The sequence below is a fragment of the Pelodiscus sinensis genome, chromosome 12, assembly GCF_052426305.1.
Source record: "Pelodiscus sinensis isolate ZL-2025 chromosome 12, ASM5242630v1, whole genome shotgun sequence".
NCBI lineage: Eukaryota > Metazoa > Chordata > Testudines > Trionychidae > Pelodiscus > Pelodiscus sinensis.
The window spans coordinates 6,177,451-6,465,808 of NC_143063.1; the positions used below are offsets into that span (position 1 = coordinate 6,177,451).

The following is a 288,358-nucleotide window of genomic DNA, read 5'->3' on the forward strand; positions in this document are numbered from 1 at the left end:
CTAATTTATATATATACACATGTCATATTTCAAAATGGAGTCCAAAACTCCATTTTGAGTTAAGAATTCTATAGACATCCATTTTAAGTCAAGATCTTGTCACATGCCACAGCTACCTGTATACATAGCTGTTGGGATTTAAAAGTAAAAGCTAGTATACCTGTTGAAATTTGAATGTTGAATGATCTATGAATATGCATAAGCTAAAGTGTCAACCAATGATTTTAAACTATGCTGGAATAGCATCTTTTCTAAACCAATCAGATCATACTATGGAACTTATGAGTATGTATGAGCCTAGACTATATAAGGCTCTGCCGCGCAGCAGTTGCTGTCGCGTCGGGTCTCGTCGGATTCATCGGTTCCGTCAGGATAGGCTTAGCTTAGAGAGAGAGGGAGAGAGAGAGAGAAAGAGAACCTAGGACAAGATTAAATGAGCTCTCTGGTCCTAGGTTAGAATGAAAGTGGTCTTGTCAAGATATTCTTCTGGAGAAGCTAGCGGAAGGCTATGCTCCCTCCATTTCATAGAATATAGTATTCTCTTTGAGTCAGGCTGGCGGAAGGTCAGACCTCCTCAAATAGGTTAGGTTAGTTAGTTTAGTATTTTAGACAGAGTTTGTACGGCAGGTTGCATCGGTCCTCGCATGTCGGCCGTCATCGTGCTTGTTCGTCGGGCTCGTCACGATTTAGATAAGGTTTTATTTTAGGACAGGATTAGAGTAGGTAAAATAGAGTCATCCATCGCCTGATCCTGCCGCTCCGAAGTGCGGTGAAGAGGTATCTAGGGCCAGAGGCTTCACGGAAGGTGAACCGACCGCCATCGCTCCCTACCTGTACTTCGAGGGATCTCCTTGGCTGTTCCTCTCCTGCGGCTTTAAACTAGCCAAAGGATTGAAGGTCGCCAATCGTTGGGATCATCCGTCGAGGGACGCCTGGTAGTTCCTCCCTTAAGGCTTTCAATTAGCCGCAAGGTTGTAGGTCGCCAGCAACACCTCAATCGCCCTCTGCATCTTGGACTCTGTAAGTTAGTTAAGTGAGGGACTGCCCCTCAAGCTCCTTTCAAGGTATTGTTTGTTAAATTTGCTGTTAAATAATATATTCTTGTGGTTTCCACTTAAACTTATGTTGTTAAGTTTTTATTTTATACGCGTCTAATATCCCTGAGAGATTATACTCTACCGGTGATCAGATACGGTATGAGGGTATGCACCTAATATACCATCCCTAGTGGATGAGACCAGGTTACGGTTACAAAGTAACCATCTGGAGTAGCTAGTCTTCATGACACTTCTCCATTCTGTTAAAAGATTACAGTAACACCAGCCAGGAATCACAGGGCCAGGGAGGGCAGATAGTGGAGACCGGGCCACAAACCAAGCGCTGCTTGCACCTGTGGGAGCTCTGCTTGGCCGCTCACCCTGCTTCTGTGGGCTGCGGAGCACCCACCCGCCTGGGACAAAGCCCAGGCAACAGGTGAGCTCCAGTCCCTGCCCCCGGGTCCAGCGCCTCCTCCCAGGTGCCCGCATGGCGCAGCCAGGCTCCCCCAGCACCCTGCTTGCCATGGGAGACCCGTCCGTGTGGCACCACCAGCCCGGCCCTTGAGGCGAGCCCACATCTCCCCAAGCTCAGCCTGGGAGCACCAAGCTTGCCTGGCCGCTGCATTCTTCCTGCCTGGTCTCGTGTCCTCGGCTCCTGGCCTAGCCCCGGCCCTTTCCCTGCTTGTTGGGCATGAGGGGGACCAGCCTGGAAGGGACAGGCAGAGAGAAGAGCTGTGGCTGAGCCGCCCCCCAAGCAGCTGGCTCATCCCGGGTCCTTGTGTGTGTGTGTGGGGGGGGGGGGGGGGGGGGAGAGAGAGAATGCAAGTAGAATAGTCAAGTACTCAACTACTCTCTTCCATCCTTAATAGGTAGATATATTTAGCTCCTGGAGGGTCAAGAGTTTCACCATTGCTTCTGTGGATATCTTTTTGTTTGACTGGGAAGGTGAGGCAAAATTTGTGAGTATTAAAATGCGTAGCAAGCCCTTTGGGCCAGATATAGGAGCCTGTCACAGGGTACGCCCCCGTCAAGGGGCTCGGCCCCCCCCTACCGGGCCGGTACAGCCCCCAAAGTCCCAACGCCAAGGTCCCGGCCCTTCTCTCAGGGCATATACGGTACTACGGTCCCCATGCTAAAGTCCTGGCCCTTCTATCAGGGCATATACGGTACTACAGTCACAATGCAAAAGTCCAGGCCCCTCTATCAGGGCCAATATGGCAGGACAGTCCCAATGCAAAAGTCCTGGCCCTTCTATCAGGGCCAATACGGTAGTAGAGGCCTAGCCGCTCCGAGAAGCCTCTCCTGGCCCGGGGTTTGTTTGTCCAGGGAAGGGGAAAATGGGTGGTAGGGGGACTCGGGCCCTCCCTCTCCACCGGGTCCCAGCCCAGGGCCCTTTAGGCAGGGTCTGTGGCTCCTGCCGGCTCGGCGGGGGATCCGGCCGATACACGCTGAGCCCTGGGCTGCTTCCTACCACGCCCTGGTTCCCCCCGGGCCCCTTCGCCTCTCAGGCCGGACCTGTCGGGGTTGTGGGCGCGCTCCTGCTGCCCTGGGTCGGCAGCTGCGTCCTCCGTGTCAGGGTCCGGCCACTCTGGACCCAGCGGCTGCAAGAATACTGGCCCAGCCTCGGCTCCTCCTTCACCCAGGCGGCTCCCTGACTGCCAGGCTCCTTCGGCCTTTATACCCGGCCGCTGTTGGGAGCATGCCCAGCAGGGTCGGAGGGGCGGGGCCTTCTCTGCCAGCTGGGCCTGGGCTATCCCCTGCTCATCAGTGCGGGGCCTGTCCGCCCCGTCACAGAGCCCTTTGAGCTGTTTGGGGCCCTAAGCAATTGTTTAGTCTGCTTATGCCTAGCACTGGCTCTCAGTAGCTAATGCAGCTTCTGTATTGCATGTAGGGTTTTCTGCGTTTAGAACAGACAATACAAGTTGTGTAAATGTTAAGGGGACAGGCACAGTAGGGTCCTGATTTATGATTTGGAGTTACTAGATGCAACCATTAACGTGTGGCTTATGCGATTATTCCCCTTTATTCGGCACTGGTGAGGCCACATCTGGAGTATTGTGTCCAGTTCTGGGCCCCTCACTACAAAAAGGATGTGGACGCATGGGAGAGGGTCCAGCGGAGGGCAACCAGAATGATTAAGGGGCTGGAGCACATGACCTACGAGGAGAGACTGAGGGATTTGGGCTTATTTAGTCTGCAGAAGAGAAGAGTGAGGGGGGATTTGATAGCAGCCTTCAACTTCCTGAAGGGAGGTTCCAAAGAGGATTGAGAGAGTTTGTTCTCAGTAGTGATGGATGGCAGAAAAAGGAGCAATGGTCCCAAGTTACAGAGGGGGTCATCTAGGTTGGATATTAGGGAAAACTATTTCCCTAGGAGAGTGGTGAAGTGCTGGAATGGGTTATCTAGGGAGATAGTGGAATCTCCATCCCTAGAGGTTTTTAAGTCCCAACTTGACAAAGCCCTGGCTGGGATGATTGAGTTGGGATTGATCCTGCTTTGGGCAGGGGGTTAGATTCAGTGACCACCTGAGATCTCTTCCAGCTCTGGGATTCTATGATTCTAACAGACCTGGATGAGTATGAGTAACCCGAAACAGGAGTTATTCTTACGACTTTCAGGGAAGTAACTGGGTGTAAAAGCACAGTCTGGCCCTTTCTGCTTGTTCATAAGGTAAGAGACTTAACGTTCTAAGGACTTGATCCTGCAAATAGGTAGCAGGTGGGCAATAATTTTGGATAGGGGGCCACTCCAAGAATTTGGTGGAGGAGGAATTTTGGTCAGAGGTCCATATCAATGGAGGAGGTGTGGGGTGTAGAAGCTGTAGAAACCATTTCATATTTAGCTAGAAGCCATCTTGTATAACAGAAACCATTTCAGCTTTTCTCTCAAGCACTAGACCAGAGTGAACTTTCTGTCACCCCGTGAGAAGAGGCCTACAGGATAGGCTATTGGTATGTGTTAATTGGGCTGGTTGGGACAGGAGATGTACTCCCTCCTCCCTGTCCGCCATCTTGTTGATAAGGCTTTGTTTTTCCAAGTTTAATTGAGGATTTCTGTAATTGGATGCCCTGACATCAGACTGTTTGGCTAAGGGTATAAAGATACTAGGATTGATTGTATTAGCAGCTTTACTGGGCCCGGCTCTGCTCAGACCATGTTTGGCTCATGCTGTGCTTTATTAATTAATAAAGCTGTTTGTTAGCTGCCTAAACAGAGAGGAGCGTTTTTTTGCTTCAACAGGGGGTCTGGGATGGAGGTTGGGTGTAAAAAAAGAGCTTGGGATAAGGAATTGGAGTGCAGGAGGGGGTGAGAGATCTGGAAATTTGGGTGAATTAGGGGGTTGTGACCCGAGGAAGGGGACCAGGGTGCAGGAGGGAGTTGGAAGAGACCTCAGGAAGGTATCTAGTCCAACCCCTATTCAAAGCAGGAACAACTCTAACTAAATCATCCCAGCCAGGGCTTTGGTAAGTCTCTCACAGATGCAGCAGTGTGGGGGGTGAGGAGGATGGGACAGGGGGGAGCTCATGCTTGCGGGGAGCTGCCATTCATCACTACTGTAAACAGCCTCTGTCCATCCTCTTTGGAACCTCCCTTCAGGAAGTTGAAGGCTGCTCTCAAATCCCCCCTCACTCTTCTCTTCTGCAGACTAAACAAACCCAAATCCCTCAGCCTCTCCTCATAGGTCATGTGCTCCAGCCCCCTAATCATTTTAGTCGCCCTCCACTGGACCCTCTCCAGTGCATCCACATCTTTTCTGTAATGGGGGACCCAGAACTGGACGCAATACTCCAGATGTGGCATCACCAGAGCCGAATAAAGGGGAATAATGACATCTCTAGATCTACTGGAAATGCTCCTCCTAATGCAACCTAATATGCCATTAGCCTTCTTGGCTACAAGGGCACACTGTTGACTCATATCCAGCTTCTCATCCACTGTAATCCCCAGGTCCTTTTCTGCAGAACTGCTACTTAGCCAGTCGGTCCCCAGTTTGTAACAAAGCTTGGGATTCTTCCGTCCCAAGTGCAGGACTCTGCACTTGTCCTTGTTGAACCTCATCAGATTTCTTTTGGCCCAATCTTCTAATCTGTCTAGATCACCCTGTAATTAACAGTGAGTTTCCATTAGCAACGGGTAGTCCGCAGAAAGGTTTGGAGATGGCGAGGACTCAAGAAAGGTGTCAGGTAAGGGATGTGGTAGATCCTGGCTTGCTCTGACATTTAAGAAGTGATCTTGGGCGTAAAAAGGTTGGAGACCACTGCTGTAAGGTGCCACAGGGCTATTGTTTCTAAATATACTATTTTGACACACAAATCATGGTTATGACAATCTCTTAGCCATAAATACTACTAATTGTAAGATGCAGCTTGATATACTTACGAAGTAGTTGCTTGAAATGTTTATGAAGTATGTGCCCTGGCTTAAGAAGTCCTTTTTAGTCCCATGAACCTCAGTGATCTAGGCACAATATTTTTGTAATGGGTATTTGACCTTTGTTTTTCTATGCCCACTTCTTTTGTTCTCCACTCAGTAATAAAATGACCATTAATATAGCCATTGAAAATGGCAGGTAGCCTTCAGGCTAGGCATTGCTTCTATTGGTTTATATAACTTTAAATCACATTCATTATGATCTTTACACACTGCTGTAAGCTGGCCTTGAGGGAACACTTGTGCCAGTTTCTCCTATTCACTTTCATATTGCGTCCAAACTTGCTGTAGAACGTGCTGCTGTTAGGAGTCAAAAGAGTATTGTACCTTGATAATTTGAAGTGGCTATTGTGCAGCAATACAGGCAGTCCCCGGGTTACATGGATCCGACTTACATCGGATCCCTACTTACAAACGGGGTGAGGCAACCCCGCACTAGCTGCTTCCCCCCAGCAGACCAGGAAGACGTGAAGCTAGTGCCCCCCCTCTCCCCAGCAGACCAGGGAGACGCGGAGCGGCTTTTCTCAGCAGACACCTCAGCTTGAGAATAAAGGACTGAGGGAAGTGAGGTGTGGGAGAATAAAACTGAGCTCTGGAGAAATGTTTGGCTAGAGTTTCCCCTACAATATGTACCAGTTCCGACTTACATACAAATTCAACTTAAGAACAAACTTACAGTCCCTATCTTGTACGTAACCCAGGGACTGCCTGTACATCCCTACAATTTCCAGTGTTAAGTGAAACTTAAATATATTTCCTGATGGGCCTAAAGGCAGCTTCTTGATTGCATTTGCTCAGTCAACACAGCTTCAAGGGGAAATAAACCCCAATAGGAATAAGCCAAGGAGGCCTCTCTATCCATCCCTGGATTCATGACCAGGAAGGATTTGCCCTACTTTTTAGGAGGGGAAGTATGGGCTTGTGGTTAAAGGATAGGATGGGTTGTCAAGAGACCCTGAATTTGACTACTGATGAGCTTTGCAACCTTAGGCAAATCCTTGAATTACTTTTTTCTGAATCTCCTATTTGGAAAATAGGGATAACAACATGTGGGAGACTTAAATAATTAATGATTGAGATCCTCAGATGAAAGGTGTGATAGAAATGCAAATAGCTGTTATGCTAAGTGGTGACTATTCCTTCCTTAGTAGCTACTGTGTCCATTGTGCTGTCTTGTTTCCTTTGCCTTCATGTTTTGGTTCCTGTTTTTTGTAAGAGCTGTTGAACTGAATGTACCACATAGACTCTCCATCCACAATAGAAAAATGCCGGGGGGGGTTTGTGCCACCACAGGTCTACGGTAAATAGCTTCTACATCCAAAGAGAATGAGTGGCTGGCCTTGAAATCTTTTAAAACTGTTCAGCACAGAACATGCAGTGTTTGAGCAGTTCACTAACTGTAGGTTGGAAAAGATTGCTCTGAGGAAAGAAATAATGACTAAACTCATTGCATTCCCAGCCTTATGTGGCGAGCTGGCTTTCATAGATTAGGGTTGGAAGAGACCCCAGGAGTGTCTCTAGTCCTACCCCTTTTCCAATGGGTGTCACTTTGACTCCATCAGGAAGGAAACATAAGGAGAGGGGAAGTGGTTTAATCAGGATGTTCCAGAAGGATTAATTCACTCCATTGCAAAGGGCTAGCCTGATGGGCTAGGAAAGCACTGAAAGACAGGCTTTTTGAGTATGGGAGTGATACACATGGTTTCAATAAGGCTACATGTGCTTAGGAGGTAAAGATACTTGAGACCAAGTCTGTACTAAAGCTTTGTTGGAATAGCACTGCCACTTAGAGTGTGGAGAAAACACACACCACAGTTCAATGGTTTACTGCCTCCTCCTGCTCAGGGTCTGTTTGTAAATACAGGCAGTCCCCGGGTTACATGGATCCGACTTACATCGGATCCCTACTTACAAACGGGGTGAGGCAACCCCGCACTAGCTGCTTCCCCCCAGCAGACCAGGGAGACGCGAAGCTAGCGCCCCCCCCCCCCAGCAGACCAGGGAGACGCGAAGCTAGCGCCCCCCCCAGCAGACCAGGGAGACGCGAAGCTAGCGCCCCCCCCAGCAGACCAGGGAGACGCGAAGCTAGCGCCCCCCCCCAGCAGACCAGGGAGACGTGGAGCGGCTTTTCTCAGCAGACACCTCAGCTTGAGAATAAAGGACTGCGGGAAGTGAGGTGTGGGAGAATAAAACTGAGCTCTGGAGAAATGTTTGGCTAGAGTTTCCCCTACAATATGTACCAGTTCCGACTTACATACAAATTCAACTTAAGAACCTACAGTCCCTATCTTGTACGTAACCCGGCGACTGCCTGTACTGATGGCTTGCTATGAATGAGTAATGGGGTGGGGGAGAAATGGCCTGTTGTGATCCAGTAAATGGCAGGGGGAGCCTGTCTCAATCCAACAAACAAGTGTGTGTGTGTGCAGGGAATGACAGGTTTTGCACCCGGGCAGGGGATGGGTGGTGGGGCTTAGTGCATCTCTTTCAGCTCCTGTTGCATGGGGTCGGCTGGACTCTGCTTGGCGTTGTGCTAGTGCAGTGTTTCTCAAATTGGTCCACAAAACCACTTTGAGAAACCTGCTAATTTGCTGCGCCAGTTTTTTTCTTTATTGGCGCTCCGCCCACGGAGCCTCGCGGCTCCTATTGGCTCCGTTTTGCCATTTGCAGCCAAGGGGAGCTGTGGGAAGCAGCAGTCCTGCCCAAGCCACTTCCCGTGGCTCCCTTTGGCTGCAAACAGTGAAGCGGAGCCAATGGGAGCCGCGAGGCTCTTTACTCACAGCGCCAGGAAGTAAACAAACCAGCGCAGCCAGTGAACAGGTTTCTCAAAGTGGTTTTGTGGACCACTCTGAGAAACACTCTGCTAGTGGGAAGGGATGCAGCTAGGCCAAATCTGAGAGCTGTGTTGTAACCTGATGCAGGGGGTGGCAACACCACTCACTCAAATTTGACCTGTTTGTCCCTCTCCCATCATTGTGACAGAGGAACAGCTGTGCCAAACCAAATGGCACTGTAATCCCAGAGATTGCAATTTTCAGAGCTGGGAGCCGAGCCCCTCCAGCCCTGCAGGACCTGCTCTGTGACCCTTTGAAACATTCAGGGGGCCCAGTTTTGGAAAAACTTTGAGAAAGAATGTCTTACCTGCTGTAGCTATGCTAACCAAACCTGTACTAATGTTATACTGGAAGAACTCCTCCTCCTGTCAGCATATACTGCAACTATCTTAGGCGGCTCTGGTGATATAGCCACACTGGTGTAGCTGTACTGACAGAGCTTGTGTCATGTAGACAAGGCCTAGGTGCTTTGCTGGATCCAGGCCTTGTTAACAGGGAGGCATAAAGTGTCATTGATGACTGAGAAATCCGTTGTGTCTCAGTGACTGTAGCTCAAATTTACTCAGTTTGCAAGTAAGTTGTGTGTCCCTGTGAAGGGCCACACAAGCCTCCCATACCCCGCCGAAGTATTTGTGTCTTCTCCGCATATTTCCACCTCTCTGATCGCTCTCCCAGATTACTAATGAATAGATATTAAGCCACCTCAGTCCTGGTGCAGTCCCTAAGTAGCACCATTCTGTTGGGTGTATCCATCTACTCCTCGTAATTTGGGGATTGATCTAGTTCCTGCTGACATCTGTGGCAACGCTCAGACTGGCTTCGGTGACACAGCTTTATTGGCCCCTTGCCTGCACTTTAATTTATGAATGTGTCTGGCGCCTTCTCTCATGACACCATGCTCTCTGCCAGTACTTCATCTTTATTATGTGAAAAGAGCAGGGTGAATGCAATGGATGAACTGCTGACAAAAAAGCCACAAGGGGGGAGGGGGAGGAAAAGAGACCACACAGGGAAAACATGAGGGCCCTTTTGTTGTTTTTAACTCTTTAGTGGGCTTGCTGCTTCTCACAGGGAATCTGCCACTAGAAAGGGAATGTCAGGCAAAAGTTACTGTAAGTCTTTGCTGCCACCTGGCTTTCCTTCCTCTCAGTGCTTCCAGCTGAGGCCTGTATTAGATTGTTTCTTGCCCAGCCTTGCCACCACGAGGCATAAACCTTTCTGCTTTGAATTGTATGAGAATGTTGCCTTGTGGACAAAAGGGCCAATCTATACCACAGTTGCAAAAAAATCAGGTTAAACAGTGGATAGTATTGCTAGGACTTTAAGCAGAGCCCCAGATTTAATTCAGTTAGGGTATGTCTACACTGCCACCCTAGTTCGAACTAGGGTGACTAATGTAGGCGTTTGAACTTGCAAATGAAGCCCGGGATTTAAATATCTCGGGCTTTATTTGCATGTTCCCGGGCGCCACCATTTTTAAATGCCCTGTAGTTCTAACTCCCTGCCTGCGGCTACACGCGGCACGGACTAGGTAGTTCGAATTAAAGCTCCTAATTTGAACTACCGTTACTCCTCCTGTAATGAGTGTTTCTCCTCAGTTGTGGGCCATGTTTGTTTTTGTTCGGGTTTTTTTGTTTTGTTTCTCACTTGTGTGCAGCCCCCCAACTGATTTTTCTGTGTTTCAGCAGCCCCGACCCAAAAAAGGTTCCACACCCCCTAGTTTAGAGGCCTTCTTAAAGGATTTGTTTGGTTTGATTTTGGTCTCCCATTCTTGGATCCTACAGAGCTTTCTATGACAAAGCCTTCCGAAGCCACTGAGCCCAGCAGGAGAAAAGATAAACTCTCCCACTGCCACTGGTCCCCCTTCAATCACCCCTTTCTACTCGCTTTGTCCACTACAGGAACATCCCTCTCGTGTGTATCTTTAGTGCAGAATATATGGTACATCTAATTGCCATGCATGTGATGTCTTTCTACACTCAGCTTTTCCTGACACTGACTCAGGGTGCATCTGCACTGCACCCTTAGCTCGAAATAAGCTATGCAATTAGAGCTACAAGTGTACTTTGAAATAGCTTATTTCATAATTTTGAAATAAAGTGCTATTCTGAAATGTCCCTTAATCCTCGTGGAATGAGGTTTACAGGGACATCGGAATAGTGTGCCTGTTATTTCGAAAGATAGTTCAAAATAATGGGCATGCTGTCAAGATGCGGAATAGCTATATTAGGATACTGGAAGTATCCCGACATAGCACCGCAGTGTAGACATACCCTTAGAGACCTAATTGTGAGAGTATTTTAATTGATTTCTGTGGGTTTGGATTAGGCCCAAAGAATGAGTCAGGAAAGTAAAGTCTCTGATAGAACATCTGTGGGCCTGGCTCTGCTGTCAGTTACACTTGTTCTAATATCATGAATTATATCAAGTCAGTAGAATATACATCTGGGTAAAACTGGGATAAGCGAGACTGGAATCAGTCCACAGCTATGTGTCAGCCCTGAATGCAAAAGCCTGCCGCTGCTGACAGCAGACTCCTTTGAGATGTAACAGTGCAGTACACAGAAATCAAAATAAGTTATGTAGCTGTGGTTGCATACATGCGGCACTGTAGAAGTATGTTATTACTTTGAAGATAATAAATAGTTGGGAGGATTTAAAATGCTCTATGACAGGGATGGGCAATAAAAAAGGTGGCCCAGCATGGTTAATACCTGGTGAGCTGCTCCTGCTATATTTACCTGGGCCTCTGCAGGTATCAGGCATTTGCAGCTCTCGTTGGCCACGGATCACCTTTCGTGGGCGATGGGAGTGGCAGGAAGCAGCGTGGATTTCTCACCACTCCCATTGGCCACAAATGGCAATCTGTGGCCAACAAGAGCTGTGATTGCCCAATACCTGCTGCAGAGCAGGTAAATATAGAGGTGGGGGCCCGCCAGAAATTTGCCCGCCACTCATCTAAGATAATGGTGTCAGACAGACTGATAAGAGGCCCATGGGATCATGAGCTTTCATGGGCACAGCCCACTTCACTCCGGTCATCTGAAGAAGTGGGCTGTGCCCACAAAAGCTCATGATACCATCTACACGTTTTGTTAGTCTATAAAGTGCTACCAGACCATTTGCTTGCTGTTTTTTTCCCTGAGTTTATCCAGTTAGCCTTAATGTTATTTGGCCACAATATGGGGATTTTCCACAAGGGGTTATCAATTTGCATATCTAAGAACTGAGTTTACAGATTCAAAATTCAACCAGAAACAGAACAAGACAGGAGTGCTTTCCATACAATTGGAAGTGGATTTTAAGGCTGTAAAAAAGGAAATAAATCAAAAAGGGAGGAGGAAAGGATGAATGTTTTTGACAGATTAATGGGGTTTGGAAAGAAGCTGAGAGAGAAAATTTGATGAAGTAGAAAGGTAAAGAAGCCATTATGACAAAAGAATATTTAGTTATCTTGTGACTGACTTATCCGTGATTAATAACCAAGCAGTGGAAGGCTGTATCAATCCTGTTGCTTTTTTTCTGTCTGCTAAAAATGCAGCATCCGATGGCACAAATTCGATGCTGGCATACATCCAGTTAATGTATTGGGTTCTGATCCCACAATGAGCACGGACCTTTGAGCTGAGCCTGGGGGGCTATCAATGATGCTCTTGCAGAAGAGGGGTGTGAACTACTTACAGGCCATTGCCGAGAGAAGCGAGTTCTAATATTGAGCTATAAAGTCATGCTCCGCTTTAGACAGCAGAGGGTGTTAACAGACGATTCAGTTCCTGACTTGCTCTCTCCTAAAAGAACTCCATTGTTCAGAAGTAGCTGTCGGTAATACTGCAGTGATACTGCTGCAGTCTCTATGGTCTGGAGCCATTGCTGTGATCTTGCCTATTAACAATATTAATTCAAAGGGGAGTTAGGTCCAAATCATGTTTATTTGTAGAGCTTTAAAATCCTGGATTCCCCTGATGCTGGGGACATAACTCAGCTGAAGGGGTTGGGGCAAGTCCTGCACTAGCCTCAGAAACCAAGGTCTGAGTGTTTGTTCCCTCTGCAGCTTTGGGAGTTTGGCCGTTATTAGGAGCAGAACAGGTTCCACTGGAAGCTATGGGCAGATGTTCCTCCTGCAGCAGAATCCATCAGGACACATTCAGAGGACAGCAAAACCAGTGTAAATCTGAAATAATTCCATCTGTATGTGCTGGGAGGAAGGGGGAGGGGTTGGTTTGACGCTTGTGTAATCTGGAGCAAAACCTGTCTCATAATCCATTCTTAAAATATTCTGGAATTAAAACAGAACAAACTGGGATGATCAATTCAAACATGAGCAACTGTCAGCACACACAGTAGACAGGCACCAGAGACTTGTGTGTCCTTACTTATGGTTGGACCTACCATAACTCATGCATGCATTCTTAACATTAAAAAAAAAAAAGAGTTGCACTGAGATAATGGAGAGTCTAATTTCTCCAGAGAAAGCAGAGGAAAGCAAGCCAAATCAGGTACGTAAAAACCTCCTCTCTTAAAAAAAAAAAGTTGGCATTTTTATTTATAACCAGAGCCAGGTAACTTGTAAGCATGGCAGAATAATTAGACAACACCAATTATAATTATAGGATGCAATTTTCCCCTGTGGCAGGTGGAGGTGGAGGGGTGATTTTCTGCCAGTTTTGTGGCCCCTGGGATCCTCCACCCATCCCAGCTAAAATAGCCCCATCTTAAAGAAGAGCAGACTCTGATGTGCTCTAATTTCCAGAATTCTCCCAAGAGCTGCAATCTGCAGCAGCCCAGTCTCTCCATACCCTGGCGAGGAGAGACACCCTTTCATGGCTGCAGCACTGGGACTCGTGAGGGGAGGGAGGCAATGTAGGACGACTTACGTGTAGGGGTCAAGAAGAGACCATCTCCCCCAAGGTTTATATCCCACTTAAGTCTCGCTTAAATCCTCATAATGGGGCTTGGATGAGACTTAAGTGACTTATATGCTGGCCCTCTGCACAGGGCCCACCTTAGGGAAAACGGCACCCTGGGTGAACTTGTATTTTGATGCCCCTGCCCCTCTTCCTGGGCATGGTGCCCCCCATTTCCATTGTCTCCACCCCTGGATTCCCCATCCTGTGCCCCCGTTGCCATTAACTCCTGCCCCTCCTGCAATATGCCCTGTGCCCCAACCCCAACATTTTGCCACCTTCACCCCAACCTCTGCACAATACCATCTTCACCCCAGCCCCTGCACTTCCCTCCCACCTGCACCCCAGGCCCAGCCCTGCATTGCTGATGTGCCTACCACACTGCCTCCCTGCCCCGTATTATCACCCAGCCCCTTATGCCCAATAACCCCCATTCCTAGTCGCCTCTCATCCAGAGATCACCACAAATCCCTATGCCCAGTGCCCTCCCACCCACAGACACTCCACACTGCCCAGCATCCCCAAAACTGCCCCGCATCCCACATTCCTGAGGGCATTTGGCACCAAAACATTAAATATTCTCTGCACAATATTTTAAACTTCTGCAAATTTTATTGAGAGTAAGTAAATGTGGAGGCGCCAGCATGGTAGTGGCAAGCACGGGCCATTGGCTAGATGAAGGTGGGAAATCACACCCCACCTCCTCCCCCACCCCACCCCACCCCTCCCCTCCTAGCATAGGGACTTGGCCGTGAGATACTCTGGGTGCAGGACAAAAGGCCACAGGGAAGCATTTGACACGATGGTTGAGAATCAGCCATGACCCAAAATCCATTTGAATGACGAAAGCAATTGCTAATGCTAACGACTGAGTCCAGCCCGCACCCAGGCCCTTGCCTGCCATGGCTCTGGGCCATCTCTTCCCAATGGCCTTTTCGTTTCCCCCTCAGCCTGAAATGCAAAGAGGGGCTTGGAACGTGCAGTTGAGTAAAGAAAGGACCCATCAGGCACCAGCCACAAGGAAAAGAAATGTCTCTGTTCTCTCAATCAGTTTTCCAAGGCAAGTCCATCTTCCCGCCTAGGCTGAGAACAAGTCGTTCCCTCCCTTGCATTCCACAGCCCTGATTGCTGCTTTTCTGCTCCACGTACACACACCCCTTTTGGTTTAGAGAGAGAGAGAGAGAGAGAGAGAGAGAGAGTGTGTGTGTGTGTGTGTGCGCATACGCACCTCCCTCCCTCATGTCTGCGGCTGATTTCTGCTGGGGAGGGAAGGAGAGCGGACCCTTGGCAAGTGGGCTTGAATTTCAGAGCAGAGGGAGACAGCGTGAAAAGGAGGTTAGAGAGATTGCAGGGAGAGCAGGGCAGGGGCAAGGCATGAGGACAGAAGAGAGGAGAGGGGCAGGTGCAGTGCAGGTGGGAACAGCTGCTGGCCCCCAGGGGCACCAGACTGCTCCCCAGTCGGTCCTAGTACAGTTACTTCAAGCTCACTGAGCCAAACAATACCCCCCCTCCTTTCCCTTCCCAGCCCCACTCCTGTCACAGCCACCACAGCCTGTTCCCCCCCAACACACACCCAGAGCTCGGCTCCCCCTCTCTCCAGCCTTGCCCGGCCCCCACCTGCTCACTCACATGCTGCAAACTTTCGCTCCTGACAGAGAGGGGCAGTGTCACGGAGGGGCTGGATGGAACTGGAGCCCTCAGCTGGGCGGAGGGGAGGGGTGGGGAGAAGCCTGCCCCCTGGATGGGAGAAGAGACCGGAGGGGAAGGGGGGAGAAAAGCCTGCCGGCTGGCTGGGAAAAGATGCAGAGGGCAGGGGGAAGAGAAAAGCCGTCAGGAAAAAAGGGCCGGAGGGGAGGGGCGGGTCTGAGCCCTTGTGGCACCCCCTGGCTGCAGCGCTGCCCTGGGCCTAGGCTCAAAGGCCGGTCCTGCCTCAGCATGGGCTGGGTTCTACCCCAACCAAGCATTGCTTCTGTTCTCAGGGAGCTCCCAGCCATTCGGGGGAACTGCCAGCATTTGCTAAAAGAACCTTCCAGTCCTGCTGGTGGAGGCAGCTGCACCTTAGGATCCAGGCTTGGACTGCAAGAGCAGAGCTTCTGGCTGGGAGGTTGTCCGGTGCAAGGCAGAGTCAGGCTTTCTGGAGCATCTCACCCCAGGGCTCCTGCTCTCCAGTTGTCCAAAAGGGATAGGCTGTTTGATGAGAAGGCTTGGGAGAAATTTCCCCACTGCTCCTCCTTTAGGAAGTTTATCTCTAGCCACAGCTTGTTCTTTTTGTAAAATTGTCTCCTAGGGTTACAGTTTGCACTGGGTGCTGTTTACTCCCTGTGAAAAGCCTGCACAGGATGTATGCACCGCACGTATGCCCTGTTTGAGGGGCTTTACTCATACCTATTCCTCGTAATGTGACCTTTGCACAGGTGAATTTCACGTGGCCTTTAAAGGGGCCATGCAATATTCTCTAAAGTGGGCAGCATCCTTTCTCCTCACTGCACAGGGTGGAGTGGGTTGAAAAAGCCCCCTGGGACCAGGTGGACTCCCCTGATTTTCCAAGGGATATTGCTATCCTGTGGCACATAGGGTAACTGCTGCTGGACTGTGCTTGTAATGTCATCTGTGAGATAATTGCCACTAGGTAAGGCTGTGCAACTGTGTCAGGGAATGACATGGGAAAGAGAACGTGGACATTTGTCTCCTCCAGTATTCAGGCCAGGAGGTGCACACAATAGTGTGTTTTCCTCTGCCGGAGGAGCAGGAGGAACACCAGTAAGTAACAATGACAAGTGATGCTGAGGGCAGCAGACTCCACAAACTCGGCCCGCTCCTGATCACATCATTTTGCTCATTTTAAAAACACAGGGAAGGTCTATTTGCAGCCTTCCATTTTCCTCCGAGCATGTCTGCAAAAGAGTGTTCTGCTGTTGAAATGAACAAGGATTTCTAGATGTACCATTAGCATCTCTACGGCAGGCCCCGGCATTATTCAGGTGCAGCCACGTCAGTTTCAACAGTTAGGTTAATATGCTGTTCGTACTCAGCAATGTACAATAAAGACAGTGCTGCCCCTCCATGAAAATAGCCCCTAAACACACCGGGCTGCATTCTGGTTGCACTGACTCTGATGCAAATCCAGACTAAGGATTACTCTGGGGCTACGTCTACATTGGCAAGATTTTGCGCAAATACTTTTAACGCAAGAGTTTTTGCGTTAAAGTATTTGCGCAAGAGAGCATCTACACTGGCATGTGCTTTTGCACAAGAGATGTGCTTTTGCGCAAAAGCATCCGTGCCAGTGTAGACGCTCTCTTGTGCAAGAAAGCTCTGATGGCCATTTTAGCCATCGGGCTTTCTTGTGCAAGAAATTCATGTTACTTGTCTACACTGGCCTCTTGTGCAAAAACAGTTGCGCAAGAGGACTTATTCCTGAGTGGGAGCATCATAGGTCTTGCACAAGAAACACTGATTTCACACATTAGAATGTCACTGTTCTTGCGCAAGAACTCCCCGCCAGTGTAGACAGGCAGCATGTTTTTGCACAGAAGCGGCCACTTTGGCGCAAAATCATGCCAATGTAGACACAGCCTGGTTTATGCTGGAAGCAGAATCTAGCTGCAGTGTCTGGAAAGTGTCATTTTCAGTGGAGAGTTACTGCAATAGAACAAAAAGAAAAGCCTTAAAGCTCTGGGAACCAAGATCACTAATTTAAAAAGACAAACATCTATTTTCCATTGATTACAGTTGGGGGATCTATATTTCCTCCATGTCTCTGATGTCATTGCACAGCTTCATGGTAATTGCTTTGATACAGGCAGTTGGAAATAAAGCTATAGGCTTGCAGACTCCTGCATGGCGAGCCCTGCAAAGAACCAGGCCAGACACATGCCGAAATCAAATAGTCCTTCAGGAGCATTTGGCTGCCTCAGATACTTGGCCGGCCATCATTAAAAGATGATTACGTGGCACCAACCAGTCTAGGGCTTTAAAAGGCCTATTTTTGTTAGCTACTACATTAGAGCCGCCTGTTTGCAGGTGGAAGCAGAGCCCTAGTGAGAGGAAGGAATAGATTCCTTGTCTTTTTGCATTGGAGTGCACTCACTAGTGCTTTCAGCTGCATTGTGCTGTGCTGGAATAACTGCCTGGAGAATGCCCTGGCCTGACGGATCTTGCTTTCAGTTGTGTCAGTGTAAATCTGGTGCCACTCCACTGCAATCAGCTGTGTAATTCTGGTGTAAAACTGATGCTGGTGTCTCTGCATAGGGCATTATATTGTTACAATGAAAAGTGACAAAACTTTTGTGTCAAGGCTTTTTTAGAATAACCAACCTCACGCTATCACACAGTGACTGGCCCCTTTAAGAGGCAGTGGGTCTAGCCCCACTTGAGCCTCGCTCGCTCTTTGCCCCAGATAGGGAAAGTCATCGCAGCCACATGCCAGGTAGGTCATGTGGCTAAATCAGACCCAACCAGGCCCAGAAATGAAAGAAAAGCCATCGGAGAGCCAAGGGAAGAGGGAGCAGGCAAGGAGGCCTTCCTGTCTAGGGGAAAGGACTGAATTAAAGGGGGCCACCTCAGGGAACCCGCTTGAAGGCTGGCCTGAGTTAAAATCACAGGTCACAGAAGGAGAAGTGTGAGACTCCTGTCCCCAGGAGAGGGAGCCTATGGGAAATGGCCGCCATAGGCTGTGGGATCCCTGAATCCAGGACTAGATTTGAGGGGCTAAAGAGCAATCAGTATGCTCACCCTTTGGGGGAATTGCACGTTACAAATTCTGGGAGTGATGGCTTCCAAGAGGTAGTCAGGAGAAGAAAGGGTCATGCACCTGCCAGGGCACGTGCACAAGGGGGCAGGGAGAGGGATGGTTGCCTGTCTCATAAAAATGACAAAGGGACACTTAAAACAATTAGCGTTCTGGTGTCACTCCTGCCAGCTTCTGCATAATCAGTTATGTGCATGTTACTCAGACAGGAGAGCTTTCCCCAGTTATGCAGTATACTGGGGGGCTACGTCTACACTGGCATGATTTTCCAAAAATGGTTTTAATGGAAAACTTTTCCGTTAAAAGCATTTTCGGAAAAGCACGTCTAGATTGGCAGGATGCTTTTCCGGAAAAGCACTTTTTGCGGAAAAGCATCTGTGGCCAATCTAGACGCGGTTTTCCGCAAAAAAGCCGGATTGCCATTTTCGCCATCGGGGCTTTTTTGCGGAAAACACTACTGTGCTGTTTACCCTGGCCCTTTTGCGTAAAAAGACTTTTGCCCAAACGGGAGCAGCAAGAGATCGTCAGTGCTTTTCCGGAAATTCAAGTGGCCAGTGTAGACAGCTGGCAAGTTTTTCTGGAAAAGCGGCTGATTTTCTGGAAAAACTGGCCAGTCTAGACACAGCCAACAGGTAAAACACAACAACAATGAAGCAACACTGAATCAATCCAACCCCTCCTCCCACTGATATAATAGGAGACAGTACAGATAGGATCATAAACTAACGGTAGAATACTGTACTCTGTCAGAGCTTCACAGGTGCTCAGGACCTTCTACCCTGAGGCTGCAGGTAGCTGTAGGGGAAGAACTCTGCGGAGTCCTTAGGCGTTTAGATGTTGAGTAACTCATGAAGCACTGCAGAGGGCCTTCTCCACAGAATGCAGGCTTTGCCTCATGTAATCAATGTTGTCCGATGGTATGAGACATACCATAGGTAGCTATGGACTCACTATGCTGGGCAGTTGCCACAAGGGTGGGTCTAAGCACCCTGATGGCGGCCGTGGGATGAGGTCTGTCTGTACTTGAGGTAAACCCGGCCTTCGCCACAGCTTCCAAGTATAACAAGCGACTCTCCTCCACAGTGATGACAAACGGCCGACCCGATCCGCTCAGGAACAGGTGTATTTAAGGATTCAAAGGTGGGAAAACAGCTAGAGTCCTGTGTGCAGAAAAATAGTGATGCGTGCACAGTCTATGTGCCTTGTGCATGTTTCCGTGCCGTATACACACAATTGGTGTCATGAGCACAGCCAGGTGCTGTGTGCAAAGCTGTTTTTGGCAGCAAAGTCTCTGTCATTCATGATGTGTTCCATTTTGAATTCCCTGACTCCATTTTGATTTTACCATTTTACCAACAATATCCTTAACACTGAGCTTGTGCTTAAAGGGGCTCCCCTTTACAGCCACGTCTCAGACTTTTCACGTTGGCCTTCCTCCTTGTGGGAGGACAAACTCTTCTCACTGCCTGCTTTGATTACCCTTGTGGACGCCACAGCACTCCAGCCAGGGAGCCGGACCTTCTGCAAAGCAGTCACCAGCTCTTAGGCTTCCTGCTGCACCTGCTGGTGCAGTTACTGCAGGCTGTCCACGTGGCACTGCAGGACCAGGACCCACATCTCACTTCAGGGCACTTCCTCACCTCTCTCCATGTGCTGCTCATGCAGCACAACCCCGCCCAGCCATCCCTGCACACCATGCACTGCTGGTTCTGGCACCAGGACACCAGTTCCAACTGGTGGGACCCGATAGTCATGGAGCAGTGGGACGACCAGCAGTGGCTCCAGAACTTCTGCATACTGAAGCTGTGCAGGTGGCTCGCCCGTGCCCTTGTGATGCAACCCACCATCCCCCTTCACAAGTGGTCACCATCGCTATTTGGAAGCTTGCCATGCCAGACAGCTACCACTCCGTTGGGAACCAGTTTGGCATGGGGAGATCGAGCGTTGGGGCTGTAATCATGTAGGTGTATGACTCTCTTACGATTGTCCTAGGAGGGTGGTGAACTGCTGAAATGGGGCTCCCTAGGGTTAGACTCTTCCTCCCTGGAGGTTGTGCACTCCTGCCTTCACAAAGCCCTGCTGGAGATAGGGTAGCTGTGGTTGCTCCTGCTGTGGAAAGGGACTTCGGGACCTCCTGAAGGCTCTGGCAACCCTGTGATTCTCTGTTTGTCTCCTACAAGTGGCGAGGGTCATCAACACCATCCTGCTGCACAGAGTCATCATCCTGGGTGATATTGATCCCACCATGGTCAGCTTTGCCGCCATGGGCTTCTCCAACTGTGGGGGGTCATTGACGGCATGATGCCTGAATATTCTGCAACTCCAGCCTCTTCCAGAAGATGCATGCCGGCACAGTTTTCCCTAACTGCACCATCAGGGTTGGGGACGTGGACATGTTGATATGCATTGTGTGGGACACACACTACCCTTTTCTCTCCTGGCTCATGAAACCCTACACGGGACACATGGACCCCACAAAGGAACCTTTCAACACCAGGCTGAGCAGGTCCTGCATTGTGGTAGAGGGCACCTTTGGGTGTTTGAAGGGGAGGTTCCACTGTCTCCTCACCTGCCTGGACCTCGGTGAATGGAATGTCCCCTAGGCAGTGGTGAGAAGAAAGGGGCGACATTCTTGCCTGGGTGGGGGGCAGAGGCCAAGCAGCGCGCAAGGGCCTTTGAGCAACCATGCACAGCTGCCATCCAGCAGGCCCATCAGGGGGCTGTGCGTATCTGGGAGGCCCTGAGGGAGAGTTTCAGACAAAGACACCTGTAACACTCTCCCCTGGGCCTCCCCACAAGGGGCCTCTGCATTGCCCCTTTGTGCCTTTTCTCCCACACCGTTTCCTTCCCCTGCCCTCCCTTCCCACCTTCCTCTCCCCTGCGGACACAATAAACCAGACTTTTTGTTTTAAAAGAATAAACTGGGTTTTTTATTTGGGGTAAATATAATTGGGGTGGGACTGGGGAAAGAAGCTGAGAGGGGAAGGAAGCAGATGGAAGGGGGAGGAGGGCTCAGGGATGGGGCTGGGACTGGCACCAGCCTTGGGTGATCTCACTGCCTCATGTGTGGGCAGCCACGGGATGGGGGACACTAGGGGGAGAAGCCAGAGGGGTGGGGGCAAGGGTGGGAGGAGGAGCGGGGGCAGGATGGCTGCTGGACCATGCAATAGTGGCCACCAGGCAGTCGACAGCAGCAGTGTATGCTGCATACATGCTCCAGGCATGCTGCAACAGCTCCTGCCAGGTGGTGTGGTGCAGCTCCTGGTCGGCGTCCAAACTCTGCTCCTGCTGCTCCAGATACCACTGCACAGCACATGGGCAGGCAATGTGTTCCCTCTCAGTGTCTTCCCGGGGTCACTGGGGCCTGTGGGTTTCATGGGGTTGGGAGGCTGGCCCGGGAGGTGGTGGACGCACCTCACTCGCAGCTGGTCCAGCTGTGCAGAAACGTGAGGCCAGTAATCCCAGGAGACACTGCATGAAGCCCAGCCCTCATCTCTGATCCAACACCGAAAGGTCTCAGTTCAGACGAAGGCGATGTGCTTCAGCAAGGCCATCTGTGGCCTAGACAGCAGGCACTTTCCTGCAGGGGCACAGATGTCCCAGGGGAGCCTCGCCACCCCCACGTCCCGGGAACAAGCCAGTATGGGAAGGTGCCAGCCAGGTCAGGAGCCTGTGGGTGGGAGTGGGAGGAAGGGGTGGCTCGCCTTCCCTCTGTGCGCACACATGCCAGGCCTGGCAATGGCGGCGTCCCACAAGCAGAGGACTTGTATCCCTACACGCTGGACAAAACGAGGGGGGAGGGTGCTACTGGGGTCCCCTCCTGTTCCTCCTGGCAGGTTCCCATGCAGGGGCTTGGTGTCCTCTGCCTTGCAGTGCTTGCCTGGGAGCAGATGCTGCCCTGAGAGTACGGGTCTGACCACGTGCTATGCATGGCACTGCTGTGTGCGTGTCCCTTGACCCAGCCTCCTCAGTGGTGGCAGAGTGTCCCCCCGTCCCACCCTGGAGTTGGGAGTAAGACAGGCCTCTCCAGAACCTGTGAGCAGGAGCACAAGTTTCCTTTGTGGCAGCCTTAGTTTCCTTAGTGTCTGCTCTGCACTGGCACTACCTATGGACAGGCTGCTGAGCGATTCCCAGGCCGAGAAGGCCAAGTGAGGCATGCACAGTCCCTCGCTGCTCTCAGCATCCCTCCGCCTGTGTCTAGGGAAAGTAATGGAACTCACCTGATGGGCCTTCCCCGGCCTTGTCCAAGCCCTGGGTGACGTCGTGGGAGGGGGGTACCAGCTTCAGGGTCAGACTGACCTCCTGGCTGGTAGGCATCATCTCCTGGCTGGCCTCATCTTCCTCCTCCTTGCCCACAGGCCTGTCTTCTGGAAGGCTGAGGATGGGCATCTCCAGTCTAGGGTCCATAACAAGGAGAGGGGGAAGGGACCAACCCCCCTCTCAGAATGCAGTTTAGCTGTTCATAACAGGGGAACAAGTGGGGTGCTGCTATGAAGTGGCAGCTCCGCTCCCTGGCCTTAGCATTGGCCTGCCTCAGTTCTTTTACTTTCTTGTGCACCAGCTCCTGTGTGCGCATGTGGCACTTCTGGCCCAGGTTGTTGGCCATCTGGCTGTAGATATCAGCATTTCTGTGCCTGGTGCGGAGATCCTGGAGGTTTAGCTCTTCTCCGCACACCTCAATGAGATCCAGGATCTCCACACCACACCAGGATGATGCCCTCCTCTTTTATACCCAGGCAGGGGCTTGGGACCTGGCTGCTGGCTAGCTAGCAGCCCTGGGGGGCTTGGTGGGAACTCTGGGGTCAGCCATTGATGGGGTGGTGTGGGTGGCTCAGGGCTGTCAGGGCCTTCTTGCTGCCACAAGCCCTCTACCCTGTGGCTGCAGCTTTAAAGCCTGCAGAGGAAGGGGAACTACCGAGTTCTGGTAAGTGGACAGAGTGGCTACCAGGGCAGCTGTGAGAAGCCTTGAAGGCCAATTCTTTTGAAATAACCTCAGCTGCCCTGTCTACACACACCTATTTCGAAATAGGTATTATTCCTCGTGAAATTAGGGTTTATTATTCTGGAATAAGAAGCCCATTATTTTGAAATTATTTCACAATAATGGATTTGCTGTGTAGACGCTCGCCTTGTTATTCTGAAATAATGTGAATTATTTTGAAATAACGCTGCTGTGTAGATGTGCCCTTAGGTGCCATTAAACAGAGAGCAAATTCTATAATGTTCTGTAGTTTTAAAAAACAGTGCCAATCTGTACTCCTATGCTCACCCCTTTTACAGGACAATGATGAATTTTGTACAAAGTATGCCTTGAGAGGTTTCATCTGAAAACTCATAATTTGTTGACCATTATTGTTCTGGTAAAATGTGTGGCAATATTGTATATAAAGGTATAATATTCTGCTGTATGACATTACTAAGACATGTTCCAAGTCTGGGGAGCCGTCACAAACCAGTTTCACACAGGCAAAAGGCTGGCTGATGCCTCAGCCAGGAGTCAACAAAGTCAAACAGACCATCAAACAGCTAGGTGGACATTCTTTGGCAGGAAAGAGGGCATGGGGAGAAAACTCTATGGCTGTGTCTACACTGCACCCCTTTTCCGGAAAAGGGATGCAGATTAGACACTTCGGAATTGCAAATCTGCGGGGGATTTAAATATCCCTGCGGCATTTGCATTTACATGGCTGCCACTTTTTTCCGGCTTGGGGATAAGCCGGAGAAAAGCGCCAGTCTAGACGCGATTCTCCGGAAAATAAGCCCTTTTCCGGAGGATTTCTTATTCCTACTTGATTTAAATATCCCCGGCGGATTTGCAATTCCGAAGTGTCTAATCTGCATCCCTTTTCTGGAAAAGGGGTGCAGTGTAGACACAGCCAACATCTTGACAAAGAAACAGCTTGATATTCCCATCTACACAGACTTTCTGTTTCCTTAACCTCAGCTGAAGAAGAAAGAACTTTAAGAAAGGAGAGCAGATGCCACATTATCTCTCCCTTTCACTTGATCCATGGCATCAACACTTTGAATCCTCACTTAACTTAAGTTCGGCATTAGTTGCATTTTTCTGTTATTTTCTTGTAATCAATTCTGACTTTTATATCTCATTACCTGTAGTTACTTACAATCTTTGCTTCTGTAGCTAATAAACCTGTTTTACTGTTTTCTTAATTTTATTTAAAGCAATGTGTTTGGAAAATTCCATTTGGCATAACAGGATATGTGCATATTTTCTATTAATAAAATGATGGACTTTGCTTGTGTTGTCAAGGACAGAGCAGGGTGATATGAGACATAAATTTGTGAGAAAAGCCTGCAACGAGTAATTTGCTGCTGTTGCTCTACAGTGTAATTCAAGTGTGGCTGGCTAAAGTACTTGTTCAATATAACAGGGAATAACTTACATGCGGGAGTCTGTGTGTGTACCCCTAGGCTACGGCTACACAAAAAGCTTTTTCCAGAAGAGGAAATGCAAATAGAGTGGTCATTTGCATATGTTGTGCTCTCATTTGCATTTTCTCTTCCGATCCTTTTTGCGGAAGAGGTTTTTGCGCAAAAAAGCACTGTGTGGATGGCGCCTTTTTGTGCAAAAACCCCCTTTTGTGCAAGAGCCCTTCTTCCTCATTTTTGAAGAAATGTTTAGGAGAGGTGAACTGAGGCACAGAGAGTAAAATTTGCAAAGCATCTAAATGGCTTAGGAGCAATGTTCTTTTTAATTTTTTCCATCAATGTACATAATACATTTTGTTATGTGCACCAAGGCATATGCGGATGCGTACCACATGAACACATGCTGCTGGCTGTGGGCATTCTAGGTGCTCTGCTAATCTGCAGGGTGGCATTTGAATCTCTCCTGAGTGGCCGCCCAAGCACTCAGCTTACAGGAAACACTGCTTAGAGCCTAGATTCCATTTTCAGAAGTCACTTTGGCTCCTAAGTGCCCAAGTCACTTTTTAAAATGGTGTTTAAACACCAAATCACTTAAGAACTTTTGCAAATGTTATTCCTCGTAAGTGACTTCCCTATGGTCATACAGGAAGTATGTAATGGGGCAGGGAATGGAACCAGACACTCCCAAGCCCCAGCCCAGTGCCACTGGACCATTCTATCTTTCTTTCCCTTACTTTTGTTACTCTGTCTCAGTATCCCATCTGTAACATGGGGAGGGTTTCATTTCCCTCCTGCACAGATGCGTTGAGGATAAATACATTAAAGACTGTGAGATGCTCATAAACTGCTGTAATGGGGCCATATAGGTACCTTAGGCCATGTCTATACTTACTGGCAGATCAGCACTCCAGAGATCAGTCTTTTCGCATTTGATTTAGCAGTTCTAGTAAAGACCCACTAAATTGAACACAGGGTGCCCCTGTCGGCACTGGTACTCCTACTCCTCGTGAGGAGGAAGGGAAGTCAGTGGTAGCATTTCTCCCATTGACCACCCTCAATGGGGATGGCACCAAAGTTCGAATCAAGGTACATCAACTCTAGCTATGTAATTAATGCAGCTGGAGTTGCATATCTTAATTTGAACTCATCCCCTAGTGTAGACCTGGCCTTAGACAGATGAGGATTGCAGATGGCAGCACTTTGACTACCTCTGCTTTGATATGTGCGGGGGAATAAATATATAATTGAAGCATCAGAAAAGGTAACACTTGAGAAGAATGTAGCCAGTTCCATGTCATGACTATAGATCAGGTCAAGCATTCAGCCAGACAGCATCCCCTCATTGTGCTTGCAAAAATGGGCAATAACGGAACCATTTGTTTTCCAAGAGGTAGCAGAGACCTATGAGGTTCCATCCAGACTTTGGGACACCAACAGGACTGGCTTTTTCTTTGCAAATGAAGCTAAGTGTCAAGAAAAGATTATTTGTCTTGCAAGAGGGATGTGGATGACTTTGTCAGGACAAGAAAAGGGAACGTGGCCAAGGGAAGCACTTTTCCACTGCTGCTAATCATTCTTATGGGTATAGAGGATGACAATCCGGAGACAATGATTCTAGAGAGCCAGGTACCAGGCAAGTCGTCAGTAGGTGGGCAAAGAGAAACCTGGCTAGATAATATACAGTGGGCAGGCCTGGCACTGAGACAGAAGAAGGCCTCAATCCTGCTCTCACTGAAATTGGCAAGAGATTGGTCTAAGTGACAGTAGGATCAGAACCCAGGCCAGCTAGAGGAGGAACGGAATGGATCAGCCAATCCAGATACCACACCCAAGGCCATGTCAACATGCTATAAAATTGTTCCCACCAGTGCTATGATTTGCTTATCAGAACAGTGCCAAAGGTTTGTGGTTGCCCTAGTGTAGAGAACTCTCGGATGGCTTTCAGGACATATACCATGGTTAGTTAAAAGTAGCCAAAAAGTAGGCTAATGCAGGATGTTAATGGGAGACTTATCTACGCTAGGCCTCCTATTGATTTAAAACTGGAGGGAACTATTTTTGTGAAGTTCAGCAGTGTAAACAAGTCTCACATAGGGATGTAAAATCCCACTTAATTGGTTAACCAGTTAAACATGAAGTTTAATCTGTTAACCAATCAAAGAAGGGGAAGGTGTGTTGGGGGGGTCGCTCCAGTCTGGCAAGAGCAAGCTCCTGCCTGCAACATGCCTGGGCCTGCTGTGGACAGGGGCTCTCATTTTTCTTTTCAATGCCACCAGAAACTCCGACAAGCTGAAATTGCCTCTTGGTTCCTCTTTTGAGAAATCTGAGCCATATTTGGCCTGAATCCATCCCATTGCAGATAGAACATTTGGTCATTGTCCAATTATTTCTCAGGCCAGAAAATGGCATTGGTAGGGACAATTAATCATTCTGTACACAAACTCTGAACTGAGATCTTTCACTTGTAATTGCTGCTGAGTCAGTTCCAACAGTTCATTGTAGCTCAAAGAGGTACTAAGTTCTAACTATGCAACAAATGTTTAACCAGTTGTCATTTTCACTATTTTACTGAAGGATTTTCTTAATCTTTGGTTTCATATACATTTATGTTGCCTGGATTCACTCCTAGGCTATGTCTGGGGAGCTGCACCAAGAATAGGGACTTTTATCACAGGTGATTTCTGTCTAGATAATATGAAGTGACGAAAAAGTTAAGGAAATTGGCCTCTTATAGGAAGGTTTTGGAAGATGAGCTGTTGGAGGACCAATCTGGATGTGAAATATTGCTTGTCTGTAGAAATATTTTTAAGAGGAGGTGGACATAATCATAAAACTGGAAGGGAGCTAGAGAAGTCATCTTGTCTCCAATAATGGTGATTCCATAACCTTGCTATGCAATTTATTCCAGTGCTAAACCTGACAGGAAGGTTTTTCTAATAACCAACCCAAACCTCCCCTTGCTGCAATTTAAGCCCATTGCTTCTTGTCCTATCATCAGAGGTTAAGGAAAATATTTTTTCTCCCTCCTCTTATAACAACCTTTTAGGTACTTGAAAGCTGTTATCATATTATCTCTTTTCCAGACTAATCAAACTCAGTTCTTCCAAGCTTCCTTTGTAAATCATGTTTTCTAGACCTTTTATCATTTTTATTTCTCTTTTGTAGACCTTCTCCAATTTGTCTACATCTTTCATGAAATGTCACACCCAGAACTGGACACAGTACTCTATTTGAGGTCTAATCAGCGCAGAGTAGACCAGAAGAATTACTTCTCATGTTTTGCTTACAACACTCCTGTTAATACATCCCAGAATTATGTTTGTTTTCTTGCAAGTGTCACATTGTTGGCTCATATTTAGCTTGTGATCCACTAAGACCTCTAGATTACTTCCTACAGTACTTCTTCCTACACAGTTATTTCCTATTTTGTATGCATGAAAGATATTGTTCCTTCCTAAATGGAGTACTTTTGTCTTTCTTCAATTACATCCTGTTTACCTCAGACCATTTCTCCAGTTTGTCCAGATCATTTTGAATTATAGTCGTGCCATCCAAAGCACTTGCAACTCCTCCCAACTTGGTATCATCTGCAAACTTAATAAGTGTCCTCTCTATACCAATATCTTACTTGATGAAGATATTGCACTGGTTCCAAAACTGATCCTTGTGAAATCCCACTTGGTATACCCTTCCAGCATGACTGTGAACCATTGATAACTACTCACTGGGAATGGCTATCCAACCAGTTACGCACCCACCTTATAGTAGCCACATCTAGGTTGTATTTCCCTAGTTTATTAATGAGAAGGTCATTCAAGACTGTATTAAATGCTTCACTAAAGTCTAGTTATACCACATCTACCACTTCCCCCTTATCCACAAAGCTTGTTATCCTATCAAAGAAAGCTATCAGGTTGGTTTAACATGATTTGTTCTTTTTGCAAATCCATGCTTCCTGTTACTTACTACCTTTTTATCTTCTAGATGTTTGCAAATGGATTCCTTAATTATTTGCTTCATTTTCTTTTCTAGTACAGTAGTTAAGCTGATTGGTCTGGAGTTCCCTGGGTTGCCTTATTTCCCTTTTTATAGATGGACACTATATTTGTCCTTTTCCAGTCTTCTGAAATCTTCCATGACTTTTCAAAGATGACAGCTAATCGCTCAGATATCTCCTCAACCAGCTCCTTGAGTATTCCATTATGCATTTCATCAGGCCTTGCAGGATCAGATCCAGGGATTTCAATAACTGAATAGTCCCTATGCTGGGATGCAAGGAGGGAGCCTTTTTGAACCCACACTGTCACCTTACAAATCTGTGCCAATTTAGTCCATACTAATGGCTTGGAGTCTTGGTTGAATCTTGCAGGAAATGGGAGCTATTAACCAAACCCCAACCTGGAATTCTTTCTTCCTAATCAAATTGGATGGAAGAACAATCTTATGCCCAAGCCAAGGGCAGGGAATCTCTGTGTATTCCTTGTGTTTCCTGTAATTTTGCAAATCACTATTGTGCACTATAGAAACTTTAAAGGACTGCAGAAAAAAGAAAACATGTTAAGAAAAAAATCCTCCCTCTACTATCTTTATGGTAGACAGTTGGTATTTTGAAGTAGGATGCTGGATCCAGTGTCCTTGAAGGCCAGTGTCTGATGCTGGTATTATGAATGTCAGACACCAGACGATCACGCAGCTCCGTGTCACCAGTGAGGCAGACAGCATGAAACAAATCCAGATGGCAAGGTAAAAAACTATGAGGCAGGAGGGAAGGACAGCTGTTCTCTGGCTGCCTTTTAAATAATGTTGCTGATCTTTCAACAAAAGCACTTAAAAGCCTTCAAACAGGCAGCATCTTTAGCTATTTAACCCTCCGGCAGCAGCCAAAACTAGTAAAATGAGACTGGGAGAATCTGCTCATGAAGAGGATTTGTTAGTGTTGGCAAGTAGTGCATATCTGGAGAGAGAAAGAGGGAAGCAATCACTTTCTTATACTCCCTTGGCTATGTCTAGATTGCATCCCTTTTTCGTAAAAGGGATGCAAATTAGACATATCGCAATTGCTAATGAAGCAGGGATTTAAATCTCCCCCGCTTCATTAGCATAAAAATGGCTGCCACTTTTTTTCAGCACGGAGCTTTGCTAGAAAAAAGTGCCAGTCTAGACGCGGATCTTTCGGAAAATAAAGCCTTTTCCGAAAGATCCCTTATTTTAAGAGGGATAAGGGATCTTTCGGAAAAGGCTTTATTTTCCGAAAGATCCACGTCTAGACTGGCGCTTTTTTCCAGCAAAGCTCCGTGCCGAAAAAAAGCGGCAGCCATTTTTATGCTAATGAAGCGGGGGAGATTTAAATCCCTGCTTCATTAGCAATTGCGATACGTCTAATTTGCATCCCTTTTACGAAAAAGGAATGCAATCTAGACGTAGCCCCTTGTGTGGCAATTTGATGTATTTGTGATTCCACATGGCACAAGAGGGGCATCATTAATTTTCACATTGTTAAATGAAACAATTATTATGCCTGGATGCCATAATCTTATGTATTCTAAAGGAAGATGTTTACAGAAGAAATTCAGGATGGGGTTATGTTGGAAAAAGTCCTTCCCTGAAATCAGCCAGGCTGTAGGGTCAGAAATAGATTTCTAACCTTAGGGGTTTTCTAAGGGAATTTCCACAGCCCGCCAAGTGGGTAGCACCAGCTGGGAAGTGGGCATGGATGGGGCAGACGACTAAATCAGTGATTCTCTTCAGTAGCCTTAGCTAGTACAGCTTCCTTAGGGTATGTCTGCACTAGGAGATTATTTCAAAATAACTAAATTCAAAATAATAACTTCTGAAATAACAAAACCAAAGTGTCCCCACTACAGGGGAGTCTTGAAATTAGTATAAGGCAGGCTCCATTGTTGTGGACACGATACCTCAACTTTGAGCCCAAGGAAGCACTGGGGAATATTACTTTGAATGACTTTAGGGAGCAGTTATTTTGAAATAGCAGCAGTGGAGCGTCCACAGTAATGCTATTTTGAAATAAGCATTATTCTTCGAGGAAAGCAATACAGATTTTGAAATAACCAGGCCATTCTTTTGAAATAATAGGCTTGGTAGTGTGGATGTTTCGCTTATTATTTCAAAATAAAGAGGGTTATTTTAAAATAACTTCTTACTGTAGACCAGGGCTTAAGAGTCCTAACTGTAAAACAAAGTTGCTCAATTCCCTAGTAGTAATCTTGAGCTGTAGGGTGCTGATAGTACCACAGTTGCCCATCCTTTGAATGCCTGTGGTTAATTTACATCGCTCTGCAGCAGCCCTCAGGAATGTGGCCATACATACAGCTGAAAAGTGTATAAATGGGACATTTTTGTTTATTCTTACCCCCATACCAAACTGAACTAGAAACTAGGAACCAAATCCTTCTGCCAGTCGTGTGATCCAGCAACTCCCCAGACCAGAGAATCCCTTCTGTTGGCATAGGTAAATGCTATAGCAGCACACAGCACAGGGCATGGTGGGCATAAATCAGGAGTAACTCCATTGCTGTCACTGCAGCACACGGCTATAAGGCAGAGGGACCCATGCTCCTTGTCTGCCTAGTGCGTGGGTGGGCAATAATTTTTGGAGGGGGGGCCACTTCGAGATTTTGGAAAACGGTGAAGGGCCACACTTTTCTGTGGAGGGCATACAGGGTCCAGGATGGAGGTTGGGCACAGAAGGGCGCAGAGGGTAAGGGACTGAGGTGCAGGAGACAGTGTGAGGTCTGAGAGGAAGTTTGGGCAAAAGAGGGAGTTGTGACCTGGGTTTGGGGATAGGGTCAGCGAGGGGTATGGGTGCAGGAGAGGGTTCTGGCCTGAGAGAGGGGCACTAGAGCTATGTCTACACTGGCGGGTTCTTGCGCAAGAATGGCCATTCTTCTGTAGAGCATCCATACTGCTTGCCTGCTCTTGCACAAGAAGGTTTACAGTAAAGTGTGGTAAGAGAGGACTTCTTGCACAAGAGCTATGCTCTTTTCTAAGCTCTCTTGTGCAAGAGGGCAGCGTGGAGGCGCAGCAGGGGTTTCTTGCACGAGAAAGCCCTATGGCTAAAATTGCCATCAGAGCTTTCTTGCACAAGAGAGCGTCCACACTGCCATGGGTGCTCTTGCGCAAAAGCACATGGCAGTGTGGACGTGTTCTTGCACCTGCCAGTGTAGACATAGCCGAGGTGGGGGTGCAAAGTCTGGGAGGGAGCTGTGACCTGGGAGAAGGGGAAAAGGGAATGCAGGCTATACCGGGTGTGGGTAGTGACTTGGAGCAGGGGAATGGGGTGCAGGGTCTGGGAGGGTGTGTGGGTGCAGGAGAGGATTCTGGCCTGGGGGTGGGTATAGGGGGGTACAGGGTCTGGGAGAGAATTGTGTCCTGAGGCAGGGGGGTGCAGAGGGTTAGGATGGTGACCTGGGGAGTTGGAGTATGTATAGGAGGCACAGGGGTGCCAGAGGCAGGGCTCCCTGCCTGCTGCAGCCCCAAATGACTGACAACTGCAAGCTGCAAACACCACGTGGCGCTCAGCTCTGGGAGGGGAAAGATTTGCGGGGCTCCCATCCTCCAATCTCTCAGATCTTATTGGCTGGTTTTTTCCAGCCAATAGGAGCTCAGAGATTGCCGGCGTCAGTTCCTATTGGCCGGTTGTTTCTGGCCAATCGGAACTAAGGCTTGGGCTGGGGGCGGGGAGATGGCAGGACGCTTCCCCCTCCCTGCAGAGCGGAGAGAAGCGGGGACTGAGCTCTGTGCCTGGGGGGTCCCGGCAGGGGGTCCCGCGGGCCGGATCCAGTGGCCCTGGCCTAGTGACCGCAGGCAAGGCCATCAGCCCCCTGCTCAGCCAGCGATCGCGCCTCCTACCCGCCTTGCTTAGTTAATTTCGCCACGTGCGGGCTCTTCCCATCCCAGGCTCGTTCTGGTGCAGGGCAGGCGGAGCGCACAGCGGGCTTGAGAGCGGTGCGTTCAGCTGTTTCTGCAGTGCCAGGCCCCAGGCAACCTCAGGCAGCTGGGTCCCCTGCCCAGCCCCAGCACGGATGCGATGGAGCGGGGCCTAGGCCAGGGCACCAGCTGCCTCAATTGCCGAGGTGCGGATGGATCCGCTCCTACTAGGTTCCCGCTGGGCTCTGGCCAATGGCCCCTACACACCCCGCACCACTAGGGATTTCCCCACCTCGCCCGGCCCCCAGGGACCCCACTCTGGGCCCGGCGCCCGCTGCCCCCCAGGGACCCCACTCTGGGCCCGGCGCCCGCTGCTCCCCAGGGACCCCACTCTGGGCCCGGCGCCCGCTGCTCCCCAGGGACCCCACGCTGGGCCCGGCTCCCGACGCCCCCCAGGGACCCCACGCTGGGCCCGGCGCCCCGGGGACCTCACGCTGGGCCCGGCGCCCGCTGCCCCGGGGACCCCACGCTGGGCCCGGCGCCCCGGGGACCCCACGCTGGGCCCGGCGCCCGCTGCCCCCCAGGGACCCCACGCTGGGCCCGGCTCCCGGCGCCCCCAGGGACCCCACGCTGGGCCCGGCGCCCCGAGGACCCCACGCTGGGCCCGGCGCCCCCGGGTCCGAATCCCTCGCTAAGCGTTTCAACCAAGCTGAGCTGACGTCAGTGGCGCGGGGGCCGCTGGGGGAGCGGCGCTTCCTCCAATCAGCGCGCCCGGCGCGGAGACAGCGGCTCCCGCAGCGGAAGGAGGCGGCAGGTAGGCGCGAGCTCAGGCCGGCGGGCGGGGGCGCCTCGTGCTCGCGGCTACCCCCACCCCGCCCCCGGCGGTGCCGGCCTGGCGAGGGGTCCTGGGCCCACGGGGGCGCCCGGGGACTGTGCCAGGGGCGCTCTTAGGTCCGGTGGCCTTGGGCTCGTTCCTTAGCCCCTCGGCCGCGCCTCAGGGGATGGGGGCTCGGGGGCGGCCCGCGGGGCGGTGCCAGGCTCCTCTGGCGTGTCCGCCCCTTCCCCGCCGGAACCGGCTCCGCCTGCCCCGCCGCCCGCGCGGGATGTGTCCTGCCCGGTGACCGGGCTGCGGCGTAGCCGGGCGTGTCTCCAGTGCCTCCGTCCGGCGCCTTGCCCGAGGGAGCTAAGCACCCCTCCACACGGGCGCCTGGTTCCCCAGAGAGTCCCGCCCACAGTGCTTGGCACCTGTTTGGGCCCGGAGTACCCAGGGGTTTCTTCATGCGGCCTGGATTGGGCTGGTTTATTGTAGCCTCTGCTTAATGCTGCAGCGCAGCACTACATAGGCACGTAGGACAGGGATCTGGAGGAAAAGTCTGGGATCTAATTGAAACTCCATTTGGGAATGTAAGTAGGTGGAATGGGAGGCCTTGCGGAGTACTCTGTCTGCTGGTAGACTAGTGATAGAGATGTAGCCGGGTTAGTCTGGTGTAGCTGAAACAAAAAACAGGACTATGTAGCACTTTAAAGACTAACAAGATGGTTAGTCTAACGTGATGAGCTTTCGAGGGCCAGACCCAAGTGGGTCTAATAAACCATCTTGTTAGTCTTTAAAGCGCTATGTAGTCCTGTTTTCTGTCTGCTGGCTGCTTGTGTAACCCACACACCTACTGGGTGTGTTGCACTTAGATGCTTAGAGAGAGAAAGATTGAGTGTGCTCTACTGCCTCAGCTGAAAGCCAGTTGGTCTAAGCTCCAGGGGTCCCCGGTTCAGTTCTGCTGGTGAACCCTACACTTTGTGGCTGATTCTTGCTCATATCTGTGGGGTCATACTAATGGCCGTACGTGGGGGAGAGGGAAAGAATTGTTCCTCAACTCAAATTGGCAATTAACTTGGGATGGTTTTGCTCCTGCAGCATGAGTGCATGGTGGGGTCACTTGTCACATTTATCTGGGTATATCTCACATAATCATTTTCCTGCATTTGTGTCCTTGCTAGTCACTGCCTAAGGCACGTAACAGTCTAGTCACCTGTGGGCTGCAATACTTTGGCATAATTTTGGTTGTTGAATTTAGTGTTCAGATGGGTGGTGGTGATCTGTGATGGATAGGCGGTCCACCTAGATTGCGGTCCTCAATCTTTTTCTTTCAGAGCCTTTCCTTCCCTCAATATGCTATAAAAACTCCATGGCTCACTTGGGCTACAACAATTGGTTTTCAGGTATAAAACCCAGAGCTGGCATTATGGCAGGGATGGGCAATAATTTTTGGCCAGGGGCCACTTCAGAAACTTTTGAAGTAGCCCTAGGCCACCCAGGAAAGGATGGGGCCTCAGGTAGAAGGAGTGGGGCTAGGACACTTCTGTGCTTTCCCACCCACAGACCCTGCTTGGTCTGGGGATGGGGGATTGTGCAAAGTTCCCCTCCCCCCGGAGAGAATGGCAGTTCCCTCTAGGTACCTGTGCCTGTGGCAGTGAGAGTAGACTTTGCATGCTTCCCCCTGCTGCCCCCAGGTCAGTCAGGGCCTGGGGAGTGGGAGCATGTGAAGTCTCTTGTTCCCTGCTCGCACCCTGCAAGGGAGCAGCAGCTGGCAGTTGACTTTAAGTACTGAGCCCCTTGCATGGCAGGAGGAAACTTCACGTGCTCCCCTTGCCTCTAATCCCTGATTGGCCTGGGGGAGGGGAGAACTGAGTGAAGTCTCCTCCCACTTTGCCCCTGTCCTAAATGCTCCACGCTCCTTGCAGAAGTGCCGCACCCCTTGCAGGGTGAGAGGAGACTGCCCACTTATCCCCCTCCTGCAGGCCCTGATTGGCTTGTGGGTTGGGGGAGTAGCAGGCCACCGCTGGCCAGATCGACTTACTTGGTGGGCTGGATCCGGCTCACAGAGGCCCTTTTGTCTCCCTCCTCCCCCCCGCAGTAGGGGGTAGCAAGCAGGGCAGCTGCTGAAGCTGAGTTGCTTGGGCTTAGGCTTCGGCCCCAGCATGGTGGCAGGACTCAAGGCCCCAGGCTGCAGCCACATGTGGTGAGACTTTGGCTTTCTGACCTGAGCTCCAGTGAGTCTAATGCTAGCTGTGCTTGGAGGACCACCCGAAACCTGCTTGTGCCCCCACTCCGGAAGCCTCAGAATCCTGGTTGAGAACCACTGATCTGAATATGGTGTTCCCTTCTGACCTTGAACTGTACAACTCTAATAGCCTGAATTGGGCTTTTGTGAAAAGTACTATCACAAGTGGCTGAAATTTTTGTTTAAAACCTAATCTGAAACACTGTTGTCAGCAGTACACTCTCCTGTAACACTATAGTGATAGAAATGTAGCCGTGTTAGTCTGGTGTAGCTGAAGCAAAATACAGGACTATGTAGCACTTTAAAGACTAACAAGATGGTTAGTCTAACGTGATGAGCTTTCGAGGGCCAGACCCACTTCCTCAGATCAAATAGTGGAAGAAAATAGTCACAACCATATATACCAAAGAATACAATTAAGAAAAAAAAAGAACACATGAAAAGGACAAATCAAATTTCAGAACAGAAGGGAGATGCGGGGGGGGGGGGGAGGTAAATGTCTGTGAGCTAATGATATTAGAGGTGATAATTGGGGAAGCTATCTTTGTAATGGGTAAGATAACTAGAGTCTTTAAGACCCCTGTGCAAAGTGTCGAATTTTAGCATGAATAACAGTTCAGAGGATTCCCTTTCAAGTGCAGTTTTAAAAAGCTTTTGAAGCAGGATGGTATCAGCAGAGTGAATATGTGGACAAAGCTGATTGTAGGTGATGACAAGTGGTGTTCTATTGTTGGTTTTCTTGGGTCTGTCTTGAAGTAGATGGTTTCTAGGTATTCGTCTGGCTATTTCAATTTGCTTTTTTATTTTTCCGGGTATGTAGTTGAGGTTTATAAATGCTTGGTAGAGATCCTGAAGTTTCTGGTCTCTGTCAGTGGGATTAGAGCAGATGTGGTTGTATCGAAGGGCTTGGCTATAGATGATGGATTGTATGGTGTGTTCTGGATGGGAGCTGGAAGCATGTAGGTAACTGTATGAGTCAGTGGGATTTCTGTAGAGAGTGGAGTCTAATTTTCCATTGTTTGTTTGTACTGTGGTGTCCATCACCTACAACCCCCAACTTAAACCTGTCCAACACATTATCAATAAACTACAGCCTATACTGGAACAGGATACCAAACTCCAAGAGGCTCTGGGAGACAGACCCTTAGTCTCCTATAGACAACCACCTAACCTCAAGATGATTCTTACCACAACCACAGGACATACCACACTAATACCAACCCTGGTACCTTCCCTTGCAACAAACCCATTGCCAGCTTTATTCACATATTCACTCTGCTGATACCATTATTGGACCTAACCAAGTGAGTTATAAGATGAAGAACACATATTCCTGCGCATCCAGAAATATAATTTATGCTATCATGTGCCGAAAGTGTCCGTCTGCTATATACATTGGACAAACGTCTCAGACACTTCGCCAAAGGATCAATGCCCACAAAACAGATATTAGACAGGATCACAAAGAAAAAACAGTTTCTTGCCATTTCAACCAGAAAGGACATTGTCTCAATGACTTAATTACCTGCATCCTGCTTCAAAAGCCTTTTAAAACTGCACTTGAAAGGGAATCCTCTGAACTGTTATTCATGCTAAAATTTGACACTTTGCGCGGGGGGCCTTAACAAAGACCCTAGTTATCTTACCCATTACAAAGATAGCTTCCCTAATTATCACCTCTAATATCATTAGCTCACAGAAATTTACCCCCCCCCCCGCATCCCCGTTCTGTTGTGAAATTTGATTTGTCCTTTTCATATGTGTTCTTAATTGTATCCTTTGGTATACGGTATATGGTTGTGACAATTTTCTTCCACTATTTGCTCTGAGGAAGTGGGTCTGGCCCACGAAAGTTCATCATCTAATAAACCATCTTGTTAGTCTTTAAAGTGCTACATAGTCCTGTATTTACTTCTGTAACACTATGTGAGACTTTTTGTTCTTTTATCGTCTTGGAGGCAAGTGTGTAACCATAGGAACATTTTATTGTTCTAACTTGATCTTTCATCTTGTTAGTGTGCTACTCTATCACTGCCTTAGCTTGTGAGATCTGGTGGGAGTGCAGCGTTCAGGTCACACAGCATGATAGTTGCCAGGTAGCATTTTTAAATTGGGTGTGCTCTGTTAGCCATGGGATTTTGTACAGTCTCTGGTAAATGAGGGCATGGCAACTGTCTTTGGATGCCTAGAGTGAGACCTGAAATAAAAATCTAAATGAAAATAATATGTAAGCTTCAGCTTTTTCCACTCATAAGCAATCTATAGTGACCTTATAGCTTCAAGCTCTCCATGTGACATACCTGCCTAAAGTGTGGCTTGTGGACCCATATGGCTTGACAGATGCTATTGATTCCTTCCAATGATTTCCTTCTTTCTTTGCTTTGGATGACCTATTAGTACCGCAAAGGGATAGGAGGAAAATAGAAAAAATAGAAAAATATCCTATCTGCATAATAACTTAAAAGAAATTAGTTGATCAGTTTGTTCTGCTCTCCCTTACTTTACTCTGTGTCTTTCTTTCCAGTGGGTTGGGATATGACCTTTCAACATACAGCTGATTCTTCTTGGCCAGCTGTATTCTCCAGGGTTGGGACACTAGCTTTGTTGAAACATCCTCTCCATGTTATAACTCTGATCTTTACAACACTGAGTGGTAACAGAGCGTAACAGTGTTTGGTCCCATCTACACAGACAAAGCAAAATCTCTTATAGTATGATTGTAGTACTTTTGTGTTAAACATGAACTCCTGATACAATAAGAATTGCTGTGTAAACAGCTGCTAATATGGAATTAAGGGTACCCAGGTTGGCATGACGTTATCATCCACCTATAACTTGGGAGAAGAAGACAGAACTTTTAAGTCTCTTCATTAGACACGTAGTTTTATGATCACCTTCAGGTTCTGCACTGTTGCAACCAGGGCTGCTTCTCTCTTGGTTTAGTCATCATGATAGTATTAATTCCTGCAGAAGTATCACTGTCCAATGCAGAGTTTGTGCAGAATTCATGTTCCTTGCAAAATTTTATTTTTTTCCTGCGGAATTTCTCATTTCTCCCCCGCATCCCTGCCTGAACCTTTTATGGGCAACTGGCGTTGCTTCTGAGAGTCCTGAGTGGCTGGGGCTGAGTGTTGGAGCATTATTATATTTGTGTTATGGCAAATAAAGCAGCGGTGGTAGGAGTGAGTAATTAACTAAACATTTAGTTGATAGACTAGATGGTTAGTCAATAAGGAAAGAAGCCTCAGTCCCAGCTCTGCGCCAGGTCCAGGAACTACCCCCTGCTGCTACTCCGTAGTTGAAATGAAGTAAGAGCTGGGTGGGCAGATATAGCAGGAACTGGGCTGTTTCAACTGCAGAGCTGCAGCGGAGGTAGATCCTGAACTCAGTGCAAGCTGGACTGAGCCAGGCTTGTTCAGTCCTGGCGTGTGCCAGATCCAGCAGCTCCTGTCTCTTGGAGGCACCTGCAGGGTGCTGGGACCCCCCAGATTTCCTGCTCCACCTTCCCCCCACTGCTTCTGATACAGAGGTAACAAGGAGGGAGGGAATGTGAGTAGTCCACTCACCTACTCACTTGCAGGCGAGTGGACTAAAGTATGCAGAATTTTTAAACTATGTGCAGAATTTTTAATTTTTTTGGCACAGAATTCTCCCAGGAGTATAGAATATATAAGTTCCCATAGCCTGATTTTTCCAATAGAGGTATTGTGGTATTGTCATAGTGGTTTTTAAATTTTCCTTGTAATACCCTCTGTTGCTTCAGAGAGAGGAGAGAATTTTTATAGTTTGATTTTCCTCCAAGGATTTTCAGAAACAAAATTACATACTTGATGTAATCAGTTTTCTATGTAGCAAAGGTTAATGGTGGGGTGTCCCAATGACCTGTGCTAGGATCAGGTGCCATTTAATATATTTATTGAGGAATTGGTAATGAGGATGAATGATGAGGTTGTAACATTGACAGATTATTATAGCTAAGACTAGAGAAGTATGTGAGGAAGTTCAAAGTCAGATGACAGATGAAAGTCAGTGGTGATAAATGCAAGGTAATACACATTGAAAGAATAATTTGAAATACTCAGACATGTTGCTGGGTCCTAAATTAAATAATGAAGGGTACAGAGGAGGTAAGTTAGGTATGCTTATTTACTTTTTCTCACAATACAAGAAAAAAGGAGGATTACATGAAACTGAAAGGCAACACATTTAAAACTGATGGTATGAAATTATTTTATGTAGTGCATATTTGACTTGTGGAACTCAAGGATACAAGAGATCAATCAAACCAAGAGCTTAGTATCAGTCACTGGAAGATGAGACTTTTATATGGACAAATGCATATCCACATTTAAAATAGATAGGATTAACAATATCTGAGCCAAAAACTGATAAGTTTTAGACTGAAGCCATGTCTACACCATGAAATGAGGTTGAATCTATTAAGATCAATTTCTGGTCACTGAATTTTGCAAAGTCAAAGGTGCATGTCACCACTGCGGGGAAGAATTCAGTGTAGTTTGAAATAGCATGTCCCCTTTAGAGAGACTGCTGTTGACTTTGAGAGAGATGCAATGTGGGTAGCAATCCCACAGTGCCTGTGCCACTTTGCATTCTGAGTTATGCTCCCAGGGCACGCTGGGATCAAACCTGTGTAGCGTGTAATTATTGTCATGTTGTCAGCACCCTATAATGCTCTCATCTACTCCCTCCCCCTTTGCTTGAGACCATTGGGAAGTAGTCTTTTTGTGCCTTTTTTGGCCTTTCTTACTCATGCAGATGCCATAGCAATGCAAGCTTAGATTCTGTTTTGCATCAAACCGTTGTGATGGTGATGTCTATTTTAATGTGCCTAATGGTTCAGTATGTTGAGAGCGCATGTCATTCCACAGGAAGACGAGGACAAATCTCAGGATCTCATGAACAGGACATCTCTTCTGCTGATGGAAATGCAGTTTCCATTCGATCCTCTGGACACAGTAGAATGCCAGTTCTGGTGCCATGAGACAAGCACAGACTGGTGGGACTGCATAGGGCTGCATCTATGGGAGGATCAGCAGTGGCTGCAAAACTTCTGAATGCGTAAGGCCACTTGCTTGGAATTTGGCTTTTTCCTACCCTGAAGTGCAAGAATGCCAGAATGAGACATACTCTAAGCATGGAGATGTGTGTGGCAATTGCCCTGTGGAAGCTTGCAACACCAGACAGCTACTGGTCAGTTGGGAATCAATTTGGAGTGGGGAAATCTGCAATGGAGGCTGTTGTTGTTAGGGATGTTACATTTCCATTAATCAGCTAATCGAATAGTGGATGGTCTTTCCATCATAAGCACTAAGTCTTATGGGATAGGTAACATTGGAACAGCCACACTGGGTCAGACCAAAGGTCCATCTAGCCCAGTAACCTGTCTGCGCAGTGGCCAATACCAAGTGCCCCAGAGGGAGGGATCGCAACAGGTAACCCTCACATGATCCCTCCCCTGTCATCCACCTCCAGAGAAACAGAGGCTAGGGATACCATTCCTACCCATCCTGGCTAATAGCCATTGATGGACTTAGCCTCCATGAATCTATCTAGCTCTTTCTTGAACCCTGTTAAAGTTCTATCCTTCACCGCATCCTCTGGCAAGGAGTTCCACAGGTTGACTGTGTCCTGAGTGAAGAGAAACTTCCTTTTGTTTGTTTTAAACCTGTTGCCTGTTTATTTCATTTGGTGACCCCTAGTTCGTATATTGTGGGAATAAGTACATAACTTTTCCTTATTCACTTTTTCCACAGCAGTCATGATTTTATAGACCTCTATCATATCCCCCCCTTAGTATCGTCTTTTCTAAGGTGAAAAGTCCAAGTCTTTTTAATCTCTCTTCATATGGGACCCGTTCCAAACCTGTAATCATTTTTTTTTTTTTTTTTTTTTTTTTTTTTGCTCTTTCCTGAACCTTTTCCAATGCCAATGTATCTTTTTTGAGATGAGGCGACCATATATGTATTCAAGATGTGGGCATACCATGGTTTTATATAGAGGCAATAAGCTATTTTCAGTCTTATTCTCTATCCCATTTTTAATGAGTCCTAACATTCTATTTGCTTTTTTCACTGCTGCTGCACACTGAGTGGATGTTTCCAGAGACCTATCCACAATGACTCCAAGATTTCTCTTGAATAGTTGTACCCAAATTAGTCCCCATCATATTTTATATATAGTTGGGATTATTTTTTCCAATATTCATTACTTTATATTTATCAATATTAAATTTCATTTGCCATTTTGTGGCCCAATTACTCAGTTTGGGTGAGATCTTTTTGAAGCTTTTCACAGTCTGCTTTGGTCTTAACTATCTTGAACAGTTTGGTATCATCTGCAAATGTTGCCACCTCACTGTTTACCCCTTTCTCTCGATCATTTATAAATAAGTTGAATAGGATGGGTCCCAGGACAGATCCTTGGGGGACCCCACTAGTTACCAGTCAAAGAACTATGATTTGATTGGAATAACGGAGACTTGGTGGGATAACTCGCATGGCTGGAGCACTGTCATGGAAGGGTATAAACTGTTCAGGAAGAACAGATGGGGGAGGCAAGGAGGAGAAGTTGCATTGTATGTAAGAGAGCAGTATGATTGCTCAGAGCTCCAGTACAGAGAGGGAGAAAAGCCTGTTGAGAGTGTATGGGTTAAGTTTAGACGTGGAAGCAACAGGGGTGATGTTGTGGTTGGTGTGTGCTATAGACCCATTGGATCAGGTGGATGAGGTAGACAAGGCTTTCTTCAGACAACTGAGAGGAGCTTTCAGATCACAGGACTTGGTTGTCATGGGTAACTTTAATCCCCCTGACATCTGTTGGGAGACCAATGCAGCAGTACACAGACAATCCAGGAAGTTTCTGGAGAATGGTGGGGATAACTTCTTGGTACAAGTGCTGAAGGATCTGACCAGGGGCCATGCGCAGAACTAGTAGGGGAAGCAGAGGTGGATGACAACCTGGGAAGCAGTGATCACGAGATGGTAGATTTCAGGATCCTGACCAAAGGAAGAAAGGAGAGTAGCAAAATACACACCCTGGACTTCAGAAAAGCAGACTTTGACTACCTCAGAGAACTGATGGGCAGGATTCCCTGGGATGCAGGGAAGGAGTCTAGGAGAGCTGGCAGTATTTTAAAGAAGCCTTATTAAAGGCACAGGAAGAAGCTATCTCAATGCGCAGTAAGAAAAGCAAATATGGTAGGCGACCAGATTGGCTTACCAGGGAAATCCTTGGTGAGCTTAAACACAAAAAGGAAGCTTACAAGAAGTGGAAACTTGGACGGATGTCTAGGGAGGAGTATAAATATTTTGCTTGAGAATGCAGGGGAGTTATCAGGAAGGCGAAAGCTTAATTGGAATTGCAGCTAGCAAGGGATGTGAAGGCTAACAAGAAAGGTTTCTACAGGCATTTTAGCAATGAGAGTGATCAGAGAGGGTGTGGGGTGCTTACTGGATGAGAGAGGTAACTTAGTTACAGATGATGTGGGAAAAGCTGAAGTACAGGCAGTCCCCGGGTTACGTACAAGATAGGAACTGTAGGTTTGTTCTTAAGTTGAATTTGTATGTAAGTCGGACCTGGTACATATTGTAGGGGAAACTCTAACCAAACATTTCTCCAGAGCTAAGTTTTATTCTCCTACACCTCACTTCCCTCAGTCCTTTATTCTCAAGCTGAGGTGTCTGCTGAGAAAAGTCGCTCCGCATCTCCCTGGTCTGGTGGGGGGGGGGGGGGGGGGGGGAGTGCTAGCTTCATGTCTCCCTGGTCTGCTGGGGGGAAGCAGCTAGTGCGGGGTTTCCTCACCCCATTTGTAAGTAGGGATCCGATGTAAGTCGGATCCATGTAACCCGGGGACTGCCTGTACTCAGTGCTTTCGTTGCCTCTGTCTTCACAGACAAGGTCAGTTCCCAGACTAATACACTAGGCAGTGCAGATTGGGAAGGAGGTAGGCAGTCCTTGGTGGACAAAGAACAGGTTAAGGACTATTTAGAAAAGCTAGACATACACAAATCCATGGGCCCGGCTTTAATGCATCTAAGGGTACTGAGGGAATTGGCAAATGCCATTGCAGAACCTTTGACCATTATCTTTGATAACTTGTGGAGATCAGGAAACATCCTGGATGATTGGAAAAAGACAAATGTAGTTGCCCATCTTTAAAAAAGGAAAGGAGGACAATCCAAGGAACTACAAACCAGTCAGCCTTACCTCAGTCCCCAGAAAAATCATAGAGGGGATCCTCAAAGAATCCATTTTGAAGCATTCATTCGGAAGAGGGGAAGTGATCAGGAATAGTCAATATGGATTCACCAAGGGCAAGTCTTGCGTGACCAATCTGATGAGCTTCTATGATAAGGTAACTGGCTCTGTGGACATGGGAAAGTCAGTGGATGTGATATACCTTGACTTTAGCAAGGCTTTTGATACGGCGTTTGGGCGGCCCCACTCCCGCGTGCGTGGCGCAAGGGCTGTGCCGGCCCCGGGCGTACGGCATATGGGTGGTGCCGGCCCCTGGGTGCACGGCACAAGGGGTTTGGTTCGAACTAACGTGCGCACTTGCACTTTCACTTTCAAAACAGTTGTTGATTGGATTAACGTGCTGGAGGGATCATGCTAATGAAGTGTGGGATCTTTAAATCCCAGCTTCATTGACTGTTTCGAATGCCTACATTTGCAACCCTAGTTCGAGCTAGACATACCCTATATTTGCCTGCAATCTCCCACCACGCCTCTGCAATACAAGCAATGAAGAGACAGCAGGGAAAGAAAAGTCCATGGTGGGGACACAGAAACATGAGACAGACTGTCTTTTGCCTCCAGAGCCCTTGGAGGTTGAGTGTGAGGCTGTCCTTGAGTCTCTCCCCCCCCCCCCCCCCCGTGTGTTGGGACTCCTGGGGGTGGAGGTTATGGAATTGGGGGAGGAGAGAAATTTATTTTGCATGGGGTGAAGAGGGCGCTTAGGGGGAGGTTCTTCTCCAGGCACACCCCCAGGCGCTCCATCATTGCTATCAGGGAGGCAAAGATATTCTTTCATTGCCTCGCTTGCAGTTCCCTGCATGCTCTCCTCTTTTGCTGTTTCATTACCTGTCCTGCCACTCTACCCACATCTCGTCCTCTATATCACTCCACACCGTTTGCTCCTGAAATATATCTTCCCTTGGCCAAAGTTATGCTTTAAAGCAGCCACTGCACAGCAGATTTCTCAAGGGAACCTCTGGACTCACATGGACTCACATGGTTCAGAGGCAGGCCTGGTAAGGAGTCTGGGCACCATCCTGTGGGCAGGTGAGGGGGGGATGGGGTCTGGTCCTGCCCTGCCAGCATGACGTCTTCCCCCTGTGTCCGGCACACCTTGCTTCTTGGGAGAGTGCTGCTTTCCCATTCTGCTGGAGCCTGCGGATCGGAGGGCAGAAGGGAGTGAGGGAAAGAGTGCTGGAGGCTAAAGCCATGCTCGCAGCAAAGGTAGCAGCTAATAACTTCCCCCTTCCTTCATCCAGATTGCCATGTGTTTTCTCCGCATCACACAGAGTGATAGGGAGCTGATGCTGATTGAATGTGGCCATAAACATAGGCCTTATGCTGCAGTGCTTTGTGCAGCAATGATGCCAGACCACTTACTGCTGGCTTGGTTTGGGAATGTTTCCTACCGTAGAGGACAGAATAAGACTGGCCTCCCTGGAAATCTTGTGAGATGAATCAAAGAGTTCCTGAGAGCTTCATGGAGATATGTAGGAAGGATTCCCTCTCCATCTCCAGGCACATTAACAAGCTGTTCCAGGCCCCCCTAACTGTAGGCACAGAGCATGCCTCACGCCACACTCACACCGTAACTGTCTTGTAGTAAGAAAACAATTGTGAACTCACCAGAAGTGCCCTCCCCCGGAACCGTACTGGATTAGGAGATGCCCTGGAGGAGGGGACTGCTCCAATGTTAAGAAAAGTGCTTGGCTCTCGCTGATCGCCGGCTGGCCATTCTCCTCATTTGTCCTCCTCCCCCTCTACCACCATGCTGTCCTCCACACTGCTGCCAGGAGTGTCTTGGGCAGACTCCACTGACAGGTTTGGGAAGCTGGTTGGGTCCCCCTCTAGAATTGCAGATCATAGAAATGGCATGCTTGTGGCGATGCACTAGATCATCCGTTTGCCTCCTTTGATTTTTGGTGGGACTGCTTCAGCTCCTTTATTTTAACTCTGCACTGCTGGGCATCCCTGGAGTAGCCTTTGGCTACCGGGCAGTTTGCAATCTTTGTGTAGACATCAATGTTTCTTTTGCTGTTTCAGAGCTCAGAGAGAATGGATTCCTCTCGCCATGTCTCTATTATGAGGTCCAAGATCTCCTGTACACTCCATGCTGGTGCTTTTTTGGGCTCCTGGGAACTGGAGCTCATAGGATTTGAAGTCATGGCCAAGGGTGCTGCGCAAGTGTCCTGCCTGCTCTCAGGTGTGCTTGCAATGCTGGCCAATTGGGAAATTCAATTTATACTTTCCCAAGGCTTTACCTATCCACCTTTAGAGGAGTCAGAGTGCAAGTTCTGGTCACAGTGGAGCACTGTGGGATGTCTCCCGGAGTCCAAGAACCTTGACTTTTGCCAATGCTGTGTCTACACTCCCATACATTCAACAAGGTCGGAAATTGCAACAAGGTCGGAAATTGCATTACTTGTAAAAGCAGGAGTTCCCAAAATCAACTTTAGTGGCCCTTGAGGTCGATGGAACAGGCTTGGTAGTGTGGACACATTGTTTAGAAAATTGACTGTATGTGGCTAAACTCAGTCTAAACTCTTAGTGTAGACAAGGCCTAAAAAAGTTGCTCATTACAGATATGCTTGTCCTCATTGACAGGGCTCGCCAGGTGGCGGCGAGCCCCATTCGCCAGCTGCACGGTTTTGCGAGCTGCGCATGAGCAGATCACGTGGCGCTGGCTATGCCGGCTTGTAATCTACTCGCCATGGGTGAGTAGATTACGTGATTTGTCGAGCCTTGCTCATTGAAGCATTTGGTACTAACCAGTGCTGGAAACAGGGCCGGCCTGAGCCCTTTTGGCGACCTGGGCCCGGGCGTGCGGCACTGCCCCCGGGCATGTGCTGTAGGGGCAAGGGCGCTGCTGGCCGGCACCCCTTACAGCTGCCATCAGGCGCCCCTGTGGGTTGGCGCCCTGGGCAGCTGCCCGGCTCGCCCATGCCTCTGTCCCGCCCTGGCTGGAGACAGGATATTGGACTAGAGAGGTTGGTCATTGATCTGTCATTGATTGGCCATTGATTGAGTATGGCAATTCCTATGTTCCTAAATGATTTTTTTATTGGCTCTGTGATCTCTCATGTCATCCTTATGTGCTCACTGTTTGGATATCTGGCATGCTTTTAATTTATGGGGGCGGGAAATCAGCTTCATAGGTGATTAGTCAGCCCTGTCCTGTCAGAGGCTCCGGACTCCATGCATGGAGCTGACTGACTGGGCAGGGCTGATTAATCTCCTGTGAAGCTGTGCTGCAGCAAAGCTTAGAGGGAACACTGGAGTTCCTTTGACTGAAAGTATCCAGCTGATTTACAGGTTTTGGCAGACCATTTCCACCCATGGTACCTAACTTCAAGGTGCTTTACTTTAAAACATTTGGAATTCTATTTAGCTTCAGGCTCTGGTCCTGCAATTCATACTTACGCAAAATGCTTGAGGCCTGCAGAATGGGGCTTTTACCTATTGATCTTTTGAATTCTCCAGCTTTCACAAGAATGTAAAAATAGTAATACAAGGAATTGCGGTAGACATTGAAAATCCAGGCTACTTTTTTTTTTTCATTTTTACTCTCCCTCCCCTTCTCACCAACTGATTTGAAATATTTACTAGGCATTTCCTATCCAGAGGCCAACATAGAAGATAAAGGGGATGGTAGAGTGGGGAACTTACGCTGTCAGATGAAGTTGTTAGAATTCCTCCTAGAGTGCTGTCTTGGAACCTGTTCAGATGGTCCTATCTATCCCCTCACTTGTACAGGGGTTCCCTTTATAAGTCACTTCAATAATCGTCTTTTTGCATATACATTGTCAATTAATTAAGGAAACTAAAATCATTATATATCTCACAGACCCGCACTTGTCATTTTTCAAGGCACCCAATGCCAGCAATGTAGGCTGGGCAAGTTTAATTAAAAAAACCGTGACTCCTGCTGATGCTGCTCATGCACACAGCACCCCAGCGCGTGCTCATGGCTGAGCTGCTGAGCACACGCGCCCCAGCACCTGGAGTGAGCAGCGCATGGCAGTAGCGGTGGTGGTTCCAGGACCCAGGCATTAGGTTAGAGCAGGGAAGGAGGATTTTATGGGTTACAGGTACATTATATGTATATACAGTACACGCATGTGCACTGTATGTGTTGAGAACGTATCTCAAGCTAATTACATTATTCCTTATGCGTATTAATTCCCCTTTATAAGTCATTTCGCTATAAGTTGCATTATTTAGGAACGTAACCTGGCCTTATGATGGGACCCCCTGTATCTTCAGAGCCCTGGCTACTGCATGGAAAAGGGGACTGTGCAGCTCTGCCCTATTCTTATCCTTGTGTCTTTCTATCTTCTTTCCACCTATGCATTTGGAGCCAGAGATAATCATTGTTAGGATCTTTCATAGGAACAGCAGTGTGAAATTGACCTGATTTTTGTCTCTTTTCCAGCTGCTGGGATTCTGAGTAGAAGCATTGAAATTGACACTACTAGTTGATTTCACATGGCTGAGTTCTCTGAGCCAGCCAGTTGGAACTGTCTTGTGAGAATGAGGGTAGCATTAGATTTATTCATGTTTACATCATATTTGAAAAAATATTTAGTGTATTTTTTTATATAGAAGCCTGAATTATAATCAGAGTTTAATGGCTTACAGTCTCCAATGAAAGTTTCTTGCAGGTCACAGTCATGTGGACGAGGGGTTCCTGTCACAGGTGCAGGGCACTGAGAACAAGTTTCAGGGGGTCCTCTAAGCACAGCTAGCATTAGATTCACAAGGCCTCAGGGCAGAAAGCCAAAGCCCCACCACATTGGACTGAAGCCAAAACCCGAGCAACATAGCTTTGTGGGGGCCCCTCTGCATAGGACTCCATGGAATTGCGCTCCTTGTTACCCCCTAACAAGCGCTCCAAGTGCAGAGGCCCTACGCTGGTGCTCCAAGTGCCGAGACCTTAAAAATACCTTGCTTCTATAGGCTTCTGCTTAAAAGCTCCCCAAAGTGACAGATTCCCTATTTCCCCAGAGGCTGCCACCACCAAGTGAAACAAAAATCCCTTTGTTCTTGAACGCAGGAAGAAAGCACTTCTTCCAGAGAGGTACACGCATTTGTGCTTCATGGTCCAGTTCATTTCCATACCCAGTATTCTTTGTAGGAATGGTAGATGTGCCTGGTTTAATTCATCTTGTTCCCCTTGCTCCTAGCTTAAAACTCCCACAAAGAAAACAGCAGGCAGGTATATCTTCCAATTCAAATCTCAAAACCTTCTCCCGTTGGCTCTCCTGGCTCCCTGCCAACATCCCCTAACTACCTGGGTTTAACCTGTTAGTCATAGAATGCTGGGATGTTCATAAAAGGCTAGCACTCCTCCTATCCATCACACCAGCCCTGGCTTTTATGTGCTGAAAACTAGTAGTTGTTGCCCAAGTGGGCCATGGAGTTTTTTATAGCATGTTGGCTGTGGGTGGGGGTGGGAGGGTGGGGTGGGGGGAAGGTTCAGAAAGAAAAAGGTTGAGAATCCCTTGAGGGTGACTGTTTTTCAGACCTCAAGTTTTTGAGTTTTAATGTCCATTCCAAGAATTAGGTATTTCTGCTTTATCTATTTGAGCCTTTTCCAGTAATAAAGAGATTTAAATTTTGGCTCATATTACTCAAAACTAATTAATTAGATCATAAGCCTTTGAGTATTTGAAAGATAATAGATACTGTTCATACATTTAAATATTTAAGCTTTAAATCTTTTTAAAGCCCGTTCAATAAAATATTCAGCATGACTATATCTGGAATATAGTAATTACAACATTCTTCATCAGACAGTGTGTCCATCTTCTTGAGGAGACTTTTTTTTAATAGCAAACCATAATTGAAAATACTCTGTGTGGAGTTAACAAACCAGTCACATCTTATTGGCTCCTTTTGCTTAAATTTAGGCAACTAAATCAGTCTTCAGAGTTTATTCTTGGTTTCAGAATGTTAGAGAACTGTTGAAATTTGAGTTTTATTAGACATGGAATAATAAAATCCTAGTAGTTTAATGCAGAAGCATCTATTTATAAATTACCAATGTTGTTTTACTGAAGAGCTGTGCCAGTCCTGACTTAGCCCACAACTGATCTGCCTTCACAAAAGTTAGTTTAATTTTTTCTGTCTGCATTTTCTTTCCCTTAGGTGTCAGTTGTTGCTCTTTCCCCAGCCAGACATGAAAATCTGCCATACTGTAGCAGTTCCCATCTGAACAGCACCATTAATAGTCAGACTGTAGTCTCTTGAATGCAGTAAATTCTGTCAGTGTAAAGGCTATTTTTTTGTGTTGCTGTTCTAACGATTTTAATGTTGTCTAGAAAAAAGCTATTTGCTGATCACTCTCCAGATGAACAGAGAGTTGTCATTACCACAGATTTGTTATAACTACAGTTAATTTAGTGTGTGTAGTTAAAATTCTGGGTTTACCTAAATTGATCTCTGTTTTCACTGAATTTGTTGAAATTGTCCCATATCTGCAGATTTATGTAACAAACTGTTTGTTGTTGATGCTGAGTCTATGTGTAAAAGTGCAGGTTTGGGAGCAGTTTTACACTGCACTGACTCGTCATGCGTTTGGTTTCACTGCTCTCTAAGAAATTAGCTCCTGCTTATGTTGTTGCCTTTTTATCTAGATAGTTAATGAAAATGGGAAGTGGACCGGATCAAATCAGATCAAACTAAATTCCGTCAGTCAGTGCCACACATGCTGCTCCCTCAGAAACTGACATTAGCAGTCTTCACTGTATAGAGCGTGGTTATTCTGGTCGCTGTCTGCCAACAGAGGCTGCTTCTGGCAGCAGAGTACAGGAGATCTGTGCCAAGGGGAAGTAGTTCACAAATAAATACTGAAAAGATGTGCTATATTGCATTGCAGGGCATGAAATTGTCTTCCACTGGCCTGCTAATCTTATCTAACAAATCCAATGCAAACTATCTATTCTGGTTTGTTGGCCAGCATAAACTTGATTGCCAACTGTACCCAAACTGTTCAATATCTAGCCAGCAGTGTGTGGAGAATGTTTACATTGGCCCTAATGTCTGGAGGTAGGCTATTAGTTTGTGTCATGGTGTCTGTGAAAAATAACAGTGTACAATGTTCTTGAATATTTCATTAACTGCATGTGACTGAATCACTAAACATAATAGTTTTAAGCAAACTCCTACCCGGTAGTGCTAAATAGTTCTCTCAGCACAGAGAGAACAGTGGTGCCTAGCCATGAATGATGAAACTAGATGACTAATAAATATAAAATCCATTCTATTAGCATTCTTGGGTTTCTTTTCTGCTTCACTGTTTGTTCTAAGCAAAGGTTTTTTAAAATATGTTTTTGAGAGCTTTTTACGTGTGAACTCTCTGATGGTTTTGGTCATAGAAATGCCCTTGGGGTTGTGCCACAGTGTGCTGATCAAGCCACTGATTCCTGCCTTACTCCCCTTCCCTCCTACTCTGTTGGAAGGCTCATATGCTCCCTCCTTTTTTTGTGCTGCTTTGATCGTTCCTTCCTCCTTCACCAGTATAAACTACTTAATTGTGAGAATTGGGTATCCCTTGAACAACTGAAATTATGGTAAAAGAAATACAAAATGCTCCCTTGACCAGATGCATTTGTAAGAAGTTCAGTCTCTTTGGGGGACACTGAGATGTTTAAACTGTAGGTATTTTCCTTCTATAAAACAGTCCTTTTTCACATTGGACTCATTTGTCTGTCTGTTGCTCAAATAAGAAAGTAAATTACTTCTTGTTGTTATATTCTTGCAACAAATTAGTGTTAAAGAATTACGGTTTATGCCACAGACCTTAGTTTGTCTTGTCTGATTGCTTAGAAAGAAAACATGTTAATTTATCTTCTGTGAAGGGACATTTTAAAATTCTGGATAAAGGAGCTTATTTGTAGGAAGAGGAGGAAATTCTAAAGGGTTATACCAAAGTTCAGATTTGGTTTAGGGAGGATCCCAGTTTGTGGATCTGTGCATTGAGGCAGATATGAGATACCTTGTCATCTCTGTTTGAGCCCGAGTCAGCTGGATTTGTAGATTTCATGTAAGGAGAACAGTTCCTGAAAGTTTGTTGACCTTTATTTAGAGGGCATTTTCTTAAGATGGCAAAAAGAAAGTTGGCTGGTACAAAGGCAATATGCATGCTTTGAGAACTGGGTCATGGCCAAACAGGCAATGTGGTGCCATTTTATTTGCCAGGGACACTGCTTTGTCTTGTACGTCTAAGTTGTGCAAAAAAACCCTCCAACAACCTTGTGTTTTTAATGCACATTAGTTAACCCACATTAGCAAACTTATGTTAAAATAGTAGTCAAGATATGGCAGATCTGCTTTTTTAACTCAGTTTAGCAAATCAAATTCAGCTACGTCCAATATAGGCTTATAATCAGGCTGCTAATCAAGTTACCAGAACTTGTTTGTTTTATTTTATAGTGTAAACATACTCTTTCAAGAAATATTGGTTATTTTTGGTACTTGTTTTTGCTGTACTTTGAATGCTGCAGAAGTATTTTCTAGGAAGGGTAATGATGGGGTTGAAAAGGCTGATGGCGGTGAATGGGCTCGAGGTTTCATTATTGTTACTTCATATATACTGAAAGGATAATATAAGTATGTGGATGCTGTAATTTTTAGTGGGAGGGGCTATTGATTCACTTAAAAGCAGATGCCAATTAATTAGTCAGCTCCCAGAAGACTATTACGATGCTGATTATGCATCAGAGTAACACCTTTTGTGTGGAAGCTTCAGGGGGTAGCTGAGTTAGTCTGTTACAGAAAAAACAACAAATGGTCTGGTAGCACTTGATAGACTAACAAATCATGTAGATGGCATCATGAGCTTTCATGGGCACAGCCCACTTCTTCAGATGACTGATTGATGTGAACCAATGTTTGTATGGTCCAGTTTTACTTTCAATATCTTCTGCAGGTAGCATGGTCACCATTGCACTTTGCATTAGCATGCTGTCAGGGGTGGCCCTAGACTAGCTGCCAGCAGCTGGTGCTGGCCTAGGCGAACCATGCAATCGGTGCCCACACCTCCAAACCCCTCAATGATCTTGCACCACCATTTGTCTCCCCATTTAACTTGGCGCTCTAGGCGACCGCCTAGTTCACCTATATGGATGGGCAGCCCCTGCATGCTGCACATTGGAAAAACTTGTTTACTGAATGCTGATCATTACAAACAGTTTTAAAATAATATAGCCTTTCTGTTCTGGGTCATCAGACCTTCATGTAAGCTTGGCCATATGTTCTGTGCTGGGACAAATGTCCATTAATTAGCTTCTGCTTTTTTCCAGACTTCTAAGTTTATGGGTTGCAAGGAGTGTTAGGTGGATATTGTTGCTAATGAGTTAGACATGTAAATTCCTTGCATTAAATGGAAAATAAATCTCATACTCAGGTGACAACTGCAGAGCTATATCAATTTGCACCTTTATTATGTCTGTCCCAACTTGGTCTTTGTTTGGAGACAGCTGTTCTGATTATTGAATACTTGCCAAACACATGGAAATTCTAGAATGCTGGAATTTTTAGAAGTCCAAGTACTTTTCTAGAATAGCCTTTATCTTGCACTTGGCCTTGGGTGCTCCTTGAACAAACTGTGAATTAGAAAAATATTGTGCTGCTTCTTTGTGTCTTGCCTCACTCTGAACAGGGCTGTCTTTCCAAGTTTGTCAGGAACTGAGCAAACTTTTCTAGAAGTTGGTGTTTAAAAGTTGAGAAATTCAAGTAACTTGAGTTCTTATTAACTTGACCATGAATGTAATGGATGTATGAACCTAATTTTATGTATCCAACTTGGGATGTTTGAATCCTTGTCTCTTATTGACATGAGTTTCCTGGCTGAAATTAGAAGATGCCTTTCACACGTTGATCCCTATATGTTTACATTCCCAGTCCTTTTTAGATCACAGTTACTGTTCTGTAACTGGCTCCCTGGGTGTACCGACTCCTGCGGATTTGCTTGCTCCCCCCTTGCCTCCTGCACATCAGCTCCCAGGGAGCTGTCCCTCCCATGAGTAAATGTGTAACCACTGAAATTTTTCAGCAGTTACAAGTTTACCCAAAGAGATGCATTTTAACATCCATACTGCAGTGACCCCATCAGTTACAGCCTGTTTGTTAAAGACTCACTTTATACTGTCCACTTCCTCCAAATGATAAATTCTACTTCAGTGTATGTACGTAACTCTCATTAACACTAATGAAAGTTTCCCATGTGCAGTGAGGGAAGGCTATCTGCCTTCAAGATGGAACAGCCTGTTCATATTTTTCCTATCTATATACTTAGTGATACATGTCTTTATATGCTTTTCTGAAAGAGTAAAATAAAAAAGACAATATATGCAGGTTGAAACGGAAGTAGTTTAAACTTAAGACTTAATTAATACCAAATCCTTACCTTGGGCAATTGTACCTTCTGATCACTTCCACCCCCATATATTTGAATTAACCATTGTACTCCATTTGATGTGTTTTAAGGTCATAAACCTGAACTAATAACCCCATATCTACTAGGCAATTGCCTATCTTAAAAGACTACTTTAAATATCCTTAAGATTTGCAGTAGTTTGGGGATGATCTGTAGTGTGATTGGTTATTCTGAACTCAACAACCAGTTTTTGCCCCTGGGAACAGGTGTTATTGGAATCAATGAGGGATCTTTTACTTATTTTGTCAAAAATCTCCTAGGGTGTTATGCTATGTTAGTCTGTATCTTCAGAAACAACAAGGAGTCCTGTGGCACCTTAGGCCTGCTCTACACGACATAGAAAGGTCAAAGTAAGATACGCAATTTCAGCTATGCAAATTACATAGCTGGAGTCAATGTATCTTACATCGCGTTTCTGCACTGTCCACACAGCAAATGTTCCCATCCACTTCCCTTACTCCTCAGGAGGAGAAGGGTATCAGTGCTGATGGGGGGGTGCCCTTTGAGTTCAATGTAATGGGTCTATACTAGAGTTGCTAAATTGAACCCCAGAAGATCGACTGCTGTGGTGTTGATCTTCCATGTAATGTAGGCATGCCCTTAGAGCAGGGTTGGGGAACCTCAGGCCCTGGCTTGCCTGGACCTGGCCTCCGAGGCTCAGGGCCTCTCCAGCATTGGGGAGCCCACGCTGGTGCTTCAGCCCCACCGCCCCACCATGGGGCTGGAGAACACAATCTACTAGGCTAGGCCTCCCTAAACTCTGGTGTGTGAGGGCAATGTGGGGAGTGTCTTTCTCCTTCTCAGTTGGGGGCCACGTCAGTGAGGGTTGTGTTTTTTGTTTCTTTCTTGTGTGCGGCCCCTGACTAATTTTTTTTTTTGCGTGGGTCAGTGGCCCCCAACCCAAAAATGGTTCTCCACCCCTGTCTTAGAGACTAACAGATTTATTAGCGCATAAACTTTCAGGGGTAAAACCCACTTCATCAGATGAGTTGGAGTGGAAATTACAGAGGAAGGGAGATATATATAAACAGCAAAAGAAGCTACTTGTCAAGTCAGAGTGGATGTGTCTCATTCACAGCATTTTGATGTGGAAGATGTATCAAGAGAAGGGAAATGAGTCTCTCTCTCTCCCCCTCCCTCCCAGGGGTTTCTGTGCACGTCTTGTATAGGAACTGCTTTGCACATGGACATTGAAGGATTTGGAGAACTTCTCCAGCAGGCGGAACAGCTTGCAGCTGAGACAGAGGGAATCTCTGAACTTCCTCATGTAGAACGCAACCTGCAGGAGATCCAGCAGGCTGGAGAGCGTCTGCGGTCCCGGACTCTGACCCGCACATCGCAGGAAACTGCAGATGTCAAGGCGTAAGTACTTGAGTTTTCAGGACTCTCTTTAGAGATAGCAGTGCTGAAGAGACAGCCTATTAGCTCATTTAATTCCTCATGAAAATCTAACATATTTAAAGATCTTATAATGGAGCTGTGAACTACTTTGGGAAGAAGCTCCTATGTCTGTAAAGGTCTACACATCTCCTGTTTGTGCTATACACATACTGCTTTCAGTGGTGGTAATTTGATAGGTATGATTAATCTCACCAACAGTCTCTTACCTTTAATGTGCGTCTGTTTATAACATGTGACTTGATATCCCTCAGTCCTGCTTTTGTGTGTCTACCTACAGGGAATCAGAACATACACAAAAAGACTGTCAATAATCCTGACTTTATAAAGACCTGCTTCATGTTTAGTTTGCCTATGGATTTCCCAGACATAAATCCAGACCAGGTTTTTTGCACAGGGACAGGCTACATCTTAAATTTGATTGATTAAAAGAATGCAATTTGTCCCAACCTAACCCCATACCACCCCTGATCTTCTGCTACCTGTGATTGCCTGAGAACAGGGTGTTAAGCTACTCTGAACAGCACATTTAAAATAGGGAGGGAATATGGTCTTGTGGATCAAATGTTGGACTGGTACTCAGGAGATGTGGGTTCTATTCCTGGTTCTGCAACTAAGGAAGGGCAAGTTACTTAAGCTCTCTACGCCTTTGTAAAATTAGGATAATGACACTGCCCTGCATCACAAGGGAGTTTTGGGGATAATAGGTTAATGCAGTGGTCACCAACCAGTAGATCTTTGGAGCCTCTGACAGGTGATCCTCACTGCTTTGTCCTGGAAACTATCAAGCGCCAGCACTTCGATTGCCCCTTCCCCCACTGTGATGCTGCTCCTCCTCACTGCCTTAGAGCTGTCACCCTGGGAGCCTCCTGCTTGCTGTGCAGAGTGTGGTAGGGAGAGGGGCGGGTGCTCCTGATGCCAGGGTGTCCATCCTCCCCCCACTCCTGTACCCTGCCTCCACACAGAGAGCTGGGGATGGAGGGAGCTTGGCAATGCAAATCTCTGCCACTCTCACAAACACACGTTACCTTTACTCTCATCTCCGAACCCAACACACATGTGCATTGTTGTTACTATTTTACTGCTTGCACAGTGTATTCTTTTTGGGTTTTGACTGGTCTGTGCATTTCATCATTTTCATTTCTCCCTTATGCTTACATTTCATTCTTTGAGTAGTGAGTTCTAAAATGCCAAACCTGTCGTGGTTGGAGCCATTATCCCTGTGGTAATTGTTGTTGCTGGAGGTGGTTGGCATATCCCAGCAGCCCCTGAGAAAGGCAGAGCAGGGGATCTCCACATGCTGTCCTTGCCTGCAGATACCACTCCTGCAGCTCCCATTGATCAATAACAGGGAACCGTGGCCAGAAGAAGCTATGGGGTCAGTGCCTGTAGATGAGGAGCAGCACATGGCGCCATAGAGCCTTTTTCTGTACATACCAGCTGCTTTCAGGAGTGGTGCAGGGCCAGGGCAGGAGAGAGCCTACAGTAACCCCACGGCTCCACCACCCAGAACCCATCTCAGTTACGTGATGCCCAGCCAGAGCTTGCATCCTGAATCCCTGTGCCAGTCCCAAACCCCTTCCTGCACCCAACATCCTGCCCCAGACATGAGTCCCCCTGAACCCAAACTCCTTTCTAGAGCTTGCACCCTGAAACCCACTCCTGGACCCTAATCCCCCGCCCTGGGCTAAGCCCCGAGTCCCTCCCACACACTGAACCCTTTGGCCCAAGACCAGAGCCTGCACCTCTACCCCAGCCTGGTGAAAGTGAATGACGTTTGGAGAGGAAAGGGGTGGAGTAAGCAGGGTGAGGCCTCCGAGAACGGGTGGAGCAGGAGCTGTGCCTCAGAGAAGGGCGGGGGGAAGGAAGACAGGTAAGGGTATTTGGGTTTGAGGTAGATCTTACATTGCACTTTAATAAAAAAAAGTGATCTTGTGGTTAAAAAGGTTGGAGACCACTGGGTTAATGGTTTTTGTGAAGAACTTAGATAGTACTGCATAAGGGCAGTGGTTCCCAACCTTTTCAAGCATTCGGACCCCTTTTCAATCTATTAAAATTTCACAGACCACCCCTCTCACTAGAAAAGGAAAAGTAAGGATAAAAAAGAAAAATGGTGGGCCCGATGCTTATTTTTAAACTTTCTACATACCCGGGTAGTACCGCTGGGGACCACCAGGGGTCCACGGACTTCAGGTTGGGAACCGCTGGTATAGGACCCTGTCAGAAGACGAGGAGGGTGGCTGACTGGCATCTCTAGCTTCAGATAGAAAATGAAAAATTGTCATAGTTCCCTTATGAACAGCACAGACCCTGGCCGTGCCTTCTAATGCAGTTTGGCCAAAGAGCATGTTCAGTTAGCTATTTGCACTTTTCCTAACATGGAGCCTGGAGGTAAACAGCTGAGTGGAGCTGGAGGAGAAATTTAACATCATCAATTGAATGGGCAAATAATTTTTAATTTTTTCTGCCACTAAGTCAGTAACTCAGATGCAGTAAAACTAGTGAAAAGCTAAGGATATTAAGTGTAAGTCTGATTGGAAACTTGTGCACTGGGAGGTAAATAAATATTTTTGGGCTTGGCTGTCCTTAGTCACCAGCTGTGATGGGATATTCCTAGTTTATTTAGGAGAACATCCCATATTCCCATTCATGTTAAAATTTCTCTTTCTGCATTCCATATTTCTACACTGAAGTTCTCTGGCAGAAATGCATTCTGGCTGGCTGATAAGTGGGTTCTGAATTTTTATAGGCTAAAGCTCTGTTTTTCATGACTCTCAGTCTATTTTAAATCCTTTTTTCTCTGATGGCCAAAAGACTCTGTTAAAGAACCATAAGAACATAAGAATGGCCATATTGGGTCAGAACAAAGGTCCATCTAGCCCAGTGTCCTGTCTGCTGACAGTGGCCAATGCCAGGTGTCCCAGAGGAGGGAGTGAACACAACAGGAAATGATCAAGCGATCTCTCTCCTGCCATCCATCTCCACCCTCTGACAAACAGAGGCTGGGGACACCATTCCTTACCCATCCTGGCTAATAGCCATTAATGGACTTAACCTCCATGAATTTATCTAGTTCTCTTTTAAACCCTGGTATAGTCCTAGCCTCCTCAGGCAAGGAGTTCCAAAGGCCAAATGGTTACCTATTAAGATAATGGTTATGGTAGAAGGCAAATGTCTGCATCTTGGGTATAGTGGCATACCCATAATTACGACACTGACATTTCAGATTTAAACATCTGAAACCGTGAAATATTCCAATTTTCAAATCTTAGGTCCATGAAATTGACCATAATGAATCCTGAATTTAGTAGGGCCGTACACATAGGGCATGTTTTCTAGATCTTTAATCATTTTTATTGCTTTTTGCTGGACTTTATTCAATTTGTCCACATTATTCTTGAAACGTGGTGCTGAGAACTGGACACAACACTCCAATTGAGACCTAATCAGTATGGAGTAGAGCGGAATAATGACTTGTCGTGTCATAAGAATGACCATATTGGGTCAGTCCAAAGGTCCATCTAGCGCAGCATCCTGTCTGCCAACAGTGGCTAATGCCTGATGCCCAGTAGGGAGTGAACAGAACAGGTAATCCTCAAGTGATCCCTCTCCTGTCATACATTCCCAGCTTTTGACAAACAGGTTAGGGTCACCATTCCTGCCCATTATCGCTAATAAATATTGATGGACCTAAACTCCAGGAATTTAACTAGTTCTTTTTTGAATCCTGTTAAAGTCCTGGTCTTCACAACATCCTTGTCTTGTTTACAAGACTCCTGTTAATGCATCCCGGAACAATGTTTGCTTTTTTTTGCAACAGCATTACACTGACTACGCCTATTTAGCTGGTGATCCACTATGAATGGCTTTCAAATAAGGAGAGATGAACAAGACTGGGACTCTTTGGCTTGGAAAGGCTAAGACTAAGAGGAGACATGATAGGGGTCTATGAAATCATGACTGGTGTGGAGAAAGTAAATAGTTATTTACTTGTTTCCATTACGTTAGAACTAGGGGTCACCAAATGAAATTAATAGGCAGCAAGTTTAAAACTAAGAAAAGGAAATATTTTTTCACACAATGTATAGCCTGTGGAACTCTTTGCCAGAGTATGTGGCAAAGGTCAAGACTCTAATAGGATTCAAAAAAGAGTTAGATAAATTCATGGAAGATAGGTTCATTGACAGAGGATAGCTCCATTGAAGGCTATTAACCAGAATGGGCAGGAATAGTGTGCCTAGCCTCTGTCTGTGGGGAGCTCAGGCCCCACATGGACAGGGGCTGCTGCCACCCCAAGCTGCTACCTCTGTATCAGAGGCAGCAGCACAGGGTGGCAGGCAGCTGATCTCTGAGCGGAGCTGGTTTTTAAGCTGATGCAGTGAAGCCAGTGCTTTGGGGGGAGCCGGCTTAAAAGCCTAAGAACCAGCTCCTGCCTGCCCCTGCTCCACTGTCTCTGTGGGAGGCAGCAAGAGGGGCAGGCAGCTCTGCGGAACTGGCACGCGTAGAGAGCCAGCTTAAAAGCCGGATCCCCACACGTATTGACTGCTGCCCTTCCCCATCGCCACTGCTGCCTCTGATAGGAGACATCTTGAGAGGCGGCTTCCCGCATGTACTGGCTCCTGCCTGCCCACCTTACCCTCCATGCTGCTGCCTCTCTATCAGAGGCAGCAGCATGGTGAGAGGTGCGTCAGGCGGCACTGAGTAATCTGGTACTCGTGGGGAGCCTCGTCCCCCCCCGATACAGAGGCAGCAAAGGGCGTGTGTGCATATAGTCCTTTAAATCAGGGGTCTCCAAACTACGGCCCGGGGGCCGGATGCGGCCCGCGAGGCCCTCTCATCCGGCCCGTGGAGACCTTTTTGGATTCAAAGGCAGAAGAAGTGAGATTGTTTCAAAACCCATTTGAAGCAGATGTGGCCAGTTGCCCAGATGAACTGCAGCTGGAAGTCATTGAGTTGCAAGCAAATGACCTCCTTAGGGACAAGTTCAAAATAGGACTGGTGGGTTTTTACCAGTTTTTGCCCAAGGAAGACTTTCCTAATGTCAAAACTTTTGCATCAAGGTACCTTTCAATCTTTGGAACAACATACCTGTGTGAACAAACATTTTCAAGAATGAAATACGTGAAGAACAATTTGAGAACAAACTTGTCCGATGATAATCTCAGGTCACTGTTGATGTTAGGGACAACAAATCTAAAGCCAGAAATGTCTGCTATTTTGGCATCCAGGAAACAATTTCACCATTCACACTAATACAGGTGTTCATGTGTAGTGTATGAATGTGTTATTAAATAATAACTGAATAAAATAATATTAAATAAATAATTAAAAACAACATCCATGTTTTGATTGTTTGTTTTTTATTTGGACCTCAAGTGTGTAGTCGGCCCCCGAACTGCTGTTTGATAGTTAATGCGGCCCTCGGGCTGAAAAGTTTGGAGACCCCTGCTTTAAATGATTAACCAATTAACCTAGGCTTATCAGTTAATCATTTTAAAAAACTATATGCTAACTAGGGATGTGAACGACTAGTTGACTATCCGATAAGCAAATGCTTATCGGATAGTCGACGGGCTAGTCAACTAGTTGCTGCCCCCCTTTCGCTGCCTCTATCAGAAAGAGGTGGGGGGGGGGAAGAGGAGGATATACTTCAGAGGCAGCACCATGTGGAGCCTGGGGCCAGACCCTAGGCTCCATGGAGTGCTGCTGCTTTGAAACATTGTGTGCAGCCTGGGGCCAGCTGGTGACTCCCCTGCTGACCTGGGGCTCTGTGTGGCGCTGCCGCTTTGAAACGCCATGGGGAGCCTGATGTCAGGCTCTTCGCGGTGTTTCAAAGTGGCAGTGCCGCATGGGGTCAGTGGGGGAATCGCCAGCTGATCCTGAGCTCCATGGGGTGGCTGCCATTTTGAAATGCTATGAAGAGGCTGACGCCGGGCTCTCCACTGTTTCAAAGTGGCAGTGTCGCATGGAACCCCGGGGACATTCCCCAGCTGATCCCATGCTCTACGTGGTGCTTTCACCTTTGAAATGTAGCAACAACCTAGGGCTGTTGCTACACTACAAAGGTGAAGGCACCCTATCGACCTACCAAATAGTCGATGCAAAATGCATCGACTGTTTGATTAGTCAGTTACTTGATATTTAACATTCCTAACACGAACATCCGTACTGGTAAGTGATTTTCTTCCCCACTCAGAAGCTTAATAGAAAAAATGCTGGAACTTTGAATTTTTGGTAAGTGACTAACGTACTCATCTTCTGAGAGCTAACTCCAAACATTTAAATCCAAGAGGGCAGTATTCTGTTCTAGAATTTTTATGAATGGAAACATTTGACAGCTGTATGGTACTGCAATGAGAACAGTATTCGTTTTGCAAGGGAGAGCCTATTTTCTCTTTACATTCTTTCAGGACGGATAATACTGGATGTTATAAATGATACAGTGATGTCAGAAGAGAAACCTTCTCTATACATCTACAGTCCAAATATTTGTAATGCAGATTTTTTTTTCAGAGCCAATAAAAGTAATCTTATTGGTTTAATTTCAGTTTTCTCCCTTTCCCCCATATAGATCTGTTCTTCTTGGGTCCAGAGGACTTGACATATCCCATATCTCTCAGCGATTGGAGAGTCTTAGTGCAGCCACTACATTTGAGCCTCTAGAGCCTGTGAAGGACACTGATATACAGGTAAGGGCAGTCTGTGACAATCTCAGCTCCTCTGGACTAGGGATGTTAAAATGAGATTATTTTACTAATCGATTAGTTGATAGAATTTTTCTTTTCTTGTGTGTGGTTTCCTGGTAAGGTGAACCACAAAGAAAATAATTTCATGCAGTCAGAAACCTACCCTGAAAGATTTTGGGGTTAGGTTTTGGTTGAGGCGGTAGGCCTTTGTTTGCAAAATTGGATTGTAATGGGCTGCCACGTCTTTCCAGTCTTTAGACTTTTCTTGTGTTTGAGTGGATGAACCATGGTGATTAATTCAGTGATTTAAAGTGACTGGGTTTCGGAACAGCTCTTTTTCTCGGTCAAGCCAGCTTGATTCAAAGAACATGGGCAGTGAGCAGCCTTTTCCTTACAAACTTATGCTCTGTATTGTGGATCTTGTGATTGAGTTCATCAATTGGACAATGTTTCACACAGGCCACATTTCCTGCTTTTGACCATAATTAGGTGTAGTTTATTATCTGTTTTTGCTGTAAATCACTTTTACAGCATATAGTCATCAGCATCCTACTAGTTTGATAGTTTTAAATGTGACTTGTTTTGATGTGGTCTCATTTTCACCTTATCAGTTGTTTGTGTTATTAAACTAACTTTTTAATAATATTGCTCTTTCCAGCACCAAGAAGAAAGTTGTTGGGTTAATGACTTAGTTAAGAGCTTGTTAGCTAAGGATCTGTAAGTTATTAGAAAATCTCGTTTGTCTTACCGTTATTTAATGAGTTAAAGCAGGGGTTGGCAACCTCTGGCTACCAAGGCAAATTATGGCTGAGTAGGGAGCCAGATGTGGCTCTTTTGCAGCTTCAGCTCAGCCCCCCCACCATCTCATTCCTTTCCAGCAGGGAGCCTGTGCTGGCGCTCCAGTCTTGCAGCCCCCCGCGAGATTGGAGCACCAGCATTGGCTTCCTGTGGGGGTGGGGAGGAGCCCGAGCCTCCCCGCTGGATCTGGCTCCCAGGAAGAAACAGCTGCATGTACTGCTGCTTCCCTTCCCCCTGCTCCGGCTGGGGGAACAGCAGTGCAAGGAAGCATGATAATGTCCAAAGGCTCCACAATGACATTTGCCAACTCCCTCAGTACCTTCGGATGCATTAAATCTGGGCCCATGGATTTGTGTATGTTTAGCTTTTCTAAATAGTTCCTAAGTTGTTCTTTCCCCACCAAGGGCTGTCCACCTCCTTCCCATACTGCATTGCCTAGTGCAGTACAGGAAGTCCCCGGGTTACGTACAAGATAGGGACTGTAGGTTTGTTCTTAAGTTGAATCTGTATGTAAGTCGGAACTGGTGTCCGCTGCTGGAACTGATCAGTTTCAACCACGGCTGAATCTGGATGCCAGTTCTGACTTACATACAGATTCAACTTAAGAACCCCAGGCGTCCCCAAGACAGCTGCTGCTGAAACTGACCAGCGGCTGATTCCAGGAAGCCTGGGGCAGAGCAACTCTGCCTCGGGCTTCCTGTAGTCAGCCGCTGGTCAGTTTCAGCAGCAGCTGACTTGGGGACGCCTGGGGCAGAGCAGCTGGGGTGCTGCTGGGTTGCTCCAGTAGCGCGGCTCCTTGGCGCTACTGGAGCAACCCAGCAGCACCCCAGCTGCTCTGCCCCAGGCGTCCTGATTCAGCCGCTGCTGAAACTGACCAGCAGCGGCTGAATCAGGACGCCTGGGGCAGAGCAGCTGGGGTGCTGCTGGGTTGGTCCGGAGCAGCGCTGCGGTACCAACCCGGCAGCTCCCAGCTGCTCTACCCCAGGGGTAGGCAAGAAAAGCCTGGTCTGTAGGGGGGAGGGGGGAGCACTAGCTGCACCACTCCCCCCCCCAGCAGACCAGGGAGACGGGGGTGGCGGGACTGCCCAAGTCCTCCACGGCTTTGCTCCGTCTCCCTGGTCTGCTGACCTGGGAGACGCGGAGCAAAGCCGCAGAGCACGCGGGCAGCGGGACAGTCCAGGCGCGCCACGGCTGTCCCACTGCTGGCGTGCTCCGAGGCTTTGCTCCCCATCTCCCTGGTCTGCTGGTTTCCACCAGCAGACCAGGGAGACCGGGAGAAGCTTTTCTCGCCCCGGAGGATACGGGTGGCGACCCGCCGCCCGTGAGCTCCGGGGCCAGAAAAGCCCCGTTCGTAAGTGCGGATCCGACATAAGTCGGATCCGTGTAAGTCGGGGACTGCCTGTAGTCTGGGAGCTGAACTTGTCCGTGAAGACAGAGGGAAAGAAAGCATTGAGTACTTCAGCTTTTCCCACATCCTCTGTCACTAGGTTACCTCCCTCATCCAATAAGGTCCCTACACCCTCTCTGATCACCCTTTTATTGCTAACATGCCTGTAGAATCCTTTGTTATCCTTCGCATCCCTTGCTAGCTTCAATTCCAATTGCGCATTTGCTTTCCTGATAACTCCCCGGCATTCTCGAGCAATATATTTATACTCCTCCCTAGTCATCTGACCAAGTTTCCACTTCTTGTAAACTTCCTTTTTGTGTTTAAGCTCACCAAGAATGTCCCCAGTAAGCCAATCTGGTTGCCTACCATATTTGCTTTTCTTACTGCGCATCGGGATGGTTTCTTCCTGTGCCTTTAATAAGGCTTCTTTAAAATACGGCCAGCTGTCTAGACTCCTTCCCCTTCATGGAAGCATTCCAGAGAATCCTGCCCATCAGTTTTCTGAGGGAGTCAATGTCTGTTTTTCTGAAGTCCTGAGTGTGTATTTTACTCTCCTTTCTTCCTTCGGTCAGGATCCTGAAATCTACCATCTCATGATCACTGCTTCCCAGGTTGTCACCCTCTTCTACTTCCTCTACTAGTTCCTCCCTGTTTGAGTAGCAGGTCAAGCTGTGCATGGCCTCTGATCAGTTCCTTCATAACTTGTACAAGGAAGTTATTCCCAACATTCTCCAAAAACTTCCTGGATTGTCTGTGTACTGCTGTACTGGTCTCCCAACAGATGTCAGGGTGCTTGAAGTCCCCCATGAGTACTAGGGCCTGTGATCTGGAAGCTTCTCTCAGTTGTCTGAAGAAATCCTCATTTACCACCTGATCCGGCAGACACCAACCACATCATCACCCCTTTTGCTTCCACGTCTAAACTTAACCCACAGACTCTCAACAGGCTTTTCTCTCTACATATACTGACCAATCATACTGCTCTCTTTTCTCCCCCTCCTGTTCTTCCTGAACAGTTTATACCATTCCTTGACAGTACTCGAGTCATGCAAGTCATCCCACCAAGTCTCTATTATTCCAATCAAATCATAATTCTTTGACTGGGCCCGGGCTTCTAATTCTTCCTGTTTGTTTCCCAGGCTTCTCGCATTGGTGTACAAACACCTTAGATAACCAGTTGATTGCCCTATCTTTTCCATCGGAATCAGGAGTCCTTCCTTGTTGCTTGTTGCTTCTTGTGTTTCTTCCCGGTATCCGACTTCCTCACTTACCTCAAGGCTTTGGTCGCTGTCCCCCAATGAGCCTACTTTAAAGCACTCCTTGCTAGGTTTGCAAGCCTGCCTGCGAAGATGTTCTTTCCTCTCTTCGTTAGGTGGATCCCATCTCTTCCCAACAATCCCCATGCTTGGAACAGTGTCCCATGATTGAAGAAACCAAAGTCCTCTCTCCGACACCACCTGTGCAACCACACATTTACTTCCTCAATTCGATGATCCCTACCCAGACCTTTTCCTTCAACAGGGAGGATGGACGAGAAACCCCTTGCACTTCAAATTCCTTGATCCTTCTTCCCAGTGCTACATAATCTGCTGTGACTCACTCAAGGTCATTCTTGGCTGTATCATTAGTTCCTACATGGAGAAGCAGGAAGGGGTAGTGATCCGAAGGTTTAATCACTTTTGGAAGACTCTTGGTCGCATCCTGAATGCAAGGTCCTGGTAAGCAGCATGCTTCTCGAGATTGCAAGTCTGGATGTCAGATGGATGACTCAGTCCCTTTTAGGAGGGAGTCCCCGACCACCACACCACCTGTCGTCGCCTTTCGGGGGTGGTGGCCAAGGAACCTCCATCCGTAGGACTACGCAAGCCATGCCTTCCGGTAGATGGTGGTCCCTTCTGATTTCTTCCCTAAGATGTCTCTGCCAAAGCATTCTCCACTGCAATGCCTGTGGAGAGAGCCTGAAAGCAGTTACTTACCTCTACAGGAATGGGGGATACCTGAGTTGGCCGCTGCCTTCTTCTAGAGGTTACATGCTGCCAGTTCTCTTCCTTGTCCTGCACTGCCCTCACTGGCTCTTCAGCCTGCTGTGCCTGCAGGATTAAACGCTGCCTTCTATCGAGGAAGTCTTCATCTTCTCTGATGGAACGTAGGGTCAATACTTGGGCCTCAAATCCTCTAATTTTTTCTTCCAAAATGGCGACCAGTTTGCACTTAGTGCAGATGAAATCCCTTCTTTTTTCCAGGAGGAAGACAAACATTGCACATGCTGTGCAGGTAACAACAGCCGACCTATCATCGTCCATACCTGCATTCCTTTTGAGAGATTCCTCAGATTATTAAACGCCTCCTTGAAGGGCGGGAGTGCTGTGAAAAGATTTTAAAGAATGGCGAGTGTCTCTCATGCCCTTTCCACTCTCCTTCTGAACTCCCTCTCCAAACTCCCTGTTAGCAAGTTCCCCGGTCGCTGACTCACTCCTTTATAAATCCCTGGACTGCCTGATAGCTCCTCTCCCTGATTAAGGCTCGAGCAATGGGCCTGGACTGTGTATTGTGGGGAAGGATTGTTCAGTGAATGGCTGTGCTGACTAGCACTGCTCCATGGACAATGACTGTCAGAGTGGCCAATACACACCTGAGGAATGTATCTGGAAGCCTGCAAACCAGCCAGTGTCTCATGGCTACTTGCATGTGAAACACAGACAGGTCACTTGATCATGTAACGAGCTCCAATTTGGGAGACACCAGGAATATAGAAGTGCCATGAGGGCATCTCCATCTTGTCTTCAATCCTGCTTCTGATTCCAGATGTATCTTTGCTGGGGACAGAGCTCCGGGAAGGATTTGCTGACCTGTTCTGATACAGGAGGTACACCAGAGACTTTTAAGCTGGTAGTTTGTAACATCTCTGCTGAAAGCCTGCATCAAGCACTTGGTGACTGATGTATGTAATGTATTCTCCTTAACAATCTCACTCTCAACCTTTTTTTTTCTTTTATTAATAAACCTTTAGATTTTAGATTCTAAAGGACTGGCCCAGCGTGCTCTTGTGGGTAAGATCTAAAGTGTAAATTGCCCTGGGACTGTGGTTGGTTCTTTGGGACCAGGAGGATCTGTTTGGAGTTGGTGAGATTGGATTTTATATAACCTCTCACCTGTGTGTAAGGTCTGTATTTGACTGTGGCACAGGGAACGGTGGCGTGTCCGAGGGGTTTTGCTTGTGAGGCTTCCTGAAGGCCAGATTGGCAGCTGAAGTGCTCTGTGTGACTGGTTTGTGGCCTATATGGGAAAGGACTCCAGTTGTGGGCTGTAAGTAGCCCTGGTTTGAGCATTTCGTCCTGAGCTGACACCCTCAATGTTGCCCGGACCTGGTCCGGTCCGTCACAGGGTAGGGGTGCAAGAGTCAGGGCTGGGAGGCTGGGGGAGGAACTTACTGGGGCTGCCCATGGTAGTAAGGGTGGTGCTGTTCCTGCTGGCGGTTTCTGCTGGGGCAGTGGAGGCTGCTGCTGGCTTCCAGCTTGTCCGTGGGCCAGCACCACCTCCAGCAGACCCCACTCCTGCCCTTGAGTGTGTCCAGGTGGGATGATAGGGTTCTGGAGGCCATCTCTGGCCTCTCGCTGACTCCCCGTCCTGCAGTTGGTCCGGGGGGGAGGAGGGCTCTGAGGGCTGGCCTTCAACCTCCAGAAGCCCCCCTCTGCCCTGCAGCTGGTCCAGGGCCAGGTTGTGGTTCCCAACTTCTCCTCTGGATGGGTGTGTCTCCTTGAATGGAGGTCAGGGTTCAGTTCCTATCCCCAACTTCTGTTGGTGGACGCTCTCCTGGGTTGGGGTTGGCCTGAACTGTTGGTCCTGGGAGTAGTCCGAGGGGGAGGGCAGCAATGGCAGGAGGGCTCCCCCTCACTCCCCCCCGGCACTGTTTAGGCCAGGAGGTCCACTTACCCAGTTTAGTAGCTGGCAGTGTGGGGAACCCTTTTCCCAGCTGGCCACTCTTGCTGGTGTGGCTGCTCCAGTGGGCTCTTTGTAGTATAGCTGTCCTCTGATCAGCCCCCTTCATTTCCATATTATGGAAAACTTCCCATTTTCCTGGCACAAGCAAACCCTTGCCTTGCTTTGTTAGGATAAATGGAAGCTGCCTACCAAATTTGTTGGTCCTAGCCCTCACTGTTTAGAAGGAGTTCTTGTATAAGTAGACTCGCAGGCCAGTAGACAGACGGGGATACAGGCAGTCCCCGACTTAACGCGGATCTGACTTACATCGGATCCGCACTTACGAACGGGGCTTTCTCACCCCGGAGCTCGAAGGCAGCGGTCAGCCACCTCGACCTCCGGGGCGAGAAAAGCTGCTCCCGGTGCCCCTGGTCTGCTGGGGACCGTCTCCAGCAGACCAGGGGCACCGGGAGCAAAGCGGGTCCCACGCTGCGGCTTTGCTCCCCATGTCCCTGGTCTGCTGGGGGAGAGGGGACGCAGCTAGTGTACCCCCCCAGCAGACCAGGCTTTTGTTGTGGACCCTGGGGCAGAGCAGCTGGGGCGCTGCCGGTTGGTCCCGCAGCGCCGCTCTGGGCACTACTGGACCAACCCTGCAGCACCCCAGCTGCAGCTGGTCAGTTTCAGCAGCGGCTGAATCAGGATGCCTGGGGCAGAGCAGCTGGGGTGCTGCTGGGTTGGTCCAGTAGCGCCGAGGAGCCGCGCTACTGGAGCAACCCAGCAGCACCCCAGCTGCTCTGCCCCAGGCGTCCCCAAGTCCCCAAGTCAGCCGTTGCTGAAACTGACCAGCGGCTGACTACAGGAAGCCCGAGGCCCAGTTGCTCTGCCCCGGGCTTCCTGGAATCAGTGGCTGATCAGTTTCAGCAGCAGCTGACTTGGGGTTCTTAAGTTGAATCTGTATGTAAGTCAGAACTGGCGGTCAGTTTCAGCAGCGGCTGAATCTGGACGCCAGTTCCGACTTACATACAGATTCAACTTAAGAACAAACCTACAGTCCCTATCTTGTACGTAACCCGGGGACTGACTCTGTGTGTGTGTGTGTGTGTGTGTGTGTGTGTGTGTGTGTGTGTGTGTGTGTGTGTGTGTGTGTGTGTGTGAAACAAAATGTCTGTCTATCCATCTGTTTGTGCAAGAACTCCTCCTAAATGGGAACAGCTAGGGCCACCAAATTTGGCAGGCAGTTTCCTCTTACCATAACTTAAACCAAGGTCAGGGTTTGGTTGTGCTGGAAACATGGGAAGTGGTGAGAAATGGGCTTCTCCCCCCCCCATCATAGAAAAGGAGGGGCAGAGAAAGGAGGGACGCGATCCTCACACTCCCCACTGGGGACAGCGAGCAGGGACTCGATACTGCAGAGTGAACACTGGGGACAGCCACACCATCATGAGACTGACCAGCTGGGAACAGGCCAGACCACCTTCTATGGGTAAAGATCCCCACCCTGCTATGGGGCCTGCTATGGAATTCCTCAGATCCCACCTATTGCTGACACACTCCTACGGGGCCTAGTGATTCTCTCCCTCTTTTCCCTTCCCCCATGCCTCCTCACAGGGCCTGAGGATTCCCCCCTCCCCTTCCCCCACAACTCCTCACAGGGCCTAGGGATGCCCTCCTTCTTCCTCCCCCTACTCCCCTGTGTGACTCTTCATGGGGCCATGCCATGCCCTCCTTTCCTCCCTCTGTGCTGCCCTTCCTTTTAATTCCCAACAAAACCCAACCAATCATTTCTTAAGTTACATACCCGAGCAACACCAAGTAAATCTGTGTGTGTATAAAATATAAGATTAAGGACATCCAGGAGCCCTCGTGCTTCAGGATTTAAGCCAATCTCTACTGCTGACCTGTCTCCCCAGCCTAGCTTAAAGCCACATTCACAAGTTTGGCCATGCTCACAGAGCAGTTTTCTTTTTCAAATGCAACAGAATCCCGTTTGTCCGAGCATCCGTTACCCAGCTCTCTCTATTAATTGAACAGGTGCTGGGACTGGCAGCTGGAGCCTTGCCTGGTTTTCTGATTATCTGGATTTTGATGATCCAATCTGGCCCCAGTCCCAATTAGATTGGATAGTCTGGTTTCATTGTATAAAGCACATAAAGTAACAAATGGTTATTTTCCTGACCAAAGCAGGCTACAGAGTCCTAGAAGCTTTTTCATTGATGTTTTTCTTCTGCTCCAGCCTCAGCCATACAGGATCTACAGAGTTTCCCACTGCTCTCCTTAACTGAGTGCTTTTAGCCTTTTACATGAATCCCATGACTCCTTCTCAGCTGGATCTGATTATTGAAGAGTCCTGGCTTCCATCCCTTATAAGGGCAGACCACCCTGTCATTATAGAGGGTCAGAAGGAAACTTTCCCAGTGGACAGGTTAGGTCCTCTGATTACTGCACATTATCTGAAGTAGCTGGTACTGGCTACTGTCCAAGGTGGAGTACAGCCTCTTCCCAGCTTACGAACCAGATACGGACCAAGCAATTGGTCGTAACTCGGTTCGTTTGTAAGTCGGACCCCATAGAGTTACACGCGACCACGCTGTTCATAAGCGTAGATCGCGTTCATAACTCGGGGTCCGCCCTTTACGACAGCTTCGGTCGTAAGTTGACCGTTTGCAATTCGGGGACCAGCTTGTACTGGGAAAAGGCACCATTATAGGGACTTGGGGGGCAGTAGCCCCCCTGAATTTGAACCCCCTGGATTTGATACTGAGATTTGCCTAAAGCTGCATGCCCTGACTCCAAAGGCAATTCTTAAATGCAACAGAGTTTGAGCTGCTCCTAGTTTTGCCTTCCGGGCAGGTGATTAAGAATAACAAAAGGCCGGGCTTTCAGGCACTTAAAGGATTGTTAGATCATTATGAAAACATTGCTGGATACTCCACTTAAAAGATGTGGGGGGCGGGGGAAAAGAGTAGGAATGACTGTTGTGCTGCTGGGATTTGCATTTGGATTACTGTGTTAAATTTACAAATGTTCTTGAAAAAGGGGTGAACAGGGACCAATTCAAAGCTGACTGCAAAGAGCTACAAAGGGAATTCACAAAATTGGGTGATTGGTTAACACAAAGGCAGATGGAATTCAGTGTTAAGTGCAAAGTAATACACAATCGGGGTAAGTGCAGCTGCTGGGAGGGGGTGAGTGTCCATGGGGACAGCCGGCCTGGCGGTGTGGGAGCCCCCAAGAGCCTGCTGCTGGCACATAAGCTGGGGTGGGAGCCCCGCTCCTAGTGTCTGTCCCAGGGCTGCTGTCTTGAGCACTGCACCACCACCACCCAGTTGTCATGGCTGCAATGTGGGGTCTGCTGGCAACTGTGCCATATTTCTTGGCTTTGAAAGCCCTGTGGGGTGGTGGTGGAGGAAGGGCAGTAGGGGCTTGGTTTATAATAGCAATTCCAAGTGGTGAGGGGAAGCAGCAAAGTTGGGCTCAAGCTGGAGGAGGAGAGAGGGAGGAGGCAGGTGGGTGGCAGAGTGACGTGATAACATCTCTGTTGTCCCACAGGAAAAACTTTTAAAACTATATATAGAGAAAATAGCTGTTACCACTCAAGAAAGAGACCTTGGAATCATTGTGGATAGTTCCCTGAAAACGTGTTCAATATGCAGTGGCAGTCTTAAAAACTAAAAAGCCAAGAGAATATTGGGAATCATTAGGAAAGGATAGATAATTTAAAAAAAGCCAAATTGCCCCAACATAAAGTCATTGTATTCCCACAACTTGAATACTGTATGCAGATCTGGTCAATCCAGCTAAAGAAAGATATATTGTATTTGGAAAAGGTACAGAAAGGGCAACAGAATTATTGGGAGTAAGGAACAGCTTCCATATGAGGAGAGATTAACAAGTCTGGGACTTTTCAGCTTGGAAAAGAAATGACTAAAGGATAGGGGTAAGTTAGAGGTTTAGAAAATCATGAACATTGTGGAAAAATAGAATAAGGGAATGTTATTTATTTCTTCGCTAGCATAACACAAGAAGCATGGCCCTATTAAAAGCATAGGCAGCAGATTTAAAACAAACAAAATACATTATTTTTTTCACAATCAGCCTCTTTGTCAGGGGATGGTGGAAATGCCCAAACTATAACAGAGTTCCGATAAGAACAAAATAAGTTCAAGGAGGATAGGTCTATCAATGGCAACTAGCCAGAATGGGCAGGGATGGGGTCCCTAGCTTCTGTTTGCCAGAAGCTGGGGATGGGTGACAGGATAGCTTATGATGTTTGCCTCTTCTGATTGTTCCTTCTGAAGCACCTAGCATTAGCCACTGTGGGAAGACAAGGATACAGGGCTAGAATGACCTTCGGTCTGACCCAGTATGGCCATTCTGATGTTCTTATATAGAGCTGAAATATATGTACCCTCTTGCTGTAATCCACTAGATCCCACTCCCCTTCCAGAGCTGAGAGCGAGCCCAGGAGTCCTGACAGGATCTCTCTCTCTATCCACAGAGTTAGTAACAAAGAAAGAATATATATGAAAATGTTAAGGCTAACCAGTGTCCCGTAAGTGACTTGCTACTAGATGTTATAATATGTTATTGTTAGAACTGAGTGGGTCTAATGATTATTATTGTTATTTATTTTATATAGGAATTAGATATAGTGCTCACAGCAGCTAACTGCTAAGTTGTCTGCCAAAAAAGTAGAGTTTTCCAGTACCTTGGTAGTCCCTGGATAGAGATGATACATATGGCAAGGAGGAGGAAGATGGGGTTAGTTTCCCTCCCCCTTCCCCTTCCCCATTTGGTGCTTGGCTTGTACTGAGCATGCTCAGTAACACTGCTGAAGCCTGTGTCCTCAGTCCGCCCCTCCCATACTTTCACTCCCCCTGCCCCCCGATCATGGCAAAGCCCTCAGTGTAGACACAGCTAGGCTAACAGAAAAGGGCTTCTCTTGGCACAGCTAAGATCAATGGGGAGGTGGTGTTACTATGGTGGCAAAAACTCCTCCTCCTCTTGGCATACGCTGCATCCACACTAGAGAGCTCTGCAATACAGCTGTATAATATAGCTGTATTGGCAGAGCCTAATGTAGCCTCAACAAGCTTCAGTGTCTGAGAATGCAAACAAAAGAGAACAGAGAAAGGACAATTCGGTTCCATCTACACAACAACTGGAGGTGTAACCTGTTACCAGGTTAGGTAGACCTGCACATGCTAGGTTTGATCGAAAAGCAGCATAGACATGATGGTATGGGCATCTATCTTAGTCCAATCCTGTCTGAGATCCTACGTATGTACTAAGCTGCTAGATCACTTGCGCTGCCACAGTTACGCTGTATTTTTAGCATGACAGCTCAAAGCTCTCATGTACACACTTTCCTGAGCTGGAATTTACATCTCCAGCTCCAGTGTAGATGTAGCCTTAGGTCAAAGGAAATCTGTAAAGATAAATACGAACTAAAATCATACATGTCCCACTGTGGGGTTCGAATGCCAGCACTGGCTTCCTGCTGGAGGCAGGGAGAAAATCACAAGCCTTGCTGTGCCATCGGGCTCATGGGGAAGTAGAGCCACACATGGCTCTGCACACTATGGCTACCCCTCCCCCAGCTGGGGGAACAGCAGCGTGTAGACATGCTGCATGGAAGCAGTGGAAGGCTGTGCCTAGAGTGTAATACCTGGGAGCGGTGCAGAATGTGAAGGCAAGTAAGTGTCCCCCTTCCCTTCATGCCCAGACCCCATCCTCCCTGTACCCCAGCTCTCTTCCCCTCCCCCTGCCTTCCCCCGAGACATTGCACCCCTAGCCTACTCCTACATCCTCCTTCCTGGCCAGACACCACCAATCTTCCCTTGCCTTTGCCCCTCCCTTAGCCAGACACCTTAGTCCCAGCCTGCTCCTGTACCGTACCTCCTATCCAGACCTTGTGCCCTCACCCCCTCTTACAGCCCACCTTCTGTCCAGACCTCGCACACTCACCACTTCCTGCCTCTCACCTCTTGCCAAGATCCTGAACCCCCATCCCTATCCTACTCACTGGCAGTTCTGTCCAGCATATTGAACCCCTCATTTTTGTCCTCACCCCAGAGCCGAGGGGTCCCACAAAATCCACTAACCCTGGAACCCCAGAAGAGTAAATCTGGCCTATGGGAAGATGTCTCAGTTAGGGGCCATGTCAGAGAGGGTTGGGTTTTTTGGAAGTGGTTTTTTTGCTTCTCATTTGTGTGGTCCCCAACTGATTTTTCTGTGGGTCAGTGGCCCCCGACCCAAAAAAGGTTCACCACTCCTGCAATAAATAAAGAAAACATGGAAACCTTCTGTGTGGGACATAAATTAATATTTTACTGTATTTAAAATGAAGTTTGATAAACTAACATGGTAAAGTTAAAGCACTTAATCTATTGGATAATTTAAATTAATATTTCCTTTCTTACTGGTTAAATTAAACTGTTCTCCATAGCTACAGCCCCAGCAAAATGTCTTGGACATAATTATGTAATTAACGGTGAGTTTCCATTAATAACTGGTGGTCCTTGGAAAGGTTTGCGTTGAGCCAGGTAGGCCACGGCAAAAATGTTTGAGAACCACTGTGGTACACAGATGTCAGCAATAGCATCTAGTCTCTGAGAGAAACGTTTACTCATGGCAAGAGGTGTTGGTTCTTGGATGCCTCTGATTATCCTTTGCCTGTTATGTAAGTTTTATTAAATCATATAAGTTTAACTTGTTTGGTTGTTATTTTAGACAAAAGCTCCTGGTACCAAAGTATTAGTGGCATTTGGCTTGATGGTTGTGACTATTTTTTTGCTGGTTTCGTAGGTACTTCTCTAGGGCTACGTCTACACTGCAGGCTTTTTGCGCTAAAACGACCGTTCTTGCACAAAAACTTGTGGAGCGTCTACGCTACACGTATGTTCTTGCGCAAGTAAATTTACAGTAAAGCATCAGAAAAGAGGGCTTCTTGCACAAGAGTTATTCCTCTCCCCATGAGGAATAAGCCCTCTTGTGCAAGAGCTCTTGAGCAAGAAGGCAGTGTGGACAGGCAACAGGGGGTTCTTGTACAAGAAACCTCTATGGCTAAAATGGCCATCAGAGCTTTCTTGCGTAAGAGAGCATCCATACTGCCATGGACGCTTGTCACGAGTTTTCCCGGGGTGTGTCTCGGGTGCCACTGGATGGCAAATTATTGCCCCTCCGGCAGGGGTGAGGGGTCTGGGCCCACCCTCGCTCCGGACCCCGGCCCAGGGCCCTAACACCAGGAGCTAGCTCCCGATGGTAGCAGGTGGGGGGTTACACCTAAACTCGCCTGCTCATGGGTTCCACTACCCTCCCTGGTCCTGTCTCACCCCGCCGGACAGTTACCTTCACACGCCCCTGAACCCCGACGCGGGCCGGGCGTCCCCTTCACCGCTCCCCTGTCCGTCCATGCTCTCCCTTGCTCCCCAGTTACCTCCGCCAATTTCCCGTCACACTCCTCCCCCCCTTCTCCCCGTTCAACCTCCTTATGTGCCCCCACGCCAGCGTCCGCTTCTTCCCCCACTTCTGGGTGCCCCGCCTCGAACATCATCGGCGCACCTGTGACATCATCCATCGTCCCGGGCATGCCTTGATGATGTGCCGCTTCCCCAGCTCCTGGACGCACCGTCGCAGCAGCGTTCGTGCCAGCAGTTTCCCCGCTGGCGCCTGTGTCTCCCGCCGCGAGTGAGTGATGGGGTGAGGCAACCCCGTCACAACGCTCTGGCGCAAAAGCACGTGGCAGTGTGGATGTGCTCTTGCGCAAGACCTTTTGTGCAAGAGCTCTTGCTCAGAACAGTTTTTGCTCAAGAAGCCTGCATTGTAGATGTAGCCTAGAAGCTTAGAGGTCATTTAGAATCATTTTGCTCCATTTTAGGATCAGATAGCATCTTTACTTGGGTAGTGCGTCTGGGAGATGTCCGGTTTTCTTCAGTGAGTGGAGTAATAGGTGAGAGAGGGGGCAAGGATGGCAGAATCTGGCTTGCAATTTGTCATTTCTCTAATTACTCCCGTTTGACAGTTACACTGATTATTCTTGACACTGATAAGTAGGTTTTAATTTTTGGGAGGAGCTGTTTGTTTTGTCTGGCTAGCGCTTAATGACAAATATTAATAGCATGTTTTTAAGAATAAAAACTTCTCCTAATATTTTGTATGATTTTAGTTCGTATTTATCTTTACAGATTTCCTTTGACCTAAGGCTACATCTACACTGGAGCTGGAGATGTAAATTCCAGCTCAGGAAAGTGTGTACATGAGAGCTTTGAGCTGTCATGCTAAAAATACAGCGTAACTGTGGCAGCGCAAGTGATCTAGCAGCTTAGTACATACGTAGGATCTCAGACAGGATTGGACTAAGATAGATGCCCATACCATCATGTCTATGCTGCTTTTCGATCAAACCTAGCATGTGCAGGTCTACCTAACCTGGTAACAGGTTACACCTCCAGTTGTTGTGTAGATGGAACCGAATTGTCCTTTCTCTGTTCTCTTTTGTTTGCATTCTCAGACACTGAAGCTTGTTGAGGCTACATTAGGCTCTGCCAATACAGCTATATTATATAGCTGTATTGCAGAGCTCTCTAGTGTGGATGCAGCGTATGCCAAGAGGAGGAGGAGTTTTTGCCACTATAGTAACACCACCTCCCCACTGATCTTAGCTGTGCCAAGAGAAGCCCTTTTCTGTTAGCCTAGCTGTGTCTACACTGAGGGCTTTACCATATAGGTATGTTGGCAAGAGGTGTAATTTCTTTACACTCCCCACTGACATGGCTGTGCCAACAAAACTTGTAGACCCAGCCTGAGCTTTTGTGCACTTTACCATAGTTAGAGAACTTACTGTTGGTTTAGATTTAAAGCTAGTCTGAAGCTTTGTTTAGGGTCTAATTGTATGTTAAGAGTTTTTAGCTTTTTCATTGTTATTGCCCAGATGACATTTGTAAATCCCTTCAATGCACATGATTAAATATATTATTTAATAAACATTTTATACTTTATATGTGTTTTTAATATGCGTATGAAACTTTTGCTAAGCTAGTGTTGGCCAGGACCTTACAGTTCTAGTCACTATTTCTTCTGCAGAAGCAAAACATCACTGTAACACTTATATTGGTACACCTATTGCACATCACATTGCAGGCATGAGGTTGACCTTTGGGGTTGGATGTGTGGAATCTACGTGGGATCTGGTCTCTAGCCTTTGTTCATTGTTGCTGCTTAGGCTATGCTTTTTAAAAACATATCAAAATGTACTGTATGGATTTTAGGCCAGTGCTGACTTAAAACCAGTCAAAACTTCAGACACAGGAAAATACTGGACATTGTCCTTTGATTTTGTGCCATGTATTCTTACACTTCTTCCATGCATTGAACCCTGGAAAAAATGTTAAGTTGTTTTAAGAGAAAAATAACTATTTGTCCACTACTAGTTTATTTAAGTCTCTCCGGTTTCTTCTTGCCTAAAGTATTGACTTATTTTCTTCCAGTCTTCTGGTGTTGATATGTTAGTGTTCCGTAAGTGGGCAGCCTGGAAAGATTAGAGTCTAGCAAATTTCTCTCAGAAGATCAGTCAGCTATTCAGAGAGAGGATTCTAACACATTTCTGATTCCTGTGAACACAATGGAAAACAAAAGGGAATGACCACAAGAGAGTCTTGAGTAGCTCAAAAAGTGTGCAGACTCGGGATTTCAACTTACTGAAAACCTTGCCCTCTTTGGTTTAGCAGCAGAGTGCCTTTCTATGCTGAACCTTTTTATGTTGTTCTCTTTAGTGCTGAGAACAGAGAGGTGCACCAAATTGGGTCTCAATCAATTACCTGAATTATTTATCAATAATAAAATGTAGATGACTTGTTCATAAAAGGAATTAGTCCGGGAAGGTCTCCCACTAGAGTAGTTGGCTGGAAAAAAGATTTTGGATTCCTGGAACATTGGTTCAAAAACCAACCCTCGGGCTGTTGCTACGCTTCAAAGGTGCAAGTGCTGCGGGGAGCATGGGGCCAGTGGCAGACTCAAGCAGTCCCCTGCTGGTTCTGTGCTCCCGTTGGCATTTCAAAGAAGCGGTGCCACATGGAGCCTGGGGTCAGCGGAGGAGTCCCCAGCTAACCCTGTGCTCAACGTGGTGCTGCTGCTTTGAAATGTCGCATGCAGCCTGGGGCCAGCTAGGGAGACTGGGCTGCATGCTGCGTTTCAAAGCAGCAGACCCCAGGCTCCACGTGGCGCTGCCGCTTCTATTCTCCTCCCCTCCCCCCACTGCCTCTTTTTGATAGACGTAGCAAAGGGGGGCGGAGGAGAGCAACTAATCAACTAGCCTGTTGACTATCTGATAAGCATTTGCTTATCGGATAGTTGACTAGTCGTTCACACCCCTACCTCTGTGTGTCCCATTTTTTTCGTGCGCGTGTGTGTTCACTCTATTTACAAATGCTTCTTGTGGCTTCAGTGGTTGAAACCTTGTAGGATAACATTCAGGCAGGGAGCATTATTTTATTTTTTCATGATGATGGTGATATTGTACTCCTTTAGAGCAGCATTTCCCAAACTATGGGCCGTGGCCTGGTACCGGTCCGCTGGGAAAAAAGTTCCGGGCCTCAGCGTGGCTGCCTGGGTGTTCCAGGCTCCTGACGTGCCTGTGCGGCGCCGAGTCCCCTGAGCTGGGCTGGGCGGAGGATGCAGCTGGATGTTCCGGGCTCCCGGCACGTGTGGTGGGGGCAGTTGCGCATGTCTGTGCGGTTTTGGGGGACGTGCAGGGTAACGGAGCACAGCTGGGCTGCGAGAGTGAAGAGGTGCAGGGGGCTGGGCTGGGCTGCGGGGGGGGGGGGGGGGATGGGGAGAGGTGCGGAGCTCAGAGCTCAGTTTGCCTGCAGGAGGAGGGAGGTGCCGGGAACTGAGGCTAGACTCAAGGGGGGGGGGGAGGAAATCGGAGCTCTGCTCAGCAGTTCTGCCGGGCTTGGAGGGAGGGACAGGGAAACGGGGCTCATCTGTGCTATGGGGGAGGCATTCAGGGAACCAGTGCGGGGCTCAACTGGGGTGAGGTGGTTGAGGGAAGGCATAGGGAACAGAAGGGCAGCTCAGCTAGGCTGTGAGGGACTGCAGGGAACTGGTGCTGCACTCCCTTGGTTTGTGGGGGATGGTTTTGGGGAAGGTGCAGGGAACCAGTGGGGGTGGGCAGCTCAGTTGGGATGCAGGGGAAGGAGATGCAAAGAAGCCTAGTGGGGGGGAGGGAAGGGAACCAGGAGCCCTGAAATCACCTCCCCTGGTATCCCTCATCTGGGACCAGTCAGGTCCAGAGGGTGCCAGACCAGGGAGGTCCAACTCCTACCCAAGTCCCCTACTTGCACCCTCCCTCCTAGCCAGATACCCTACCCCCAATCTGCTCCTGCTCCCATCTCCCGTAATGCCTGTGCGGTACTGAATCTCCCAAGCTGTGGCCTGGGCTGGGCATAGGATGCAGCCGGGTGAAACGGTGAAAATGTATTCATTTTTCATTCTTTTTTTATATACGTTTATATTTTTGGGCTGCAAAAAATAGTACTGAAAAAAAACGGGTTCCAACTAAAGTAAAAAGTTTGGGAAATCCTGGTCTAGCCAGTTTTCTATACGTCTTACGGGCCATTTATCCAATCCATATTGTCTTAACTTGCTGGCAAGAATATTGTGGGTGACTATATCAAAAGCTTTGCTAAGGCTGGCCCTGGGGGCTTTGGGAGGACCAGAAACAAAGTATTTGATGGTCATCATTTGCAAATATGCAAATGAGTGTTACCGGTCCTCCAAAAGTTGTGTCAAAAAGTTTCAGAACCTCTGCTCTAGAGTAACTAAAATCAAGCTTTATAAATGGAAACACTGATGAAATGTTAAAGGGACACCCTCAGTACTGTTTACCCTCCATTGTTTGTTTGCATTATCTTAGTCTGAAAATGTAATTTTTCCTTCTACATATTTTGTCCTTCCCCATTTGCCAAACATTGATTTTTTTTTTCTCCTTCCATTCTAATGGAGCTTGAAATGAACATAGTTTTATTTTTTTGTAGTTTCCTTGTTTGCCCCCAATTGATTATGGCAATGTAGCTGTGGGAACTTCTTAGCTATTGCACAGTCACTACAGGCAACACAATGGCAAACTCCCCCACTTTGGTTATGTAGGGTCAGTTGATTGGTTTCTCCCTGATCCCCATTATTTTCAGGAGAAATAGATTACAAAAAAGTGTAGGATTTTTAAAATGTTGCAAAATGACCGACTTTGAAAACTGTCCCTCTGTGGCCTTTTTATTCAATTATGATCAATGTGATGTTTGCTCACTTACTTGCTGAAGTGGTTCTATTGATATCAAGCAGGATTGTATATGAACAAATAAAGAAGACAAAAATCCAGATAATAAAATGTGGCTAAAGGCAGTTTAACATGATAAAGGGAATGGTGGAAAAGTGGAATTAATCAATTTCTGGCATGCTGCAGTCAGTTTTTGGAGTACAGTCTGGAAACATGTTCAGAGTGAGGAGATCAGACACCCTCTGAAATGAAAGTATATTTTAAAAAAAGGGAGAAACTTCTGCCACCTCAGAACTGGGGTGGGAAATTTCCCTGATGCATCTTAGTAAAACAAATGTAAATAAACATCTTTGCTGATGCTTGTGGATCCTATGGCCAGTTGCAGAACAGAAATATCTCAGTGACTGCATGGGGAGGCTTCATGGCTTGCAGTCATCATCAGGTGGTTGGGGGATAGTTATATCTAGCTCTGTTAATATCCTGACAGTACTTGTAGTTTGTGTCTCTGAATCACCAGATTGGAAGACTTGACTAAATAAGCACTTGAAAAAAACCCAAAAACTGTTTGCAATAGAAAGTTAGTTGACCTGCAGTAATCAAAGGCAATGCTGAGATGTTCAGGAGATACTCATCCCTTGTCCTGCAAGGGATAAATAATCAGCTCCTTGCTTCCTTTGGCTTTGATGGAAATGCTGAATAGCATAGTGTAGCAGGGAACAAAGTCAATTTGTTAATGTCCCTACTCTATAGTTTACACACAGCCAGCAGTTTCTCCCACTTAACACAGGCGTGTAGTGAGCTCTTAAATTACTAAAACTTTATTACATTTCCAAACTAGACTACAGTATATTTAGTAGTAGACTGTAATATAAAGCATTGTCAGTTGTTTAAATGGAATTATAAAAGTGCATTTTATATACATTATTTCTGTTCTTTTGATGGTTCACACCCTAATCCACAAAATTGAATAATTGGCATTTGTTCTCCCAGTTCATAATGTGAAGTAATGTGGTTCTAGAGCATGGGTTCTCAACCCAGGAACGTCATGGCCATTTTTATGGCTCGATGGAAAGTCCCAAGGTTACAGAAAAGATTCTGAAACTTTATGCTAATATGCTGCCATGGTATGGGGAAAAGGAGAGAACCATTGTTGTCATGTATATACCTATATGATATATTTAAATTCTCTGACCTAGTTATAGCTTCTTATAGCTTCTCTGACCTTCTTATAGCTCCAGCATGCTCAGCTCAGATGGTTTCTATTTGTCTGAAACCTATAGTACAGTAGGCTTAAAAAGCATTTTTATTTGGTTGAATATTGGATCTTAAAATTAGTTTTGCCCCTCTTTACTTTGGCTGCACTAGCTGAAGGTTTTGCTTATTATTACTTGTGTTGTGGCAGTCTTCATCTGAAGATCAAACACCTTTAGGAGGTAGGTGAGGGACAAAGATCATATCTATGCGGCCACCACTGGAGTATAGGCTGCAGGCTGTTTAAGTCCTCACAGCAACCTTTTACAACACCATATGCAGAGGGAATCTAGACTGGCAGAATACAGTTCTCTAAGTCAAAATGACCCAGGTGACAGCACTTTTCTTACAGAAAGTACTAGGGGATCATTAATGATCTCCTAGACTTCGGCATGACATCTTATCAGAAATATAACATTTCTAGCGGCTAGCTTCTCCCTAATACCAGGCTGGAACATTAATTCATTATTGACTGAAACCTGTTCAATTCATATTTGCAAAGTATTATACTAACTACTGGCCTGGTTAACATCAACTTAGCATACAAATAAATGATTAGAAGCTATGCTTGTGCAGCAAAGGAAAATCACAGCTTCTCTATTTCATCTATAAAATTATTGAACTTGAACTTCTGTGAGAAGAAACAATATTTTAGACACAGCTTTTGCTTCTTCCATGTATAGCCTATAATAGCAATTACTGTGGTTCAAGGGATGTATTGATTTTTAGGCTCGGGATGTAGTTTAATGTTTCACAAATCAGTTTTGTTTTATAAAACATTGATGTTTCCATGAATTTTGAAAGGAAAACTGGAGACAGTGACTTTAGTGGGATGGATTTTAGGGTTCCTCAGCAGCTGTTTGCAGCTGGAATGTAGCTGAATTGTACTAGTGAGCAGTAACTTGACTGGAAAACTGGACTGTAAACAAAAGTGAAACTGACTGTCCTTTTTGCCTTCTCCAGGCTTAGAAAAATGGAAAAAGGGGAGAATATAAGTGTAAATTAGATTTCTAAAATATTATCTAAATGCTTGTTAATAGCATATTTCTTGCTTTCAGAAGACACTTGTACATTTCAAAGCTGGCATGCCTCCTGCAGCCTGGGGCCAGTGGGAAGTCCCTCTGACTCCGGGCTCCATGCTGTTGCTTCTGCTTTGAAATGCATAAGAGTCCTTCTGGCCCTGAGCTGCATGCAGAGTTCCAACTTTGAAATGTACAAGAGCTCCCACTGGGGCTCTTGTACATTTCAAAGGAGGAATGTGGAAGTGCCCATCAACTAGTTGAGTAGTCAATGGAAATTCCATCGACTACCTGACTAGTAAATATATTGATATTTAACATCTTTAATCAAAACCTTATGGTGACTTTCAATAAATTTTCCTGAGACAAGCCTATGAAATTTCAGGGGGAAACATGGTATTGGTCATGGTTTAACATATGGCTTATATTTATAATGGATTTATAATGGGAAGCCTGCCTTAATTTTAATTAGGTGGTATTAGTTCAGTACTTGTTGGTTTGTAGCAGTGCCTAGAGATCCCAACTAATGTAAGGTCCCTTTGTGCCAGGTGCTTTATAAATACAAGTGTCAGTTAATAACCTGAAGGGTTTACTCTGAATAGACTAGACAGAGAGAGACTAGGCAACAGAAGGTATCACAACCATTTTAGAATTGGGGAACTGAGGCATAAAGAGATTTTAGGCTTTGATTTTTTACTAGTGTATAGTCATTGCTGCACTCAGGGTTAACATGCTTTGATCTGGTGTTAATTAAGTACGGGAATATACAGAATATGAATCAATAGCATTCAATAGCTTACAGATAAGTGAAGACAATATTGTTTCCATTTCCTTTGATATTCACACAATTGAATTGAGATATTGTTCTGACTTGAGCTGATGTGTTGGCGTCACAGATGCGCATGTTGTGAATGCTTATTAGTTAATGTTCATAATAGGGATGTAAGCGACTAGTTGACCACCTGATAAGCATAGTGATTCAACTAGTTGCTCCCCAATGCTTGCTGTCTCTATCAGAGAAAGGCAGCAAAGGGGGCGGGGGAAGCAGGAGCCAGTGCTGGGGGTAGCCATCCTGAAAGCCAGTTCCCTCAGCACTGTCTCCACAGGGTGGGGGGCAGGGGAAATAGAGGCACAGTGGGGAAATGCCACGAGTGAGGACTGAAGGTCTTGATACATTTCAAAGGGAGAGGCAGAACCGGAGGCAAGCGGGAACTGCTTGAGCCCCACTGCTCTTCTGCCTTTTAAATGTAGTGAGAGCCACCCGTGTAGTGGGGATAGTGAGCCCCCCATCCCGTATTGACTACTTGAGTGGTCGATGGAAATTCCATCAACTACTCGATCAATTGATTAATTGAAATTTAACATCCCTACTTCATAAAGTTCCTCGAAGAAGGAAGAATCTATACAAGTGCCCATTGTTGCTGCGCTGGTGAGTGGAATCCGTTTTAACTCTTCCATTATTGTACACTACTTATTACATATATGGATTAACATATCACAGGTGAATCCAATGTATTGGAGAACTTGATTGAAGGGAGCTGTTCATTGGAAGAAGGCATATGGTAGTTTCTTCATCACTTGAAGTCTTTAAATAGAGATTGGCTCTTCTCCAAAAGAGATGCTCTAATTTTAATGCAAATTAATACGGTTCAGTGTCATTGGATGTAATTCTATGGCTGTATGATGTAGTTCAGACTATATGATCATTGCCTCTCCATTGATCATCACCTTGTAGTGGTGGAGAGGCTTTTGTGTTCACCCCTGAGAGTGACGCTGCCTGCAGTCATGTACTCCCTTAGGGTCACCCATAGTAGAACGGTCAAGGGCAAGGTTCTAGACAGTGTGACCCAAGAAGTCCTCAACGGCAGAGCAGACTGAGGATAACTGCACAGTGGAGATGAAACTGTTGTGTAATGTTACAATGGCTGTGAAGGTAGATGAAGGCTGCAGCAGATAGGAGATCTCCAGTCATAGTGGTGTCCATGTCATTAGTTTGAAGCCCTCTATCTGTCAAGGACAATGTGGTGATGGTTGTGCACCAGTCTCCCCCCCTTTAAAAGAATTATTCACATTATAGTTAGCTTTTTTTGACTACTGCTGCACATTAAGTAGATGTTTTCAGAGAACTATCCACAAGATTCCAAGGTTTCTTTCTTGAGTGGTAACAGCTAATTTAGACCCCATAATTTTATTTGTATAATTAGGATTACATTTTCTAATATGCATTACTTTGCATTTATAAATATTGAATTTCATATGCAATTTTGCTGCCTAGTCACCCAGTTTTGTGAGATTCCTTTGTAACTTTTTGCTATCTGCTTTGGATTTAACTATCATCATCATCATCATCATCATCCACCGCCATGGGCTCAACGCCCGTAGGTGTCCGATGCCGCCCTCACTATTTCCTTCCATCTTTCCCTGTCCAGCGTAGAGTGGCTTAGTTTCTGTAGACTAGCTCTGCACCAATCTGCTATATCATCTACCCATTCTCCATGGGGTCTGCCTCTCCTATTCGGACCATCCAATATGCCGAATACCAGGGTCTTAACTTTTTGCTCATCATTCATTCTGTAGATATGCCCAAATAGCTGTAACTTCTGTTGTACTGTATAACTTCTGCAGTAGGTTCACTTACAGCTATATCTTCCAGTATAATTCCTTATTGGTGACCTTCTGCATCCATCCTATTCTCAGGATCTTTCTGTAAGAACTCCTCTCGAACGCCAATATCCTTCTCTTCGAATCTTTTGTTATCACCCATGTCTCACATCCATACAACATGCTGCTAAATACACACGTTTTCAAGACGCTCAGCTTCATTCCTAAGCTAATCGCTTTACTTTTCCAGATCTTATCCATCGCCTTCAAACTCGCTCTTGCTTTCGCTTTGCAACCTCACTGTTTACCCCTTTTTCCATATAGTTTATTAATATGTTTAACAGCACTGATCCCATTAGAGACCCTAGAGGGCCCTCTTTGCATTGCAAAAACTGATAATTTATTCTTACCTTTTGATTTCTCTTTTAACCAGTTACTGATCTATGAGAGGACATTCTCTCTTATCATAACTGCTTGTTTTGCTTAAGAGCTTTTGCTGAGGGAAACGCTTTCTGAAAGTCCATGTACTCTATTCCCTGAATCACCCTTATCCACATATTTTATGACCCCAGAATTCTAATAGATTAATGAGATATGATTTCCCTTTACAGAAGCTGTGTTAATTTTTTCTCAATCAAGTTCATCTCTGTGTCTGATAATTCAGTTGGCTGTAGTTCTAGCCAGTGTGTCTGGTACTGAAATTAGACTGACAAGCTTGTAATTGCAAGGATCACCTCTGAAGCCTCTTTAAAAAATTGTCAAGTATCAGAGGGGTAGCTGTGTTAGTCTGGATCTGCAAAAGCGACGAGGAGTCCTGTAGCACCTTATTGGCTAACAGATGTATTGGAGCATAAACTTTCATGGGCATCTGACAAAGTGGGTCTTTGCCCACGAAAGCTTATGCTCCAATACATCTGTTAGTCTATAAGGTGCCACAGGAATCCTTGTCATTTAAAAAAAAAAATTGGTGTCACATTAGCTATCCTACAGTCATCTGGCATAGAAACTGATTTGAGAGTTAAGTTACATTCCACAGTGAATAGTTCTACAGTTGCATATTTTAGTTCTTTCAGAACTCTTGGGAGAATGCCATCTGGTCCTAGTAACTTTGTACTGTTTATTAATTTGTTCTAAAATCTCCTCTCCTGACATCTCTGTTTGGGACAGTGTGTTAGGTTTGTCACCTAAAAAAAAAAATGATGCAGGTATGTGAATCTGCCTTATATTTTCTGCAGTGAACGCTGATGGAAATATTTCATTTAGTTTCTCCACAATGGCTTTGTCTTCCTTGAACACTCCTTTAGCACCTTGTCCAATGAGCCCCACTGATTGTTTGGCAGTCTTCCTGCTTCTGATGTATTTAAGCATTTTTTGCTCTTCTTGTGTCTTTTGCTAGTTGCTCTTCAAATTCTTTTTTGGCCTGAGATGCTCAGAAGTTAGATGCATTTCATTGTAAGTACTTGTGGAAGACGTTAGGAGTAAGCTGTGAGGAAAGAAAATGTAATGATGAGGGTATTTCTGATCCCTTCTCTCTCTTCTGTTTTGATGTTCTTGAACTCCACTCACTTATTCCCCTGGGCTTCCATCGTCAACTCCATGATTCCTCCCTTCTCCCCATTTGGCATACAATATGGAGTAGCTACATTGTGGCCTCCAATAGGTAATTTATTTACTTAGTGCTAAATTATAAAAACCGTGTGATAACAGATGTTGCTGGAAACTTCCTCTTGTGTTTTGTTTTCCCTATTAACCTTTCATGGCTTTCGTGATCTATAGAAGTTTAGTGAAACCCAATCTAGGAATTCATGTATGTCCATCAAAATACATTATTTCTCAGCAAGAATGTATTCTGTGCTTGAAACAAAAATGCCCTACTTATGCTGCAATTTTAGCTGCATTTCAAAACAGATTTTGAACTTAGCATGAACAATGTTTAAATCAAGTCTAGTTGCAATGATGTGGGAAACTCAGCGAGCTGAGAGTTTTAAAATCAGTGTAGTAGTATCAGAGGGGTAGCCATGTTAGTCTGAATCTGCAAGAACAAGTTCTGTTGCACCTTATAGACTAACAGATTTATTGGAGCATAAGCTTTCGTGGGCAAAGACCCACTTCGTCAGATGTAGTAGAGTGTTTCTTTGAATGTTTGCTCATGTCCATTCCATGGTAGGTGTGTGTGCTTGCCACATGTGCTGGTGCCGGATGTTTTTCCCTAAGTGGTATCCATAGGGGAGTAATTCTGGTTCCCCTCTCTCAGGTCATTAAAGGTGATTATATGAGTCTTTCTGCTTTCATTTAAAAAGAAAAAGAGAAGTTATTGTGGTTGTGAGGAAAAGCTTGAATACATGACCAGAAAGGCTCTGAAACTAGAAGGTAAGCAAAAAGAGCCCTAAACTTACTTTGTAATCTCATTTTTTTTTAAATCAGTCTCAGATTCTGTGGGGCCTGATTCATGATTTTTGAATCCTTAGGATTGGCAAAATTGACTTTCAGCCAAGGTTAGGGACTGGGATTAGCTGGAACTGTGTTAACATAGGAATTGCCATATTGGAACTAGGGATGTAAAATCCCATTCAATTGGTTAACTGGTTAAACGTTAAGTTTAAGATTAAGTTTAATGTTAAGATTAACCAATTTAAAACTTGGATGGGCTAGAGCACGCTACCACTCCTCAAACCCGGGCTGGAGCACCCATGCTTGCGGTGTGCCCTGGGTTTGCTGTGGACAAAGACAGCTGTGGCTGGGCTGGAGCATTCTAGACAGTTAACAAGAGCTGCCAGTTAACTGGTTAACTATTAACATCCCTAATTGGAACAGGCCTGAGGTCCATCTTGTATAGTATCCTGTCTTGAACAATGGCTAGTTGGAAGAGCTTCTGAGGAAGAGGTAAGAATCCAGCAGTGGGCAGATAATGTGGTCATCTATTCCCTTTGCCAGGGTTAATAGAGATTGGCTTAAGTCCTGAAGTATGAGGTTCAGTGTCCCTACCACAGTTTTTGTCATTACGAATTCTGATGATTCTGGATATGCTTGATATCCATAAAAATGCCTAGCTCCTTTTTGATCCTGTTAAATTTTTTGCCTCAATGGATTCTTTTGTCTATGAGTTCTGCAGTTTGTTTACACATTGTGAAAAAATATTTCTTCTTCGAGTGTTTGCTCATGTCCATTCCAGTCAGGTGTGTGTGCGCCGCGTGCATGGACTGCTGGAGAGTTTTACCTTAGTGATACCCGTTGGGTCAGCCGGGGAGCTCCCTGGAGTGGCACCACTATATCAGTGCATTTATATCCCCGCTGGCTCTCCACCACCGCAGCTCCTTCTTATTTCCTGTGGCCGTTGTTGAAGCTCCCTTCTTGCTTGTTTGCAGGCATGATTCCAGTGGTATCCACAAGTCCTTTAGTGTAGTTAGCACCTAGTTGATTCCCTTTGTTTCCTCCAAGTTGCTTTTCCTGTTAAGTCCCTGTTAGTGTTAGGTAAGTTGTTGTTAGGTAAGATAGTGTTAGGTAAGTTGTTGGGTTGGGGCCTACCCTTTGCCTCCCATTCCCTCCCGGTCCACGGAGCATGCCAGGCCTCATGGCTTCAAGCCCTGCTCTGACTGTTCAAAACCTATGCCCTGTGGCGACCCACACAAGTCATTTTTGAAGCCTTCCGCCCAGTCTTCCTACTTGGCAAAATGGAAACATTTCATAATCTGGTCAGATAATGTAGGATTTCCCCCAACGGAGGCCCCTGTGCCACCTATCCTGGACTACCTTCTCAAGCTCAGGCTTCAGGGCCTGGCTCCCTCCTTGGTGCGGGTGCACCTAACAGCCATTGCGGCTTTCCATTATGCTTTGGGAGGTGGGACCGTTTTTTTGGACCCCCTGGTGCACCGATTCCTCAAGGATTTAGATAGGTGCCCGTGCCCTCTTGGGACCTAAATTTGGTTCTCTCAAGGCTCATAGGGTCCCCCCTTTGAACCATTGGCTTTGTGTTCCCTTCTCCACTTTTCCTGAAAGTGTACTGGTGGCCGTTACCTCGGCCAGGCAAGTGTCGGAACTCAGGGCCCTAGAAGTAGACACCCTCCCCACCCCATATACGGTCTTTTTTAAGGACAAGGTCAGGCCCCTGGAATCCCACCCTCCTCCCTGCCTTTTTGCCCAAAGTGGTTTCGTACTTCCACATCCACCAGGACATTTTTCTCCCTGCTTTTTATCCCAACCACCAGAACTCTGGGACAGATCAGGCTTTACACACTCTTGACATTAGGTGTACTTTAACTTTTTATTTAGAGAGGACCAAGCCTTTCTGAGAGTCCCCACACTTGTTTATGTCTATAGTGGACAGGATGAAGGGCCAGCCAGCATCAGCATCAGCCCAGCTTATTTCATCCTGGATCACTGGCTGTATCAAACCATGTTATGAGCTAGTACAGGTTCTGGCCCCGTCCATCAGGGAGCACTTCACGAGAGATCAAGCATCTTCCATGGCCTTTGCAGCCCAGATGCCCATCATGGAGATTTACAGGGCAGCTACCTGGTCATCAGTGCACTCTTTTGCAGACCATTATGCCATCATGAAGCATGCCAGGGAGGATGTTGCTGTGGGTAGGGCTGTGTTCCAATCCGTCTCGAGGTAGGCTCTGATCCCTCCTCCTGGGGGTTGGCTTTGGAGTCACCTAAGTGGAATGGACATGAGCAATGCAGCTTGAAGAACAACAGTTACGAAAGTAAGTAACCATTTTTTCTCTTTATCCATTTTGAATTTTTGACACTTTTTAATTTAATCGAATGTCTCCTAGTTCTTGAGTTACAAGTTAGGGAGTCTGATAAACCATCTCATTATTTTATAAACCTTTACCCCCCATTAAACCTAGTCTTTTCAGTCTCTCTTCATATGAAAAGGCGTGTGGTTTTTTTTGGTGGGTTCTTAATCATCCTTGTAATCTTTCTTTGAACCCATTTTGCTTCTGCAATATCCTTTTTGAGGTGGGGTGATGAGTATTACATATTGTATTCCAGATGCGGCCCCTTCATTACTTTTTGATAGACTGAAGTCCAGCAAAACAAAAGCTAGTCATTTTGAAACAGAAAATGGTAATAAGTTTGCTGAAGGTTTGATTCTAATCTTAGGTAAGGGAGTGTGTGATGGTGAGAGTTTCATATTATATCTTGAAAAATTGTTCAGAATGCATTTAGAATTCTATAGGCTAAACTCTAATATCTAGAAAGAAGAACAGACAAACATTTCCAATCAGAAAAAGGCGGAAAAGCTAGCATTGCAATGAGATGTGTGGGAACCTACATGTTGTCTACAAATCCCATTAACAGTAATTGATTTTGTTTGCTGTGGCTACCATATAAGAAGTCTGATCAAACATTCATTATTTCTATCTTCTTCTGTCATGAGGCTTGTAACTGAAAATGTCATGTCTGAACCCTTTTACTCCACTAGTTAGAAGAAGCTAAAGGGCTTTGATAAGTCTGAAACTAGCACTAATGTGGCAGTGAAAAGGACCCACTATCACCCTAACAGACAGTCCATTCACCCCATCTCTCAGAGAATGCCAGACTGTGGAAGTGTGGTGCAAAGATGACTTAACTTTGGATTGACTCCATGTTATTTGTTTTTTTGCATACAAATAGTATTGACATATGGTTCTTACTAGTCTATGCCCAACCCATTTCCTAATTTAGTCTGCTGAGAATTAAAGATGGCATAGCCAGTAGATTTTAAATGCATTTACAATGATAGAGAGATGATTACTAAGGCCTGGCTGCTATAGTGATGCTGTATATCAACCTTATATTTTCTCTTCTGTTTTCATTTCCGTGTTTGACTTGCAGTTAAAGTCTTTGGCTTCGCATTTGCTGGTAGGATGAAATGCTTAATGGTCTTGTGCATAATTTGTTAGCAATATACCATATTTGTGTTGCTTCTCTGTGGTTAAATGCACATGGGAGACATCCTACCCTCTATGCTTTTTAAAAGCATCATCCCTCCCTCCCCCATCCCATTAGTCAAGACAAATTCTTATCTTCTCAGGTCCTCTAGTTACACATTTGTTTTATAAGATATATCCAAGCATGCAGATCAGCTCCCAACCAATTGAAGGATTCTGTCTGCTTGCCTTTTCCAGAGATGTGAAGAACTAAGGGAAATAAGTTAAACATCTATGTCAGTTTGTTCCCCTTTGTCTGAGAGAGATGACAATTCAACTTTTGCGTTGTCCATTTAAAATCTCTGATTAGGAATGTATTCTGTATCTCATCTGTTCTATAGGGGTTTTCCTCTCACTAATAAAACCAGTAGCAGCCAGTAGAAAAGGCGACCAGTCAAGCCAGGGATGGGCAATAATTTTTTGCCAGGGGCCACTTCAGAAATTTTTGAAGTGGCCCCCGGGCCACTCCGGAAGGGGCAGGGCCAGGGCCAGGATACTTCCCTGCTTCCCCACCCACAGACCATGATTGGTCTTGGGGTGGGGTAATGGCTTTTTCTACCCTCTCCCTCCCCAAGATTCTCCCTAGGTGTCCATGCCCCTGGTGGTAGGAGGAGACTTTGTGTGCTCCCCTTTCTGCCCCCAGGCCAATCAGGGTTTGGGGGCGGGGGAGCATGCTCCTGGCAGGGTAGGGGCAGGGAAGAGGAAACTAGGCCCTGCCAGGAGTGCATGGTGCTTCTAAGTGCCACCTACTCCTTGCAGAGGCATGGCTGAGGGCCTGGGGGTGGTGGGGAGTTGCCCCCAGGCACCACACTAGGGGGCCGCTGGGCTAGGGTGGGACCGGAGCGCACACTGCACAGCCCCATGTGATGCATAGAGCTGCGAACTGGGCCACGTGCTGCCTCCCTGTACACACTGTGAGTGAGGCAGCTGGGCCAGGCAGCAGGAGAGGCAACTTTAAAGGCAGGATTACCTTACTGATCCCGTACCTCCGGTGCCTGGCTCTGCAGAAGGGGAATTTGGTTGGGGGGTGCCTGGCTCTGAGAGAGGGGGTGAGGGTATTGGGATGGGGGACTAGGAGGACTGGCTCTGGGGGAGGGGTGGTTGCATTGGGATGGGGTGTGCTGAGGATGCCTGGCTCTGAGAGAGGGGTGAGGGTATTGGGATGGGGGGACTGGGGTGCCTCGGAGGGTTGGTTGCATTAGGGGTACTTATATTTTTTTTAAAAGGTACTTGATAATAAAAGGAAAAACTTAAAAAACAATAGTCTAGTAGCGCTTTAAAGACTAACAAAACATGTAGATATCATGAGCTTTCATGGGCAAAACCCACTTCTGCCTACAAAAGCTTATGATACCATATACATGTTTTATTAGTCTTTAAAGTGCTGCTAGACTATTGGTTGTTTAAGTTTTTCCTATTGCAGACTAACTCGGCTACCCCTCTGAAGATTATAAAAAAAAAGGTGGAGAAACACTGCTCTGTACCATTTCTTTTTGCCTCCCTGTTTCCTTTCTCCTTTGGCGAGTTGGGCAGGCAGGAGTTTTGGTAAATATATATCAGACGTGCACACAGTGCTCGCTCTACCTCAGCTAGTGCTGGATAATCAGACCCTTAATTCTAAAAGAGTTGGCACTATTGAGGTGATAGATTCCCCCCCCCCACACACACACACGTTTTGTTGTGCATTTTCCAAAGAAAATGCTGAGACTAGGGATTAACATGGCTTTCTCAAGTAAAAGTCTTATATGTGTTCGGATGTTGTGATTGTGAACACCTGGCGAGGCAGTCTGCTCAAGGCAAGGCTGGTCTTGTATCTTGACATCTATGGCTACAGTTGAATGGGTTGTGTTAATTTGGAAGAGCAGCTCTGAAAGACCTCTCTCCTTTACTTAAGGATAGAATCTCACGGCAGCCTGAAGGAAAAAGTCCTCGTGGCAGACAGAAAGCCACACTTGCAGTGTAAGCCTCAGCCTCAGGCTACTTATTGCTTCAAGTGCCTTTAAGAAAGTGAGGGTGATTCTTGTGTTGTGTGTTAGCTTTATTTAAAAGTTTTTCTGAGCGTTATTTTAACAGATAAGTTAATCTCTTACATTCATAACTCTCATGTAGTTTTCAGGTTAACTAGGTAAGTGACTAGGCAGTTAGGAAGCATTACAGATTGCTTACAATAAATTTGATACACTTTGATAAATTTCATAAATTTATTCATTAAATCAATGAGTTACTCGTTTGCTATAACAATGCTTTTAAATGCTTGATTGAGATATAGTGATGAAATTCATATTTAGGTTGTATAATATTTATTTCTCTCATGTTTTATAAAACTTACATATTTTAAGAATTTGACATTTTTTATGCAAAAGACGTGAACCAAATGAGGGTAGGATATGAACAAATTAAAGAGGAAAAAATTATTTAACCGAATGTAAATCACAAAAAACTTTAAAATTTATATTTGTCTGCAGTTAGTAAAATAAGTAATTCATTAAACAATAAATATCCTAAGAGGTGGATTATTCACAGTGTTGTAAAGAAGAGGGTGCGGGGAGAGGGGGAGTTGCCCCCGGTGCCATGCTAGTGGGGTGACAATTTTGTCCCCCTCTACTCTCCCTGTCATCCCTTTGCTTGCCTGCTCCTCCTCTGCCCACTGCTGTCGGCTGGAGCTACCTCCTCCCCGCCTCTCTGCCCCCTGTCTGACCCTCCTCCACCTCTGCCAGAGAATTAGTGCGTGTGGGGCCCGGCCCCAAACTGGAGGGGGCGGGGTAAGACGCGGTGCAAGCTCCGACCCTCCAGGGTCGGGCTCAGCTGTGCTCCAGGTTTGGAGTCTTGCCACACAGCAGCAGTGCGGAGGGGGCACAAATTTTGCCTTTGCTCCCATGCGCATAACACCCTCGCGTCTTACCCTGCACCTCTGGCTCCTTGCAAGGCGGGGTCAGAGTGGAGGAAACTTCGTGCACTTCCCCTGCTCCCAGACCCTAATTGGGCTGAGGCAGAAGAATGCGTGAAGCCTCCTCCTGCCCTGCCAGGAGCGTGTGATGCTTTTAAGTGCTGCGTACTCCTTGCAGGTGGGGGCAGGGCAGAGGAAAGTTGATGCACTTCCCCCACCCCCAGGCCAATCAGGACTTGGGAGCAGGGGAGCACATGAAGCCTCCTCCCGCCCTGCTAGGAGTGTGTGGCACTTCTAAGCACCCTGTGCTCCTGGAAGGCTGGAGAAAATGTCATGCACTTTCTCCCGCCCCCAGGCTCTAATTGACATGGAGATGGGGGAGCGGCAGAGCCCTTAAGGCGTGGATCAACCTCGGGTTGGGCCAGATACGGCCTGCGGATGGCCTTTTGCCCACCTCTGAGTCGAGCAATTAGATGCTGTAATTTTTGTGTGGTATAGAAAGATCATTCTGAATCATCTTCTGTACCTTGGGTGACTTCTCTCTCCTCAGCTGCCATGTTTGCTTTATGTTTCTTTCCACGCTTTAAATTTCCTTTCAGAAGAAAGAGAGGTGTTCTCTCAGCCTGAGCTTCAATCCCAGAGGGGTATTTTGGGGTATCTGCCTTGCAGTGGTTTTTTTCCCTAGATATGTAATTTGAAGGCCCTCAGGGAAAATATGCACTGAAAAGTTTTCTCTGTGTTCCAAGCAGAAAGGAAGCAAGAGAGGGCCTTTCCTGTCAATATTTCAATGTGGAAAATAATAGCAACAGCCTGTGTCTCACCCATGTGGCCAAACTGGCAACTTCTAAATTTACTCAGGAGGTTGTAAGGCAAACTTTTCAGGCCTAGTGCCCCTTTCTCCTGCTGTAAGTGAACTGGGTGTAACTCTTTAGGAGTCAACGGAATAATACTAATGTAGGTGAGTGGAGAATCACATCCTTGCTTTAGAGCAGGGCTATTCAATATGTGGCCTGCAGTGCCTTAAGCCTCTTCCTGGGCGGCCTGCCTACCTCCTTGCTGTGGGCTCCAGCGGCAGCGCCTCTCCGTGAGCTGAGCTGTGCGGCGCCGCACTGAGCCAGGCTGCGTGCACGTTGACATGTTCGCAGGAGCTGCCGGCCAGCAGGGGGGTGGCAAGAGGCAGCAGCAGAGATGCCTACCACGGCAGCCATAATGGCAGCGCCTCCCCACAAGCAAAGCCATATGGCACTGCACTGAGCTAGGCTGCATGCACATCGGCACATGCTGACGAGCTGCCAGGGTGGCAAGAGGCAGCGGAGGAGCTGGGCAGCAAGAGACATGTCAATCCAGGAAGTTTTTGGAGAATGTTGGGGATAATTTCTTGGTACAAGTGCTGAAGGATCCAATCAGGGTCTGTGCACAGCTTAACCTTCTGCTCACAAACAGGGAGGAATTAATAGGGAAAGTAGCGGTGGGTGACAACCTGGGAAGCAGTGATCACGAGATGGTAGATTTCAGGATCCTGACCAAAGGAAGAAAAGAGAGTAGCAAAATACACACCTTGGACTTCAGAAAAGCAGATTTTGACTCCCTCAGACACCTGATGGGCAGAATCCCCTGAGATTCTAACATGAAGGGGAAATGAGTCCAGTAGAGCTGGCAGTATTTTAAAGAAGCCTTACTGAAGGCACAGAAAGAAACCATCCCGATGCGTAGCAAGAGAGGCAATCATGGTAGGAGACTGGATTGGCTTACAGGGGAAATCCTTGGTGAACTTAAGCACAAAAAGGAAGCTTACAAAAAGTGGAAGCTTGGACGAATGACCAGGGAGGGGTTTAAATGTATAGCTCGAGAATGCCAGGGGGTTATCAGGATGGTGAAAGCGCAAATGGAATTGCAACTGGCTAAGGATGTGAAGGATAGCAAGAAAAGTTTCTATGGGCATGTTAACAAGAAGAAGGTGATCAGAGAGGGTGTGGGGCCCCTGCTGGATGAAGGAGGTAACCTAGTGACAGATGATGTGGGGAAAGCTGAAGTACAGGCAGTCCCCGACTTACGCGGATCCAACTTACGTCAGATCCGCACTTACGAACGGGGCTTTCTCGCCCCGGAGCTCGAAGGCAGCGGTCAGCCACCTCAACCTCCGGGGCGAGAAAAGCTGCTCCCGGTGCCCCTGGTCTGCTGCGGACCGTCCCCAGCAGACCAGGGGCACCGCAAGCAAAGCCGCAGCGGGTCCCGCACCAGAGCAAAGCCTCAGAGGCGATGCACCCCACTGCTGAGGCTTTGCTCCCCGTGTCGCTGGTCTGCTGGGGGGGGGGGGCAGCTAGTGTGCCCCCCCCCCCCAGCAGACCAGGCTTTTGTTGTGGACCCTGGGGCAGAGCAGATGTGGTGCTGCCGGTTGGTCCCGCAGCGCCGCTCTGGGCACTACTGGACCAACCCTGCAGCACCCCAGCTGCTCTGCCCCAGGCGTCCTGATTCAGCCGCTACTGGTCAGTTTCAGCAGCGGCTGAATCAGGATGCCTGGGGCAAAGCAGCTGGGGTGCTGCTGGGTTGGTCCAGTAGCGCCGAGGAGCGGCACTACTGGAGCAACCCAGCAGCACCCCAGCTGCTCTGCCCCAGGCGTCCCCAAGTCAGCCGTTGCTGAAACTGACCAGCGCTGACTACAGGAAGCCCGAGGCACAGTTGCTCTGCCCCGGGCTTCCTGGAATCAGTGGCTGATCAGTTTCAGCAGCAGCTGACTTGGGGTTCTTAAGTTGAATCTGTATGTAAGTCAGAACTGGCGGTCAGTTTCAGCAGCGGCTGAATCTGGACGCCAGTTCCGACTTACATACAGATTCAACTTAAGAACAAACCTACAGTCCCTATCTTGTACGTAACCCGGGGACTGCCTGTACTCAATGCTTTCTTTGCCTCTGTATTCACGGACAAGGTCGGCTCCCGGACTAATGCACTAAGTGATGCAAGAAGGGATGAAGATCGACAGCCCTTGGTGGGTAAAGAACAGGTTAGGAACTATTTAGAAAAGATAAACGTACACAAATCCATGGGTCCGGACTTAATGCATCCTAGGGTACTTGAGGGAGTTGGCAAATGTCATTGAGAAGCCTTTGACCATTATCTTTGAAAAGTCGTGGAGATCGGGAGAAATCCCGGATGATTGGAAAAAAGGCAAATGTAGTGCCCATCTTCAAAAAAGGGAAGAAGGGCGATCCAGGGAACTATTGGCCGGTCAGTCTTACCTCGGTTCCTGGAAAAATCATGGAAGGGATCCTTAAGGAATACATTTTAAGGCACTTGGAAGAGAGGAAAGTGATTAGGAATAGTCAGCATGGATTCACAAAGGGCAAGTCATGCCTGACCAATCTGATTAGCTTCTATGATGAGGTAACTGGACATGGGGAAGTCAGTGGATGTGATATACCTTGACTTTAGCAAGGCTTTTGATACGGTCTCCCACAATATTCTTTCCAGCAAATTAAGGAAATATGGATTGGATAAATGAACGGTAAGATGGATAGAAAGCTGGCTAAAAGGCCGGGCCCAGCAGGTAGTGATCAATGGCTCAATGTCAGGATGGCGGTCAGTTTGTAGCGGAGTGCCCCAAGGTTCAGTTCTAGGACCAGTTTTGTTCAATATCTTTATTAATGACCTGGATGAGGGGATGGATTGCACCCTCAGCAGGTTTGCAGATGACACTAAGCTAGCGTGGGCGGTAGATACGCTTGAGGGCAGAGATAGGGTCCAGAGTGACTTAGACAAATTGGAGGATTGGGCCACAAGAAATCTGATGAGGTTCAACAAGGACAAGTGCAGAGTCCTGCACTTGGGACGGAAGAATCCCGAGCATTGTTACAGAATGGGACCAACCAGTTAAGTAGTAGTTCTGCAGAAAAGGACCTGGGGGTTATAGTGGATGAGAAGCTGGATATGAGTCAACAGTGTGTCCTTGTAGCCAAGAAGGCTAATGGCATATTAAGTTGCATTAAGAGGAGCATTGCCAGAAGATGCAGAGATGTGATTATTCCCCTTTATTTGGCTCTGGTGAGGCCACATCTGGAATATTGTGTCTAGTTCTGGGCCCCCCCACTACAAAAAGGATGTGGATGCACTGGAGAGGGTCCAGCGGAGGGCAACCAAAATGATTCGGGGGCTGGAGCATATGACCTGTGAGGAGCGGCTGAGGGAGTTGGGTCCGTTTAGTCTGCAGAAGAGAAGAGGGGAGGATTTGATAGCAGCCTTCAACTACCTGAAGGGAGCTTCCAAAGAGGCTGGAGAAAGGCTGTTCTCAGTGGTGACAGATGGCAGAACAAGAAGCAATGGTCTCAAGTTGCGGTGGGAGAGGTCCAGGTTGGATATTAGGAGAAACTATTTCACTAGGAGAGTGGTGAAGCACTGGAATGGGTTACCTAGGGAATTAGTGGAGTCTCCATCCCTAGAGGTGTTTAAGTCTCAGCTTGACAAAGCCCTGGCCGGGTTGATTTAGTTGAGATTGGTCCTGCCTAGAGCAGGGGGCTGGACTTGATGACCTTCTTAGGTCTTTTCCAGCTCTATGATTCTCTGGCGAGGCAGCGGCAGAGCCGGGCAGCGAGGCACGTGGAGGGGAAGTAGCAGCGGAGTCAGGCAGCAAGGCCAGGGGAGAAAGGTCTGCGCTGAGGATTGGGCTGGGTTAGGGTCTTGGAGTCCATTTGGGCTGGGTCCCTCCTTGCCCAGTGTTAGGAGGGTAAGAGGAGCATGGTGTCAGGCCAGGCTGGGCCTAGAACCCGGTATCCATTTTGTTCAGGGAGAGTCATGAATAACCTGGGGAGAACCATGCGGTGGCAGGAGCCTGCTCCGTTGTGCTCCCCTTGCCCTCTCCCAGACTGTTGCACTTTGCTTTACTGATACTGCGGAGTGAAAGCATGTGTCCTGGTAATCCCTCGGGCTGCCCTGGGCTCCGTCAGTCCCTTCCAAAAATCAGTTGAGGTAGCCACCCTGAACTCTTGTGTCCGCAGTTTGGAGCACTCTGGCTTGGAAACTTTTTCTTAGTAAAATCACTCCAAGAAATGCACAAAAGGCTTTACGTACCCCCGAAAAGAGTTAGGAGGGACAGCTCCTCCCCTCCCTGTTTTGTGCACTGATGAGGACTCATTTCTGACACCCCAAGTTCAGGTCATGGATCTCTGCTCTCCCACTTCTCCTGTGTCCTAGGGTGCCCCAACCGAGCCCTTGAATTCTATCTGGCAGTTGGTTGATTTGAGTTAAAAACCTTCTTTGTCTCTCTCAAGTTTCCCCCAGCATTTATTAGTCCTACTCAGCCCCTCCCCATCCTTCTGTGTTCTGCTTAGCCATGGTGGTGGGAAGCAGAGTGCCCTGCTCTGCTGCTGCACTTAGTGGGCTGGGAGAGGGCTGTGGGGTAGAGCAGAGCAGGTTGGAAGTGTGGGAAAGGGGACCAACTCCTGCTGCCACCTTGCATCTGGCCTCTCCCCACAAGTAATGCCCAAGGACTGCCCAGGGACCCATTAACGGGACCTTTGAGGTTGATCTTCTCACTAGCGGGTCTAGTAAGGACCTGCTAAATTGAATGCTAAGGGCACCCCCCGGTGGCACTGGTACTCCTGCTCCCCGTGAGGAGTAAGCAAAGCCAACAAGAACATTCTTCCAGGTACTCAGTTAACATAGCTGGGTTTGCGTATCTTAATTTGAATTTAGCCCTTAATCTCCATAGTTAAGATTTTCTCTTAGTTTCTTTCACTGGGTTAGGAGGCAGTTGTTTGCTAGGTTGCACTCCTTTTCTCTCTGATGTTCCAAGCTGATAAATAGAAAACTACCAGGAACAGTCTCCTACACCTATTTACCTGATATAAAATGTATGCACTAGACAGTGAAATTGACTCTGTCTTGCATCTAAATAACAGAAGGTTTTTGGGGAGGACTTTTTTTCTTTTTTTTCTATCTAGCATTGCAGCTCTTCTTTCTGTGTGAGTTGACATATGTGCAGTTTAATGCAGTTCCACGTGAAATATGGAATTCTATGAAAGACCCAGGAGATGGTGATCCAATAATCTATTTGCTTTTGGACACTGATGGGTAGGACATCAGAATGCAGACACAGCAATTATTCTGGAGGTTGCTGAATTAATCTGTATTTTATATGTTTCTGAATAACCCCATTTCTACACTTGCAATACCTGTCCCTGCCTAGTTTAGCAACATTGGATAAACTGTTCACAGGGCTTCACAGAGTGGATCAACAGCTTTACAAACAAATCAACAATGACACAATGGCTGAGATGATCCAGAGACCTGGTCATATAGAGTAATGTTGCTGGGCCCATGACATATTTTCTCATAGCTGTAAATTTGCTAAGTGCGGCTCTACGTATGAATCTCTGAGTTTTGTGCTGCTTAATGAAGCATTTTGAGGTCCTCTGATGCAAGATAGTATGAGAGTACTAAATATGTTCTCTTTATTATCATTCAGAACTTGTTCAGTAACCATAAATGTGTTTAATATTCAGCAGTATTCTTCTTATAAACCCTAATAAACTCAGAATTCTGGATGAAAATGGACTTGCTTCTCCTCATAAGTGAACTCTCTGGTTTATTGCTCCTAAGTGCTTTAATTCTTGGGAGCCCCATAGTTTTTGGAATGCATGAAGCTGAGAATAGTGGGAGAGTTTCTTCATTGACATAAAAAAATAAATAAAAAATAGTAGTTTCGGTTTAGTTGCTAGAGAACAGGTGTCTACATTTTTTAAAAAAGACCACTAACCAGCTACAGGTTATACCTCAAAAAACCATTACTCTCTGGTCCAGCAACATCTGTCATCCAACAGGACCACAGATGCTCTTGGACCAGAGAACTTGGGAGCCTAAGGGTATGAAGGCCAGCTGGGGCTGGTGCAACAGGATTGGCAGCCCAGCTGGGGGCGGTGCAACACTGGGACTAGAGCACCACGGCAGCCTCCAGCAGCCCATGGCGGTGCAGGGCCATGCAGGAGTTCCCTGGCAGCATAGATAAGTGCTGGGCTGGAGCCCTGTGGCAACCCTGAAGCCCCCGACAGGTCTTGGGAACTCGGGGCTGAGGTGGTAGCCCTGTGGCAGTGTGGGCCCAGCTTCCTGGAGTGCGAGGCTGGGGCTGGAGCCCTGCAGTAGTTCTCTGAGTGCAGGGCCAGGGCACTGCAGTAGCCCCCAGGAGCATGGGGCTGGAATCAAGTCCCACGGCAGCACAAGGCTGGATCCCCACAGCAGCGCCATGGAACATGGGGCTGGGATTGGAGCCCCACAGCAGGAGCGGGAGCCTCTGCTGCCCAGGGAGCCGGTAGCAGCTGGACAAGCAGCTCAGCTAGGTTGGGTGGTGGGGAAGTGAGGCAAGGTGCCTGCTGGGGCAGCCTTGGGAGCTGGTGGCAGGAAAACTCCCCTGGTCCAGCAAATTCTCTTGTTCAGTATTGGTCAATGCCAGTGGTGCCAGACCAAGGAGGACATAATATCTCAAGGAGGGAGGGATAGCTCAGTGGTTTGAGCTTTGGCTTGCTAAACCCAGGGTTGTGAGTTCAATCCTTCAGCAGGCCATTTAGGGATCTGGGGCAAAATCTGTCAGAGATGGTACTTGGTCCTGCTGTGAAGGCAGGGGACTGGACTCAACTCAACCTTTCAAGGTCCTTTCCAGTTCTGGGAGATAGGCATTTCTCTATTCATTAAAGTCAGCCAACCTGGGCTTGTTCTAAATCAGTGACCCAGAGCCTAACATCATTGTGGCGTTAACTCAAATTATAACTGTTGCCTTTAACTTGAGTTCTGTCCACATACAAACATCCTTAACTTAGCTACTTTTTACTTGAGTTGATGGGATGCCAAGGAATATAAGCTACAGCTTGCATTAATGCAGCCTGTTACTAGCTAACTCAGTCACTTTGTGCTGGTAATACAGTCACTATATGCAGGTCAGGTGTGTTGTACTGTGATTGAACTTGCTTGAGTTAGGCTAATCTGAGAGGAGTTACCTTGAGGAGCAAAGACATAGCTGTGGTGGCAAAACCTTTTGTATTCCATTACTAAGCTACTGCAGTATTCTATCCCAACTTGCCTCTTTTTGTAATGAAAGTTGGAGAAGAAAAGTACAACCGAACTGCTTCACAACCCACAAATGACCCTTCTGAAAAGTCAGGGACACACTGCATGGTTACAACAATATTACAGTGTCTTGCTTCTGAACTTCAACTCCAGAAGTTGTGGACAGAGATTGGGCATTATTTTTTTTTTCCTTTGGTGAGAATGTAATGTGTCAGCAGAAGAAGGTGAATGTATAGATGCTGGTGCCTTTGATTACAAAGAAGAAAATGGAAAATTCGGCAAGAGGTATTTGCAGAAGCTATAGGGTATGCTTAATAAGGCAGGGGAAAGTTCCTTTGCAGTGGATTGAATGAGGCTGTGATAATGAGTTATCACTTGGAGTATGCTTCTGCTTTCTCATGGTTTCATCATGTTGGCTTCACAACTGCAATGATTTCTTCTAAAAAGTATGGTTTAACCCAACATATCTTCAAAGAAAAATAGCTCTCTAAGCTATTTTACACTGTGCAGTCATACAGTGTAATCACCTAAAAAAGAGAATTCCACCAATGATTCAGCAGCCCATGGATAGGTGGTCTAACATAGCAGCTAGATTTTAGGCATCCATTCTTTATAAACAGGGAATAAATGATGTGTCCAACAGACCCCCTACTCCAAATTCCTGTCATTGCTTTGGATGCTAGTTTTTCCAGATTGGTCCTATAAGTTGAGTTGCCTAGATACCATTATGATGGAGCCATTTAGACAATACCAAAATAATTCTGGATACAACACTAAACCATAGCAGATTTTCTGGATGCAAAGATTTTTTGCTTTGCTTTTAGTTGAGATATTGATTTTTTTAGAGAGACAGAGTCTGAACTATGCAGCCAATTCACTTAATAGCTTGTGGTGTTTATTTTTTAAGTGTTACTGCTCCACCTGCTGAACTGCCAGATAAATTCACTGTCTCAAGATCTAGCCTCTTATTTCTTTGGCATATGCTGCCCTGAAGTTATAGGATAAAAAAAATCCATGCAGCATTTGAGCACTGTTTTGAAAATAAGTTGTATTTTAGTCTTCTCTTGATACTCTTCAGTTGTTTTATGTTGGGAGCTGAGCATGACAAAGAAAAGGATGAAGCCAGAAGCAATTTTAGAGGGTACGTCACATTTTTACTGTAATACTGAAGTATTGATTGTTGACTTACTTGTAGGCTTAATGCAGAACCATTTCCTTACTTAGTGTCTGAACATCCATTAAACTGTTGTCTCAATGCCAGAATGTTGAAATCCTTCATTTATAATATAATTTGGCCATCTAAGAGTTCTAATGTAGTTTTGACTTTAAAAAGTTGGCATGGCCTTGAGTTTCCATGTTTTAGTATTTAACTTGTGTATACTGGAAAGAATCTCTAAAATAAGAGGTTCATGTTGGTCCATGAGAACTAGTTATCAAGTTGTAGAAAGCATGAAATTATTCACATTGGAACCTGCAAGGTGCATGGTGCTAGTGACCTTTTGGCAGACATTGGGAGAAGTGTAGGAATGTTGTCTCATTGCTTACTTGTATTCCTCCCTCAGTGTGTCTATATCAGCAGTTTTCATACTGTGGGTCGGGACCCCAAAGTGGGTTGCAACCCTGTTTTAATGGAATCACCAAGACTGGTTTGGGTTTTCTGGAGCCTGGGGCTGAAGCTGAATAAATCCCACCATCAATGACCAAAGCCTGAGAGCTTTGGCCACAGTTGGGGGGATCAGGTCCCCCACCCAGGGCAAACAGGCTGGGGCTTTGCCCCCCACCCTGGGGCAAAGGGGCTGAGACAGGCTGAGGCTTCAGTCCCCACTGCTGGGGTCATGTAGTAAATTTTATTGTCAGAAGGGGTCACAGAGCAATGAAGTTCGAATACTCCTGGTCTATGTCAATGATCTTTTTTCTTATATGTATATGACAATCATTGGGGCAGGAACTGTTTTTTTGTACAGTGCCTAGGACAGGGATCCCCAACCTTTTTCTTTCTGAGGACCTCTCCCAACATTCTATAAAAACGCCACAGTTAACCTTTGCCACAACTAGAACCATAAGATGGTTTGGGGCAGTTGTCCCAAACCCCGTGCTTTGTAGGACACTGCGGTAGCTGCCTCAGCTGTCCTATGGTTCCCCATCTTGATGACAGCTGTGGAGCTCAGGGCAGCTGGGGGATTACCTGGAGGGGCTCATCAAGGAATCAATTTTTGGAGCACTTGGAAGAGAGAAAAGTGATTGGGAACAGCCATGATGGATTCACCAATGGCAAGTCATTCCTGGCCAACCTGATTGCCTTCTGTGATGAGGTAACTGTCTCTGTGGACATGGTGAAGGCAGTGGGTGTGATATACCTGGACTTTAGCAAAGCTTTGGATATAGTCTCCCTCAGTATTTTTTCAAGCAGGTTAAAGAAGTATGATTGGATAGATGGACTGTAAGGTGGATAGAAAGCTGGCTAGATTGTCGGGCCCCGTGGATAGTGATCAATGGCTCTGTGTCTGATTGGCAGTTGGTATCAAGCAATGTGCCCCAAGGGTAAGGTCTAGGGGCAGTTTTGATCACCATCTTTATTAATGACCTGGATGAGGCTTGCACCCTCAGCAACGTTGACTAGCATGTCGACTGTCTGATAAGCATTTGCTAATCGACTAGTCCTTCACATCCCTAGACCAGTCATTGAGAACCACTGGCCTGGCACGCTGGGGTCATGATTCATGACTGGGTCTCCAGTGCAAGATAATACAAATAATAATAATTTTGCCATTATTTTTCTCTTATAGAAAATGCTATTTTATATTGACTTTTTCTTTTGTTCACATTTTTGAAAGATGCTTTTAAATGTAAAGCTTAATAGCATAGCATATAAAAAACAGATGCTTATCTTCTCATTACTCATGGAATTTAAAACCATTGATTCCTTGCTCAGTCTCTTGAGGAGCTGATCCCTTCATATTGTATTAAGCTACTTAGGAGTAATTCTTATTCTGCATGGTCCACTCAGAAGTTCAAGGAACCAGGCTGCTCAGACAGTCTTCTGGGTTGCAGAAACAAGAATTTCAAGCTCTTTAAAGCATATGTAGCCTAGGGCAGCTGTTCCCAACTGCTAGTCTGAACCACGGGCTGCTGGGCTGTGGTGGCTGCCAGAGATGTAGCTGGCTGTTCACTCTAGCAGCCACGGTGGCTGATTTTGCCCAGCGGCAGGAGGACACACACTCTCTCTCTCTCCTCCACTCCCCCAACCCCGGTAAGGTGGTGGCCCAGCTCTCCCCCACACCTCTACCCACGGGGCACAAGACTTGCTTCAGGAAGGAAGGGGCGTGCTGCCAGTGACTACTTCCCCTGCCTGCCTTGCAGTAACAGCCACACTCCCTAGAGGGGCAGCCTCCCTTTGGGGAGTGGTAGGGTGGGATGGACTCAAAGGGTAAAGGGGGGTGTTGGCATGGGCTTGGGTCAGAGGTTAAAGGGTCAAAGGGCACAGGGCATGGGGTGGAGTATCAAAAGGCATTAGGCACTGGGGAGCAAGGGGCTGGGTTGGAGCTAGGTAGACAGGCAACGTTTTATTTATATAGTTGCATACTCATTATTTGCATAATGAATATGCAAATATGCAAATATTACTGGTCCACCAAAAATTTGTGAACAGGTTTTCCGTTCCACAGTATAAAAAAGGTTGAGAACTACTGGCCTAGGGGACCTGATCTTGCAGTCCTTACCGACATGGGTAGTCTCATCCATAATGATTATTCATATCCAGAAGGGTGGCAGGCTTGGGCCTATTGTACGTATGTTAGGATTTGAAGCAAATACAGAAGGCTCTGCAGCGCTATATAGTACCAAGTGTAGGGTAACAGTGGGGGGTTTCTTCGCATTGAAAGATGAGGAACTAAGAATTTTTTCCTCTGCAACTATCCTGAGGTTTATTGAATCTTTTTCACTCAGACTTCTAGCCAAGGCTTACTGCCGTCCATTTCCTGCCATTTCAGCTTTCCGTTAAATTATAGGATTTTAGAAGGTAGGCTTACCACCTGTTAGACTGTACCTTTTAAAAAGGAAATGAGCAGCTTATGCTTGCCAAAAAGCTTATGATTTTCTCCCAGTGGGATCTAATAGTAATGGTTCAAACTTTAAAGTGAAAGTCAATTTGAGCCAGCAGTGCCATCAATTGAAACTTATGCTGACAACATCTATGTTAAAATTGACTTTTCTTAATACAAAGGATGATGTTGGATACATTTGCATGCAAATCCTTATACCTTCTTCCCTGACTCTCTTGCCATTAACATTCAATATTTTTGTTTTATAATGGTCATCCCCTCTGATTGTCCTGTGCAAAGGTAGCCTTTCACAAAGTCCAACTTTCCTGCCAGAGAATATAAGAATATCTAAGAACATCTACTGTTTAAATGTTCTCTTTTGTTGTGTGATGCCTGGCTACTCCAAGCTCCTCCTAAGATTTGATGCCTGGCTACTCCAAGCTCCTCCTAAGATTTGATGCCTGGCTACTCCAAGCTCCTCTTATTAAGATTTGATTATAGACATCTTTGCATTGCCTCTCTGATATATGAGAGATAAAGACAGCAATTATAAAACAACTTGGAGATGATGGATCCTCTTGTCATTTTCATATTTAATTGAAAAGAGAAATTTTGACAGTTGTTATTCAGATCTTTATTTCAATGAAATAGGCTACATAATTTTAAGCAGTGTGTCACACTCTCTCCATTGACTGCTATGACCATAGTCCCTGAATACCTTTCTTTAATCAGAACTTAATTTTAGAAGCTAGAAAAGAGAGCGGGCATTACCACATAACATTTTAATTTATAGAGTGGCAACTACTATTTATAGACTTTAAATAATTGCAATGCCAATGCCAATTTAAGTTGACCTGTTCCACTTTTTTAGATTCTTGCAATTGCAAGAGATGATAAACTATCTCTCTACAGGATGGTAAATTAATAGGTGTCCCAGAAGGCCTAGATGTGACAGGATTTGATTGCATTCCTCCAACTCTTAATACCTAAGGCTTTCAAATTAGATAGCAAAGAGGATCTGTTGAAAGAATCGGTGGACTTGCAAGAAAGACTTTGCTGATAATGGAGGACTGTGGGAAGGGGGAGAAAATCATGTTGGGAATCGTAGACTACTTCAATAGCTGAAGGATCCTGGTTGCAGCAAATAATATTAAAGTTACTTTAAATTGAAATAAAGTATTACCCTTCCCTACACATCTTCGGTGCCCCAAGTGAAAATGGATAAAAATTAATATTGCCACCAGGGAACTGGTCCCAAATCAGTGTCCAGTTAGTTCTTGCATTATATCTCAACTAGCTACTTACATTTTTTTCACGAAAGACATGGCAGTGCATTTAATAATGGCCATATTACTGAAACTTAGTAATGGTCCCAAAGAAATGTATTCTTCCAGAATAGTGTATAGATATTGATTGACCAAGTCACAGTGTAAAAATATTCACAGGTCTCTGGTATTGACCAAATGGTGATTTAGAAAGGAGTCTGTTTCAAGGAAGTCTCCCTGAATTATAAAACATATTGCAGTGCCGTAGCCAGTTCGTTGGGATACCCGAAAGAGAGATTCAAGTTCATGACTGAAGCTAAGTCAACTACAACATTAGATACTCTCTAAGTAGTAAACATCATAAAATGAGGTGGTAGTTTTGACTTTTCCAAATCTGATATACTTCACTGTTTGAGGTAAGACCTACCTGTTCAAATTGTAGATCTGTGGTCAAGATTTAGGAAATCGGGGTGAGGGGAAGTGTATCTTGGGTAGAGGACCAGGACTGGCTCAATATCCTTACTAGGTTATCTGCCATTAGTTGATCTTATCTGGGCATCAAACATAACCTTAATCAGCAAAAGGGATATTTGCATAGATACTTTCTGCTGGGTTCCTTCTTGAAGGATTTGTTGCATTGTGCCTCTCTCTGAGCCTGAAGTATAGCAAGGCCTTGAATGGAGTCTCTTCGAGTCTTTGGGGAGGAAAGGGGGAATAAGTGATACTCAAGTGTTTATAATTTGTCATGTACAAAATATAAAGTTAATAGATTAACAAAATAAATTGGTTTTACCTGAATATACTGAGTTTTGAGCAGTGCAGTTGTCATGGGATCTTTATGCAGTCCCCCAAATAGATGTGAAATGGATATCTTTCTGAGTGCAGCACTCGCATTGTTTCAGAGATTAAGCAATAAACAGTTGTGCATGCTTAGCATTTTGGGTCAGTTGTTGCAGTTGATGAGGGTCCTGGCTAGATAGTCCTGAAGAATGAAATCCTCAATTTATCCACAGATCAGGTATCAGACAAAAGAGCAGTGTAGTCATTCCCACTCTACCATTGCTCCACAATCTTGACTACTCATTGTGTCCATTCAGTCCTTGGCCCCTCTTCTGGGAGCCTACAGAAATGCCAATTAGAGACAACAGTTCTCTGGTGGTTTTAGCCTAAACACTTATCTACTAGGAGCTGGAGCAAGATCAGTAATACTTTTTGCCAAAACCACTGACAGGCCTTTAGGTGTAAATAGCTGTTGGTCAGTACTGATCTAGTTTGAGCTGGTGATCAGACAGTCTGTGTCCCTTCTTGAGGGAAATGGTTTTTGTACACTTAAAAAGGTATTTTTGAGAGAGACTAATTCCTATTTTGTATGGGTAAGCATATTACCGAACATGAAAGCCTCAGTGTACTCTCCTCATGCCTGCAATGACTTCTTGCTACTCTTCTAAATGGACATCTTGCACTCAGTTTTCTTTGAGCTTCTGTTGTCTGCATTTTCTGGGGGAGGGGTGGGAAGGTGTGAGTTAGAGGGATGAAATTACAAATTGTCCATGTTTGCTTCCTTACCCATGTGCTGGGAGATAAGGGTTTATGTATTCTTCCATTTGGCCTTTGTCTTGGTGCACGTTGCTACTAGAAGAATACATGCACAAGTAGGGCAGCTGGACTTCAGAAAAGCAGACTTTGACTCCCTCAGTGAACTGTTGGGCAGGATTCCCTGGGATGCTAACATGAAGGGGAAAGGAGTTCAGGAGAGCTGGCAGTATTTTAAAGAAGCCTTATTAAAGGCACAGGAAGAATCCATCCTGATGCACAGCAAGAAAAGCAAATATGGTAGGCGACTGGATTGGCTTACCGGGGACATCCTTGGTGAGCTTAAACACAAAAAGGAAGCTTACAAGAAGTGGAAACTTGGATGGATGACTAGGGAGGAGTATAAATATATTACTCGAGAATGCAGGGGAGTTATCAGGAAGGCGAAAGTGCAACTGGGATTGAAGCTAGCAAGGAATGTGAAGGATAGCGAAAGGTTTCTACAGGCATGTTAGCAATAAAAGGGTGATCAGAGAGGGTGGAGGGCCCTTACTAAATGAGGGAAGTAACTTAGTGACAGATGATGTGGGGAAAGCTGAAGTACTCAATGCTTTCTTTGCCTCTGTCTTCATGGACAAGGTTAGCTCCCAGACAAATGCACTAGGCAATGCAGTATGGGAAGGAGGTGGACAGCCCTTGGTGGGGAAAGAACAACTTAGAAACTGTTTAGAAAAGCTAAACATACACAAATCCATGGGCCCGGATATAATGCATCCGAGAATACTGAAGGAGTTGGCAGATGTCATTGTGGAGTCTTTGGCATTATCTTTGAAAACTCGTGGAGATTGGGGGAGATCCCGGATGACTGAAAAAAAGCAAATGTAGTGCCCCTCTTTAAAAAGGGGAAGAAGGACAATCCAGGGAACTACAGAACGGTCAGCTTTACCTCAGTCCCCAGAAAAATCATGGCGGGAATCCTCAAGTAATCCGTTTTAAAGCACTTGGAAGAGGGGAAAGTGATCAGGAATAGTTAGCATGGATTCACCAAGGGCAAGTCATGCCTGACAAATCTGATTCGCTTCCATGATGAGGTAACTGGCTCTGTGGATATGGGCAAGTCAGTGGATGTGATATACCTTGACTTTAGCAAGGCTTTTGATACGGTCTCCCACAATATTCTTTTCAGCAAATTAAGGGAATATGGATTGGATAAATGGACTGTAAGATGGATAGAAAGCTGGCTAGACTGTCGGGTCCAACAGGTAGCGATCAACGGCTCGATGTCAGGTTGGCGGTCGGTTTCTAGCGGAGTGCCCCAAGGATCTGTTCTAGGACCAGTTTTGTTCAACATCTTTATTAATGACTTGGATGAGGAGATGGATTGCACCCTCAGCAAGTTCACAGATGACACTAAGCTGGGGGGAGACGTAGATACACCGGAGGGCAGAGATAGGGTCCAGAGTGACCTGGACAGATTAGAGGATTGGGCCAAAAGAAATGTGATGAGGTTCAACAAGGACAAGTCTAGAGTCCTACACTTGGGACGGAAGATCCCAAGCATTGTTACAGGCTGGGGACTGAATGGCTAAGTAGCAGTTCTGCAGAAAAGGACCTGGGGATTGCAGTGGATGAGAAGCTGGATATGAGTCAACAGTGTGCCCTTGTAGCCAAGAAGGCTGATGGTATATTAGGTTGCATTAGGAGGATCATTGCCAGCATATCCAGGGAAGTGATTATTCCCCTTTATTTGGCTCTGGTGAGGCCACATCTGGAATATTGTGTCCAGTTCTGGGCTCCCCCACTATAGAAAGGATGTGGATGCATTGGAAAGGGTCCAGCGAAGGGCGACCAAAATGATTCGGGGGCTGGAGTGCATGACCTATGATGAGAGGCTGAGGGATTTGGGTTTGTTTAGTCTGCAGAAGAGAAGAGGGGGGGATTTGATAGCAGCCTTCAACTTCCTGAAGGGAGGTTCCAAAGAGGCTGGAGAAAGGCTGTTCGCAGTAGTGACAGATGGTAGAACAAGGAGCAATGGTCTCAAGTTACAGTGGGAAAGGTCTAGGTTGGATAGTGGTTAAAACTGTTTCACTAGGAGGGTGGTGAAGCACTGGAATGGGTTCCCTAGGGAGGTGGTGGAATCTCCATCCCTAGAGGTTTTCAAGTCTCAGCTTGACAAAGCCCTTGCTGGGTTGATTTAGTTGAGATTGGTCCTGCCTTGTGCATGTGGCTGGACTTGATGACCTTCTGAGGTCTTTTCCAGCTCTGATTCTGTGTTGATACAAGACACAGCTTTGCCACCTTGCACCATGCCTGATGGCAAGGCTGACCCCTAAACTTTGTTTCCTCTCAGTTCTACTCCTCCACATCCTAATTATGTGTCCTACCCCTTGCCCTTCAGAAAGAGCTATTGTTAGAAACCAGGGTGTACTGGCACTAACTTGTCTTCAGTGTTGCAAACCCAGCAGGCAAAGACACAAACTGGAAGGGAGGAGATGCAGAAAATAGGATGGAGTGGGAAAGACTGAGGTTTGTGCATGGAACAGATACCACCAATTAACCCATGAGTTTTAAAACCTCTTTTCCTTAAAATTTGATATCCTAATTGCCGCAGATTCACAGGGTCTGGTCTATGTCCCAGTCTGTAGCCAGTTCCTTGAGAGCATCCCCTGTATTGGGCCAGGACCCACACTATTGCACAGGGCAGGCTCCTGGCCTTTGCATTTTTTAAACTTGGCTTTTAGACACTGTCCTTGAATCAAGAGGCAGTTTATTTAGTCACACAGCTTACAGAATTGGTTCATGAGGTTAATCAACTATTCAGATATCTGATATTTCGCATCCCTAGTCCTTACCATGATGCAGAGAAGCAAAGGCTAATAGACCGTTCATACTGGCCAACATCAGGGTTCCATTCAGCCATGCTGCTGTGAAAACCATCTTGGTCCTGTCTGTCTACCTGTCAGTTCCAGGTAGGAGCTCTCTTGTGTTTCTCTGAGCCCACTTCTTATTCTAGGTTCCTGTTGCCTCCTTGAGCTCACATATTCACAAGAGGGAACATAACCATTTGTACACATCTCAGAGGTGTAGCCATGTTAGTCTGTAACTAAAAAAACTTAAAAACAACGCATGGTCCTGTAGCACCTTAGAGACTAGTCAAAAATATATAGTCTCATGAGCTTTCATGGGCACAACCCACTTCTTCAGATAACTCATGAGACTATCTATATGTTTGATTAGTCTCTAAGGTGCTACAGGACAATTCATTGTTTTTTACGATTTTTTTTTTGTTGTTACAAGGAGGAGGGAGAAAAATTGTTCCCCTTAAGGTCCAAGGATAGGATAAGAGGCAATGGGCTTAACTTGCAGCAAGGGAGGTTTAGGCTGGACATTAGAAAAGACTTTCTAGCTTTGTGGGGCAACACCTGCATAAAAATGGTGTTTGAAGGTGAAGTGATAGACAAGCTATTTTCAGACTGTGTTGCTAGCAATCTCATGATGTTATCCCATCAGAAATTGGAACGTTGTTTTCTGTGGGAGGAGGAATCAGGTGTCATTACCAAAATCTATGGGAATTCCCTGTTTAGTTGTTACAAGTATTTTGTAAGTATGCTTACCCCCTCTAACTTCCTCTGTGGAGAGGATGTGAGAACAAACCATACAGAGCGTCTCCGCTATAAGTCACTCCGGTATGCATCCGTTCTACACCAGAGTTGTTGACGCTTATAGGAACTGATGCGTTCTTAGTCCTTCCATTCCCCGCTCTTAAGTTACACAAAAAACCCCCAAACCAAACCAGAATCCAACCAATTTGTGTAAATGGAAGTCAGCCTTAGAGAAAAAAAATCCCTGCATTGTGTCACTTTAAGTCCAAGTTTTTTGGAACGTATCTTGGATGTATAGTGAGGATGGCCTTTACGTGATTAGTCATGGCTGCTCAATGCACTACTGCAGGGTACTTAGGTACTGCAGTGTAAAAAATTATATAGACTAGCATTGATTAAAATTAACCCTCCCCTGCACACTAGCATGAAGATAAGCTTGTGTTTTGCAGTGTCTGAACCCCTTGAGCAGATTAAGCACCTTTTTTCTGAAGTCAGCATTTTAATCTTTGTACATTCAGATGGATCAAACACACATTTCCTTAATGTTGGTGACAGTTAGTAAATTATTATTGGTATTTGATTTCCCCTCAGAAGAATTTTTTTTCCAAAAAGCTCATAAACCTTGGTCCTATCCTCTGTTAAGTGTTAAACTACACACTGGATTCTCTCTCTGCTCCCCAAAAACTAAAAACTCCAAACAAAGCTGGGAACTAATGAAAAATGCTAAATTCCACCATCAGTCACATTGCCTTTTATTGCATCTCATTGCATTCCATTTAGATAAGATCTTCAAGTTGGAGTTCTTGTCTTCCTACCTGTCTGTAAAGTGTGGAACAGTGAATCAGTCCCTAGTTTTCTCTCTTTATATAATTCTCATCTCCAGAAGAAACTGGTAGAAGCATAACCCTTATCTGTTTGTTTGTATGTATGTGACTTTTGGACCCTGTGTTATGAAAATTCAGGGACTGTGTGTGAGGTGACTGAAACGGGCATTATTAATTACATGCTGATTAATCATAGTAGAGAGATCATGATTGCTGATACTTCGCTGCTTTTGCTGAAGTTAATAATTCATTGTTGGACTTGTCAAATGGTGCTCTTTAAATCAGGTTCCTTAGTGGATTAAGGACATCAGTGAGCCAACTATCACTAGGAGTGGAGAGATGGACTTGTGGTTTTCTTTTTTTTGACAGTCATTAACTTGATTCAGGTCTCTAGAAGATATGTGGTTAACTGCATTGGCTCTATCCTCGTTTGAATGTATGATAGTGAAGGGTGCTGGATTTTAACTTCTTATGGAATTCTATTAAACATTTTAGTGGCTAAAATGAAAAATACTAAAATTAGGGAGTGTGTGTGTGGCATTCTGTGTATTTGAACATTATAATTATATCTCTGCATTAGGAGAACTTTGCATACACTGATGCTGAGGTGACAATTTTATAAAAGCATGGACTTCATTGGATTTCCAAAGTGACCTGCCCAATGCACTTCTGTGAGAGATTCCCATTTGTTCACATCAGCTCTGCAAAAGGGATTGACATTCAGGGCTTGTTTGTATAAAAAGGGGGTAGTGTTCTGAATTAAAAATTAAAATATTCTAATGCATAATTATAGACTTTCACCATGCACTAGTGAGGGAGGGTTTTTAAGTCAGCATTTAATGGTTCAAATACTGGACTTGTTTCTTTTAAATCAGCATAGGCGAGTTTTAAACATTCCTAGATTTCTGCTGCAAACTAGATGTTTAGCTTAGAATTAATTGTTTTAAAGGTGATTATTCTTTTAAATGCTGGAGATAGAAGGTGGCTTGAATATTCATGACACATTATCATTTTGATAATAATATCCTAGTAGACATTTAACAATAGCTTTGAGTAAAGACACTTGTTACTCTTTGTTTAGACGATTACGAATCCATTGTCACTAGATGTTGAGAGCACGGGTAATACTCTGGGTTCTTTGTTAAAAAGGCCCTAATTAAAACCAGTTTTTGCTCTCGCCTCTTGTATAAATATGGACGTGAGGTAGTTCAGCAACACTTTGTCAAATTGCTGACCCGAGTGCAAGTTCTCTCTTCGGTCTGACAAATTATACCGCTAATTGGCGTGTGGGGCACGGATGGCCAGAACAGCATGGCTAGTGTAGTGCTAATCCTTATTGCTAGTCTAGAAAGGAGAGGCTTCCCCCTCCTGTCTATTACTTGAGGCTGACACTATAAGCAAACTAAAAGAAGAATTCTTTCCCAAATTTTCCTAGTCGTAAAAGCAAAACTCCCTAATGCCTTATGCATTATTCCCTGACTTTTGTCTGGCACAGACTTCAGGAGCCCCAGCGAAAGAATTTGTACCTAAATGTGAGATTCCTTTTGTGCCTTGTTAAAAAGCAAAAGGAAAGTTGATTCTTGGATTTGCTGTTTTTTGAGTGAGAGGTAACATGATGTTGGAGCTCGAGCACTGCTCTGAGAACAAGTAAATTGAGCTCCAATCTTAGTTCTGGTACAGACTCTTTATGTGCTTTAGAAAAGCCACTTTTTCTTTGTGTTAGTCCAAAAACTTTATCAAGAACCGCCAAGCCCTTCCAGTAAATGGGCTTTAACTGTAATATACCTTTAACCTAATGCAAATTTTGTTCTGTACTGTTCTCATATGAACGTGCTTGTATGATGCAAAACAGGCTATTAACATGGCGCTGATCCTTTCTTTTGGGTGCCCTTTCATTCTAAGTTGCGCAACGTGACTCTTGCATTCATAGTCCTCCTTAGAAATCTCCACACTCCAAGAGGATGATAAGCGTTTTTCTGCAGCTCTGCTAATACGGGCAGTACATTGGGTAGGTACTGCTTCCCTCTTTCTAAAGAAATTTAAAATGTCACTAATACTAGATTACCAGTTTCCACCAGCTTGATAGAGAGGGAGAGAATTCCTGAAATCACTCGCGAAAACCAGTGGGACAGTGGAATTGTCTTGTATGGTTGCTGCCACAGCATTGGAGTAGCTTGGAGAAACATTTTCAGGAAGAAAGCTACTTACCACTGTTTTAACTGACTGTCAACATATCCATGATTTTATAATAGCAGGCACAGTAGATGTAGATGCTCAAACATGAGCAAATACAAGAAAAGATTCAGGCGTGCTTTTCATGCTCATTTTCCCACACAAGACTCTCTCAAGTGAAAGAATGAAGAATAGATTACTTTGAAGGCCCAATGTATAGTAGGTTGTTTTATGGGAGATACTTGAATTTAAGGCAGGAAGTGGCAGTGGCTGCAGCTTCTGCTTTTCTATTTGTATTGAAAGAACTCCCTTTGCTACAGAGATGTAACTGCATTCGAGAAGGAAGAAGTATTTTGGTGGGGTATGATAAAGAGAATGCACACGTGTGCGTGTACACACAAAGATGGGAAATGAAAGTAACATAAAGAGTAGGCTGTCCATAATTTAAAAGTCTGCTTGATCTGCACAGAATTTCTTGTCTTAAGGGGTCAAGTCAGTTGTGTTCCTTAGACACATGCCTCTTCCCTTACTCCATCTCTCTGATAGAAAGATTAACATTTAGTTGCCCTATTGAAATATAGTTATGGACATGGATTGTCCAAATGACTGGTGGGCACTTCGCAGAATCTTAGAATGGGACATTAAATTGTTCATAATCTTTTCTATACTATCTCTCTCTCTCTTTCTCTCTCTCGCTCTCTCTCTCTCTATTTGGGACATGATGTATTATAAAAGGAAGTAGAATTTGCATAACTCCCCTTGCCACTGGCCCTACAATGCTTGACAATAGTTTCGTATCTGCCACAACAGCAGCTGCCACTGTGTCCAATAATGATTGAGTGGCATGCTGATTGAATGTTTCTACTAAAGTGATTATGAATGAAGTGGCCACCAGGCTTCAGATTTTTACTACTTGGAGATGAGTGGGTGCAGGTCACATCCCTTAGAGTTGTTGCTTTCAGATATCTGCAAACTTTGGAAAACAACACTACATTTATTCATAGATTCCAAGTCCAGAAGGGATCATTGTAATCTGGTGTGACCTCCTGTATAACACAAGCCATAGAATTTTCCCCAAATACTTCTTAGAGCAGATCTTTTAGGAAAAAAAATCTAATCCTGAAGTTGAAATTCAGTGATAGAGACTCCACCAGTAAACTGTTGCAGTGGTTAAGTACCCACACTATCAAAAATTTATACTTTATTAGATAGGCATTCTTTTGCAAACCTACAAATGAAACATCTTTTAAAATAAAAGCTAGATGTAATGCATAGCTCTGTAGCAATTTACATGGTCAAGAAGCTACAGAAAACCTCTACATATAACTATTAAAATTGTGCCTTGAAGCTGCAACCAAGATCATGGCTTAATTGTTCTAGTCACTGCACAGATGCATAGTAATAGGCAGTCCTTTCCCCAAAGAGCAGATCCTCTAAATACCCTTTCCTTTTTCATTCATGTGCCTAGAAAGTGAAAGCAATCAGTGTGCCCAACAAGTGGCACTATACCATCTAATTTTACAGGGTAGGCTAGGTAGGTGGGGAGCCTATCCAAAATCCAAAATACCATAAATCTGGATGGGAGCCATATAACTTTACACTACATTTCTGTCTGATTCAGGATGAGCTGCTGAAGTGTGCAAGGCTATAAAGAGTTCCTCAGTTATTGAGTCAATTAGACTAAAGAGGAGAAATAAATTAACTAAATTATACCTATGAACATATTTTAAAAGCATCCTTCTCCCTTTCCTTTGTCTCCTAAAATGGATACTGCCCAACCTCACAGGCAGCTTGTCAATAGCTTTTCCTTAAATTGTACTGACTGGTGGATTTATTTTTTTAAGAACATCAGTGTGGGCCCCATTCTCACCCGTGAGACTTCTGGTTTAAGGCTTCCGCTGCTCAGCACTGTAGTTATTTGATCAGAAACAAGGTGGATTTACTTTTGCATTGCTAAAGGAAATATGCCTGCTGGATTGTCCCTTGTCATAGTAATCAGAGCCAAAGCTCCAATTTGCTAATTTCAAAGCAGAAACAGTTCCTTGAAGAGACTGCTGTGCTACTTGAGAAGCTCTCTGTACTGTCAAGCCTCTGAGCTGGCCTTAAAGGTGCCGGGGGTTGCCTCTCAAATTGATAAGTCTGAATCACAAAGCTCGTTCTGCAAATATAGCAGCTATTAAGTGACATAGAGACCCAGTTTTCTTCACTGCATAGAAATAAACTGTACATTTCTGTGGTGCTACTGTTTTTGCTAACCATTCCCCTCTGTTCATTTAGCATTGTTTTTAACTAATAAAACAATGGACATAATGAATTGATTTTTATGCTGCTGTTGGTACTATGTATAACCTCAGCAGTAACGCACATTCAAATGCTGCTCTGTTCTTCGTACTTTAAAAAAAAAAAAAAAAAAAAACCCTAGACGCAGACCCACTTTTTTGTAAGCAAATACTAAGTTTGTATTTGGTGGCAAGTTTTCTGCTTGGTGATGTATGTTTAGAAGAGCGTTAAGTTGAAAAGCTTTAAAATTGAAAGAATTCTGTGCATTTAAAATATTCACCAACAAATTGTTAAGCGTGGAGGGAGCTGAATTGTGTGTTAAATGTGTCGTTTGTGTGTGCATCTAGCTGTCTGATAGTGATACGCTCACATTTTTAAAACACTTCATCATAGTTGTGTGTTTTAGAGATCAACAAATATATTCCTTATTTTTTGGTGCTTCTAATTTTTTTCTTTAAGATGGGGGTGGTTCATTTCTCGATTTTTCTCTGGCTTTCTGCACTGTAATGATGGCACCATCACCTGACTGCTGGAATATACTGGCCTGACTTTAATCATCGGGTGACTGGCTCTTAACATGGTTTCATTTCTGCTGTTTTACATCCTTTCTTGTAATTGCATGATTGCTTGCAGCACTGAATTTCTATTGGTGACAATGAAAGACAGATTGATATTTTACACTACCTGTTACTTTTTATTTGATGTATGTGAGTGAACAGTACTTTAAAAAAAATCGTTTTTTTCCCTTAAGCAGCATATTTTATCCTTATGTTCATGATCAACCTATTACGTATTGTTTAAATATTATATGAGAAAGTGGTAAACTAAACATGTTAGTAAAGGGTATGCATTTTCATGTCACTGACACTTTCATTGGGCTGTATGTCTGCAATGCAATAACCTCTGTTCAAAGTTCTAATTAAGTCCTAAGATTAATTTAAACAGTATCTAAATCTTTAACCACCGAATGACCCAAACAGATAAAAACAATAGAGAATCAAGGCTCTCTTTAATAAAAAATGCTCTTTAATGAAAAATGACACCAGATAGCCCACTGTTAAATTAAGTGAACAAGGTGTATGTTTTTCAACGTATTCTGCAAGTCTAAAATGGCAGAAGCTCTCTGTATAAAATCTAACTACCACTTATTTCAGCCTCATGGTATGTGCAAATTCATGCTGCTCAGTTAAGGGAATAGCTTCACAACTGGTGTTACAATCTGCGACCACAGCACTGCATCACAATGCAGCAAATGCATTTTCCACATTAACTAAACATGACAGCTGAAACGATTATTAACCATGCAAGATGTCGGAAGTCATCAAAAATTCACATCAAAGTAATTGCTGTGGCTTGGGGAAAAAAACAGTAGAATCTTTCCCCTTGCTGGCATATTGTCCCTCCCCTTTCTTATATCTCACATGGTACAGTCCATTAACAATAAAATATCCTTCTGTAACCTATAAACTGCTACTCCCATCATTTGCTTGTTTCAGACTGATGCTTTCCTTAGAATCTGAATAAAGCACCACTGAAAAATTATATAGATGCTTTACAGGTATTGGTGTACAGCAGATGAGGAAGCTGCTTTCTCATTGTCTTGCTGACTCTTCACTGTCTCAGCCATTTCAGGACTTGCAGGGGTTTTTTTTGTTTTGTTTGTTTTTAAGATGAAAAAACTTGAGCATTAATACAGAAAAATACAGCTGCATAAGACCAAATTTTAGACATTTGAAGTATTGCGGCGACAACCAGTGTTAATAGGTTTGTAACTCCTCAGTTCTGCGACCTACAGGTAGAGTTGTCTATATTTTAAAATCTATATATATAAAAATGTTAACAGTAAAAGCTTACTGTTAAATAGGCTGCAGTTGTTTTTTAAGGTTTCATATAATAATTTTTCTAGTGGATATTGCCATGGTTTGTTTAAATGTTATAGATGAGGAATTTTGAACAGGTGGATCATTTCACTTCTAATCCAAGAGAAATCTTAAGATCTATGCATTTCTCGTCTTATAGTATCCTTTAGAACAGCTCTAGGGTGGGGCAGTGTGGTGTCGGCTTTTGGATCTTGATTGTCGCCTTTTTAAGATCCTTTTTGAGATTTGTAGCTTTTTTTTTAATTTAACCAGAAATACAGTAGTATAACTTATTTTGTGTGTTTATTCCTGTTTTTCTCACCTAAGATATAAAACATCTTTCAAAGTATTTTTAAAAAGATGATACTGTTTATAATATGGTTTTCAAAGTTATAACAGTGGAAGAAAAATATATATACCTCAACTATGGAAAACTTACTAGGTTTCCACTGTTCCTACAAATGCACTTTGTGATTTATTTAGAAGACACATTAAACCTTATTTTGAGGAAGGGCTTCAAATGTGGCATATATATATATATCAGAGAGACTCCAATACAAATATTTTCCATTTTGAGTAGGAAAGTAATGTAGTTTGTATTATTGTGTTTTTGTTAGTTTCTTTAGGTTGTTAGTTAAATAACTAACATAGATTCTCTGAATTTTAGTTTTACCCCTCCCTTTCAGGTAAAAGGGTGAGTGAAAACAAGGCTAAGCTTTCAAAATCATTGGAATATAAACCACACAGGGAATAAAGATTTATATATTAAATATGTATTTTAGGGACCTGGATTAGTTGGGTGAGTATCAGCTGATTATTACTCTAAAATCCACAGATTCTCAAACTGCATGCTAATTATCAGCTCTGTCTGTCTGTCTGTCTTTGAAAGGAGAAACGAAAGTATAGCATTTTCTTAGACTCTATTCATCCTGTATGGTAAAAAATTACTTGATCAAATGTGCAGTGCTGGGACCACATTTGTATTTATGAAGTAAAGGTAATAGAAAATTATTAGTCCACTTTGGAAATTCATCTTCAGGTATCAAGGTGTGTAACATGACATGTCCTGCACCCTTTCTATTGTTAAGTGGGAAATGTGTGAACTGTTAAAGAAAGAGAAATGTTAGACTGACGCTGCTTGACTAAAAAGTTCTGTATGTCTAAGCAAGATGACCTGTTTTAAGGAAGTCTGGCCCCAGAAACAGTAGTAGAGCAAGAAATTGACTCCTTTTGATAAAAGACAATGAAATATGTGGTTCGCATGTGTGAAAAGATGGAGGAAGCCATCACCACTGACCCTGTGTGGGAGATGGCTCAATTATCCTTGCAGTTGGTACAGTGTTGCAAATTATTTTCCTTTGTCTGAAGTGGGTGGGATGCAGAGTTCAACTGAGCTTTGTAAATTAATGTATGGAAAATACTGAAGGACCATTTTTAACAATTAGGACTAGCTCTGTTATAATAGAACCCTCTCCAATATGTACTGGTAACAGCTGGAGTTGGCATATTGTTTGCATTAAAGTCCTAAAGCTCATGTGCTTTGCTAATGTAATACACAAATAATGCTTGTACAATAGGAGAATTCCTTACCAAGGGTGGAGTACAATCAAGAGAAAAATGGAAGCCTTTTGTCTATAGAATGTATTTATCATGTCTAAGGTATAAGTATAAAAAGTTTAAACCACATGTGTACACCCTACATAAGTGAAGTAGATTTGAAAATAAATAATATTTTCAGTAAAATGTATCTGATTACAGTAAGAAATAATTAAATATATCCATTATAATCCCATATTGTAATATATTCAAATAATTATATAATTATAACAGGCATATTCTTAGTGACTTTTGTATTTTTTACTGTAAGGATCAGCAATAATTTATAAGAAATGTAAGTGATTAATTTATGGAATGTATTGGTAATGTGGTATGAAAACAACATTATTTTGAAAGGCTACGAGATGTTTAAATTTAGTATTTAAAGATATCATGATATATTTTAATTTCCTTCCTCAAATTAGCTTTGTCTCCACTATGGAAAAAGGGTTTCTGTATTTTCAAGAGAAGTGCTGCCATGTTGGAATCACTTAGACAGTTAACCAAATATCTGTGATTATTTAAAATATTTTGGAATAATAAACAAACTGGTCCAGTTTATTTTCTGACATGTCCTGTTGATTTTGCTAATATTGCCTAAATGTTTGTTAGAGTGCATAACTTCAGAACCATTGATTGTTTAAAAAACCAGTTTTGTATGAATTGCGCCATAGAACATTGTAATTCTTGAAACTGAAATAAATATAATCTTGTCTTTTTCTTTATAGTTTATGCAGCTTATCAGTGTGATCAAAATAAAGTTGATTTTACTTTGTAAGGTTTCCTTTTGCATTGTGGGATTGTTTTGTTAAGATTTCAAATTACTGTAAAAATGTTACAGTAAATAGCATTGTGAAAGTGCTGCAAAAAATTAAACCTGTCGACTCTGCTTCTGTATTGGCATCCTGGTTTAACTTGGTTATTATATTTACAATGCCGGCAGTATTTTGAGGTCTCTGTGAACCAGGCGTTGTCCCTCTCTGTCAATGGGCGTTGCTGCACGCAAGCAATGGGGTGGAAGGCTTACACTTATTCCTTCATATTTTAGAAAGGTAATTAGTACTCCCAAGGATTGTGCAGGAATCAAATACATGTGTGTTTCTTGTAACATGTTAGAATCCTTATATATGATTTTACTTGACAATAGGAAGCGTGTCAAGCTTAAAGCATTGTATAGCTAGTTAAAGGGACAAGAGGGGGAGAAAAAAATAAACCTTTCCATTAGATTTTGCATATAATATTTAGTTTAATTTTAAGACATAACTTTTTTATATCCCTAAAACTGTGGGAGAAGATATATGCAAATATTGATCAGAAATGTGATCATTTCATAAAAAGCTGCTGACACACACATATTGCATAGAAGCAGTAGGATTTGTATACTAAAATAAATAAAGCAGATCGTCATAGATGAATATAGCTTCTCTAGCAAAGATAGTGGAGTGGCAGGGACTAAGAACGAAGGAAAGGTTACATTAAAATGTGGGAAATGGCATAGAGGGGATTGGTTAAATGTTAATTACCGGACTATTTGTCTAATACATTGTTTCTCTTGACAGTGTTCCAGGAGATATGTAATAATCTAAGAGTGGCCAATCTTTTATTAATCAAAGTGGCAGATTAGCATTCAGATTGTAACTATGTTTCTGAAGAAAGTAATTTTCTATCTGCAGTTTGTGAGTTCTTGTGTTTGGATACACGTTAATGATAGTGCTATATAAGACTGTCACAGATACTGTTAATATTTCAAATGCTTATCTCCTCTGTGCTTTGTTGCCTTTTCATTGCACCCCCATTTTGTCTAAGGATTCTTAATGGAATCTGGAGGGAAATCTGCCTGCCTGCATGCAGAATGCACATTCCTTCTGTTCTGTCCTCTGGTGCTGACAGATTTCCAGTGACTGGTTTCTCAGTTCAAACAATCTCACAAGACTCCCAACCCAGCCCATCATTGCAGAGCATTGAGGTGTGGTCCTCCAGGGTAACAGCGAGTTGAGCTTTCTTGCTCTGTAGATGTAAAAACAGGATGCTAGCAGCAATTAAAAAGGAAAAAGTACAAATTATATTTGTCACTAGATTATTTGAGCCTAGTTTCATGCTAGAGGAGAGAGCATACAGCTTTGTTTTCTGGAAAATATGTGGTAACTATGCTACTAAAATGGCAGCGAAAGAAGTAATAAAATGGCGTCATCAGTAAAATTAGTTTTAGTAGCCTGATTTAGTTTCTCTGCTTGATTTGAGGAAGAAATGCCTTCAGTGGCAAGTATTACACTGCAGAGCTAGTTATGACTGGCACTTTTAAGACCAAGCAGGAACAATGAATCATTCTGGTTTTCATTTAACCCCAGTATTTAATTTTAAAGGAATGGTGTTGGAAGAAGCTGACCACAGTAGAAGTAGTTTACCACAATAGATAATCTGGAAGGATCCTGCTATATTTTGTTACCTTGCTTCCTTATTACCTCTTATAGAAGATAGCATTTTGGATCTCAAAGCCTTTAGAGATAAATAAATTATATATATTTTTTTATCCATAGAACTGCTTGTTTTGAAGAATAGCCAAAGTTCCGAGTTTTATTTTGATTCTAGATATTATGGTGCAAAACCACTCCTGTAAATTTGTAATAATGTTTCATTGTTTCTGCCATTTAAGACCAGAAACTATTCAATAACTCCTATTGATGGTTCCGAACAAAACCCCAGAGCAGAGTCATTCTCTGCATTTAAAACCCTTGTTAAAATCAGAATGAAGGATATTCACTAGTAGATTAGAAAACTGGAGAATTATCTAGGATTGCACTTTGGTAAAATTAGTTACCTCAAACTTCTGGAGTGCATGGTTAATTCACATCTGTGTAGAGCAGATAGAATTGCTAATGGTGAAACATCATGTGTCAAATTGCCTTGGGTGAATCAATTTCTTATGCTGAATCAATCCATCAGGGTAGGTACATCCCCTATGTCAAATAATTGTATTGTAAGTGATGCCATAAATACAATGTTACCCTTGAACAAAAAAGTCAAATGATAATTTACATTCACTAATACTAATGGGAACTTTAGTTGAGGTAGTTATTTTTGTTTTCTTATAGGAGTATCGTTAGCAAGCTGTACTAGCACTTTGGGGATGAACAGTAGGGATGTAATAGTGTAGTCGATTAACCGATAAGCAAAAGCTTATTGATTAATGCTATAGACTACACACATGTCCTCCTCTTCTCTCTCTCCCCCCCCCCCCCCCCCCCAGTAAATTTTTTAGCAGGCTAGCCTGGCTCAGTTCTGGCTCACACCGGGTCTGGGAGCTCGCCTCCCACCCCCGAAATGAGCTGCTGCCACCCCACGCTGTTGCCTCTGTATCAGAGGCAACAGTGTGGAGTGGCTGGGGTTCCTCGGGAGTGGGGCAGAGGACACCACCCCTGAAGCGTATAGAATAATCGAGTAACTGATAAGAATTCATTAGGTTAATCGACTGTTCAATTAAACAATATTTAACATCCCTAATGAACAGTGACGAGGAGTCCTGTGGCACCTTATAGACTAACAGATTTATTGGAGCATAAGCTTTCGTGGGAAGTGGGTCTTTGCCCCAGAAAGCTTATGCTCCAATAAATCTGTTAGTCTATAAGGTGCCACAGGACTCCTCATCGCTTTTGCAGATTCAGACTAACACGTCTACCCCTCTGACTAATGAACAGTGTAGTAGCTAGTCTATCTTAAATTGCATGCAAGAATTAAGTCATCTAGGTTCTCTTTTTAGATTTTGACTTTTCCATCTAGAAAGGTGACTGCCTTCTTTATCTACCCTTTTTTCATTCTCAGATTTGGTGCTTTTGTTATTTGTCATATCTAAATAGATCAGAGTTCTTTGTAACCCTGTAGTAGTTCTTGTTTATTATTACTATCTATTACTTACACAGTGAACAGAGTCTGCTGGGTGCTTTATAGAACAAATAACATTTAGTCCCCAATGCCAAAGTGCTTATGTTTAATTGCAGACATAACACAGAGTGACAGAGTATCTAACACTGGAGAGGGAAGAACAGGAGACGGTAGGTGCAGTCTGAAGTTCAACCAGGACAATGCTGGGAAGGTGTCTTAAATTCTGAAAGTGAAATTGTCTGGTACACAAAAATGAAATTGGCTATTCTGATTTTATTGTCTTAAGGTAGGAAAACAAATTAGATTTAAAAACCTTCAGTTTTAGTAGGTTACAAGTAATGCAGGTAAGGATATGTGTTGTCAACAACAACGTTTTTTTTTAACCTGATAATGTGCCTCTCCGAATAAAAATATGTCCACATTTATCTTTAGGTTTAGGATTATTAAAGCTCACAAACTCCTGTGATGTTGGTAAAATAAGACTACAAAATAACATTAATTAAAACACTTCCGTGGATTTCCATGTGCTGTTAGGGATTAAGTAAATTGTAAATATCACTGAATGTAATAGAGTAGAATTTGTAATCAAGTAAAAGGGTAAACCAAACACAATGATATTGAATTAGAAGAAACCAATATCAAGCTGAGATTCACTTCCCTACACTAGTAGTGATGATCTCTACTCTGAAACAATCAGCATGAGCAATACTGCATAGCAAGAATATTGTTATAGTTTGTGACTGCAGTCTAAGTGACTGACACTATGTACCAGCAGGGAATAAATGGAAAATGGTGTTTATATTCACTGTAAACACATTTAACTCTTACAGTTTATTAAAACAGCAAATATATTTTGGAGGGCTAACATTTATCATATATGTTAGAATGGAACTATTGAATATCAGTAGAGAATATTAACTGTCTATCTGTGCTGAAAGGTAGTCTAGAGCACAGGACTGGGAGTTAGGAGATATGGGTTCTGTCAATACACACTTATCTCCTTCATAAAGGTAATGTGAAGATTAATGATTGTCCATCGCATTGAGATCCTTCTGGAGATGGAAGGTGGTAGAAGAGTGTGAAATATAGTTAGTCTGTTAGCTAATAGACAGTGGCCATTACTCAGCCTAGTGAGTTCAGTTGTTGCGTCCCTTGCAGCCATTGTAAACCCATTTGTGCTGCTCTCAAGTCTGTCAACCCTGTCTACTTTGTCACTTTGACAGGTGGACTAAAATTTCTTCTCCTATCCTGCTTCCAATGAAAGTTACCAAGAATAAGAAGGATGCTTGATTTGGTCCATCTCCCTGAAAATGTGGTCATTGTCTGCCTCTCTTAAATCCAGTATACTATAGTATACCGCTGTGTTTTCTGCATGAAACAGTCTGGCTACGTCTACACTGGCACCCTTTTCCGGAAATGCTTAAAATGGAACAGTTTCAAATTCTAAGGATAAATCAAGACAGGTGATCCTTGTGTGCTGCCTTTGAACTGCAGGGTTGGGGGACTATCCCCACAGATGTCAGTGACTGCCCTACATCCTACTGGCAGGATGCTTTTCCGGAAAAGCACTTTTTGCAGAAAAGCGTCCGTGGCCAATGTAGACACGCTTTTCCGGAAAAATGCCCCGATCGTCATTTTCGCAATTGGGGCTTTTTTGCGGAAAAGACTACTGTGCTGTCTACACTGGCCCTTTTCCGGAACAGTTTTTCCGGGAAAGACTTTTGCCTGAACGGGAGCAGAATAGTTTTTCCGGAAAAACACTGACAATTTTACAGTAGATCGTCATTGCTTTTCCGGAATAAGTGGCCCAGTGTAGACACAGCCCATAAGTGTAGGCTCTTTTCCCTAGTCTTACATTGCTTTATGGGTTTTATGAGTGATCTGTTTGTTCAGTGACTTTGTTGCTAGTAATGTACATATGTGCATGTGTGTGAAAAACCTAGAGCCATCCTATGTGCAAAGTTGGGAGTTGTGGAGCTCTACTCTCAATCTCAGGATGATGGAACCAGAGAGCTTTTTCAGCTATCCTGTGTCATGGTATCAATCCTCCTATCCTATCTTATGCTTGCTATAGACTTTGCTGGCCACATTTCAAAAACTGGTCTTTTGGAGGAGGGTTCAGTTACAAGTGCAGGAACAGTGATAGAATACATATGTTTGTTCTACCCATTTGTGGGCACAAATGTTGTGTGTGTGTTCAGAAAGCCAGTAGACTCAGTCTGATTTTTACCCTGTAATTGATGGAGGGCACAAAGTTAATAATCATTATTCGCAGAATAGATCATAAAGAGAGCCTTTCCCTGTAGCTCCTCCAGTCCTATAAAGATGATACTGGTTCATAGCTTTTATCCTTACCTTGGAGGATTTCACATCTCCATTTTCCAGATCTAAGTGGTTTCAGCAAGAGCCCAAGATCATGCAGCATCTGTCCTGCTTTAGTGGCAAAAACATCAAGAGAATCTGTGAACTTCAAGAGAAACTCTTCTTTCAGCAGTTTTGAGATCTTTCCCTAAAAGTAGTAATGATATTGCTACAACAGACCCCAGCATAGCTGCATCTGATAACTCTATTTCTAGCACAAATCAGATTTAACAATTTTAGACAAACAGTGCTAGCAAAGACTTCTCACTGCAGGTGCTAATCTACAGCACGGAGCAGTTTGCTTGTAAATATTTGCCTTAGGCTCACTGTGTCACAGAGATTAAAGGCTGCATTTAAAATTGAGCACTACATCAATGACACCACCTGACATAAGGGCAGAAAGGTCCTGCTCCACCTAATGCCACATTTTAAAGCAAAAGTTGCCTCCTGCAGCTTCCAAACAGCATGCAGCTCCCTAGAAGAGCTTTCATGGCAAATGGCAGATGCCCCTTTAAGTTTTGGAATGTATGCTACCCCCTGCTGAGTTTGAGCAGTTAGCTATATGCATAACTACCCAGCAAGAAATCATGTGGTTATGCAAAAAATATGTTACCGTGAATATATGTTAATTCTCTGCATCGCATTTTGTTGTAGGAATAATTTCTGTGGTCCTCTTCTTCTGTAATGAATTACTGTATTTTAAAAAATATATTTAAAGTAGCCTTGCAAAATTCGATTTGCCCAAAGCAGTGTGTTGTATCGTTTTGTTTTTTAAAAAAAAGACAAGTGAAGTATCTTTAGGACGGTCCGTATGACCAGAATGACTGAGTGTTATTTGTGCCCGAGTTGGTACATTTTCATGACTTAATATATTTGAAATGCTAACCATTGCAAAACATATGTTGTTCTCTGTTAAAATGAATTAAATATGACCCACCATCCCAGGATGCTCTTACATGTGGTGATGGTGGGGAACTGGTTGCCAACCTCTAAGAATGCCGCCAAAAGAGCAGTAAAATCTCCCTTGAGCAAACTATTTGAATTTATCAGTGTAGTGTTCTGTGTAACAGTTATTGACCCTTACATTTTACCTCTTTAAATGTCAACATATTTACCTCTCGAGTGTTCTCTGATGCTGAGTAGCTGATTCCTGAACCATCGGGAAATATGCCAGTGTGCTCTGCTGCCTTTTTTCAGCTCAATCAATAATGGAAATCTCTTTCCACTTCAGAAATTCCTGCAGGATTCCCCAGAATAAACATAATGACAGGGAACTAACTAATGTTATTTGCATTTTGACAAGCTCACTGCCTTTCTCAGACTCTGCCAACTCTCATTTCTGCTGACCCCTGAAGTGCTAAGTTTATCCTTTGCCTCTCAGTGAGTATTAATTTATCTAATTTAAGGGTGGAAGAGGTAGGTCTCATTGTGATTCTCCATTGAGAACATCTGTTCTGCCATTGAGCAAAGGACATTTTACCTCTACAAAGACTATCTCATTTGCAAATTGCATGTTTGTTGTACAATTTATACTCAAGACATGGCTCTATATAGTCTTATGATCACTGTTCTACCTTCCTTCTTCACTTTTCCATGCATTCTAACTTACGGTTGGCCATCCACTCCTTATTTTTACAAAACATCCATTGGACATCTAGTACAATGTTAATTCCAGACTTATCTGGGAGCTTTTTGTGAGTAAGAACTTAGGGATGTTAAATTTAGATTAATGGGTGAAAGCACTGCAGGAGCATGGGGCCAGCAGGGGACTCCCAGCTGGCCCTCGGCTGCACACGGCATTTCAAAGTGGCAGACCCCGGGCTCCATGCGGCACTGTAGCTTTGAAGCACTCCCCCCTCCACCGCTTCTTTCTGATAGCGGCATCAAGGGGGGAGGAAGCGACTAGTCGACTAGTGTGTCACGTATCTGATAAGCAAATGCCTCATCATAATCCTACCATCTAAAATTTCCTAAGAGGAAAATCAATTGTGGGTCCTTCAGTCTCGGGCAGCATACCTTAGGATAGCTGCCTTGGTATTTCAGATGAAATGGTATACTCTCTAAACAGGCCAAAATCTGTACCTGCTTCCAAAATCCACGCACAAGCTGAAGCTTCCTACTGGAGAAGCTCAGAGTTACGAACCTCAGAGTTTGAAATTGGCCAGTTAACGATTTACCTCATTTGGAACCAGAAGTGTGTAATCAGGTAGGCAACAGGGACCAAATAAATAAAGTAAAATAAAATAAAAAGCAATTACTGTACAGTGTTAAATGTAAACTACTAAAAAAAAAAGTAAAAGATTTTGCGAGGTAAGGAAACTGCTTCATTTAACCATTTTAATTTAAATGAAACAAGCACAGCAACATTTTCCCTCTGCATAACAATGTTTTAAAGCAGTATGAAATAAATATTCAATTGTAAACTTTTGAAAGCACAACCATAATATTTTGTTCAGAGTTACAAACAACCTCCATTCCCAAAGTGTTCATAACTCTGAGTGTTGATTGTGTTTGTTTTGCTGCTATATCCGCCCCAAGCTCAAAGATCTGAAAAAACTCCCAAAGGATGTGTGATCTCAAAAATGTGAGAGGAGTATGAATAAAGCTCAAATGCTACAGATATTTCTCTAGAAAGTTGTCATCTTCCACAGAGACATGGAATTACTTGTAGTCGGGGAAAAGTTGTTGAGCTCTGACTGGAGGTGCCGGTACTGCGTCTGGAGGTGCTGGTACTACATACCAGGCAGTGCCATCACACAGGAATGTTGTGAAAATAAATTTGTATTTGTGAAGTTCATCTCTCTCTTCTGCTGCCCCTACTCGGTCCCCAATCCTAACATCCTCCCTGGTTCCAGAGAGGATTTTCCTTAAAGCAGATATATGCAAATTAGGCACATGAATGGGTAACTGGTTAAGTGGTAAGCGTCACCCATAGCTGGTGATGCCTGCCAGGTAACAATGAATTGTTAGTTCTGTGGCCCGCTGCAGGTGAAGGGCTGTTCCAGCCTTGCAGGACAGCTGATTCCTAGCCCAGCCAGGCTGGGGAGTAGGCTGCCTCATGCAGGACTGGAAGCAGCAGTGGGGATGGAGAGAAGGTTGCTGGCTCTCCTTTTCTCTGGGGCTGCTGCTTCTGGTCCCATGTGAAGATGCTGCCTCCCAGCCCAGGCTGGCTTGGAGCTGGTAGCCCAGCGTGGGATGAGAAGCAGTCAGGCAGGAGCAGCATTTGCTCGTGGTGCGGGGGCCACTCCAGCCCAACTTTGGTGTCCCCCTGCCTGCCCCAGTTTAATTAGTAAACTGGATAAACTTAACATTTAACTGATTAAATGGGATTTTACATCCCTAATGCAAATATTAATCTACATTTAAAACAAAAACCTTATGCCACTAGGTGGCAGTATAATCACCTATATAAGGAATGCGTAGCAGTAGCTGGTCCTCCTTTTACATTCCTAATGTATGCTCACTCTGTTTACAGCTCCATATGTAACAAGTGCTAGAACTTATTTTTGGTGGTAAAAGCATGAATTAAGTAGCTGGGATAAATTCCAACAGCAGCTGCTGGAAGCTCAGAACTTGAATGATTAGCTTCCATTTAACTTAAAAATTTCTGTGTTACAGATATAAAGTTTAACATGAGCTACGTCTTCATTTTAAAACACATCTTTTCTCCTAGGATGGGCATTGTGGGATTTATTCCAGGTTTTTTAATCAATGGAATCATTATATTCCAAGGCCAGAAAGGATCATTATGACCATCTAGTGTGCCTGCCTGTGTAATGCAAGCCAGGGATTCTAAACCAATACGCTCTTCATCACACAGACCCATAACCACTGGTTGAGCTAGTGTGTGTCTTTTAGAAGACTTCCAGTCTTAATTTTAAAACTTTGTGTCAGAGAATCTACTACATCCCCAGGTAAATTGTTCCCTTTGTTAATTATCCTCACTGCTACAAAATTGGCCCTTTATTTCTCAGCCAGGTACATGAGCAGTTGTCATATCTCTAACATCACCTCCCTGAGGGCAATAGCCCGGGCTTTGCTTAGAGCTCAGTAACTGCTTTCCCCCATGAAATCAATGATGGCTGCTCTTGTGCACTGATGGCTCTCCTCCGTGGAGTCACAGACTCTTTTGAAGGCTTAGGCCACGTGAAAGGAAAAGAGCTAAGCTTTACTCAGCGAGGTGAGGAGTGCAGAATTCTCTATTACCTCATGATATAGCTCTTCTAAGAGTTCATTCATCACAGGAGACTGAAACAGCAACCTCATCCAATGCCATGGGGACTGAGAATTTCCATTGTTACTCAGCACCTTCAACTTCCATCCCATCCAAACACTTGCAGCTCTAGGTCTGCATGAAAAATGAACAGCAGTAACTATGTTACTGCATATGCCATTCTCTGTAACAACATAGTCCCGGAAGGAGAGGAAACTCCATCTTTTGTTGGTATGCGGGACGAAGATCCTTAATATTTTGGAAGCTCTGCCTGTCTTAAATTTAAGAAACTTCTCAGAGAAGTGCACAAGGACTGACCCCTTAAAGACACCAGCAAACCTTATTGATTATGGATATTGGAAGGTGGGGTTAGGAGAGAAATCAATACAAGATTCAATCCTACCTGTCAGTAGGGCAGTCACTGACATCTGTGGGGATAGTCCCCCAACCCTGCAGTTCAAAGGCAGCTCACAAGGATCACCTGTCTTGATTTATCCTTAGAATTTGAAATTCATCCTTCCGTGGTACTCAATTTAAAAAAAAAAAAAATAGCATTCAATGAAGGCAAAATATACATCACCTGTGTTGGCTAAGGAAAGTTGCCATCTAGTGGCTGGGACATGTATAATAGGGACCTTGCTATTGTTACTAGCCGTTGAGTTCTCTATTTGCTCAGCTAGTTCAGGCCTGGATATTTTGGGGAACTGAACAAACAAAGATTCACATTATGGTTACTTGTGTATGTGTGACTTCTATAGCAATTGTCTGACTGTAATACATAAACTTGTTATGCTGTGCATGCATGCTCATGTAGTGCCAGCTTATGACTAATCACCCAGACAGTGCCATGTCTGTATTAAAAAAAAAAAAAAAAAACTGCACACACTCTCAAACTAAAAATGTTGCATACAGATTGTATAAAGCCATCATTTACTCTGTCACACCGTGTGTGCACAGCTGTGGTTAGGTAGGACCTAGAGCAGATATCCTCCATTAAGTAGGGTTGCCAGATGGTTTCAACAAAAATATCGGACACTCTTGACATTACATCACAATCTACATTACATCTTGTTTAGAAAATACCGGACATTTATATTTTCTCTTTTATATTTTCTAAATTTGTTTCCTGAACAGAGAGCTCAAAGACTGGACTGTCCGGTTCAAAACTGGAAACCTGGCAACCCTACCATTAAGGGCTCCAACCCATGAGAAACTGAGTGTAGTTGTAGCCCATGGAATTCAGTGACAGTTGAAGTGGAGCACTCGAGCGCCTTCAGCATTAGCTTTGGAATAGGGAGTGGAACTGACCGACTGTAAGATCTGTGGGGCAGGGACCATCTATTGTGTGTGTTTAGTGCATAACGCAGTGGGGCTCCAGGTCCTGATTGGTACCACTAGGTCTTCCAATTACTGCATATTTCTTATGCTTAGTGCATATAACATCAAAGGTACAACATGCTGAACTCCTACTCTTTAATTGGAGTGCTTTCTTCAATTAACATGAAGAGTTTTAAATTGGTCCTTTTTATCAGTCGTAATTAATATTTTTAGGGGAAATAAAAACTGGTGTGTGATGTGTTGTTTTTTTTAAGGTTTACTAATGAGTTGACTCCAAATCCAGGAATTATAAACTTGGATTATTTGGTAATTGAATTTGCATCACAGCAAAATGACAAAATAAAGAGATGTGAATTCTGCTCTAATAAAGGCTGGTCTTACAGCTTGCTTCTCATGGTAATGAATGAGGTCCACTCTAAATCTTTTGAAACACAACACGTTCTTGCTGATGAAGAGCAATACAAAAGAACATGCAGCTTCAGGCAAAGCATTAACTGCAATGGCTTGCATGTTTTGCCAAGCTAGGCCGACCCATTTTCTTCTGTGTGCAGGTCAGTAACTATGTGTGAGTAAACAAAGAATCTAAATAGATATAAAAAACCCTCTTTTTATGATGTGCTGTGGGGAGGTGGGAAGAGACCATTTGTAAACTTTTCCGGTTTATTTTAATTGTTTAGTCATTTTAGCCTTTTGCAACTATTTCTTAAGCTCTTATTCATGATTTCCAATTGGCCTCTAAAACTTTTCTCTTGCCAGAAGCTTCATAGTCAAAACCTTTTTTACTTACTAGGGTCCAACAATCTTCTCGCTCAGACAAGCTTTCACCCATGCTCCCTCACACAGAGAGCAAGAGGAAGCAGTTGCTGAGACACAGAGATAAAAGAGAAGCAGGACACTTCACTATGATTTAATACATATTAAAGCAGGATTAATGTGTTTTCATTTTCACATTGAACTTTATGGGCATCCTACTGTACCTTGAGTGAAATCAAATGACCTTTAAACTCCTCAGGAATAGATTGGGAGTACTGCTTGCACTTAACATGTTGAAAGAGCTGAGTAGTGCAATGCTCGTCTGATATAAGTGTAAAGCTGGTTTTCAACCAAAACTGTGTTTCTCCTTTCCATAGGGATTCCTGAAGAATGAAAAAGACAATGCATTGTTGTCAGCCATTGAAGAATCCAGGAAAAGAGTAAGTTTGAAAGGAGTATTAAAAAAAAAAATGCTGAAGGACATTTCTACATATTAAATAGTGATAGACCACGTTTAAAAGCTCTTGATTCTTTCACAGTGTATGGAACAATTATAAATGTTTAGTACTGCTTACTTCTTGCTCTGTGAATAGAGTAGATTTGTTTTTGTGTATGTAGCCTTTGAAACCGTTGTTTCAGAAAGCCCTTGCATTCTGAGTTTGAGAATGCAGTAACCCTGTTAACAAATGGGCTAGACCATTATGTATTTGACAATAGATCTGAGACATAAACACATAGTGATGACCATTAGTACCTCTTTATTAAAGTGGCAACATCCCCTTTGTAACACTGAGAAACACTGATCCTTACTTATTAAGACAGTGCCTTGGAAAGGGATACAATCCCAAGATGATAACTTTCCATAAAAAGACAATATGCAGTGAATTCATTGTAATAGTGTCTCAGTTTACACATGCATATGCTCAGTTGTGATGCTCTCTGCGTACAGTGAATACTTGTATTCATTGTCTAACACGCTATAGTGCTATGAGATTTAGCTGTTGTGTGTATATAACATTTGATGCATCCTTATTAAATGGTTTGTTTTTAGTGGGTAAATGTTCAGAGCTAAATTCTTTTAATAATAAAATGCTATTCACTGAAGTTGTGTACAAAAATATTGCAGCACTGTGTTTCCATACAGAGAGATATTTTAATCCCTTGTTTTAAGACCTAATTTGTACTTCTATTTAATCATGAAGGTATAGAATCGTAGAGCTGGAAGAGACCTCAGGAGGTCATTGAGTCCAGACCCTCTGCCCAAAGCAGGACCAATGCCAACTAAATAATCCCAGCCAAGGCTTTGTCAAGCAGAGACTTAAAAACCTGTAGGGATGGAGATTCCAGCACCTCCCTAGGGAACCCATTCCAGTGCTTCCCAATCCTCCTAGTGAAATAGTTTTTCCTAATATCCAACCTAGACCTCCTCCCACTGTAATTTTAGACCATTGCTCCTTGTTCTGCCATCCATCACTGCTGAGAACAGCCCCTCTTCACCCTCTTTGGAATCTCTCTTCAGGAAGTTGAAGGCTGCTCACTCTTCTCTTCTGTAGACTAAATAAGCCCAAATTCCTCAGCCTTTCCTCATAGGTCATGTGCTCCAGCCTCCTAATCATTTTGGTTGTCCTCCACTGGACCCTCTCCAATGCATCCACATCCTTTCTGTAGTGGGGGTCCCAGAACTAGACACAGTACTTCAGATGTGGCCTCACCAGTGCCAAATAGAGGGGAATAATCACTTCTCTAGATCTGCTGTCAATACTCCTCCTAATGCACCCTAAGCCGACTTCCTGAAATAATGAGAAGTATCCCATAAAAGCCTCCAAATAAAACTTTGGCATTAAACATTCATCTTTCTTTCCTGATTGTCTTTTAGAAGTATAGTAATATAGTGAAACCTTTTTCTAAGCTGGACAACCCAAGAGCCTACCAAAACTGCTTGCCTAATATAGAGTAGTGGATGGAACAAATTTGGCCTGGCACCATGGGTTTACTCCAACATCAAGAACAGAGAAAGATGTGGGGCAGGGAAGGTTCTATGAAGGAGTAGTCCTAGGTGCAGATATCACTCACGTTACTCTTTATTGCTTCTGTGAGGGCAGAAATGGCCTGGCTTCTACTTGCACTCTGAGTGACACACATCTCTGCCTCCATTAGCACTGCCATTCCCCAGGCGAACCTAGCTAAGATTGTGTGGTGGCATGCATGCTTGTAAGGTGCACTAAGTGTTGGTGGCAGTGCACATCGAAACCTAAAAGTGGAGTAGATGTTGCAGACTATGATTCCCTGACTTCCGTTTAATTGGACAATCTGATCCAAAATTATACCTGAAGTTAGGATTATAAGAAACCTTTTCTGCTCTTGGTACATCAGTTCTGTGGACAAATACTCCAGACATTTTGGTAACAGAAGCTACAGTTGATACCAACTAATGGAAGTTGGGAGTTCAACTAATTCTCTGTGGTATGTCTGGTAGTGATGGAACAAACTTCAGATGGCTCTGCGTGTTGAATCAGAAATGTACATCTTTGAATGCAAACCTATTAACATTATTTATATGTCTAACCTAGAGGCTTCAACCAGGAGCTGAGCTCAATTGTTCAAGGCATTCATTTCACAGAATTAGACACGTATTAGGGTGCTTTCATTTTGCTAGTCCCTTGCTTATGTTTGAATGGCTAAAAATCTGAATAATCCCTTCTAAAGTATTTACTTCTGAACATTGGCTCCAGGGGGTGCTCTCACTATTTAATTAATGTTTTTCTTTTCTTTTGTTTCCTGTCTGTACTTTACTTATAGCAGAATTAGTTAGTGGTTATAACTTTTATTGTCCTTGAGACTATTTGGTGTGTCTGTGTGTTCCTTAGCTTTTATTTATTTCTCTGCAAATAGACTTTTGGTATGGCTGAAGAGTACCACCGAGAATCCATGCTGGTCGAATGGGAACAGGTGAAACAAAGGATCCTTCATACGCTACTTGCTTCAGGAGAAGATGCTCTGGACTTTACCCAGGAGAATGAGGTATTTCTGAAACTTGATATACATTGTGCATGGTGATGTACACTACACTCACAGCTAGAATTCCAATGTTGTTGAATTCAATGTGGATTATTGCACTGACATGATTTACTTAGTTGCATTTATTAAAAACTCTAGTGAATTCTAAAGTCACCAGGACTTATTTTAAAATTTATTTTTCTTTACTTAGGGATTTATGCAGCAGAACACCTATTGTTAGATCCACTTTTTAGGCAATAACTTACATAGGTTGGAATTAGACATGACCCCATCCATACTGTTGGGGAGAATTTTGCGAATAGTAATATCCACACAGTTCTAGTGAAGTTATTGGAGCTGCTCGGGTATAACTGAGGGGCGTGTTTAGATCAGGGGTGGGCAATAAGTGGCCCATGGACCAGATGTGGTTCACCAGGGTTAGTCCCTGGCAGGCTACCAGACGCTTTGTTTATCTGCAGGTACAGCTGCTTGTGGCTCTCGTTGGCCCCAGATTGCTGTTCCTGGACAATGGGAGCTGCAGGAAGCACTGCAAATAGGCACAATGCTTCTTCTTCGAGTGGTCCCCGAGGGTGCTCCATTCTAGGTGTCAGGCTCATCCCGGTGCCGCTGATCGGAGGCTTTTCGTAGCTGTAGTTGGCTGGACCGCACATGCGCAGCAGCCGCCGCACGCTGTTCGCACCGTTTCTCCCGTCGCGCGGTCCGGCCCCTCCGCCAGTTCCTCTCAACTGTCCTAGGTTGCCGACGGAGCTCCGTTATCTCTCCTCAGAGGCAGCTCCTTTCAACTGAAAAGTTCAAAATGTCATTAGTTTTTCTTCAGGTTATTGTTAGTTAGTTAGTTATTCGTTAGTTAAAACAAAAACAAAAGAAAAGTTAAAGTTAAACTTAGTTCGTGTTACTGTTATTGTTGCTAGTCTAGTTTATTATTACTATTTTAATCCGGTTGAATCAAAATGCCTGGTTCCCCAGAGTTTAAGAAATGTTCCCAGTGTAAGGACCCCATGCCAGCGTCCGATGGCCATGACACATGCATATGCTGTTTGGGGGAGTCCTATAAACCAAGCAAGTGTGCTCACTTTTCGATATTAACAGCCAGTGCACGTAGGGACAGAGACATGAGGCTCAAGCTCATCCTCTTTGATAAGGCTCTGCAGCCTTCTGAAGCAGCCCAAGGGGACTCCTCTGTGGAGCGCAAGCGGAGGGCGTCACCGTCAAGGGAGTCGACCGCGAAGAAAGGAAAGAAAGCCTCCCTGGTGTGATCCCTGGCCGCGGCCCCTCTATCTAAAATCAGTTAGGGTGACCAACTGGGCACCTCTGGAACAGGCCATCAGTCCACGAAAGAAAAATCTGAAAGGCATAAGCCTTTGGTGCGCTCCTCTTCGGTGCCCGTGCCTTCGAGCGCGCTACTAAGACTACGGGGAAGAAAGTGGCTTCTCCGATTCACAAGCGGCTGACTACGCAGGTGTCGGATCCAAGGATCTCTGCACCGATGGTGCAACGGCATGGGATGCATGATCCGGCACCACTTCAATCAACGGCACCGACAGCCCAGTCAGCACCGGGGCACCGAACGCCCATGGTGCCGGATACAGTGCTGAGTGAGAGGCACACTTCTTAAGAAACCAAGTGTGGCACCGACGGATCACCACAGTTCGGTTCCGCATAAGACACCAGCAGGAGAGTTAGTCTCCCCACCTTCATTGGTACGGCACTCGCCAATACTGGTTTTGGACAATGAAGATCAATCCTCAAAACATTCCTCTGTTGATGAGGCCCGCACCATGCCTTCAGCCATTCCTATAAAGGCTCAAAGGAAATCGGTTCCGAGAAGGGTGTCCCCATCTCCCTCACTGATGTTTTCCCCGGCACCATCTCCATCCCCTCCACGATACCACTCTCCGCGAGAGCCTCGTTATCAGTGCAGCCCATGTTCTCCACCCCGGCATTTGAGGCCTCACTATACTTATGTGTACAGGCACCCCCTGCTGCATTATGGGATGCCTAGTAGTAGATCTTGTTCACCGACTTGTTCGCCTTCAAGGTCTTACCGCAGTAGATTCAGCAGTGCCCATTCATCCAGGAGGCCGTCTCCCGACTACTCCTATCGCCATGGGGGGAGAGATTACTTTTCGCATGACTATACAAGATCTTGCTCTCCTTCCCATTCTTGCTGTTGCCGCGCATCTCTGGATAGACGCCAGTCCCCGGTGGGCTCTTGTGAAGGCTAGGATTATATCAGAGTTTAAAGAGAAGGCTAGATAATTTCATGGAGGTTAGGTCCATAAAAGGCTATTAGCCAGGGGATAGAAATGGTGTCCCTGGCCTCTGTTTGTCAGAGGCTGGAGAAGGATGGCATGAGATAAATCGCTTGATCATTGTCTTTGGTCCACCCTCTCTGAGGCACCTGATGCTGGTCACTGTCGGCAGATGGACCTTTGGTCTGACCCAGTATGACCGTTCTTATGGGCTCGCTCCAACAGACAGCCCCATCGCCCTAGGTTCCGGTGGCTGCCCGTCCTCCTCTTCAGATGTCCGAACCAGAGGAGGGTCAGATTTCGGACGATGATGCCCCTCCGCACACTGTGTCTCAAGTTGACATTTCGTCATCCTGCCCGGACGAGGCTGTCTTTCAGGGGGACATTTCACTCCCAGATGATGATCAAGAGTTCCAGGATCTCTTTAAATGGGTAGCGCAGACACAGAATGTCCAGCTGGCAGACGTGTCGACCAAGCAATACAGGCTGCTGAAAAATTTACACCCGAGACAACAGTCGAGAGCAGCACTTCCGATTGATGAGGCCATTCTCAAACCAGCCTCGGAAATCTGGCACACCCCAGCTTCCACCCCACCTACATCAAAGTGGGCAGAAAAGAGACAGTTCGTCCCTTCCAAGGGTTTGGAGATTTTTTTAACCCACCCCCGGCCAAACTCTCTTGTAGTGGATGCAACCCTTAACTGTGCTAAGAATCCACAGGTGAAAAATGCAGCAGTAGAGAAAGAGGCCAAAAAATTAGACCTCTTCGGTCGAAAAGTTTTTTTTTGTCCACCCTCCTTCTTCGTATTGCCAATTACGCGGCACTTCTGTCCAACCATGGGTTCGATAACATCGCCAAGTTGGCAGTGCTTGCCCAGAACGCTTCCGAAGCGGACAAGGCCAGACTCCACACCATGGTACAGAAGGGGTACGCTTGCTCTAGAGCTAGTCTATGGATACTGCCGCAAGATCAATAGCTACCGCAATATCCATGCGCAGAGCATCATGGTTGGCTGCTGCGGGCGCCCCTAGGGATTTGCAGGCAAAAGTCAAAAACCTTCCTTTTGACAAATTGAAGCTTTTCGCGGACAAAACCGATGCGGTGTTACACACTGGAAAGGACTCGTGTACAACCCTACGTACGCTCGGCACGTACGTACCACCGTTCCATTGCCGAAGGTACTTCCCGTATCAGAGGCGATATGACTTTCAATTCCAAAGTCCTTTTGATCAGACTTGATCTAAACAAAGACCGCAGCGTAGGCGTCTGCAACCGTCTAGGGCAACCAATGTACCGCACACAAAACAGCAGGTTTGACTCACCTGTCGAGAGCGCAACCTCACCAGTCGTCGTTGCCATCACTGCCGATACGATACCCATCTTTCATCGCCTTCGGCCTTATTACAATCGTTGGGCCGAAGTAACCACTGACAAACGGGTATTGGAAATAATATCAGGCTTCACCACCCCCTTTGCGTCTGTACCCTCTACCCATCCACCAACCCCGTCCCTTTTCAGGGACCCCTCTCACGACACTCTTTTGCGACAGGAAGCTCTACACCAACTTACCATCGGAGCTATAGAAAGTGTCCCAAACGAGTTCAAAGGGAAAGGGTTTTATTCACGCTACTTCCTGATGCAAAAGAAGACAGGAGGATGGAGACTGATCCTCGATCTGTGTTGGCTCAACTGTTATCTGCAGAAAAGATGTTTCAAGATGGTGACTCTTGCCACAGTAATCCCATCTCTGAATCACAACAACTCAACTTGCATATTTTCACATTATGATTCATCCGGCACACAGACACTTCCTGCGCTTCGTGATAAACAATTAACATTTCCAATACAGGATCTTCCCCTTTGGCCTGGCGTCGGCTCCCAGAGTTTTCTCAAAGACTCTAGCGGTCATCGCTGCATATCTCTGTCGCCAACATGTTCTCATATTCCCTTATTTAGATGATTGTCTCATAAAGGAGCCAATGCATCAAGAGACCATACGAATGATCTCATTGACCAGAAACACGTTCGATTCTCTGGGCCTCATAATAAACGAACAGAAGTCGACCATTGTCCCCACTCATAATATAAAGTTCATAGGGGCAGTCCTAGATTCTATCACGTCAAGAGCATACTTACCTCTAGACAGGTTTCACTCGATACAAGAACTAGTGAAGGTCCTCGAGACCGCTCTGACTGTATCCTTCCATACCTGCCTTTGTCTTCTGGACCACATGGCATCCACCACCTTTGTCATCCCTCATGCCAGACTTCACTTCAGGGATCTTCAACACTGGTTAGCAAAGGTATACATACTGCAAAAACACAGCATTCACAAGACGGTCACTGTGCAGCCACATGTCCACGATTCCCTGTCTTGGTGGAAGCATACAGGAAACCTCCTCTCAGGAGTCCCATTCCGTCATCCTCAGCTCTCTGCGCTCATAAGAGATGCCTCTCTCATAGGCTGGGGCGCACATATGGACAACGACCGCATTTAGGGCAGGTGGTCCTCCGCAGAGAAAACTTATCACATCAATCTCTTGGAGTTACGTGCCATTTTTCTGGCATGCAAGCATTTTCTTCCACGCATACGACACACCACAGTCAGGATATTCACAGACAATGTGGCAGCGATGTACTACATGAACAGACAGGGAGGTGCCAGATCCCGTTCCCTCTGCGCCGAAGCAGTGCGGTTCTGGAATTGGTGCATAAGGAATGACGTAACCATCACAGCATCTTACTTACCTGGCATCAGCAATGTCGTTGCAGATTCGTTGAACAGACGATTCCCTGTGGATCATGAGTGGGAGATAAGATCAGACGAGCTACATTACATCTTTCGCAGGTGGGGAACACTGACGGTAGACCTCTTTGCCACGATGTACAATGCCAAATGTCCCCAGTTCTGTTCCAGAGCGGGAATGGGAAGGAGTTCTCTGGGCGACGCCTTTCTGACCACTTGGCACAGATCGCTCCTTTACGCATTTCCCCCGACAGTCCTAGTCACAAGGACTCTCGAGAAAATAATGTTCGAGGAGGCGACAGTCATCCTGATAGCCCCGGCATGGCTGAGGCAGCCGTGGTACTCACTCTTGCACAGGATGTCAGTATACCCACCATGGACACTCCCTCTTCACCCAGACCTGTTATCACAGGAGGAAGGGGCTCTCCTGCATCCCAGACTCGATTCACTCCACCTCACAGCATGGCTGATAGCTGGCTCAAAAATGACGAGTACCTTTGTTCACAACGAGTCAAGACAATTTTGATGAGCAGCAGGAAAGCTTCTACTCGAAAAACTTACCTGGCGAAGTGGCACAGATTTGCTCAATGGTCTCGTACTCAAAACGCGCAACCCCTTGTCTCTCCTTTGCATCAGGTCCTGGATTACGTCCTCCAACTTCACGACTCTGGCCTCTCCATGTCAGTCCTGAAGGTTCACTTAGCAGCTATCAGTGCTTTCCATGATTTTTGAAGGGATTGTCAAACATGCACTCATCTCAGAGACTGCCTCCACCAGTCTGGAGCCTGGATTTGGTCCTGCACACAATCATTCACCCTCCTTTTGAGCCCTTGGCTTTGATATCACTGTGCATGTTAACAATTAAAGTCGTATTCCTATTAGCGATTACCTCAGCACGCAGAGTCAGCGAGCTGGGGGCATTAATGGCAAGTCCTCCCTACACATCTTTTTCAAAGGACACAGTGACATTGCGCCTACATCCGGCATTTATCCCCAAAATTAATATGTCTTTTCATGTCAACGAGCCTATAGTTTTAATCTCCTTTTATCCTAAGCCACACGCTTCTCCCTCAGAGACCTTGTTACACATGCTCGATGTGCGACGAGCTCTCTCTTTTTACATAGAGAGAACCCGCTCATGGAGACGTACGGACAGGGTGCTCATGTCGCTAGTGCAGCATTCCAAAGGCAACCCTCTTTCGAGTCAACGTATAGCTAGACTTATCACTGCTTGCATCACGACATGTCATTCACTCAGGGGAAGGCCAATTGCTTCTCAGCCTATTGCTCATTCCCCTAGAGTGGTTGCCACCTCCACCAGTTTTGCCCGAGACGTCCCTCTCAGCGACATTTGCTGGGCAGCTACCTGGTCCTCTAGCACCTCTTTTGTGCACCATTATGCTATAGTGCGGCGTTGGGCCTCAAACGCGGCATCTGTTCTAGCATCTGCAGAAAATCATTGATCTGGTGCGCATCTTGACTACTGCTTTGAAGTCACCTAGAGTGGAGCACTCACGGGGACCACTCGAAGAAGAAGGGGAAGTTACTCACCTTGTGTAGTAACGATCGCTCTTCAAGATGTGTCCCTGTGGGTGCTCCACGTCCCGCCCTCCTCCCCGCTCCGGGTCTGTTGTTCCTGTCTTGTTACAAATTCCGGACGGTGAGAGGAACTGGCAGAGGGGCTGGACCGTGCAACGGGAGAAACGGTGTGAACGGCGCACGGTGGCTGCTGCGCATGCACGGTCCAGCCAACTACAGCTCCGAAAACCCTCCGATCAGCGGCGCCGGGACGAGCCCGACACCTAAAGTGGCGCACCCACGGGGACACATCTCAAAGAACGATCGTTACTACACAAGGTGAGTAATTTCCCCTTCCCATAGCTCCCATTGGCTGGGTACGGTGATGCACGGCTAACAAGCGTTGCAAGCGGCTTTATCTGTCAACTTCCAGGTAAAAAAAATCTGGTGACCTGCCAGGGGCTAACCATGGTAAACTGCAACTGGCCTGCAGGCTGCTTAATGCCCACCCCGATTTAGATCTTACTGTTACCCTGTATTTCCTCAATATCATCTTCTGCTAGCCTAAATAAATGGTATTCTTTTCTCCTACGGGAGCAACTACATTCACTTGTGTGATCTGGCATGGGCTGACTCGAAGAAACCAAATTAATGGAAAAGTGTGGGGGAGTGATTTGGGGCAGTAGGGTTTATCTTCCAGGTTTCTCTTAGCTGAGATGAGTTTAATTGCAAGCTGCCTCTAGTTCACATGCTTCTAACAACAAATGTCACAGCTTGGGCTTCAATTGAAGCTGACATTTTCAGTGGAGGTTGGTGTTTTATGCTTCTCAGACCTTTCCTGTGTGTTTGTTCAGTGCTAATTAATTAAAATGGATAAAAGAATAACAAAATCATTTCAGCAAAGTATAGCCCCTGTGTTTATATGCTGGATATATACTTATGTGCAAATAAAAAAACCTCGTTACCCAGTTGATTCTTTTTTCCCCTCAAAAACTCTACATTGTGAGTAAAACAGCACACAACCGAGCACAAGCCTGTGGTAACACTACTTCTTTTGTGCTGGGAGCGCCAAGCCACGCTACATCCCTGGAGTAGGCAGTTACATCTCAGCCCACCAACCACTGTTCAATGTAGAATTAGAACCTTGAAGAGAAGCACCATATTACTGTGCTTAAAAGTGTGAGAACAACCCAGGATTTTTTTTTTAGCCTTGCTTTTTTTTTTCTCCTCTCTGTGATAAAGCTGCACTTGTAGGAGTAGTTTATGGCACTGCAAACCACAGGGTTTTTGTTTTAAATGCTGGTATTAATGGGCTATCATCTGTACGGGGATTTGGAAATAATTAAAAGTTGTTAATGAAACGTTCCTTTTTGATTGGTGATATCTTAAATATAGGTTAATCCCAGTTAATACATTTCTTTTTATAGAAACACCATCCCCTTGGAAGACATTTTACTGATTCTTTACTGTGACTTCCCACCAGGTTGTCCAGCTTTGCTGCACAAGGAACAGCAAATAATGCAGGCTGAACTCATTTTAAATAGGCAAGAACATTCCATTGTCTTGTGACATGGGAGTCTGTAGACTCAGAAGCTATTCTGGCATCTTCTAGTATCTTTGTGTGTGAGAGAGATTTTTGGAGTTTCCTTTTGCTCTTTGAAGCATCAGCTATAGTAGGGGTAGGCAAGAGAGCCTCCGCGGGCCGAATGCCAGTTGATCCTGCCAGGGGCTTTCCTGATGCTTCCCTGCCCCATGGCCACTCGAGACTTGGGAACACGGTGCGCATGTAGTCTCCTCCCCCGCCAGGGTCACGCAGCACCTAGAGTGAACCGCCAGGTGTTCTGAACAGCTGGCAGTTCAGTCTAAGTTCTGTGTGCCCCTTGCGGGGGGGAGAGACTTTGCGTGCTCCCGCACTCCTCGGCCCTGATTATAGACTCTTAAGCTATAGGCTGCTGTCAAAATCTGGATACTGTAATTAGTAGCCCAACGGACTGCTCTGATATGGCAGATCTTGTTGTCTTACTACTTTGATATAAAAATAGACACTAACCCCATCCAAGGCACTGGAGTGACAAAATGGTGAAAAGAGATTTCCCCCAGTGAATTTTGTGAATGAATATTATAAAATGATAGTGCAGATCCAGTTTTCACACTTCACTCTCCCATTCAAAATTCTTGTGGTATCAGTGTGTCATTTCAAGAGCATTTAAAATCCTTGATATATTCCAGTCCTTGCCTTGAGAAGTCAAAGGTCTGAGAGATTTGAAGTGCATCTACTGTGTTAAAAGCTGGTTATCTAATGTCCCCACAGCAGGTTGTTCATCTAAAGCCTTGTTCCAGTCAAATACATTTTTGTGTGTGACACAAACAGACACAGTGGGTAGAATATAGCAGAGGTTTAATTGATATCCTTTGGAGGTGCTGAAAAGGCACAACTCATAACACAGCAAGAGGCAGGCCAGCCAGTGAGCCACTTCTCAGGCTTTGGGTATATAGAAATACCAATACTCATGGAAATAAGACCAGTTAACAGTAAAAGCTTCCAGTTCACACAAGGGCTTGCTTCTGAATCTACCCTCCTCAACCCCAAACTATTTCTCCCAGAGAACATGTGCATAGGAAGTGGGGAGCTGTTCTCATTTTTTGAGTTACCCACCTAAATCTGGCTGCATGTTCCAGCACTGCTCATGTAATCAGGCCAGTTCACGTTAGCTCTTACGTTTTTCTTTTGCCCTGTCATCCTGAGTTGCTGCTTTTGCTCTGTCTGATCTTCCCCTCCTGTTGTAAAGCGTTGCTGTCAAGATGTGAGTATTTTGGCGGGTGTTCTTCCATCCCAGGCTCCTGCACAGTAATACACTGTGTCCACTGGCCAAGCCATTTGGAGCTCTGACAAAATGTCTTCCCAGGTTTCTGCTTACAAATGTTCATATGCATATGAGGTTGATGAATAATGTATGCTTATAGGGATGAGGTTTGGTGCACAAGTGAAACTAAATGCTTGGCTGAGTACAAATGAAGGAAGAATCCTTTGAAAAGGCAGCAATGTTGAGTAAAATTAATTTTAAAACAGAAGTGTGATGACAGTGCCATCTAATTGCGGTTTTTGCAATTGGATACTTGTGAAAATAAATATTGCAGCCCCAGAAAAATCTTTTTACAGTCATAAATTCTTGGCAGGAAGAAACAAACGTGATTTGTGAAAGCAGAACAAAACATTTAAATCATTGGAAGTTACATAAACATAAGTGTGTGTCTGTGACAACATAGGTTTGTCTAATTCAGTCATCATGCTTTCTCACAGAATCCTAGAATACTAGAACTGTAAAAAACCTCAAGAAGTGAGCAGGTTGAGCCCCCTGCACTCATGGCAGGACCAGGCACCATTTAGATCATCCCTGACAGGTGTTTGTGTAACCTACTCTTAAAAATCTCCAGTAACGGAGATTCCACAGCCTCCTTAGACAATTTATTCCAGTGTTTAACCACCCTGACAGGCAGGAAGTTTTTCCTAATGTCCAACCTAAACCTCCCTTGCTGCAATTTAAGCTCATTGCTTCTTGTCTTATCCTCAGACATGGAGGAGAATAATTTTTCTCCTTCCTCCTTGTAACAGCCTTTTAGATACTTGAAAGTTGTTCCCATGTTCCTGTATATCTTCTCTTTTCTAGACTAAACAAACCCAGTTCTTTCAGGCCTGGTCCACACTAAAGCGTAAAAGTGATGAGGAGTCCTGTGGCACCTCTGATACTAAAGGGTAAAGTTGATTTAAGATATGCAACTCCTACCTGGAGTCGTAGCTGGAGTCGAAGTATTTTAAATTGTGTTTTGGTGCCATCCACGCAGCAAGAGGTTGATGGAAGCGCACACCTCCCATCGACTTTCCTTACTCCTCCTGAGGAGCAAGACTACCGGCGTGGATGGGAGCGCCCTCTCAGTTAAAATTAGTGTGTCTTCACTAGACCCGCTAATTCAGACCCCAGAAGATTGACTGTGGCAGTGTCAGTCTTCTCCATTGCGTAGACAAGCCCTTAGTCTTCCCTAATTGGTCATGTTTTCTAGACCTTTAATCATTTTTGTTGCTCTCTGGACTTTCTCAAGTTTGTCCACATCTTTTCTGAAATGTGACTCCCAGATCTGGACCCAGTACTCCAGTTGAGGCCTAATTAGGGATGTAACCCAGTAAGTCTTAAGTTTAGGGTAGTTGAGTCAACTACTCTCATTCCACCCCCTTGCTGCAAAGCGCAGAAGGGAAGGGGCAGAGGCCCAGGCTGGCCGTGGGCAGCATCTCTGCATTTAAAATGTAGTAGAAGCTGGACAGGCAGGCAGCCTAGCTCACACCAGGTCCAGGACCAAACCTTGCTGCAGCTCTGCAATTTAAAGTGCAGTAGGAACCAGGCTTCCCAGCCTCTTTTGGCTTTTAAATTGCAGAGCCACGGTGTAGTTTGGTCCCAGACCCGGCGCAAGCAGGCAGTGAGCCAGACTGCCTTTCCCTGCTGACTCATCAAGTAGTGGATAAAAATTCTATTGACTATTCAGTTAGTAAATTAACCTCATTTTAGCATCCCTAGGCCTAATCAGTGCAGAGTAGAGCAGAATAGGGATGTAAAATCCCATTTAATTAGTTAACCAGTTAAATGGGTGGGGGCGGGGGCTGCTTCAGCTGGGTTGGGGCGCTCCCCACATGTGGCAGGCCCTGCTGGACTGGAGAAGCATCCTGCCTATGACAGGTAGGACACTGTTCCAGCCTGTGCCAGTTAACTATAACAGGTGAGAATCACCCAAGGTGCTTAACGGTGATGCTTACCAGTTAACCATTCACATCCCTGGCGCAGAGGAGTTACTTCTCGTATCTTGCTTATCCCAGAATTATATTGCTTTTTTCTTTTTCCAACAGTATCACGTGATTGACTCATATTTAGCTTGTGATCCGCTATGGTCCTTAGATCCCTTTCTGCAGTGCTCCTTCCTAGACAATCATTTTCCTTTTTGGATGTGTGAAACTGATTGTGCCTTTCTAAGTGAAGTACTTTGCATTTGTTCTTATTGAATTTCATACTGTGTACCTGAAATCATTTCTCCAAGTTGTCCAAGCCATTTTGCACTACCGCCCTATCTTCCAAAGCATGTGCAACGCTTCCTAGCTTGATGTCATCTGCAAACTTTGTAAGCATATTCTCTATGCCATTATCTAAATCATTGACGAAGATAAGGAACAAAACCAGGCACAAAACTGATCCCTGCAGAATTCCACTTGTTATGCCCTTCCAGCGTGACTGTAAATCAGGCCCTCTCAAAGAATGACAGACGCTCGGGCCACTTTGAATTTAGAGGCCCTAGCACAGCCCAACGCCCCCAATGTATGTAACTTCTCATCCACAGGATCATACTAAAACCAAAAGAATATATGAAAATGAGCACTTGAGACATCTGTTTATTAACAATTAAGTCATTATACTAATAGCATATATATTAAAAATGTAACTTTAATTGTGAGTTTCCACTGCAAGCAAAACTCTTCATTTTAAGAATGCACACAACAAAGCCAAAAAAGCAAACTCATTTGTAATTTTAAGAAAAATCTAATATACGTGCAACATCACATGGGGGCAGGTTTAAAACAAATAAAAGGAAGTTCTTCTTCACACAGCGCTCAGTCAGCCTATGGAATTCCTTGCCTGAAGCGGCTGTGAAGGCTAGGACTTTAACAGGTTTTAAAAAAGAGAACTAGATAAATTCATGGAGGTTAAGTCCATTAATGGCTATTAGCCAGGATGGGTAAGGAATGGAGACCCTGGCTTCTGTTTGTCAGAGGGTGGAGTTGGATGGCAGGAGAGAGATCACTTGATCATTTCCTGTTCGGTTCACTGCCTCTGGGGCATCTGGCATTGGCCACTGTGTACAGACAGGATACTGGGCTGGATGGACCTTTGGTCTGACCCAGCATGGCCAATATGTTCTTACGATATTAGGAGATACAGTCGACAGGTTGAGATCAAATATTTCCTGAAGCAATTCTTTTGGCTTGCAGCCAGATTTAAAGTTGGTGGAATGTATACCTTTCAGGAACACCGTCTCATCACAGAGATCTCTTGAAATTTCATTGTACCTTTATGGAAACTGTTTAGCCACTGAATATAGATCTTCATTGCTTAAAAGCTTCAGAGGGGTAGCCAAGTTAGTCTGTAACAGGAAAAACTTAAAAAATAACAAATAGTCTAGGAGCACTTAAAGACTAACAAAACATATAGATGGTATCATGAGCTTTCGTGGGCACAGCCCACTTCTTCAAAACTCTGGGCATTTAAAGAAGTGGGCTGTGCCCACAAAAGCTCATGATGCCATCTATTTGTTTTGTTAGTCTATGAAGTGCTACCAGACCATTTGTTGTTCTTTTAGTTTATCCTATACAGACTAACCCGGCTACCCCCTGAAGCTGTTAAAAATGAAACCGGGTACACTGTACAGAGCCTGCTTTTCCATGGTCCAACAGAGCCAGTCTCTTGTGTAGATCTCTCCGTTTAAAATAGTTTTTGTCAGCAGATGAGTTGGAAAAGCATGATTTTCAGCATCTTTTGGTGTATTACTTGGAATCTGCAAACAACTAACTTTGAGAAACAACTGCATTTGAACAACATTGTTCTTATCAAGAAGTCCAATATCAATTTCGAATGCTATTGTTGTTACACTGTGTCCTGTGCTAGTCATAAGTTCTTGCTCTTGCTGGGCAGCATCTCCAACATTCTCATTTTCTGCCTGTACACTCTCTAAATCAAGCATAGATTTTGCATCTATCGCTACTGTTGGCATTTCTGTGTCTTGATTAATGATCTAATTTTGAGGCAGTGCCATTGAAATGTCATTTGTGGGTACAAAGTTGTCATAATCAGAACTCGAAGTGTCACTGTCAGTATGGTCACGCTTCTAATGGCTGAAGCGTCTTTTCTACAAGAAATTATGTTATTGGCTTTAAACTCTTAACTGCTGCTTCACTCTGTTGCTTTCACCATCTCTTACTTGCACCACTTTCAAATCTTTGCCTCATTTTTCTATAGGGGTTCTTTTAAAACACTGTAACACACAATGCTTTTTATTCTGTCAAAGGAAATTATCAGGTTAGTTTGACCTGATTTGTTCTTGACAAATGCATGCTGACTGTAACTTACCACCTTGTTATCTTCCACATATTTGCAGATGGATTCCTTAATCATTTGCTCTATTATCTTTCCTGGCACAGAAGTTAAGCTGACTAGTTTGTAGTTTCCTGGGTTGTCCATTTCCCTTTTTATAGATGGGCACTGTATTTGCCCTTTTCTAGTCTGGAATCTCTCCCCATCTTCCATGACTTTTCAAAGATGATGGCTTATGGCTTAGATATCTCCTCAATCAGCTTCTTGAGTAGTCTAGGATACATTTAATCAGACCCTGGTGACTTGAAGACATCTAACTTTTCTAAGTAATTTTTAACTTGTTCTTTTCTTATTTCAACTTCTGAACCTACTTCATTTTCTCCAGCATTCACTATGCTAGATAGGCAATCACCAACAACCTTCTTGGTCAAAACCGAAACGAAGTCATTAAGCACCTCTGCCATTTCTACATTTTCTATTATTGTTATTCCCTTTCCATTGAGCAGTGGGCCTACCCTGCCCTCGGTCTTCCTTTTGCTCCTAATATGTTTGTACAATGTTTTCTTGTTACCCTTTATGTCTCTAGCTAGACCGAGCTCGCTTTGTGCCTTTGCCTTTCTAATGTTGCTCCTACATACTTGTGTTATTTGTTTGTATTCATCCTTTTTTATTTGACCTAATTTCCACTTCTTGTAGGACTCCTTTTTGATTTTTAGGTTATTCAAGGTCTCCTGTGTCATACCTCGGTGTCTTCGTACCTCGGTACCTTAGGTGGTCTGAACTGTCAGTGTCAGCGTCGTCTGGTCAGGGTCGTCCTGGCGCGCTCCTGACAGGACCTCTATTCCATTGGTGGTGATAAACTTTCGGCTGCGTGTGTAACAATCGGTACTCCCTTTATCTAGAGTGTTAGACCCCGTGCACTTGGGTCAACACAGGAGATCTCTGAGAGGCCCCGGAAACGACAGATGCAGGCAAGGTTTGAAATCAGTCAAGCAGGTTTATTGTCAAATGCGAAGCTGTACCAGTTGGTAACAGAGATCAGTACAATGTGACACCACTGGGCACTATGGCCTGCGTTGACAAGGTATCAACACCAGGCAGGCCTATTCCCATATATCAGATATTAACAGCAGTTAGTCAAAGTTAAGCTACTGTGCATTCTGTAAGTTTAGGCAATGACACCTGCCGTTCAGATGCCTAGTGCGCCGCCCCCCCCCCCCCCCCCCCCGCCGCCCCCCGGTTGGCCGGAGAGCACCCTCTGCGGTGTCCTTTTAAAGACAGGTACAAACAACTTACATCATTTCTTTACGTACCAGGTTACCACCCTCTGTTGCCTACTAACCACCCCTCACCTTATGGAAGGGGGGGCTCACTTACTATCCTTCATGCCATCAATCTCGACCCGGTCCTGAACCTAGGTCGGTCTCTGCATTAGTTTTTAGGGAGTCTTTGTACCAAGACATTTCTTATTAAGATGTTCCGTTGCTCCCTTTTGGCTTAAAGTCTGTTCTCGGTGCTTCCCTGTGTCCTAACTTACACAATTACACAGTTATCAATAGGGCCTCTTTCTTGGCTCCTGTTACTGAACCAAAGTCTTGGTCACTAGATTGCAGGCCTGTTGCTGTTTTCATGTTACAGGCCTCTGTTCAGGCCTGCTGACTCCATGTTACTGACCCTCAACTTACTACATCCTGGTTAAACCAGTGCCATCTTTTGCCATACTTCCTGTCTTTTCTATGCAGTGAAATAGTTTGCCCTGGCACACTTAATAATGTTTCTTTGAAAAACTGACAACTATCTTCAATTTTTTCTCCTGTTAGTCTTCCTCAGCATGGGACTTTCCCTACCCACTCCATGAGTTTGCTGTAAGTCTGCCTTCTTGAAATCCATTGTCTTTAGTTTACTGTTCTCACTCCTACCATTCCTTGAAATCATGGACTGTATCATTTCATGATCACTTTCACCCAAGCTGCCTTCCACTTTCAAATTCTCAACCAGTTCCTCTCTATTTGTTAAAATCAAATCTTCAACAGCTTTCCCAAATAGCCTTCTCCACCTTCCGAAATAAAAAAATGGTCTCCAGTACATTCCAAGAAGTTGTTGGATAATCTGTGCCCTGCTGTGTCACTTTCCCACCAGATGTTTGGATAGTTGAAGTCCCTCATCATCATCAAGTGCTGTGCTTTGGATGATTTTGTTAGATGTTTAAAAAAAAAAAAAAGCCTCATCCATCTCTTCTGCCTGGTTAGAGGTGGTCTGTAGCAGACCCCCTACTAACATGCCATCCTCTTTTAATCTTTCTATCCTTACCCAGAGATTCTCAAGACTGTCTCCTATGTCCATCTCAATCTCAGTCCAAGTGTTCAGGCTGTACCCTTCTATACCAGTATTCCAGTCCTACATATTATCCCACCAAAAATGTTGTCATTGGCTACGTCTACACTGGCCCCTTTTTCGGAAGGGGCATGCTAATTTTGAAAGTGGGAATAGGGAAATCCGCGGGGGATTTAAATATCCCCCACGGATTTAAATAAACATGTCCGCCGCTTTTTTCCCGGCTTGGGAAAAAGCCGGGAAAAAAGCGTCTAAACTGGCCCGATCCTCCAGAATAAAGCCCTATTCCGGAGGATCTCTTATTCCTACTTTGAAGTAGGAATAAGAGATCCTCCGGAATAGGGCTTTATTCCGGAGGATCGGGCCAGTCTAGATGCTTTTTTCCCGGCTTTTCCCCAAGCCGGAAAAAAAAGCGGCGGACATGTTTATTTAAATCCGCGGGGGATATTTAAATCCCCCGCGGATTTCCCTATTCCCACTTTCAAAATTAGCATGCCCCTTCCGAAAAAGGGGCCAGTGTAGACGTAGCCATTGTGTTTATTTACTAGCATTTCAAGTTCTTCCTACTTATTCCCCATAATTCCCACATTAGTATACAGACAACGAAGATACTGATTTGATTTTTGCTTCCCCTCCCCCCAGTTCTGTCTTCTCTCCTTGATCCCTGCTGTTACAGCCCATGCTCCCCCCTCCCAATTTCTGACCCATCTCCCAGGTCTCCGTGTGCATGACTTATCTGTGGACTTTGGTCATCTGCACACATCAAACCTAGTTTAAAGCCTTCCTCACTAGATTAGCCAGTTTATGTCCAAATACTCTTTGCCAGCACTTCAATCTCCCTGGACACACAATAGCAGATTTAAAGGTAGCCATCCTGCAACAAAAAAGCTTCAAGAACAGACTTCACAGAGAAACTGCTGAGCTACAGTTCATCTGCAAATTTGACACCATCAGGTTAGGATTAAACGAAGACTGTGAATGGCTAGTCAACTACAAAAGCAGTTTCTCCCCTCTTGGTGTTCACATCTCCACAACAGCTGCTAGAAGAGGGCCTCATCCTTCCTGACTGAATTGACCTCATTATCTCTAGCCTTATTCTCGATCGGTACTAATTTCTTATGCCTGTATATTTATACCTGCCTCTGGAATTTCCACTACATGCATCTGACGAAGTGGGACTTTGCCTACGAACACTTATGCTCCAATACATCCGTTAGTCTATAAGGTGCCACAGGACTCCTTATCGCTTTTGCAGATCCAGACTAACACAGCTATCCTTCTGATACTTGATAGCTTTTTTCATGTTAACTCATTGTGACTTAGTATCAGCTGCTTAAAATGAGCTTAAAAGTGTTTTTTCCAATTTCCAATTCAATTGCAAGAGGCCGTGCTGCTGTTCTTCAAGTGCTTGTTCATGTCAATACCAAATAAGTGTGTGTGCGCCATCTGCATAGTTGTCAGAAGATTTTTTTTCCCTTCACAGTACCCATTGGGTTGGTTGTGGAGCCCCCTGAAGTTACACTTTCATGGCGGTGCGGATAGGTTCCTGCCAACCTGCTGCCTCCCCAGTTTTTTCTTGACACCAGTGACGGTTATTGGAGCAGTTCTTCTCTTGCTATGGCAAGCAAACCCCTACTGGACTTTTCTTGTTGTACCTGTAAATTGTTGAAAATTTAATATTAGTTCTAGTAGTTCATAGTTAGTTTCGATAAGTTCTCCCCCTCCCCATGTTTCCTTTCATGGGTGTGGGGCATATCTTGATCTCAGGGATTCATACTATGTTGGTCCTGTTTGAAACTTATGCTCAAGGGAGACCCACACAACTTCCACTTAGTGTTGGGGGGAAGCCCATCAGACTGAGAATTTAGGCTGAAATTTGCTCCTTGTGGAGTCTGCCTTTTGTCCCCAGCTGGCACGAGAGGTGTCCAACCCCAAACACAGCATTTTGGTGTGGAGTACCCCAGCCTCAATAAGAGAAACTGCAGCACCAAGAAAGGATTCAGGTTCCAGTGACTCTTGGCACCTCTATTTCCCAGCTCCAAAGACCTTCTCTGGTGTGATTGCCCAGCACAGCTCCCATTCCCTGGTCCCACACAACAGTTGTCATCTCTGTCATGTTAACAAAAATTATTTTCAAAACCATAAAGGTTACGATGAAATTAAAACTGAGGAAGGAAAAATAGACGTAGTTAAAATGTTATTGTAATAGTGGTTTGCTAGTTTCAAGCATGCACTTTCAATTCTAATGTTAACTTGTACATTTTGGCCGGCTAGTTGTATACTCTCGTAGAGCAGCAGCTATATATATCTTCAGAACTGCAAAATGATAGTGGAGGAGAAAGAAATCAGATTCAGAGATGAAAGCCTCAATCTTTATATTTGCAGCATTCAGGCACTGACTGAAAAGTGACTGTAAGTCACAACTAACCCACCCACCCACAGCTTGTGTTAGCAGTTGAGATCTCATCAGTGAATAATGATGGTGTCCATAATTTAGCATTTCTTTAAATAGTTCTGTAATTTATCTGGAACAGCATAGGGAGAGACTGCAAAGCACCATTTCTGCCTTCACCTCTGTTTCCCAGGAAACCTGCTTTAACAGCTTCTTTGTTCTTCAGAACAAAGCTCTTGTCATTATTTAGGTGGGTTTAAAGGAATTTGTTAGCTGATTTAGCACTGGAAGAAGCACAGAAGCACTCCTAAATATTGGGGATCCACTAGGAATAATTAAAGATTTTTAAAATGTTAGTTTATTAGTATATAACGCATTTTTAAACATGTGTTTTTTAGTTTAAGGGAATTCCTGGTTATGAGACCCTATTACCTAAGAGAAAACTTTGCTCCCTTTGCTCCCTTTGCCATACTAGTGACCTTGTAGTCATTTATTTAGATTTAATTGCAGGAATGTACCTGTCCAAAGCTCTTAGACTCTTCCAAATTTACGGTTACACAATCCTTGCAGGACTATATACCTGGCAATGTAACAGAGACTGAACTTAACAAAAATTAAATAAGCTTTACCAGTGCTCAAGTCAAAGCAGAAAATATACCCCAGTCCTTTCATAAGGCATACATAAAAATAGCCATTGCTGTGTGCATGATAAGTCAATACATTTGGGCCGTTTTAGAATAAGACTGGCAAAATAAGGAGCTCATGTAAAGCTCATTGAGTCAACAGTTCCAGCTCATCTATAGCAGCGGGTGTACATTGTAAAAATCTCCAAGGAACGAACACACACATACACAAGAGACTCTGATATGCAGAATCTAGTCCTTTTAGACACATAAGAACTATCCTATTGGACCACAACAGAATCTGTCTAATCCAGTGTACTATATCTGACACTGGCAATACCAAATGCTTTAGAGGAAGATGCAAGAAAATCCTAAGTGTTAATTAGGGATGTAAAGTCCCATTTAATTGGCTAAGTGATTAAAATTATGTTTAACCGGTTAACCAATTAAATGGGGCAAGCAGGGGGGATTGTCCCCTACCCCGTGGATGGGGGGCTGCCCTGGCCAATCTGGAGAGCCCCTGCCCATGGTGCGCATTGACCAGGCCTGCTCCGGCTGGGCTGGAGCGCCCCTGCCAGGCGGTGGGCTACTCCAGCCGTCACTGATTAACCATAACTGGTAAGCCTCACCCAGTTAACCAGTTAAACATTCACATCTCTAGTGGTGATTATGGAATATCCTGCCCATAGGTGAAAAGGGTGCCTAGATTCTGGATACATGCCAGAGGAATCAAAACCAACCAATCAATTAGCTAAACCTCATTTCAGAGTCTCTGTTGACGTAATCAACGACTCCAGTACACTAGGAAGTAAAGCAAAAAAGCCATGTTAACATGACAAGTGTCAATATCAGAGGGGAAGTGTCAATATTTTGTCAGATTACAAAGGGACAAATTGGGAGAGAAGGTTTTTTAGAATTTTTTTTTCAAGTACCCATTTGACACTAATGGTAGCAGGTAATAAACTTGGCAGTGTGATTGTAATACTGTGTCTTTATCAGTCTTATGTTTTCTGGTACAAAATACTGATTTCAAACAAGTGTAGGAAATTCAGTAACAAAATATAATGTACAATTTATCAGAGGAAAGTTAGAGATCCTTATGAAGGCAGCAAAAATAAGTAGCTATCAGATGCTGAATAAAAGTGTTGTTTAATGGAAGATGGCTATTATATTGCAAGTAATCTGAATGGCATCATAGTAAGTGCCGCCAAAACACAACACATTTCAATGATCTGAAGATATAGTTTGACTAGACTAAACAAGAAGGAAAAAAGAAAACCCATTCTGGAGCAGACTGTTCAAACTGTTTTAAGATAAAGACTTACTTACACAGGCAGTTTTGGAAAACTGAGCCCTTCCAATAATGGATATAACACATCATTATGCCATGTATTTAGGGAATCCAATTTGCACACATGACTGATAATACTCTGGATAGGTTACCAATAGAGAAAATAAAAAACATTTGACTATATTGATAAAGTGAAGCCACGTAGGTAATGGTTGTAACGTTGAAGTGCTATTTTTAAAACTGTCCAACTCCACATGCTCTTATCCAAATTAGCAACTAATTCTGATTTAGAGGCCATATAGGTGGACATAAGTAGCATATGTATAAGCCAAAATACAATATCATTATTTGTAAAAGACACTGTCCAAAGGATAACTTACATTTAAAAATGACCCCTCCTACCAAAAACAAACCTATTTTGTCATTTTAACAAACCTATTTTGAATGAGGGGGAATTACATTTTTTGGTTGGTACATGTAGATGGTGTGTCATCCAAACAACTGATCTGTCTTGAGTTGATGAAGCACATTCCTTTGGAAATAGCCCTTTCCAATAGTATTGAGCATTTACATATAACCACAATTGTACAGACAAACGTCCCCACAGTTTGTGATGGCCATTTAACAGTGCAGCATTATATTGCACCATAGTAGCAAGCATTTTCTTTATTCCATTTTTAACAGAAGAACATAATCTTAATACAGAGGCAGTATGTCTCAAGCCTAGGTCACCTCTTTGGATGAGAAAATAGCTTATTCTCCAGGTCCAGGTAGGGGGGAGGGCAAAGTTGGTATGTGGTTCAATATTCTTATTTCTTTTTGAGCCTCAGTACATTTCAGGAAGACACAATAGGAACATAAGAATTGCCATATAGGGTGGAGTCAGTAGTCTTTCGAGTTCAGTATTTTGTCTCAGACAGAAGCCAATATTAAATGCTTCTCAGGAAGTTATACATCATTGTAATAGACAATTTTTCAGTAACCATAAACAGATAAATAATTATAAAATGCCTTCTGAGAATGTTTCTTCCTAATTCTAAAAAGCTAATGGTAAGTTTATGTGCTGAGTCAAGAAGGCTTCTGCCCTTTTATGCAGTTAGCATTACATTTAGATGGTACTGTGTTTATAATGGAGTATTTTCAGTGGCATCGTATGTGGGTTTCTACATGTGAAAAGTTCATAGAACCATAGAGCTGGAAAAGACCTCAGAAGGTCATCAAGTCCAGCCCCCTGCTCTAAGCAGGACCAATCCCAACTAAATCAACCCAGCCAGAGCTTTGTCATGCCGAGACTTAAAAAATCTGTAGGGATGGAGACTCCACTACTTCCCTAGGTAACCCATTCCAGTGCTTTACCACTCTCCTAGTGAACTAGTTTTTCCTAATATCCAACCTGGACCTCTCCCACCGCAATTTGAGACCATTGCTCCTTGTTCTGCCATCTGTCACCACTGAGAACAGCCTTTCTCCATCCTCTTTGGAGCCTCCCTTCAGGAAGTTGAAGGCTGCTATCAAATCTTCCCCCTCCCCCCTTCGCTTCTGCAGACTAAACAGACCCAACTCCCTCAGCCTCTCTTCATAGGTCATATGCTCCAGCTCCCTAATCATTTTGGTTGCCCTCCGCTGGACCCTCTCCAGTGCATCCACATCCTTTTTGTAGTGGGGGGTCCAGAGCTGGACACAGTTCTCCAGCTGTGGCCTCACCAGAGCCGAATCAAGGGGAATAATGACATCTCTGGATCTGCTGGCAATGCTCCTCTTAATGCAACCTAATATGCCATTAGCCTTCTTGGCTACAAGGGCACACTGTTGACTCATATCCAGCTTCTCATCCACTGTAACCCCCAGGTCCTTTTCTGCAGAACTTCTACTTAGCTGGTTGGTCGCCAGCCTGTAACAATGATTCAGAAATATGTTGCTTTGTTTTATCTCTTGAGCATGTCTGGCCACACACAGTTTTGCATTACCTGTCTTGTGAATAGATAAGAGGTAAAAACAAACACATTACAATGGATTTACCGGTTTGGTATGTTGAACCATAAAGACATTGAACTAAAAATACATGCTAAATAGATGTAATTATATGTGAACAACAGACTCTTTAATAATTGCTGTCCTTCTTGTTAAACAGCCCAGTTGCATCAGTGAGTTGGGTCCGCCAGGTCGCAGCTCTTTGGATAGCGTGGAGATGGCATATGCCCGGCAAGTGAGTATGCTGGAAGTAGTTAAGTTCATTGCTGATGTGTCTTAGCCACAATGAACATGGGAGAACAAAACAGGAAGCAGCCCGAGTGAGAGGTTGACATGAGACAGACATGAGAGCACCTTGCCATTATTAAAATGCTGTCTCAAAAAGACAAGATAATTAGCCTGACTTTTTTTCATTAATGTGCTTCTCTATCTACTGCACTGTTTGCATCTAAAGGTGATGCTGATACTAGATATTTCATGGTTATATAGTAAATGGAAATTATTTTATCCTTTTTATATGAGACTTTCCGAACTTATCTTAAAATGTAAAAGTATTAAAAAAAATACTCTGCATTAGAAACACTTGAGAAGATATTAAATCTGTTCATAACCATAACCAGTTAATTCCATTTTTTATTCAAAGACAAGGGTTCTGATTTCCAGCAATGTTGGAAGCAAAATAAAAGACAGGGAGTTGATTTTCAGAATTGCACATACAAAACTGTATGCCTAGTTCTTTGTACTGAATTACCAGGATTACATGCATAAATTAGGTATTTGTGCAGACAGATGGCTAGTTAAACATCTGTTTTGCCATTTGTATATGCAGTCATGGTAACTGTGTACAGAATTAGTTACATACTGATAAATGTATTGGTTTTTTTTTTTAAATTGGGGCCAACATACCTCTGTTCACTTAGCATTAGTTCTGATTCTGTTCTACTTGTTAATCCATTAATTAGTTGGCTCTTATCTTCGCTGTGGAGCTACTGTACTAAAACCCCCATAGAATAAGGTTCAAAGCACATTTTAGATTACAGGAAGATCTTCTCTTATTTTTCTGGAATAGATTTAGTTTAATAGCATATGAATATAGAAATCCTTCCAAATTCAGTAAATAAAAAATTATCAGATCCCCTACTGCAAAAACTGAGGATCTGACTTTCAAAGGTACTAATACCTTCAGCTGCTATGAATTCTAATGGAAGGTTAGAGTGCTCAGGACCTCTGAAAATCAGATGATTGTTACATACGTACTGTATCAATATGGTGTCTAAACAAGAAGTCCTGTAGTGCCTTAGGGCCGTGGTCACCAACCAGTAGATTGCGATCTACTGGTAGATCTCGGAGGCGCTAAGAGTAGCTCTTGAGCCCTCTCTGAACTGCGTGCCTGCACAGTACATTTACATTAGATTTCCTCATTTGAGGAGCAGCTACTCACCGAGCAACAGCACAGGTGAGTAGCTGCAAGGAATGGTGAGAATTTGGTTTTTTTAAGTAGCAGTATAAGGATTGGGGATAGCAAGTGATGGAGAGGAGGAGAATAGAGAGGGCGGGGCTTCAAGGAACGGGCGGGGCAGTAGATCTTGACTTGGTCTGTCATTTAAAAAGTGATCTTGGGTATAAAAAGGTTGGAGACCACTGCCTTAGGGCATGTCTACACTAGGAAATTATTTCAAAATAGCTTATTTTTAAATAACTCCTGAAATAACTCTCTTGAAATAGTGTGTCCACACCACAAGAAAGCCTCAAAATTAGTCCGAGGCAGACTCCCTTAATGTGGACATGTTACCTCGAATTAGAGCCCACAGAAGCACTGGGGAGTAATTACTTTGAATGACTCTGGGGAGTAGTTATTTTGAAATAGCAGCAGTGGAGCATCCACACTACCGCTATTTTGAAATAACTATTTCAAAGTTAGTGTTATTCCTTGTGGAAAGCAGGAGTTATTTCAAAATAACCAGCCCGTTATTTTGAAATAATGGGAATGGTAGTGTGGACTTGTTATTTCAAAATAGGTGTAGACCAGGGCTTAGAGACTAACAGATTTAATAGGGCATTAGCTTTCGTGAGTAAAACACACTTCATCAGATAAATTGGAGAGGAAGATGTCTGTATCTCTGTGAGTTTCTTCATGAAGTTGCTGGATTTTTTCTTAATACAGCTAAATGCAATGCCTTGCATGCTGAAAAGTCTAATTCATCTGATGAAGTGGATTTTACCCATGAAAGCTTGTGCACTATTAAATCTATTAGTCTCCTAAGATGCCACAAGACTCCCTATTGTTTTTGCAGATACAGACTAAACACAGCTACACCTCAAACTTTTCAGTATGGTGTCAGTAGCTACTTAATAAAACTACACTGGTGCTCTTTTTAGTACAGATTATAAAATAATTGCTCCATGCGGCAGCCCAGAGCCATTCACAGAAACACAGTGCAGTCTAGTTTAAATGACTGTCTGGTAATGGAATAGTCAAGAGGCCAAGTCCACTGCTGTTGTGGTAGACAGAGGAATGCATTACTACCATAAGAGGCAGTTTGGATGCTGAACATATTTTCTTGTATGTATGCAGGAAATGCTGAGGAGACAGTCTCCAACAGTCCCTTCCAAATGACTTCAAAATTTTCCCAGGGAGGCCTAATTATTCTTTTATGAGGAAAGAAAGGTTTCTGGGATGGGAATGAAGGAAAATATAGCAAAGAAGTAGCTAAAATAACATCAAAGCTTTTAAAAGGGTATTAGGCTCTTAGGGTATGTCTACACTACCCCGCTAGTTCGAACTAGTGGGGGTAATGTAGTCGTCGGCAGTTGCAAATGAAGCCCGGGATTTGAATTTCCCGGGCTTCATTTGCATGAAGCCGGCCGGCGCCATTTTTAAATGCCGGCTAGTTCGGACCCCGTGCCGCGCGGCTACACGCGGCATGGACTAGCTAGTTCGGATTAGGCTTCTAATCCGAACTAGCTGTACGCCTCGTGGAACTAGCCAGCATTTAAAAATGGCGCCGGCCGGCTTCATGCAAATGAAGCCTGGGAAATTCAAATCCCGGGCTTCATTTGCAACTGCGGATGACTACATTACCCCCACTAGTTCGAACTAGCGGGGTAGTGTAGACATACCCTTAAGTCTTTATTCAAGCACCTAAAATCTGAAATCACCTTTGAAAATGGATGTGGTCAAATGAGAGTTTAGAAGCAATTTTTTTTGAAATCTTCATCTAACTTCTATTACGCAAATAATAGAACTGTAATGGAAATTTGTTCTGTTCAATGTATATATTTCTCAGGATGTAAACATTCCAAGAAGAGAGGGCAGTGTAAGAGCAGCTTGGTCAATGTTCAGTGGAATTCACTGCAAGGCAGATAATCTTTTGCAGGAATAGAGGAATGTTAAGGTTCTAGGGTGGTTATGAAAGGAATACTTTTTTTATTGCAACAGTGTTTTATTTAATAAGTTTTTGATGTACAGGTTGCTCTTGGTCAGGGCTATCACACTGCTATCGCTAATGGACTTAATACTATGGTTGCAGAATTCTGTTCCTGTCTCTTCCAAAGAAATGAAAGTGTGCAAAGTGAAGTGTTAGTCTGGCAGTTATATATCTGCCAGCACTTTTCCCTCCTACACTGTAATTACTCTGACATAGCAACCACCGCAAAGCTGTGCTATGCAGAACCTCTGAATAACAGTATCATTCCTGACATTCAGGCAGCTCTGGAGCTCTGTATTTTTGTGGAGGTGCATTTCATGTTGTTGTCCATCTTCCTCATCCCAACACACACACTTTGTGTCCAGAGTAGAAGGCAGTTAATGTGGGAAGAAAACTAGCTGGTGATGCTGAAACTATCCAATTTTGAAGCCTGTTTCAAATTCTGCTACTGTAGCAGGGAGGAGGAATGAACAGTATGCATTGTGAAAATTGCTTACTTTTGAAATGTTTCAGATTTATATTTACAATGAGAAGATAGTGAACGGACATCTGCAGCCTAACCTAGTGGACCTTTGTGTTGCTGTTGCTGAACTGGATGATAAGGTAATGCCAGCAAGTTAACACAGGGAGATGTATGTACTTAAACTGCTTTCAGCTGTGATTTGTAGCCTGCTGACATTTACAAAAATGTACTGATATCACAAGAAAAAATTGCATTGCTTTATAGAAAATACTGAGCCAGGAATGCAATCTTCTTCAGTACAAGCAGGGGCCACGTAGTAAATGCTGGGAGTGAAATTCTGTTTACAGTGAGGTGGGAAAAAATGCCCGGTTGTTTCATTGCCTTGTGATCCTTAGAACAAGTCCTATGGGTCCTGTTGAGTCTTGTTTTAAAAACAGCACCTCCTGATATCCCTGTGTGCCATTTTTTATATGTGTTTTCAAAGAGTTTGTGAATGAAAGGGCTAATCTTCAGATCAGGATTATGGAAAATGTAGGTTGGTCATCAGTAATAATATTGGCTCATGTTTAAACCCAAGCACCAACTAAATAGCCTTGTGGTGGCTTTAAATCAACATTAAATCCAGTTTTCCTGTTTCTCTAGCTCAGCTGGATTGCTATAGCAGACTTGTTGAAATATATTGTCCTGTGCACTTTAATTCATCAAATCTCAGCTTTGTTCCAGATTGTGCCACCTGTCTGGGAAACCTCTTAACCTTTTTGCTTGCCTATGGCAATTTCTAATGGTGCTATTGCAAAATAACATTGCTTTCTGGACTTGCTGTTTTTTCCTGAAAACTGTTATGTAGTATTTCATATTACAGTAACACTTTATGGTTACCATAAGTATCAGGGATACATTGTGCTAGGCATGCTCCAGATCAGGGGTGGGCAATAATTTTTGAGGGGGGGGGCATTCCAAGAATTTGGTAAGTAGTCAAGGGTTGCACTCTTCCATGATATTAATGGAGGAGGTGCAGGATCTGGGAAGGAGGTTGGGTGCAGAAGGGAGCTTGGGGTAGGGCATTGGGATGTAGGAAGGAGTGTAGGGTCTGAGAGAGAATTTGGGTGGAGGGAGTTGTGACCTAGAACAGAGGATTGGGGTGGAGGAAGGAGTGCAGGGTCCAGAAGGATTTTGGGTATGGGTGCAGGGGAGGATTCTGAGCTGAAGGAGGGGTATAGGAAGTGGTGAAAGGTCTAGGAAGGGGTTGTGACCTGGGACTGGGGTGGAGGATTTTGTAAGAAGGGTTGGGTTGTAAGAAGAGAGATTGAATACAAATGTGACTCAAACTATGGGGAACACAGGAAGTTCTAGATCAGTACAAGTGATAGTGACTACTTCCCCGCTTTCCTCCCAATCAAATGCACAGACCGTGGAGATACATGGGAAGAGGACAGGGAAATGAGTAATACTAGAAAGGATACACAATGCAGCGGTTGGCAAACCAGGTGTCCAAAATGTCTTGGCCATCTAACAAACTGAAATGACTTTGAATGTGCACCCGTAATTCAGTTCTCTCAGACTCTGAGGGCTCTGAGCAATTCTGTTCATTTCAAAAGAGGCAACTCAATGAGTTTCAGTGCTTTTGTCACATGGAGGCATTGTGGGAGAAATCCCAAAGTCAATGGCAAAACCTGCATTTATTTCAGTATGGGTCAGGATTTCACCTTACGTGTCTTGCTATTGTAGTAGAGGAGGATTGGTCCAGTGAGGATTGGTAACTTAATCCACATGAACATGAAGTCCTGAGTCATGGAGTCTCAATATTTTTCATAATGTGGACTACATCTGAACAGGGAGAGTCTTGTGGATATGTCCCTCCTGTTTGTGATTTCATAACTTCCCAGGGTAGCTACAGCAATTATTTATCTGAAAACTATGGCTAGGAAAGTGTTTGTTTAGATTGATACAATGACTGGAAACAAAGGAAGCAGACCCAGCACCAAATCCCCAATTAGCTCTCTGAATGCCCCCTAAGGCTACATCTACACAGCAGCGTTAGTTCAGCATAACTGATGTTAATCCAAAATAACATCATCTGCGTCTATACTACAAGCAGTTATTTCAACATAATGTCAAAATAATGTCGAGCTGGGGGACTTTTTACTCCAACTCTTGCAACCCTCATTTCACAAGGAATAAGGGAAGTCAAAGGAAGAGTGCTCTTTCCTGCTGTGCAGACAGCTCCAAAAGCCAAATTAAGCTATATCGACTTAAGCAACTCAATTGACGTAGCTGAAGTTGCGTAGCTTATTTCGGCTTTAGCCTTGCTGTGTACACATGCCTTCAGTCTCAGAGGGGTAGCCATGTTAGTCTGTAACTTTAAAAAACAAAACAAAAAACAACACAACCTTGAAAAACAAAGAGTGGTCCTATAGCACCTTACAGACTAACAACTTTTTTTGTTAGTCTCTAAGGGTACATCTACACTGCATGCTTATTTCGAAATAAGCTATTCTGGAATAGTTATTCTGAAATAGCTTATTTCGAAATAGCACATTTACGCTACAGGGAAGCCTCAAAATTAGACCAAGGAAGGCTTCCATAATGTAGATGTGCTATCTCTGTTTAGAACTCTGGGAGGCACTGGGGAGGAATAACTCAGAATAGCCTTGGTGAGGGACTGTTTTGAAATAGCAGCAGTGGAGCGTTTATACACACCTTATTTCAAAATAACTATTTCAGAATAGGCATTATTCCTCATAGAATGAGGTTTACAGATTTCAGAATAAGCCGTCCGTCATTTCGAAATAACAAAATGGCTGTGTAGATACTCGCATTATTTTGAAATAATGGTGCAGTGTAGATGCACCCTAAGGTGCTACAGGACCACCTGTTGTTTTTAAAGCTTATTTTGAAGGCCACTAGACAGTCATTTATGGACTACTGTCAGGCAAAATCTATGCAGAGAAGTCTGGGAACGCGATTATCAGCCTAACTCTGGCATGTGCACTATCATCTAGACTCATTCAGTCAGGCAGATAGAGACTTACCTTGATGTGTGCTTCTAGTGTTTTCGTTATAAGTCTTGACTAGCTGTAACTTATCCTTTTTTTGTAAAACTATCATACTGCTCAGACTAGGTACATCTCTAATGGCTGTAATAACCACTGTTATATGAACTGGTTCATTTATAGAATATCTCTGATATGTGGGCCATGGTTAAAATAATGACAGATGTGATGCTGATTCCTGCAAGCGATGCGTTGAAAGTCCGGACCAGCATGGAGGTGCGCATGGAATTTGTAAGGCAGGCTCTGCGTTACCTAGAACAAAGGTAAGACAAACATGGGGGAGAAAAGCATCCATGAGAATTCATAAGTAATTACATACAGCAACAACTTTCCTGTGACTCCACTGGTATTTTCAAACTAGATACATGTGCATACTGAAGGTTAGTGATTAAGACAGAAGAACCTAATTCTGTCTTCAGAAATGCCTGTTCCCAATCGTGCAGCTGCTCTGCTGGGCTAAGAGCAGCCAGTGGGGTGGAAAACTATTTCAATTTTGAAAAAATCGTTGAGTCCATTGGGAGTCTGTTCTGAAAATACTCTTTTATTCCTTCCCTGACCCTCTTTATCTACTTGCCACAGTGATGAACAGATGCTGCACATAATGCAACTAATTAAAATAGGTAAATTATCCCTGTCTGAAAAACCAAAGTCTCCCTCTTCCTCATTCCTTTTGGTTTGCTAATGACATAGAGAAACTAGAGCTGAGGGAAGCGGGGAGCATGCTTTGCTGAAAATGTGTATAAATGCAGTTCTGCTTCCCTTTCATGCATTGATACTGAAAATTCTTCTTTACAAAAGAAGTCAGGAAACTGCAGTTCAATTGAAGCATATGAAAATGAAGGGAGAGGGAATTATTTTTATAACTCCATGCCTGTGAAACTATAAAGGGAGCTAGGCCTGTTTTCTCTTGTGTGTGTTTGCAGTAGAAATCTCGCAAAATGTAAGTTTATGTGCTAAGCAAGACTCGTGAACAAACCCGCTTATGCCTAATGATTAGGAAACTGAATGTTTTTCATATGCTTCTCCAAGTTACTATATGAAAACACAGGTAAATCAATAGCCCATATTTTTTGGTTTGCTTTTAAGAAAGAGGGCCAAAAAGTGTCTGATAGAATTTAGGCCAGGCAGGCCAGACACAGATCATTAGTCCCAGCAAATCTCAGCAAGATCTGGAGCATAAATTGTCAGAGCTTGAATAAGGTGCATGCATGGTTGCGTGCATAAAACAACAGCAACAGCAGGTAGAGCAGGGGTGGGCAAAAGGTCCTCTGCAGACTGGATCCGGCCTGCCACGTGGGTTGATCCAGCCTGCAGAGGCCCTGCCACTCCCCTGCCTCCAGGCCAATCAGGGCCTGGGAGTGTGGGGAGCACACGAAGTTTCCTGTCCTGCCCTGCAAGGAGGACGTGGCACTTAGAAGTACCACGCTCTCCTGGAAGGGCGAGAGGAGACTTTGCGTGCTTCCCCACCCCCAAGCCATGATTAGCCTGGGGGCAGAAGGAGGAGTGCACAAAGTCTTCCCCCATCCACAGGGGCATGGGCACTTAGGAGGAACCTCTGGGAAAGAGGGGGCAAAAGCACTCCGTCACCCCCAGACCAATCATGGTCTGTGGGTGGGAAAGCAGGGAATATCCTGGCCCCGCCTCTTCCACTTGAGGCCCTGTCCCTTGCAGCGCAGCTTGGGGCCACTTCAAAAATTTCTGAAGTGGCCCCCTACAAAAAAATTATTGCCCACCCCTGAGGTAGAGTGTCCACAGAGTTAGGATTCATTGCAAGAGTCTGTTGTGCTTGGAGCATTACAGAATCTGAACTGTTCATTGCATGCATAGTCACAGAGCCACGTGAATGTCCTTCCTGCCAGTAACTGCCATCATCATGTTACAGTAAAACTCTGATAGTCCGGCATCCAACTGTTTGGCACTCCTGATACTCCGGCATCAAAATGCCAAGCGTTCCTGACCAGCTGATTAAAAAGCCTGCCGCTCAGCACAGGTGCTGGCTCTAACCAGAGGGAGCATAAGGTTGGGGAAGGGGGAGAGGGAGTAGGATCGTGTTACAGTATGGAAAAGAGTGTTTTGCTTCAGAGAAGGGGAGAAGGGACGGGGAGGGGGAGGAAGATCAGGTTACAGCAGGGAGGAGCTTCGAAGAGGAAAGGGGAGGGGAGAGGGAGGGAGATTGTGTCCTGGCCAGCTGTTAAGCCGTGCAGCTGTACCAGACCTCCTGATTCTCTGGCAAATCTGATAATCCGGCACCACCTATGTCCAAAAGATGCCGGATTATCGGAAGTCTACTGTACCTGGAAAGTATGATAGTGGAGAGCAAACAATAGACAGAACCTTACATCAGTTTTTTGGGGGGAGAGCTAAGGCAGTGGGCCCTGAAACAGTATGTTGAGATAAGATGTTTTCCCTTCCCATCATCACATCCTCCTGACTATGAAGAGTTGAAAACTCATCAGCACACTGTCGCTCATTATCACTCATGAGCTTCCTGACAGCAAACCCATCTATTTCCAGATGAATTGACTAATACAAAGACTCCTCTGCACAACAGGTCAATTTGTGTCTTCACTCAATTCACTGAGTATCCAACGTGATCACAGCCACATTGATTGCAAACACAAAGCAGACATGCAGTTGCATATACATTTTTTCTTGGACAGTTTTTGAAATGAGGCCCTTCAGTCTGTTTATTTTTAAAACCCAGTCACATGCTGTGCAGCATTCATTTTTATTTGCCATACATTGGCCTTCTCTGCTTCAGTTGTCACACCCCCTCACGCTTCAGGTGTGCCTTTGGTAAATTTAAGTCACTAACAGCTGGCCTTGTGTCTGGTTACTTACAGTAGACATCTGTAGTCTTAAACCCTGCAGAGCACATACTTAAGTATAACTCTAGACATCCTACCAGGTGATATGAAACTTTAGTAGATCTAGCATAGCTTTTCACACATGTATTTTACTCTCATGTATTAATCTTCTAACTTGGTTTTCTGTAGCTCACACACTAAGTAAAAGGCTGTTGAATTTCATTAGTTCATTATTGGCTGAAGGAAAAAAGTGGGAGTCATCTGTCCCTGCCATCCTTATAATGTTGCTACAGTTTTTTAACTCCTTTTCCAGCCTGTTCCCTGTAGTTTCAGTACATGGATAATTTATTAGCTCACATTGGTGAATTACTTTCCCTGTTCCCTGAACAAGGGTGTTCTCAGATCCATTTTCTGCATATAGAGATTTTGCATCTAAATTCCCTTTTCTCTTGTAGTTCCCTTATGGTAAGTCGATGTCTCTGAAGTGTATTGTTAAGGCCTTACTTAATTCATGGTATTGTGGAAACTGGAGCTCCTGCAATTTCCACAAGGCTTCCCTTGCAGTTTTGATTTTTAATTAGCTTGCTTTGTGTATTCCACAATTTTACATACATTTTGTGGTTTGTAACACACACTTTCCCTCCCATAAGTCTAGTACATGTTGGACCTCCCTGTGGCACCTGCGGGACCTGACTGGTCCCAGACAAGGGAGTTTGCTGGAGGGGAGATCTGGAGGGAAGGAGTGGCACCAGCCTCTCTGCTGGGTTCCTCTCCCCAGCCACCTGGGCTCCTTTTCCCAGCCTTCTGCCTCCACAAGCTTCAGCAGTCCCATTGGAGCTCCTGGTGGCCCTGTTGGCCTCGCAGCAGCCCCGCCACCCCACTGGAGCTCCCGGCAGCTCTGCTGGCTGCGGGCTCCACTGCCCCATAAACTCCCCCTCTGCCTTCCCTGCCCTGCCGTCTGTTGGCTCTAGAGCCCCACTAACTCTGCTGCCCTGCTGGCTCCACTCCAAGCCGCCAGCAACTTCTGCCCCTGGGGCGTTCTCATCTTGCAACATCTGTGGGCCTACCTGACCATGGCTGTTTCTGAACCATAGAGTCCCAGTCAACCTGTAGTATTTATCTGAGCTGATTAGCTACTATGATATAGTTACAGGAAAATGTCTGGTTATCAAAAAAAATTAAATTATCAGATGTAACATAATGCACAAATGTTTTTATTGTTCCAGCAAATATTTTTTTCAACAAATAGGTTTTCACTGGCTTTTTCAAATTACTGTAGTTAATGTAGGTTCATTATTACCTTTCCATAATTTTACATGTCTTGTCCACAACTCAGCCACAATTATTTGACAATCATCCTGCAATTCATAGTGCCTTATTTATCATTTCTCCATTACAGAGATTGTGAGTACAGGCATATGGGATCTTAAATGTTATTTTATGCTAGTTAACATAATGAGAAGAAAATAGTTTTTGCTAGCATGAGAAGTGAACTGTGAAATTCAAAATGTACAATTTCTCAAATGATTTCCACCTAGAAACATCTGGATTAAGGAACTTAACTCCATGGATCATGTTGTCCCTATGATAGTGTTTGCACATCCAAGTAATACACTCAAAGATAGATGGTTCTGTTAAACAGGAAGTCAGAGGTAAGGTTGCCAGGTGTCCGGTATTGACCCGTACAGGCCGGTATTTTCGCCTCCTGTCTGGTAAAAAACATTCAGAAAATACCAGACACCTAAAATGTCCAGGAACCTGGCAATCCTACGACACACTCAGCAACTGGGCCCAGCCCCTGGCCCCCATGCTTATCTGGTTCTGCAGGGAAGCTCCCTTCTGGCTGGACCAAGAAAACAAGATGGCGGCCAGCAAAAAGACTGAAGACCTGACCAAGGGGAAGCAATGCCTTCCCTGGGTCTTAGTGCTCAATCTCTCCTCTTCCTATCCCTAGTCTGACTTTGCACACACTTAAAGGGGCCATGCTGTTTTAATGCTATTTTATTTTATTTATTTATTTATTTATTTTTGCTTAGCTCTTGGGGTCCTTTTTTTTTCTCAACAACTTTGGTCTCTCTCCCCCCCCCCCTTTTTTTCCCCTCAACAGATTTTTTTCCCTAGTGTTTTTTTTGGGGGGGGGAGGTTGGTATTTTGGGTTAAACCATCTGGCAACCCTAGTCAGAGACTTTTTGCAGAGGTTGTGTTTTACTTTATTAAATTGCTTTCTTACAGTTATAAGGATTATACTTTGGTGACGGTTTTTGGAAACTTACACCAGGCTCAATTGGGTGGCGTACCTGGGACTTACCAACTAGTCCGCAGCTTCCTTAATATCAAGCTCCCAGCACCTGTCCCCGGTCTACAGGTATGTGCGCTACCGTTACTAATACAGCTAAAATGCTGTACACCTCTTCACACTAGTGTAGGCATGATGCCAACACAACCCACTGATGATTTTATTTTATATAGATTGCATTATGAAGTGCTCTTTTTTTCCTTTGCTGAATAACAGTAACAGTTCATTGGTATAATAGAGTATATAATCATTAGGCACAAGCGGACTTGCTTTAGAAACAGTTACCAAATGGTGATTTTTCTATATTTAAGCCTTAGAATTATGAATGTTTGTCTTAAAAGAGCATTCAAATTTATTAAACTGTATAAAATAGAAAAATCACCCAGCTGTCGTTTTAAAGGGCTAAATTTAAACACAGAAAAAGCAGTCGTCTTTTTGCTGCTTCAGATTGCAGGTGCAAGTAATTGTGGGCATGACTTTGCACTAATAGTGCTGTGGTGGCACAGTTGCTGCTACTGCAATGTCTAACCACTGAAACCGAAACCCAGGCAGAAATCAAGTATTTAACAATCTAACCAAAGCCATTTCCAACTATTGTGCCAACGGTTGCCTGCCCTGCAAAATTATAGGTGCAAATAGGGAGGCTGGGTTGAAATCCTGTCAAAAATATTAGATAAAAGATTTGCAAATACAGGTTGAAGCTCTCTAATCCAGGACTTTCTTGTCCAGAAACAACTGTCATCCGGAATGTTTTTAGCTAGCTGGATGTCCACTTTTCAAGGATGTGGCCAAGTTTCTCTCAGTCCCATAAAGTTTGATTACAGCCATAAGTCCTAACTCTCAGTGTTCTGTGCTGTTATTTCCCACACAATGTCCTCTAACAGCCCAGTGAGCAGTGGAAATGTTGGTAATGCTGCTAGATAAATATTGACCTCCAAACGTCCAGAAAATTCTCTCCTTCGGAACCAGTCAGATCCCAAGGGTGCCGGACTAGAGATGTTCAACCTGTACAAACAATTGAACCCAAATACACTTGAACCTCTTGAATCCAACAACCCTGGGTAACAGTGTATGCCAGGCATTGCAAGGTCTGGTCATGAGGGGGTGGCAGTGGGGCTCATGGAGGCTGCCAGCAGCATAAAATCATCTTATGATTGGATGAGCTTAGAACATCACTTATTATAATAAATAAAAATATGTATTCTTTCCATCACCAAGCCCATCTGGGCTTTTGTGCCTGTTGTTCTAACCTGAATTGCACGGGCTCGAGGATGTGGTGATCTTAGCTGAGGAGTATTTCTGTAGAAAGGTACAAAAAGCAGTTCAGTGGAGCAATTGGAGAGATACTGAATGCTTCTGTTTCCTGTGAGAGAGAGAGAGACAATGGGTGAGGTAATGCCTTTTATTGGACCAACTTCTGGTGATGAGAAACTCAAGCATGGTCCAATAAAAGATATGACCTCACTCACTCTGTCTTTCTAATATCCTGGGACTGATGCAGCTCTAATAATTCTGTTGCCTATAGGTAGACAGATGAGGCCTGACCAGTTCCAGGCCTAGAAATGCCAAATAAATAGTGAGTAAAGAGGGCAATTCTGTATCCAGAACTCTGTTACGGACTCAAATCCCACTCTTGCTCCCTTCCCACTGATTCCCTTTGTTGCTGTGATGTTATGCAGCTGGAAGGCAGAGTAATTTCCCTCACAGCCCTTCAGAGTGCCCACAGGAATGTATTAACTGCCAACTGCCCAATTGTCCTCTTCTGCTTGTTCCATTGGGACTAAGCAAGTCACTACTTATGTGATTGGGTGTCTCATATCTGGCTGGTTTGTGATTTTCCCCAGCAAAGTACAAGTCCCAGGAAGAAATGTACAGATGCTGCTAGTATGATTTAAGAGTTCACACCCAGAGAAGAAAATGTGGGAGAGAGGGAGCTTAAAAGCAGGATGTTATTTAATAGCCACAGGCATGCACAGATTTTCTGGAACTTACATCAGATGGCCCTCATCCTGTATTTTTGTTACACAAATTGAATTCTGCCTGAAGTCAATGGAGAATTGAGTATATGAGAGAACTTGAGTATTTTGCTGGAACAAAATAAACAAGATGGCTTGGTGCGTGTAAAGAAAAATAAATCAAAATATAGAATCATAAGGTTAGAAGAGACCTCAGGAGGTCTTCAAGTCCAACCTCCTGCTAAAAGCAGGATCAATCCCAACTAAATTATCCCATCCAGGGCCTTGTCAAGCCAGGACTTAAAAACCTCTAGAAATGGAGATTCTACCATCTCCCTAGATAACCCATTCCAGTGCTTCACCACCCTCCTAGTGAAATAGTTTTTCCTAGTATCCAACTTAGAACTCCCCCACTGCAACTTGAGACCATTTTGCATATTGTGCAAGCTATTATTCTATTCTTAAAATCTTTCTTTATTTTCAGGATGGAGAGGTGGAAGGCCATCCTGTTTGGGCATTGATTTACTATTGCATGCGCTGTGGAGATTTAATCGCAGCTTTGCACGTGGTGAATCGGGCACAGCACCAACTGGGGGAGTTTAAAACCTGGTTCCAGGAGTATATACACAGTAAAGATAAAAGGTATTGTGAGCTCTGAAAAATCTATATGTAATGAAGAATTGCTGTGGAGTAAAGTTAATGCTTTGGGAGGAAAATGAAACCCTGATGTTTCTTCTCGTGAATATGGTTGGCTATTATGTGTATTGCCTAACTTATACCAGTGTTTCTCAAAGTCGTCCTCAGATTCACACTGAGAAACCTGCTAACTGGTCACTCTGGTTTGTTTCCTTACTAGCTCTGCAGACTCATGACTCCCATTGGCTCCAGGCAACCAGAGCTGGTGGGAGCTGCAAGGTTGTGTGGCTGCGGAGCTGGTAAATAAACAAACCAGATTGGCCAGTTAGCAGGTTTCTGTGAGTGAATCCACAGACCACTTTGAGAAACACTGATTTACACAAAAGAAGTTTTCGCATTTTTAATTCATGGCTTTGAAGTCTAGAAATCGAGAGAGATTGAAAATATGCAGGAATTTGCATTTCAAAACTAATTTAGTAGTTATAGCTTCAATTATTTTAATGGATGATCCATTTTCTGTATCAGGGTAGGATATTGGACCTAATAGATCAAAGAGCTGAGCTATCATATATCCTATATTTTACTCTTTGCAGTGATTGTTTTCACACAACTAGCTATGTAGCGAAGGAAACTGGTATTTTTTACAGAATAAACTGGGCCATTTAAAGGGACTGAAGCCTCAGATCTGATCTATGCCTGTTCTTCTCAGCTACTCACTACTCCATCATTTCACAGAGTACAGGTGACTTAGAGCTCGTCCTGCTGGAATCTGTGAGAATTAACTGTTCTCCATGAGCAGGGAACACAGAGTCACTCTTACCAGTGGTTGAGGTGCTGTCCAGGACCTGGAGAATTGAGGGTTCGGGTCAGCGACACCATGAGCACTTGAGCCCTTTAGGGTATGTCTACACTGCAGCTAACACCCACAGCTGCCCTGTGGCAGCTAACTTGTGCTTGCAGGGCTTGGGTCACAGGGCTATTGCATTGCAGTGTAGACTTCTGGGCTCAGGCGGGAGCCTGGGTCCAACCTTGCAGCGTCCTAGAGCCTAGGCTCCTGCCAGAGCTCTACACCAGTGTTTTATAGCCCTATAGTCCGACCCCCATGAGCCTAAAAGTTAGCTGGCCCAGGCTGGTTGTGGGTCTTTTATTGCAGTATGGACATACCCTCTGGGTCTCACTTCCCCTTGTGACAGTATGAGTCCTACAAATTAAGATCCCCAGGCCTCCAAATACATTGAGCACAATGGAGGTCATTGTGTGTGTAAAGTTATTCACGTATTTGATTCTTGCAGGATGAAGATCTCAAAGAATAATTATGAAAGATGCTACATAGGCCATTAGTTAAGTTTTTATTTGTTCCTTGCCTAAGGTAGATTGATTTACAAACTACTCTGAAAAGTTAAATCTGAACTAGTGCATATTACTGTTCCAGAAACCTCCATGAAGAATCTATTGTTGTTTCTATGACACATATTTTAATATTATGTGTTATAATTGATGTGTTCTGGCTTTATTACAGTTATAAAAAGGTGCTCTGGCTGCAGACTTGACAAATGAGAATGTTTCATTTTTATTGGTTCAACTCTAGGCTTTTTTCTAAGGAAAACACGTCATACAGCACACTATGGAAATGCTTAATGATAAAGATGAAACCACACTCCTCATGAGTAATGTTTACTCACCTGAGTATTCCTATTGACTGTGTAACTGATAATTACTTAAAAGGTGGTTCCTCCTCAGGCCCAAATAATTGCTATCCATCTAATGATGTAAACACATTCTTCAATTCTTATGCAAATGACATTCATATTATTAGGACTGCAGGTTGCCGTGCTGGTGAAAAAGTCCTAGATACTGTAACTTCTGTGTTTGCTGGAACTTCGGCATGGGAATGCTTTATGTGGGTCATCCCACTGGACCACTGGAGGTGGGGGTGCATTGAAGATAGAGACCACCTTACCTTGCACTCATGCTGCAGTCTGCTCCCATGTCCCACTGGACCTAGCTTCCCAGTCTGGGTGTTGCAATCTGGTGGATAGGGACAGAGGCACCTCAGGTTTAGCTCTGCCATCCTCTGTCACGACTATAGGGAGAGATGAAAGGCGCCTGGGCTGAATCTGAGTGAGTGGCATTGTGACCTAGTGCACTCCCTCAGATCGGGCCTGGCTGCCCCTTTGTCATGACGGAAAGGTGGCTGGGGCAAAGCTGAGCAATGCTATAATCCTGTGTGTCAGGTCACACCACCTAGAACAGAAAGCCAGGCCCAGCCCAAGGTGACTGCAAGGGAGGCTCACTGTCCAGTGCCCCTCCCTTCCTTGGGCCCCTTACCAGGCCAGCATTAGGAATGCAAAGCCATTGTGGAGGGTGTCACTACAGGTGGTCATTGTCTCTTCATTGTGGCGAGGATGAAGCAGCGATGGAGGAGGACAACACTGGATTGCTCTGATTTTGAAGCTGTATAGTTGAATTTCATTTGTCTGGGCATTTTTTTTTATCATCACAGAGCAGTCACTATTAAACCCAAGATTTTTGCTAAATTTACCATCACAGCTCTGTGATTTTTTTTTTTTTGCCATGACAGATCTGCAGTTGTAATGCTTGCTTGTTTGTTTGCAGTCATAAGTGCAAGGATTGCCTTGCAATGTGTGTTTCCCAGACTCTTTTATGCATTTCACTCATCCCTGTCAAGCTGTACTCTACAATAAGTTTATCTGGCTGTTGCAAAGTGTCCTAACATGGAGAAGGCTGGAATTGGTAGAGTGTTTCAAAGCTTTTTGTATAATCATTTGATTTTATTTTTTAGATTGTCCCCTGCAACTGAAAACAAGCTTCGTCTGCACTACAGACGAGCCCTGAGGAACAATACTGACCCTTATAAAAGGGCTGTTTATTGTCTCATTGGCCGCTGTGATATTGCCGATAACCAGAGTGAAGTTGCTGACAAAACAGAAGATTATCTTTGGTTAAAGGTAAGTGTTATTTTAATACGTACATTGAGTAAGTCACATCCTCAGTCGATATAAATGAGCATTTGCCTATTGACATCAGAAGATCTACACTGACATTCAGTAACTGAAGAACTGACCCATAAAACTGTTGGAAGGTGAGGAAAGTGGCTCTTCCTCCTGTGTTACACAGAATTATTCTCCATTCCAGTGCATTCCAATCTTAGCTCTTTCTGTTACATTAACTTGACAAGGTTTAGGGCCATTGTGGTGACAGAAACCTTTCCCAACTCCAGTCTCTTGTTCCTTGTGCCACCAAAGCTGGCTAGTGTCAAGGCAGCTTACTTGTCTTCTGTGAAAAGAGATTGGCTCTCCTCATTCAACAGCAATCAATTTCAGCCAAGTAAGGAGCATAGCTAACTTGTTGCAAACTGAGTACTTTACAGTTCATCCTTCCTGGATGGATCTTGGCTGAAATGTTGGTTTGGGAGTTGAGAGAAGAAAATGTGAACACCTCTAGGGAGCTACCATGCTGATGGGAATATGGGTAAAATGCTAGTCATTTGAGTATTTTCTTCTATATGGAAGCCAGGGAATAAGGACTAGTAAGGTTGCCATATAAGTTTAAAATATTGTCATTATTATTGGTGGCTTGTGTGCCATGGATTTAACTTGATTGCATACACTATTAAGGTGTGCCAAACTGGAACTCTACTATTCTTCTTTGTAGTATCTTCATACTCCAGCAATTGATTTGACTTGGTTCCTGTTTGACTGATGGTGGCTGCTAGTGAGCTGGTCAGTTCATGGAAGAGTACTTTTCGATTGAATCCATCGTGCAGGAGAAAGTAACTTAAAGATCCATGTTTCTCCCTTTTTGTGTTTAGCTGAGCCAGGTGTGTTTTGATGATGATGGTACCAGCTCCCCCCAGGACAGGTTAACATTATCACAGTTCCAGAAACAACTACTTGAAGACTATGGTAAGGGACTCTTCTGCTGGGATTCTACCCGTCCGCTTAAAGTACTTTCTACTTATGTAAATTCTGAAATCCAGTTACACCCTTCAGCAGCTCCGTTGCTTATTTCCAGATCTCTGACTCTGAGAGCAACAGTATAGCTTACTGGAACTATGGAATGGTTCATATGGCTTTTCATTTGGCGAGGTAATTAGCACCCCTTTGCTGTCTGTAGCAGGAGTGCCATGTGTTGTGTCAGTTTCAAATTGCAGATCATTTTCTCTTTTCCTGGATCTGCTAAACTCTTCTAGCGGAGGCGGTTGTTGGAATAAAGAGGAAAAAAATGAGTCTTTCTCAGTTGCAGGATTGTCTTTTTTTCCCCAACATGTCTGAGCATAAGAATTCCTGATTTACTGCCTGGAGATGAGCATACCAAGTCACTCACTGAAGACTCAAACCAGTGAATGTGGCAGGAACTTGGCTGTATAAATCATTTCCACTTTGGAAGGTTTTGGGAAGGTGGGAGGATCCAGTTCCTCCCCTGGATGCCTGTCATTCAAAATTCATCTGGTTGTTCTGATTGCCGAAGGACTAGGGGGTCTGATTCTCCACTGCTCTGTATTTGTGTCATTTACATGCTTGTATAGTAAGTGCAGAGCGTGTAAATGGCTACCACTGCTGCGAGTGAGTGGCAAAGTCTGATCTGGTGATCATGCACTTGCTTTGTACTGGAATAACAGTTGACACACTTGGAGAATCTATTCCATTCAAGGCATCTTGTTTAGGAGGAAGAAGAGGGACGCCTTTCCTAATGAGGAACAGTATTCCCTTCTGCTTTCCAAACACATTGTTATACTTCGGTCTTTCTCCATCTTTGTGCAATGGGACAAGCTAGAAATGTGTGATTAGATGTTCTGTTTTGTCTTGTGAGTTTATTTCCATGTAGCGTGAGTTAACAATGGTGATGTACTGTGGCAGGAATTACCTACTGTCAAAGATCTCAGGGGCACAATCATCTTCACTCACACATGTGTTTCTTTTCAGGTGAATCGCATTTTGCAGTGAATCAGCAACCTCTTCTCTACTTCCAAGTATTGTTCTTGACAGCACAGTTTGAAGCTGCAATTGCTTTTCTCTTTCGGATGGAGCGCTTGCGTTGTCATGCCGTTCACATTGCTTTGGTCCTCTTTGAGTTAAAGCTGCTCCTGAAATCCTCTGGGCAGAGTGCACAGCTGTGTAAGTCCTGAATGCATCCCACCCTTGCCTCTAACCCTGGAGAGACTGCAGATGGACATAGCCTTCCTAAGCTATCATTTGAACAACAGTCGGCAACTTGCCAGCATTCCCTAACCATGTCGAGATGTTCAGATATTTGCTCGCTCTATGAATATGTTGGATGAAACAGTGTTTTGATCATTAGGTTAGTGTAGGATGGTTCCAAAATATTTGATACAAAGAAATCTTATTTTGGTTCTTATTATTTCCAATATCACAGTAAGTCATGAAGCTGGCGACCCTCCTGGCATGAGGCGCCTTAATTTCATTCGCCTTTTGATGCTCTACACCCGTAAATTTGAGTCAACAGACCCCAGGGAAGCTCTGCAGTATTTTTACTTTCTCAGGTAAGAGTCTGCCTACAAGATTTGGCAGCACAATTATACTACTTTGTAGAAAAAATCTATTCACCAATTTGTTTTCTTTTCTTTTTATTTTCCAGGAAGGAGAAGGATAGCCAAGGAGAGAACATGTTCTTGCGTTGTGTTAGTGAGCTAGTAATAGAAAGTAGGGAGGTATGTTTGGGAACCCAATTTCTCTCTTCCTCAATTAAGGTGAAATTCACAGCCTTTATAAAACACCAGTTCAAGGCCTGTGCACTGCTTAAGCCAAATTACCTTGAGACATCTAATTTGTCAAATGGTCTGTTTCTCTCCCCCATTACAAGTATGGAAACAGATCCATGTCTCAGGAAAGCCATATAACCAAATGTTTGGTGTTGGTTTAATGCAACACCACAGAGGTGTTTGCATTCTTATGCATTCATTTTAAATCTTGTTTTCACTGAGTGCCCTGCGTTATATTCAGCCCTGCAACTTTAGGCTACTACCATGTGTAGGTATATAGTTAATTTCCTTTCTTTCTTCATTTTTGTGTGTGCCTATAGTTTGATATGATTCTGGGGAAGCTGGAAAATGATGGCAGCAGGAAGGTGAGTTGAAAATATTTTGTATATGAAATCTCTTTCTGTGTATGTGTAGATATAGATACAATAATATACAATTCTCTGGGTGCAGATGTGTGCATGCACACAAGTTGACTGTCCAGTCATTTTTTAGGCTATTTCTGGCTTCCCTGCATTTTTTCAGAGCCAAGGTCATACCATAGGTACACGCACACTATTGTTGCAAGCACAGTCATTTTGCAAAGTGATCAGTGAACTGTGTAAATGTGAAGGGGATGATGGCTGGCAAGGAGGAAGGAAAATGATTAGAGGTCTAGAATGAAAAGAGGATATAGTTTAAACTATATATCTAAAGAGACAAAAAAGGCATAGGGTGAAATCTTGGGTCTATTGAATTCAGTGACAACATTCTCAATTGAGGATGGGATATCATCTGTTCTGTAGCCAACTGTAGGATTTGGCATTGGATTCAGAGTTTTGGGCTAAAGAAGGCTTACATCATAAGCTAGTGGCTGAGCCCGTAAATGGCCTATGAGGTTGTTAACGTGAAATACATATACTCACTCGCTTCAGAGGAAAAATGTGTTGCAACCCATTACCAGTCCTTGCGATTATGGAGGGCTAACAGACCAAAGGCATATCCACAAGTAAGTTTCTCTGCACAAATGAAAATGAATGTCTGATCAAAGAATCAGTTGTCTTAGTTGAGTGATGAATCTGGCTTCCATAAAATATGAAACTGAATATATGCATACACAAAGGAGAGGGGGAAACTCATACTTCTCTTTTAAAGAGGAAAGTGAATATAAATTTATACAGTTTTGGAAAATGAATTACAAGTCTCTGTTCAGTGAAGCCCCATTTGTCTTTGTGCTCCTCAGTTTGGAGCATAAACCCAATTCCCTAAACATGTTCCGATCTCAGTAATCTGGCCAGAAGTTTTAGAAGTGTCAAAAAGTATGTTTTATTTCTGGCAGGGTGGTGTTTTTTTTTTTTTTTTTTTGTACATTTCTCTCCTGTCAGCTTTTCTCTGTTTTTAGGCTAATGTGTCATGCCCAGGTTGTCCTATTTTCTTTAATGCAATGATCTTTTCAGATAATTTCCCTTGTTATGTTTCTGCATATGTTGTGTTTAGAGAGAGGGAGTTCAGGTTACTTTCAATTATGAGTCCAGTTTGCTTGCTTTTACGTGATTCATTTCAAGTTTAACTATGTTTGTTTATGAAGACAATGAGACCAGAATTCAGAACCATTTTAATATAGCAAATATTTTTAGGAAATTATGTGATCCCATTTTTATACTGCACTTGTGTCCTTCTCAGAAGCCTCGGATCTTGGTTTTTTACCTCCCTTTTTTACTTTCTCTTTTTTTTCTTTTTGCTAATAGCACTTGCCTTTGGTTTGTCATAACATTTCATTTGCAAACTGTTCAACCAGATATATAACCTTTCAGAAGCCATTAAAATATATATGCCCAACTCTTTTTTGTTTCGCTATTCTTCCTGGTGATGTCTTCAGGAAATTAAAGTGATTTAGACTTGGACCTTTTATCTGGGTTATTTTGAATAAATCCCAGTTGGAGAACTCTTCTCTTACAACAGTTCTTTCTGTTTGTAATGTGTCCTTCTTATGCATTCCCATAGAAATGAACAGTCCATTCTAACCACAATATGGCATGTAAAATATTTGTCTTGACAGAATATTCCAGGAATTTTAAAACTATCCGATCTCAAATGCTTTTTTTCCTCCTCTTCCTCCCTGTTTGCCTTGTCTCATCAGCCAGGAGTGATAGACAAGTTTACTAGTGATACAAAACCTGTTATTAACAAAGTTGCTTCAGCAGCGGAAAATAAAGGGTTATTTGAAGAAGCTGCAAAACTTTACGACCTTGCAAAGGTAAATGTATTCTAATAGCTGCCATCATATCTATCTATTTTATCTTCTTTTTTAAAAGCTATCAACCTTGATTTTAAAGTAATTTTAATCTTGGAACATGAACTGTCCTGACAATATTAAGGCTGAATCTTGCTCATCTCATTCTATAGCTGTTCCGTTGGCTTTATTGAGGTGACTCGTGAGTAAAGCAAGGAGGTCTTGGACCTTAATGTCCCATCCATACTGGGATTTTGCCTTAATGCCCATAAGCAGTCTAGATTCCTAGTCAATATACAGTCCACATTTCAAATAATTGTTCCCATGAGCAAGATTGTTCTGGCCAACAAAGCGTGTGTGTTCATGTGAAATAGGGGCCCAAGGCTCCAGCCTCCACTACTTCTGTAGCTCCTGCCCCTTTTGAATCACTTGGCCCTGGGGCAGTTGACCCCTTTGTGGTCCCCCTCCCCTCCGGCAGCGGGCCTGGGATCAGGTCTTTTTACATTTGTTGACAAGATGCCAAGCTCTATAACATTGCTTTTTCTTATTCAACAGAATCCAGATAAGGTATTAGAACTGATGAATAAATTACTCAGTCCCGTGGTTCCACAGATCAGCACTCCCCAGTCTAACAAAGAGAGGCTGAAGAATATGGCACATTCCATTGCAGAGAGGTAAGACTGGGAGTTAGATCTCTTGAGACTGTGAAGTGACTAGTGTGTACCTGACTATTCCAGTTCAGGTTCCTACACCACTGATAGTCAGTACACTGGGGGTGTTGTTGATGACCTTGCTCATGCTAGCCTGAGCGTGTACTTAGTGATGTTTTTAAAAGAGAAGGGTCAGAACTTGCCCTACCCTGCTTTTAATGACTGTATATTAGAAAATGTAATCTTGTGTTCCTGGTCAGATGAATTTGAGAGAAGAAAGATATATTACTGTTGGTCAAATCAGAAAAGGAGACCTGCAATATTACTGGAAAGAAAGGAGGGCAGGAGAGAGCGAGATATAATCTAGACAGCGATAAATGTAGTCAGTTGTACATTTTAAAAAGAGAATTTTTAATGAAATCTCCTAAGGCAAATTAGTTAGGAGTGGTTGTTAAGGGTAGCGCAACCCACTAACCTAAAATTGAATTAACAATAAGCTTTAATGACTGAGGCTGTTCTAAGAGGTTTGGAGGCCAGAGGTTAGTATCCTGAAGAGTTTGTTTTCCAAGAACCAGCAGTTTGTTTCATTGCTGTTTTACTAAAACAGCGATGGATTAAAAAGGCTACAAATTTCAATGCAAAACAGATAAGGCAGTTTCACAGAAGATGAAGTTAACCAGTGATATTTGCTGCCTTAAGATGTTATTGAGATAAAGAGCACTACAAGGAATCAGAGAACAAGTTTATATGAATAATAAGAGGGCTATATGGAATCATAATACTCTAACTAGGATAAACATTTATCAACCTTCGTATGCCTGGGTTAGGAGTAAGCTGTTCTCATTGTTATTAAAGATAGTCCTATTTTTACATCTTCCTTTAAAACATCTGATAGTGGGTGTAGTCACAGACAGGATACTACGTGTCGTGTTTCTGGTGAAGTATGGGACTTTCTGTGTTTTCAATAAAAGAAAATCCTGATACTTTTAGAAACTTCTTAATTCTTATAAAAATGTAAATAAAATAAACTAAGCAAATCTTCAAGCACTTCTAAGTGTAGCCTGATATCTTTGATTTTTTTTTTTAATTAAAAGTGACATTTTCAGGTCACTATTTCAGTCTGTCCTATCTACAAATAATGAGGGTTAAAAAGAAAGAAAATTGGTACTGAATAGGTAACGTCATTCAGCAGTCTCCATGATGGAGTCTTTTAAACATCACTGCTTTATAGCTGCACCATCAATAGAGGGATCAGCCACTTTTTTGCTTTTTCTTTCATCCTTGTGCTTCCTAACATTCAGGACTCTTGACTAGGTTTGGATTTCTTTTTCCCACTTAATTATTGTTTAGGGCTTTTTCTACATACCTTTTTGCATCATTTTATGGGAATAGAGGAAATGCTGTACACAACAGACCAAATGTCCCTCTAGTTTGGTATTCTGTCCCCCTTAGTGGCTAATGCCAGGTGCAACAGAGGATGGTTGAAAGTGTATATAATGCACTTGAGCAACTGCACAGGAGTGGGGAAAAGAGCCTGACTTAGTTGGAAGTGTGTTCAAAATATAAAGAATGAGGATTGGTAGCCGTTTTATTTCTGTTGTATGTAGTATAGCTAGAAATAATATTCATGATCTTCTAACCCTTTTTAAAGTCTTACTAAGGTATTTGCTTGAACATCCTCAGGCAGCAAGTGTCACAGGTAACTATATTGTATAAATAACATTTTAAAAATGCTTCTACATCATCTACCTGTAAGATAAATAAGATCCCAGTTTCCATAGCCAGTTGTCACATGCATTTGGAAACATTAGCAATGCAAATGTAAATAAACATGTTATTTGTGAGAAATAATTGAAATGAGCCGAAGACAAAGCTGCAGAAACTCTTCTTTATGGTTAAGGGAAATCAAAGCTGCCTTTTGATGCTTGTCTTTTGTTTGAAACCTGATCTTTCAGGAAATTGCAAGTTAGGGACTCCTGGCTATATGTGGATGCTGTTTTGCACAACAAAAATTGTAAACTCTCTTTTCTTTCAGGTATAAAGCTCAAGGGATAAGTACAAAGAAATCCATTGACTCTACATTCTACCTTCTGTTAGACTTGATCACATTTTTTGATGAATATCATGTGGGTCATATTGACAGAGCTTTTGATGTAAGTTCCATATGTTCCATTTGAAGTTGCATTTCCATACTGATGCCCTTGTAAACCCAAAGCATTTTATGTAACGCAGCTTTAAAGCAACAAAAAAATTTATGGTGTGTCTGATTGAAGGAGTTAGATGGTACAGTGATGATACAGGAATTTAAAACATTTCTTTCTTTCCTGTAATTTGTAATCAGGAAGATTTTTATTCTTGAGACAGTTTGTAGCCCCAGAATGAAATGTCCCTGCTAGAGCAATGAATGGGTAAGCAGTAAAATGCTCTCTTCTTCGAGTGCTTGCTCATGTCCATTCTGATTAGGTGTACGTGCGCCGCGTGCATGGATTCCGGAGCTTTTTTCCCTTAGCAGTATCCATAGGGCCAGCAGGGAGCCCCCTGGAGTGGTGCCGGTATACCGGTGCATATATACCCCTGCTGGCCCTCCCACCCCTCAGTTCCTTCTTACCGCCCGTGACGGTAGCTGGCCCGTGCTTCAGGCTATAGCCTATCTCTTAGCAGCTTATCTCTTATCCGTTGTATTATAAGCAAAATGCAGGACAATGTAGCACTTTAAAGACTAACAAGATGGTTTATTAGATGATGAGCTTTCGTGGGCCAGACCCACTTCCTCAGATCAAATAGTGGAAGAAAGTAGTCACAACCATATATACCAAAGGATACAATTTAAAAAAATGAACAAATATGAAAAGGACAAATCACATTGCAGAACAGAAGGAGGATGCGGGGGGGTGGGAAGGGGGAGGAAGGAAGGTAAGTGTCTGTGAATTGCTGATATTAAAGGTAGGGAGAGTGGGATGTTTGTGAGTTAATGGTATTACAGGTGATAATTGGGGAAACTGTCTTGATAATGGGTGAGAAAGTTCAAAGACTTGTTAAGTCCCTGGTGGTAAGTGTCGAATTTTAACATGAATGACAGTTCAGAGGATTCCCTTTCAAGTGCAGATGTAAAAGGTCTTTGTAGCAGAATGCAGGTGGCTAAGTCATTTAGAGAGTGTCCTTTCTGGTTAAAGTGGCAAGAAACTGTTTTCTCTTTGTGATCTTGTCTAATATCTGTTTTGTGGGCATTAATCCTTTGACGAAGTGTCTGAGATGTTTGTCCAATGTACATAGCAGACGGACACTTTCGGCACATGATAGCGTAGATTATATTTCTGGATGCGCAGGAATATGTGTTCTTGATCTTATAACTCACTTGGTTAGGTCCAATAATGGTATCAGCAGAATGAATATGTGGACAAAGCTGGCAACGGGGTTTGTTGCAAGGGAAGGTACCAGGGTTGGTATTAGTGTGGTATGTCCTGTGGTGGTTGGTAAGAATCATCTTGAGGTTAGGTGGTTGTCTATAGGAGACTATGGGTCTGTCTCCCAGAGCCTCTTTGAGTATGGTATCCTGTTCCAATATAGGCTGTAGTTTCTTGATAATGTGTTGGACAGGTTTAAGTTGGGGGTTGTAGGTGATGACAAGTGGTGTTCTATTGTTGGTTTTCTTGGGTCTGTCTTGAAGTAGATGGTTTCTAGGTATTCGTCTGGCTCTTTCAATTTGCTTTTTTGTTTCTCTGGGTGGGTAGTTGAGATTTATAAATGCTTGGTAGAGATCCTGAAGCTTCTGGTCTCTGTCAGTGGGGTTAGAGCAGATGCGGTTGTATCGAAGGGCTTGGCTATAGACGATGGATCGTGTGGTGTGTTCTGGATGGGAGCTGGATGCATGTAGGTAACTGTATGAGTCAGTGGGTTTTCTGTAGAGAGTGGTGTCTAATTTTCCATTGTTGATTTGTACGGTGGTGTCCAGGAAGTGGATCTCTCGTGTAGAATGGTCCAGGCTGAGGTTGATGGTGGGGTGTAGGTTGTTGAAATCTCTGTGGAATATCTCCAGTGTTTCTTGGCCATGTGTCCAGATCATAAAGATGTCATCGATGTACCGTAGGTAGAGGAGGGGTGAAAGGGGACGGGAGTTGAGGAAACGTTGTTCTAGGTCAGCCATAAAGATGTTAGCATACTGTGGGGCCATGCGTGTACCCATGGCTGTGCCGCTGATCTGGAGGTATAAGTTGTTCTCAAACCGGAAATAATTGTGGGTGAGAACAAAGTTACATAGGTCTGCTGTCATTCATGTTAAAATTCGACACTTACCACCAGGGACTTAACAAGTCTTTGAACTTTCTCACCCATTATCAAGACAGTTTCCCCAATTATCACCTGTAATACCATTAACTCACAAACATCCCACTCTCCCTACCTTTAATATCAGCAATTCACAGACACTTACCTTCCTTCCTCCCCCTTCCCACCCCCCCGCATCCTCCTTCTGTTCTGCAATGTGATTTGTCCTTTTCATATTTGTTCATTTTTTTAAATTGTATCCTTTGGTATATATGGTTGTGACTACTTTCTTCCACTATTTGATCTGAGGAAGTGGGTCTGGCCCACGAAAGCTCATCATCTAATAAACCATCTTGTTAGTCTTTAAAGTGCTACATTGTCCTGCATTTTGCTTCAACTACCCCAGACTAACACGGCTACATTTCTATCACCGTTGTATTATAGTTCTAGTTGAAGTTTTTTATCTAGTTAAGTAGTTGTTAAGTACTGTAAATAGTTAGTTAGATAAGGGAGCAGTGGAACCCTCCCGCAAGGGGAGGGCATGCCAGGGCCCCAGGGCTTTAAACCCTGTGCTTCCTGCTCCAAACCTATGCCCTGCGGAGATCCCCACTCCAACTGCCTAAAGTGTCTGGGTGAGGCCCATCGAGCTGAAAGCTGCTCTATCTGTAAGAGCTTTAAGCCCCCCAAGAAGGAGAGGGACTCCTGGCTGAAACTCCTGCTAATGGAGTCGGCACTGCAGCCTCAGGGCAAGGAGCGGCCTCACTCTGCCCGCAGCGCACTGTCGGCGGCACCCCCGTTGGACAGCAAGGCACCGAGGCGCAGATCGCCGTCACCGGTGCCGAGGGCCTCTAAGAGCTCAAGAGGACGCTCGGCAGAGAGGAGTGCCCAGAAGGTGCGCCCTAAGGAGGGGCACCTTTCTTCTAAGTCCTCTAGAAAGAGGCGCAGCCTGGACAAGGGCAAGAGCCCTGGGCAGCCCGTGGGGCTAGGAGAGGTCCGTCGGCCCTCCACCCCAGAAACTTTTGAGGCAGCCCGGGACCTCATTCACATGGCTGTGGATGAAGGGGAGGGCCCGGTGCCGCAGGAGCGGACCGCACCGGCCTCAAGTGCCCCCCAGCAGGACATGGCCGGGTCGTGGGACCCTCTGGGCGAAGGGCAGGCCTCGGCCCAGCAGCAGCAGTTTTTCCCGGTGCCGGGGAGAACACTGGCACTGGAGCCGGGATGAACACCGGCAGCGACCCTGGGCCCGCTCCCGACGGCACCGGCAACAACACCGGGAGCGTGTGGGCTTGTGGCGCCGACGGCACCGGCACCAGTGCAGGGTCCGGTGCCGCAGACGGCCCACTGGGCGGTGCAGGGCCCCGCACCGTACTACGCGCCACCTGCGGTGCTGCAGCAGGCGCCCCGCACGGCACCGACGCTGATGCCTCTCCCGGCACCGATCCCTGCTTACTCCTTGGGAGCGCAGCAGCAGGGCGCGGCACCGATGCACATGACGGCACCGGAGGGCTATGTACCGGCCTATCAGATGCAGCTGGGCGTGGTACCGCCGTAGCAAAGGCCTCCACTCATGCCCCCACCGGCACCGCGTGTGGTGCACAGGGGCAAACCATCGGCCATGGCAGCCCAGCGTAGGGTGCAGGCTTCATTGGCCCCTCCCTGGTCAGCCTCAGACCGGGAGTCGGAGGCCAAGTCGGTGGCTTCAACCGGGCCTTCGTATAGGTCGCGGCCCCGTCATAGGTCCCGCTCGTCGGTCAGATCATCTCACCGGGAGCTGATGGACCTGCAGCAGTCGCAGGGGCTACCCCAGTGGGTTTTCTGGATGCCCTGGGCATACCACCAGGCCCAGGGGCCTCCCCCTACGGGGCCGGCAGCGGGGTCGTCCCGAAGGAGTAGCACCCCGTCCGCCACCCCCTTGACAGCCCTCCCGCCTGGAGGCGCCTCGCCCATGGCGTCGATGCCGAGACCCCCGGTTATTGGTCAGGGGGAGCCAGGGGCACAGATAGCTGAGAAGGAAGCAGTCCCCTCAAGGGAGTTCTCGTCGTCTTCACCAGACGAGGCCCTGGCCAACCCCGCACCCCAGCCCCTGTCTATGGACTCCAGGGCGCACCAGGACCTGCTCCGAAGGCTGGCGGTCAATCTTGCGGTCCAGCACGAGGAGGTTCACGAGGACTTAGATCCGATGGTGGACATCATAGCGGCAGCGGGCCCTGGTCGAGTGGCGCTCCCACTGAATAAAACGGTGGACAAGCTGTCTAAAACCCTGTGGCAGACGCCGGCTTCTATTGCACCGACCCAGAAGGGGGTCGAGAGAAGGTACTATGTACCCCAGGAGGGGCATGAGTATCTTTTTACCCACCCGGCTCCGGGATCCATAGTGGTTCAGGCCGCTGGGCAAAAGGAGCGCCAAGGGCCTCCAGGTCCTACCCCGAAGGCAAAGGAGCCTAGGAGATTGGACCTACTTGGCCGGAAGGCCTATGCCACGGGGGGACTCCAACTACGTATAGCTAACCAGCAACTGATGCTGGGGCATTATGCTTTTAACACATGGGCGTCTATGCAGAAATTTGCCAGCCAGCTTCCTCCCGAATCCCGCCAGGAATTCGGGGCCCTGACGGAAGAGGGACAAGCAGTGGCGCGTACCTCTCTCCAGGCGGCCTTGGACGCAGCTGATTCGGCAGCCCGCACCATGGCCACAGGGGTTGTGATGAGGCGTAGTGCCTGGCTGCAGGTGTCTGGAATCCCACCCGAGGTGCAGACCACCATTCAGGACCTGCCCTTTGAGGGGCCAGCGTTGTTTTCAGAGCAGACTGATTCCAAGCTGCATAGCCTGAAAGACTCAAGGGCAACCCTGAAGTCGCTAGGGATACATACCCCGGCGCCTCAGAGGCGCTCTTTCCAGCCTAGACCCTACCCTAGAAGGGGGCAAAACAACGATAGGGGTCGCAGGAGAGGCCGCAACAATAGCCGCCCTGACCTCTTCAGAGGCAGGTGTAGGGGCCCTTGGTCAGACTCCGAGAGAAGCTCAGGGCCGTCTCCCGGTCACCAAACTAAGCCCTCATTTTGAAGGTATGCCAGAGAGCAGAGTACCAGTAGCGCCTATCTGTCCGCCCTTTGGGGACCGTCTTTCCCTCTTTTACCAGGAATGGTTAAAGATCACGTTGGACCGTTGGGACCTAGACCTGGTGAAGCAGGGATATACTATCCCCTTCCTTTCCTACCCTGCCTCCCATCCCCCAACCTCGTCCCTTTTCAGGGACCCCTCTCACGAGACACTCCTTCCGCAGGAGGTGTCCAACCTGTTGATGCTAGAGGCCATAGAAAGGGTGCCCCCAGACGTAAGGGGAAAGGGTTTCTACTCCCACTACTTCCTAGTACCCAAGGCGAAAGGGGGTATGCGTCCCATACTAGACCTCCGAAACCTGAACACCTTTATAAGAAAGACAAAGTTCAGGATGGTGACGCTAGCCTGCATCATCCCATCGCTCAGAAAGGGGGACTGGTATGCTGCTCTCGATTTAAAGGATGCGTACTTCCACGTTTCAATTTTTCCAAGTCACAGAAAATTCCTCCGGTTCACGGTGGGGCAGGATCACTTCTAGTTTACGGTCCTCCCTTTTGGACTGTGTACAGCCCTGAGAGTTTTTACCAAATGTATGACGGTGGTAGCTGCATTTCTGAGGCGGCACAGGGTCCAAGTGTTCCCATACCTGGACGACTGGCTCATAAGGGGCAAGTCTCGAGAACAAGTGCTGGACCATGTCTCGAGGGCCAGGGTTTTGTTCGAGGGTCTCGGCGTCCTCATAAACGAGGCCAAATCACTGCTAAGCCCACGCAAGTCATAGACTTTGTGGGGGCCCATCTGGACTCGCCTGTGGGCAAGGCGTCCCTACCGAAAGACAGATTTACGACCATTCGATCGCTGGTAGTGGGGCTGCAGGAGTTCCCGACTACGACGGCGAGGACCTGCATGAGGCTTCTAGGCCACATGGCGGCAGGCACTTACGTGGTCCAACACGCCAGGCTACGCATGCGCCCATTGCAGGGGTGGCTCAAGGTAGCGCACAACCCCTTGAGGTCGCCGCTAGACGCGGTAGTAACTATCCCTCAGGACATTCTGCACTCGCTGGACTGGTGGAAGGACAAGAACACGGTGTGTGCGGGGGTCCGATTCACCAAGCTGTCCCCATCTGTGCAGCTGGTCACGGACGCTTCGGACGTGGGATGGGGTGCTCACCTGGGCAACCTCAGGACGCAAGGTACGTGGTCAACAGAGGAGGCTCACTTCCATATAAATATCAAGGAGCTGCGGGCGGTCAGGTTGGCCTGCAGGGCGTTCCTTCCCCACTTACAGAACAGAGTGGTGGCGGTGCTGACAGACAACACTACGGCCATGTTCTATATCAACAAGCAGGGTGGGGCGCGTTCCTCTCCCCTGTGCCGGGAAGCCCTAGATCTATGGGAACTGTGTATAGCCCACAGCATTTTCCTGGAGGCATCTCACCTTCCGGGAACCAGGAACAGGCTAGCAGACAGGCTCAGCCGTTCGATCCAGGCGCACGAGTGGGTGCTAAGGTGGGATGTACTTCATGAGGTCTTCCAAAGGTGGGGATTTCCCCGCCTGGACCTGTTTGCAACTCTGAGCAACGCCAAGTGCGGGGAGTTCTGTTCGTACATGGGGCACGGTCGGGGCTCTTGGGGAGATGCACTGCAGGTCAGCTGACCCAGGGGCCTACTCTATGCCTTCCCCCCGTTCCCTCTGATCCACGACACACTCCTCAGAGTGCAGAGGTTCAGGGCTCGGGCCATCCTGATAGCGCCAGTATGGCCCCGACAGTACTGGTTCACCACCTTGCTGGATCTGACTGTGGAGGGCCCGCTCAGGCTACCCCTAGTGCCAGATCTAATCACTCAGAGCTGCGAGGCCGGGGTGGCACTCCACCCGAGCCTGTCATCTCTGCACCTAGCGGCGTGGCTCCTCAGTGGCTCTCAGTGACGGAGCGAGCCTGCTCCAGAGCAGTCCAGGAGGTCCTCTTAGAAAGCAGAAAGCTGTCCACTAGAGCCCTTTACGAGGCTAAGTGGAAGAGGTTTACTTCCTGGCTGGAGGGCAGGACGCTCACTCCAGGTGAAGGGACGGTTCCGATTGTCCTGGAATTCCTTCTCCACCTGCGGAAACAGGGCCTGGCCACAGCCTCCCTAAGTGTGTACCTGGCGGCCATAGCGGCCTTCCAGGCCGGGGGGGGGGGGGGGAGCAAAGGTCTATCTTTGCCAATCCCTTGGTTAAAAGGTTTCTAAAGGGAGTCGACAGGATGATGCCATATGAGAGGCCTCCGGTACCGGCTTGGGACCTTAACCTGGTCCTGACTGCCCTTATGAAGCCCCCGTTCGAGCCCCCGGCTTCATGCTCTTTGATACATCTGTCTTATAAGGTAGCTTTCCTTGTGGCCATTACCTCGGCCAGGCGGGTGTCTGAGCTTAGGGCTCTCACCTCAGAACCACCTTACACGGTGTTTTTTAAAGACAAGGTGAGGTTGCGTCCACACCCGGGATTTCTTCCCAAGGTGGTCTCACACTTCCACATGTCCCAAGATATTTACCTGCCAGTGTTTTACCCCAAGCCACGCGTCGCCCAGGGAACAGGCTCTGCACTGCCTGGATGTTAGGAGGGCGTTGGCTTTTTATATAGATAGGACACGAGAGTTTCGTAAGTCAAATCAATTGTTTATTTCAGTGGCGGAAAGAATGTGTGGTCAGCCAGTCTCGGCGCAGCGTATATCCTCGTGGATTACTTCCTGTATTCGACTGTGCTACGAGGGCGCGGGTAAACCACCGCCGCGCATAACAGCACATTCCACTAGAGCCCAGGCAACGTCGGCGGCGTTCCTGGCCTGCGTGCCAATCTTGGAGATCTGCAGGGCAGCAACCTGGTCATCAGTGCACACCTTTGCAGAGCATTATGCAATCACGCAGCTGGCCAGGGAGGATGCTGCTGTCGGGACGGCAGTTCTGTGTTCTGCAGAATAATAAAATAATAGTTAGTCACCTTCCGACCCCGCCTCCGGAGGGGGGACACAGCTAGGGACTCACCTAATCAGAATGGACATGAGCAAGCACTTGAAGAAGAAGAAGAGGTTACTTACCTCGTAACTGTAGTTCTTCGAGATGTGTTGCTCATATCCATTCTGCATCCCACCCACCTCCCCGTGTCGGAAGGAGCCGGCAAGAAGGAACTGAGGGGTGGGAGGGCCAGCAGGGGTATATTAGAAGGATACTGCTAAGGGAAAAAAAAGCTCCGGAATCCGTGCACGCGGCGCGCGTACACCTAATCAGAATGGACATGAGCAACACATCTCGAAGAACTACAGTTACGAGGTAAGTAACCTCTTCTTCTAATAGAGTAATCAGGTACAATTGGGATTGGCAAACATTTCAGAATTATAAACCTGTTACTTAGCATATGGTAGAGAGAAATTGCACTAAAATTTACTCTTATTCCTACTCTTCATTTTGCAGATTATTGAGCATCTTAAGCTCGTACCCTTGAGTCAAGATTGTGTGGAAGAGAGGGTAGCTGCCTTCAGAAATTTCAGTGACGAAGTAAGCCTCACTTTGTGCCCTCAATCTTTTGCTATTTATATCTTGCCAGAGAAGTGTAGTTTCACTGTTTTATAGTTTGTAATTGGAAATATCGATCAGCTCCAGATTTATTCTATAATTTAGTCTTTGACTGCAACATTTTCCACTGCGCTATTAGGACTCCTCCATGCAGCCTTAAGATCAGGCACTAGAAATTTCAGAATGTAGTATCCATTTTGTGGAGCAGAATCTGTTTGGAATCTTCTATGCCAGTATTTTGAGATGTAAAACGGAGGTCAGAAAATGTATTTGGAGTTTCAACTTTTGTATTGAAGTGGGCCTTCGATGCTTTCAGCAGCCACTTAGCATGTAAGGGAACGTGGGCTTCCTCTCCTTTCCTTCCAAACTAAAGGAAATTATAACTGATTTGCAGGCTACAGCAATTACCCTGGGAGATTGTCCATTGAAATTGACATGCCAGGGGCAAAGCCTCCTTAGCACTTTCTTTTGAACCTTATATCAAATGTTAGATGCAATCTTAACATCTATTAAAGAGGATTTTTCATAGCATAATCATTGTTTGCTGCTAAGTGAACTCATAGATGAAAGGCTTGTGAATAAATGAATGACATTTCCCATCACGCCTTAAAATTTATTGATTTCTTTCCTGACTCATACATGTGGTGGACTGTTGCTCTGAAGTCACTTCCCCATAATCAAACTGCTTTAGGTTCTAGCAGGTACAAATCCAACTGAAGATTTTAACATCTTGACTCTTTGCTTATAAATTAGTCCATCTTCAAAGTACTAGCTGAAGTGGTAAAAGAAGGATGTTAGTGGTTGGAGGAAGTGTCTAGAGCAACCTTTTCTGTGTTTTCTATCATCGGAACCAAAAACTGGTATCCAGATGACCACCTAGCCAAGAGCTAACACTGCAGAATTTTAGAGGGGGGAAAAAAAATCTCACTGCTACAATGTAACGATGGTAGCAGGAGTGAGAATTTTCTAATCTTCCATGCTATACAGATGGCCCATCCATAAAGCACTCACCCTGCCTACCTGCTTCTAACGAAGAACTACAGCCTTTTGACATACATGTTAGATCAGCATTTAAAAGAGAAGGGTGTCTAGAGCCATTTGAAAGCAATCCTTTCAGTATAATTTCTGGTTTCTAATACTGAATAGTGGTTGCCTTTGTTGGCCTTTCAAGTCCAGTTCAGTTGATTTCACATCAACATTTTAAGAAGATGTCTGGCTTGTATTGTCACCTTGGAAATTAATACAGCAATGGGAGACTGAAAGAATGAATGACAGCTTAATGGTGAGGGACTGTGCCCATGCTGATATGACAGCATTGCTGTCATCTCTTGACTCTGTTGGGAGCAAGGAATTGATCGTTCACTTCTACGAATTAAAAAGGTACTGTTTTCAGTTTCACTCTTTACATACTAGATTTGTAAAAGTCTGTGTTTCCATGGTAAACTTGGAAAACTGTTCTGTTTAGAAGCTGTTTTGTTGATGTCAATAGTAATGACTCAGTGCTGACCTGTTCCTCATTCCATTGTGCTCTTTTTTCCCCCCCTAGATCAGACACAATCTATCTGAGGTCCTACTTGCAACCATGAATATTTTGTTCACACAGTACAAAAGGATGAAAGGCACAAGCCCTGCTACTCCTGCCAGACCCCAGCGTGTAATGGAGGATAGAGATTCGGTAAGGTTATGGTCCTTATCAGTCAGTGATGTCTGCTAAATGTTTTATTCTTTTTGTTGCAAGATTTTGGGTCTCAAATATGTGTATCATAGTCACAATCTTAGACGACTTGTTCTTCTCTTACAAGACAGATTGCTTAGGATCTTGCTATGCCGCCCAGTTAACCTGGGCTCTTAGCTGGGTTTTAGCCTTAATTCCCCTGTGATTCACACACAAAAACCTCTGACCTAGGTTGGGAAGTGCTTTAAGCCTGGGCTGCCTGACCCAGCTGGGGACTTGGGTTAGAACCCAAGTGCTGCATTGACTTAGGTTTGAGCCTGCCCACTGTGCAGTGAGAATGCAGGTTTTAAAAGAATTTTGGGGGGGTTACCCTTCAGCATTTGGAAAGACTATCATTATAAATCACATTGCCTAATTTTAAAAATGTAATTAGATCCTGTACGTTCCTCTTATCAAGAACAAAATATGACAAATTTGCCCAAATATGAGATCTTTATTAGCTATTGTCCCATAATTAATGCACTGAATTACAATGGATTTGATTGTTACATCATTCACAATTAAGAACTTGACAGCCTATCTTCTACTCATTAATGTTAATGCTTTGTCCCTGATGTTATAAAGCATATTTCTAGATCTTGTTTCAGTTTACACCTTGATAGGGTGGGGTGAGGAGTGGTTTTAACAGATCCCCAACCTTCCACACCAAGGAAATATTGAACGACATTAAGAATATTTAGGAAGTATTCAAGGCAGTGAAATAAACATCCCGTATGTGACACTGCAGGAACAGACTTTAAACTGAACTAGAGTGTTTTCAGTATTATTGAGTGTGATAGGTAAACCTCGGCTATGTCTAGACTGCAGGCTTCTTTCAGAAGAAGCTTTTCTGGAAGAGATCTTCCTGAAAAACTTTTTTCAAAAGAGAGCGTCCACACAGCAAAAGCGCATCAAAAAAGTGATCTGCTTTTTTCGAAAGATAGTGTCTGGACACTATCTCGCATTTAAGTTGTGATTACTATGGATGGAGAGGCCACCAGGGCACCTGTGCTTTTTCCTGGAGGCCTCTTCTTTGGGAAAAAAAAAAAAAACCCCTCTTCTCCATCCCCACACATCTTTTTCTGAAAAAGCTGTTTCGGAAAAAGGCTTCTTCCTTCGTAGAAAGAGGTTTACTGCCGTCTGGAAAACCCCTGCGTTCTTTTGACTTTCTGTCAAAAGAATGCAACTTCAGTGTATCCATACCCATTCTGTGGACAGGCCTGAGTAAGGAGTATAGAAACCTGGACTTTATTTTAACTGGTTAGGGGAGAAAATCAATTCTCCTTTTAGAGCTGATAACAACTCAGGTCATAAAGCTGCTTTATTTCATATGTTTATCACATATTAGGCTTGACTTACACATTTCAGTATTAGAGAGAACTTGTTCTATAGGAGATAAACTTTACTATCTTTTAAAATTACATATTTTAAAGATCAGGTTGGTAATATATCTTTTTCCTTTGGTGTGTACTCTATACTTGTGTAGGATATTTAACTACAAAACCCTACTTTGCAATTACTATTGTAGCCAAGACTGACAGAAGCAAGAAAGAACTTTTAGCGGTTGGGCTGTTGTCACTTTTAAATTACTCTTATGTGAAGCATAATACCTATGGATGTGCTCCTAGCACTGGCTAAAAGGTGGAGGGGCTGCAGCCTTAGGCCTGAAGTCCCTTGCTTTCAAGTGAAGCCTTTTGCTTCTCTGTGTGCATTGTGCTCATGTTTCACAGTATTGTGCCTTAGTGTGTAGGTCCTGTTTTCTACCATCTGCACTAGGTATAATCCCAGCCAGCCCCACTGCAATGTGCATGGTTCTTTGAGGAGTAAAAAGCTGATCAATGACAGGATTAGCTGCTAGCTAGCAGGACGTTGCATAGAAGGAAACCAGTGTGCTGCTTGCAGTCATCATAATTTTTGCTGAAAAGGTGTTTAGTGAGCAGTCTGCATTCACATGCTGTTGCAGTTGTAAACAGCTGCCAATTATTTTCCTTGTTTTAAAAATCCTATAATTTGTATATTTCAGGGATGAAAGCATATTCCCTGGTTTTCTAGCCTAGTTGTGGCACTTTGACATTTGGTTATGTTCAAAGGCACAGCAGGATTTCTGTTTCCATGTCATTCCATTTCTGTGGAACTGGAGGTTACTATTAGATATTGCAGTGAGCAGCATGCCTGCTGTGCCCTGTTCCTCACTTGTGGGATAAGGGAACAGTAGTTCTGATGACACTACAAGAATGAATACATCTTCCTCCTGTGGAATTAGTTACATTTCTGTGGGCAGTGGTTCCCAACCTTTTTTATACGATGGACCTGCAAAGCCATTTACAAACTTATGGCGGGCTGGTAACATTTTATTTGCATATTCATTATACAAACAATGAATACGCAAATAACATGTTACCTGTCCACCAACCCACTCTCCTGCTGACCCCGTCTTGTCACTGTACATCCCTCTACCTCCAACCCCAGATAGCTCTGATTCCATCCAGCCAACCCTGGTACTCTGTGTGTCTATTATTAAACCTGCCAAACCCATCATCTGATATCCCCTATATCCCACTAACCCCATGACCTCACACATCTGTCTTGCCAGACCTGTCACCCCAGTGCACGCTGTCTCCCACTTCCCAACACTCTCTGCTGCCAACTTCCTTTTGTCAGACACTTCTGTCTTGCTTTGATCATGTCCTGTATCCACTGTCACGGCCAGTCTTGGCACGTTGTGTCCTAGCAACCCCAACTTAAATTGACAACCTCCCAGAGCCCTGGATCCATCCCAGCACTCCCAGTGCTCCCTGACCTTGCCCCAGTGTCTCTTGCTCCACAAACACTCTAACGGCCTGTTGCGCCAAACCCTGATCCTGCCCCACTGAACCTGCAACTGCCTGGTCCTGCCTTGGGCAGCGGGCTGGACTTGACCTCCTGAGGTCTCTTCCAGCTCTATGAGTCTATGACTCTGAGGCCCCTGACCCTGCTCAAACATCTTCATATCTGCTGCCCCCAAGACAGAAGCACGAGCTATGCTGAACTGCCTCCATAACCGCCTACCCACTGCATCCCACCCCCTCTTGCCCTTTGACCTCTAACCCCTGCCCTCCCTCAGCCCCAACCTAGCCCCTTGCTAACACCCAATGCCGAACACCCTTTGACCCCTCCCCCTGTGCCCTTTGACACTTTAACCCCTGACCTCTACACCCCATCCCAATACCCTCTTGCCCCGTGATGCCCAACACCCCTTTGATCCCACCCCCACACTGCCCAGAGTGAGGGTGCCCCCTCTGGATAGTGTGGCCATTACTGCTGCATGGGCAGGGGAGCGGCCATTAGCGGTGCACCCCCTCCCTCCCTCCCCAAGAGCGTCTTGCGCCTCACCCTCCCCCCCTCATTGGGAAGAAGATGCGGAAGAAGAGCAGAGCCCCAGCTGGGCCACCATCTTACCTGGATGGGAATTGTGGGGTGAGAAGGAGACACCTCCTCCTCCACCTCTTCCTGCCGCCACCTCAGTCCCAGCACCACGGCCAGGCAAAATCAGCTGCCATGGCTGCCACCGCCGGGGACAGGTGCTTGGGAACTGCTGTGCTTGGGGATATAAAATAGCTACAGAGCTGTGGCCGCCAGCCCCTTACTTCTGCAAAGGAGCTCATAGGAGCAGAGCTTGTGGGGCATGGAATGAAAGATAGTTAATAGCTCTCTCCCACATACTTCCCATTCTCCTTAGCTGGCAGAAACCCCACCTGGATGGGATGGCTCTGTGGCATTCCAGATTCGTTGCTGGAGTATTGAATTTGGGGGGAGAGGGTATTAGATTGGAGAAGGAAGCTCCCCCCAATCCTTAAAGGAAGCCAGCACATGCGCCTGTAGAGCACTTCCACCTTTGCAGGTTTGGAAAACACATTCTTCTTCGAGAGACGTCTCTGTAAGTGCTCCACAGCAGCAGGTGTCAGTGCGTCCCCGCGTCACGGTCTGGATTCTTCACAGCAATGCATGGGGGCACCGCATGCGCAGCAGGGGAGACACGCAGGCGCCACTCAGGACTACTGCACATGCGCGGCCACCCTCCCCTCAGTTCCTTCTTACCAGTTTAAGATGGAGCTTGGCAGTGTTCTTCACTCTTCATTAATCCTGTAGATTAGTACTTACGTTTTTGGTTACTTCTTCCTCAGTTACCCTACACCTTATTCAAGTTCACCTCCTTTTTTTAAAAAAAACTCTATTTTTTCCCCAAGTTAATCTCCCGCCGTTTGTGTTCTCCGCAATACCAGGGTCGGCAGGCCCATTTCTGATGGACATGCTTAAGTGCATGAAATGCCTCGGGGAGTCACACATTCAACAGAATTGCCAGCACCCCAGAAACCAGCCGTGCAGCCCATCAGCACTGTCCCACCACCTAACGGTGCCGTATGTACCTCAGCAACCCCAACCCGCATTGGTGTCAGCCACACCAGCTCCAGTACCGTTCACAGTACTGATGACCTCAGTACCTTACACTCGGACACCCAGATATTTACACCAGGGAGACCTCATGTTATCCATGTTTAATTCTCCATTCCTCGGTACCAACAAGTCATCTCTGTCAGCAGTACCGAAACATGTCCCATCACCTACGCTTTTATCCAGTGATGACGATGATGAAGGGGGCTGCTATTCTTGTCCCAGTTATCACCTGGTACTGCAGTACCTGTGCCTTTGACTCATCCCACCTTTAGGCTTCCAGTGAGCATGTCTCCCTGGAGTCCCTACCCATGGATGCCACCACCCATGCCTTATGCTGCACAGTGGCGATATTGGAGCCCATGGGTTTATGACTACAAAAAGAAACATTCAAAAAAAGAAACATACCCAGCCCGCACCCTCTCCTCCACCTCCGTCTCTGTCAGAGGAAGCAGCTGATCCACAATCTCATGAGTCGGACCTGGATACATCCCCAGATACAAATTCATCCTCCTCGCCTGATGAGGCAGTCATGCCACCGCCTCCAGCCATGGCCTTTCAGGATCTCTTTTAGAGGGTTGCAGCCGACCTGAATATTGCTATGGAAGAAGTGTAGGAGAGACCGCATGAGCTCATCAATATCCTCCAGGCCATGCCATGAGGCAAGATTGCTTTGCCGGTTAATCCAGCTCTCATGGATCCTGCCAAGACCATGTGGCAGACCCCTGCCACTATGTCCCCAACCTGTAAGAAGGCGGATAGGAAATACTATGTTCCCCTAAAGAGGTTGGAATATTCCTCTTCACCCACCTACCCCCAAATTCTCTGGTGGTGGAAGCCACCCATCAGAGGAACACGCAAAAATAAGCCTCAATGCACCTTGGCTGATAAAGATAGCAAAAGACTAGATTTGTTTGGCAGGAAAGTCTGCACCTCATCCACACTGCAGTTCAGAGTTGCCAATTACAACACACTCCTTAGTAAATACGATTTTAACAACTACTCAAAGTTCAACACCTTTATAGAGGACATACTAAAGTCAAGAAGCAACAGATCAAGGCGGTTATTGTGCAAGGCCATGCAATATCATGAACAGCTCTACAAGCTGCTCTTGACACTGCACATTCCGCCACCAGATCAACAGCAACTGCACTCTTTATGCCTACTGGTTTAACTCTTTGGCGTTTCCTTGTGAAATTCAGGCAACTATGGAGGATTTACCATTTGCGGTCAAGAAGCTCTTTTCAACTAAAACCAACGAGGTCCTTCATTCCCGAGAGACGCTCCGCTCTCTCGGCATCCATACAACTGCAACCAAAAGGAGGCAGTATAGATACCAACTGTACCCAAGACCAAGGTATCTACCTTACACCTACCAACACCAGAGACAGGACTATCAATGGAACAACAATGTGGTCGTGGCAAGCAATGGTATAGATGCAATCAGAGCAGTGCTATCACCTAGCTGCACCAACCAAATAGGTAGACTTGAGCCATCCGTCAAGAGACCAAAAACAATTCTACCCGCTCTAGAGTTGTCAGTTATCAACAAACCATTCACCCATCATCTTCTGCCCTTTTATAACAACTGGCAGACCATAACATCTAATAAATGGGTACTACAAACAATCCAATCAGGATACACCATTGCTTTTCTCTCCATCCCTCCCTTGCACCCTCCTACCCCATCCCTCTTCAGGGATAACTCTCAAGAGGCCATCTTGCAATAAGAAGTTGAGCACCTCCTCCAGTTGGGTGCTATAGAAGCAGTCCCACAGGAATATCATCGGAGTGGATTTTATTCACATTTATTTTCTCTCTCAGAAAAAGAGTGGAGGATGATGTCCAATTTTGGACCTTAGAGCCCTTAACAAATTAATGAAGAGGCAAAAATTCAAGGTAGTAATGTTGACTACCATTATCCCTTGTCTGGAGACGGACAATTGATTTTCATTTCTCAACTTACAGGATACCTATTTCTACGTTACTGTTCATCCTGCTTATAGACGATTTCTTCCTTTCATCTTAGGTACGCAGCACTACCAATATACTGTCCTACCCTTTGGACTCTCCAAGGCACCATCAGTTTTTTTGCAAGGTGCTGATGGTGATTACGGCCCACCTTAGGAAACAGGACACTATTATCTACCCTTATCTCGACGATTGCCTCATCAAGGAAAGAACCAAGTACAACTCTCGTTGCAGCACTTACATTGTCCAAGAATGCTTTCAATCTTTGGGCCTATTAGTAAACGAAACAAAATCAGTGCTCACACTGACTCAATCCATACAGAGCACAGCTCAGTTTGACTACCATCATAGCCTCTCTACCACAAGACAGGTTTTTAAAGAGTCATGATCTAAAGCTGCCACAAGGCATCTTGTAACCCTGTTGTTCCAAATACTCGTCTTTTCATGAGATGCTTCAGGGCTGGGTCAGGTCAGCCTACAAGCCAAATCTCCACCCTCTAACCAAACCCTGTCTATTCCTCTCAGTAAAAAGTGCAATATTATGGTGGACAAAAACAGAGAATCTATGTCTAGGAATTACCTTTCAAACTCCAGGACAATGTAGCACTTTAAAGACTAACAAGATGGTTTATTAGATGATGAGCTTTCGTGGGCCAGACTGGCCCATGAAAGCTCATCATCTAATAAACCATCTTGTTAGTCTTTAAAGTGCTACATTGTCCTGCATTTTGCTTCAGCTACCCCAGACTAACACGGCTACATTTCTATCACTTTCAAACTCCAGAACTCTTTGTGGTTATCACTACGAATGCCTCCCTTATGGGGCGGGGGAAGCACATGAAACACTTCACAACTCTGGTCCTATGGACACCAGCAGAATGGGCCCTACACATCAACATCCTCGAACTCGGAGCCATTTGGTTTGCCTGTCAACATTTCCTATGTCACATGCTCAGAAAACATACCAAAATATATACTGACAATATCACCTGCATGTTTTATATAAACAGGCAAGGTGGAGCTCAATCGCATGCCTTATGCACAGAGACTATTGCCCTGTGAAGCAGGTGCCTTACCCATGCTATCGCCATAAGTGCATGCCACCTTCCTAGTGCCTTAAACATCACCACCAGTGCATTAAGCAGAACCCTGCCTCAGGACCACGAGTGGCAGATCAATCTTCAAACTTTGGGGATACCCCCGGATAGACCTCTTTGCCACAAAGGCAAACAAAAAGTGTCCCCTGTACTGTTCCAGGGCCAGCATTGGCAAGGGCTCCCTCAAAGACGCCCTCATCCTCAAGTAGATCCATCTCCTACTATATGCCTTCCCTCCAATTCCCCTTCTTAACAATGCAATTCTCACAATAAGGAGGGACAGGACGAGGATCATCCTCATAGCCCCTTGCTGGCCCTGGCAACCATGGTTCCCTTTCCTGAACAGAATGACGCTATGTCCTCCAATCACGCTTCCACATAGTCTGAAGATCTTTTTCCAACCAGGGCTCCAAGTCCACATGCACAATTTCTATCACTACACCAGAAAGGTTGGTACCTAGATGGCTCTCGGGAATAGAGCTTCAGTGCTCTATCCAGGTACAAAATGTGCTTCTCCACAGTAGATCCCCCTCAACTCCCAACACATACAGGGATAAATGGTCATGATTTGTCCACTGGGCTACTCCCCGCAACATAGGTCCAAAGACAGCCCCATTACCTGTGATACTTGACTACCTCTTGCACCTTAAAAACGCCCATATCTCTATCACTTTGATTAAGGTATACTTGGCAGCTGTCGCAACATTCCATGCAAAGATTGATGCTACCATGGTCTTCGCATATCCCAAGACAAAGCGATTCCTGAAAGGCCTACAAACATTATACCCAGATGTAACCATTCCCCATACACCATGGGACTTACATTTGGCACTAAACACCCTCACAAAACCCCCATTTGAACCAATGGCCACATGCTCGCTTCTTCACCTATCCTTGAAAATGGCATTCCTAGTGGTGATAACATTGGTCTGTTGGGTAGGGGAGATGGCTGCCCTAATGGCAGACCCCCATACTCCATCTTCTTCAAAGATAAGGTGTGACTGCACACTCATCCCAAGTTCCTCCCCAAGGTCCAATCATCTTCCCACGTCAACCAGACTGTCCACTATCTGTGTTCTTCCCAAGCCCCATTCTAATACTTTCGAAGCACAAATGCATATCCTTGATGTACGTAGGGCACTTTCCTTCTACTCCATAGAACAAGACCTTTCAGAGTGTTCCCTATATTCTTCATTTCTATCGCAGAATGCAACAAGGGACAGCAGATACCATCCCAAAGACTGTCACACCGGATTTCAGACTGCATCAAAATGTGTTCAAACCAAAACCAATTGCCACCACCTACCTCAATTTGTGCGCACTCCACCAGGGCGGTAGCCATGCTGGTTGCTTACCTGCGCAAGGTACCTATTGAAGACATATGTGATGCTGCTACATGGACCTCAGACCATACCTTTCCAGGCGCTATGCATTTTCACAGGGACCTCTCTCCTCTACCAGAGTGGCAAAGGCTGTCCTGTTAATGGCCTACTTACCGGATCCAAAGTCCCTGCCTTCATGGGACAATTGCTTTGCAATCACCTGTTGTGGAGCACCCACAGAGATGTCTCTGTCTCTCTCGAAGAGTTGGTTACTCACCTTTAGCAGTAACTGACATTCTTCAGAATGAGCGTCTGTGTGGGTACTCCACTACCCTCCCTTCTTCCCCTCTACTTCAGACTGCTTTTGTTACCAGGCCGAGTGTCCGGGTGGAGGGTGGCTGTGTATGCGTAGTAGTCCTGAATGATGCCATGCGCCTCCCCTGCTGTCCAGGCACAGCCCCCATGTGCTGCTGTGAAGAATCCACGCTGCAGCGCTGGAACACACTGACACCTGCTGCTGTGGAGCACCCACAGGGACACTCATCTGGAAGAACATCAGTTACTGCTAAAGGTGAGTAACCTCCTCATCCCTGCACCCCTGGGGAGAGATTCTAGGGAAAGCTCCTGCCAGCATGGCTCTTGCCAGCATTGTCCATGGGACTCAGCAAGCTCAGTGCCAGTGTAGAGTCAAAGGTTAGTCATTGAGATGTTTATTACCTTCATCAGCTCTCTAAAGATCTGCAACTGCCTCCTGGAGCTTCTTCAATGTAGAGGACCCTGCCTCTCCTCAGCAGAACTAATTGGAAATGTCACAAATAGCACTTGACATTTCCAGTCCCCATGTGGGTTATTCCTACTCCGAGGAGACTGAGACCCTGAGTTAGAAGAATATAATTCTCTTAATCACCTCTTCAATGTGCTCAACCTGACCACGTTGAGCCATATTCCATTGAAACCAGGGGAATTGTGTAGGGTCCATAGAGAGCATATAGCAATAGCAGAACCAAAGAAGAATACCAGTGACAGTACACAGGCACTTTTTTGCTTTTTCAAACTCTGTTTCCATTAAAATAATTATCATCATCTCTTGTTTTCCTAATTCCAGTTAAAAGCCAAGATGCTTTTGAAAATATGTTTTTAAATAGCCATGTTTTTAAGTCAGACCAATTTTGGGGGGAATTTATTTAATGATGTAATTACTGAAATTGTGTTTTGAGATCTTTTGTGCGTTAATTGGCTTTGTGGATTAGGAAACAAAATTCTGTCTGGCCTGATCTGGTCTGTTTGCCAAGTTTCAGTCAGACACAGATTGTAGCAAGCCCCAGATTACAATCTGGGAAAACATGGTTTTAATGGCAATGGCAGCGAAAGCCTAATTAAAACGTCACAGTTATGTAATACACCCTCCCAATCATTTGTTATTAACTCTTTGGGATAGCTGAAGGGCATTGTTCTAGCAGAGAAAATAGGAAGTGAAAAAGCTCCAGTGCTCTTTTTATTTGCAGTTTTATTTCAAAGCACAAGGGAAAGTTGTGTTTTGTTTAATTATTTTCTTCCTGAATGTTAATTAAGTGAATACAACCAACAGAACACCTACCCCTCTAGGCTTCTTTTAACCCGCTGGGGCTCTTGTACATTTCAAAGGAGGAATGCAGAACTCCACATACAGCCGGGGCCAGCGGGAAGTCCTGCTGACTCTGGGCTGCATGCGAGTGCCTGCTTTGAAACGTACAAGAGTCCCCAGGGGGGCTCTTGTGCATTTCAAAGCCATGGAGCCTGGGATCAGCTGGGGAGTCCCAGGCATTTTAAAGAGGCAGCGCCACACAGGGGCAGCCATGGGCCCAGGGTCAGCTGGGGAAATGCCGCGTGGAACCTGTAGTCAGCTGAGGAGTCAACCCATAGTCAGCTGCAAGACAATAGGGCTTGTACCCTGGGTCCTGGTTTAACTCAAGCTTAGATCCTTCAGTCCTGCAGAGTCCTGGGACCCTGGGTCAGCACGATTACAGTTCAGATGTGATGGGAGTTAGGCTTGAGACTGAGCTCACATGTAGACACACCTTCAATGAAACCCAGGTTATTGGACTCAGCACAGGACTAACTGGGTGAAATGTAATAGCCTCTCCTATACAGGAGGTTGGGCTAAATCAGGCTTAGGCAAAATACGGCCCAAAGGCCGGATCCAGCCCATGGATGCACCGAGAAGCCTCAGGCCTGCCCCCCACATATTGCCCCACACACATGGCCCCTGCAGCCAGTGCAGTGGGATAGACAGAGAGCCTTCCTGAGAAGGGTTCTGGCTGGGAGTCGAGCAGGTAAGTCTCCCAGCTGGAACCTGCCTCTGGCACCCCTACCCTTTTCCTGCCTGCCCCACATAACCCAAATCCTCTGCCTCCATATACCCTCCCAGATCCTGCACCCCAATCCTCTGCCCCAGGTCACAACCCAAACCCCTGCACCCCCTTGTGCATCCCAGTCCCCTGCCCAAAGTTACAACCCAACCCCCCGTCCCAGGTCATAAGCCCCTCCTACCCTTGGTCACATCCCAAACCCCTGCACCGCCTCCTGCATCCCAGTCCCCTGCCCGAGGTCACAACTGCCTCCTTTATCCAAAATCTCTTCTAGATCCTACACCCCCTCCTGCACTCCAGTCCCTTTCCTCAAGCTCCCTTCTGCACCCAACCCCCATTCCAGACCCTGCACCTCTTCCATTAATATCATGGAAGAGTGCAACCCTTGACCACTTTCAAAATTATTGGCGGCCCCCTCCCCCATCAATAATTATTGCCGCCCTTGGACTAAAAGCTCTGATGGTCCCTTCTGGCCTTCAAACTGATGAAATACACGAACTAAGCTCCATATTGCCAGTTCAATATGTTGCTGCTACCTTGCCTGGAAAAGTGCCCCTTATTGAATCACCAGCAGCACTGCTTAGGTGTTCCTGGCGATCTCGCCTACAAATCCTTATTCTGTCCAACCTTGCTGAACTTTTGAGGGATGACCAGCAGGACTTCAGTACCAGATCAAAATGCAGTGATATATGCAGGTGTGCGATCTGGTTTTGCATAGTGCCGTTCTTTTAGGAAATGGAGAGAAGGCAGTATGATCCTCTGTTCCAAGGGGTTTACACACATGCTATTTATATCACAAGTAGAATAAAGTCTCAGAGGGGCAGCTGTGTTAGTTTGTATCTGCAAAAACAGCAAGGAATCCTATGGCACTTGACAGACTAACACATGTATTTGGGCATAAGCATTTGTGGCTAAAAACACTTGGTCAGCACTCTGACTAAATGGTTTTTACCCACGAAAGCTTATGCCCAAGTAAATCTCGCAGTCTTTAAGGTGGCACAGGATTCCTCATTGAATAAGTGAAATAGTAACATTGAATCTCAGTGTTTAAATGAAAATTGTTTACAATTTTTGTATGTGATTATTATTCCAGTTTCTTAAATTTGAGATACTTTATTTATGCATTTGCTAAACGCGTATTAAATTACATACAACCAGCTTCTGTTTCCATTAGACAAATAACTTGTTTAATATTGTACTGAAAGGGATGGTTTTGCCCAGCCAGAGGGTAGAAGGGTAGTTCTTGTGGCCTCCCACTTTTCAGTAGGGCTAAGTAATTCTGGGGTTTGTAAATCCCTGTATTCTGATTCATCCTGCTCTTGTTTACCCATTGCTGTGCCCATAACAATTTTTCAGCCTTTGATTTATTATGCACAGAATATAATAAAACTTGCCTTATAACCTAGAAACCTCAAGCTATCAGAGTCATTTTTATGCATTTAATTTTTTAATCCAGAAAATAGTTTGGGATTCTGTAGCTGCAACATAGCATCCTTATTGTTCATGTCTTGTTTTCCATTACTCAATATGGTGTTAACTTGAATACTTTTAAATAGGTCAGTTACATTGATTCACTGCTCTGGCAGAGTAAAGGCACCTTAAAAGTGGTGTAACTCACCCCGCAAGTGTCGTGTAAGGGCCTTAAAGTAATGAGAAAGAAGACCTTAATGTATGTGCAGTGTGGCCAACTTCCAGGAGAAATACGCTTTGTATTTCCTATTGTTTGTGCTTGAAAAGTGTCAGCAGTTGCATTGCACTGGTTTTTTTCATTTCTTAGTCGTCTTTTGAAATAGAGAAGAATTTTGATACAGTGATACTTTGACCGTCACAAATGAAGATAATTGGATTTCCTTGGTAAACGTGGAGAAGCATGGTCAAAAGAGAAACAGTGTGAAACCAAGATTCTGTGCCTGTTTCATTTGGAAGCGTTTAAGAAATGAAACCATCAATGAACCACTGTTCAGAATCCAGTGGTGTTTTGAGACACCTAACTTAAAGTAACCAGAACTTTATTTATGTTTGTTTCTTAGCAACTTCGATCCCAAGCCCGTGCATTGATAACATTTGCTGGAATGATCCCCTACAGAACATCAGGAGACACAAATGCAAGACTGGTGCAGATGGAGGTCCTTATGAATTAGTGGAGATGCTTTCAGTTGGAACTGTAGCATCTACTTCCTTATCAGTAGCTCTTTAGGAGGATAGGCCCAACATAATTTTGTATCTTGTATTTTTGTTGATAACAATAAATTTCTTTGGTTATATTTGTTTTTGATATCTTTTTATTTTCACTGATTGGTAATTTTTATTCCTTTTTTAAATTGCTTTATAGAAAATCATGCTTCAGGTAAAAGGCCCATATGGAGAGAGATGTGATAGCTTTTACTTTTAGAATGGTCAATAAACTATTATATAGTACAACCAGTAAGTGACAGTGGAAGATTGAAAAGGCAGTGCTAATTTCTCTGAATTGAACATTTAATATTCATGTAGTTTGAACATCATAAACTTTTGGGGTTTCTTTAAGAAGTGAAGGTAATTTATAAATTGAAAATATGTGTATGTACCTTGCATTACATAACAGATGCATTGTTCTCTCAGGATCACCTATATGCCTTTATATTAGGCCTAGGCAAAATACGCCTTGCAGGATCTGACCCGTCAAGCCACCGGATCCGGCACATGAATGCTGTGGGGAGCCCCAGGCAGGCTTCCCACTTACCTCTCTCCACCCGCATGCCACTCATAAACACAGCAGCAGGGCAGTTTCAATTTACAAACTGAGCCTGTAGGAGAGGGAGGGAGGGAGCTTTAGGAGCTGCTCCCACCCCCAGCACAATCCCATTAGTTGACAGGGGAGAAACCTGTTTCAATAACAGGCAGCCACGAAACACAAGGGGCGCCTAGTTATTCACAGAGCACATGGCTGCAGGCTGTGCAGGTGGCGGGGCGGACAGAGAGGCTGATTCAGGAACTGGCTGCTGGCTGGTAAGTCTCCTGGCCAGAGGCTGCCTCTGGCACCCCAATCCCTCCCTTCCATAACCCTCTGCTACCCTACTCCACATACCCAAATCCTCTGTCCCCCTCTCTCCTGGACCCATACCCCCTCCCAGATCCAGCACTCCAGTTCCCTGCCCCAGACCACAGTCCCCTCCTGCCGTAGCTCACAACCCAATCCCCTTCACCTTCCTCCTGTACCTCAAGACCCTCTCCTAGGTCACAGTCCACTCCAGTCCTGTGTCCCAGGTCACAACTGCCTCCTTCACCCAAACTCCCTCTCTTACCCCAAGCTCCCTGTACCCAATCTCCATCCCAAACCCTGCACCTCCTCCATTAATATCATGAAAGAGTGCAGCCCTTGACCATCAAAAATTACTGATACTCCTGCTTTATATGCTACAATTCAGCTTTGCATAGACTAGATAGGCTTGGCAGAATTGGGTTTTTTTGTTTTGTTTTGTTTTGATGAATAATGTTTTTAGGTTTTTTTTTTAATTTTTATCCATTTAAATTTCCACAGTTGCAGGACATGGACTTTTAGGCACATTTTTTCAGTTTCTATCAATTTTCAATTTTTACAGTTTCAGGAAATTTCTGAAGGATCAGATAATAATTTAATGACCTTAGACACAGCAATGTAAAAAAATCAAAGCTTTCTGACACCATTTGTCAACATCATGTCAAAATATATAAAGTAAATATCCTTAAATCAAATTGTAAAAATTTCTCAAGAAGCATTTTCCTTGCTTTGTGTATCTGAACATTTAGATTAGCATTGATGGAAATATTTTTTTCATGGGTTAGTATGTACGGGGAAATCGACACCAACATTGTATTGATAAAAATCTAATCTTCCCAAGCCTTGAGGCTAGGTAGCATGAATTGACACTTTAAGAGTAGGTTTAAAATACGAGGACAGATTCTGACCTCACGTACTCTGGTGGAGATCCAATCTGACTGCTGTGAAGCCTTTGCAAGAATCAGTGAAATTTCCAAAGAAAAATAGAAACCATTGTAACTGATTCCAGAGGACTTACCTATGTTTCAGAAAAAGATTAGAACAGAAGAACCTTACTAATTACTTGACACTGTTTAGCCAGTCAAGACTTCAGGTTGCCATGGTGATTTGCCACCAGGGTAGAATGTTAGGAGATCTGACAGAGGAGGACCAACATGTACAGATATGACTGTCGGAAGCAGGGTTTGGTTTCTGTGGTAGCAAATACCCACAATTCCTGCTGTAATCTGAGAGTTCAGGGTGCTTAACATCTCTGGAAGTCAGTGCCTTGTGTGACTTGCAGGTGACTAAACGTAGGCACCCAAATTTCATTATATTGGCTGAAATATGTCATCAGGAAGGCCCAGGGATAGGACTGCATGAAGCTCATTATCTGGTTAGAAACCCAGCAGGTATATTCCAGAGAGAATACTACAGTGAAGAGGCCAATACACAAACTAATACCATCTTTCCCATCTTAGTGCCCAAGATGGGAAAAACTAATTTGCTATTTTGCATCACTGTGTATGATTTATAATGTGTGTAGAAGGATAAATAAACACACTGCTAGGTGCTGTTCTGAATTACTTACAAACTATTGAGTTGGATTTTTCTAACCACCTTTTACCAAACCTTTGCTTTATACCTTCCTGTGTCAACTTTTCTTTGCTTGACAAGAAACCACAAGACGGCATGCAGAGGGAGACTTGGTCCTGGGGAATTCTAGACTGTTGCATTCACCTTCTAGAAAGACGACTATTACGAGTATTGATCAATCTCTGTAGCACTACAAATTTATGTGGCGCTTTACCAAAAATGACACATTCTGTGGCTTGAAGAGCATACAGTGTAAGAGAGGAGAGGAGGAGGCATAAGATGACAGCACAGGTAAGGGAGGGAATGGGGAGGTACCTAAACCTTATTGGAGGTTGTATTGGGAGTGATCCTACATACCAGCTAATTGCCTGTATCATAATTTCATCATGAAACAAACCATCACTAATTCAATATGAAAATCTCCATTCTTTAATATTTCTGCATTTTTGGGATGTTTTGACCTGCTTTACCATTTAGTTTGATCTGCAAGAAAGCACAGTGCTATAAACCAGACAAGAGAGGGAGGTGTCTTCTCTAAAGCCTGCTTTCTAATAATCATTATTTCACTTGTGTTTTTTCAGGTGAAGTCCAGCCCCCTCTCTCTTCCTTCCCCAGTTGTCCACCTGTTTGTATGTCAGCAAGTGCACTAACAGGACATCCTTAGTCACTGCATTATACCACCTTATGTGATATACGATCTGAGGAGCCATGCCTGGTCCTGAGGCAGCATTGGAACTACTCCCTCTCTGAAGAGATCTTGAGAGGACTAGACCTTTTTCCTGAAGGGCCTGCTCATTTAGAATTCCACCCCATTGGTTATTTGCATTGGTGCATACTTCATAGTGGGATGGAAGACTTTTTATTACTGTAGTTCCCAGTGCATGTTTACCTTGGTGGCTTGTGTGTTGCATGTTTCCGCTTTGGTTAGCTATTAAGCCATGTTATTTTAGTGGTGTCATTTTGTTCTCAAATTTGGATGATTAAAGTACCCATAGTCCTTTACACAGCTGCTAATTATTTTTCCAACCCTTTTCTGTTAGCATGGCACTGCAGAGGCACCCAAGAGATATGGGGTAAACCAGAGATGTGACATATTTTGATTTTGGGGAGGATTTTGACACAGTTCCACATGACAGTCTCAAGCAAATGAGGGAAATGTGGCATAGATGAAATTACTGTAAGGGGGAATGCACAGCTGGCTACAAGACCTTACTCAACGCATAGTTATCAAGAGTTTGCTGTCTGACTGGGAGGATGCATCTACCACAGTTCTGGGTCTGGTACTATTCAATATTTTTATTAATGGATAAAATGCAGAATATGCTTAGAAACTCGGTGGATGGCACCAGTTTAGGAGGAGTTGCACAATCTCTGGAGACCAGGATTAGAATTCAACCTTGACAAATTGGAGAATTGACCTGAAATTCAGCGAAGAAAAGTTCAGTTTTAGTAAGGAAAAATAAATGCATAGCTACAAAACGGGAAGTGACTAGCTAGCTAGTAGTCCTGCTGAAAGGGATCTGGGAGTTGTAGTGGATCACAAATTGAAAGTGAGTCAACAATGTGATGCAATTGCTAAAAAGCTAATATTCTGGGATGTATTAACAGGGGCATCATATGCAGGACATGTGAGATAATTGTCCCACTCAACTCGGGACTGGTAAGGCTTCAGCTGGAGTAGTGTGCTCAATTCTGGGTGCTACACTTTAGGAAGATGTGGACAAATCAAAGAGAGTTCAGAGGAAAGTAACAGATGGAAAACCTGAGCTACAAAAAACATTTTTAAAAACCTGGATATGTTTAGTCCTGAGAAAAGAAAACCGAGAGGGAACATTATAAAGAGGATGGTGATCTGTGACGATAGGAGTAGGTAAACTCTGGAACAGGCTTCCAAGGGAGATTATGGAATTCCTGTCACTGGACGTTTTTAAGAACAGTTGGACAAACTCCGGTCAGGGATGATCTACGTTTGCTTGGCCTTTCCTTGATGACTCGACGACTTTTTGAGATCCCTTCCAGCCCTATGTTGCTGTGATCTCACAGTCTGAACGTGAAATAATTGCCCAAAACGAGACCCATTGAAGCAGAATCATTTTAAGCTGCTCCTTCCGTGACATAGTGGCTGTGACTCCTGCCCCTGATGCCTCTCCTTAGGCATAGGCATTTGCCAGAAGCTGAGCTGAAACAGGGATGCCTAGCACTGTGCAGTAACAGCCCATACGCCTCGTCTCTGGAGAACTGACCAGGAAATGGGTCCCATATACGGGAAGACCTTGGCTAAGAAAACATGGTGCTTGCTAACCATGGAAAGCTCCATCTTAGCACTCAACACTACCAAAGTGCTTGTCCCCTGAAGCCAGTTGGGAATGTCTCACTGTAGCACAATGAACAGCAGAGAGATGGGCAAGGAGGAACAGCCACTTTGATGGATAAGGTGCCAGTGAAATAACACTGTTGTGTTTCATGTTCGGGGGATAGGTTTCTTGGTAGCTTTGCTTTAAGTCTTGGCTGTTTCTGAGACTTTGCCTATTGTCCAGCTTGCATCTCTGAGTGTACTGGGGTGTTCTCATCCCTTGAGCATATTGCAGTCTTTGTAAATCTGCCCTTGCAGGAGGCTAGCAAACAATTGGGAGTATCCATGTGGTTTGTGTGTTTCCAAATCCCACCTTCCTCCAGTCAGGAACGCTATCATGGAGGGTTGGACTGCATGGACATAAGTGGGGGGGCTTTGGTTTGTTTCCTTTCCCTTTGCTTTTCATGGGCCTGGCTGTTACCAAGGAAGGGGAAAGTATGTCCTGGTCTCTTCTCTCATCCGTGCCCAGCGCAGGTGTTGCTAAGTCTTGAACAATAAATCTCCTTTGTTTTCCCAGGACAGCAGACTGTGCCTTGTCCACTGTTCTGCATTCTGTACCTAGTAAATCCATCTCTGTCCTGCCACAAATAAGTGCTTTGCTGCATAGAGCTGGGCTTAAGCAGTTTTGCTGAATCAGGGCCCTAGTGAATCTCCATCTGTTACTCTGCTGCATCTGCTGCAAACATTTGCTATTAAGGAAGTCTTGTGGTTAGAGATTTTATTCTTAGAGAAGTGGGAAGCTTTCAGTTTGGGCTCCCTTGAGATTCTGCCATGGAGAAAAGAACTTCGTTTTGCTTTATTCAGCTGGCCTATTTTCAGCGGTAGCCTTTCCTAAGTAGCTCTGTATACACACATTTTATTGCATTTCTCTCTGCCCCTTGCCTTAGTTTCCAGTTGCTTACAGCAGTGTTCTGTGTTCGGCTGCCCTTGGCATGAAATGTTGCCTCTCTACCATTGCTCCCAGGTTTCCTAATGTGTGTGGTTTTTTAACTCTTCTCATCTGTTTGCTCTGCTCTTCTCAAACATAGTCCTCTCTTTTTCCAAGATATGGCAATCAGTGCTCTGGGTGAGGCCTGGTCTCAGCTGGCAGAACATGAGATGATTCATCACAGGGTGGGGATTGGAGCCACATGATGGGCCTGGTGCTCTTTTAACTTACATAGTTCTATACGTACCCGTATGGATCAATTCTGTGCTGGCACAGAGATGGTCTGAATGATCCAATAACTCTTTTCCATCTTTGTTCTGATACTAACTGATACTTTAAAGGCACAAACCCAGTTCTCCCTAATGGGTAAATCTGCCATTGTTCAAGATACTATTATTATGCTCTAATTCTCCACCATTCTCATAAATTTCAAGCCCAAGATGTTTGGGGCAATGCAATTAAGTTACTGATCTTTTTCAATGCTCTTTGTATACCAACATCCTAACACAGGTGTTTTGGGTGAGGGTGGTGGCCAACAAGTCATGTTCTCTCTGTTGAAGGAGACTATCTCAAAAAATAAAACCTGGGCTTGTTTAGTCTTGACAAGTGAAGACTGAAGGAGGGCTTGATAAGTCTTGAACTGTGTTAAGGGCTTTTATAAAGAGGATGGTTCCCAATTGATCTCCATGTGCACTGTAGAAGGAGAATTGGGCTTATTCTGCACTGAGGAAGTTTTAAGTTCGATATTAAGGGAAACTTGATAAGGATGTGAGAATACTGCAGCAGGCTTCCAAAGGAGATTATGGAATGCCCGTCACTGGAAGCTTCTAAGAACAGGTTAGACAAACACCAGTCTAGATATGCTTGCTTGCCTTAGCACATGGGGATGAACTAGATCAGTGTTTCTCAATGACTGCTCAGTGGATTGGCACTGGTCCCGGAGATCGCCCTGACACAGTTTAGGGAGGCAATACGCCAGTCCCTAGTATCCAAAAGGTTGAGACACACTGGATTAGATGACCTCTTGAGGTCCCTTCCGACTCAACATGTCTATGATTCTTGGAAGAGTGGATGCTGGAGTATCGAGACAGCATGGCCAGGCCTTAGCTAGAGGAGTCATGGTAGCACTTTTCTAGGAAACTGTAATTCATGAAGGTCTAAATGGTACAAACTTTACTGGCTGAAGTGTTTCTCTGAAATGGCTGATGTTGCCAGACCCTCTAAGTACTGAACTAAAGTACAGATAGGGCTAATCTTCATTACCACGGGCCATCAATCTAACTTATGGCCTGAATAGCATTACTGAAGCCAGCATGAGTAGATCTACTTACCACGGCGTCTTTGTTGCAACGAGTCAATGTCAGACGCTCGCCCGTTGACTCAGTCTACACTTTTTGTTCTGGTGGAGTACGGAAGTTGACAGGAGAGTGCTTGGCTGTCGATTTATCACGTCAAATTGACCCCCACTGGATCGATTGCTGCCCGGGAAGACATGCCTTTATTCTCTGGGAAGTGATGGTGGTTGGGCTGTGTTTTTTCCAAAAATGAGCCAAATTTCTGCTGCTATAAATTGGTGAAATGCCATTGAAGTCGAGCCATGCTCATTCGCATGGGAGAAGAGCGTTTGCCCATCTGATCCCCTGTATAAAAGTGAAAGTGGGAGCTTTGGGGGTTTGTTTAACTCTCAGCACTGCAGGCTACAGCTGCCGTCTGACGATACAGTGAGGTGCTTTCTGGCTTCATGCTTCATCCCCAAAGAGTCTCCTGTTAGAACTTGACAGTGCCAAGGATGAATCTCAAGATGCAGAAGGGTGTGGGTCACTCTTAGCTGCGTTAGAGCTGCAGTGATGTCAGGTGCCGAATAGGGATGTTAACAAGCATTTTTTGGGGTGGTAAATGTGTAACTGCTGAAAGGTTCAGTGGTTACATGTTTACACTTTTTGGGGGAGGTAGCTCCGTGGGAGCTGATGTGTGGGGAGCTGGCTTTTAAGCCAGCTCCCCACAAGCACCAGCTATCACAGAGCTGCCCTCCTCTCCCATCCCCCACTGCCTCTGATACAGCAATGAAAGGGGCGTGGCCTTTGAATGTAACCACGGGGTTAATCGATGAGCCCAAATGAATATGCTAGCACATCCCTAGTGCAGAAAGGGACATTTTGTTATTGAAGTAAGTAGATCTGACTGACCACAAACGGAGTCATCGAACACAAAAGTGCCATTTTACATGTCACATTTCTGGTTGTAACGGCTCTCGAATGAAATCTGCGAGTTCAGTGTAACAGGTCTACAGGCTTTTTGGGCTTAGTTAATTGACAAATGGGCATATGGTGGAATAGATTGCAACCTTGAGTGTGTGTGCGCTTACAGACATTTTTTGCAGGGAAAGGATGGTGAGTTTACATGGGAGGAATATTTTTAGCAGCAAAATTAGAACTCATCACTGAATATTTCTAGCATGTGTTACTTGCCTAGTAAAAAGTTACAAATGCAAATATCCTTTTTTCAGGTCCCCCAACATTTGTTTCAGCTAGGTAAGGAGTGTTTGTTTCAGCTAGATAAGCTAAACCATGAGTTATTTCTGGCTGTCAAGCTCTTGGGTCTGCGGTTATTCCTTCAGCTGGCTGCATGCCATGTGTGGTCAACCTGTCAGCCATCGCCTTGCAGATGCCTCTCTTGGAACTTTACCGAGATTAGTCTTGGGCTGTTAAGTAGAAATCTTTGCATGAGCTGGAGCCGAATTGAAGAGCTGCCCTTTTTGAGAATTCGTTTCTTCTGCCAAAGAGAGAGTCTATTTAAACACATTTCCAGGACATCTTGCCTGTGTTCTCCAGGAAGTTTGCTGCTATCAGTGTAAGTCCTGTTCTGTTCCTCAGATGAGTTTATTTTTTTACGTAACAATGGAGACAGTGACCTCCTAATGCGCATTTGCTTAAAAGTGTCCATCCGTGGGATCCTGACACTCAGTCCACAGCATGTTGATTTCAATAGGACTTATGCACTTGCTTATGTGCTCTGTTGAGTCTGGGGTTTGGTGCTGTTCTTTGTGAGCAGCCTGGCACTAACAAGCGCATGTGCTGGCAGGAATGCAGAACACCCGGTGATACCAAAGCCTCTTTCAGATAATCAATGCCATTGTATTTTTAAAAACAAGCGTGTCCTTTTAAAAGACGTCAATAGCTATTTTTTATTCTGTTCTGTTACAGGAAGGCCCTTGACAGCTACATCACCACCTGATGGAGCTACAAGATAACAGTTGCTGTGCCCTGATGTTGCAGCAGCATGGGCTAAGGTTGCATTGCAGCATGATAATGTTCTCACCTCCTTAGCTCTTCTCTTTCCCCACAGTCCTGGCTGCTGAGAGGACGTGGGCATTCATTGCTTTTTCCACCGGTCTGGGTGCAAGCTCCTCTCCTGCTGGGACTGGAGATGGTGATAAATTGATCCTGCTTGATCTGGCTGCTCAGTGCTCTCCACACTGTCCAATATAAGTACGTCGGGCAGACCTATGGGAGCCAATCAGGCATGCTGATAGTGGTAACACAATATAAATCAGGTGTCACTAGCGTTAGACTGTCTCTGTGCCAATGGAAGGGAGGGGAGAATCCAGTTTATAGCACCACAAAGCCAGTGAAGGACAATCTGACTCACCAGCCACGAAAAGTGTTTGTTGTCTTGGAGTGAGTTGCTGTGCTGATGTGAGTCTCAGGCCGTCCGTCTGGGGACATCCACGTGCCACTTGTGTCGGCAAAACGTACGTTGCTCGGGCATGGAAAAGTCACACACCCCGAGTGACACAAATGTTGCCAGTGGTAGTGTGCACGGTGCTATGTCGGCAGGGGGCGCTTGTCATGCTGGCATAGCTACTACTGCTTGTGAGGTGATTTCATTAGATCAGTGGCAGAGCTCTGGCCCGTCAGCACCACTTCAAAACCGCTAGTTTCTGGGTTTAGTGCAGGGCTCCCTGTTGAGTACAGATTCAGTTCAAGGTCTTGGTCCTGATTTCAGAGCTTCGGTTTGGACTGGCTAAGTGAGCGAATGCCTCTCCGGCCCACAGTAACCGGCCTCCCACAGTAGCTTTGCTCAGCCCCTGGAGTGACACCGGCAAGCACATGCTATGGATTTGTCCTTTGCAAGAGATGCGAGAGCACTGAGCCCCCTGCTTTTGGAATGACGTGTGAAATCCATGATGTGAGTCAGTTTTCCTTCAACACACTCCTCTCGTGCCCAACCTTCCCTCCTTCCCCTGCTCCAAAAACAGACAGACAAACCCAGAACCTTCCAAGTAATCGAGCTATTTCTCCACAGGCTGGGAAGGAAGGACAAAGATTGTTATTGTTGAATCTATTTTTAAATAGTTGGGGAGAGGGTGCTCGGATCCTGCGGTAATAAGAGTTGCCGTCTAATTCTCTTCCTTTCTGTTCAGACCCTCATCCCTGCCGTGTCTGCATGAGCCCTGGGTGGGTATGGAAGCCAGGACACTTTTGTTTGCCCTGTAAGATATTTGGAAACCAGCTGAACAGCCCCGTATTTTCTCTTTTCAGACTTCCCTGCAGTGTCAGGCATTCAATTCCATTGGCTTGTATGTTCAGTGTTAAGGCCCCGCTGGCGTGGTATTGTGATGCAATGCCTCTGCACCAGTGCAGTAGATTTCCTCTTTCCTGGCATGCACCAGAGGAGATGGAAACATGTCAATTAAAACCTTGTCCCAGTTGTTAGCAGCTCAGAGGAATGAACTGCTGGCAGAGCATTAAAGAGAAGCTGTAGCTAAAGCACCAAAACGTTTTTCCTTTTCAAAGCAGATGAAGGTTCGTTTGTCTTACTTAATCTTCCTAATGGACCAAAGGAAGCAGCATGGAGTGAACAAAGGCCCTGGAGTAGAAGTTTGTTGGCACCTCTTAACTCTGTGAATAGAGACTAATTCTTCTGGACCTGCTGCTTGAGTGAACTAGGTGTCGCATTTATCCCTTGATTGGCGTCACTGAGATGGCTTGCCCCAGCTCTGTGCCCTGGCATGCAGCCCAGTCCAGTGGGTGGCTGCTCATCACTGAATTGCTGAAAGGAATTCTCCTGGGGTGCTTTGTCGGCTTGGTGCCACTGGGTGGCTGCTGTGGAGTAGAAGCCAGGTCTTAGAAAGGCTTTGGTGCTTAGGCTGGGTCAGTGCAAATGTTTTCCCCTCCTACAAAGAAAGGCTCGCACCAGAGGCAGCTTTCCTGCTGTGAGAACAGATGCCAGAGCTGGAGGTGCTAGGGAGCAAGATGCCAGCCCAAGGCAAAGGGATCTGATAGCTGGGGGGGAGGGAAGGGTAGTGGTGTGGCATGAGTAAGCTGTGACCGTGGGGAGGTTTGTTGAGATGGTTCTGCAATCAGGCACCTTGCTGTCCTGCGCCACGTCACTGGAAGCTGTTGCCAGAAGTGGAGAAGAGTCCTGGAGTCACAGGATGGTGTCAGGTATTGTTGCTGCAGCTGGTGTTGTGAATCAGGCCGACAACAAGCTCATCCTACTATCCGGCTATTTCACTACACCAGGGTTGCATCATACCACTCAGCTTCACTACGCAGCCAGCGCCGGAGCCGCCCGCTTTCCTCTACTGTTGCTGTGGCTGCTTTGAGTCTACACCGCTTGGATTCACTCCAGTGTCCAAAGGGAAAAGGCGATGCCGGTTGCTTAAATAAGTTGTTAAAATAAAGCCCTTCCCCCCCAGGCGTGTGTGTGTTCCTGGCGCGGAGCTCTTCGGGCTGCACACTGATGAATGTGCACAAGGCAAGAAATTCTGCTGGCAATGAAGCGTTGGGTGACTACAGCCGAGTATCCTCAGCTGAGCCTAGTGATACCGATGCTGACCATGCAGCCCAGATTGTCGGGGACAGTCCTGATTCCAAATATTCTGTCCTGGTGTCCCCATAAACCATCAAAATGTCCCAGAAATTCCAATATTTTGGCGGAGGGGGAGAGAAACCCCCCGAGGCTCCCTGCTGCACCTGGCTTGCGGGGAAGAATCACAGCGAGAAGCCTCTGCATGCACTGCCGCTCCCCTCCGCTGGCTGGGGAACACAGCAGGGACAACGCGGCCTGGGGGCTTCTCCCGCTGCTCCAGAATCGGGCCAATAGGAGCGATGGGATGAGGTGCCTGGGGTAGTGGTGGGAGCTGCACAAAAGCAAGTGGCCCCCAGCCCACATGCTCACCCCCCCCGCCGAGACCCCGCCCCCCCTGCCCGCCCCCTCACTGCCTCCGCTGAGACCCCGCACCCCCAGCTGCTTGCTCACCCCCCCGCCGAGACCCCGCCCCCCCGCCCGCCCCCTCACTGCCTCCGCTGAGACCCCGCACCCCCAGCCCGCTCCCTCACTGCCCTGCTGAGACCCTGCACTCCTAGCCACTCACCACCGTGCTGACACCCCCTCGACCACTTGCTTGTGATTTAATTTTTAAATTTTGTAAGACTTTACATATAAATAAATTCACAAATCAGAAAAAAAAAATCCGTCGTCAGGTCCTGGGTCCCGATTTTTGGTTAGGAAAATATGGTGGCCATAGTGATGGCCAAAGCAGTGCAGTCAGCATTAGGGTAACTCACTTCGGGATCCCTGAGGCTGCCTTTTGATTTGAGGCTCTGGCTTTTCCCTTCAGCACAGCCCCTCTTAGGCCCCGTAGTGTTAGCACTTGGTGGGGCTCAGCTGGGACAGTCGTGCTTCTGTGTCAAGCTCTCTGTTACCGCTTGAGTCAGGAAGGCTTTTTGCCTTGGACCAAAGGCAGCAGCATGAAGTGAATAAAGGCCCCAGAGCAGAACTCTGTGAATAGAGGCTTGGTCTACGGGACGTGCTGCATAAACGAAGTAGGTGTAGCGTTCACCCCTTGATTAGCATCCCCGACTGCCCCCCCCCCCCCGGCATGCAGCCCAACCAAGTGCATGGGGCTGCTAAATGGAATTCGCCCCTTGTTTCTGAAGTAGCGTGTCCACGGTAGAAAGGATGTTGGCTCTGACCCCGCCATCTGCTCCAGGGCAGTAACATTCCAAGGGGTCCGGCTGCGTAACTTTCTGATAGGGACCTATAACCACGCCTGGTGCGCCTCCTGCTGTTCAGAGCGAGAGATTCACCTCTGCTGTGCGTGGCAGGGGGCTGACCCCTTGCCCTACCCCCGTCAGCTCCCCTGAAGTCACTGAGGTGTGATTCTCTCCGCAGCGGTCACCCCCCAGTGGGAAGTACCCACCGCTGCTTCCAAGCAGCTTCACTGAAAGGGGATTTTATTAGCAAGTTGTCGAGAGAGAGACCACAGGCACGAGCTGTAGAGATGGATGCTCTGAGAGGCACTGCTGGGTAAGCACAAAGCCTGGGAAAGGAGCGTCCCGGCAGCAAATGAGTGTCTCAAATTAAAAGCCTGCCGTCTGGCGAATCGTTCTGTGGCTCAGGGAAGACATGCCCGGCCGCTAGCTCTGGGTCAGGTGCCCTGGAAAGGGCCGTTGCCTTTCTTTCATGGGCCTCCTTGCCCAGTGCTCAGCTTCTGGGGGATTTGTGTCTCCCGCCGAGGCTGGTCTCTTCCGAACCAATGGCTGAGAGAAGTGGGCCCCTCCGTGGGGCGCCCCAAGATCTCTGCCACGCGGTGTCCCAAGAACGCAGTTTGACTCCAGTCTCACCACTCTGGTTCCTTTCCTGGGCAAACAGGACAGCCAGGCTGAGCTGAGTAGGCTCCAGCATCCGGGGGGTGGCGATAGGGTGAACTACAAAGCCCAAGTGACACGGCAAATCTCTTCCTTTAGCTACGTTCTGTACCCATCGCAGTCACTGCACATTGCTCCAGTGATTTGGAATCGGCTTGGTTTCTGTGGGAACCAATCCCTGTGCAACATGTTCTGCCCGCACACTGGCCGTGCACTACTTACTCCTTACCTCACCTTATGTTCCAGGCATATCTTATCCATTGTCATCTTGTCCATTGCAGACGGTTCCCTGGATGGTCCCCTTTGCCTTAGACACTGTGGCGATCGATCTCCGGGGGGTTGATTTAGCAGGCCTAGTAGGGATGTGCTAATTCGACCACTGCTCGCGTGCCTGTCGACTCTGGGACTCCACCGGGTTGTGAGGAGTAAGGGAGTTGACAGGAGAGTTTCTCCCGTCAACCCCCGACAGTGGGGATTCCGTCGTAAGTCGAACTAAGTAACGGCAACTCCAGCTACACAACTAACATAGCTGGAGTTTTGTACCTTTGTTCGACTTCGCCCCTCTTGTGCAGACACGGCCTTAGCTAGTGTGGACATTCTGCTTCCAACCTGCTGAGCCATTTAGCTCCTGTCTTCCAAGAAATGAGTCCTCATGGATGTCTAATTACTCATGTCAAGCCAGGTCTCCACCCATACTAACCAACAGCTGGGACCAGCTATCAGAAGCAGCTAGGAATGTGGGAGTCCAGAATCAAACTGGTACATAATTTAGTTCAACACTAGACATTCATATAAATTTAGAAATTCATATAAATGCTAAGGATGTTAAAATGCAGTTAACTGACTAGTTAAGTAGTCGATGGAATTTCCGTCGACTAGTCAATAGGCACTTCCACATTCCTCCTTTGAAACGCCCTCTCCCGCCACTGGGGCTCTTGTACATTTCAAAGGAGGAATGCGAAACTCTGCGTACAGCCCGAGGCCAGTGGGAAGTTCTGCTGACTCTTGGCTGCATGCGGCACGCCTGCTTTGAAATGCACAAGAGTATCCCACTGTCCCTGGAGTCCATGCTACGCTGCATGCCGCTAGGTGCCTGGGGTCAGCTGGGAAGTCCCCGCGGCATTTATCCAGAAGCTCCCTGTGGCATTTATCCAGCTGATCCCAGGTTCCAGGGAAATGCTGCGGGGAGCCCAGGATCAGCTGGGGAGTCCTCAGCTGACCCTGGGCTCCATGGCTCCCCCTTTGAAAGGCGCAGAGGCAGCGTTTTAAAGGTGCAGCCCACTGTACAGCTGATCCATGGATCAGCTGTGCAGCGGCTGCCTCTTGGAAACACCACCTTGGGTTTTCAAAGTGGCCCTTCCTCCCCCCCCCCCCCCGCCCCTTTGCTGCCTCTATGAAATAGAGGCAGCAAAGAGGAGGGGATATTAACTAGTTGACTAGTCAAATTACTATCCGATAAGCAAATGCTTATCAGATAGTCAACTAGTCTGGGTATGTCTTCACTGCCACCCTAGTTCGAACTAGGGTGGTTAATGTAGTCAATTGAAGTTGCAAATGAAACCCGGGATTTAAATATCCCGGGCTTCATTTGCATCTTGCCGGGCGCCGCCATTTTTAAATCCCCGTTAGTGCGGACTCCGTGCCCGCGGCTACACGTGGTATGGAGTAGGTAGTTGGAATTAGGATCTCTAAGTCGAACTACCGGTACTCCTCGTGGAACAAGGTGTACCGGTAGTTCGAACTAGGGTGGCAGTGTAGACATACCCTCAGTGTTCATCCCAGTATCCCCAATAAGCTGTATAGTGATTTTAAGAAGAAAAGGTCCATGTGTGCCTTCAAAGTCACATCTCTGGGGCTTGCTGTGTTAGTCTGAGAGTACAAAAATTAGTCGTCCTGTAGCACCTTGGAGACTAACGAATAGCCAGTATCATGAGCTTTCGAGGGCACGGCCCACTTCCTCAGATGACCAGAGTGGAGAGAGAAGTGGGGACCCTCGCCATTTATACCAGACAAAGAAGGGAGGAGGCACCTCACCTTGGTGGAATAGCTGCTGTAAGAATACAAACTGCTGTTCAGTTGTGGGTCGTTGCAGAGCCTGGCTGTGATTCTTCTCAGGATCCTGCTTCATCCATTGTCATTCCTGCTCCAGGTGCATGATTTCTATTGCTAAGCATCTCATTGCTCGTAGCTTTTCCTGCCCTCTGGCGTGCTGTAGCATTGTGAATGCTATTACCCCCACCTCTGTTTCCCCTGTCATTGCCACCCTCCCTCGGAAGCTGTTCCTTTCCCCCACCGCCGCTTGTGGGTCTCTTTGCCTGTTGTAACTGGACAGCTGCCCTCCAGGCAAAGTCTCGTGATGCATGTTTTACAAGAAATGCTTTACTTCCCCTCGGATCATATTGTGTCTCGCACGTAAAGCTTGCTGAGAAGTTTGCAAGGGCACCAGAGAGGCCCTTAATGATGCACCAAGCTCCAGGCAGTTTCCTTCCCTGTCTTTGTGTTAGGGAGTTGTGGTTGTTTTGTGTTTACTGGAGACTGATCCAGTCCATGAAATCTGGATCCAGGCCTGCACTGGCTCCACAGAACAGTGCAGTAATATGTCTGGACCAGAGCTCAGGCTTCAGTTTGCCGTTTCTGCCACAGATGGCATGACCTTGGGCAACATACCTAATCATAACAAATTGGGAGTGCGTCCCTTTGGTTTGTCCAGTGAGAGTTCTTTGGGGGCAGGAACATTATCTTACTATATGTTTATACATCTCCTAACCCAAGAAAGTTTCCTAAATTGCTCAAACACTGAAAAAAAATAGAAAATGTATGAAATGTGTACTACTCTATTTCTCAGGAATGCTCAGGCACTAGCTTAAAGTTCTTTGGTGGACTGAAGACTTAAACAGAGACGAGCCAGTCTCACAATCAGTCACTGGGTGTGCCCCGGGCACAAAAAAACTAAAAACTGCAACTCACTGTTCAACACCCCAAAGGAAAAGCCCCTCAACTGGGCTAGGTAGGGAAAGAGGTGGCCTGTGAACCGTGAGGTTTTATACAGTTTGAAGACCCAACGTGCCATAGGATCATTTAGTTTAACCTCCAAGGCGCTCAATTTACCCTGGCCTGGGTACTGAACTAAGCTCTGCCCTTCAACAATCATTTGGGGCTTTTTTTTTTTTGTTGCTACAGCTGATCACAAAACTAGCCCTGAGGCAAGTGACCTCTCCCACTGCTGCGCCTCGATCCAGAAGGTACCAAATAGTCCGGCTCTGATGCCGTACCGCATTTAAACACATGCTTAAATGTAATCACCTGCTTAACATGAACTCCTGCTTAAGTGCCCAGCTGGGGCAGGTTGTACCTATGCTATGGTTGAATTTTGATTAACTGCACCCCTCATCATGACAACTTGGTTATTCCTCCTTGCCCGGAGGGTAGGACGCCCTTAGCTGTGTGGGTGCAAGATGGGGCTCTTAGGGTTAGTGCCCCCTTGTGGCGAGATGGGAAGCTGCACTACCTGATTCCATCTCCATATTCTGCCAAACCCATTTCTGATTTTCAGCTGAAGAAGGGGGCTGTGCCCACGAAAGCTCGTGATCCATCGACATGTTTTGTTAGTCTCTAAGGGTCTGCAATACTATTTGTTACATTTTCAGTTTTTTCAAGCCCTTGTTAGGAGCCACCCTGCTGGCTAGTCAGGAGTAGTCTCTGCCCTTGGCAAGATAACACAGAAGTGATTAGGGAGCTGGAGTGCATGACCTACGAGGAGAGGCTGAGGGATTTGGGTTTGTTTAGTCTGCAGAAGAGAAGAGTGAGGGGGGTTTGATAGCAGCCTTCAACTTCCTGAAGGGAAGTTCCAAAGAGGCTGGAGAAAGGCTGTTCTCAGTAGTGACAGATGGCAGAACAAGGAGCAATGGTCTCAAGTTGCAGTGGGGGAGGTCTAGGTTGGATATTAGGAAAAACTGTTTCACTAGGAGGGTGGGGAAGCACTGGGCTGGATTCCCTAGGGAAGTGGAGTCTCCATCCCTAGAGGTGTTTAAGTCTCGGCTTGACAAAGCCCTGGCTGGGTTGATTTAGTTGGGATTGGTCGTGCTTTGGGCAGGGGGCTGGACCTGATGACTCCTGAGGTCTCTTGCAGCTCTATGGTTCTGTGTAGCGCTAGGGGATTAGACAGCCCTAGCTTGCTCTAACGGGTGAAGAATCTTCCCTTCCACAACTCTTGGCTGGGGTTAGGGGAAGCCAGGCCAGCCCACACCACTGGGCCCTTGTTCGGAACAGAGTCACTTCTCCTCAGGGCCTAGTTTCCTGCAGGCTGCCACAGCACCACTGTCTCTCTCCTGGGAGCCTTGGCTGAGCAGGCAGCTTCTCCCCAGGTCCTGCCCGCTCGCTGCAGGCCTTAAGTGTTTATTGTGCCCAGGGGGTCTCTGCCCACTGGGCTGCCTCCAGCTTTCTCTGTGAGCTCGCTTCTCCCAGGGGAACCTGGACGGCCTCTGATGGAGCCCAGCGGTTCTAGCTGTGGGTGTCTCATGGGGATACCTGCAGTTGGCCAGAGCTGAGCGCTCTCCCTCACCCCACAGCCTGAGCCCAGCACCTGATGGTGCCAGCACCTCCTGGTGCTGAGCTGCCCCGCAGTGTGATAAGCACAGGGGACCTGGAGCCAGCCGTGTGAGGTGAGAGGTGTCCACAGAGCCCTGGCACGGCCTGTCCCTGGTGCGCTCCCTGGGTGCCCCTCCTCTACCCTCCCATCATAGCGCCTCAACCCCCTTTCCACAGCCTTCCACACATCACCTCTAGCTTCCCCAATAACCAACCTGCCCCCCAACCCATCATAGACCTGCAACTAACTCTTCTTCCACAGCATCTTACCCACCCCCAACATCCTCTTCCCCACAGACTCCACCACCTCAAACCCCCAACCCACAGTTTCCAGTGTGCCCCCTCACAGGACCCTGCTTAATCCCTCTACCACCCCACCCACCTGCAAGTAAAACCCAAGCCCTACAAATCCTTCTCCTGACATGCCCCCCGCTCATCCCGTCTCCCAGCCACACCAATATTTTTGCCTCAAACCCACCCCCCAAACATGCTAATAAACCACCCTCCCCCCGCTCCATGGAGTCCCACGTTCCCACCCCAAACCCCTGGCCACTGCTCCCCATCCGCCAAAGCCCATTCCCCAGTAAACCCTCCTCTTTCATACCACCCCCTGGCCCTAAACCATGTCCCTCCAGACAGCTTCCCACCTCAGCCTGTCTCCCCCCACTACTGCACCCCATATGCCCCCCAGAGCCCTTCTACTGCCTCCAGTGGCAGGTGTGTGAGGCTCCAGCCATGCCCCTGGGGGATGAGTGTGCTGGTGTAGGTTAGTGCTGCATTACAGCCGGTCCTGTGCGGGAGGCCGTGTAATCTTCCCCCCAAGCGAGGGAGTGTCTACCACAGGGAGTGAGCTCACCGCCAGCAGGGGGTCGACTCCCACGAGTAAGAGCCCATCCCTGGGAGCAGGAGGCGCGTAACCCCACTGCCTGCCAGCCTGCTCATGAGCCAATACACCCTGGACGGAAATAACCTGCAGTAGAAGGAAGGCAAACGAAAGCTGCAATGTGAATCCAAAGGCTCGCCAGAGGCACTCGGAACAGACTCAATTTTCCATTAACCTGCCAGGGTGCATAGCGCTGAATTTCAAATGGCTTTTCTGGTGTCGCACTCAAACTTTATTACCCCGCTTCTGTTTGCCATCTGTAGAGATCTTATCTGTAACTGCTTTTAAATTGGCGTGTGACTCCGGAGAACAAGCCATCCAGTGTTCAGTCTGCAGAAAAGCCCCCTGCCGCTCACACACGCCTGCCCCCACCTCGGGGCTTTCAGAAGTTTCCTAGTGGGACAGATGAGGTCAGCAATTAGGCCCCGATATGGGCAGCCTGTCACTATTCCGGACAGTGCGTGAGAACATGCTGGTCTTTAGGTGCACGAGTGTGCTCCATTGAAGTCGGGTTGAAATTTAGGAACTGGGTCCCCCGTTGAAACCGGTGGAACCTGAGCCTGGCTGGGGGGGCTGGAATTGAGCCTTCGATGGTTTTCTGAATTGGGACCATGATCTCTAGCTCTTTCAAGCTGTGTTTTTACAAATAGGGCCCCGATCGCTGCATGGGGCCTGTCCAGGCTCCTGCAGTATGAAGAATAACTGCAAATAATAACTTGAGCACCTCTACCGGGTATTCCATACGGGCCCTCTCCTGAGGGGTGCCGAATAGCGCACTGAACCAGGGAGTCTATGGGAGCTGCATGCTCGGCTTCCCTGAGGTGTGTGTGATTTGCACGAAGTGACTACTCCAGTCCCTGCAGGGTTTGCTCACTTCTCAGTGCACGGAGGCTGTTCCTGTTAGCACCAGTAGGCGTTTCACAGGCCGCCGGGCGCTGCGTATGTCGGGTGAACAGAAGCCCATTTAAAAGGCAGTTTCTGGTTCCGCGTGGCTCAGGGGATTAACGATTGAGGTGTCTTTCACCCTGAGATCCCCCATTTGTGGCCAGGCCCGGCCAGGACTTTTCATATGACGTGTTTGCTGCCCTATGTGGAATGGCTCTTTGACAGCTGTCCCCATCGCTGCTAGGGATAATGAGCACCCTTCGTGTCAGCCTCGTTCCCGAGGAGAGGGTCTGAGTAAGAAGTGAAAATTGCTCCTCACACATGAAGTCTGGGCCTTGCATGGTGGGGTGGAACCTCATGGAGCAATCTTGTACTGCTGCTCCCCTACTGCTGCACCCGTTGTGTGGATTGGGGGAAAACAAATCTTCACAGCAGTACTAAGGCCCTAAATCAGCAAAGCATTGAAACCTGCCTCACTCTAACCATATGAGAAATCCCTATCCAACAGAGCACTGAAACACACGCTTAAGACAGGCAATTAAAGATAAGCAAGTCCTTCAATACCTTGCTGAAGTGTGGCCTATGCAGCTTTAGCCATTCTTATTTGGTCTTTCCAGGGTTTGATGGAGAACTTTGTGGAAGTCGCAGAGATTTGTCTTTCAACCTCTCAGACGTTAACCCAAAGGTCAGGAGAGTTTAACTTTTGTTTTAAAAAAAAAATTCTCTGAAGAGATTGAGATATCGGCATTGGCCAAAGCAAAGTTTTAAACTATCTGACTTCAAAATCCCTGTCACTGTTCAGCTTTCAGTCTCCTGAGATGTTAACGTCACTAGTTCTGCAGTCACCACAGCATCCCACAGGGTAGAGAAGAGCTGGATTTTTAATCTTTAAAGAAAAGGGTTGGTTTTTTTCACACACAAACACTTCAGGTTTTCTCTCTTCATCATAAAGAAGGAAAATGAGCACAAGGCATTTCATAAGTGACTAATCTAAAATAAATAAAACTTGCCAGCTAAGTGTCATAGACTCAGAGAAGTTGTTACAAATCATCATTTCTCATGCTAGTGCTTATTTCAGGTAAAGTCCTTCATGCCAGAGCTGATCTTTTTTCTGATCTGGGCCCAGCTGCTTCTTGCCCCTCCACATTAGAGTTCTTTGTTTCCAGGCCTCCTCATGTATCCCCTTTGGGTGGGGAGAAGTCTGTGAAGCTAGCTGAAGATCCTCATTTGCGTCCCATCCCTTAAACAGAATTTCCCCAGGATGGGAATCCTTTGTTCCATTCTCCCCACCCTAGTGGAAAAATATGAAATTCAAGATGAATTCCAGCACCCGATGGCATGGTCACCTGTCTTTCTAGAGTCAACCATAATCCAGACTTACTAGAAAAACAAGACTATTCATAAATCACTGCCTTGAGAACCAGACCATTAAGTTCCATAAGTACTATTAATGGTTTTCACTAAGGACCTAGATTAATAAGCAAGTTTACACTTCATATTTCTAACTTTGCACACAAGAAAGATATATGCACACAAATAGAATTATCCATTCAGGGGATCACTAGCTCTTAAATGATAGCTCACTTGCCCCATTTTGCATAAAGCATATTTTAGCCCCTGCCAGGGACTCAATGAGAGCTAAATCCAGTTCCTGCTCTTCTGCAGCCCCCTGAGTAAGCTCACCTTTAGTGAATTGCTTTGTCCTTCAATACCTCATTCCGCCTTCTGTAAAATCATAGGATCAGAGGACGAGAAGGGACCTGGAGAGGTCATCAAATCCAGTCCCCAGCTCTCATGGCAGCACCACGACCATCTAGACCATCCCTGACACGTCTAACCTGCTCTTAAAAATCTCCAGTGATGAAGATTCCACAACCTCCCTAGGCAATTTATTCCAGTGTTTAACAACCCTGACAGGCAGGAAGTTTTTCCTAATGTCCAACCTAAACCTCCCCTGCTGAAGTTTAAGCCCATTGCTTCTTGTCCTATCACCAGAGGCCAAGGAGAACACATTTTCTCCTTCTTCCTTATAACACCCTTTTAGATACTAGAAAACTGCTATCACGTCCCCTCTCAGTCTTCTCTTTTCTAAACTAAACAAGCCCAATTCTTCCAATCTTCCCTCATAGCTACTATTTTCTAGACCTTTAATCATTTTTGTCACTACTCTCTGGACCTTCTCTAATTTGTCCACATCTTTCTTGAAATGTAGCACTCAGAACTGGACACAATACTCCAATTGAGGCCTGATCAGTGTCGAGTAGAGCAGAAAAGTTACTTCTTGTGTCCTGCTTTTAATGCTCCTGTTAATAGATCTGAGAATGTTGTTTGCTTTTTTTTTTTTGCAAGTGTCACACTGTTGACTCATGGTCAGATCATTCCCGGGTGCCTTCCACACTGGTACTGAGGATAATGAAATGCTCTATTCCTGTCTCTGGATCCCAGCGTGCACAGACAAGTGCTCTCCTATTCCCCCCCTCCACACACACACCCACACAAAGAATCACGGTCCTATCCCGTCACCCACAAAGAACTCGCCCGCCCCCAATCTTGCTCAGCCACGAGCCTGCAAGCTGCTGCGTTCTTCACCTGAGGTGCTGCACATTCTGAACTCCCACGGAAGTCAGCAGGAGTTGCGTGCACTCAGCACCTCACCAGCGAGGGCTCTTGCCTCGTGTCAGCTGCCTTTCTTCTCCTTCCCACAGGCTCACTGGGGCTGGCAGGAGAGCTTTCTTCTCTGCCTCTCTTGCCATCTGTTTCCCTCACAGCTTCTGCCCACTCTCCTGACCCAGACTTTTCTTTTCTCCCGCTGCATCTCCCAACTCCTCGCGCTCTGGTTTACTAAACTCTCCAGCAGCCTTATTCCATACTCCCGAGATCTTTGGGATTCCTTGTGTGGGGGAGAAGGTGCTGGGCAAATTAAAACAGCACCATCAAGAGCTGAATCTGACCTTGTGTGTTGTGTTAAGTTATCCGGCCTGACAGACAGCACTTTTCTTTACACTTCCCCACCACAGTCTCTCTGGTTCCTATATGGCAGGCTTAAACGCAGCAGCTCTTCCTGAAAGCCTCTGAGTAGCATAGGCAGTGACAAGGAAAGACCAATATGCCTCCTCTACAGCCATTTTACAGAGGCCTTTCAGGCTGGGCAATATCCCGCCGAGAGAGGTGTTGTTTTTGTTTTTACATAACTTGTAGTGGGAACAGAATGTACCTGGTTAGGCTGCAGGGGAAACATAACTCCACATTCTCTCACTGATCTGTCCTTGGGACTTAATCTCCGATCTGTTATCGCAGCCCCGATCAGTCACTGGAAGCCAGTGATTCTGGTAACGGGCACTTGGATACGCCTCCAGGCTATTCTTTCCCATAACCAGCTCTGGGTGGTTCAAGCCAATTAGTTTTCCTTGTGAGTAATTGATTAAGTGGGGGGCCAGTTGGTTCGTTCTGGTTTTGCTGCGTATAAAGTCTCCATACTCTCCTGTGCCGCCTATAGCATCGCAGGCTCGTCCTCCCTCGGCCAAGAAAGACCCAGGCAGAGCGAAGAGCAGGGAAGAAATGGCGGAGTTGCCAGTCACAGAACTAACTCTCGATTCGGCCCACTCCAGTGGCAGGTTCACCATTAGCACCCTGATCAGCACCGAGGACAGCAGCAAACCTCACTATGGACAGCCTGATGCTGGTGACACTGTCCATCCCAGCCATCTCACCCACAGCAGCACTTTGTACTTGAGGACCTTTGGCTACAACACCGTGGATGTTGTGCCAACTTATGAACATTACGCCAACACAAAAGGCGCAGGTGAAACCCATAAAGTTAGGCCCACCCTGGCAGATCTACATTCTTTCCTGAAGGTAAGTTATGGAGCGGGACTGTGTCTAGCATCAATTTATTGAGCAGGGCTGTGGTCTTTGTAGCAATGCTCTTTCTGTCCCTTCAGAAGAAACACAGACTTGGAAATGCACCTTCTGCAAACAGGTCATAGAAAGTCAGGGAATGACTGAGAACCATGAGTGGAAATTGTGATCTGTCCTCAATGTATAACAAGCAACAAAGGTGAAATCTGATGCTTTAGGTCACTGCAAATGGTTCTCCAGCTCTGTTGTTGACAACTGACAATTTGTGAGCCCTGTTTCCACCAGGAGAAAATGTTGGCTATTGAAACTTAAATTTCAGGCTGACAGATCAGTTTGTGGCTCTGTCAGTTTGTGCCATTGCCATGCGTGGTCAGAAGTAAGTCGCCCTGGTGTATAGGCTGGCGGGTGGATATTGCTCTAACATACCTATTCCCAAACTGTAGTACTAGAACCTAACTACCCGCATGCTCTGCAATATTCTCCCATCAATAACATTCTGCTGCATATGAGGAGGAAGCCGTTTGGCTTGCCTATAATAACACGTCCTGGCTTTCGTCACGCTAACGTACAGTGAAATCTGCCTCCTTCCAGCTTTGGATTCGACTTGGTCCAAAATATCCCATATCTGATGCATATTTCAGAGCATGTTTTCCCCTCAGGCATGGCAAGAGAGGGGCTGGGGCGGAACTGTAATTGTGTTACCGTGAATGTATAAGTTGTCCCAAGAATGTGTATCTAGGTGCCTCCGTTTTAGCATTTGTATAAACAAGTAAACAAAGAGAATAATGGCCAGTCCAGGGACTTGCAAAACTCAGTTGCTCCTTAACAAAGCCAGGTGGGAGAGCATTGCCCGCAAATCTGCTTGGCACGTGCTGGGGTGGAGTGACGTCTCCTTCCTTTTGCTTTCTTGGGGGGCGAATGGGAAAGCTGTTGAAGTCCATCTGCACAGCTCTTCTCATTTACCTTTGCCGTGCAGCAAACGGGTATGTTTGTGGGGGGGTTATTTTCAAGTGAAATTAGCACTGCTGAAAGCTCCCAGCTTGATGCACCTAGAGACTCAAGTCCTGGATTTATCCAGCAAACAGAATGACACAGGCAGGGCAAGTTTTCCCTAAACTGCCCAGAATATTGTACCCCTTACCTGGAAGGGCCGCCTAAAGGGAAAGAGGGCTCATGGGCTGGAAAATCTCCTGGGTGGTCATTCATTTCAAACCAGATGTTTCAAGTTCTCTTTGGGAAGGGTGTTCCAGCAGGATACAGCCTCAAGCAGGAAAGGGCTGCAGAGGTGTGTGAAAAGGCCTGTGTGCATCCTATTGAGAGTCACTCTGTTGCTGTTGTCTGGGTTGCAGGTATTTTGCTATCTCAGCACTCCGTGGACAAGCAGACGATGGGCTAGTTTCTCTGCAGTTAATTGTCAGCATGCTCCTGGGGCTTATTCCCTGTGACACTTGCCATCACACTTCCCCAAGATATTTGTGTTGTCCTCAGGAGCGGCCCGAGGTCGGCTGCAGTAGTTGGCGCCCTGGGTGGGGCGGCGCAATTGGTGCCCCTGCCTGCACGGCCATCAATGGCCGTGACATCATCACGAGGCACCCTGGCGCCCCGTGATGTCATCATTGGGCGCCCGGGCCAGCGGCGCCCTAGGCAGCTGCCTAGCTTGCCTAGGCTCATGGGCCGCCGGTGGTTGTCCTTATACCATGGATGAGACTGCCTTGTGAAGCACCCTCTGATCTCAGTGGTTTTCCCATGTGTCCTGCCACCTTTACCCAGGGATTGGTTTTTTAAAGTATTTCACACCTAGAGATGCTTATGGAGGGTTTCAAAAGCACCCAGGCACCCAAATCCCACTGAAATCACTTGGGGTATGTCTACACTAGCCCCCTAGTTCGAACTAGGGTAGCTAATGGAGGCATTTGAACTTGCAAATGAAGCCCAGGATTTAAATATCCCAGGCTTCATTTGCATGTTCCCGGGCGGGCGCCATTTTTAAATCCCCTTAGTTCAAACTGACTGCTCGCGGCTACACACGGCAGTCAGAAGTTAAAGCGAACTAAGTCCTTAGTTTGGATTAACTGTTACTCCTCCAGCAATGAGGTCCAAGAAGCCAGGATGTGTTATCAGCTTCTCGAGCACGTCTTGGCCGCCCAGGATTGTGCAAAGATAAATGCATTCAAGACTGTGAGGTGCCCAGATCCTATAGTGGTGGGGGCCATGGCAGTTAAGACGGACAGCTTGTGAAAATTCTCATTCATAGTTCCATATATATAACTAATGGGGGGGAAAAAACCAGGTTTCCACTTCCCAGCTCTGCTACTGCGGCTGTAGTAAGGAGAAGTGCTGGGTACAATCTGGGTACCATTGCTAGTTGCAAGCTGTGGCTGACGGTATTTGAAGAAGCCAGGAGTGCATCTCTGCTTGTGGGTGTCATTCTTTGTAGAGCAGTGGTGTGAGCTGAAGCTGGGGTTCCGTCGTGCTCGCTGCTGAGAGACTATTCCTGCCCCAACAAACCTTGTGAACCCAACAGCCCTGCTTAGCTCCAGAAGTGATGTTCAGGGTTACACAGTTCTGATTGGGAGTTGAAAATTGACAAGATCTACTATGTTCCCAGACTTCTTCCTTGCTGTGCCACCTCTATGCCCTGTAGTGACTTGATTTCTCTCTGCATCCCTCAGTTGGACAGTAGCCGTCTCCACGACCCAGTGTACGAGCCCCAGAGAAGTAGCGGCCTGAGTGATGAAGCAACTGAGGAAGACGGTGGCGAGGGTGGGGCAAAGCCTCCAGGAGAGCCTGTCCGATTCGGATGGGTGAAAGGGGTGATGGTAAGTTGCTTTTTCTGCCGACAAACTGGAAGGAAGTGTACTGGGAGAGCTTGCCAGGAGCACCCAGGCCTACGCAGCAGCAAGATGGCCAGCTCCTGCCACCATCGCTCTCACCAAGCTGCAGCTCACTCTTCAAGTCATCCCATTGACTCCAGCGGCGCTATCCCCAGGGCAGGGCTTGGGCTTGAAAGTCAGCGCCGCGCATTTCTCCTCCTGGGGTCCAATGTGTCTGCCTTAGCACGGCTCAGCAAGACTCACCTATGCAATCCCGGTTCTCACAGGTCTGGGGCGACCCATTCTACTGAGCAGTGTGAGGGCTGGGGACATTCAAACCGGACAAATGGCAGGTGATGATGTTGGTAGGCCAGGGGGATGGGCCCGGGGGTAGGGCATGGGTCTAGGACGTTAGCAGCCCGGCTCAGTTTTGTATTCTGCTGCAGGTATTCGGTGTGTTGCACAGAATGATTTGCCTCAGTTTCTCACCTCTCTGATGGCGAGAATAGCACTTTTCCTTGCTATGAGTGCAAGCACATTAAAGATTGTGAGGTCCTCTAGGACTATGGTAATAGGGCAAGAGGAAGATGGATTTGAAGGGAACATTTGCACAATTTGTGCACACTACCAGGTTCCAGCCTGCTGCATCCACTTATAAAGAGAAGGGATTTTTGCAATAAACTTAGGGAGGTGCAGTAAAAAAGACCAAGCAAATGGTTAGGTGAGAAATGGGAGGAGAAATCCTACTGAGACTATTTCCATAGCTGTCAATCAGATGCCCTCATCTAGAATAGTCTGATCCATTCTGGTCATCCTATTTCAGAAAGCGCATGACAGAAGGGGAGGGGGAGGTGTCAGAAACCAGTGATGAAATAATTAGGGGAATAAAAAGGCTTCAATAGGAAGATTGAAAAGATTTGGTCTGTTCTCCTGGAGATAAGACAGATCAGAGGAGTATAATAAAAGTACACATACCAGTGAATGGTCTAGAGATGGTATTTCAGACATTTCTATTAACCCTCTCTAATAATACAAGAACAAAAGGGAAATTCAGTGAAATGAAAAAGAGACATATTAAAATGATAATAAAAAGAAAAGCTTTTATATTTTTACACAGACTGCACTATGGCCCTGTGGAACTCACTGCCACAAGGTATCAGCATACCAGGGTGTAGAGAGGAGGGACTCAAGGCATTAGCCTCCTCCCTGGGAGACTCAGATTGAATCCTCTGCTCCCCTACAGAGTGTGTGAGCTTGGGGAAGTCACCTTGGCTACTGCTGCACCCCAAGCAAAGGGTGTGATTCCCCTGCTTGCGTACATGTACATGTGCAAGGTCTTCTCAAGCCAGCGTGAACATAGATAGCAGTGTAGCTGTGGTAGCATGTGTGGTGGCGGCACTGAAGGCGCAGATGAGGTATGCTGAGTACATGTCCACCCATCTCAGGTTCACACATTTCAAGGTCAGGTGGGACCACAGTGCTCTTATCGTCTGCCCTGCTGGCTAGCACAAGCCACAGCTCTTCTGTGGAATCCTCCTTTGAGCAGATCTTTTAGAAAACCCACCATGCCCCCTCAGAAGTGCTCCAATGATGCACGACCGTCGCTGTTAGAGACACACCCCTTGTTTCCTGTCTGAGCGCTTGGCCACGGACTTGGCACGGCTCAGCTGTGTGGCATGAGCTTAGGAGGAAACTCTCCCATGGGCAGGTCACTCCACTTCAAGGATCGCCAGAATTGGCCACGGCTGCAGATAGGATCCCGGACTCGAGGAACCATAGGTCTGAGCAGGCAATGCTGCCGTTCCTCCAATCACGCGTACTGCTAGCTCTGCAGATGGGATTAACGCGGCTGTTTTCCTTCTAGATTCGTTGCATGTTGAACATCTGGGGTGTGATTCTCTATTTGCGATTGCCCTGGATCACTGCCCAGGCAGGAATTGGTAGGCGCATCTCTATTCTCTATAGTTTTACTAGCAGCAATTGTATGTGCTATCACTTGTGTAACTGCAGGCACTGACAGGGTGCTTGGCACTATACACGCCACAAAGTCTCTCCCTTCCTGGAGGTCCTTAGACCTACTTTTGAATGGTGTTCAGGAGTCACTGTGCTTCCATTGCAATGCCTAACTGATTTAGGAGCCCAAATATAAGTTTCTAAAGTTATTTAGGCACTTAGGAGCCCAAAGCCTGTTGATTTGGGGATTTTAGCTCCTAAGTGCCTACATCTCTTTTGAAAATCAGTTGTAGACTCCTGAATCGGTCAGGCTTTGCAACACGTAGCTCAGCAACACCTCAGACCTGTAAACGTGTCCATGGGACAGCAATAGAGACGATGGAGTAAGGATGGAGGCAGAGGCAGAAGCAGTATGGAGATTGGGCTCAGCAGAGAAGACATGGGCCCTTCTAGACATCCTGGAAGAAGTGGGTTGAGGAGAGGGTGGGGCAGGGATGGTGGTTGGTTTGGCTTTCTTCAAACAAAGTGAAACTTATTCCTCTTCTCTGCAGCACTCACGTGGCTGATTATCTTCATGTCTGTGACAGTAACGAGCATCACAGGCTTGTCAATCTCTGCCATCTCCACCAACGGCAAAGTGAAATCAGGTAGCACTTGGCTCCCGTTTGCCTTCTGTGGGTTCCCGTCTTCAGCTCCCCCCCAAGTCCCTCACATTCTGGGACTTTACATACGAAGCTTTGCTCTGTCACTGGCAAGTGCCATGAAAAAGAAAGCTGGAAAAGGCCTCTTAGGCCATGTGGTAGCCCGTCGTCTCTGCTCAGCACAGGACTGTTCCCTAGATAGTGCTTGATGCATCTCAAGAAAGTTTGGAGGCTCGGCTTGCCAAAAGATCACGAGTATGATGATGAGCAAAGTACCTGAAAGTAACAGGATAGCAAGCAAGGCCAGGCATCACCTCTGAACCCATCAGAGCTGGAACACAGTGTCCAGTTTTGGTGTCCAAACTTCCAAAAGGATGTTAAAACATTGGGGAAGGTTTAGAGAAGAGTTTCAAGAATTCGCTTGTGAGCTGCAAACCTTGCCTTGGAATGAGAGACGTATGGAGCTCCATCTAGTTAGCTTGCCCAAGACAAGGCTACGGGGTGATTTAATCATGGCCTATGGGTAATTACAGGGGAGAGGATAATCTGCTCTTCAGTCTAACGGGCAAACGAAAACCAACCACCCAGGTCAGGAAGGTGACTAGTCAGCAAAACTCAAGCTGGAAAGAAGAGGCCACTGCTGAGGAATGATGATGAGTGGCCATCAGAGCAGCTCGTGAAGTGAAGGGGCGGGTTCTCGATCCCTCAGAAGTTTTAGAAGGGCACCCAGGTTTGATTGATGGGAAATGCTGTAGCTCAACCACAAGTCATTGGGCTTGATTCAGGAATCCCTGGGTTACGTGAGGGGTGCAACCAGAATTTCCCTACAAGGGAGCTCAGGCTCCCTGCTAAGTAATAGAAGCCACATCCCAAAAGGTGCACGAGGTGTGTCCCCCCTCCCCACCCCATTGCATTTCCATGCAGTACATGTAGGTCCTTACCAAGTCACCAGGGGTACGTCTAAACTACATGCCTCCGTCGACAGAGGCATGTAGATTAGCCAGATCGGCAGAGGGAAATGAAGCCGCGATTAAAATAATCGCGGCTTCATTTAAATTTAAATGGCTGCCCCGCTCTGCCGATCAGCTGTTTGTCGGCAGATCGGGGCAGTCTGGACGCGCCGCGCCGACAAAGAAGCCTTTCTTGATCGGCACAGGTAAACCTGGTTTCACGAGGCATACCTGTGTCGATCAAGAAAGGCTTCTTTGTCGGCGCGGCGCGTCCAGACTGCCCCGATCTGCCGACAAACAGCTGATCGCCAGAGCGGGGCAGCCATTTACATTTAAATGAAGCCGCGATTATTTTAATCGCGGCTTCATTTCCCTCTGCCGATCTGGCTAATCTACATGCCTCCGTCGATGGAGGCATGTAGTTTAGACGTACCCCAGCTGTCCTTCTGCAGGCAGCGGGAGGAGAGCGGAGCCCGGGAAGCAGGGAGTTGGGAACGGAGGCAGGAGGGGAGAGGTCCTGGTTGGCTCTGGTCTCTCTCAGCTGGTTTTGGTCTCTCACTGGAGGTGAAGAGTAGAGGTCTTAGTCAGTCCTGTTATCCCCAGTGGGGCAGGTCCCGGGCAGTCCCTCTCAGGGCCAGTCTTTGGAGATGGGGGAAAAGCGATGACAGAGGTGATCAGCCCCTGACTAGAGGGGAGGCGGCTCCTCATGAGGCCCTGGCCCCCCAGGATTCCCCAGGCCCAGGGTCCTGGGCCACCATCTCCTCAAGCTACCTCCTCCAATCTATTCTGCTTCTGTACCCGCTCTGGAAGGACAGAGAGCGGCTCAGCAAGGACAGTGGAGTCTATGATCAAGAGGGTAACACTGTCCTGGTAACTCTGACACATGAAATCTCTGACATGCTAAATAACGGCTCAGCTTGTCTTTGTCTTAGCCGCGCCTCGCTCCCTCATGCCAGCTTCTCGCGAGTTTGCTCTTGTCTAGTTCTAAGTCACGGTCCCAGTCTCTCTTCAAACGCTTCCTTCTCCCAGGCAGTGATTCTGTATGAGCACAAAAGGAAGGCTTTTCACGAGAGATGGGCCTGAGCCAAAACCCCAGATCCAGACTTCCCTGAATTCCCTGATGGCCAGACCCTGATAAATTGCCTTGTAAAATGTTGAGCATCTTATCCTGTCTCCATGTGTCATTGACACTTCCCGCACACAGTGCATGGCTATAGGTAGGCGTCTGTAATTACTTTGTGAAGGGCCCGTGGTTCAGCGTGTGGTCACCTCGGCTGTGTCTAGACTGGCAAGTTTTTCCGCAAAATCATCTGCTTTTGCGGAAAAACTTGTCAGCTGTCTACACTGGCCACTTGAATTTCCGCAAAAGCACTGACGATCTCATGTAAGATTGTCAGTGCTTTTGCGGAAATACTATGCTGCTCCCATTCGGGCAAAAGTCTTTTTCCGAAAAACTTTTGTGCAAAAGGGCCAGTGTAGACAGCTGAGATTTGTTTTCTGCAAAAAAGTCCTGATCGCGAAAATGGCAATCGGGGCTTTTTTGAGGAAAAGTGCATCTAGATTGGCCACGGACGCTTTTCCACAAATGTGCTTTTGCGGAAAAGCGTCCTGCCAATCTAGACGTGCTTTTCCAAAAATGCTTTTAACGGAAAACTTTTCCATTAAAGCATTTCCAGAAAATCATGCCAGTGCAGACGTAGCCCTCTGGTACCACAATGCTGCTCCTGCATGTGAAGTATTTAAACAGTGGAATGTTTCTGGCTTATGTCAGGTGGCACGTATTTCCTCATCTCAAGAAGCCTCGGTCCAGAACTGGGTGGCTCCATCGGTCTCATATTTGCCTTTGCAAATGCAGTAGCAGTGGCCATGCACACGGTGGGCTTTGCGGAAACTGTACGTGACCTGCTCCAGGTAAGGACTCAGAGTCGTTTCGTGGTGTGATCCCCCCTCATTCCACCCACAAGCACCTCTATCCTGTAACACTGAAGTCCTTCTTAAAGGCCAACTTCTGCCATGCTCCCACAGGGTGTCTGTTGTACACAAAAATCCCACCCAGTGTAAGGTGCCCCCTTCTGAACAGACGCCATTTGTTGAATGTTGCTATAAAAGAATGATGATTTTTTTATTTTAATAAGAAGTAGTATTAAAAAGCCCAGAGAGTCAGAGGTGAAATGCAGGAATCGGGTGGGTCGGATCAAGTCTGCCGTCAGCTTCTAGAACTGCAGACTGCTGACTTGGGCTTCTTTTCTCAGGAAAGTAACTCGCCCATTGTAGATCCCACAAATGATATCCGCATCATCGGGGTCATCACAGTTACAGTGCTACTTGGGATTTCCTTGGCTGGAATGGAATGGGAAGCAAAGGTAAGGGTCTGAATTGCTAGGATGAACCCAGGAATTTCCACACCACCACGCACCAATAGTCCAGTCCATCTAGCCTAGTATCTTCTCTCCTACAACAGCCAATGCCAGTTGCTTCACCCTCCAATAATGCACCTAACTGCAAGTTTCTTACCATCAGGGGAAATTCTTCCTGACCCACCCTGATGATCAGTCACTGCCCAGAAGTATAAGCATTGTCAGTTAACATCTGCTTTTCTTTGGACTGTTGAAACTGCAGACACTGCTCTCATTCATACACTAGCCAACTCTCCCTTAAACCTTATCCGTGTGTTTGCCTTAGTGTTGCCCTTTGTCTTGTTCATTCATTCAGATGCTGGGGGTTCTGTTTCTCTCCTTTAACAAGCCACAAAAGCCTTCAGGCCAAGGAAACCTAGAGAGAAACAAGCACAGCAGATGGTGCCGGGCACTTCTCAAAGAATGCAGAGGTTACTTACCCTGCCCCACTAGTCAAAACGGCAGAATGTTCCTTCAGGAGAGCCTGTTGGCAGCTTTCCAGTTGGAAGATGGTGAAACTTAAGTAGAGCTGCCCACCTGTATGTTTCACCACACGCCCTTGTACAGCGTTTGCAGCAAGTACTCAGCCAGCAGATTGTTGAGTTGGTTCTTTTGCTCTCTCAGGCACAGGTGCTGTTCTTCATAGTCATCATGATTTCCTTCATAAATTACGTAGTGGGGACGGTGATGCCAGCCTCTGAGGAGAAGCAGGCAAAAGGATTCTTCAGTTACCGAGGTAGGTCCCAGTGGAGGCTAGAGGCAGCTGCTTGGGGGAACTCTTACCAATTCTCATGAATGGTCGGGAGACCCAGCATGAATGACTGAGGTTTGCAAGTCAGCAAACAGTGAAAAAAGGAAGACAAGCGCGTCCCCTGATGGAAGAGGAAGGATAACCCAGTGATTAGGGAGGAACTGGGACAGCCTGGTTCAATTCCTTGCTCAGCAGCAGACTTCCTCAGTGTGACTGAGGCAGCAGTCTCTGTGCCTCAGTTATCTGCCTGTACAATGGGGATCATAGAACTTCCCTCCTTCACAGAAGGGTTGTGAGGATAAATATATTAAAAGATTGTGAGGCATTTGTGTGCTCAAGTGATGGGGGCCAGACGTGCACTAGCCCCCCTCGGATGCATTTCCAGTGTGTTTGTTTACTTTGTCTCTAATGATGAGGGTAGAATGAGAACAAACCCACAGCCGGGGTTGTCTCCGGGTTTTTTATTCCACGGGATTCTTAATTACAACAGTGCACTGGGAAATGTTCCTCAGTGCACGTACCGCAGGAGGGAGCCTTGACGCTCTGAGATCTCACCATAATCTCTGCTCTGCCTGGTCAATTCTATGTGACTTGCAAGGCTTTTGATCAGCGTGGTTTTACTGTGCCAGCACGATTAGGGGTTATAAACAATGTACCTTAATGAACGTGTCCACGTGGTCACTTAACTCTCCGTGTCCTGGCTGGTAGGCAGCGTGCAATGGAAATGTATCTTGTTCGGGGCTGGAACATAGCCCTTCATGTTAAGCATCCCCGCTGCTCTGCTTATTCTGAGTAAGTGTGGCAGTGGAAAGGCTTCCGGAGAGACAATGACACTTCGATTGTTCTGCTGAATGTTTGCAAGATGCTGGAGGGGGGCCTACACAGAGGTGAATGCTTTAGCAGTGACCCTAGAACCAGGGCTGGCTTGAGCCATTCCTGCGCCCTGGGCAGCGGGTGTGCGACGCATGTGTGGCTCCGCCCATGGGTGCAGGGCGCATGCGTGGCTCCGCCCCCCCGGCACGCTGCGCTCCTTACAGCTGTAATCGGGTGCGTGGTGCCTGATGGCAGCTCTAAGGGGCGCATAGTGCCCCTTACAGCTGCTATCAGGTGCCCCCCATAGGTTGGCACCCTGGGAAGCTGCACGGCTAGCCCTCCCCCCCTTAATCCAGCCCTGCCTAGAGCAGGGGTGGGCAAGATACAGCCTGCAGACTGGATCTGGCTGTTTGATCTGGCCCGTGGCCCACCTTGCTGCTCCTTGTTCCTGCCCCCCTCCACATCTTCCCCTGCAGCTGGGGACAATGCTGGCTCAGGTTTGCCCCGTTCCCTGACCAGGCCTCAAGGGACAGGAGAGCAGCCCAGACTCTCCCTCCTCCCCGGCTGATCCCACTAGGGCAGAGCTCTGCCTGCAGAGCAGAGACCCCGGCTCCGGTGTCTGTAACAGGGTTATGTATTGAAACAGTCACCCCCACGTGGCAGCCAGATGCTGCTCCAAGCAGGGAATACGTTAGCAGCCCGTGAGCTGAGTGTGAAATCCAGGAGCACGGGGGGGCGGGGTCCGGGCAGGCTGGGCAGGAGTCCTGGATGATGGACTCCACTGGCCCCACAGCGCTCTCCCACAGTGGGGAAATGGCCATGGCAGCTGTGTGTCCTTTACGGGCAAGATGGCAGCCAGGTCGGCTTTTGTCCCCCACACGGGGTCAACCTGAGCGTGCGTCCACCGTCACAACGGGATGGGCAATGCTAGTGTAAATGACTACCCAACGTCGCGAGGTTGCATTTCAATAGCAGTTTGCCGCTGTGGCTACGGTTTCAACTATTGCCTTTAAAATGAAAGAAATGTGATTGAAATGATCCTGTACATTCGAATTGACAGGAAAATATTTTCCTTCTCTAGCGGATATTTTTGCTCAGAACTTTGTGCCAAATTGGCGTGGACCCGATGGCACCTTCTTTGGTTTGTTTTCCATTTTCTTTCCATCAGCAACAGGCATCTTGGCTGGAGCCAACATTTCAGGTGATTTGAAGGTATGTTTTTACTTCTCCTGGCCCACTTGGAATCACAAGGGCACGCGGCCCAGGCTGTACTCTATGAGCAGGTTGTGCTGATAAAGCGCTGTGTGTCAGAAAAAGGCAAACTCCCAAGTTGGCAACTTCCTTGATTGGCTTTTGATTTTGTAAATCCAAGATCTGGCACAGTTGGGATCCAGGTTCTAGGTTAATTGAAAAATGTTTGATCTATCTCTGTTTTAGAGCTGCCCAGATATTTTTACTTTCAATAAAATGTATCCAGATTTACAAAGAACAGTAAAACAATTTTAAAAGCCACAGACAAATGTTTTATTCAGTTTTGACCAGCAACAGAACTAACTGACATTTTTTTAAATTTTAACACGATTCCAAAAAATGTTCATGAATTTTTTTACTGCATTTCCAACTTTCACTACTCTTAGATTCTGATCCTGCAAGCTGCTCTGTCTGGGTGGTCTCCATCACCCAATGGCATTAGCTCAGGAGTCCAATTCCCAAAGGCTCTTGCAGGATTTAAGCATTAGGTTGCACAGTGATAGATGCACTACAAGACTCTAAAGAGAATGGAACAGAATTAATACTGGGCATCCTACATTATTGCAGAGGAATGAACAGATTTTGATCAACCTTTGCCTATTCAATAAACTGAACTATTTTTGAAGTTAGAAAAAGTCTGATAAAATGAAGACATTTACACAGGTCTCTCCCCTTTCTGCCTGGGGCATGAGCGCCAAAATAATAGGAGGACTGTTCTTGCAGAAGTGTTGAGCTAGCTGCAGATTAGTCTGATCGGAAATCCCCCCTAAAAAGCACAGGCTCAGGAGAGTCCCAGCTTGTTTTACATCCCAAACAAATATCAAATAGTTTGGCTAAACCTCCAAACTGAATCAGTTCTAGATGGGCCCAGTGTTGATTTGGACTGGCATTCGGAACACTCCGAAGTTCTGAACAGGGTTGGATCCAAGCGCTGGGGATGCATGATACGTGGAATCACAGTCCTTCTTAAAGAGGAGCTGCCTTTAAAGGCAAGAGCGACTAACTCAAGTCCGTATGCAGGAATTTGGGGGGGGGATGAGCTCTGGGAGGGGCTATTGGCTGCCCCACCCCTGTGGCCCAGCCGTGATCCCAGCCTCACTCCCCTGGGAGGAAGGCAGAATCAGCCCCAGCCTTCCCTCAGCTGGCTGGCAGCACGGGGGGGAGGGGAGGTAGGCCGGGTCTACACGCTGCCCCTGCTTTCTTCCGGCCAGCTGGAATCGGCCCCATAGCGGACCACGAAGGCCTGGGGGAGGAGGGGAGGTGTGCATTCACACCCTTTGCACTCCCCCCATGTATGGGCCTAAAACTATAGACAAACATACAGGAGTCTTCATAGCTCAGCTCCCAAACTTCCCTTGTAATGACCTGCTGTATATTTGAGAGAGCCTGTCCATGTGTCTGTTCAAGAACTCCTCCTGAACAGTAAGAGCTAGGGCCACCACATTTGCTATGCAGCTTCCTCTTATTGTAACGTAAAGCAAGGCCAGGGTTTGGTTGTGCCAGGAAAATGGGATGTGCCCGGAATGGGATTGCTTCTCCAAAAACCATGCAGAAAAGAGAGACTCAGCAGGCAGGTGAAAGGGGACTGGCCGAGGGTGTGCCCCCCGAGACTGCTCCAGCCCCAAGCCACCCACCGCCAGGTGCCCTTTAGGGAGTGGGGCTGTAGCTCCCCCCAAGTCATACAGGGGCATTGCTGGCTGTTCCTCTATGGCAGGGAGTGCTGGGAAAGTACACAGTTTGCTGCGTTCCTCACTCTGGCTGGGGAATGCCGGGGGCAGGTAAAACTGGATCTGCTCCAGCTGGAGGACATGCACCCCTGCCCTGGCTGTGCCTGCTGGAGCTGCAGCAGCCACGGAGAGACACTTCTCACCTGGCCACAGGCTGCTGTGGTCAGAGGGCTGGGTTGTCCTCTCTCTCCAGGGCAGCCTGCAGACTGAACCCCAGCCCCGCCCCAAAGCAACGATTTCAATGGAGCAGGCACGTTTTCATTTTATTTTCCAAAAAACACAATTTCCAAATAAATCCCCCCAAATTAATTGAGTTAAGGACCTGAGCGATGCTGGGTAAAGCTTTAGTATGTATATAAAGTTGAAGTTTAGCGCCATTTCAGGAGCCTTTGATCCTTACGTCAGGCTGGACAAACTTCACCTGTGCAGTTGATTTTATGGCTTTTATCTCATACCCTAACCCTTTCCTCATTTTAAACCTTAGTTCCTCCTGTACCATTGGGCATTCCAGGCTCTTTTACTGATCAGAGTCACTCGCTACTTGTGATACTTCTTCCCAGACCAGGCCAGTGCATTCAATATTCTCAGCCACCGTCACTTCAAGTAGAGTAAAACAACATTTAGTACCATGTTCTCTGAGATTTCCAGTGCACCAGCCCATCAGTCCCACTTCATCTCCAAACATCTAGCACAAAAAGGTGGGCTTTGCAGGCTGCCCGCATGGTAAGAAATCCAGACTCTGGATGCAAATATCAGACTGAAAGCTGCCCGGTGGTTTTGAGCCTAGGAGAGTTTTCTCTTCTTTTAGCTACAAAAAGGAAAGGTCATTTGACGGTGCCCATGAAAAGCTGCTGTGTAACTCTGTGGTTCCCTTCCCTAGGATCCAGCAGTCGCCATTCCCAAAGGCACACTGATGGCTATATTCTGGACTACGGTATCCTATCTGGCTATTTCTGCTACAATTGGTAAGCAACATGGATAGACTGAATCAAACGATGACATGTCCCTGGTTAATTAAATGCTTTCATGCTCATTAGGGAAAGGGCATAAGGAATCCTGGGACACAGGCCACCTTGAGTCAGTCTGGCTCCAGTATCCATTCTGATCCTGGCTGCTAGGAGGGGTGCAGGGTAGAGGGGAGGTAAATAGTAAAAAGACAGACCAATAAAATCATAGTTTTAAAAAAGATCTCATGATTTTTTGAGATCTGACTCAGGATTTTGGACCTCTTGGGGTTGGCAATACAGTTGTCTCCAAAGAATCCAACCCCGGTTTGACACTGGGCCCGGGATGCACTATCTGGTACAAGATGTTGAGAGTTTTAGCTAGCACTGGGTAGGTGCCTATGCAGCATGGAAGGTTACTTAAAACCAAGGCTTAGTACCTGTTAATTCCAGGAGCACCTAGAAACCTGGGACTCTGGGCAAAACGAGGGGGCCACCATCTTGGTTGGCACACTGGAGACTGGAGACCCCTGATTCCTTTGCAGACTGCCCAGCATGGCAAGAAATCCAGACTCTTGATGCAAATATCAGGTTGAAAGCTGCCTGGTTACACAGGAACATTTGTTAAAGCCCATCTGGGCATCATGCACCACGTGGAAAAGAGAGAGAGATGGGTAGTGAATGGGAACTGCTCCCTTCCAGGTGCCTGCGTGGTACGCGATGCCTCCGGGAACTTGAATGACTCCATTCCTATTGGTTCTCTGGGCTGTGAAGGACTTGCCTGCAGCTATGGGTGGAACTTCACGGAGTGTGCCCAGAAGCAGAGCTGCCACTATGGACTCAGCAATTATTACCAGGTACTGTCACTCCCTGCGGCAGGGAGAAGACTCAAACTGGGTTGCTCACTTCGGCGTGGCATACAGGAAATCCTATATTGTTCATGGGGGGTTGTTGTCATCTCCCACGCCTGCCAGCCTCAGATCGAGCTCCCCTCCTGGCAGAAATATTAGTCATAGCCCAGAGCAGACAGTAGCCTCTGAGGGTGATCGGGCACTTTCCTGAATTGCTGCTTCCTTTCTTTTTAAAATGTAATTTACAATCACCGAAAAAGGGGTCATACAGATAACAGACTCCTTCACTGCACAGCCCTGAGTCATTCCAGAGCATCCTGTGAACAAGTTGTGGGCAAACAGCGTTTGGCCATGTAATCGAAGAGCGTATGATCATGGATATGCATGGGAGGGCTGTGTTTAGCTTGCACGGACAGCTCGAACACTGGCATTTTGAATGCTGGACTTTGCCGTCATAGTAAGGTTCTTTGGATGTAATGAGCTGTGCTCTGAGGAGCACTGAGTGGTGGCTGTGAGCATCGCAGGCTTCTGGTGGACGGAGCACGGGCTGTCAGGTCTCTTCAGCATCACCTTCACCTTTCTCCTGCTGGTTTTGATGTAGAGTATGAGCCTGGTGTCTGGATTTGCCCCGCTGATCACGGCTGGAATCTTTGGGGCCACCCTCTCCTCAGCTCTGGCCTGCCTGGTCTCAGCACCCAAAGTCTTCCAGGTGAGAAGGTGCCATGCTCAGGGGACTGGGAAAAATCTGCAGTGTTGTCTTTGTGTGTCCGGTAGATACGAGTCCAGAGCCAGCTAGCATGTCGCAGGGATTTCAGAGCCCCCATGACAGGCAGAGTCTCCACCCCACGCAGGCATGGGGAGATCCACCACAAGCCGAACAGCCACCACGGGTAGGCCCCACCATGCATGACTAGAAAGTACTGGCTCTCTGGACATGTTCTTTAATCTGATACTTGTGGCGCTTCTGTGGTGTTTGCCTGGAGCTTTGCCCCATCTGATCCCATCATGCAGTGCTGCCGGGGGATATGCACTGGGCTCGTCCCTTTGGCTTTGCTCTGACTTGTGTAATCCTGATGGACAGATTCTGTTCTCAGTTGCTCCCAGGCAGAGTCCTTCATCTCAGCGGGCTTGCGAGAGTGTAACTGAGACCCAATGTGGTTATTTGAGTAAAATAATAAAGGTGACATTTCCCGCCCCTCCCATAGTGCCATCAGTGGTGACAGCAGAATACAGCTGTACGAGGGGTGTTACCATTGGTACTGGGAGGAAAGTCAAGGTTATTACCTGCTTCAGGGGGTAGCTGAGTTAGTCTGTTACAGAAAAAAACAAAAAATGGTCTGGTAGCACTTTATAGACTAACAAAACATGTAGATGGGATCATGAGCTTTCATGGGCACAGCCCCCTTCTTCAGATGACCGGAGTTATGTGTTTAGGATGTGCAGACCCAAAATAAATAGGAGAGAGGAAAGGGAGGGGGGAGGGAAAAAAGGAGGGGAGTGGGAGACAGAGAGCTAGAGGGAATCAGTAAGTATCTGAAGATTGGCAGTTAAAACGAAGCAGATAAGAATCAAAGTCAATTGATAGTATCCTACCTGACATGGGAGTCCACACAAAGAGCTGTTTGCACCTTCAATGACTGTTAAGTTGGTCGTGTCCCAACCAACTTTCATCATGATTGAGTCCGTTAGCATGTGAATTGAATTTGTGGATGAACTCTAATTCATCTGTGGATCTGGCTTGTAGAACTGGTTTGTGACAAAGCGAAGGTGACCTGACAGCAGGAACAGGCAAACTGGTTTTAGAAATACATCCACCCTCTAGGGTGAGGACTAAATTGTTCTCACTCTGTTGTAAATCTGGAGTAAATCTACTCAAGAACAAGGCTATGCACTGCACCAGTAGCAGTGCTTGGAGCTGAACCCTCATTCAATTGTTTCCCAGTTTTGATCTCACCACTAGTCTGCAATGCCTGTCCAGGAGAAGTGACGTGTATTTCTCTCCACAGTGCCTGTGCAAGGACCAGCTGTACCCGCTGATTGGCTTCTTTGGGAAGGGCTATGGGAAGAACGACGAGCCGATCCGGGGCTACATGCTGACCTATGTGATAGCTGTGGGGTTCATTCTGATCGGTATGTGCCTTGGGTTTAATAGGCTGCCAGATCCAGTAGGAAGCTTTCTCTTCTTTTTTCGACAGGCTGATTAATGAGCAGTGTGGTGCCCGGTGGCTGTTTCAGTCGTGAGCTGAACAATGGCCATAAGTTTTCTACATACACATCGCCAAAAGATACAATTGCCCTCTGTCAAAAGGTGCACTCAAGGTAGATTGTGAGAGCTCTGACATACACCTGTTTTCCACTGCGTGGGTTGTCTGGAATAGTTACTCCATATCTACACACAGGTGAGGGGAGATCAGGCCCACAGCCTGTTCCATGCAGATGAGGAATATATCAGATCTGGAGAGAGAGCTGTGTCAGTAGCGCTTCAAGACAATTTTGAGGGCTTAGAAACCTGAACAACCAAAATAGCACTGAACCTAATTCCCTCCCAGGAGTAGAGAGCTCAGTTGGGAGCAGAGTGAACTTGAATTTCCTAGGCCATGTCTGTACTTACCTGCAGATCGACGCTCCTGAGATTGATCTTCTGGCATTCGATTTAGCAGGTCTAGTAAGAACCTACTAAATCGAACACTGAGGGCGCCCTGTCGAGGCCGGTACCCTCACTGCTCACAAGGAGTAAGGGAAGCCAATGGGAGCGTTTCTCCCATCAACCTCCTGCTGTGGCCACAGCGCCAAAGTTTGAATCAAGGTTCGGTGACTCCAGCTACACAATACCATAGCTGGAGTTGCATATCTTACTCTGAACTTCTGCCCTAGTCTAGACCTGGCCTTACAGGTACTGTTGCATTAACCCCCAGGGGGAGAGGGGGCTGAGGGTAGGAGGCTTGGGGTTTGTCATATAACAGCCCCTGTAAGAAAATTAAGTGTGGGATGGAGTGCAGGGGGCTCAGGGCAGAGGTTTAGAGTATGTGTGGGTATGGGGTGGGGCTCAGGCAGGTGCTGAGGGGGTGGGAGGTGCAAGAGTCAGGGTTGGGGATGTGAGAGGGGCTCAGGGCAGAGGATGGGGGGGGTGAAGGGTGCAGGAATCTGGGCGGGGAACAGGAGGGCTCAGGGGAGGGGGAAGTGCAGGGGGAGCAAGGGCACCCTTTAGGGAGGGTGGGGGGACTCCTATTGATCCTGCTTGTTGCTTGCTGTTCCCCTTTCATCACTGTCAGGGAGCGAGGGGAAAGCACCCAGCATGGGTCACTCACTCCTCTGCCCTGCCCCCACCAGCCAGGTGGGAGGGGAAGGCAGGGCCGTAGTGAGCTTTCCTCTTGCTCCCTGAGAGAGATGAAGGGAAATGGCAAACAAGCAAGGTTGGTAGGAATGGGAGGGAGGGGCCTTCAGCCCTTCTTGGCCTCACCAAAGGGCAGGGAGTTGGGGCAGTCCCAGACCCATGTGGGGAGTGAGTTAAACCACTAAGCCACGGCTGCTTCCTACCCGGGGTTTGACCTGCCGGGAAGGGGCCAGCCCTTCCCCACGGGCTTCTCGTCTGAGGGGGAAAGTCCTTTTGAACAAACACTCCGGGAAAGAGGACTGGAAGCCCAACCCATATGGACTGGCTCTGAAGCTATCACATTGGCAGGTAGCTTAGGAATCCCTGATAGCTGGAGCAATCGGTCTGGACTCTCAGTTTCTTCTTGGTTTTCACCTCCCTCCCCTTCTCCCAGGCAGAGTGGAGCAAATGCACTAATGAGCCCTCCCTCTCTTTGTTCTCCCTGCAGCTGAACTGAACACGATTGCCCCAATCATCTCCAACTTCTTCCTGTGCTCCTACGCACTCATCAATTTCAGCTGTTTCCATGCCTCCATCACCAACTCGCCAGGTAAGCGATCGCTGCCCTGGTGCTCGGTGGCTACCCCTGTCCTGCTGGCTTGAGGTAGTGTCAGGTGTCTCTGAGCTTGACAAGGCTGGAGGACCACTCTCTACAGCAGGGGAAGGTGGGAGTCCCAGCCCAAGGGTTTCATAGTAGAAGCTCTTTGAATTGAACAAGGTGATGCATGTGGAGGATCCCTAGCAATTGGGGTGGGGAGTATCTTCAGTTCCGAAAACAGAGCCTCTCTGGATGGGAAGGGTGGGTACAGGTGTCAGCTCCTGCTCTGAGGGATGTTAGGTTCTCTCTCCACCCCTGCTTTGTCTCCCAGGGTCACAAAGAAAGTGTGAGCCACTGATTTGGGTACTAGCCTGGGACTAGGGCGATGTGGGTTCTGTTCCCCGCTCTGCCACATACTTTCCTGCCTGACCCTGGACAACCCACTTAGCCTCTCTGTATCTCAGTTTCCCCATCTATACAGTGAGGATACTGCATGCTCGTAACTGCTCTGCCTGTCAGGGGTGTGGTGAGGATCAACACATTGCAGGCTGCAATGGTAACGGAGGCCAGATAAGCTCTAAGGGGGAGAGAGTGCCCCGTCACACTGGCTCTGCTCCGAGGCTGAGCGACTCCTTCCCCACGTGGGAGGGACGAACTTAGCTGTGTGAGTCATTAATGTAGTTTTGTGTCATGGCCCTGCAGGATGGAGGCCATCGTTTCGTTACTACAGCAAGTGGGCTGCGCTCTTCGGTGCCGTTGTGTCTGTCGTGATCATGTTTCTGTTGACCTGGTGGGCAGCTCTGATAGCCATCAGCATCGTTGTCTTCTTACTGGGCTACGTGCTCTACAAAAAGCCTGGTGAGTAACTGGGGCTTCTTTCTCTCAAGCAGAAGGCAGAGAAGGGGCTGGGCTGAGAGAGCTGAAGGTCGAGGCCTATTGGCCTCAGAACAGGGCAGCATCAATGTAAGCTTCTGCCATGCTCTCTCTCGTGCCCCATATGGGACCTCTTGGAGCCTCTGCTAGGTCTCCCATAGGGAGTTGGTCGGGAGAGAGGTTTCTATGATGAGACGAGCATGCAATAGCCACTGAACCGAAACCCTCCAACTTGCTTCACACAAGCAACTCCGCAAAGTACAGGCAGGCTCTCTGGAGCAACCCTACAGGGCAAAGCAGTTTGGGCATGTCCCCAGCATCGAAGTGATTCCTGTTTGTGGTTTTTAAATGATTTATTGTGTTCCAAATGATTGTTCTCTCCAGAAGTGAACTGGGGCTCGTCTGTGCAGGCAGGTTCGTACAACTTGGCCCTGAACTATTCCGTGGGACTCAATGAAGTCAATGAGCACATTAAGAACTACAGGCAAGTGACAGTGCTGTGTGGAGGTTACTGGCCAGGCAGTATGACCCTCATTCCAAACACAGAAGGGACTCATGTTTGAATAGGTCCCCTGTGTTCCCCTCCAAGGTGTAATTAGCCAACTGAATCCCAAACGAGACTTTACTGAGCTTGAGGAACTTTGTTTAATTTTCTGCTCCTCTCTGCACCTCAGGGTTGCAGCCAGGACCAGAAGCACAGAAGAGGAGAGTTGTCATGGTCTTTTCAGTCCAGCTAGACACAGGAAGTTCTTGCAAGGAAGCCTGCTGGCCCGAGTTCCCCAGCTCAGCTGTGTACATCCTGGTGGATCAGATAGTTTTGATCCAAGCTGCAAAGTTCTGTGTCCCATCCAAAAGATACTGCTCTGGTTGGGTGGGCACCATTAGCAGGCAGGGGGGCGGTGATCAAATTCCTGACAGAAGATCTCAGCAGCCACTTACTCTAAGGGTATGTCTACACAGCGGGGCTTAACTCGAAATAAGCTGCGCAAATTGAGCTATGTCAATTGCATAGCTATTTTGAAATTGGGGGTGTCTACACAGCACTTATTTCAAAACAGGGCACTCTTCCTCGGACTTCCCTTACTCCTCGTACAATGAGGGTTACAGGAGTCGGAGTAAGAAGTCCTCCAGCTTGACAGTATCTCGACACTATTTCAAAATATCTGTGTAGACGTACCCTAAGTTACCAGCCGTCTTTTCTTCTTCTCTGTAGGCCCCAATGCCTGGTCTTAACAGGCCCCCCCAACTTCCGCCCAGCCCTGGTGGATTTTGTGGGCACGTTCACCAAAAACCTCAGCTTGATGATTTGTGGAAACGTGCTGATAGTAAGTACTAGTGGTTCCTCTGCTCTCTGATACCTCCATAGGAGACACTGTCAGCAGTGCAAGGTGGGGTCTGCACCAACCCTGATCTGGGCATCTGCCTGCTCTGACAGGCACAAGAGGAGCGAGCTGGGTGACCAATAGGCAGGGCCCTGAAGAACAATATCCAGTATTGTTAAACGCATGGGGCTTGCTCTTCCCGGCCTTATGTACCCAGCGCAAACTCTGGGGCTTTGTTTCCCCTCTGGTAGCTAGGACAACAGCTCTGCTGTGGCCTCCAGAGCAGAAGCTTAGTTCAAGTGGTGGAGACTTAGTTTTCCGCTCATAAAGTCCTGGGTTCAAACCTCATTAGTGGCCAAGGAATTGGTTCAATTTAAGTTTCCCTGAGTGAGAATTTCAGGATTTGGTGCCGTGACTTTGGAGGCACTAGCATGTTCACTGCTAACCTGCAAAGTTCTGCCACCATGGCAAAATGAACCAGCAATGTCACACCCTTCTGTCACAGTGCAGCTTGCCAAGCTGTCGGCATATTGCATGAGACCTGGACACAAACTATTCTTGACTTCCTAAGGAAATCAGAGTAATCCAGAGTCAGAACACCGTAGGGATAAGACAAAGACCTGTCTCTTTGACAGATTATACCAACCTGATGATGATAAACTAAACCAGTAATCCAATGGATTGGTTCAGGTGGTGCGGGGTGGATGGCAGAGGTGTCACTGGGATACGATGGTTTGGGACCTTGATTGACGAGGTATTCCATAGTGGGAAGTCCATTCTGCAATCGCAGATTGTGTTTCAGTCCCCGTTCCTGGAGAAGGCAGGTGTCTTCATATAGGAGACGCAGAAGTAAATAGACAAGCCAGATTCTGGCTGTGATTTAAAAAATCGTTTAGGCCCTATTAAATGACCCAGAAGTAGTCATATGTGGGTTAATTAAGCAATACAGTGACAGCATTGTCAGATGAAAATCAGCCATTGTTTTTGAAAGGGGACATTGATCATAGCATAACATTCCGTTCCTGGGAGTCCGTTCCTTCTGATCAGATGGCTGATGTTGATGTATGCATTTTTGCCTTAGGTGTAGTAGACTGACAGTTGCACACACAGAGCCTGATCAATGAGAACGTAATCGGTACATTGTATTACTGGCAGATGGGGATCTGTGGTCAGTTCTGGCTGTGCATGACCTTGGGCAAACCACTAAGGCTATGGTTTTCAAAGATGGATCAATACATGAATATGAGTCTATGTTCATAAAGTCCATCTTTAAAAGCAGCCAACGAAGCTGCATTCCAGACTAAATCATGAAAGCCTCTCACGGTTTTTATCAGGTCCTGTATTTTTACCAGGTCCTTCATCGGTATCAGGGAGATTTGGGCAGAAGTACATTCCCTCTGAAGCACCTGGCACCAGCCATTACCAGAAGGCAGGATGCTGGGCTAAATGAACCATTGGCCGGGCTGTGCTTCTGTCATCCCACGTACCCAGTGATTAATCTCAGATATGATTCAGGAGACTGTTGGAAATTGAGCTGCTTGGTGCAAAATAAAGCACATTAACGTATGGGGGATGAACTTCAAACCACCGGCTTGAAGTACTTTGTGCATTGCGAAGAGGCTGAGCTTTAAAACTGCTCTTGCAACCTTTCCTCCCACGCAATCCCAGGGGCCGTGCAAGCAGAAGATGTCAGAATCCAGGCTCACCTCCAATGGCCATATGAAGTGGCTGACCAAAAGAAAGATTAAAGCTTTCTATACGGATGTGGTAGCTGATGACCTGAGAAGTGGAGTCCAAATGCTTATGCAGGTACAGTCCTACATTGGCTACCGAGTCATGAAGGAGCCGCAGTCCCCTGCAGTGACTCCTGTGTCACACAATTCACTTATGCTGCTTATAAGGGGCCTTCAGCCTTTCCACTGAGCAGCAGTCCAGTGTTGCTGAGGCCAGTGTTAATTGTTAAGGGAGGGATTGTGCACATGCCCCTCCAAGAGTATGTCTACACTAGCTCATTAATTCGAGCTAGGTAGGCAAGTGAGGCGACCGGAGTTGCAAATGAAGCCCGGTATTTAAATATCCCGGGCTTTATTTGCATGTTCCCGTCCAGTCGCCATTTTGAAATTTCACTAGCCCGAACTCTCTGCCGTGTGGCTACAGGAGGAGTAACATTCCACGAGGAGTAACCGTTAATTTGAACTAAGGACTTATTTCGAATTAACACTTCACCGCGTGTAGCCATGCGGCAGTGAGTTCGGGCTAGTGAAATTTCAAAATGGCGACCGGACGGGAACACGCAAATAAAGCCCGGGATATTTAAATCCTGGGCTTCATTTGCAACTCCGGTCGCCTCGTTTGCCTACCTAGCTCGAATTAATGAGCTAGTGTAGACATACCCCAAGGGAGGAAGGGGTGTGAGGACTCTCCCAGTTCCCCTTCAAAGGCCTTGGGCTTTGCTCTCTTTTACTGCAGCCCTGGAACAGGTGAATGGGGAATGAGCGGCTACAACCCTGGCCAATGTGATCACTTGCTATTGATCTATTCCATTGGCGTATTACCGCCAGCCCCCTGGAGCTGGGAGCAGGAGCTAAGATTCAGAGGGGTGACGTCCCTGGCATGATGCAGTTTACACACCACTCCTTGCTCAGAACTGGGCCGAGAGGTCGCTGTTCAGCAGCTCATTGTTTCTGTGCATGTGATGAGACATTCGGATAAGCTAAATGCACGTGCGTATGGCAGGAACCTGCAGAGAGTCCTGCTAACACTGAAAAAACCTCTTAACACAGGCATCCGGCCTTGGGAAGATGAAACCTAACATCCTGGTGATGGGCTACAAAAAGAACTGGCAGAGAGCGCACCCCAGGACTGTGGAGGAGTACACGGGAATCCTGCAGTAAGTTGGGAGGCTGGTTGATAGGAGTGTTGCCTGCTTTGCTTGCTCCCAGTTAAGCAGTAGGGCATTCTGGGCGAACTTGGCGACACTCAGGAAGGATTAAGGTCCCAGCCCACTTTCATGGCTATCCAACTTCATGAATCCACTGCGAAGTTTAGCACCATCTTCACAGTGGAAGGTCGACAGGAGCAAACGCTCCCATTGGCTTCCCTTACTCCTTGCAACTGCGAGGAGTACAGGCACTGAACAGAGGCACCCTCAGCGTTCGATTTAGTAGGTCTTAACTTACTTGGAATACTTGGCAGATCCATGATTTCATCAATGTGGATAGTCCCGCCACCGATGCAGATCGCAACTTTTCCACGCCCTGTTTTGTGCAGTTCTCATCCATGTTGCTCCATAAATCTTCCATAAAAGGATTCACCCAATGTGCTGGAGGCCTTTTTCTTGTTCTTTTTACGTCTCATGGATCCAATGGAGTAAACGCGCACTGTCAGTCTGTTGTTTCTGTCTTGTTACATGGCCAGCCCATTTCCTCTTCTGATCACACGTAACTTGGATGATATTGTTGACACCACTTCTTGCACGCAAATCGTCGATCGTAATATGCTGTAGCCTGTTTAAACCCACCATTCGTCTTTCCATTGCTCTTTGGGTGATTTGCATCTTTAATTCTTCTATACATGTGGTGTTCCAGATTTCACAACCATACTGCATTACCAGCAGGCTACTGGTGTTAAAGAGATGGGCTTTTGTGGTGGTGGAAAGTTTGAGATCAACAAAAGCACTACACAGGCTCCTGAAGGCAATCCAGCTCGACCTCCTCCTCCCAATTCCGGGCCCAACTCATTGTCCATCTGCAATGCTTGTCCAAGATATACATATTGATCCACTAACTCGACAGGCTGTCCATCCTGCTGTATGATATACGTTTTTCATCCACTTCGTTTTTCCAGTGTGGATGGTCAGGCCTCAAGGACACCCTCAATATGGGCATAGATCATTCTCATAAAGACCTTGTAAAGATGAAAAAGCAGCAGGCAGATGGGTCGATAGTTGCGAATGTCTTCTTGGTCACCTTTTTTCAGCAGGAGAAAAGGTCGCGATCTCTTCCAATCTTTTGGAGTTCTCCCCTCTTTGATGTATCTTGAGAATCTCTCACTAAGTACTTTTAAGAGTGTATCACCTCCCGCACAAAGTTCTTCTTCATGTACTTGGTCTAAACCTGCTGCTCTTCCCAATTTCATCTTCTGAAGGGCTGCTGCCACTTCTTCATGGAGCACATCAGGTTTGGGAGTGGCGGAGCCCAGGTACAATGGCTCCATTGCTGTTGTTGACAAAAATAGTTCACTATAAAAGCGCCAACACATTTGTTCCATTTCACGTCTGTTTGTCATTCTTTTACCATTTTCATCAACAAATGCGCTTGGAAGAGGTTGGCTTAGCTGGATTTCACGCCGAGCTCTTCGCAAACTTCTCTTCTCTTCAACTGCCTTTTACTGTTCTGCAAGGCAATATTGCTCATAATCTATCATCTTTCTCCTCGACTTTTTACAGACAAGTTTATACTCCAGGCCAGTATCACACTTGGCTGCCATCTCTCTCTGTTTAGCAAGAAGATCAAGCGGTTGCTGGGTAAGAAGGTTTCTGGACTCCTTAGGCTTCTTCATAATTGCAGCAGTTTTACATTTGTCAAACTTCGCTAAAAAGTGATAGTAGTTGGAATCAATATCTTTGATTTCATCCATTTCCTGTGACTCAGAGTCGACAGCATACTTAAACAGATTGAGCGGAACTGTTGTATCCGCATGCAGTGCCTAATTCTCGCCTTTATCCTTTCTGCCCGTATGTTTATTTTGACTCACTCTAACCAGTCGATGGTCTGACTGTACACAGATGACCAATTCTGAAATGACGGTTACATCTGTAACCAGTTGCCTCTTGTCCACCAAGACATAATCGATTTCATTTCTTATTATGTCATTCGGTGCTCGCCAAGTCCATCGCCTTCCAACCCTCTTCTTGAAGAAAGTGTTCATGATATGTAGACTTGAGGCTTCTGTGTAGTCAGCCGGTCTTGGACCTCTTTCATTTCTCATACCTGAGCCATATTGTTCGATGTAGTTTTCTCAATTTTCCCCTATAGCACTGAAGTCGCCAAGCACCAACATGTATGTTGTTTTAGTCTGAAGAATCCTATGAAGTTCTTCATAGGACCTTTCCACTTCTTTGTCTTCCACAGTGGATGTCAGTGTGTAGGCTACAATTATTTTCATGGTGGCCCATTTACCTACATTCATTGTGAGCATTCCAATACAAGATGATAAGATTATCCATGAAATTATGTTTTCTGCCACTTTTGGGTGCACAATAAATCCAGCTCCCCCGACTTTTCCTTCTGCTGCTCCCAGAAGAATTTATGATCCATCTTTCCATTTTGCCACGACTTCCTTTTTTCTTCTGGTTTCAGTTATGGCAAGAATGTCAATGCGAATACGATGCAGCTCTTCCAGCAATATATCGACCTGCTCATTGCTTGAGAAGGATCGCACATTAAGTGTGCCAACATATACATTAACACAAATGGACAATCTCTCAGTACTGCCAGATTCGTGGCATCCTCTGCCTCCATATCCATCACTCCAGCACTATTACTGTCACTGCAGAAGCAAGGAGGAACTGCAAAAGACGGAATGTCATCCTGTATTATTTTGTTCATAGTTGCTGTGGCCAAATCGTCGCCTGGTGGCCAACTTTCTGGTAACAAACCTCTCTGCACTTTGCTAGGTTGATCCTTGGACAGTGGACACACAGTCGGCTGCCAGGACCATACGCAAAACCATTCGAGAGCCCAGGGTCACCTTCATGCCATGAGCAGGCAACGGAGTAGGATTTTATAGAGAAGGTCTTAATTAAACCCGCTAAATCAAACGCCAGAAGATTGATCTTTGGCACGTAAGAATAGACGTGGCCTCAATCTCTCTGTGCCCCTTCTCCAGAGTGGATGGGAAACACATCCACTGTGGTTTTGGGGGCTGTGCTGTTAAGCATTGAGCTTCCCAGATAGAGTCTGGGTGGAACACTAGAAAGCTCTTGTTAGACACAACCAGTTGGAACTGGACACAGAATAAAGCAGAGGTCTCGTATTCACTGTAAGCACTGAATGGTCTCTGAGCACCACCTCCACCACAGGGAAACTCTGAGACCGGAGTCTTTCCTCACTGCTCTGTGCTGGGGTGGGAATGCTTCAGCACTCCTGGCTATCTCTGGGTCTCCTCAGGGTGTACTTGGCCACCTAGGATTTGTGCTGGGGGCAGGATTTCCTCTGTTGTCACATCAGTTATGGAGGTCACACTAATGCCATTTGTAGTTAGCTCGTAGAGGCATTCCTCACTGGAAAGGCTGGGCGCTCAGGTTCATTAGCTGTCTTGTCTCCAAGAGTGACCAATGTCTGGGCCGGTCCCATAGTCCTGAGAAAAGCAAAGAACGTCAGTGCTAGGTCCCTGTTTTGTGTCTCGTTCCAGTGACGCATTCGACTTCAAGTATGGAGTGTGCTTAATGAGAACGAAGGAAGGGCTGAATGTTTCCAGGATGATGCAGGCTCACAGTAAGTGTCTATTACAACCACGCCTGCTTCATGCTCCCGGAAGGGGCGGAGCCTTGGGCAGAAGGGGCAGCCAGTCCTCAACACTCGGCACACGTTCCCCTCTTCCCCCGTCCTTAGAGCTTCCCAGAAAGCACCGGGCAATGCTCGGAGCGTGTTCCCAGTGGAGGCCGCGTTCAAAGGATCCCACCCGCGGGCCACGTGTTGAGCCCTGCGTAAACCCAAACTGCACCGCAGGCTGTGAACAAACGGGCCGTGGGCTGGATGTGGCCCGCGGGGCAGCATGTTGAGTAGCCCTGATCTAAGATCAGCCTGACTGCTTGGTTCTCCTTTAATTTATCACTGCACCCACAAAGAGTGATGAAAGGCTATAGGACAAATTGTCAGCAAATTCCTCACAGGATAACCATTCACTCCCATGCAGGGGGCTCGCACAAAGTCGAGGCACTACTTAAGACTCACTCAGACGATGTCTGCACCTTGTGATCAGCAGTCCTATTACAGGCACATCTCTAAAATAACCGAGTTGTTCTGCCCAAGGTGCATAGGAGTTCCTGGGGCAGACAGAAACTGACTTTGTCTTTCTAAGGTCAATTAACTTCTGCTTTTTAACACGCTTTAAATCTTTGTTAGGGTCTGTGAAGGCTGGCTATGGATGAAAATTAACTCCTGTGCAAAAGGCTGGCTTGAAATTTATAGACCATTTATGTTTTCAGTATAGGGCTTAAATGGAACTTTTAAGTGATGCCTTTTCTGCACAAGAAATCAGCAAAAGAAGTTAATTTCCCCTTAAACTATGATGCATGTGTAACCACACACCTAGTAGGTGTGGTTCACTCTCCCATGTAGGGACATTTAGACCACTGACAGCGAGAGATAAGAACAAGTGAGTTCTACAACCTAAGCTGCTAGCCAGCTGGCTTTATAGCTCAAGCCTAGAGGCTCCTACACTAAGCTCCAGAGGTCTTACGTTCAAATCCAGCCATGGTGGTTACACATGCAGCAGACTTTAATGCTGCATCTATATGTAAGAATGTCTAAACTAGCGTTTGCACTTTCTATTCATGATGTTATTAAAATTAACACAAATTAAATGTCCATTCGATTTAGCCATAATAGTTTTCTAAGTGACAAGAAACTTTCATTGTTTTATCTTTCATGTCTCCATTACCTTTATTCTTCTTGACATCTCTTTTGCAGTTAACCCAGTTTTTGACCTATCAGAAGACCCCAAAGAGAATGGAGCAAATGGAGTGGTACCCACTGTGACAGGCACATGTTAGTTCTAACCACATTCATCTCTGTAATATGAAATGCTCATCCTCCAACCTGGAGTGAAAATTAATGATGTTCTATTATGTCGAGGCCAAGTAGCTGAATGATTTTTGGCTAGTAGTTACAGAGGGACCCTGGCTGCAAAGTCCAGTTCTGAACTTTCTTGAAGTTTGGTGATATCCAAATCTGGGAACTGGGTTTGTTCCATTGTAAACAAAGATACTGGTCACAGCAGTTGAGTCAGCAGCGTTTGGGATTCAGGGTTTTGCCCAGCCAAACACAGAAACAAGGTTCAGCTCCTAAGATTTGCTGACTCATCCATTCACAGGGGATGGCTTGTAGACAGCATTTTGCTGCAGTATGCAGGGACTAGGAAGGTCTTGCCACCTGCTGCAGAGAGGTGGAAGGACAGCACATGTCGCATTCTAGGACCCGTATCTCATGCTGCCGGTTCTTTCCCCCTTTCTAGTGGATCCTGATGCCCTGAGAGCAGAACAGCAAGCAAGCACCATCTTCCAGACTGAACAGGGCAAGAAGACCATTGACATCTACTGGCTCTTTGATGATGGAGGTGACCTTGGGCCTTACTAAACACACTCAGTCTGCTATAGCTTTGGGATTTTTATATTGTTATTTCTATACATACCCACGTCCTCCCCACCCCCACCCTTGGCCCTGTTCAGCTCATGAATGAAACTGATTGCCAAAGGCTTCCCCAGTGCTTGGCCAGCATGGCCTGCTGAGGACATACAGACTGAGATTCTCAAAGGTGACTAAGGGAGTTAGGTACCGATGAGATTTGGGTGCCCTACTCTGCTAGACAGCTTTGCAAATCTCATTCAAACGCTCTTAGCCAACTGTCTCCTGCTGCCCTGCCTTTTCTGCCAGGGCTGATGTTAGCATAGCAGGGGGCTTTTAACAGACTAGTTCTGAGCAGAAAAGTTAGTTGCAAACCTCCTAACCCTTTTGATCCCCAGGTTTCCTTTTCAGTATTTGAGAGCAGCACTGGCTACCGAGACTTGCTTTTGTTAATCATGTTTGTTATGGTAGTGTCTTGGGACCAACCGAGATTGAGGTTCCATTGTGCAAGGCACAGTACAAATATGAAGCTGCACAGGTGCTGGAACTAGGAGTGTGAGGGGTGGGGGCTGCAGCTACCCCTGGCTTGGAGTGGTTTCCATTTAGGGTTTCCAGTTGCGTTCAAGCACTCTCAGCACCCCCAGTAAAGCTCTAGGCTGTCTCGGTCCAGAGGAGTTACAATCTAAGTAGACCCTACAGGCAAGGGATAGGGGAAAGAAATACAATCAATGTGTGGAGCAATCAATGTGATGGCGGTACATGACGTATTTGCTCCATGATTTCCCCCCAAGGGATCAGCTAATTGGAAAGACAAGAGAAGGTAGAGGCATGAGGGGATCAGAACAGAGGGAAACAGCGAGTGCAGGAAGGTGTGAGGGGCAGCTGTGGAATGAATCAGAAATGAGTCACTAAAGTATTATAGTTTATTTGTATCACTGTAGCACCTGGGCCCCACTGTGCTAGGTGCTGGACAAACACCGAACAAAAAGCTTTCTGTTCAAGCTCATTTGCTGCTGAGCCAGCAGCGCTGAGGCAGTGCCTCTGGGGCCGGGTTTGGAATTTCGGATAAAGGAAGCCAGACTGCAATGTAACTGGAGTCGGGCAATGCACAGACACAGAGTTGAGGCACAGAAAGACTGCGTTGCCCAAAGCCATAGAGGACGTGTTTGGTGGAGTAGAGATGTCCTGAGACCAGGCGAGTACCCGAATCACTGGATCAGCCTTCCTCTCGTTTTGGCTTGGTGCTTGCGGGGCCTGGTGCAGGAAGAAAGTGAGGAGGGAGAAGGATTCAAATGGACACCAAGGAAAACTCATTCATTTAGGCAAGGGGATGTGTTTCTCCTTTTCCGGGACTACTTGCAACTCAGACATCTGGCAATGGGATATGGGATTTCAGCTGAGGACATTTAATAGTAGACCGAGCAGCACACTAGAGAATACGTCCCGGGACGCACTGACAGGAGGATGGGCTGGCAAGCCCACAGGGTCTTCTCCATCTTGGATTCACAATGTGAAGCAGCTGTTCGCACCCATCCTAATGTTCTTCTCTGTGGCAGGTCTGACGCTCCTGATTCCCTACCTCCTCAGTCGCAAGAAGCGGTGGGGAAAGTGCAAAACCCGGGTGTTTGTTGGTGGGCAGATCCAGAGGATGGATGAAGAGAGGAAGGCGTGAGTCATCGCTGAGCATTGATCATATCAGCTTGTCAGACCATGAGCTGCCACTAATCCCACAGGGCCTTGTATCAGTGCGGTGTATTCTGGTGGAATAGCGTATATTTTTGATTAATTACAATAACTAAATGGTAGCTCGTCTCTGCGGATTCCTAGAAATGTAAATGCACAGTATAAAAAGAGCCCACCACCAGTGACCTGTCACCTAGCCCATAGGCTGGACTATTTCACAGATGTGCAGCACCCTTTGGGGAGTTAAGTCTGGAATGTTGGTTGCTCCTTGCCCCACACGCTTTGTTGTAGAAATTTCAGAAGTTCTTGTTTTGGTTTTGATCATTTAAAACGTTAGTCCTGGTCCTGGTCCTCAGCACGTGTAAAACCACATAATTCCACTCCAATGAACGTAACTGTGGTGATTTACATTGTCAGAGGATGGGCCCCATTAGTTTGTCTGTCTGTTTATTTTAAAATGACATTGCTTACAGACAAATGTATTAAGAGGAAATGAGAGCTGAGAATTTATGATTTTAAAAAATCAAACCAAACCACACACTGAGGACCATGCAAATATAATTCCCACTTGTAAGAGGCCTGAACTAGATGGCTCGTGAAATTACAGGAGCTGAACACAGAAAGAATTGTCAGCAATAATTGGGAAAGTAATCAACTGCCACTCTGCACTACCATACTGTAGGATAATATAGTTGGCTGATATTGCTAAATTCTTGGTGGATCAGAAAAAGATAAATTTGCCACACCTTGAAAGCTCCCCCTGCCACCTCCTGGTTCTGACTTTTCACCTTGAGTATGACCGTGCCAACACTTACTACCTGGCTAAGTTCTTGCCACCTTGAGTGGACTTCAGTGGAGCCCTCAGAAGAGTGAAAACTAGACTTGTGTTTGTAGGCCTTGATTAGCCAATAGTTATTTTATTCACAATAATACTCTTCTTATGTACCATTCAACGCACACCTCACAAGAGATCAGTAACAATATCCCTATTTTACAGATGGGGAAACTGAGGCACAAAGAGGCATATTTACTTGCCAATGGTTACTCAGCAGGCTAGTGGCAGAACCCAGGTCTCCTATATCTTAGAAGTTGCTCTTGCCATTAGGCGGCACTGTTTCTCCTGACTCTTACGTGTTCAGATCACCTGAGAGTGTTTCTAGGATGGTCAGTAAAATATTGAGTAGGAAAAAAATGAATAGATTTAAAAAAAAATCCCCCTTTTTCTGTCTTACAGGATTGTCTCTCTGTTGAACAAGTTCCGCCTTGGGTTCCATGAGGTGCATGTCCTTCCCGACATTAACCAGCAACCACGCCCTGAACAGTATGTTATTTCTATACTTTTTGTCTTTGCTTATTTAATTTTCTAGACATAATGTGTATGTGCGTGCGTCTATCACTATATCAAGTGAGAGTTATTCTTGTCCCCAGTTCATCTCATGCTTTGGTTAGAGGCTCAGAGTCTACCAGATGTGGAATATGAAAGTTTGGGAGAGAGAAAAAGGAAATTACACTTGTAACCCAATCATTTTCTACATTTTAAGTTAATTTCATGCAGAGGAATGATGCCAGACCTGTACACTTATGTTTTGTCTTTAGCCAAAGAAAATCAGTGCTCTCAACTATCACAATTTCAGAACAAGCCGCATGGTATTATATATAAAGAAGTAAATTTCCAGCCCCCCTGCAGATCGAGATAAGTCTGAAAACATGCCCCCCTAAAGGCTCATGTGCCAGAAACCAAATTAAAAGAGCCCAACATGATTTTATTCAAATCTTGTGATTTGGGGGGCACCTGACATATTGTTGGGGTGTTAGGACTGGACCATTCACAGCACAGAGAGGAAGGTCAAGACTATTCGGTGCTGCTCAGACAATGTGCCATGGCCTTGGTTTGGCCCAGATCACTAGATGTGGAAAAAAGGATGACTAGAGGACATAGAAGGATGAACAGATACCATCAAGGTAACATCGCCATAGGCCTGTTCAGTTGGCTGAGATGGCCAACAAAGAGGCTGATTTGTAATAGAGAAATTAAGTTTCCAGGGCAGTTTCTCTTATCTGGCTGGAAAAAAAAATCACATTTCAAAAAAATTATCTTGGATTGGGTTGAAAAGCCCCAAACATGAAATATTTAAAAAGCAGGAATTTCCAGAAAAAAAATCCATCCTGGAAGAGCTGAAATGGACAGAAGTATAAAACTGCAGCAGATAGGGAAATTAACAAGATCCTTCTAGGTGGACAGTTTTCATTTTGGTTCTCCTAATGGAAAATGGACATTTTTCAGCAAAATAATAGAAAAATTTAGATTTTTGAGAAAAAGGCTTTTCCCTGAGATTATTATAATGTAAAAACAGACATATGGGGGTCAGACCGATAGCCCATCTAGCCCAGCATCCTGTCCCCAGCAGTGGCTGGTACAAGAGCTTACAGAGAGAGTGCACCAAACAGGGTGATTCTGAACAGATTCCACCCCTGTTATCCCCTCCCAGCTTCTGGAAATCGGAGGCTTATGGTCACCCGAGCATGAAGTTACATCCCTGACCATTTTGGCTAAGAGGTCCATCGCTGTCTGTCCTCCATGAACTTATCCACTTTTCTTAACTCAGTTTCACATTTGGCCATCATCACATCCCATGGCAATGAGTTCCACAGGTCAATTTGTATATAGTGTGAAGAAGTATTTTCTGTTGTTTGTATTAAATCTGCTGCCTATTCATTTCATTGGGTGATCTCTCATATCTGTATTGTGGGAAAGTGTAAATGGCACTTCTCTATTCACTTTTCCCATACCAGTTGTGCTTTTATAGACCTCCATCATATGAACAACCTTAATCTTTTACATTTCCCCCAATGTGGAAGTCGATCTATTCCCTTGATCGTCCTTGTTGCCCTTCTCTGAACTGGTTCCAATTCCACTATATAGGGTGACCAGAACTCGATGCAGCATTCCAAGTGTGGGTCTATTGAGTGTTTACAGAGAGGCAGTATAGTATTTTCTGTCTTATGTACTATCCCTTTCCAATAGTTCCTAACACACCGTTAGCTTTTTTGCCCACTGCTGTGCATTGAGCTGAGGTTTCCAGAGACCTATCCATAGTGATTCAGAGGATCTTTCCTCAGAGGACAGCAAAACATTACACTCACCATCTTTCTAATGGAAACGTTCCCACCCCCTCATGCTCACACTCCCTCGCAGCACTCACCCCATACAACAAAAGTCAAGGCAGAGCTCCAGTCCAATCATGCTCTTTGCTTGCAGCATCAAGAGATTTGATGAGCTGATCGCCCCCTTCAGGCTGAACGATGGGTTGAAGGACGAGGCTGTGGTGAATGAAATGAGGCGGGACTGCCCCTGGAAGATTTCTGATGAGGAGGTTAATAAAAACAAAGCGAAGGTAGGGACACTGCCACTGCTATTAGGCGATGTCAGTGGCTGGAGGAGGGCGGTTTCTTGTGAAGAGAATTCTTCTGACCTAATGCAAGATTCAGAAAGCTCTTCGTGCATCCAGGCTTTTCCAGGATCCTGATCCTGCAAAGTGCTGAAAGGCTCTTGTAGGTTGCTGAGTACCCTCCTCTCCCATCAACATCAGTACAAAGCCAATAGCATACAGCACTTCACAACACTAGGCGCTTGGGCTACGTGTACACTGCAGAATTTTTGTGCAAAAACTTGCGGAGCGTCCACACTGCAAGCGCATTTTTGCACAAGAAAAAGTACAGTAGATTGTCAGAAGACAGGGCTTTTTGCGCAATAGTTATTCCTCTTTCTACAAGGAATAAGCCTTTTTGCACAAGAGCTCTTGCACAAAAAGGTGTGTGTGGATGGACAACAGGGATTTCTTGTGCAAGAAACCCCTATCGGAAAAAGCACAAGTGCTCTGATGGCCATTCTGTGAATGGCCATCAGAGCTTTCTTGCGCAAGAGCATCCATGGCAGTGTGGACGCACTCTAGTGCAAGAACTTTTTGTGGAAGATTTCTTCCACAAAAAGTTCTTGTGCAAGAATACTGCAATGTAGATGTAGCCTTAGTGATTTAGGTCCTCTGGGCTCAATTCTGCATCCATGGATGTCCATGGAAGTGTTGCCATTCATATCACTGGGGACAAACTGGACCCTTCATACTGCAGTGGAGAACAGAGCTCTTTATGCTGAGTCCATGCTGAAGCAAGGGGAGGGACCAAAGGGTTTGAAAGGAAACACCTCTGAGAGGCTAAGGGAGGTGGCATGTTTGCCTGGAAACAAGATCAGCAGGTAGACCAGGCTGACTTTAGGAATGTCCATTGCTAGCAGCTAGTGGGTCACCAGTAACCAGGGTGGGTCACACTCACGGTTCATCCTGAATCCCATGGGATGGTTTCGAGTTACACAGATCTCTTGTCTTTGGCCAATGACCACAGCCCTGCAATATGGTCTCAGGACTCTCAGAAGTCAATGGAATGACTCCCACTGGCCATGGTGGGTGTTAGATCAGCAAGAGCCATGTGCATTGCAGGTGGACACTGACTGACTGACTTTGTAACTGACTTTTGCTTCTTGCTCCTTAGTCACTTCGACAAGTGAGACTGAATGAGATCTTGCTGGATTACTCACGCGATGCTGCTCTCATAGCCATGTAAGTAATAGCGGTGATCAGGGTCCATCATGCACCTCTTACGTACGGTCTTCTCCAGCAAGTCAGTCTATTTTAGTCCTTGGCTAGATTAATCTAGACACAGTCCCCTCAGTCTTCTCCCTTCCACATGATAATAACGAAACAGATATTACCAATCAATGTATGCTCCCAAATAACCCCCCTTCTATGCAGCAGCTTGCTTCAGCATGGACTCAGCACAAAAGCCCAGATAAAAATACAGGAGCCAGTCTTGGCTTTTTTTTAGAGCAGCCTCGGGGATGATTTAAACGAATGGCTCTCAGCCAGGCATATGCATATCCGGGGGCAGGGCATGGCTGTGGCATGCAGAGGTCTTCCAGGGAGTACATATTTGTCTTGTTTTAAAATAAGCTACATAAAAGCACTAACAAAGTTAATGAAAACTAAATTTTCATGACTTGTTTATTTTGCTCTAAATACTAAACACGGAAATGTAAGTCAAATATTTATACTCCAATAGGTTTATTTTATAATTATATGGCAAAATGAGAAAATCAGCAAATTGATCTGTAATCGTGCCCTGTGACACTTCTGTATTTTTGCCTGATTTTGTAAGCAAGTAGTTTTTAAAATGAGGTGAAACTGGGGGGTATGCAAGACAAATCAGAGTCCTGAAAGGGGGAAAGTTTGAGAGCCATTGCTCTAAACTACACTAATTGGTAGAAGAGCCCCAAGGGGCCAATCTCAGGCCGAGAAGAGCTGGAATGCAACAGCACTCCTTATGCCAAGGTGGTGTGGTGGGAATTGTGTAGGAGTGAGTTGATCTGGGTCTGTGTTAACTTTGCATGGCTGAGAAATTCTAGGGAGATGCACCTTCTTTCTGGCCCCTGTTATCTTCCTAAGTGGTGCAAATTGCTGGATTGCACAAGAACCTCAGGCCCATAAGGCCTAGTAGTTACAGTTTTGGAGGCTACATTCTTGTGGCCATAAACAGGCAAGCAGGTGGCCCTGCATCAGTGATGCCATTAGATTTTGACTGTTGTGAGATTGTCCTTCTTTCAGAAATTCTTTCCAACCCTCCAGATAGTGTCGGTCCCAAGTGACCCAGGAAGGCCAGTTGACTCTGAATTCACTTAACTTTCTTGTGGTCCTTGCCTGATTGTAAGAGCTCTCAGCCACTAGCACTCAACTCACCCCTCAGCCTGTAGTCACATGCCACCGACTGGCTAATTAAGGATTTATTTATTAGTGCCTGCCCTACCAGTCAAGTTTATCAGTTCTGCTCAGTCCCTAGCTAGCCCAGATAGCACAAAGCAGAATTTGAAGTGAACAGGACTTAGTGTTGTAAACAGGACTAGGGCTGTCAATTAACACGTGTTAATGCTGGAGATTAATGCAGAGAACAGTTAATGTGTTAATCGCAGGCGTTTCCATGGTGCTGCCCCTTTGAAACGCCACCACTGCATTTCAAAAGGGCAGCACAACGTGGAGCCTGGAATCAGCTGAGGACTCCTGAGCTGACCCCAGGCTCCGTGCAATGCTTTCCCTGTGAAACGCTGCGGCGGCATTTCAAAGGGACAGCGCAATGCGGAACCTGGGGTCAGCTGAAGCCGCCTTATTGTTTAACAGCGTGATTAATTTTTTAAATCACTTGACAGCCCTAGACAGGACAGAGAAAATGCGCAGCTGGGAAAGCAGGTGACACATACTATATAAGGAGGGTATAGAATCTGCAAATCTAAATGGACACTCTTCCTAGGCAAAAATAAATGCAAACGTTTTTTCCTCCTTCCTTTTTTACCTCTCTGTTCTTTTCTTTCCAGAACCTTGCCAATCGGCAGAAAGGGGCGATGCCCCAGCTCCCTCTATATGGCCTGGCTAGAAACCCTCTCACAAGACCTAAGACCTCCAGTTATTCTGACCAGAGGAAACCAAGAAAATGTTCTGACATTTTACTGCCAATAGGATGTGGCTGAATACACAGCAGGTTGGGATGTGAATTTTTCAGGCCAGGCTGGAAAGAACTCTTCTGGATTTTGGGATGGTAGTGGTTGGTGAAAGCAAACATTCCTGGTTTCAGCTGATGGCAGCCAATGATAAAGGATTGCTGATGGGAAATGACTAACACTGGGTTACGCCATTTGCCCTCCCCTTTCTGAAAACTGATCTTGCTGATCCTAGTCTGTGTGTCTCCCATGCTACAAACAGCCCTGTGCTAGCAGCTGGAAATGCATCAACAATCTTAATCATAATTGTATAAAAGCTGCACTTTCCCTTGTTGGCAAAGAAAAGAGAGAGGAGAGAGACGAGAGGGAGGTGGGGAAAACAAGCAGAAAAATGAATAGGGATGGTGCTGGTCTTAGAATTTCGGGGAAGGAAAGGGAGAACCCATTGTGTTACAATCCCACCTTGCAGCATAGAGGTTTGTGCCAATGTATTGTTCCAGGATGTTCTCTGTTGTGTCCACACATATTGTGCTTTCTATGTCTCCACAAAGGGAATTGCACTGTTCAAAGTCTGAACTGTGTCAACCTCACAACCCTCTGTAAGTCAGGCTTCCTGCCCCTTATTAAAGCTGAGGAAATGGAGGTCAAGTGAGTGACCCAAGGCCACATTGTGTGTCATTAGCAGAGCTAAGATTAAAACTCAGTACTCTGACTCCCAGCCAACCCCTTGTTCCTGCTAGCCACACTGCCTCCCTCATTACTGTAGCCATTGTAGAGCTGGATATGCTTAGAGACATGCTGTGATTTGCTAAAGGTCACACAACCCTTCAGTGGCAGATTTTGGTCTCCTGAGTCCCAGGCCAGTTTGCTAATCAACCTCCTTCTAAGGTACTTTGAGAGGCAGATTTTATTCAGAGATGATGCTAGTCATCGGGATACTGCCACCCTCTCCCCGGGTTGTGTTCGTTTCAACTATCTCGCCTCACCCCCATCAAACATTAGCTAGAGTTCTAGTCTGCCTTCCATACACCCCCTCAGAACCCGGATTGGGGGTAAATGTATTACGCCACCCTGCAGTCCTGTCCTCAGTTAAAAGAGAGTCACAGTGAACTCTTCCGAAGTTAACTCGCAAAACCCATCGGCCTGTCACGTGAGGGAAAGTGGGGGAAGTGAGTGGCCCAGAGGCAACTGATGCTCATTTCCTTTCGCAGTGACATTTGGCATCACCATGAGCCATAGGGCTGTCTGATGTGCCGGTGGCCTTGCCTCACTTGGCCTGTCAGCGTGTCTTGCGATCACTGGTTCAGGTCTGCCAGCAGCAGCCATGATGGAAGCGCAGATGAAGACAGGGGTAACCCAGCTCAGATCAGGTCAGCGTAAAACGCTGGCAGAGAGGGGTGCTGGAACAATGTATATAGTGGGGATGCTGCAAGCCATTGAAGCAACTGTAAACTGTATATAAAAGCCTTCCCAAACCTCTCCCACTTAGTTCCAGCACCAGTGCTGGCAGGGCTGGGGCCCTATCTCCACTGATGCTCCCACATCTGAAACCACCATTGAAGCAAAACCCGTGATGGGAGTGCTTAGCATATGTGCTCTAGTGAGAAGCAAACCTAGGTCACCCTGACCTTGGCATCGGTGGCATGCTCGGATTTTTCACAATGCCCTATGGATTGTTTCTAGCCATGTGTGACATGTGCAATATAAATGGACGGAGCGCCAGCGCTGAGCTGGGGGGTTGGTATTTTTCCACCTAGAGCGGCATCATTAAACTTATCCAGGATGGAGAAAAATCCCCCCTCCCCAAGGGCGTGCGTGAGAGAGGCAGCCAGGCCCACTCATCTCATGCCTTTGGGATGGTCTGTGTGCAGGTCTCTCTGCCCTCAGACCATGTGAAATATGGGCAGCAGCAGTGGGAGCTTTCCACATGCCCTGTCTTAGTTCAGACCAGCTGAAACAACGGAAACAGTTCCGTTTCCTTGGCTCTTTAAACTCTTGGCCTCTCTGCTGAGTCTGTCATTATGAAGATCCGTTAGAAAGTGGAACAGCCTTTTCCCCCCACGACATCTGAAGCCCGAGAGAGGCAGGGCTTGATCCTACGGGGTGCTGTGTGCTCTAGTCCCCAGACAGCAAACTGCTAGAGCATGTCAACAGGGTGCCGCCTGCACTTAAAGCAAGCATGCGCTTTTGTGCTGTGCCGTCCGGGCGCCAGATAGCTGAGCATGCATCAAAGCATGAATGTTATCTGCTAATGCAGTGGTCCCCAACCAGTAGATCGGGATCTCCCGGTAGATCTTGGAGACTCTGATAGGGGATCCTGACTGGTTTGGCCTGGAAGCTCTCAAGTGCTGGCACTTCGGTTGCTCCTCTACCCACTGTCATGCTGTTCCTGTCCTCTTGCCTTGGAGCTGTCCCTTGGAAGCCTCCTGCTTGCTGTGCAGGATGCGGGAGGGAGAAGGGTGCTGATATCAGGGTGTCCCTCCTCCCCCCAATCCTGTACCCCATCTCCACATAGAGAGAAGGGATGGAGGGAGCTCGGCAATACAAATCTCTGTCACTCTCACACATTGTCCTTCCCTCTCATCTCCTGACCCAACAGGTACCCGGGCAGGGGGAGTTGTTACTACTTTTACTGCTTGCAAAGTGGGTTATTTTTAGTTTTTTACTAGTCTGGGCATTTCATAACTTTAATTTCTCTCTTAGGCTTAAATTTAATTCTTTGAATACTAGGATGCCTAGTGGCCAAGGACGGTGCCCCTCAACCCCCCAGGGGCACCCAAGAGAAGGCTGCTGGGCGGGGGGGTGTACATCAACACAACTGAAATTTGGAGAAAACTGAAGTTTTGTTTTAAGTTTTACATCATTTGCATTATTTTTGTACTTTTTACACCCAAATATTTCATCACCCGCCCAGCTATAATTAAGTTGTGTAAACAAATACATTGCAATGGTAAAAAAAAGTGAGAGAAAACTGTAGGTACTGAGGGTACTTATCAATTTTTTTTTGAAAAAGGGGTATTTTATAAAAAAGCTTGAGAAACACTGGCTTAGGGGATAGGGCATTTGCCACACGCCCAAGACTAGAGCCTGCAGCCCTATCCCAGCCTGGAGAAAGTGAATGAGATTCGGGGAGGAAGGGCAACAGAGCGAGCAGGGCCTCGGAGAAGGGGTGGTGCAGGGGCAGGGCCCCAGAGAAGAACGGGGGGGGGGGGGGGGAAGGAAGCCAGGCAAGGGCATTTGGGTTTGAGGTAGATCTTACATTGCACTTAAATTGAAAAAGTGATCTTGTGGTTAAAAGGTTTGGAGACTCCTGTGCTAATGTGAGCACAGTCGCTAAATTGGTTGCTAATTCTTCAGAAGAGAGGGAGGTTAGTGAGGTGCCAGAGAGGACGGGCTGCCCGCTTGCCTGCTCCCTCTGTGTCAGCCAACTACAGTGCTACTGGTCAAGAGATTTATTTCCAGGCTGCCAGACCCACCCACGCATCCAGCTGGCTCCAGGGTTCATGTGCAATGGTCCCTCCAAGTGCAACTGAAAGCCCAAACTGCTCTACCTGCTACAAATATTCCCTTCCCTTCTTTTCCCTTCCTAAGATCCCAATTCACAGTAGGACTATCGGCCACCAGAATTGTTCTAAGACTGGTTGTTTACATTCCTGGGACTTCCCCTCAGACCACTCCATCATCTGTTCTTTTTCTCACTGACGAAAGGTCACATTTATCCGCAGACTTATCTACAGCAAACAATCCGTAGAGGATAAAACATCTTTGCAGCACACCAGGACAAACAAGGAGACCTATGCTCAAAATACATAGCAGATGTACAAGCATTTATATCCAGCACATACCACAGAAGACTCCAGTCAACATTAACATGCTCCTAGCCTGTCCATTGTGTATATGATGCATTGCAGCAGTGGAGATATGCCTGCCAATTTTGCATCTAACTCAGAGTCTGTCGGCAAGCCAATGGGAACTGGACATCCCTATTTCCAGGGCAGCTGAGTCAAGGTCCAGAGACCTGGGCCCAATGGACTTAAAAGAGATTATGCAGCTGAGGATCGTGAGTTTATCACTAGTTTGAGGAGGGTAACTGGGACAACAAGCAATTCAAATCAGTGAGACTTTATTGGACTGACAAATATGCACAAGTTGCTAAAGTGCAAAACGAACATTAGATCCTTCAGGTGTCTGTCAGAGGCAGGTATGACTCAGCCAATATGGGGGTCACATACTGTTTGAGGGTCCATTATTGTCCATACCTGATCTGGTGTCAGGATGGTAGGTGGTACAGTGCCCTCTCTCTTCCATGAACAGGCACAATTGTTCCTCACTGCTCTTTGATGAGACATCTTTTATAATTCCCTAAATTTGAGGAAATCTGTCTCATGCACTTGTATTTGGGACATTGGATCCTAAAGCATCTCTCTGAGTACAATTACTCCTCTGTCGGGTTAGACCATAGTGCAGATATGCCCTGAGACTGTAAGCTCTTTCAGGTCAGGAACATCTTTGTTAAATGTTTGCACAGGGCCGAGCACATGGTACAGTTGCCAACTATTCATTGTTTCAAAACCAAACACTACAGGCCCTCCTGTTGCTCATTCCCCCCTCCTTGAGACTCACTTGTAGAGTCAGGGCAGAAGGAGCTGATGTGGCGCCTGCCTGCCTGTTCAGTCAGAGTGCAGTGTGGAGAGGGCTGTCTGTCCCTGGAATGAGGCCAGAGATAGCTGGGGCACTGGAAGTTTGAGAAGAAAGGATGGGCCATCATAGGCAGCCAGCCCAGTCGCTGGCCCTGCTCTCCCAGCATCACGTGCTATCAGGATCCCCCGGCCTCCAGCAGCAGCTGCTCTTCCAGTGGCACAGGCCACTTGCAGTTACTATGGTGACCGGACTTTTGGTTTGCAGTTGGCAGTGCTGCCTGGACATTGAACAGGTCCCCTTTTGACTGAACTTTCCAGCTGAAAATTGGACACGTAGCAACCCTAGTACACAGGGTCTACATGCTACTGCAATACAAATATTTAGAGCCCTGAAAATCAATGAGGATATCCATAGCTCATTTTTGCAGATACAAGTGCAGATGCAGATACATATTTTGTATCTGCACAGGCCTCTACAAATATTAGCTAAGTATAACATTGTATCTTATTCAGACATGATGCATTTCTCTTTCCTTACATTATTTATTATTGTACACAGTATATCCATGTTGGTCCCAGGGTCTAAGAGAGATAAGGTAGGTGAGATATCTTTTATTGGAACAATTTCTACTGTTTAGACAAACTTCTGGGCCACAGAGAGCTCTTTTTCAGGTCTGGAAAGGTACAGCAAGCACCATGGCTAAATGCGTGGTGGAACAGATTGTTCAGCAAAGTTTGTTAGCCCATAAGGTAGCATTCAAGGTAAAGATGAGGGTTAGTGTGTTACAGATTGTTCTAATCAACTATAAATCCTGTGTCTCTATTCAGACAGTGTTTTTTAGCCTTAAGCAACTTTATGATTTTAAGCTCCCTGGCTAGTCTTTTAAATAGGGATTTGAATGTTTAACCAGTTAAAGTTAACCTGGAGAAGCTCCTGCCTGCGGCAGGCTATGGTCCCCACAAGCAGGGACTGCTTCAAACCAGCCAGAGCAGCACCTACCTGCAGCGGGGAGAGGGGGAGCCACTCCAGCCAGGTTGGAGCAGTTCTCCCTGGCCATCCCCCTTTTGACTGGTTAACTGGTTAAACACTATGGCTGTGTCTAGACTGGCCAGTTTTTCCGCAAAAGCAGCTGCTTTTGTGGAAAAACTTGCCAGCTGTCTACACTGGCCGCTTGAATATCTGCAAGAACACTGACGATCTCATGTAAGATTGTCAGTGTTCTTGCGGAAATACTGTGCTGCTCCCGTTCAGGCAAAAGCCCTCTTGCGCAAATGATTTGCGCAAGAGGGCCAGTGTAGACAGCACAGTACTGTTTTGCGCAAAAAAACCCCGATGGCTAAAATGGCGATCAGGGCTTTTTTGCACAAAAGCGCGTCTAGATTGGCACGGACGCTTTTCCACAAAAAGTGCTTTTACAGAAAAGCGTCCGTGCCAATCTAGATGCTCTTTTCCAAAAATGCTTTTAACGGAAAACTTTCCCGTTAAAAGCATTTCCGGAAAATCGTGCCAGTCTAGTCGTAACCTATGTTTAACTAGTTAGCCAATTAGACAGAATTTTACATCCTTATTTTTGAGTTTGAGTGGGGGGTTTTTTTTTGTTTGTTTTTTATAGGCCATAAGTAGGTGGAAGGAGTCCATGAATGATTTATTTCAGGATGGAGACTTTAGGAAAGCCCATCAAGTATGTAGTTGCCTGATGATGCCCCATATGGGTTCCAGTGTGGAGTGGCAGGTGACAAGTAGATGTATGTGGTCAAAGATTTTATTTCTGTATTGACACAATAGTGCCTAAAGGGTTGGGCTGAGATATGGATTAGGGATGCAATAGTGTAGTCGATCAATCAATAAGCAGCGTATAGGTTAATGTACACCCACACACTGTAGCTCTGCATTTAAAGTGTCTTAGGAAGCAGGAAAGCAGGGATCACCGGGCTCAATTCTGGCTCATGCTAGAACCATATCAGAGGCAACAGGCAGCCGATCTGTGAAGGGAGTTGTTTTTTAAACCGGCTCTCCTCAAGGATTAGCTTCTACCTGGCACCCCACGCTGCTGCCTCAGATACAGAGGCAACAGCACAGAGTGGCAGGGGACTCCTTGGCTGTGGGGCTGGAATACATTGGCTGCTGGCCCCGCCTGGAGGGACTCTAGAATAGTCAAGTAACCAATAAGAATTCATAAGGTTACTCAACTATTCAATTAACTGATATTTAACATCCCTAATCTGGATCTCATTATTTTTAGCATTGCACAAACAGATAAGAGATAGTTCCTGTCCTAAATAACTTAGAATCTATGCAGACAAGACAGACAAAAGATGGGAGAAAGGAATTCATCTGTCTTCCTCTCCATAGCACCTTGAGCTGATGCAAGAACTGCAAGAATGTGACAGAGGATGTTTTAGCTGGTTGAGCCTAGTGGGGGAGCACGACGGTTGCTCAGTCAACATCTCTACACGAAGGCAATGTCACTGTACTCACAAGCGGCACTGCCATCGCTCTGTCCCATAACCTTTTTGTAATGACTGATCTTGAGCCTGCCCGGCTCCACCCCCAGCCCAGCTGGGTAACCTCTGGCACCTCAACCCACCCTGCCCCCTCCAACCTAGCCTCCGCCCTTCCCTAAGATCCGCCCCTTTCAGGCTGTAGCCGGATGTGCACTGTGATAGGCCCACGTCTTGCCACGCTCACCGTGAGGAGCCAATCAGCTGCAGCCACCGCGCACTTGCGAGCAGGGGGCGGGGCGAGGGGTATAAAAGCGGACGGCTTGAGTCGTCCGCCGTTTTGTGACAGTTTGGCGATCGCGCAGCGCCGCCGCCCGCGGACGATGGAGCCCGGCCGCGACGCGGAGTCCTTCGCCCTGCTGGTCAGGAGCCCCGCGCAGCGGCACCCGGACCTGCGCCTCCGCGGGGAGCCCGGCTGGACCGTGCGGCAGCTCAAGGCCCGGCTGCGCCACCTGCACCCGGACGGGCCGGTGAGGAGGGGACCCCGCGGGCCGGCCCCTCCCCTCGCGCCGGGCGCGCCCCTCCCCCCTCGCTCTGAGGCGGGGCGCGGGCCGCTCGCGCCCCCGAGGCCGGGCCGGGAGAGAGACGCTCGTGGCCGTGGCGGCGCCGCGGGGAGGGACGGGGCTTTCCGGAGCTGCGGAAGAGCCTCGGGACCGCCTGGGGCTCATGGCCGGCTGCTGCGGGCGCGGCGCTATGGAGCGGTTGCATCCCTCGCTGTGCGCCCCTCCCGGAGGCCCGGGAACTCCAGGCCTGGTTTGACGTGTGTAAAGTGTAACACTGGGAAGCAAAACTTCTCCCCCCGCCCCCCCCGGAAGTTTCCAGCGCGCCCGCTTGTGCGTGTGTTGCATTGCCATGGAAACCGCTTGTCAATACGTCACGGAGACCGCTTGTCAATACAGAAGCGAAACTGGTTCCCAATAGGGTGAAGCTAGTTGCGGGTTTTTGCTTCTTGTTAAGCTGCCGTTTAAGGTTGACACTGCTTGGAGCTTGTTGGCTGCCGAATAGAATCGAAGTCTTTGAGTTAGTGCAGAGGGTAGAAACTTTCTCCTGTCCATTGGCAGTGTAGGCTGAAAGTGTTCCTGGCAAGGGACTTGAGTGGCTGTTTTAGTTTTGTGGAAAGAAACTTTGTTGCCTACGAAATAATTGACACTTTATTGCGTATAGGCATCAGATTGAGAAACCGTTTGGACTTGGTACAAAGTACATCTAAATACTACAGGTCGAACCTCCCTGGTCGGGCACCCTCAGGACCTGAGTGGTCCCAAACAAGGAAACTTGCTGGACCAGGGGAGGTCAGGTGCCCAGGTTACCCTCCTGGTTGCTGTCCCTGGATGCCTGACCTCCACTGGCTCACCTGTCTGATTCTGCTGCCACCAGCCTGTTCCTGGGGCTCCCTGCCCCCAACCCCACACATGGTAGCAGCTGCTCCCAGGGCTCTCAATCCCCAGGTCACTGGCTGTGAAGACTGCCACCTGCCAGACCAGCTCCACTCCCAGCCACTTGATGTCTGTGGTCAGGGCTCTCTGGATTAGCAACATCTGTGTTCCTGCAGGGCCACTGAATCTTAGGGGAGGATCAGCCTGTAGCTTACACTGAAACAAGCAGCTGTTAGGAGTGTGTCAGATACTCTGCCTATGGGCACAATATGAAACCCCAGAATAACACGTATGTATACATCTTAAGACCAATGAAATAGACATAATACTCCATACATACATGTGAATTGAAATGAGAGGTTGCAGTAGGTATACACCATGCTTTAAGTCATGCTGGCTTGATTTAAATCTGTTTTAATCAGCCGTCACTTGGCAAAAAGCGAACCTTGATTTAGTTGATAAATGTTAATTAGTTTTGCACTCTTTAATAGCTTTTCTAAATAGGTTGAGTCTCAAGACCTTTTGATTTGTAACTACATATCAACTAATGGTGTCCCTAGTCTGTTTGTCAGAGGGCGGAGATTGCTTGATCATTATCTGTTCAGTTCACTCCCTCTGGGGCACCTGGCAGGCAGACAGGATACTGGGCTGGATGGACCTTTGGTCTGACCTAGTGTGGCCATTTTTATGTTCTTAGTGTAAAAGCTCTATTTAGTGTGTGTTTAGCAAAACACATGTATCTCATAAACCCTGTACCTTAACTTGCTCACTTTTTTTACTTAAATTAGGAAATTCTGAACAATACATTGGTCTCCTGGATTAGGATTATTTACTTGTGGTCTGTGTAAAGCTCTGCTTGGATGCAGTTTAAATTCAGTTAAAATATGCAAAAATTCAGATAAGTTTTGTTCTTAGTACTTTGTTTACTGAAATCAGTTTGGTCTGTAGTTAGTTGAACCTGTGTTTCTGTTCACTGTGTCCTTTAGGGTATTATAACTTTTAGATCTCTCTTCTTTTTTTGTTTTAAGAACTAGGATTTATTCATCAGTTTGATCAGGAGATGTTTTCCTGCTTTTACTGCTCAAAATTGATAATTTTTGAATGAACTGATCATTGACCTGAACTGGGTGAATTAAACCGAAATGAGGGCTAAGCCTCTTCTGCAAATGTAGAGAGACTAATTGCTATCAAACTATTTTAGCATTTCAATATATTCTAGTTACAGGTGCTTAACCTTTCAGTTCTTTGAATTTCTTTAAAATTGGCAACCATACATTGTGTATTAAATATTTAAGAGACTAAGTTTAGGCCTTAACATAGATTGAAAGTTTTTAAATTTAATTTTAAATAGGTTAGTTTTTAATAACTAAACCTACTTAATTTTAAATGAAAATGACTAGGGATGTGAATGACTAGTTGACTATCCACCAAGCAAATGCTTATCTGATAGTCGACAGGCTAGTTGCTTTCTCCTCCCTCTTCCAGCCTCTATCAGAGGCAGTGGGGAGGGGAAGAAGATGGGTGGTTTCAAAGCAGCAGCACCATGTCGAGGCCGGGGTCAGACCCTGGGCTCCACATGGCACTTCTGCTTTGAAATGCTATGTGCAACCAGGCTGCACACGGCATTTCAAAGCAGCAGTGTCATGTGGAGCCCAGGGTCAGTGGGGGAGTCCCCCACTGGCCCTGTGCTCCCCAAAGCACTTTTGCCTCTTTGAAGTGTAGCAACAGCCTACTTCAAAAGCAGAAGTGCCCTTATCGACTAATCAAATAGTCAATGCAAATTGCATCGACTATTCAATTAGCCAAATCATCAACATTTTACATCCCTAATGAGAATCTGATCTATTGTAACCAGTTTTTATCCTCCCTGCTTTTCAAGTGGACAGTCTGTTTTGTGAATGTTGTGAAGATGTGCTGCTGTTAATTCCCAGTGTCCGTGGAAGTCAAGGTCTTCATATGCTGCTTTGCACTGTTAATAGCATCCATCAGCCTTGAATTACTTTTTAGAAATCATGTAAGGTTCAGCAGCTTTGAAGACAAATGTGGAAGTAGCTGAAGGACTTTAGCTTTGCCGGCTAGCAGAGCTGACATTCTCCTGTAGGGAGGAGAACTTGGGATCTCTTGCTCTTGTGCAACTCAGTTACTGTGTTCCAAGGAGGATGTCTGTGTAAACAGCTGCTCCAATTTACTGGATGGGAAATGATTAGAATTGTCATAAAGATTACCAAGTGCCTGCAGTGCTGCTCAGTAGGGATGTAAAATTCTGTTTAATTGGTTAACCAATTGTGGGCCAGGGCACCCCACAGGCATGAGTTGCTTTTGTTAAAGGTGAGGCCTGAATTAATGTTTACAAGCCACATTATTTCTTAATAATGAAATATTAAGCCACATCCCTTCCCATTTGAACTGAAGTTGACAGGGAAGTAGCATTTATGACTTGTATATCAGAAAGTAGTGTTTCTCTGATCGTCAGTCAGCTTTTCCTTACACAGCTTTTCATTTATGAAGCTGACTTTAGGCATTTGACAGATTAGTAACGGTATACCATATCTTCTCTCAAAGCTTGAAGAGGACCAGAAGCTGATTTATTCTGGGAAGCTGCTACTTGACCATCTTTATTTGAGAGATGTTCTGCCCCAGGTATGGTAACTGCATGTTTGTGGTGTGGTAGCTGCACTGCAGTACCAAGAGGAGTCAAGTGAAGTTTAAAAATGGTTATTTAAAACACCTTTATTTTAGCAGGAGAAGTTTCATGCTCTGCATCTCGTGTACCGCTTGAATCTGTCAACAATGCAAGAAGCCAGTGCAAAGGTATGTTAAATTTAGGCAGTTTTCGTCCTACGTTATGTATTGAATGGATCAACAAAAATGTTTGGACTGTGACCTAGCTCTTAATTCCTGCATGTTTGTAAAGATTGACAGTATTGCCATAACTGGCTGGTAAGTCTTGTGTGTCCAAAGTTCTGTCACTGTAAGTGGTGTGGCAGTATTGCTTCAGCGTTGTAATAGGGCTGGAGGAAGAACATTTCTACATTTAAAAACAGTACTGGAAGCACAAAGCAAGGACTGTTCTAAGTTTGAGCTGAGACATCTGAAGAGCTATGTGGAACTTAAATTATACTAATGGTTATGCTAATCAGAGGGAGAGAGACGTGATTACCATTTGAATAGGGAGTGTCCACATGTATTCTGCTGGGACTTTTTTGGCAAAAACATGTGGAACAAGAAATTGAATTTCTAATACTGACTTTAGTTTCAATTTAATGTATTGGGTGTTGTGCCATCATATGGCTGTGGTTCCTAGCTGCCTGGTCCCACCCGCTGCCAGGATGCAGTGGCTCTGGGGCCTGGGCCCCACCTCTCAGTCAATCAGTGCTGGGCAGGGGTGGCATCTCCTCCAGGCCATGGAAGAGCACTTCCCTGTGTGGTGGGAGGGCTGCTGGGAGCTGCTCTGTGCGGTCCTCCCACTGCGCAAGGAAGCGCTCTTCCATAGTCGGGAAGAGACACCGAACAGCCCTCCCGTAGAGCAGAGAAGTGCTTTTCTGCGACCAGAGGAGACCCCACCTCTGCCCAGCGCTGCTGGTTGTCTGAGAGGCAGGGCAGGGCGCACCTTTCAATAGCTGCAGCAGGAGGGGAGGCCCTGGGCTGTGTACCCCAGCTCTCTCCCAGAGCCACTACGATGCAGGCAGCAGGGCTAGGTGAGCAGAGCAGGGTGGGGGCTCCAGGGAAGAGCTAGTGTTTGTGGGGAGGGGGGGAGAGAGGCTATGGAGGCAGAGCTGGCACTGTGGGGATCTGGAGAAAGGGCTAATATTGGGAGCTGTCTCTGGGGGAGGTGCAGTGGGGCTCAAAACAGGAAGCTGCTACTGAGGGATCGGGGGGGGGGGACACGGACTCTTAAGTAGTAGGGGAGCTTATCCCTGAGGCATTTTGAGGGGGTTGGGTGTAGGACTCTGGGATCAGTGGTTGGCATGGGGCGGGGGGGTAGTGGAGGGGCTCTAGGAGTTAGTGCTGGCCCTGGAGGCTGGGCTTTTGACAGACTGATATTTTATTTGCATGTTTGCACAATAATCATTCGTATAATGAATATGTAAATACCTGTGTCAAAAGTTTGTAACATTTTGAATGGATTTGCTGGTCCCCTGTATCAAAAAGGTTGGGGTCCACTGTCTTATGGTATTGTGTACAAATATCTTTCTGATTCAGTTGGGTTGTATTAACTAATGCTCAAGCTTCATGTGTCAAGACCTACATTTCCACTCTTCCTTAAATCAAAAAGTGAACAACATGCAGTAGGTCCTAATTCCAGTTGGATATTTGTCGCAACGCTAGTGTTGTGATATTTTGATTAAGGCACATTGTCCTAATTCTGTAGGGCAGTTTGCAGAGCAGCCACCCACATATTGCTGGGAATGTAGACTTTATTTCATAAACTCCAAAATCAGATACACATGAAAGATTCTCATATTACACTTGTAGTTAGACATTCTTTTGCCTGTGCTCTTTTAAAGGAAAGATAATTGAGAGGGTGAAGCTAGTGATCTCTTTATGGTATATAAAAAGACCCTAAGAATAACTTTTTTTATGCTTGGTTTTTTAATCTTAGAGCTTCTGTAGTGCAACAGGTGTATTTAAACACTTAAAAAAAAACCTTGGTTCTATGTCCTAAGACTTTTGACCCACCCCACCAACTATTTTTTTCCTTCTTAGGTCACCTTTCAGAGTATTGGAAACATAATATGTATGGAAGGCCTGGTTATAACAATAGTTATGACTATTTGTATTGTGCAATGCTCATAGTCAAACTGTACAAATGTACAGCAATTTAGCTTTGGAACAGATCACTTCTCTCAGATACTGTTCTGAATCAACCGCAGTATGTATTCTACTATTATTTAGATTGATGAAACCAAGAAACCGCCAAAGACTGTTTCAAAACCTGGTCAAGATCCTTCTGTTGTTTCTTCAAGTGATGGCTTGAGACAAAGGGAAACTTCTGGCAACCAGCCTGCTACAGGGGAAACCAATATTGGGTAAATATGCTACACATGCAGGATCGTGTTCTGAAAAAATTGTTTCCCATTCATGTTCATTCTGCTTTTGGACAATCAAACCTTTGAACACTAGCACCTCATGCCATGCTTAGTGTTGTAAATGTCAGTGGAATCTAAGCCAGGTATGCTATTCTTCTGGAAAGCTAAGTGGACAAAGAAAGGGTTAAATGGATAATACCTCCCCCTCTCAAGACATCTCCTGTACTCTTGTGTGGAAAAATAGAATTGCTATTCCATTGTCATGGAAGTATGAACTCAGGAGCTACTATGTTGATTCCTGCATTATGTAGATAGCCCCTACAATTGATTCTCCTTGCTATGATATGCTTTCTCCCAGAATTTGCAGTCTGTACTATTCTGAGTCTCTGAAGAGTAGATGGAGGGGACTTGCTTTGAGATCATAGTACTTTCTGGAGTATTTCTTAAGTATCGTTTGTATTAATGGATCTGAACTGAAAATAAAAGCAGACTGTCAGATCATTTAATCAGGTAGATGGAACTCGTGAGCCAGTAGATGCAAGACTGTTTTCCTGTTCACTTCCCCCTCTCCCTGATTTCACAAGCATACGCTTGACATAAAATATAGACTTCTGCATTCATGCTTCTAATAAAATATTGATTACGGTATTTCAAGCCCGTAGGATGTACTGAAAATGTATAGTATCTCCTTGACTGCTTTTGCTGTGCTGTATGTCTACCAGTACAGGTGGGGAAAAACTTGGGCAGGGCATTCCTGTTCTCTCGTATACAAACCTCCTGTGTTTTACCTGTTTGAATAAGGGTTGAAGCTGCTCAGCAACCTCTCCATGGCGTGGCTCCTGGGTTTTCTGCCTATGCCACTTACAACATATTACAGATGTCCTGGTTTCAGCAGATTTATGCAAGACAGTATTATATACAATAGTAAGTTGTTTTTTTTTTTTTTTTTTTTTTTTTTCTCTGTTTCCTTAGTCTTATTGGTAGACTTGAAATGTTGTAACTCTTTAATGAGGCAACTTTTCCTTCCATCAGCTATAATGGAGCTGGATGGCATCTATATATTTTTTTAAGCCTTTGATTCAAATATCCAATTGTGAATATAAAACTAATCAGGTTTAACGTTACTTGACACTCCTTGCCTTGGAAAAGCTAAGCACTGCAAAACTTGATTTGAAAGATTTCAACAGTGGGATACTGAACTAAACCCTCTGCATTCCAGCTTAACAAAGATGGACGTTACTGCGTTTTACAGAAGGTGAAAATGACGCGCACAGTTTAATTCATTCCATCATGTAGCACGTCATTGGCATAACCAGGGCTGACTTCGGTCGCTGCTAATCACAACTTGCTGCTTCCTTGTGGCACATGAATAGGCCTGTTGATTGGTGGGGAAGAAGGGGCAAAGGCAGAAACTGCCCTGGAGACCAGTGATTCAGAAGGGCCCAGGGCTCCCAGCTGCCGCTACTGCCACTGTGGCCAAAGTCCCAGGCCCTTAAATTGCTGCCATAACCTTGCACAGCACTCTCCAAAACCCCCTGCAGCACAGTCCAGGTGACACTGAAGACTATGTGGGGCTGCAGGGCTGAAGACTGGCTGTCCTGCCTGCTTCCCTCCCCTCTCTTTCCAGAAGCATGGAGCCACCCTCCCTCTTGCACAGGGGGCCCAGTGAGACTGTCTGTGCCCTCATGCATGAAGCTTTTAGGCTTATATTATCCTTGTCGGAGCTTTGCCAAGTCTTGGTAACCCTTTATCTTCTTTTCAGTTTGGCTGCTGTTTCTGCTGATAGATCACCTGCACAGAGGTCACAAGAGATACCATTGGCACCAGTTGCCACTCCGGCCCCTCTTCCAGATGCATTTCCTGCACAAAACCTGCCTGGAAATAATCCTGCTCCTCCACTTAATGCAGGGGGCAATCAGAATTTGCAAATGAATGCCCAGGGGGGTCCTCTCATGGAAGAGGAAGAGGAGATGAATCGAGATTGGTTGGACTGGCTTTATTCAGCAACGCTGTTCTTTGTTTTCATCAACATTATCTATTTCTACTCCAGCCTGAGCAGGTTCCTCATGGTAATGGGTGGCACAGTGTTGATGTACCTGTAAGTATGTGTGGTTCATGGAGTAAACGTTTCAGTGTTGACTTAAATTATTCAGGTGACAGTTCTTAGGAGCAGTTTGTCTGCACTGTGATGGTCTTTGTTTTGCTCATGTCTCTTACAGCTTGTTTATGCTTCAGTAGAACCACTTTAATTCTTGTGGTACATCAAAAGCAATACAGCCCCTAGTGTAGATGGATTCATAGTAGTATTAATGTGCTTTTACTTGTGTAACTTATTCCTATATGGGACAAGAGGGTAGTTCATTCGGATAAAAGACCTTTATACTGGTATAACTGTATCCACATTAATGCTTATCAGTATCACTAAGAAATTACATCTTTAGCCAAAATAATTGGAGGGAGAGGAGGAATCAGTTTGCCAAGTGGCCACATGTTGGCTTTCTGTGACTCCTGATTTGAGCCACCCAGGATGGGGGAGTTATCCTGCTTTTATAGGTATAGGGAAAGCCAAGATAGGGTGAAAGTGGCGAGGAGTCCTGTGGCACCTTATAGACTAACTGAAGTGTAGGAGCATAAGCTTTCGTGGGCAAAGACCCACTTCGTCAGATGCATGTAGTGGAAATTTCCAGAGGCAGGTATAAATATGCAGGTCTTTGCCCATGAAAGCTTATGCTCCTACACTTCAGTTAGTCTGTAAGGTGCCACAGGACTCCTCGCCGCTTTTGCAGATTCAGACTAACATGGCGACCCCTCTGATACTTGACAAGATAGGGTGGTATGAGCAAAAGGAGAACTCTGTCCTAGTTCTCATGCTACACATGGCAGTATCAAGACCCCTTACCTCAATAGGCCAGTGAGTGGGCTGCTTGAGTCTCCCTCCATCTCAGTGGGCTGTAAGATTGTTGTAATCAAGATGGTCTCTCAGGATAGGGCACTTTTGCGAAGTGTGCATGCAAACCTAGAATTTGTGGTGTGGCAGTTGAATTGTACCAGCACTTTGGATACAGAGGGCACACATGGCTTAGTCTCTTGCACGCAGTCAGCACACATCTTACTTCACATGCCTTCCTTTATGTGCATGCCACTTGAGCAGTACTGCTAGACTCTCTACACTACCCCCTCTTGCACACAATATATGCAAATGTGGTGAAGCATGGAATATTGCTGTACCTCATTTGCATAATTAATGAGATTCCATTTTTGTACAAGAAGCTGTCTACACGGCTCCTTTTTGCACAAAACCCCCCTCTTGCCCAAAAATGAGTCTACTCAGTGGAGAGTAGATTTCAACCAGTCGCTCCGTGCACCCCATTCACCGACGCTTTGTGCATGCGTGGTGTGGGGCTGGCAAGTAGCTGTCGCCAGGGTTTGTCAAGGCCTGCAAGTGAGGTATGGCAATAGTCCACATTTTGCCTCATTTGCATATTTTTGTGCAAGAGTGTGCAGTCTAGACACAGCCGTAGGGAGAAAACTATGCAGGTGGAATCTAGCAACCCTGCCTGTGGGCCGTAGTAAGCAAAAAGTCTTGCAGGCCACACATGGAACCCCAGACTGCTCACCATAGCCTTAGTTTGTGATGCTGTATCTGCTGCCACCTCTTGAATGCTATGCTCTGTCTTGCTGCCATAATGCTGGGTGGCATGGATTGAGGCAGAGAAGTTTTGGATGCCATTTCTCCATCACCTCAACAAATCTGAATTTATCCTAGTGCCCTTAGGGAACTATTTGTTCTTGTCTTTCAAGTGTTTGCTAGGCCTGACATAGCAAAGCCGGGGTAATATGTAACTAACTGCTAATAACAAATGTTGTTGTCTTCCAGACACCATGCTGGATGGTTTCCATTTAGGCGACAGCCAGTTCACCCTCTTCCAAACAATGTTCTTCCCCAAGCCGCGATAAATCAGGACCAAAACAATAACTTACAGGTATTGACTCAATATTTGATGTGCATCAACTGGAAATGCCAGGAACAGGTTGAGTTTCCATTTTTCCCAAATACAGTAAACTTCCGATAATCTGGCACCTTTAGGACCCATGGGGTGCCGGATTATCAGATATGCCAGACTATCGGAAGGGGGGGTTATGAGGGAGGTGGGGTGGGGGGATGCCACCCCAAACCCCTCATAGCCCCCCTCCCCCTTCCAATAGTCCGGCTCTGCCCCAGGCATCCCTGATTCAGCCGCTGCTGGTCAGTTTCAGCAGCGGCTGAATCTGGATGCCTGCAGCAGAGCAGCTGGAGTGCTGCCGGGTTGGTCCGGTAGCGCCGACCCTTGGCGTGGCGAGACCAACCCGGCAGCACCCCAGCTGCTCTTGGGGACACCTGGGGCAGAGCAGCTGGGGGGTGCTGCCAGGTTGGTCCAGCAGCGCTGCTCCTCGGCGCTACTGGACCAACCCGGCAGTGCCCCAGCTTCTCTGCCCCAGGTGTCCCCAAGTCAGCTGCTGCTGAAACTGATCAGGGGCTGATTCCTGGAAGCCAGGGCAGAGCTGCTCTGCCTCGGGCTTCCCGGAGTCAGCCACTGGTCAGTTTCAGCAGCTGAATCGGGGACAGCTGGGGTGCTGCCGGGTTGGTCCCGCAGCCCCGAGGGGCAGCGCTACGGGACCTACCCGGCAGCACTCCAGCTGTTCTGCCCCCGGCTTCCCTGATTCAGCTGCTGGTCAGTTTTAGCAGCGGCTGAATCGGGGAAGCCGGGGGCAGAGCAGCTCCAATGGTCCGGCTGCCCAGAGCACTTCTGGGTTCCTGATGGTGCCGGACCATCAGATGCCGGACCATCGGAGTTTTACTGTAATTGGATTAGAAATATTAAGTGTTCTCCATGGAAACTTTTCCTGGTAGAATAGCTATACTAGCTTGCTTTTCTTCATGCTGAGAGTTCAAGGCCAGAAGGACCAGAGGTCCTCTACTCTGGCCACCGACACAACCCAGCCACTTGCATTCTAAACCCAGTAACATTTCATATTAACAGCATTCAGGAGACTAAATTATGTGCCACAGGCAAAGGAACTGTAGGAATCTGCTTAATTCCTGCTCTATCTAGTCATTGGTTTCTAGTTTTGTCACTAAAAAGTACTCTGATATTTTT

General features: G+C 45.9%; 3 protein-coding genes across 6 annotated transcripts in view; all 3 read left to right on the forward strand.

Moving 5' to 3' along the window:
- Positions 1-32,894: 32,894 nt before the first annotated feature.
- Positions 32,895-208,426, forward strand: NUP93 (nucleoporin 93). Of its 3 annotated transcripts, none has more exons than XM_075940391.2 (22): positions 32,895-33,047; positions 55,131-55,348; positions 61,956-62,073; positions 134,271-134,333; positions 136,786-136,914; positions 159,327-159,401; positions 163,108-163,197; positions 166,234-166,373; positions 171,150-171,282; positions 173,653-173,810; positions 176,608-176,773; positions 177,637-177,730; positions 178,751-178,942; positions 179,202-179,328; positions 179,424-179,496; positions 179,868-179,912; positions 181,664-181,780; positions 182,312-182,430; positions 184,442-184,559; positions 193,180-193,263; positions 194,828-194,956; positions 208,195-208,426. In XM_075940391.2, the coding sequence occupies exons 2-22, from the start codon at positions 55,170-55,172 to the stop codon at positions 208,303-208,305; spliced, it is 2,460 nt and encodes an 819-aa protein (XP_075796506.2). In that variant the 5' UTR covers positions 32,895-33,047; positions 55,131-55,169; the 3' UTR covers positions 208,306-208,426. The 3 variants fall into 3 exon arrangements, with proteins under 3 accessions (XP_075796506.2, XP_006114794.2, XP_075796508.2); XM_006114732.5 differs by lacking the exon at positions 32,895-33,047 and adding an exon at positions 33,328-33,637; XM_075940393.2 differs by lacking the exons at positions 32,895-33,047; positions 55,131-55,348; positions 61,956-62,073 and adding an exon at positions 119,409-119,689.
- Positions 208,427-231,516: 23,090 nt separating this feature from the next.
- Positions 231,517-270,338, forward strand: SLC12A3 (solute carrier family 12 member 3). Its single transcript, XM_006114730.5, has 26 exons — positions 231,517-231,904; positions 234,580-234,726; positions 236,585-236,660; positions 237,225-237,320; positions 240,036-240,175; positions 240,517-240,627; positions 241,285-241,396; positions 243,306-243,436; positions 246,083-246,167; positions 246,849-247,003; positions 247,599-247,706; positions 249,004-249,127; positions 250,819-250,920; positions 251,611-251,766; positions 252,166-252,265; positions 252,995-253,106; positions 254,772-254,912; positions 255,887-255,993; positions 259,518-259,600; positions 260,798-260,875; positions 261,342-261,443; positions 263,008-263,119; positions 264,369-264,455; positions 266,394-266,529; positions 267,680-267,747; positions 269,550-270,338. Exons 1-26 carry the CDS (start codon positions 231,608-231,610, stop codon positions 269,689-269,691), a joined length of 3,108 nt encoding a protein of 1,035 aa, XP_006114792.3. The 5' UTR covers positions 231,517-231,607; the 3' UTR covers positions 269,692-270,338.
- Positions 270,339-277,078: 6,740 nt separating this feature from the next.
- HERPUD1 (homocysteine inducible ER protein with ubiquitin like domain 1) overlaps positions 277,079-288,358 on the forward strand; it is a 13,711-nt gene continuing 2,431 nt past the window's right edge. Inside the window, exons 1-7 of one of the 2 annotated variants that reach the window (XM_075940389.2) lie at positions 277,079-277,284; positions 280,753-280,830; positions 280,930-281,001; positions 283,087-283,220; positions 284,022-284,144; positions 284,983-285,318; positions 287,098-287,203. In XM_075940389.2, coding sequence (XP_075796504.1) covers positions 277,138-277,284; positions 280,753-280,830; positions 280,930-281,001; positions 283,087-283,220; positions 284,022-284,144; positions 284,983-285,318; positions 287,098-287,203 — 996 coding nt within the window. In that variant the 5' untranslated portion in view covers positions 277,079-277,137. The remainder of the gene's footprint in view (positions 277,285-280,752; positions 280,831-280,929; positions 281,002-283,086; positions 283,221-284,021; positions 284,145-284,982; positions 285,319-287,097; positions 287,204-288,358) is intronic. The other variant, XM_075940390.2, reaches the window with a different exon arrangement.

Bases quoted from the DNA above. Each gene is read 5' to 3' on its own strand.
- NUP93 (XM_075940391.2), top strand. From the start codon at position 55,170: ATGGACATTGAAGGATTTGGAGAACTTCTCCAGCAGGCGGAACAGCTT. The intron at 179,497-179,867 runs GTATGTTTGGGA...GTGTGCCTATAG, and splicing joins TAGTAATAGAAAGTAGGGAG to TTTGATATGATTCTGGGGAA. The intron at 184,560-193,179 runs GTAAGTTCCATA...TTCATTTTGCAG, and splicing joins ATATTGACAGAGCTTTTGAT to ATTATTGAGCATCTTAAGCT.
- SLC12A3 (XM_006114730.5), top strand. From the start codon at position 231,608: ATGGCGGAGTTGCCAGTCACAGAACTAACTCTCGATTCGGCCCACTCC. The intron at 241,397-243,305 runs GTAGGTCCCAGT...TTCCTTCTCTAG, and splicing joins AGGATTCTTCAGTTACCGAG to CGGATATTTTTGCTCAGAAC. The intron at 247,004-247,598 runs GTACTGTCACTC...GTTTTGATGTAG, and splicing joins GACTCAGCAATTATTACCAG to AGTATGAGCCTGGTGTCTGG.